This window comes from Sminthopsis crassicaudata, chromosome 4, assembly GCF_048593235.1.
Source record: "Sminthopsis crassicaudata isolate SCR6 chromosome 4, ASM4859323v1, whole genome shotgun sequence".
In the NCBI taxonomy this organism is placed as follows: Eukaryota; Metazoa; Chordata; class Mammalia; order Dasyuromorphia; family Dasyuridae; genus Sminthopsis; species Sminthopsis crassicaudata.
In genome coordinates, this window is record NC_133620.1 from 233,657,225 (window position 1) to 233,945,582 (window position 288,358).

Here is a 288,358-nt window from a genome sequence, read left to right on the forward strand (position 1 = left end):
CACTTCCATCAGAATACATCCTCATACAGTATTGTTGTTGAAGTGCATAATGATCTCCTGGTTCTGCTCATTTCACTCAGCATCAGTTCATGTAAGTCTCTCCAAGCCTCTCTATATTCATCCTGTTGGTCATTTCTTACAGAACAATAATATTCCATAACATTCATATACCACAATTTACCCAACTATTCTCCAATTGATGGACATCCATTCAGTTTCTAGTTTCTAGACACTACAAAAAGGGCTGCCACAAACATTTTGGCACATACAGGTACCCTTTCCCTTCTTTAGTATTTCCTTGGGATATAAGCCCAGTAGTAGCACTGCTGGATCAAAGGGTATGCACAGTTTGATAACTTTTTGAGCATAATTCCAGATTGCTCTCCAGAATGGTTGGATTTTTTCACAACTCCACCAACAATACATCAGTGTCCCAGTTTTTCCACATCCCCTCCAACATTCATCATTATTTGTTCCTGTCATGTTAGCCAATCTGACAGGTGTGTAGTGGTATCTCAGAGTTGTCTTAATTTGCATTTCTCTGATCAATAATGATTTGGAACACTTTCATATGAGTGGAAATAGTTTCAATTTCATCATCTGAAAATTGTCTGTTCATAACCTTTGACCATTTATCAATGGGAGAATGGCTTGATTTCTTATAAATTGGAGTCAATTCTCTGTATATTTTGGAGATGAGGCCTTTATCAGAACCTTTAGCTGTAAAAAATGTTTTCCCAATTTGTTACTTCCCTTCTAATCTTTTTGCATTAGTTTTGTTTGTGCAAAAGGTTTTTAATTTGATGTAATCAAATTTTTCTATTTTGTGATTAATAATGATCTCTAGTTCTCCTTTGGTCACAAATTCCTTCCTCCTCCACAAGTCTGAGAGGTAAACTATCCTATGTTCCTCTAATTTATTTATGATCTCATTCTTTATGCCTAAATCTTGGACCCATTTTGATCTTATCTTAGTATGTGGTGTTAAATGTGGGTCCATGTCTAGTTTCTGCCATACTAATTTCTAGTTTTCCCAGCAGTTTTTGTCAAATAATGAATTATTATCCCAAAAGTTGGTATGTTTGGGTTTGTCAAACACTAGATTGCCATTTTTATTCACTATCTTGCCCTGTGAACCTAACCTATTCCACTGATCAACTAGTCTATTTTTTAGCCAATAACAAATGGTTTTAGTGACTGCTGCTTTATAATATAGTTCTAGATCAGGTACAGCTATGCCACCTTCATTTGATTTTTTTTCATTAATTCCCTTGAAATTCTCGACCTTTTGTTCTTCCATATGAATTTTGTTATTTTTTCTAGGTTATTAAAATAGTTTCTTGGGAGTCTGATTGGTATAGCACTAAATAAATAGATTAGTTTGGGGAGTATTGTCATCTTGATTATATTCGCTCGGCCTATCCAAGAGCACTGAATGTCTTTCCAATTATTTAAATCTGACTTTATTTTTGTGGTAAGTGTTTTGTAATTTTGCTCATATAATTCCTGACTTTCCTTTGGTAGATAGATTCCCAAATATTTTATACTATCAACAGTTATTTTGAATTAAATTTCTCTTTGTATCTCTTGCTGTTGGATTGTGTTGGTAATGTACAAAAATGCTGAGGATTTATGTGGATTTATTTTGTATCCTGCAACTTTGCTAAAGTTCTGAATTATTTCTAATAGCTTTTTAGCAGAGTCTTTGGGGTTCTCTAAGTATACCATCATGTCATCTGCAAAGAGTGATAGTTTGATTTCCTCATTTCCTACTCTAATTCCTTGCATCTCTTTCTCGGCTCTTATTGCCGAGGCTAGCATTTCTAGTATCATATTGAATAGTAATGGTGATAGTGGGTATCCTTGTTTCACTCTTGAACTTACTGTTTCTCAGCAGTTTTTGTCAAATAATGAATTCTTATCCCAAAAGTTGAGATCTTTGGGCTTGTCAAACACTAGATTGCTACAGTTATTATTTTGTCCTGTGAACCTAACCTATTCCACTGATCAGCTAATTTATTTCTTAGCCAGCACCAAATGGTTTTGGTGACTACTGCTTTATAATATAGTTTTAGATCAGATACAGCTAGGCCACCTTCATCTGATTTTTTTTTTCATTAATTGCCTTGAAATTCTCGACTTTTTGTTCTTCCATATGAATTTTATTTTTTTCTAGGTCATTAAAATAGTTTCTTGGGCATCTGATGGGTATAGCACTAAATAAATTGATTAGTTTAGGGAGTTTTGTTATCTTTATTATGTTCACTTGGCCTATCCAAGAACACTTAATATTTTTCCAATTATTTAAATCTGACTTTGTGTGCAAAGTGTTTTGTAATTTTGCTCATATAATTCCTGACTTTCCTTTGGGAGATAGATTCCTAAATATTTTATGCTGTCGACAGGAATTTTGAATGGAATTTCTCTTTGTATCTCTTGCTGTTGGATTGTGTTGGTAATGTATAAAAATGCTGAGGATTTATGTGGATTTATTTTGCATAGCAGAGCATTTCTATGCTAAAAGAAATGAATGTGATGAATAAAGAGAAGCATGGAAAGATCTATTTGAATTGATGCAGTGAAAAAATAGCAGAGTCAAGAAAATAATATATTGGAACATGGACATAGGGAGATAAATCACACACAAAAAATCAAAAGTGAATGTGGCAAAATTGTAAAAATAAAACATGACTTGAATGAAGAGATATGAGAGGATACCCTAAGTCCAGCACTTTGTTGAATTAGGAATCCTATATGTTTTACACATTGAACAGGATTTTGTTTGTTTTACTTTTTCAATGCACCAATTGCTTGTCCTGATTTTTTCCTTTAAAAAAATCACTTTGTTTTATGGGATGTCTATGAAGAGGGCAAAAGAAAACTATAAGATTGTACTAAGACAATAAAAATTTATTTTAAAAACAAGTAGATAAGTGAAAAAAATGGACTGGTTACATAATGATAGCAAGGGAAAACAAATGGCCAATGATTGTTCCACATAGGTATCCATTCAATGTCAAAATAATGTGAGAAAGCCTCTAAACAGACTGGATGGATCTCCTGTAGTATAGGAACACATGGCTAGAATTGTGTGGGATCATCAGGTCCAGATATAATCTCCATTTTTGGAGGGAGGACTTTTATTGATGCCATCATAGATTCATTATAACTATACTATATGCAAGATATTGTGCAAAAGATGGAAAACTATTAAAAACTTGTTCCAGACCTTGAGGAACTTACATTCTATTAATAGATACAAAACAAGATGAGTTGAGGAAGAGAAAGTAGGAGGATTGGGAAAAGTTTGTGGTACCTGAGTTGAGACTTGAAGGAAATTAAAGACTAGTTGAAGAGGACATTAAATGTGTGGGATATCATCCATGGGAAAGCAGAGAAGTAGGAAATGGAATTTTGACTTTGGGGAGCAAGTAAACTAGCTTTACTGAAATGTAGAGTACTTGAACGAGAACTGTAAATGATAGATGTGTGAGTAAAAAGAAGTAAACATCTGCTAGAAATATGAAGATAGAACCAATAAGGCAACTGAATGGACATGAAAAGTCAGCAAGAAAAAGATGAGGATTATTTTGAGGTTGCAAACTTGAATGTTTACAAGGATGATGCTGTCATTAACAACAACAAAAAGGAACACCTATCAAAGAATATAAGGAATTCCTTTCGGACCTTTGGGAAATATATCATTTAGAATCAGAGGACTGACTAACTACTAACCCTAGCTTAGCTATGTAGCATTGGGCAAACAACTTAACTTCCCTATTCCTCATTGGGTTATTGGGTTAAAGGACTTCTGAGGTCCTTTCAAACTCTGTATCTGTGATCATATGACTACTCAAATATTGCAGAGGAAAAAAAAGATATTTTATTATACTTGGATCATATCGCATCCAAAATGTTATGTTCAGTTTTGGACACCACATTTTAGGAAGGACATTAATAAATTGTATAGTATTCAGGGGAAGGCAACTATAGTACTAGAGAGTCTTGTGATCATAGTATAACAGAATCAGTGAAAGTAACTGAAAATTTTTATTTTGTAGAATACTTAGGTGGACACATAATAGCTTTTTTCGAGTTTTTGAAGGGTTATCACATGGATAAAGGATTAGAGCTGTTCTATTTCGATTCAGAGGGGAAAACTAGAACTAATTGTAAAACTTGGGTGAGGGAGAGAGTTTGTAATAAAATAACCTTCTAATTAAACTATCCAAAGTGAAATGGGATTTCTGGGGAGGCAATCTTTGACACCTTAAGCTAAGGCTTGATAAAAACTTGTTGGATGTGTTGCAGATTGTTTAAATCACATGTTCAGATTGACCAGAGTCTTGTAATGTGCCTTCTCTACTTGTTCTAATATTCTAAATTCTAAATTGTTTTGTTGTAAACAGAATGGCAAATGACAAGTTTTGGTGGGGGGTTTTAAAAGGGCATTTACAACTATTTCACCTTTTTGACAGTTTAATACTTAAATCTAAAAATAACAAATTAAATATGTATGTGTAAAGTCAATTACATTTAACAAATATTTATTAAGTGCCTTCTTGGTGTACAACAGTGCTAGTTGGGTCTGAAGTCCCACAGTATTAGGTATGTGTAATCCCAAGTATCATTTAAAGACTGTGGTCCTCCATTTCCAGAGAGCTGAGGTTGGAGTCAGAAAATCTGAGTTAGAATCCCATCTCTATTCCTTATTAGGTGTATAATCTTGAATTAAGCAGCTTATTATCCCTAGTTCTTGGTTTATTATCTATAAAATGAGGAGGTTGGATTAGATGACCTCAAAGGCAATTTCCGGCTCTAAATCAAGGATCCTAATCTTGCTTTTCCCTATCCACATCAGAGATAGGGAATCAAATAAGATAATATATATTAAGGGGTTTGTAAGTTGCTATTATTTCAGGGCTGATTTAGTTATTAAGTGAACATAGTTTTATTTTATACAATACCCAGAATTTTGGGAAAAACAAGTGGTCATGGACATGGAAATAACTGAGGCCATAATACTGAGAATAGGAGGGAAAAAAAAATTACTCAAAGACTACAAATATAGGGTGATCAAGACACTACCATAGAAATGCAGAGGAAGAATTGACCATTATAGGATAAAAATTCAGAATAAATCTGTGTTTGTTTCAAATAAAATTCATCATCATGGATAATTATGAGTGAAATTGAGTTCAACTCAGTGTACTCAACAGAGTGCCAATGTACTCTTCAAATTGCTTTACTTTTGTGACTAGGTGATTCAATGCATAGAATTGGAGTCAGGAAGTAAGTCTGAATCCTACCTCTGACAGTATTTGAATGACATTGGGCAAGTAACTTAACCTTTCTTGGCCTTAATTTGCTCATCTCTCAATTGGGCAAAATAGAACCTACCTCATAGGTTCTAAGCATCAAAAGAGATAACATATGTAAAGTGCTTAGCAATTCTTAAGGTGCTCTATAAATCGTTTTTTTCCCCCCCATATTCTTTGAATTCAAGGTATTTAAGAGTCTGAACTGAAATGAAAATATCTACAAGTTGTTATCTTGCTCTTTGAATTCTTTCCTCAAATAAAAAATCATATATTTGAAGTGCTTTGCAAACCTTAAAGTCACTACATGAAATGTCAGTTATTAACAGTGAGAATACAACAAGAGGAATGAGTTTGAATTTAAATGTGAGGAATATTATTTACATATAATTTCTCAGATAGTGAATATTATTAAAGGATGCAATATATTAAAGGATAACATTTACCTTCCTTGAAATTTAGTAAAAATGGGGTATTTTTCAGTGATCTTGCTAGCCTTACTTGGGTATAATCCTTTTGTGGAAGTAAAAGAATGGTGTGGCTTCTTCCATCCCTAGACATTGGTCAGGACCTTGTCAGAAGATATAACCATCTCTAGAGATAGTGCTTTTATCTTTCGCTTCTATTTCTATACTTTTATTTCAAAAATCAAAACAGAATCCTGAAATTCTTGATTCCTTCAAATTAAAATATATTTTAAAAGTTTATGTCTTATACTTGTTTAAAAATTCCAAAATAGACTCATTTGTCAAAGCATCCAAGTAGGCCAGGAACCAGATTTCACAAAAATATTATTATAGAAAATTTGAAATAAAGTTAAGAATTTAAATCTTTCAGAGTCTATAATCATAAAAATGTCTGCAATAGTGAATTATATGCAAAATTTTAAATTTCCAAAAGACAAGTTCATTAAATAAGGCTTTACATTTTCTTATAGAGGACACATCAATAAGTAGGAAGGATAACTTTAGATAGTTGTTATATTATGTAACTTTACTCGGGTATTTAGAGGATTTCTACTTTTGTTTTGAAAGCCTTATAAAAATAGAGCCAAACATATTTAACAATTTATTTTAATTTTGATCAGTTTTAAGGAAAACTTAATAACCTCTTTAAACTAGTGAGATAGGCTAAATTCTTCTTTTTTTAAGTCATAATTTGAGTTTTGTCCTTAAAACCTTTTGGCAAAACAAACAAACAAACAAACAAAAACAAAACAAAACAAAAACCAGTAACTAAGAACATAATAGCAAAAACTTTACCATAGGGGAATGAATAGAATTGTGCTTTAGGATAAGCTATTTCCCCAAATTAAATGTCATCAAATGAAAAAGAATATATTTGTAGTATCTGTATAATTTGTAATACTTAAAAAATAGAAAGGAATCTTGTATTTAACTAAGATCAACATTCAGAAATAACTTTTGTATTTTAAAAAAGTCAAAAGAAGTTAATGAATTATTTACTATTAAGATAGGAATTGATAAAATTTTGCCTAATGTCTATTTTTAAGCAGAAGTAATTTTACATCTTTTTGTTGTAAAAATGTAGTTGTTAATCTATAAAGTAAGTTATTTTAGAGTTGATTAATTTAAAAATAATTTTTCTGACACAACTGGATCTTAATCTTTTATGCACTGTTTTACCACATAGTTGGATAAACATTTCAATAGTAAAATACTCGATGTTTTAAAATAGGTATTTTTAAAAAATGAATGATAAAAATAGCATCAAAGTTATTTAGAAAGTAATCAAAACAACAAAATCTCTAAAAATTAATTGTCCTAAAATGGTCTTAGAATGCAAGTATCAGAACACTTAGAAAAAGCTCCTGAAGCTCCTGAATGGAAAGACACAGCTGAGATTATTAGAGTGCCTTCCTAAATTTACATACTATCAAGAACATATATATATGGAAAACTTTAATCTCTGTATTTTTATATTTGCTGTCATCATTTCTTTTCTATTCCCTTGTGGAAAAGAACATCAATCAATATCACATTAATACAAAACAATTAATAAAAAATGAAAAGCCAAAATAATTTATGGTTACAAAGAAGTAATTATTTGAAAAAAATGGGACTATATCAATTGTTAAGGCTATTTTAAGTTTGTAATTTCTAAAAATAAGATGATAAAGTATATGGCAGTTAATAATAGAAGTAGCAAAACAGCACATCTTTTTAAGTTTAAACATCCCTTCTAAAACCAGGTTGCTAGTAATTTAGTTAAAAAGGAATTAATAGTTTACAGGGTAATACAATGCAAATTAGTATTTAAAAGAAAGGACATTGCATATCAATAAATGTTTATTACTCTGATAATTTAGGCTTTAAAATAACAAGTCATTGAAACCACTTTTTATTATAATCAGAATGAATTATAAAAGGCTATTCTTGCACTCAAGTATCCACAGGGCTTCATTTTGAAGGGTGGGGGGCATTAAAAACATATTCAGCCCTGGATGTTGTTATAGTGTCTTACATAGTTGTAGTCTTCAGGGAAGCTGAGGGGCGGTTGCAGCACCAAGTGTTTCCCACCAGGAATGTTAGAAGCTAGGCTGGGTACAAGGCTTGAGGTAAGAATCCAGAAAACCACAGTTCAGCTTCTAGGGTCCTAATCTCACAAATAAGCACCTCCACTCTTTTAAACCAGTCCCCCCCAGAAAAAAACATTGTTTATTACCTAAAATGTTATTGGAGAATCTTTTGTTAAATGTTAACAAAAGAATGCTTATTCTAGTTCCCCTTTAAATATCTACCTCTTATTTTCAAATGTTTAACTCCAGTCTTTTTTGGAAAGTGCTTAAATCATTTCGAAATAAATATTACTTAGTGCGTTTTTTCTAACAAATAGCAATTTCCATTGTTTCCATAAATTTCTCCCATGTTCGTTTTCTTTCTTTTTTAAAACAAGGCCCATATCTTCATCAGCAAAACTCAGAAAAATGATTTAACATAGAAAACTCAGTAATTACATACTAATTTACAAAAGATGCAAAAAACACTTTTTTGAACTGTTGTTTTTTTTTCAGAAAATCTTTGCTTGCCTAATTGTAAACAGGAACGGTTTCGACCTTAAATTAAGAATCATTTGTTAGCATAACTTGGTCAACTATACAATGTATCCATAATTTAAATCATTTAATCACTAAATAAATTGCCAAAACTATATTATACTCTTTTAAGATCCATAGTTAGATTATCGGTTTATCACTAAATTACCGCCAGTTCAGCTGTAGGTACATATTGACGTCTCTGCTTTTCCGTAGATTCACATTATTTTCTTCTTGCGAATATTCGGAAAAGCCTTACGATTCCTAAATACCAAATCTCTGATTAGCTGTCCCCCAACCCTATTATAATGAAAATAGCATTTTAAGTGCAAATAAGGAATTAGAAAGCATCGTTCTTAGAACCAAAGCAAAAGAAAAATACCAAAACAACCATTTTACAATTTGTACTTAAAGCACTGGCAGTAATACTAGAAATATGCAGAGATAAGCTCCAGCAAGTAACGGGCTTAAGCAAAAAAAAAAAAAAAAAATGTTACTGCTTAACAAAAAGCAGCCTGAGCCTCCCAATAAATTACACAACACTTGCACAAGCTGCAGAAATAACGCAGGACAAGACTTACACAGATGCCAATCCGCAGCATTTATACACATGCACATGGGTAAGAGACAGAAACCAAACACTATCATTCAACTCAGGGAGGGCAGCGCAATCTTGAGTTTGCTCAATGTATGTGTATGTGTGTGTGTTATTTCTGCGTGAGTGTGTGGATGCCGTGTGTGCGCGCGTGAGAGTGAGACCTATCCTCGGGGCATTTTCCCCCCTCTCTGGGCAGTTTTGCTTCATTTGTTTCCTATTTCTGCTACATTGAAACTAACTTCCATCTCAACCCCAGTCAGAGGCGCTGAATAGAACCTGTGCTACGGCTCTGTGTGCGTCATATCCCTCCGCAGAGCCGTCCCTCCCCCGAATCAATCCCTCCACAGAGAAAGCGTTTTCCAGCCAACCAACGGCTGCTGCTCCGACATCTTCTCCTAACTGGAAATAAATAAATAAATCGATCTACTGGGGCGGGGGAGGGAGGGGGAGCTGTGTGAGAGCTGGGAGGCGGGGAATCGGGATAAGCGAGCTGCTGCTGCTCCCTGGGAAAGGAGTGTGTGTATATATGTGTGTGTGTGTGAGCGCGCAAGCTAGGGAGGTTGGGATCGGGGACGGATACTTTTCCCTATTTTTTAAACCCCCATTGAATTAAGGAGAGGGAAACATGCGGTGAGGGACAGGGTGAGAGGAGACCCCAAGACCTAACCCTAGCCCGAGCTCGGCGGGAGGGACTCCTTTCTTAGGCGGAGGGATCTCTGTGGCGGAGGTGGCGGGCGGCTTGCTGCCGCTGCCGCCGCCGCCGCCGCTGCCTGTGAGTTGTTGTTTCCTCCTCCTCCTCCTCCGCCGCCGCCTCCTCCTCCGCCGCTGTTGGTTGAATGGTGGAGCCGAGGCTCTGGCTGGGGAACACACAGTGACAGCTATAGGGCAGGCAGGCAGGCGGCGGCGTCGTCCCCGCTTCCCGTCCTCGGCCGGGGAACCCCGCCAGTGGCCCCTAAGTGACCAATAAACATGTCTTGTGAGAGCAAAGGCCTCTCGGAGCTGCGATCGGGTAAGTGGGGAGGCTGCGGGCGCCACTGGCACGGGGCGCGTCCGTCCCCTGCGCCCCTAGCCCGGTGCTCAGCCTGTGTCTCTCCCTTCTTCCCTTGTCCCTGCACAGAACTCTACTTCCTCATCGCCCGGTTCCTGGAAGACGGACCCTGTCAGCAGGCGGCTCAGGTACGGGGCTGCGGGCGAGCGAGAGGCGGCGGCGGCGCGCCGCCGCGGGGCTGGGGCCGGGCCGGGGTGGGGGAGGGAGGGAGGCCGCGGGCGGCGGGGGGCGAGGAGGGCGACCTAGCAGCGTCCCCCCACCCCGCTTTTGTTGTTGCAGGTGCTGATTCGAGAAGTGGCCGAGAAGGAGGTAAGAGGAGTTGGTGGTGGTGGCGCTCTGCAGCGGCTCACCCGGCCCGGGTTGCTGCCGCTCCCTGCCGCCGCCGGGGGGAGGAGGGCGGCGCGGCGGGCTCGGGCGGGCCGGGGGCGACGGGGGGGGCTGTATTTGGGAGTGGGGGGTCAACCAAAAGGCGGGGGTTAGGCAAAAGCTGATGTTGGGGTATTTTCCCCCTCACAGCTGTTACCCCGGCGAACTGACTGGACGGGGAAAGAGCATCCCAGGACCTACCAGAATCTGGTGAGAGATTCCCATCGCGAAGCGAAAAAACTTTTCCCCGAGTCAAATAAAAATTGAATTTCCCGCAATTTTTTACAGGGACAAAAACTTGGCTAAAAAAATCGCGAAAGCTTCAAAGGCAACGGGAAGGGTTGAGAGCTCAACACGGGACAGACGCGGGTTGGGGTGAGGGATACCAGCACCCCAAGATCAGAGGGGCTGTGGACAATTTATTTGTAATATTTTGTTAATGTGCTAGAAATAAAGATACGTCATGAATGTTGTGCAGTGAAAGGGTTGGAGGAGGAGGGACTAGGGCGCGCTTCCGCGAGACAGCGCGGACGCGGGTGCGCGCACCAGAGAGTCAGGCGGCCAGGAGGGCGCGCTCTCATTTCTCCATGCGCTGTTGCTGCTGCTGCATACATACATAGCTCACTCTCCTCTTTCTCTCTGACTCTTCCCTTTTCTCTCCTTTTCCCCCTTTTCTCTAATTTCTCATCTCTTCTTTCACTCTCTCCTCAGTGATTCTCTTCTTTTTTTCCCTCCATGTCGCTGGTGACTAACTGTTCCAAAGTGGTATTAGCATTTCACACAATAAAAGGCTGTTAGCTTAAATGAAATCATGGCAAGAAATTTTCTCAGCCTTCCCCCTTCCCCCCCTTTTTTTGGTGTGCTTGAGTTCAAATCTGGAAATTTGGGGGAAGACTAAAATGTACTTAGGTGAATGCAGTGGACTAGCCACACATTTATTTGTTGTTAAGAGATTTTACTCTTCTGGGACAGAATTGTAATATATATTTGCAAATGTGATTTGTGAGTTATATAAAACACATATATGATGAATATGCATATACATATTTATCATGATATATTACTGTCACCGAAACGTTAAGATTCTGAAGTTCACTCTGGGATAAAACTTAAAAGTATAATTTCTCATCCCTTCTGACTTTAAAAAGTTTTTTGTTTTTTAGTAACTACTTCTCAATTTTCTCTCCAAAGAACATTCTGTAGTTTCTAGAACTATAATATTTGGGGAAATATGAAAGGAGCTTACCTTTTGGTCCTGTGCTTACTCAGTTTACCTGGTATTTGCTTTTAGGACAAAGACTCAAAATTTCAACCAATTTGGATTATTCTTGAGTTGTAGTAATGACCACTATTTGTGGTAGCTACTATTTCTTTTTGGTTGTGATTAGGTCTTAATTTAACCAATAAAATCACCATTAGATTAATCTAGAATCTAGATTCTCTTTAGCCTTTCAGAATTGTTAAAAACCAGCTTTCACAAATTTAAATTTTGAATGAAGTGATTAAAGAGTCAGTGTTAGACTTTGAAAATTAAGCAACAACTAACACTCCACTCTAGGCAAAACATGGTAGAAATAGATAACATTCTTGGGTTTGGGGAGTGATGTTTCAAAACTTCATTATATGAAACCAAATATGGGAAATAAATTTCCATTCCTTACACCTGAGTTTGACTATAATCTTAAACCTATTAATGTGTTTTACAAGTTTTCTTCAAGATTTAGTCCACTTCCCATGAGCATTTTTTTTGCTCATAATGTTTTTTACTTTGCTACCCAGAGAAATCTCATGGAGATACCAAAAGTACTTCAGATTTGACTTGGGAAGGCTTGATTTTGGGAAGTATACTATGTTTGTTTGGTGTAATGTTAGCTAGTTATTTCTATTGAACTTCTGATGTTTCTGGGGTAATATTTCTCTGAACTCTGTTACATCTGCCTGATTACTTTTATATACTCAAAATGAAAAGCATAATATATCTATTTACCAAATATAACAATTTTGTTATGTAGATTTTGTATGTTTTGGTGAAAATTGTTTACAATGTTTTTTCTAGGTAAGTGATAGTCATGATGCCAGGTAAAGTGATTTACTTTCTTAATTGGAGAAATTCTATTATTGAATTTATATATGTAGAAATAGTTCAGATTAGAAATTATATATAGAGTACACTTAACTGAATATAATAATTTATACTAGCTATTTTAATCACAATAATTATGACCAAAAGAATAAGCAGTGGTTTAGGATTCCTTTAAAAAAAAAATTTATACACAATTTTGAGAAAAAAAACAAACTTTTTTTTCCCAAGATTAATATGAATATCTGGAAAATAATGCATTTTGAAAGAAAACTTTATTAAATGTTTGAAATATGAATTTGGGAGGACTAGAGCTCAAGTTACTTAACATTTTTGTTTTATGATGAACATTCTAATGCATGACAGACTTGGTGATTTCACTGCCACTGACACATCAAAAAATCTCCCTTGTGTTCTTAAAGGTGCATGGGTTTTTGGTTTTTGTGTCTGTATGTTTCTAATGTCCTGGGGGTGTACAATTATGCTTTTGCTACTTGACCAGTCTGTTTCCTTTTTCACCTTACATGGTATTCAGTAATATCACTACTTTAAAGAAGATGTTGTTGGATATGATGCTACCCTCCATGTCTAGCAGTGTGGTTGCTTGTGATTTTGATCCTTCAGAAATAGTTTTGTTCCTAAAATCCTCAGAGGAAGTTAATTCAGGGCAGAGGTAGAAAAAAGAAAGAAATTTTTGATCTGAGTATAGAACAAGGGAAATACTCTTTACTGTTTATTTTGTGTACTTAGTTCAATTAGTTTGGATAGTGAAACTGGTTAGTTTACCCTCATTTTCAAGTTTTTAGCTTATGTGGTGATGTTTGTCTTTAGATTTCTAGGTCTGTAATTGAGGCAAGATTAAGTTTCCTAGAGTAGATTTTGTATGCTTGAAATTTTTTTTGGACTGATGACTGCAATTTCTTAAGTGGGTAAGTCTCGGTGCATAACTCCTCTACTAATGTACATCAGTACCTTCCTTCTCTGTATGATTGTAGTTTTAGAATTATCTGGGGTCACTGAGAGGTTAGGTGACTTTCTTGGAATCACACCTAGTTAATGTTCTTTAGAGACTCTGACTTGAACCCAGTTCTTCTTAGAGACTCTAAAGCCAACTTTTTATGCACTAGAACCACATTGCCTTTATTTTTTATTAAATGATTGCATTTTTAGCACAACAGTTTTTTTTTTTAGTTACTTAGGTTTCGTTAATATTATAACAAAAATGATTCCTACTCTTCTTATGAAAGGTTTTACTCTTAATTTCATGCCACAGAAAGTTTCACTTTGAGGAAAATTATATCTAGGACTTAATTTGATGTTGAGTGTTAAAATTTTTCAAATACTAAACCTTGAAATTCTTTAAAAAAAGTTTTTGTTCATTTGTAATTATATATATAATATTCATGTATATTATATATAATTATATATAACATATATATATATAATGTATGTATGTAATGTAATGTATGTATGTGTTATCATTTTCAAGTTACAAAGAGAAAGTTAACTTAGAATTGTATCAAAATTAAGTAAATGCCTTTATATTGGTAGAGATTTGTTGTGATTAAAATGTTTAATTTCTCCAAGTTATTGATGATTTTCAAACAGTAATATAAGTTAAAAATGAGTTGTCAAAATATTTGGGTCAAAGTAATTTAATAGTTTTTACCATTTGTCTTAAAAATTATGAATTGTGAAACTTATTAGTTTTTTAAAGTAATTTTGAGCTTTATAAGAAAAATGTTTAAATATAAGATTATAAATAATTTAATATAGCATTGATAAATTACATAGGAGTTTAAGAAGTTCAGATAGGAAATCTGCCATTCCAGATTTTCAGTTTTTAAAGTTAAAGTTAGAATTGAATTAGTTAAAGATGGTTTTCTTTAAGTCTACTCAAGGAGATAGTTAACACTGATCATCACTGTTAATAGATTTCATTTTTTCACTTTATATAACCCTAGCAAAAAGATAGGTTTTAGTATAGAGCAGCTTAGTGAAAGGATTAGTTCTGTCATAGAGAAGAAAATACCTATTAGAGGAGAGAAGTTGTGACTTGTCATTTTATGCATGAAGAATCCTAATCTAGGTGATTTTACTGTTAGAACCTAGGTTCTTTGCTACCATTAAACAAACAACTCAAGCATATCCTGTGATTCCTAGTACTCTCCTAAATGAGTGAAAATTGACTTTACCTTATAGGGGAAGAAGTTCTATCTACTTATGTGTTGTGTCATCCTATCCTATCTTTGTCCCCACCCCACCATAATGTTACCTTCAACATGTTTTTACTGAAGTTTAAAAAATACTGTTTTGTCTGGGATCTAGTATTACACATTTGTTTTTCAAAGACATTCTATTTTTAGATAATACATTTAGATTATTTAGCATTTACATTTTTGGGCATCATTATTATATATACAGATGACTATTTTGACTGCTTTTTGGAAATCACGTTGATAATGTATCTGTTAACCAAAATCATAGTTGTGATGGTGCAAAATAATGTTCAAAAAAAGTTTAAGAACCTTAAAGAATTCAATTGAAGATACAGGTGGAATTGTAAATGGATTAATCTGACTACTTAGATATTGACTGACTTTCCTGAGGGAATAATATGAAATTTTAGTTGTGAGCATTTTGGATTGATTAAAGTATATTAAAAACATTTTTGTTTTTAATAAGTGAAAAGTTGTTGCCATGAGATGGTAGTTTGAATTATATAAATGAATGTTACTTTTGTAGTCTGTTTCCTTTTGGAAATTTAAAATCCACAAATGTGTGATTTTTCCTGATATCTTTGCTTTTGTTTTGTTATCTATATGTATATATCTCAAAAGGAGATTTAATTTCTTTTAAAATTTTCTAATCATGAAAAGTTTTGAATTTGTTGTTCCTCTTGGGAGCATTAGTGATATGGATATTATGAACATTAAGCATTTATCATTCAGAATTTGTTTCCCTACCCCTTTTTTAAGGCTTTCCCTCAATTGTTTTTTTTTTAATTGGTGTTTGTGTTTTATGTAAATTAAACACAAAATTTAGTATTTAATAAAGGAATAGTTTTTTGTTTTGTTTTTTGAGAAAAATTCCAGATAAGTTGAATTCATGATCTTGAAAGATGAATATCTTATTGGTGCTTATATCTAAATTAGCTAACATTTTAGACAAGTTACTGTGAGCTTTGTGAAATAGATCCTGTTTTATAGAAAAGCAAGTATGGCATAGTGTTCTTTTAAGATTCGTAAGACTACTAATTAAATTAAATTTAAATTAAAATGGAATGAAAAAATAACTTGCTTTTTTGAGTAATACTTTCTCACAGTAAGAGAGATAATTTTAGGTATTAATATGCCTGTATTATAGATGAAGAAACTATCTCTTGGTGGAAAAGTGACATGTATAAGGTCATGCAGTAATTGTTTGAGGTGGAATTTGAACAGATTTATTAAAACTGAAGACCTGGCATTTGGTATAGTAGCTGGAGAGTCAGCCTCAAAATCAAGACCACCTGTGTTTAAGTATATACCCTTTGTATATAATAATTGTGTGACCCGAAGTAAATTATTATTTCTTAATATGTTATTGCCTCTATACATTATTGAATCCATTGAATCAGTACTTTTAGTAGTATTATATTTTTAAAATCTGTATACTGCTCCTTAGAAATGTTAGAAATGGAATTTTGTACCTTTGGAAGTTTCTGGCAAGATTTAGTTTACATTGCTTTCAGAGAAGTTGTAACTGACATATAAAAGCAACTTAATCCAGTATTTAAAATACAGTTCACCACTTAATGAGTATTTATGGAATATGGAGTGTTTTAGGCACACTGAAACTTATGGGTTTTATTCATAGAGTTTTAAAAATTGAAGAAAATGCAATTGGGTATGTTTTCCTTTATAATGTCTTGTAATGAAGCAATTCCCAAGATTGTCTATCAAATACTAATTTATCAAGATTTTGAAACCTCTGTTTTGTTAGAGGGTATAAGAAAAGAGAAGAAATTAGTGTTTTAATAATACTCAGGAATGGTCCAGCAACTGCTTATTTACTATTCTAGCAAAGTTTTGCTGTCAGAGGAATGACTCTGTGGATGTCCTAGATCAGTCACCTGGATTGATCACTGTACTATCCATGGTTTTGGCAGAGCATGCTTGGGGGAGAAAAAGAAGGGAGAGGAGGAGGAAAACATATTTGTCACTTGCTCTTTTACTTTAGTTTACTTAATTCTTGTCTGTAAAAATAATAAATTCTAGATAAATTTGGTCCCAAATTGTATGTAATTATGATTTGCCAAAATTGGTTTTTCTACCATTGTATGTGAAGTGTTGCTAGTGTGTTTTTTGCATTTGAAACTATTGAAAATAAAACTAACTGGTCTACTTAGATTTATTTTTGAAATGCTAAAGTAAATATTTTCTCACTTTAAACAAGAAGTAATGTTAGACAATATAACTGAGAATAGATGTAATTTTAAAAACCCAACAAAATAGCATGAATTTAATTTTTAAATAATTTACTTATTAAATTGGTATTTGGGTGTATTATCTTGGAAAAGAGATAATGGTAATTATTTTTTCTTAAATTGTCAAATATCTGACAATTTAAACAGTAAATCTCAGTGTATCTTTTAACAATTTCAGAATAATGTTTATCACTTTTTTTTTTTTTTTTTTGGACAAATGGTGACAGTCCCATAGTACTTTTCCCATGTAGCCCACATCTGGAGTATTGTACCAAGTTACAAACTTACTATTTTATCGTGAGATTGACAAGCTGATGGATGATAAAGGACTTGAAAATATATGATACAAGAACCATTTAAAAGAACCTGGGACTCTGCTAGGGAAAGGAAGACCATGGAAGGTCATAGTAGTTTTCTTTAAGGTTATCAGGAAGAAAAATGACTAGTTTTGTTCTGCTTCATCCCATGGATCCAAATTAAAAGCTGTGAATAAAACTTATAAAACTCAAAATTGCACTAAAGTATGATAAGAATATTTTAACAATTAGAGCTACATAAATGATTGCATTTCCTGAGTACTTTTTCTGTTACTGTAGATTTTCAAATTGAGATTGTATTTTTATTTATTATACTGTATTACTATAACTACTGTAGAGGAGAGATTCATGTTTCAAGCAGAAATTTAGCTAGTTGATGCTTTAGAAACTTTCCTAGGAGCTTATAAACTTGAGTTTCAAAATTTTGTTTATGGTACTTCTATGTAAGGTGTATCCTAATGATTCTTTAAAAAAAAAAAAAAATCATTCTCTTACCATTTTAGTAGAAGGTAACTTCTTTGAAGATAAGAACTGGTTCACTTGTATTTTTAGACCCTGCATTTAGCATAGTACCTGGCACATGATAAGTATTTTTACAAGTGCTTGTTTGAGATGTTGAGAACTTAAAGAAAATGTTATCATATAAAAGTTGAAAATGATATATTTTCAACATTTCTGTTCAGATCTATGGTTTAGGGGTATCAGTTTGGTAGAAAAGTGAGTGTATTGGGTGACTGATTGTAGAGAAACCAATTTAGACTTTTTTAACAGACGAGCCTGAAGATTTTTGAGGGCACAATGCCTGGCAATCTCATATTCACCATTATTAAAGGTAGCACTTTATTTCCTTTTTAGATTTCATTTTAATTTTTTCTAGGTTGTTGAGATCCTTTTGGATCCTCATTCTGCTGTCCAGTGTATTAACCATCTCTCTCAGCTTCATGTCTTCTGAATATTTTATATACAAGGTAAATTCAGGTTATTAATAAAAATGGTAAATTGGAAAAGGTTAAGAATTGCTGAAATTTGTCACTTAGAGAGCTTCCTACAGATTATCATCAGTCTGTATATACTTTTTGGGTTCTCTTTAACCATTTCCAAGTCATGAGTACTGCCATTCAATCCTTTGTACTTCAATCTCTGCTCTACATTTTGTTACAGAGCTATAATAAGAGATTGACAAATGTCTTAAAGAAATCTAGTCTAATAATCTTATCTGGAAAAGGAAATTAAGTTAAGTGGGCATGATAATAATGAATAATAAATAATATGCTAGTTTATGCTAATTACTTAACCTAAATGAATAATTCCTTTAAAATTCATTCTAGGACTTTGCTGTGAATCACTATTAAACCAACAAAGAATCTTGTCTTCTATTTTTGAAAATCGGAACCAGTTTCTGTTTCAATCTTTCCAGTTACTTTTCCAAAGATTATTGGTGACTTAATAGTTACATAGATAAGCAGTTTCATTATGTAAGGATGTGCCAAACAATTTTAATTCATTGAAAGAAGTTGGCTGCTTCCTTATCTTTGCATTTAGATTGGGTATCAGTTTTCTGTAATTCATCTTTGTTTTAGCCTTTCCTTTCAATTAACATTTATTAAGGCTCTACCTAGTGTCAATCAGTGTGCCAAAAACTGGGACATACAAGGCAAGAAAGAGTACCTACTCTCAAGGAACTCATAGTCTAATGGGGGAAAGGCATACAAACAACTATGTACTAGAATATATGCAGGATGAAGTGGCTAATCTCAGCAAGGCTCTTTGATTAAGGAAGGCTAGGGAAAATTTTTGGAGGAGGGAAGTTATATGTAGGAATGCTAGAAAGGAAGAGGCCAGGATATTAGTGGCTTTAAAAGCCAAGCAAAACTTTGTATTTTTATTATTATTATTATTAAAAGTAATATTAAAAGTAATAGAGAGCCCATTTATTGAATGGGAGGTGATAAGTATAGTGGTCAAATGTTTAAGATAAATTTGAAAACTGAGTGAAGAATGGATTGGGCTAGGGAGAGGCTTGAGGAGAGGGAGACCAACTGGCTAATTGCAGTTGGTTCAAGTGTGAAGTGGTGAGTACATTCATCAGAATGGTTGCAGTACCAGCAGAGAAAAGGAGATTTCATATGAAAGATGTTCTCTAACTAAAGGTAATTATAATTGATTGAAACATACAAATTCTAAATAGTTGAGTATTTCAGTCCTCCATTATCGTTCCAACTACCCTCATAGTGGTCCTATCTTCTGTTTATACTCCCAACTTCCAAAATCACTTAAAAAAAAAAAAAAAAAAAAAAAAAAAAGCTTTTTTTCTGGGTAGATAGTAATTATACGTTTCCATTTGTTTTGACCTCAACCTTTTTGACTTAACATTTTCCTAGGACTTTGGCACTGATATACCTGGCATCAGTTACATGCCTTTGGTTCTATTCTATCTTCTGTGCTTATCTTTTAAAAGCCTGAACTTGTTAATGAGCTTCCTTTATTGAGTTTTACCTTGGTGTGATTAAATTGGTACCTTTAACTTTGACTATGGTCAGTCAATGTGAAGCTATCTTAATGTTCTATAAAACATAGGATTGACATTTCCAGTTTCCACACTTGGTTAATTTGGATAGACTTACTTTATATTGGTTTGCTCTTATTGTGGGAATAAGTAGACAGGAAAGTTGGGAGAAGGTAGTGAAAAAAATCTTTAAAATCATAACAGAAGTTTGTTTTATATTTGAAATGAAGAATTATAGAAATATGTGTAAATCTCAGTTGATAAAATGTGAAAAATTTAATATTTACATTAAATGGTATGAAGTAGTTTTTTAAAAAATCTGTTAAAAGTATGTCAAAGGAAATTTAAATTCTCTAGATTAGAAAAAGGTAACATTTTATACCTGGGACCCATTTATTTCAGCTTTTAAAGATAAAATTTTCATGACATTCTGTGAAATTTAATGTTTTTGGCTTTTATCATGAATGATTTTTGTTTACATTTTCCATCTTTTTGTTTACATTTTCCATCTTTTTTGATCCTTGCCCTTGCCAAGTGATAGAATTAATACTTTTTAAATTCTTACTGACCTATTACAACCTACTTTGATTGTACAAATTAAGCCTTAGTAAACTGTTTAAACTGCTAAAGATAGGTATATGCATAGTCTACTTTTAGAGTAGGTTATGACATGTGGGATAGATGAGTTGATTAATTGAAATAGAGGAATTACTAAATTATTCTGAATTGATAAATTTTGTTTCTTAGATATTGGGTCTTAGAATCTGTATAGGGAGGGCCCTCATCATAAAATATAATTACTATTTGAACAAAAATTGCTTCTAGTTTTGGAGAATGCCTTAATTTAATGGGAAAAAATTACTCTCAAAATTTACTTGAATTTTAAAAAAACATTCTGAGAAGGGTTTCACCAGAGTGCCAAATATTGGGGCAGAAGATCCATGAAAAAAGAAAAGATTTAAGAACCTTGTAGAATATACCTAAAAAGTACCACGCCAGCCTTTGTTTGAAGATCACTAACAAGGACTACAACATTTTCAAACATCTCACCTAACTTGTGGATAATTCTGATAATTAGAAGTTTTTCCTTAACCTCAAACCTTTAAAATTTATTTGCGCCTTCTACCTTTTTACATCTAGTTCAGTTTTCTAGGGGCAGGCAAAACAATGTCTTAATTCCTCTTCTATAGGATTGACTTTGAGCTACTTGAAGACAGTAATCATATCCTGAGTTACTTCTTTCATAGGCTAACTATCCCTTCAGTGAAATTCATATTGCATGATCATAGTGCCCTTTCTCCACCATAGTGCTGATGCACTTCTGGATAGTGGTGTATCTTACCAGTACTTTTCCTAAAAAGTACGCAGAAGTAAACACAATTCCCAAGATGTGAATTGGCTGAGGCAATGTACAGTAGGATTCTTAACTCCTTAGTTCTGAACTTAATGCCTCTTGATGCAACTTAAGATCTTAGGAATTTGATTTTGGCTTCCCTTGTCACATTATTAAGTAATATTGAATTTCCAGGCCACTAAAATCTTCAGATCTTTTTCAGACAAGTTGCTGCCCAGCCATGCCTCCCATTGTACATTTATGAATTTGACTTTTTGAACTTCAGTAAGATTTGGACATTTATCCAGGTTTTATTTCTTTTTATTAAGAAAGTTCACAATTATATACAGTGATTTAGTTTTCCAGTTTTTTACTTGGTTTTTTAGGACAATTTTATATTATTTCAGATTGTAGTTCTTCTCTGCTGGAATATCCTGTTCCTGACACCTCACTAGTTTATATGGGTTCACGTATGTCACAGAAAACAGATTACCTATTTCTTTAGTGGCAACTTAGAATATTTTAAGCAACTTGAAAAATAACTTGAAAAACCCATGGGGAATTGGAATACTATACCTCAGAAAATATTAGGAGAAATGTGCTGTTAGCATTGATACCTCATCTTAATCACAAACTGGAAAGGGTGCCAGGTAGTAGTGTTGGTAATTGCTTGTTGTATGCTCTGTAATGAAGTAGGATAAGGAAAACTTTGATCAGAAGTAGAAACTGTCAGTTTTTCTTTGTTCTAATCAATAGACCCCTAATCCTAAAGATAAATATTTTGGAGGGACTGGTAATTTTCCTAAGCTGATTTTTTTTTTGGTACCATTGTTTAAGATTTCTTTTGAATACCTGAATTGTGGTTGGACATTAAGTAAATTAAAAGTTTAAAATTGATTTTTACATAAGGACTTTTAGATTCTAGGTAATATGGTTAGTAAAAGATGTGTTGTGGGCAGCCAAGTGGCACAGTAGATAATAGATAGGCCTGAAAGTCAGGAAGACATGTTTTAGTGAATTCCAATCTAGCCTCAGACTCTAGCTTTATGACCTTAGGCAAATCATTTAACCTTATTTGCTTCAGTTTCATCTGTACTATGAGCTGGAGAAGGAAGTGGCAAACTACTTCAGTATCTTTGCTTAGAAAAGCCCAAATGGGATCACTAAGAGTTGGACACAACTGAATAAAATAAAGGATGTATGTGCTTTGAAGAGCACCATGGGTTTACGTTTTAGTCCAGAAGACCATTGTCCAGTTTTAATTTAGATAGCAGGGGATTAGTAAAATAAATGCCAAAAAAAATCCTACATGGGATCATGAAGAATCAGATACAACTGAAAAGCTGCAGCAAAATCAAGTTCTATTAGGAATTTTTTTTTTTTTGGAGGGGGTGCAGGAGGAAAGGAGTAAGGAGTAGATGTCCCAATCTAAAAATACTTGACTCTTGAATGTATATCCTGGGGATAGTTTTCAACCTGCTAAATTATATATAACTTTTTTAGCTAGTATTTTATAATGAAAATTGAACTTCAGAATAATCTTCACTAAGGCACTGCTAAATACCAACTTAAAATAGTTGTGTTCAATATTTGTTACTTAAGAAACTAAATTGATGTTACTTTTTTAGAGATTATTACTTTTGTAATAATTTTGTCATTCCAGTAAGAGTTAAAATTAAAAGCATATCCTAGTTAGCCAGAAAAATTCATTTAATCAGAAGCCTTCCTTCATAACTTGAGCATTTTTTCTAACTGAGCAAGAATTTATAATATATTTTAGCTTGTATTAAATTAATAATTTTAGAAATCAGTTTTTGATAAGTATGAATCATGGAATTTAAGTTAAAAGATACTTTGGTCATCCAATAGTAGGTTTGTAGGATTTATTGTTATTTATAAGTTATTTTATCTAACACTGAGAACACTTTGGCTATTTTGATTGCCCAAGGTCATAGAGATAGAAAGAAAGTTGTTTAGGTCTTGGCTCTAGGCTTTTTACTCATTTCACAATAAAGCTATGTGCTTTTGTTTTATTTTTAAGAGTTAGGTTCATTGGTAAAACTCATACCTGTTAGGTGTTTAATGTATTTAGTCAACATCATGGGAGGAATTGTGTTCTAGTTTTATTAGCTAGAATACATGGTTTATAAGTAGACATGAATGCTACATATATATCTATATCTGTATGTGTGTATTTAGATGTATTTCTGGTATTTTATTTTTTATTTATTTTATTTTATTTATTTGGTATTTATTTGCTGAAAATTACAAATGAAAATTTGAAAATTACAAAATTTGTCAAGATCTTATGTATGCTTGTGATTATCTTTGTGAATGTTTCTTAAAATATGGGATATAGAATTTGCTTGAATGTTACCTCAGCACAAAACAGATAAGCATTTTATATATAAATGTGTGAAAGAAATTATGAAAACATTTTTAAAACCTCCATTTTTAACTCATCAACAGATTAACATAGTGAGAAAAAGATTTTACTCTAGATCTTCAGTTGTTCAGTTCTTTTTGTTAATAAATTAACTGAAACCAAAGTGTGAAAAAAGCATGTGTAGTATAGAAGCAAATTCTGATGAATATTAATGTATATTAGGGATAATATAAAAAATGTGAATGCTATCCAGCCTTTTAAAAATGTCAGTTATGGTCTTATTATACTTTAACAAACTATTGCAAGTTAATATTGAATAATTTGACAGACATACATCCCAGGTATCATAAGGGATACATAATGAAATGGCAATGGATACTATTTTTTAGGTACTATAGTGAGAAAATTTACATGATTTGGGTAGGCAGAATAATATAATCATTATTTTCTTATTCTTTTGAGATTTAATTCTGTATTAAGTATTATGCATAAACATGAATTTGAAGTGATAGCCCCTTCCAGTCTTCCTTCCCCATCTCTCCCATAAAGTTATAAATACATAATTGATGAATTTACTTTGTAATCAACCTAAACCAAAGTAGAGAGTGGAACTTTGCTTTCCTTTATGCATAATAATTGTAGTTGACATTTATATAATCTCCGTTGATCTTCATAGCAAACCTGTGAGATAAGTATTCCAGATATTACTACTTCTGTTATATACAGATGAAGAAACTGAGTCTCTGAAAGATTAAAATAAGACTTTAGGTGCTTTTAAAATTTAATTAATCTCTACTGCATAATGTAATTTAATTAACACAAAAGTCAAAGTGAATGAAGTATATAATGGCAATGTTGATAGTTGAAAACATAATTTTTATTTATTTTATTTTAATTTTTTTATTATATAATTATCACATTTTTTGACAGTACATATTCATAGGTAATTTTTTACAACATTATCCCTTGTACTCCCTTCTGTTCCGAATTTTCCCCCTCCTTCCCTCCACTCCCTCCCCTAGATGGCAGGCATTCCTATACATATTAAATATGTTGTAGTATATCCTAGGTACAATATATATGTGCAGAACCGAATTTTGTTATTGTTGCAAAGGAAGAATTGGATTCAGAAAGTAAAAATAACCTGGGGAGAAAAAAAAAAATGCTAGCAGTTTACACTCATACGCATCAGTTGATGTCTCTCCAAGCCTCTCTATATTCATCCTGCTGGTCATTTCTAAAAGAACAATAACATTCCATAACATTCATATACTATAATTTACCCAACCATTCTCCAATTGATGGCATCCATTCATTTTCCATTTTCTAGCCACTACAAAAAGGGCTGCCACAAACATTTTGGCACATACAGGTCCCTTTCCCTTCTTTAGTTTTTCCTTGGGATATAACCCCAGTAGTAGCACTGCTGGGTCAAAGGGTATGCACAGTTTGATAACTTTTTGGGCATAATTCCAGATTGCTCTCCAGAATGGTTGGATTCTTTCACAACTCCACCAACTGCATCAAGTGTCCCAGTTTTCCCACATGCCCTCCAACATTCATCATTATTTGTTCCTGTCATCTTAGCCAATCTGACAGGTGTGTAGTGGTATCTCAGAGTTGTCTTAATTTGCATTTCTCTGATCAGTAGTGATTTGGAACACTCTTTCATATGAGTGGATATAGTTTCAATTTCATCATCTGAGAATTGTCTGTTCATATCCTTTGACCAATTATCAATGGGAGAATGGCTTGATTTTTTATAAATTATAGTCAGTTCTCTATATATTTTGGAGATGAGGCCTTTATCAGGACCTTTAACTGTAAAAATGTTTTCCCAATTTGTTACTTCCCTTCTAATCTTGTTTGCATTAGTCATAATTTTTATTGTACTTTAAAATGTATAACTTAAATCTTTACAATTGCTTTATTAATATAGCAACAATAATTTTTTTAAGTTGTTAGGTTTATGTTGTATTCCTTCTTTAACCTTTCCAAACTCTGTTATTTGTTGTGTATTTGGGGCAGCAAAAACTTAAGAATTAGGATATTTCTTGTCAGAAATACAAATGTTTTAAGAAAAAAAAATTGTGAGGTGATGAGAATTAGATAGTGATCATCTATGTATTTCATTTTATAAGAAAGAAAAATAAGACCTAAAATCTGTGACTTTGGTCAAGTTTAGATAATGTGTAAAGGATTTAAAGACTAGATGTGGGAGAGCGTCTAGGTGGCGCAATGGATAGAGCACCAACCCTGAAGTTGGGAAGATCTGCCTTTAAATCTGGCCTCAGACACTTAACACTTCCTAGCTGTGCGACCTTAGGCAACTCCCTTAACCCCAGTCGCTAGGACAAATTTCCGTGCTTTAAAAATCAGTTCTCTTACAATTAAATGAAAAATTCACTTTCATGACAATTTTTTCTTTAGAATTTTAGGTAAGGGACATAAAATGACCTTTATGCCATGAAAATGTTCATGTTCCCTTTAGCAAATATTTTTTATGTTTTTCTGTTTTCACACAATAGGTGAAGTATTATAGACATTTGGCACCCGATCACTTGCTGCAAATATGCCATCGACTAGGACCACTTCTAGAGCAAGAAATTCCTCAAAGTGTCCCTGGAGTACAAACATTATTAGGAGCTGGAAGACAGTCTCTGCTTCGCACAAATAAAAGTATGGAAGCTTCAAAAGAAGGCTTAAAGGGATTTAAAATCATCATTTAAAGTTTTTGTGTAGATGTGCCTATATTCATATGTATATAAATATACATATATGTTCAATAGGCTGCAAACATGTTGTGTGGAAAGGATCTGCTCTTGCTGCTTTGCATTGTGGAAGACCTCCTGAGTCTCCAATCAACTATGGAAGTCCCCCCAGTATAGGTAAGTAAATTTCTTTATTTTAATCATGTGGGACAGAAATGTTTAGAAAACCAAACAAAGATTATTTTTTGGTATAGCTAAAGTAGATCACTTTTCCATGCTATATATTGCTTTATCAGAATTTCAGATAAGAGCAGTACTGCAGAAATTTCAGATTATTTTTAGGTACGTTGCTATAAGGCCATTTATAATCATACTTAATTTTGTGTTATGTATAACATAACATATATGTGTTATTTGTTATACTTTGGGGTAAAATTTAAGTCAAGGCTAAAGTCTCTGAAAAAATTCAAGTTGTAGATTTTTCATATTCTTATTAAATCTATTTTATTGAAAAACTGTCTTCAGTCAAAGATACGTTGAAGAGAAGATTCATTTTTAAGTTGTTCCTAGGTCCCATCCAATTCTGAACCTCTCTGTTGCTAGTCAGAGATTTTACTTTAATCCCTTATATTTCTTCAAACAAGGATAGTTTTCTTTCCTTCCTTCCCCTCTCCTTCCAAATTGGGAACATTGGGAGTTAATGAAATTAGACTCACTTAGAAAACACTCATTTAGAGACTGAATTAAGGGGAAAAGAGAGAGAGAGAGAGAGAGAAGGATGACATTTATTTGTTTAAAAAGCAAACAGTCAACCAAACTTAATTTAGTCAGAATAGTAAAGTGTTGGTGAGAATACTCCTACCTATTCAGATTGGCCCCTGTTCTGTACTTAAGAGTCTCTTAGAGTTGCTTGGGAGCACTATAGGGTCACACGATAAAGTACGTATCAAAGATGAGACTTGAACTTGTCTTCCTGACTTAGACACTAGCTCTTTGTCCATTATTCCATATTCTTTTTTTTATGTTAGATCTAGGAAAATTAAATAGTTGAAATCTCTGTAAAGAAATAGAACTATGCTTCTTTCCCCTTTGATTTGCTCACACACACAAAATATGTAAACTGACCAAACTGTATGTTGCTGGTTTTCTCAAAACCATATTTCCAACGACTTTGAAGACGTCTTGGACCAGCTTGGAGCAAGGGAAAGAACTGGAGGCTAGGAAACAGGAAAGACTGTCTTTCTGAGTTCAAATTCAGTCTCAGACACTTACTAGCTGGACAAGTCACTTAATTCTGTTTACTTCAGTTGCTCATCTGTAAAATGAGCTGAAGAAGGAAATGGCAAACCATTTCAGTATCTTTGTCAAGAAAAAATCAGAATAGGGTTACAAAGTGTTGGACATGATTGAAACATTTGAATGACGACAAAAGAAGACATCTTTTTTTTTTTTTTTTTTAAATAATTTTTATTATATATATATTTTTTATAATATTATCCCTTGTATTCATTTTTCCAAATTATCCCCCCCTCCCTCTACTCCCTCCCCCCGACGACAGGCAATCCCATACATTTTACTTGTGTTACAATATAACCTAGATACAATACATGTGTGTAAATACCATTTTCTTGTTGCACAATAAGCATTAGATTCCGAAGGTACATGTAACCTGGGCAGACAGATATTAGTGCTAACAATTTACATTCACTTCCCAGTGTTTCTTCTCTGGGTGTAGCTACCTCTGTCCATCATTGATCAACTGGAAGTGAGTTGGCTCTTAAAAGAAGACATCTTTTGGATTTAGTATCTTCTCATATTCTCCATGTCTAAACTAAACTAATGATCTTCCCCTTGTCCCCAACAGGTTCCCCATTTCAGCTCTGTTTTTCTCTGTCAGCATTATCACTGTACTTCAGATGGAAGATTTGGGGTTATTTAGAATCCTCCTTTTTCTTTCCATTCCATTCCCTTTTAAAGTATCTCTTGGATTCATCCCTTTCTTTCCATTCTACCTGATCTCACCATGAACAAGGTATTTCTCATCTCACATCTAGTAGGCTTATGTGCTAGTCATCTTGTCAGTCTCCATCCTCCTCCCCTATTCTGCCTTACCCTACTCAAGGAACCCCCCAATTTACCAGTTGGATTGCTTTAATGCCATTCACTCCCTCCCTTCCTCTCCCTACTCCCAGTTAAAAGTTAGATAAAATGTTTCTTAAGCTCTTAAAACACATTCTGGGCACTGTTCCGAATGGACATATAGCCACAAATGAGGGGACGAAAATGATACTGATTTTGGAATGAGGAAGGAAGCAGGAAACAGTTAGTATAGGTGTGGTGAGGTAAAAGTATGTTTCTAGTTCTTTCTAAGTTGGTTCCAGGGAGGGATTTTATTAGTTTTGAGAGTATCCTCAATTAAGTGTGGACTCACTGCCATTGTCTTTGAAGATTCCCTAGAGCCTAATCCCATTAGTTAGTCAACTTTATTTTTCATTAATTATAAGTACTTAGCCTTTGCTTCAGTCAATAAAGAAATATTTATTAAGTGATTACCTCCTGCTAGGCACTGGGATAGGCTCTGCCTTCAAGCAGCTTATAGTCTTGTCAGCCATATGTATATAAAATACATAAAAAATAAATATAGAGTGGTTTTGAGAAGAACACTAGCAGCTTGAAAGTACAAGAAAATTTTCTATGAAATTAGATGAAGTTTGAGCTGAGTCTTTAAGGAAAAAGTGGTTTTAAGAGATGGAAAGGAAATGAAGTTTTTTAAAGGATTGGGTATAGTGCATAAAACTACTCCCTATCATGTATATGTTAAAGCTAACTTCTACTCATCTTTCCCTCTTTCCAGGAGCATAAATTAGCATCTCATTCCTCTCTATTTCATATGTACATCTACATGTTTTGCTTTTCCATTTAAATTGTAAATTCTCTGAAGGCAAGGACCATTTAATAATCTTATAATTCACCACCTATGTGTTATAATTAAATGGGCTTTCTGAATTGTTATAGCTGGCCTGCATATTGATACATCTCTCTGCACATAGTTGTCTTAGTCCTTGGGTGAAAGATAATTTGTTACTTTTGAAGGCTTTTCAGTTTAATGCAGGATCTGCAGAATTTGAGTTTTGTGACATTTGAGGAACCAGGGTCATCTCTGTGGCATAATGAAGAATCAAAGTAGGACTTTTGATAATTTTTATAGAAGTTTTGTTCATATACAGTTGGAAGGTAAAGGCATGCCTGGAATTTGAGTATTTAATCCAAAAAATTAAACCTTACTTGTGAAAGGCTGAAACTCTTTTTGAGTTGATGAACTGACATCAGACAACCAAGCACTTGAGGCTAATTACCGATTGGACAATATTAGCATATGCTTGGCAAATGGCCCTTCCCACTATTCTGTGCTGGTTCAATCTTTTGGTGTATGCAGAGAATTGTGGGAAGGATTAGGGAGTGGAGTAAGACAAGTTAGGGCCATATTTGACGGGAGAGGAGAAGAAAGAAGAGAAGAGGGAGTGCAGATACTGTGTCCATCCAATTCACTTCTACCCCAAAGACCAAGGACTTTTGCTTATCCTGACTAGCTGATTCTAAGGTATCCAGGGTGCTAACTCGGTCTTCACACTTACTAACATTCTACTTTTGTTTTTTATTCTTTTTTGTTTTTTATAATGTACATAATTGACTAGTTTTTATAATACTTAGAATTTTGTTCAAATATGACTTTAAAATATTAGTTTAGATAAGGTACAGTTGCACTTGTAGAATTTTTGTGTGTGTGCAGTAGGTGATTTTAGAGGAACAAGAGTATCTGATTTATTACAACTCTTGTGATAACTGGTCTCTTAAGATGTTGCTTTTGAGAACAAGGTAGCTGTTGATTAAAAAAAAACATTAATGAGAAAATAATTCATCTATATTTTTTAACCATATAATCCTCCAGAGAAGCCATTGTTCATATACAATGTTATTGGTATGAATATAGGAATGTTATTGGTAAGATTAACTTTTAATAATTTAAAAAAATGATATTTTCAGAACTTAGTGAAAATCAATGTTAATTTTAGAAATAACAACAAAGTATTTTTAAGAATAACCAAAACAAAATTTACAGGTTAGATGACAGATAAACAAATTAGTAGAATGGCCATGGGGAGAGATTAAAAACATGAAAAATAGATCTAGATTAAATGGCAGAGCAGAAAAAATGTAACAGAATTTGAATTTTAGAAAATTGGTGGAATCAAGCACCTATTTTTCTATTACATTGCATCACTCATATAATAGAAAAATTAAGTTCAACATTTTTGCTTTCTCTGTACAACTTAAGAAAATTGCTGTCCTGTACATTTTAGAAATATTGGATACAAAATACCAGTTCAACCCCTAGATTTTTGATTGTATACATGTGAAATACACTTGAAGACTACTACACATTTTCAATATTGTATGTCTGTCAAGTCTTCACATGGAGTTTTAACTTGGCTTCCCTGGAAGCTAAAGTCAAATTTGGAATTTGAAGACAGTTTCTAGCAGCTGTCACTGATAGGTTAGTAGTAGTAAGGAAAAATTAAAAATTTCAGTGGAATCTGGCAGGAACTTCCAATGTAGAACTTGTTCTACTTGCCGTTTTTCCTACTTCATCCCCCCAAAATAAGAAATAAATCTGAAACAGGAAGTTAAGTTTTATTAGAAGAGAAAGGCTACTTTAAAAGGCCAGAATCATCCTCGGTTAATAGAGGCCTGTCATCAACAGCCTCACCATTTGGTTATAAATTCCTTTGATTTGGTAATCCATAAAATAAAAACAAAAAGGTAAAAACTCCTTAGTCCTATGTGGACTTCTGCAGAGATTTTTGACTATTTTTTACTTTTGAGAAAAGGAGCAGAAAAATACTAAAGAATCATAGCATTTTTATTTATATGGTCAGTAAAATCCTATCCTAGTTGTTAGTACCATAGATATGAGATATTTGTCCAGTTGAAAAATGTCAATTCTTATGTTCTCTTTATAAATGAAGCAGAAAAACCTATAAAAAAAATATAAGGGGCACACGGGCCATCATTCAAGGGGCTCTAAATGGATTTATCATATATCGAGAGACAGGAAGAAACATCATTTTATATAACAATTGGTTATTTTCCATTTCAGATTACCATGAAAATGGTTGCTTCACAGAAGTCTGTGAAGTATTCAAATTAGGCCCTTCAAATTAAATTTTCATGTACTTTGATATATAGTGACTTAAGAGTAAAAATGGGAATAGAGAGAGATGATAAAAAAAATTAGTAAGAAGTGAGAAGTCAGGATTAAGAAGAGAGGCCAGAAACTTATATACTGCACAACAGCCTTGAACCTGTATAGTATTACTTCTTTCAAGAAAAGGCCTTGAATATGGTGAAGTACCAAATAATATCACAAAAATTAACTTGATTGTAAGTTTACTGTCAGGAGATTATTTAGGGGATGTAAGGTTCATTTGTAGATTGTGTGTAGTATATACATTGGAACACTTATTAAAGCAAAGATACACACTAATAGAAATCAAGAGAAGAACATAAAAGCAAAAAAAAATAAATGCATCTATGCATTCACATGCATACATGTGTGTACATATGGATACTTATATATACATGCTTACATATGCCTTGTTAACATCTCTAGCTTTAGCTATTTGAACAAGTTACTGGTAAAGGAAAATGTAAATTATTTGAGAGGAAAGGATAAGCTAATAGACACAGATTACAATAGTTGTGAATAGAATTTTAATTTTATCTCTCTGTCACACTGTGTTTTTATATATATATATATATATATATACACACACATATATATCTCATATTCATATTGCCTAGTCTATATAGCTAATGTGAAAACCAGAAGTAATAATGATTTGGAATATAAACTTGTTTACTGATTTAGAATGTAAAGTTGTTTATAAAATATTATAGAAAAGGATAAGGCAAGATTATGAGCAATATTGGTTTGTTTTTTTTTTTTTTAGATAATGAAAAATAATATGGCCAAAAACTAAAGAAATGATGGCATTCAACCTATCTAAGCATGTCATTCTAAGAACATTTAAGAATTAAATAAGATAGATGACTGAAAAACTGAAAATATCTAAAACAAATTTTTAACTAATAAGGACAATGGAGCCCCCACATTTAGGCTTTTTTATAGTCTCAGATGAGCTTAAGGAGAAAGTAAAAAATACATTGAAGAAAATAAAGAATAGGGAAAAAAGATGGACGGCACAAAATATATACAGAGAAGGCCCATTCTGAAGATGTCCCTTCTCATGGTGGTATAGCTGTGATTCACAAGGTGTTTGAAGGAAAGGAAAATATCAAAATTATTGAAGAAAAATGTCAGATAGCTACCAATTCATGTACCTACTTTCCTGCATATATAAAATGTGTGTGAAAATGTGCATGTATATTAATGCCATAACTGGATGAGTATGGGTACAAGTAGGCTTTTGTAAACAATATTCCAAAATAGACTGCATCTTTCTCATCATTTAGTTGACTGTAAAATATAGAGAAAATGAAATCTCACTCTGCTTATTTGACTGTAAAAAGAGGATTGTTGAGCAGTAGAGTAAAATATCACTTTAATAGGTTTTGTAATTTCTCTGACAGAGCTTCTCTAGCTTAAACACTTTAGTATGACTTTTGAGACATCTTAGCATTGTAAAATGATGCAAGATTCCTTTAAAGTTGTATAACAGATAGCCTTGTTTGGTTTTCTAATGATTTCTAACAAATGAGATATAAAACTATATATGAATGAAATTCACTGCAGCCTGCAAGTTGAAGGATTTTTTAAAAATAAATTTTGTAGCCCTCCACCTAATTCTGTTTGTAGATAGCATTGTGTTGATTGCATTGACTTCTGGAACATTGTGGAGACTCCTAAATAACATCTGTAATTACTTGTGAGTTGGTCTAAATATCCATTTAGAAAAAAAATCAAGAGATGCAACCTACCTCTTGTGTTGCAGACAGCAAATGGATAATAAATTGAGGTAGAATTCAACTGGTGGAGAGCAGAGTGGAGAATTTTGGGGAAATTGTCATGTTCTTTTAATGACCTCAAATGTCTCTGAAACTATCTCATCTTTTTAATATTCTGGATAAGTGGAGAATGTGGGAAAGCTGAAGTGTTATGAACAAAGAATTTTGAAATCATGCAAAAGATGGCATGAAAAGATGTGAAAAAAAATTAGTTGTATGGCGAGAATGAGGGATTATTGATAGGGAGCCTGTTTAATTGGGTTGTTATGGTATGAGTAGAAAAAGTCACTCAGAATGAAATGAACAAGTCTCCCACAATAGTTAAGCAAGCTAGGCTATGATCTGCATTGTTTTATGGAATATACATCAATGAGATAAGTCCATTTGAGTCTGTGCCTAGGAACTTATTACTGGAATGGTTATCTGTGGAAAAATTGTCTTATGTATGTAGACATTTTCCTAATATGACTAACTCTTTAATTTCTTGAAGGTAATGCCTACTGAATATAGGTTCTTGGAAGTTCTACAAACCTGGAAGGTTTCAAGTATCAGTATGATAAAAACTTGGATCTGCCAAAGGTCTAGCCTTGTTTAATTTAGTGAGACTTTTCAGAAGATTTGGCCATAGCAATACAAGGTGATCATTTACTAAGGGATTGTGGAAAGAGTTCCCACACTAATTTTTATCAAAGATCTCATCTTATAAATTTAATCACCTATATGTTTTAATGAATTTTGAGATATACCATCCAATGTTTGTTTTTTTTTGTTTGTTTTTTGCCTGGCACATTATACCTCCCTCTTTTTTTATCTGGTTATTTCTATTCTTTCTATTCTCCTTCTATATATATATTTACCCTCAGTCACCTACTTCGATAACTAATGTTGCCTTCTCTTTCTTTCCTAATTTCTTAGTAACTTCTCTGTTAGCCTACTCTTACTTACCAATAAACAACAAAAATGGAAAATGCACTGGATTTCTTATTCAGAAGACCTGAATTATGGCCACTGGTACCCCAAGCACACTTTTTCATGTTGGCTCTTTTCTAGCTCCCTAAAATCATTCCTGTTATCCTCCTCTCCCCCCTTACTCTGCCTAGTATTTCTCCTACTAATATCTCATTTCTTGTTACCTATGACTTAATAACATGTTTACTATTCTTTTCTTTCTACTATACTACTTTTTTTGGGGTGGAAAGTGGGGGTATATTTTTAATACTAATCTTTTCTTCCTTTCTTCTAATTTTCCTTCCACCAAAGGGAAATAATTTAATCATCTTCTGAAACTAAGGAAGTTAGGTGGCATAATTGACAAAGTACAGGCCTAGAGTTTATAAAGGCCTGAGTTCAAATCTAGCTTTAGGTATTTACTAGCTTTGTAACACTGGGCAAGTCACTTCACCTATTTACTTGAGTTTCCTCATCTTTTTAAGATGATGTGGAGAAGGAAAAGACAAACTACTCTAGTATTTTTGCCAAGAAAACCCCAAATGAGGTCACAAAGAATTGAACATAACTGAAAAAAAGACTAAACAATGTTGAAACTGATCTCTCCTAGATCCCAATTGATTGCTCAATGTCAGTTCAAATAGCCCCTTTTTCTTTCCTTTTTTTTTTTTTATGTAACATTTGATGAATGTTGATCATTTCTTCCTTTTTGATACTCTGTTCCTTTAATTTTCATGACACTATTCTCTTTTTTTTAAGCTTTGAAATAATATTTATTATGTGCCAAGCAGTTTTTACAAGGTGTTTTTTTTTTGTTTGTTTGTTTGTTTTTAATTTGAGATTCACAATAGACCTTCAAGGTAAATGCTATTAATTGTCACCACTTAAAAAAAAATTCAAAACATATGCATGCATAATTTTTCAACATTAACCCTTGAAAAAACCTTGTGCTCCAATTTCTTCCCTCTCTTCCCCCCACCCACTCTCCTAAATGGGAAGTAATCCAATATGTGTTAAACATGGTAAAAATATATGTTAAATCCAATGTATGTATACATATTTATACAATTATCTTGGTGCACAAGAAAAATCAAATCAAAAAGGGGGAAAATGAGAGAAACTAAAATGCAAACAACAAAAACAGTGAAAATGACTCTATTCTTTTGATTTTCTTCCTATGTATATTTCTCAGTCTCCATTGTTAGTTTCTTATTCTCTTTTCTTCCCCCTACATCTGCATGTGTGTGATGAAAAATACTATTCTTGACCCTTTATTTCTGTCTACACTCTATAATCTCCTTCTGTTCACCTATTGTCATGTCTTTAATTATCCCCTTTGTAGAGATAATTCTTTGTATAGAACTCATTGATTTGTCCTGGTGGCCAGCTAGGTAGCTGCTGGACCCAGCCATTCAATGTATAATGCAATGAATTTAGAGACCTTTCAAAATTAGTTCCTCCCAACTTCCCTGGTTCTGTCATTTTCTGCACTTACATGGGCTTAAGATCCTAATATAATTTTGATTTCTTCCATCCCTCATGTACTCATATTCAATCAAGTGCATAATACAGTCATCCCAAGGTAGCTTTCATATACTTATACTTTCCACTCATTACTATCTAGTTCAGACCTTCATCACTTATTTACACAAATGCCAAATGATATTCCAAATTTTAAAAAATAATGTGAAGTTATGTTTCTATATTAAAATCTTGAAAAGATTATTTCCCCTTCTAGAATAATGTCTGGCAGCCAAATCTGAGAAGCAATTAAACTTTTATCAGCATCATTTCTTTGACATCCATGTTTTTTTAAGATTGAATGCTGATTTGTTGTTGTTGTTGTTGAGGCAGTTGGGGTTAAATGGCTTGCCCAGGATCATACAGATAAGAAGTGTTAATGTCTGAAACCAGAATGGACTCTGTTCCACCTGACTTCAGGGATGATGCTCTATCCACTGCGCTACCTAGCTGCCCCTGAATGCTGATTTTATATAAATTTCATAGTGAAACAAAAATGAGTTATTTTGTTTTGGCCTTTGGGTTTTTGTTATTGTGTCTGCTTTGGATTTCTTCTAGCATATTTTTTTTTTTTAAATTTGGAATTAGAAATTTGAATAGTTCTTTCTTGATATTACAAGCACAGATATCAGTGGTATAGTTTTTATTTTATTGATAAATTGTTTTTTATTGGGTTTTTTTTTGCGTGTTTTATTGATAAATTGTTTTTACATCATCTGCATTTCCCAGTGTTTATACCATGTCTTCTTCCAGAGAATCATCCCTTATAACAAAGAATAAAAGAACAACTAGTTCAGTGAAATTAACAGGCTTCAAAAGTGAAATCTGTCCTGTTTTATAGCCTTAGTACCCCAACCTCTGCAAAGAAAAGAGGGGAAAAGAAGATACTTTTTTTAAAGAGAGCAGTATTCTTTGTTAGGAGATAGCAAGGAAAAACAATGGTTTCCAACATTAGCCAGATTATTATTTTTTAATATTGAAGATTTAGGCGCCTTAAAAAATTCTCTTCAGCGTCCATTTTTACTATATAGTTCTCTGTCGAAGTAATCAAAACACGATAGTCCCTCTTTTACATTAAACTTTGAAAAGTAGTATTTTCTACTTGTAGAAGTAGAAAATAGTCAGCTTTAGAGTCAAGAAAATCAAGGTTTAAGTTCATACTGACAATGTGACTGCTGGCACATAATTTAACCTCTAAAGTGTTCTTGGTAGCATTCTTAAAATGACACTTAGATTGCAGAATAGTTAGTTGGTGGTCAGCATTGACAAAGTTGCATTATAGGGAGCTTGCTATAACAGTGAAGTCATGAGTATCAATCAACTCCGACTTCTTCCTCTACCCTCCCCCTCCTCAATCCACAGCAAAACAAAAATATTGTCATCTTTAAATACCCATATTTGTATTGACTTAAGATATTTTTGATTGAGGGTGGAAATCTTTTAGAACATAAAAAAGTTGTAAGTGAAAGGCAACTTAGAGTAATGAATTACTTTGACTTGAGAGTCAGGGAAACCTGGTTTTGATTTTTGCCTCTGATATATATTAATTGTGTAACCTTGAATTGATCTCTCAGTGATTTATATTGCAGAAGAGTTGCTGATCTAAATAGATAAAATTTTCCTAACTAGAAATTTCTCTGTACTAGTGAAATAGTATCTGGAATTTAGAGAAATTAAATGATTTGCAGTGAATCATAATCTGCTCTTAAATTTATACTTTTCAGCTAAGAAAGTATTAATATCCTCTTAAGAAAACTTCTAATAATTAAAGAAAATAAGCATTCCTTGATGTATAGAGTTGTATTTGCTTACAAGTGAGTTTTTCTGTGTTAGCTCTATTTATCCTTAGGTTTTTATTGTTAAATTTAAAAAAAGAACCAAATATATTTTGGTACATGGTTAGTTTTTGTAATCAGATGTTTTATATATGTCTGTCTGTCTGTCTCTCTCTCTCTCTCTCTCTCTCTCTCTCTCTCTCTCTCTCTCTCTCTGTATATATATACAGAAAATGAATTACCAATAGGATATTTTACTTTTAAGACTGTATTACTGCAAAAAAAGTTATCATTTCACATTATTTAAATCCTGAAGCTTGCAATAAAAATACTTAGATCTTTTTTATTTGAACTATTGCCTCCCTAGGTCTCCTATCTTGTACTTGTAACTGCTACAAAACCTCTTATTAAATTGAAATTGTTTTGCTCTGTTCCTAGTAGTTTAAATTATATTGATTCTTCATTCTGTGAGTATTTATCCTTGTAGATATTTTTCAAATATAGATTCCTTTGACCTAGAAAATTTTGGTTTGGCTTTGATCACATATTTTTGAGTATTAAACTCTCTCCCTGCTAGATATCTCTAATGAAATGTATTGATGAAGCTTTTCGTTCTAGGAATGAATCAAATGAGTGGTCAGAACAATAAAGAAATTTTATTCATCTAATAGTACCCCTCATATAAAAATTTGTTTCATATATATATATATATATATATATATATATATATATATATATATATATATATACATATACATACACGTGGGGTTTTTTGAATTATTTTTTATTACAACTTTTTATTTTCAAAGCATATGCATGTATAATTTTTCAACATTGACCCTTGCAAAACCTTGGGTTCCAAATCTCCCCCCCCCCCCATTCTCCCCTAGGTGGCAAGTAATCCAAATATCATATATTTGTTAAATTATTCTTTTAGTCTAACGCAAGCCTTTCAAATGTATTTGGACACATTTCTCTTTGTAATTAGAAATGCCATTTGAAAAGAGACATGGTCATTAGATTATAATACAAAATTTAAAAAGACATAAAAAAAATCTTTACGAAGAACAAATTCAAAGCAAATTAGAAGACTTAAAACATAGTGTTGTTTCTTTGTTGATTATAGAGTGACATTAGTATACTTTCTATACTACAATAATGAAAAACTAAAGTTTTAAAAGTAATTCTTCCAGTATGTTTTAAATAAAAATGAGGTACATCTTTAACATTTTAAGAGGGTGTACTTTAATTGGATGTTTTAACTTTCTCCCAGATGGTTTTTCATGAAAATAGAAATTGGTTTATTATGCACCTATGTAATAAATAAATACAAGTAGATTCTATTAATGCAAATAAGGAATCTCATGAAGTTGTTGCAGTATTTGAATTTACACTGCATATTTCCTTTGGGTTAGAATCAGTTAACATATTATATATAATATATATATATATATTATATTTATATATATATATATATATATATATAATATTCCAAAGTGCAAATTCAAATTCATGTAACCACTTCTCAGGCAGGATTCATTGTTTGCAGTGATGGGGACCTACCTGTAGTTATGTCATGTGTTATACAACAGATGGTAATAAATTTTTTTAGTGAACGTAGTTAAAAGATAGTAGACCTGTATAGAAAGCATAAATTAATTTGAATTTTTTTACCAGTTTAGTTGGCATTTCTTGTTAGAAGAAAGCAAGCTTCCTCAAAATACTATTTGTTTGATTCATTTTTATTTAAAACAGTGCCTAGCACATAATAGGAATAGGTGGTTATAAATGCTTAATATCATAAATCTGAGTACTAAAAGAAATTGTATAAATTGTAAAATAGTTGCTAATAGTGGAATAACTTGGTTTATAATCTCCATAGGCTAAGATTTGGTATCAAAAGAAGTGAAGATTAGGCAGTGGATTCTGAAGTTTAGATGTGCTTATGTAGATAGCACACATCCTAATACATACTGAAGATTAGAGTAATGAGATCTTTACCTAGATTGTATAGTAGGGTCATTAAGTTGTGAATAACTACTCTCCTAGTACTTGAGCTGTTCTGTTTTTTGTGATAATAAGAACTATTAACACTGAATTATCTAAATTAGATTCTTTAATTATAAACACATGATCTTTTTAATGCATTATAATTTCAATATGCTATACTTGGTTTTTATACTGTGTTTGATAGAACACTTGGAATAAGTTTAAACTTTTAACATGACTGTCAAAACGATGAATTATAAAATGTTTGTTTTGCTTTTATGACAATATTAGTTTCTATAGAAAATACTAGTTGGTATTTTGTCTTTATAATTAGCTATTATTAGTGAAATAAATCTTAAATTTGTCAACATCTATTCATGCTGAGATTTTTGAATGTGAGTTAAATTATTCTAAATTTTTAGAGAAATCACAAGTCTTACTTTTAGACTTGTTTAGCTGATTTTTCTTACAGACCCTCTCCTAATTTGCAGGTTTGGTTTTTAATATTAAACATTTGATATATTTAGTATATTGAAAAATCTTAACTATTAAGCTGCTTCTTTTATATAGTAAGCACATAGGCTGTCTACCTGGAGTAGGTTAAGACTAAGAGTATATATTATTTTAAAAATTAATCTGAATTTGGTTTGAGATAATCACATACACACATAATTTATTAAAAATTATAATCACATAAGTTCAAAGTTAATAGATGTTGTTGACTAGATTGCTATTGATAAGATTCCTAGCCATTAATCTATTCTTTGGATATCTTTGATTTTCTTCTCTCTTGGTCAGTCTTCTACAACTCTTCTTTCCTTCCTCTCTTTATCCTTAATATTTCCTAGTTGCATGTAGAGGAGAATCCTCCATAAAAAAAAAATTCACCTTGTAGAATGAAACCTTTATTAACTTAAAGTAAATTAATGACAGAGAAATGCAATATTGTAAACAAAATAATCATTATTGGCAGTAGTTCAATACTTTGTTAAGAGACATTGTTAAGACAATAAATACAGTTTCTTTGCATTAATAATTTGGATACCATATTGACTGTGCCTAAAAGTTTTGTAAACTTTTTTTCCTCTGGTATAAAAGATCTAGGAAAGAGATATTTTATTCAGGTCTTTATTTTAATCAGTATAGGACGGCTCTACCTTTTTGATCTCAGGACTCTTTTTAGCTTCTTAAGCAATTACTGAGAACTTCAAAGAGCTTTTGTTTACATGGGTTTTTTTTTTTTTCTGCCCATATTTATTTATCATATTAAAAATAAAAACTGATCAATTAAAAAAGCATTAAACATGAATTAAAAATGAATTAAACATTCATTTAAAAACAATAATAAACCCATTACATGTTAAATTAAGGGACATTTTTAGTGAAAACAACTGGTTTAAAAATATTTTTTAGTTAAGATAAGTGAGTGGCATGACAGTTGGATATATGCTTCTGTATTCACACTGTTGTTTTGTTTGATATTTTGAAGAAAATCTGGCTTCACAGAGATAAATAATTAGAAAAGAAGAGGAATATTTTAAACACCTTTTCAGATAATTGGGGATGTTTTTCTTTTATATTAAACCAGAACTTGATAAGAGGTAGTCACTTAAACATTAGCTGTAGTGTCTTTGAAAATATATCACAAAAAAAAAAAAGAAAATATATCACAAAACCTTTATGTATTTTGTTATTTTAAAAATCCATTGGTCTGTTATATACACCGAAATGGATCTTTTGCCTGTGCATGATTTTGTAACGTTGGTTTACCTAACTCAGTGAAGATCTTCCAAAAAATGTTGATATATTTCATTATATGGTAACAAAAAATTACACTAGTCTCATCACAAAAAATCTTTTAAATATTGGCAGTTGTTACATAGCTCATGGTAGAAGACAGAAGTTTTCCAGGGTTTATTCTCAGCTGAAAGCTGTGTTAAATCCCTGATAAGAAATACTATTGGTGATTTTCCTTGAAGTGACAAGCTCATTTCATTCACTTTTCAAGAAAAAGTGTTCCACATACTCAAGTCTGGATAACCATAGTTTGGCTGTTATTTGTTCTTTTAAGTAAAAATGATGTTTTGTGAAAAAAAGCAAATTGTTCAGCTTGCACCTCAAGTTTTTGTATATGTACTATTCTTTGAGAAAAGAAGTTTGTACTTTTAACACAGTAGAAGTGCTTTCTGCATACTTCTCATTTTATCACACTGTTGAAAAGACAAGGAAGGACTTATTAGATTTAATAAAATTAATAACTTGCTTCATTAAAGATACTCTTAAATGATACTAATAATTTTTTAAAAACGAGTATATGTCACTAAAAAACAAAATAACTAATTGTACAATTTAGTACCATTGTCTTGATCTGTACTAAGGTGGTAGCACCTTTATACCATCAGTGCAGTGTTAATAGTCATTCGTAGATAAGCCATAAGATTAAAAAAGGTCACTCAACATTTTATTCATTTCGGTACCACTTGTATTTGCTGCCAAATAATCACAATAAAGAGCTTTGATTAATTGGTGCTGATAGTACACAAATAGAGCAGAAAGACAAATCTAAGTGACTTCTGTAGGTTTGTACATTTTGTGAGACATGTGTGATTCTACAAATGAGATAATAGCTTAGTCTTTTTGTTTGCAGGTTTATCTTTAATTCACAGATCTGTAGCCTCCATAACTCTAATGGACATACTGGAGAATTACCACTAAAACTTAAAATAATTTTGACCTTAGACACTTTCAGGGTTCCATGTCCTAGTAGTGTAAAGAAGCATGTTCTTTTCATTTCCATTTTCTTGTTTAGAAATCCTTTGATCATGTTCTCGATGGCAAGGACTACTTAACCAATATCTATTTCTTTACATACATTGCTAAGAGAAATAACATTTATATATCCTCACTAAGAACCCTGAGGGTAGATAGTGGTGTCATTATTTTCATTTTATAAATGGGAAACAAGTTAAATTATTCATCTAGGGTCATATAGTTACTGTATGTTTTTGTAACATATAGTTACAAATCTGAGGCCAAATTTGAACTTATATTTTTCTGATTCCATATCTAGAACTCTCAGTAAGTGCTTCCTGTAGTTATGAAGCTATCTTTCCTTTCCACTGAAAAGCATTTATTTTAAAAGCCATTTATCCAATAATATTATATCACGATCACTTTCTAATCTGTATAATTATAATTTCTATGTTAGATCTTAATTAATGGAGAAAAAAATGATACTTGAGTCCTTCAACAGTGGGAAATATTCCGTTCAAGAATTAAGAAAGAATATTGGCTGCTTTTAGTAGATTACCTAATGACCCTTCTAATTCAATAATTGGCAGTTTTAGACTATAAAACAGCATCAGTCTGCCATTAAGAATTTAGGTAAAGGAAGTGGATAAAGCACCAGCCCTGAAGTTAGGAGGACCTGAATTTAAATCTGGCCTCAGATACTTAACATTTTAATGTTAACTTAACATTTTCTATCTGTGTAACCCTGGGCAAGTCACTTAACTCCAGTTGCCTTAGCAAAAAAATAATAAGATGAAAATTTGTTATGATACCAAAATAGAACTCTGTAGCTTGAACATAACATGATCCTTTAAAATTGGTCATTTTTAAATCTCCAGCCTCTTCAGGTTCTTAAGATTGTTATATTTTCCCTCATTTTTTTTTTTTTTAAGATGGACCAAAAGGGAAATTAACTAGAAGGAAAAGAACAAAGATAACTTACTATTTACTATTTACTATTCCCATTATTTAGCTTCACCATTTTTTGTTTGTTTGCTTTTTTATTTAAATTTATGAGAGCCACATATAGTTTTATATGAATAAGCAGTGAGGAATGAACAGTATATTGTTTCTTCTAGTATTAAAAAAATTATAAAAGACCAATTGGATTTTCTTATGAAAGATGTCATTTGGAAGTCAATAATGTAAATTCTGTTAAAACACCCCACCCCCAAAAAGTAAGCATGATCTGCTTATTTTCATTGTAAAGGCTTGGACTGATGAGTATGGAAAGTTGCATTTAATTTCAGACAAGGCAAGGTCAGCATCTTAGTTGTTTTGTTGAACTATATTTACCCTGGTTATAGAAGAATGCTTACTGAAGAGGCAAAGGGGAAATGTGAAGTGTTTATTCAGAAATGGTAATACAACATAAAGCACAAAAACTTTGAAAAATTAAGAGCTTTAAGAGCATCAAAAGAATATTTAAAGTTAGTTGAAAAGCAACTATTAATTACATAGTGGTTTTGAAACAAGTTTTCTACATTTCTTCTTACCAGAGTTTTTGCAAAAAAGCATTATTTATTTAAACAAAACAATTTGAAAATATTTTTAGAATAAAGTTTTGGGAGAGAATTTTTTAAAACTTGTTCTTAGTTAAAAGTTGAATTACATCTCAGAAAACCCTGTAATTTATTTAGTTTAAAATGAGAAGCCTTATTTGTAGGGAGGAAAAAAAGCAAAAACAAACAAACAAACAAACTTATGGATCCTAGAGGTAAGATTGACTAAAGTCAACTTGAATGTTATTTTAGACTGAGAGAGCCCCTGTTTGTCATTGGAACCCTTTACATAGCCCTAAAACAGAATTACATTACACAACTAGCCAGTTTAATTTCTGGTCCTTAATTGAGAACACTTATTATAAGAATTGTAATAGGACAGATAAACTAACAGAAGCAATTTTTTTTTGGGGGGGGGGAAGATTAAAGAAGGTCATTCATATGATTCTGTGGTGGAAAAAGTTAATTCCATGTTTTGGTGTATTGACAAAGTGGGCAAGAGGAGAAATCAAGTGGTTTTTAATGGTAGAGAAGATAACTACTATTTAGTTTGCAATAAGGAAGAAGATAAAGAGAATAGGTAGTCAGATACTGAACTTGAAGAGAGGAATCCCTGAAGAAAAGTTTCATTTACTTAAGAATTCATAAGAGACAGAAATTGTAAAGCATTTAATCTTTTGGGGGTACTCTTTTTATCTGCAAAAATGAGCCTTAGAAATGGATCTCTAAAGTCTTTGAAAAACGTAATAAAAAAAAATCAATTGAAACATTTATTAGGCACTTAACTATATGCTAGGTAAGCATGGTGCTAGATAAAACAATCCTTGGCCCTAAATGAGCTTAGAATAAAAAAAATACAAAATATATTTACTAATAGAAATCACTAATAACTGGAGGGAACAGAATGGGCTTCTTTGAGGAGCTAAGGATTCTTCACATCTGTTAAAAGAAAGAAAATATATTTGTATCCTCTTTCCTTTGTGATCAAAATATTATAGTATCTTTTTCCTTTTTCTACATAAATATTCATAAAGCATTTAGTAGAGTGCATGGCACATAGTAGGTGCTATATTAGTTCATAAAAGTATTCCCATTTTTCTCTGAATTCCTCACATTTTGTGTTCCTTTACATTGGAAACTATAATTGGTTCAAATGCCTCCCAAATTATGGAACCTCACTGCTTCTATTTTTTTTACTTTTTTTAGGTGCATGTGTATGTGTATGTATGTATATGTATGTATGTATGCAATGATGAGATAATTGGGCTAAAGTAGTTTAGTTACCTTTCTTGAATAATCCACAAATCACTTAAATATGTTTCCACTAACCGTACATTTCTTGTGGCTAATTATGTCTTTTATCTTTTAAATGAGAATAATAATGTTATAGCCAGTATGAATAGTGGATTGACATTAAAATGCCTTCTAGAACTTTAGGTTAAAACTGGATTGGATCATTAGAGATCATCTAGTCCAGACGCTTCATTTTCAGATGAGAAAACTGAAATCCATAGATTTGAATGAATAAAGTTACTTAATTTCAATCCTGTTGGGAATCTGGAAGAACTAGGCTTAAGGGCTACTGCTGATAATTGTAGCTGTTTTCTCTCATTGTTTCTATTTCAATTTCTAAAACTACAGTGTACAGATGTTGTTCTGGATTTCTATGTCATGAACATCTAATGAACTTAGAGATCTGAAGCCAAAAAAAAAAAAAAAAAAAAATCTTACCCCATATCCAAAGTAAAAAAGATTAAGTATATATACTGTCAAAAAATACAAGCCCATTTTGTGTAGGGAATTTTAACCTTTTTTTCATATCATGCCTGATAAAATTTCTCAGAATGTTTGTTCCCATTCATAATTGAAGGAAGTACTAAGTTGCACTTCATTATGATAGTTTTTGTTTTTGTTTTACATGAATTCTCTGAATTTTATCCATACCTTTCTACATTCCCAAGTTACAGTTTCCTGATTTTAGAGGAGAAAATATAATTTAATTGCTTAAATTAGTGAGCTTGACTTTATTTTTGTATAACATTATTTATTGACCTTTATTGTTTGATGGGATTGGGAGCTACATTTCAATTTCTGTATAAGGAATCAAATTGGTAATAATAGATATGTTTGAAAAAAAAGTGATTTTAAAATTGTTTTTTAAAAAGAAATTTCAAAGTGTATATTTGATAGCTTCATTCTGATTTAGAATGTTTTTGCAAACATTTTTGTAAATAGCTAGAAACCCTGAGGATCTTGCTCTCCTAGATTTGATTTTTGTTGTTGTTGTTGTTAGATAAGAGGCCATTCTTTGCCTCAGTCTGTCAAAGACTTAGCTTAAAAAGGCCATAGTCTTCCACTGTATCTGGAGTCATCTTCAGTTCTGATTTATATCTTGCCATTGGACCAGATGGCTCTGGAGGAGCACATCACTCCTATACATAAATACAGTTCACTTGTGTGTCATGGCATGATTCGCTTCAAGAATGAAGAATAAACAGCAACAAATATACCCTAACATACCAGTGCTTTCTTTCACTTAGCTAGTTAAATCCTAGCTTGCTAAATTCAGTTTTTTTCAGAGATAGGAAAAAAAAAAAAAAAAGACATCCAGTATAGGTTTTTACCCTGTTTTTTTATTTATTTGTTTGTTTTTACTGTTGTGACCAATCACAAAGCAATCTGGTTCTTTTTGTAATGATAATGCAAAAATATTAAATGTTTTGACATAGAACCATTTGTGTATTAAAAGAATTATAGATTAGCTGAGACTAGAATTATATATGATGATATGTATATATTATATATAAGAGTAATCCTTAATGGAGTAGAATATTTTTAAAAAAGCTTAAAAATTGTGAGAAGTAAAAAATTAGTAATAGGGGCAGCTAAGAGGCACAATGGATAGAGTATCAGCCCTAAAGTCAGGAAAACCCAAGTTCAAGTGTGTCTTCAGAAACTTAACACTTCCTAACACTGTTGACCTGGGCAAGATACTTGATTCCAATTGCCCCTGGGGGGGAAAAAAGTAATAGAATGGGTAATTTTTTTTTTTCCTTCAATTTTGATTTGGGCTTTTGTCTATTTTTCAACTTTATCCCCTTTCTTTTAGGTCAGTCCAGATGACATGTTATTAGGATTTTCATGTTGCCTCCCTATCAAGATCTTAAACAGCTGTCTATAGTCTATATTCATTATTTTTAAGACTGTTAACTGTACAATTTTTCCCCTCCTTATTCCTGTCATGAATCTTTTTCCAGTCACATTGTATCCTTTATTATCTATCTCCTTGCTTTTACTACCCTCTCCCTAAAAGTCTCCATTTAACCTTCTTCACTTATTTAAATTGTGTTAGCTTTGATTTAGCAAAATTATAGCACTTTGTGTTGTCCACTAGTTTAGTAGCCTGTTCATTTTTATCTTGAATTCTGTATTCTGTGGCTCTGCCAAATTTGATTGATTGCAATCTCTTACTTATATCTCAATTATGATATAATTGAAATAGTCTGTATATGTGTCCTGTACGTAATTTCTTTCTCAATAAGATTGTAAGCTTCTTGAGGGTAGGGATTATATCATAAACTTGTACTAAATTGCTCAAAGCAAACAGCCACACCAATTGATTCATTAATGGCTATGAATCATTAAGTAAATAGTTATTAATATATAGTTTTTTAAGGACACTAGAAGCCTATCTGCAGATTTTTTTGGGGGGGTGCTCAGACTAAATTGCATTTAACATTGTCAAAGCTGAATTTTCTGATAAAACTACTATGCTGCGACTGGTTTGAAGAAGCCAGTTTTGCCACTATTATTGTATTAAGACTTTGAGACCTGAAGGAACAAAATTTTAGGGATAAAGATATTTGAAAGATTATGGAAGGTAGAAGAAGGTACATGTTTATCTCAGAAGTCAGAGATATGTCGTAAATAGAAATCATAGGGAAGTGGTTTTGGCTGAACAGGAAATAACTTTGATAACTGGATCTGGTTAGTAAAAAATCTAGATAGATGTCTTTTAGGGGTATTGAGATAATTGTTGTATGGTATGCAAAATTGTAGGCGTTCTTCTAAAAGAACCTTGAAGTTTTATGAGTCTTCAATATAAATATTATATTTTAAATGTCCTCACTAAAAATCTTACTCTGATGATTCTTTATGATGCCACATGACCTTAGGTTTAGAAGGTTATACCAGTAGAGTACAAAAGGTAGGTTCTGCCATGCTGAAAGGGTTAGACATTTTGATCCCAGGGTTAGACATTTTTCTGAGAAGCAGTCTTAACTAACTGTAGATGGTCATAATAGCAATAGGCCAGGCTCATGGTGATGAAATTATTTTTAGCCATGGCATGCCACAAAATGGGGAAAATTTTTTAAATGGTCCATAGTCCTGTATAGGCTGCTTGTACTTCTGTATGCAACCATTACTGGTTGCATACATTTCTGGAAATAGGGCAGAAGGTGCTCAGAATCAACATAGTTGTTAGACCATTAATTCCATTTGAGTGTTGCTATTCTGAATGTGAAATCTTTGTTCAGTGACCATTGAGTGAACATGTTGTTGAAGCTGAATCGTTGTCAATCTTGGCATTCTACATAGAAACTTTGAGAAGGAAGTTATAATTAAAGGAAGATGGCATACAGATTGTCCTTAGAATGGCAAAGAAAAAAGTTGGGAAAGTATGGTTTTATGTGTGTTGCAAAGCTATATATTTCACCGGCCACTTGTCCAACACATACTACAGTATACTAATGAAAAATATTTGCAACAAGACTATTATAGCTGCCATGAAAATAAGTGAAGCTAAAACAGCAGCGTCAGTAACTGATGATAAAGGATAATTTCTTTAGAAAACTTGATAACTTGATTGTTTTGAAATTAAATTCCTTGACATTTTTCTTGGAGCTTACTTCTATGGAGATTATATGAATGCAATTGTTCATATGAAATTTAAAGCCTATGACCTGCTGTTTAATGAAATGTGAAAGTTAGAATAATTTTACCATTTTAATAATAAAAGTAATTTTAAAGCCATTCAGATGACTTTGAGATAAATATCTAAATTATCATTCTTCCTTTGGTCTGGACTTGGTTCTAGTCCTATTCTGCCTCTAAATTGTTATACAGTTCTAAGTAGGAGACTAACTAGGTAATCTCTAAGGATCCCTTATGGATTCTAACAGTCTGCATTTAGAGATGAGGGATTTTAATCTTTTGAGCAACTGTATAACATTGGGAAAGTCACTTGTTTAATATGTGGAATAAGTAGGATTAATAATGACTGCTATACCCATTTAAATCATGAAGATTAAATGATAAAATATGTAAATATCTTTTAAAATTTTTGTATTGGTTAGAATGACTTAGGTTCTATATAAATAATAAGATTTACTATATAAATAATCTGTACCAAGGAATAATGAATACAAAACTTCCTTTTAAGTAAGTGTAATCAAAATATAGTCTTAAAACTGAATCCTGATGTTACTTAGAAATCTTTTCCCCCCCTCTTTCTTGTTAGCGGATACTTTGTTTTCAAGGAGACTGAATGGGAAGTACAGACTTGAGCGACTTGTACCTACTGCAGTGTATCAGCACATGAAAATGCACAAAAGAATTCTTGGACATTTATCTTCCGTATACTGTGTAACTTTTGATCGAACCGGGAGGAGAATATTTACTGTAAGTGTTTATTTTATTTATCATTTTAAAAAATTCAAATAATAGGCCACAGTTCACATCTTAAGAGTTTTTATATAATTATTATTTTAAATTTTTTATAGCTGTATTGATAAATACATGGCATAGTTTTTATTCTTTTTAGCTAAAAAAAAAAAAAGGACATGAAACATTTGGGTTTTTGTTGTAAATTGATGTGCCATTGTTTAAGGTTTGGTTTGAAGACTATCCATCCTCATGCAAGAGTGTAGGAAATATTTGCTTGATGTATTTATACTGTCATGCAGTTATTATATATAACACATATAATTTTGATTAAACTTTGTTAAGATAGGTGTATTAAACTTGTGATTTAGTAACTATAAGAGTTCTGTGAATGAAGAAACTTTGTCTGCCACTGACAAAGGACTTGGCATCATACTTCTCCGTAACTTAAGCTTAGAGTACTGAGATGTTAAGTAACTTGCTCACAGTTAAGTTAGTGTATGTCAGAATCTTTGCTTGAACCCAAGTCTTCCTGGCTTTGAGGCTATCTGGCTATCCATTACACTAGACTCTCTTTAAACTCTAGTAGTTATCCAAAAATCATTTTTAATTGGTTTGTAGTTTGAGATTTTACAACAGAATTTAAATTTTAACTTTTAAGTGTATCAAGGATTCATTTTTCATTATGTAACTTAATAGAAAATTAAATTTGGTTTTAAACCTTAAGAGGAACATCATATGGATATTTCTTTGTAAAGTTAAGGAAAGAATATTTAATTTGAAGTGTTGTCCTTTGTTCTTAACTTTTTTAAAAATTCTTGCTATTTTGCCTAGAGACTCCCAAAGTATATAAAAACTGGCATTTGAATGCTTTCTTCTTGGGTTTATTTCTGATTTTAAAAAAAAAAACCTCTGGAAATAAAGAAAAGGAAAGTTTATTTAGCAGTATTATTTTATATAAGAGAGTTAATTGTTGTGAATAATTTACTTTCAGAGTGTTTTTAAGTTCTAATTTACTTTCAGATGTGTTTTTTAAGTTTATTAGGGTAAAATAGAATAGAGCAGCAAATTATTAAATATTACTTTATGGTCTTAAAGTATTGACTTATTTCTTAGTTTTTAGATTTATTGAAACAGGAATTTTAAGTGAATTTTAAATGGAAAGTGATTTTTACATTTTAAAGTGAATTTTAAAATGAAAATTCCCCATTTCCACTTTTCCAGATGGCAGTTGGCAATGAGATATTTTATCTGTAAATTGTACTAAATATTTAGTTATGTAAATTTGATTATAGATTGAATCCTTTTTCTACTTTTTCTACATATCTATTCATCTGTAAAAAGGGCTAAATGGGCAGGATGTAGAGAATTTTACCTATTCCCACTTTTAAAAAATTCTGGCACTAATCCAGATAAAACTGACAGCAATCACTTAATATTAGGGATCTACTTGTTCTTTTCTTAACTTTCACTACTTCCCTGTGAACCAAAATATGTGAAATTTACTAAGTACTTTAAGCAGTGTGCCAAATTTCAAAGTGGAACTCAATCTCAGCCTGTTGTCTATGGTGCTTTAATATAAATCAGGGCAATAATTTGTTTTAAGGCATAGAACAGTGCCTTGCTCATAGGAGGGGCATATTAAATGGGCTTAATTGAAGATACTGTGTGACTCCAACCAGCAAAAATAATCAAAATTTAAAATGGCATGTACTAATGCATGTTATTTGCATCTGAAATCCTCTCAAAATAGTCATAAATTGAATGGAAGAGAATTTCATGATTATGCTATTATGTATTATGTTAACTTTGTTTAACATAGTGTATGTATATATAATTTGAAATTCACTTTGATTTGTTGTTGTTTAGTCGTATCTGATCCTTGGGTAGACCCTTTATGGGGTTTTCTTGTCAAAGATACCCTCACAGACCCCTTTGGGGGTTTTCTTGGCAAAGGTATTCTCACTTTAACATGACAAAGATAACTGTTAAAAAATTTTTAAAATTGATAGCCCATCAGAATGGCCATTACTTATTGTGTTTTCCCCAAAATAGATTTAATACTTTATGGGAAATTGTCAAATCTTCTAAAATGTAATTTTAGAATTTAATTCCAATAATTCTATTTCTTCTAATTCAATTTATAAGTATTATATGTAGGTTCTCTATATACTTATACATAGTTGATATATTTATATATACATACACACTCATTGTATGTATACTTTAATATTTTAATATGTATGTATATTGCATATACTTTATATAATCAATCTTATCTTTAAGCGTTATATCTAATTTGGAAGTTTTGTAGAAAAGATAGTAAAAATACTTATTCTTTAAGTTAATGTCCCATAGATAGACAAAAAGAGCCGATGTAGAATTGGCATAATCCTCTAATACTCACCTTCTACCTGTTGGGGAATTTAGGGCTATTAGAGTGGAGAACAACTGAGTTCTTCTATAATAGCTGCTTTTGGGGATGAAATAACAACCATGCAGCAGCCAACAAAACTTTTAAAAATGTCTATCTCATTCTTTTGCTCAGATGAGTGGCATTTCTTGTCCTTAGTTCTCGGGAATTATGTGGTTGAGTAGATCAGAGTTTTCACGTTTTTCACAGTTGCTAATTTTTTACAACATATTTTTGTTGTAGAAATTGTTTTTCTTGTTCTTATTTAAATCTATATCAGTTTATGCATATCTTCCCAAATTTCTTTGAAACAATCCCCTTGACAATTATGTTACATTGGTATTCTGTTTGCATTCATATGCTTAAAAAGTCAAATTAATTGTTTGACCTTTCCCCAATTAATGTATTTCCTTTAGTTACTGATTCTTTGTAAACACAAAAAGCTGCTGAATATTTTCATGTTTGAGTCTTTTTTCTTTTTGGGTCATGGACGAAGTTATTTTCTTCTTTATTAAGGAGGCAAAAGAATGATAGTAAGAAAAACCCATGTATTAGTTGCCTAAAAATATCATTTGATTCTTTGGTGTTACCATCTACTTTTCTCCACTAAGTTAAAAATATTAATATAATTTTTTATTGATTATTGTCAGGTAAACATTTAAAAATAAGTATAGTTATAAAAAGTTTATTAACATTCATTTTTCATTGTTATGGAATTAAAGAGAAATTTAATGGTTTCATGAAATGCTAGTTCTATCCAAAAGTCCTTTCTTTTACTTATGAAGGGCTATTTTTAATTGCCTAGAAATCTTAGAATTGCCTGAATTGTTATTAGAGGATTGTGTCTGAATCTGTCATCTGGAAATCCCCACAAGCCATGGAGTAGCTGGAATGGAGATTAATTACATAAGGTTTCAAGATTATAAATCTCCATATTCCTTCATTTGTGAGTTTGAGATAGTGGCATATTATGCTTTTTTTCTTTATATAAGATTGCTAATTTTAAAGCCACAAATGATAGGTTCTAGGCGTCTATTATTAAATCAATTTAAAAACTTTATGAAGGTTATGTATACTTGAGTACTGCTTATTTGTGTCATTTTAACAAATACTAGTCAATTATATTCTATAAACTTAGCTTAGGTAGATATAGATTCAAACTATGTTAATGAAGTAGGTTACAAATGTAAAGAAATTTTTATCAAATTACCCATTTTTGCTCTATAATTCAAAAAAAATTCATTCCTGCTTATAAATATTAACCTGACATTATTATTTTTATTTAAGATATAGATTATATCATTTAGATATCATTAGTAAATCTTGCTTGTGTATGTTGTGAAACTTTGTTCCAAAATCACTTGGTTTATATAAAATTTGAACATTGTTTCTATTGATTTAACTCGCCCCATAATTCTGTTTGACTAATTTATAACAGGTGGTTGGTCATATATGCTTATGTAACTTGTTGCTAGTATGGAAATTTTTTTTGTAGTTACCATTTCATAATAGATTAAATTTTAGTTCTGTAGCTATGTGAAAACTGCTTACAAACTGGTCAAGTTCAAAGAACACATGACTATTAGTGAATTGACAAGGTGCTGGGAATGGTTTGGTGTTTGTTATCTTACTGTCGGATGTTTGCCCAGTGGAATGTTGGTATGAGAACAGATGGAAATACCTAATAGGTTAGAATTTCTTTCTTCTCTTCCCCTACCCCAATTTCTTAGTTAGTTCTTTAATTTGTTCATAGCATTTAACAGTAATTAGAATGTGAAAGTAGTTGATTAATGATTCATTTTGAAGTGATGAGCTTTTTTTTTTTTTTTTAAACTTTTAAGAGCCACAAAAGTAATGACTTGATTCTTTTCCTAAAAGAAATATAGATTGGTTCATTTATTGTTTTTAAAAATTAAGACTAGGGAACCTAACACCCTTATTTTTAATAAATTAAACAATTTTTTTAAAGAGAAATAACACAATAATAGTAAAAAACAAGCAGTAGTAATTTTCAAAAATATATTTATATGTCATGTCACTTAAAAGGAGAAAGAGGAAAGAAAGACTTGAAAAGTTAGAAATACAGAAACAAATACATATAACAAATACATATAAAAAAATGAGTAGGTAAGTAGGAAAGATGAAGTTAACAGCTAATTTTATATAGTACTTTGTTTAAAGCCCTTTACATACATTCTTAAATTTTATTTAATTTCAGAAAGGAGTTTGATAAGTAGGTGAATGTCCAAAAGAGGAAAATCTGGATGATAAGAACATCAAAGTTATCATGTCATATGAGGATGAACATAAGGAATGAGGTTGTTTGGCCTAGAGAAGAGAAAAAAGACACAAGAACTCTTTTTCAAGTGTTAGAAAAGAGATTTAGATTTGTTTTGTTTGGTTTTTGAGGACACAATTATGAACCAGTAGGAATTTTCAATTTCCATTTCCCCATTTACTGATGTAAAGGAGGGAGGATTAAATACTAGAGCTGTCTAAAAATGAAACGGGCCACTTGGATAGTAGTAATGAGTTTCTTCCCTCATTGAATGCAGTGAGACAATGGCTAGATGACCACATTTTGGATGTGTTGTTGAAGGGATTTTTTGGTTTTTTTTTTACATATGTGGATTGGACTAAGACCCATGTTAACAATGATAGGGAAATCAAGATACTGACAAGCCTCAGTATCATAGCATAAAAAAGACTGAATAAAATAAGGGAAGCTCAGCCTAGAGTAGTTAAGACTGCACTCTAGGAAAAAGGAGAGATAGGCATAATAAATAGTCTTCAAGTATTTGAATGGCTGTCAAATGGAAGAGGGATTAGATTTGTTTTGCTTGACCCCATAGGAGAAACTTGTAATCAGTGAAATAGGCTAAAATAAAAGTTAAAGAATTCTGTTTGGGTTGTAAAGGGAATTATTTATTTATTTATTTATTTTTTTTAATGTATGTGTTGGAATAAATGAGCCTATGAGGCTACTTTCAATTTTAGGAATCCATAGTTTCTATTCTGGGATATTTAGGGAAGTTTAGCCAGTATCAATTTGGGTTCATTAGCTGTCATTTTCGAGAATTTTCAGAGGATGGATTTATGAGGCTTGTTCTAATTAAATGCCTTTTTTTCTTTTCCTTATACATTTTTCTTTCTGTCCTACTTCATCTTGGCTCCTACTGTTCCTTGAACTTAGAGTTTTCTCTATTTATTAAGCCTCAGTTACTAACTCTCTCTTTATACTAGTCCATACATTATTTCACATAGATTAAGTAACATCTGTACCATAAACAATCTTTTCTTATCCCCTAGTCTCAGTAATGATACTTAAGCCTCTTTGAATATCATAGATATTTACCATTAACTTAATTTTTTAACACAAAAGTTCTCCAATTTCCACTTTTCACTCTTGGAACCAAATCAATCCTTATGGAGAGAATTTGACTTTTGACTTTATAGTTTCATTCACTATTCTTGTGATTTCTTAAGTCAAAGCTCCCTTTTTTGGCTTTTTATCTATATATGTCTTCTCTCTCTACTAGCATACAATAGGCTCCTTTTGGGGAGGAGCTTAACTGTTGTATTTACATTTTCAGCACTTAGCACAGTATCTATACTGTAGGTGTTACATTTATTCAGTTAAATCAAAGTCTTGGGTGATCCAGAGGTCAATGGAGAAGTCTATTAAATATAGGTTAGCTGCAGTTTGTTTCCAATGACCTTTGTAGACAGAGAGCTATCAGGGAGAAAATGTGTGATTGGAAAAGGAGGTTGCTATTCATCTGATTAGAGCAAGAGATAAAAGATGGACACCTGAGTATTCTACAAGCATCCATGGATTAGAAAATGATTATGATAATAGCTATTAATAATGCTTTTAAGATTTTCAAAGCTCTATCTTTACAAGTTTCTTATTTTATCTTCACAATAGTTCTATTATCTTCATTTTTCAGATAATAAAGTCAGGCAACTTAAATGATTTGTTCAGGGTCACACAGCTAATAGTAGTCTTGTCTAACATTTTGAGGGGATCCTCTTTGGAGAACATGGACAAGAGTAGCATACACTTAGAATGTATAAATGGGTTGTAATTTGTATTGAGTGATAATACCCCCTTCAGAGATACCACAAAATCAATGAAGTATTAAGTGATTTGTATGTTTTATAAGCTACTGGTATATTTTGAAACTACATAAAGACAGAGGGACTGTGACTTATTTAGTTTACTGTTTAAATTAAGCAATATTAATCCTTATTTGAAAATATTGGTTAAACAATTACTATTCATAAGGACCATGCAAAATGCTGGGAATGGGAAGAAAAAACAACAAAAACAAATCCTGCTCTTAAGGAATTTATATGCTATATTCTACTAGGAAATATAACATGATAATAGATAAATACAAAGCAACTTGATGTCAATGTAATGTCATATATCCAGGACTAGGAGAGACTTCAGATGTTATCTAGTTCAGCTCTCCAATTTTACATATGAGAAATAAGATCCAGCATAGTGCTTTAGATCACACAGGTAGTAAATATCATAAATAGAATTTAAAGCGAAGTCCTCTGTCTCCATAGAATGCTGAACCACAACCAGGAGGATCAGGAAAGACTTGATGGAAGAAATGGTATTTGAGATTAATCTTGAAGAAATCAAGAGTCCAGGAAATTGAGGTGTAGGGAGAGAATGGGGATAGATGGGTATGTGTGGGACATAAAAAGACCCTTACCCAAAAATGACTACTCAGGTCACTCCTAGAAAGCAGAATTATTTTTTAGAATCTCGAGAAGTGGACCATCCTGTTCTGTGAGCCAAAGTTCATAGCAGGAGGGCCACTTCCTTGAGAGTGGTCACAGTTTTTATACATTTCAGGCAAAGAACCCACCAAACAATGTTGTGATTGGTTACATAAGTCTCTATTCCCCTATTTGGTCCGTGGAATGTAATAGATAAGGTGATGTATAGTTTCTTCAGCCACTATACTTTTTTTGATCCCTTCTTTGGACAGTGGAATAATAGTCTAGGCCTCATCTAAAATCACGTGACTCTGGAGAAGCTGAAACTTGAGGCCTTGTGGCTTCAACTAATTTAACAATTACTGATCAATATGTGCTTGATCTGTAAGTTCTTTACCTTTTCCACATGGGTGTAGAGAACAAACTTGTGAAAAGATATAGAAACAAGAAATGGAATGCTGAATTCAGGGTTGTTGGGAAGTGAAGCAAAAATTTCTTTGAAAATCAAACCAAAAGTACTTTTCTAGTTATAGTAGATTTATTAGCTTTGAATTTTTCATTAGTTATCATGGGTTTTTTCCCTCTTTCCTTGGCTTGCAACTCACTAGGAATTTTTGATAGTGCCAAGATATAAAAAATTGAGATTTGAATTTTATTGATTGAAGGGAAACAAAGACAAACTTGGAAGTTATTATTTTAAAATCATAATTAACTAGCATCCCTGTAGGTGGCAGCAAAACTTTATTAAAAGATGAGAGAGAATCTTGGACCTACATTAAAGAAAAAACTTATTGAAGGTTTTTTCTGTTTGTTTCTGAGTACCAGAGAGACTGAATGAAAAAAGAATGCCAATATTTTGTGGATGTTTGAAGAATAAAATTATTAGAATTAGCAAGAAGTGTTATTCTTTAACTTAATGAAAATTGTAGGGGGGAGAGAATTTTTCAGGAAAAATCAAGTTTATTTTATTAAAAACCTAACCTTGTGTATTTTTGGAAGACTTTATGTTCTACCAGAAAATTATGAAACATAAGTCTTTTTGTTTTGAGACTAATTTTTAATACAATTGTTGGAATTTACATTTTGTTATTTTTTACATTATAATGTTTGGTCAACTAGTGAGATGATCTTTTAGGTACTAAGCCTTGTAATTTTTTCAATATATTATAATATAAACTTGGGTAAGTCCATACAGTGGTGTTTTGAAGGAGTATTTAATAGTATGTAACCTAAATTAGATTTAATTATACATATATTAGGTTAAGAAGAGAAAGTAGGCATAAGCTAAGAATTTAATTTTGTTATTTAGTTGGAAGTGGAAAAGAAGCAATATGTACATGAAAAGTTTTTATTAAGTATGCTTACTATGTATGCAAAGGAATCATTTAACAGTAAATCTCTAATATATGCCAGATACTGTGCTAAATGCTGGAGATACAAATACAAAAAGAGATTGTCCTTGATCTGCTAGAATTTATATTACTAGTAGAAGGAAACAGCAAGATGCTTTAGTTTAATGCGACACTGTGATGATGAGTTGAACTATGAGGGATGGGTTTAACTTACTCATTGTTGAAAGTCAGTATTTAGCTGCTTACTGTTCTTAGAGCAAAAGATGGAAAGCTGATAGCATTCCTGAATAGCAAGAAGAAGGCTGAGGTAAATTCCCCAATAGCATGTAAAACATGCTTTGATTAGTTTGGAGCTGACTTTGTGAATTTTTTGCTCAGTTGCTGACCAGTCATGCAGTTCTTTCCCAAGATTGGGGTTTTGAAACTGAGCTAGAATTTCCAGTAGTCTGGAGATTATAAAGCAAGGCAGCCTCCTAGCCAACTTTCTTGAGGCCAGAATAAGAAATTGATTTGTTCTATAAAAGAATTTGTGTCCTGAGGTCTTGCTTTCCTGATTAGTGACTGCTTCTTTTCTGTCTTTTTGCAAAATCTCAGCCATATTTCACCTCTTTCCTCCCTAATTCTATAATGTTTTTATATAAGTCTAGATACACTCAAATCAAATTCCTTCTTTCTTTTCTCCCAAGAGGGGTGTGTCCAATCTGTTTTTAGACCAGACTATCCTTAGAAAGTAACCTTGGGACAGTTAGTTGTTGTAGTGGATAGAGCACCAGCCTGAAGTAAGAAGGAGCTGTCTTCAAATCTGGCCTCAGATACTTAATACTTCCAGGCTATGTGATCCTGGGCAAGTCACTTAATCCCAATTGCCTCAGCAAAATAAATAAATAAATAAATAAGCAAACAAACAAATAAATAAAAGTTACCTTTCTGAAGACAGGAATTGGTATTTTAGTGCTTGGCACATAGTAAGCCAGTCATCAAGTCAACAAGCAATTTATTAAAGCCTCAGAAATTGTAGTCGGCACAGAATTCCTAGGAAAGGCCAAAAATAGTACCTCCTCCCAAGGAGCTTACAGTATGTTTTTGTTATTATTATTGTTGTTTAATTTTAAATAACTTGAAGACATTGTAATAGAAATTGAAGTTTAGCCCTGCTTTTTTCCTCCTTTTGTAAAAATTCAGATAACCTAAAAAGTTTGTATTGAAAAGAGAACCACTTATAAGTATTAAGAATATGCTTGCATTCTTTATTAGTGAAAAAAAGCCACAAAAAGATCAATTTCATTTGTAAAGATTCTTCCTTCAAAATAATCAGTGAGCTTTTTCTATAAATCCTAAACATTGAAAAGACTTGAATATCAAATGAGTTAGGAGAAACTTATGTAGTTTGGGTGAAGAGGTTGTAAGAAGATTAGGGTCCAGGGAGGAACAAGCCCCTTTCCAGTTAGGCAATCTTACACTATCATCTTTCTTGTTTTCATTCAGTTTATCTGAAACTTTTTTATCTTAATTTGATTTTTCCAAGTAGACTTCCTACTGGAGAGAGTTATGTGCTAAGATTTTTTAAAGCACCTATTATGTGCAAGATATTTTTTTAAGTCCTGGGAGATATTAATAAGAAAAAGATAAAATCCCTTCCCTCAAAAACTTGCCGGTTGATGGGAGAGAGGGGGAGTGAAGAGGAGGGGAATACTGTATTCTGTGGAGTATTACAGAGTCAAAGCATGGAACTTTGTGAGCTTTTTATAAAAGAAAGCCTTATGAGTTTAATACTTTAGTTTACAGTACTTCAATAAAAGGCAAGTCAACTGTGGTGGTAAATTGAGAAAAAGGTGTTCAATATCAGAATCTGAATCATTCTGGATGGTGTTGTTTCTGGGAGTCTATTGGTTTTCTAGTGCAGTTCAGCTTTGTTGTTATGGAAGAATGAATTAATTTTCCCACCAGTTTCAGAATTGTAGTTTGTAATACTGGAGAAACTGAGCAAGATAGAGATTAGAGAGGATTTAATAATTTATTAAAGTGGGAGAGATATACTGGGATCAATTGCATCCATGTTTGATCCCAGGGCTGAATGAGACTCCAAGAATCCAGCAGTGAATGTCAGATACAAGATTCTTTTATAGGGTAACAAGAACAATGACACAATGGGGGAGGTACCTGGATGGGGATGACCTAATCAGGGGAGGAACCTAGGATGAGGATGCCATGATGGAGGCAGGCACCTAGGATGACATAATAGAGGGAGGTCTAGAGAGGCTCTTGATATTCTAATGATGTCTAAAATGGATAAAGACTTTTTATCCCATCAAACATTAAGAGGGAATGATTATAGCCTAAGATCTAATATATAAAACCTTTATCCTAACATTAAGAGGAAATGGTTATAACCTGAGACACAGAGTAAGTAAATGAGACAATTAGGGAAACTGGGTCAGGACATTAAAAGGGAGCTGTGGCACAAGTTAAGTGATGAAATCTTAAAATTACTTAATGGCAAATATAAGCATTTTCTTGACCATCTATTGTTATTGCAATGCTGAAGTTATCAAAAGTCATATTATTCAAAAAGTAGTAAGTGCCTACTATGTGCTAAGCTGTGTTTCAAGTGGTAAAAGTAAAATAAAATATATAAACCACCCTTATTCCATGGAACTTTTGTTATAATGATGGAGAAAAGTATAGACAGAATAAGTATAAAGAATATAAATGAAAAGTAGTTAAGTACAAGACACTTTGAGAAGGAGTACACCAGAAGAATTAGGAAAGGTTTCTTGTAAAACAAGTTCTCAACCATTTGTGTTGTGAGTCCCTTTTACCTCCTGAAGAAGTCTTCTCAGTATGTTTTTAAATGTATACAATGAAACATATAGAATTACAGAAAAAAAACAATTGACCTACAATTATCAAAATGCACTCTATCCCTTGACCATTTCCCAGAGGCAGGTTATTACATAAGCCCCTCTAAGTTTCAGGGGGATAATCCTGAAGGGTTATGGTGCCATCAGTTGAACTCTATTAGTGTTCTTCCCTTTGTTGGGGACCAGTAACTAGTCCTAATTGATTTAAATAATTAATATCAAGTAGCATACCTCTTTCTTTTTCACTCTTCAATATATTTTTATTTATTTTTTAAACTATTTCCTGAAGAAGATAGATGATACAGTAAATAGAGTGTGGGGGCTTGGAATCAGGAAGACTTGGTTTCATATGCAACCTCAGACACTAGATGTGTGACGTTGGGCAGATCACTTATCTCTGTCTCAGTTGTTCATCTGTAAAATGAGCTGGAGAAGGACACAGCAAACCAATCCAGTGTCTTTGGCAAAAAAAAAACTCCAAAAATAGATCATTATGAGATATAAATGAAAAAATACTGAACAGAAATATTTATGAATACATATAATTTTTAGCAATTAAAAAATTATGAATTCTCTCCCTTTTTGAGAAGGCAATTTGATATAATTATATATGTAAAATCATGTGAAACTTTTGCATATTAGTTTTTTTTTTTTTTTAAATAAAGGAACACATTAATTGTGTTCAGAGTTCATGAAATCTCTCTAGAAGTGGATAGCATTTTCTATCATGGATCTTTTGAAATTGATTTTGATCACAACTCTTTCACAGGCGAATCATCCTGACAATATTATTATTTTGTACAATGTTTCCTAGTACTACTCATTTCACTTTATATCAATTCATATAAATCTCACGTTTTTCTAAAACCATCCTGCTCATCATTTCTTACTGCACAATTGTGTTTTATCACAACCATGCACTACAACTTGTTTAGCAATTCCCCAAATGATGAGTCTTTCCTCAGTTTCTAATTCTTTGCCAAAGTATTTTTATACAAGTAGGTCTTTCCCCCATTTCTTGGATTTTTTGGGGGGGAGGGGGAGAGGAAATACAGACCTAGTAGTAGTAGTATTACTGAGTCAAATGATAAAAACGACTTTATATCCCTTTGGGTATAATTCCAAATTACTCACTAGAATGATTGGATTATTTCACAGTGTCCTTCCAATATTTCTCATTTTCCTTTTCAATTATATTAGCCAATCTACTAAGTGTGAGATGGTACCTCACAGTTTTTTAAATTTACATTTCTATAATCAGTGGTGATTTAGAACATTTTTCATGTGATTTCTTGTTAACTTTGATTTCTTCTGAAAACTGCCTGTTCATATTCTTTGACCATTTGTCTACTGAGAAATGACTCTTATTTTATGAATTTGGCTCAATTCCATATGTTTAAAAACTGAGATCTTTATCAGTTCTTGTTTTCCTTTTTGTAATCATAATTAAGCATTTCATTTTCTGTGATGCTTTCTATCTCTTATTTGGTCATAAGTACTAATTATAAACTTGAAAAGTGTATTTTTCTATGTTCTAATTTATTTATGGCATTACTCTATTTCTAAATCATTTATTCATTTTGACATATCTTGCTACATGGTGTAAGATGTTGGTCTATACCTAATTTTTACTAACTTGCTTTCCACTTTTCCCAGTAGCTTTTATCAGATAGTGAATTTTTATTCCTAAAGCTTAGCTTTGGGGGTTTATAAAAACACTAGATGACTATAGGGACTGTGTATTTTTACCTAATTTTAACTATTCACTGTTCCATCATTCTTATTTCTTAACCAGTACCAGTTTGTTTTTTGATGATTATGATTTTGAAATCTGGAACTATTGGGTGCCTTTCTTCATTTTCTTTTTCATTAATTCCCCTGATATTTTTGATCTCTTGTTCTTACAGATTAATTTTATTATTTTTTTCTTGCTATATAAATTTTTTTGTATGACATAGCACTGAATAAGTGAATTAATTTATCATAATCATATTCATGAGTAATTGATATTTCTCCAGCTGTTTAGGCCTATGTTACTTGCATACAAAATAATTTTGTAATTGTCTTCTTAAAGTTCCTGAAGATGTCTTGACAGGTAGACTTCCCAAGTAATTTTTATTGTTTTCATTTATTATAAATAGAATTTCTCATATCCCTTCCTGCTAGACTTTGTTGATTGTACATAAAAGAACTAATAATTTTTGTGGGTTTATTTTATATCCTGCAACTTTGAAAATATTTTTGTTTTAATTGATTTTCTAGGGTTTTGCGTCAGAGTATCATCTTCAAAGAATGATAATTTTTGTTTATTCATTGCCTATTTTTATTCCTTAAGTTTCCTTTTCTTGTCTCATTACTGTAACTAGCTTTTCTACTGCAATGCTGAATAATAGTGGTAATAGACATCAGTATTGCTTCACTTCTGTTCTTACTGGAAAAGTTTCAATTTTATCCCTTTCATAGATAATGCTTTCTCTGGTTTTAAGTAGGTAATATTTATTTTAAGAAAGACTCCATTGATTCCATTGCTTCCTGGTATGTTTAATAGGAATGGATGTATTTTGTCAAAGGCTTGTTCTCTATCTGTTGAAATAATCAATCAATTATTTTTTGTTGTTGTTGTTATTGAAATGCTCAGTTATACTGATAGTTTTCCTTATATTGAAGCAGTCCTACATTCCTGGTATAAATCTAATCTGTTTCATAGTATATGATCTTTGTGGTATATTGCTGTAATCTCTTTGCTTACATTTTATTTTTTGCATTAATATTCATTAAGAAATTGGTCCTTACTTTTCTTGGTTTGTTTTTGCTATCCCTGGCTTAAATGTTAAAACCTTATTTGTGGCATATAAAGAATTTGGTAGGACTTCTCCTTTACCAGTTTCTTTTTTTTTTCCCCAAATACTGCATATAGTATTGGAATTCATTATTTCTTAAAATTTTAATAGAATTAACTTGAAAAAATCTCTGAAGTTCTGGGGATTTTTTTTTTTTAGAGAGTTCTTTTATTGCTTTACTTGTTTCAGTTGTATTTAACTTTGTGATCTCTTTTGGGGTTTTCCTTCATGTTACAGATGAGGAAATGGTAAACAGGATTAAGTAAGTAACTTGCCCAGGGTAACTTGGCTGGAAAATGTTTGGGTTTGAATTTTTACTCAGGTCTTCCTACTTCAGGGATAGTACTGTTATCTTCTGTGCCCTAGACTTAGGGCTTATTCAGTTTCTTTTTCTAGACTTGGTTATTAAAGAATACTATTTCATCTTCCATTAACATAGGCAGTTTATATTTTTGTAAATATTCACCCATTTCACTTATTGTCATTTTGTTGGCATATAATTAGGTAAAATAACTTCTCATATTTGCTTTAATTTCATTATTACTGATGGTACATTTACCTTGTTCATTTTTTATACTGGCAATTTAGTTTTCTTCCCTTTTAAAAAGAAAAATATTAACTAGTGGCTTGTTTATTGATCTGTTCTTTGTCTCTTTTGTTGATGTATATTTAGGTGAATAAAATTTTTTCTAAATATTGCTTTTGTTGCAACCCACAAATTTGGGAATGTTGTTTCATTATTGTTATGGTCTGTGATGACATAAATTGTTTCTAGGATTTGTTTTTTGACCCAGTTTTTTTTTTTCTTTTTTTCTTTTTCTTTTTTTTTTTTTCTGAGGAAATTGGGGTGAAGTGACTTGCTAGGGTCATGCAGCTAGTAAGTGTATGAGACCATATTTGAACTCAGGTGCTCCTGACTTCAGGGCTGGTGCTATAATTACTACACCATTTAGCTGCCCTGACCCACTCATTCTTCAAGACTAGATTGTTTAGTTGCTATTTTTTGTTTGTTTGTTTTCACTCCTTATTAAAAAATAATTTTATTGCATTTTCATCTGGAAAAGGTGCATTTAGTATTTTTAAATTTTCTGGATTTGATTTTAAAATTTTTTGTGTCCTATTTGTGTGAAGATGTCATGTATAACTGAGAAAAATTCATGCTCCTTTTTATTCCTATTGACTTTTCTCCGGGGGTCTCTCATATATGTGATGTTTCTAAGATTTTATTCATCTCCTTGACTTCTTTAATTTGTGGTTAAGATTTATCTAGTTCTCAGGAGAAAGTTGAGATCTCCTACTAGTATAGTTGTACAGTCTCTGTCTTCCTGTAATTAATTCAACTTTTCCTTGACTAATTTAGATGTTATGGTGTTTAGTCCATGTATGTTTTATATTCAGTCACTTCATTGTCTATGGTGCCTTTTATCAAGATATAGTTTCCCTGATTATCCTTTTTATTTAAATGTTTTAATTTTTCCTTTGTCTGAGATCATGTTTGCTACCCCTTCTTTATATTTATTTATTTATCCATTCATTTATTTTTATGCTTCAGCCTGGAGCAATTATAGATTCTGGTTGCTGGATTCTAATTTTTAATCTATTCTATTCTCTGGTTCTATTTTATGGGTGAGTTCATCTCATTCAAATTCTTAGTTATAATTACTAATTACTGTACTTTCCCCCTCATCCTATCTTCTCTTTATCTTTTTATTTTGTTCCTCCTCAAATCATTTTTGCTTCTGACTAGTGCCCCTCAATTCCTTTTTATTTTCCTCTTCCCCACCAATTTCTCCTTTGGGTAAATTAGATTTTTATTACTAGTTCAGTTTCTATATATAGTTTTTTTCCTTTGAATCAATTCTGTTGAGAATGATGTTTATACATTCCCCTAATTTTACTCCATTGTAAAGGTCTCCCTTTTGCACTTATTTTAAGTGTGATAATCCCCCCCATTCTTCCTTTACTTTACTTTTACAGGACATTCCTTTGTCTTGCCTATTAATTTTTTTAAGTTATATAAGCATCAGATATATAATTTTGATTACATTAAAGAGGTTTTGCAGAAATAAAACCAATGCAGACAAGTTTAGAAGGCAAGCAGAAAGCTTGGCTAACAATTCTTGCAGCTGGTGATTCTGACAAAAGGCTCATTTCTAAAATTCATAGAGAACTGAGTCAAATTTATAAGAATATAAATCATTTCACAATTGATAAATTGTCAAAGGACATGAACAGATAATTTTCAGATGAAGAAATTAAAACCATCTCTAGTCATATGAAAATAAATGCTAAATTACTACTGATTAGAGAAATGCAGGGTGATACAGTTCTGAGCTACTGTGTTAACACCTCTCAGATTGGTAAGATGACAAGAAACAATAAAAGATAAATGTTGGAGGGGAATGTGGCAAAGCTCGAACATTAATGCATTATTGTAGAGTTGTGAACTTAGGCAGACATTCTGGAGAGCAATTTGCAACTAGTCCCAAAGTCTTATCAAACTGCTGGGTCTGTATCCCTAAAATAAAATAAAAGGAGGAAGAGGACCTGGTAGCATGTGCAAAAATATTAGCAGCTCTTTTTGTGATGGCATGAAATTGGGAATTGAGTGGATACCCACCAATTGGGGAATGGCTGGATAACTTATGGTATTTAAATGTAATGGGATATTATTGTATTATAAGAAATGATTTCAGAAAAGCCTTGGAAGACTGATGTGCTAATGCTGAGTGAAGTGAGCAGAAGCAGGAGAATATTGTACACAGTAACAGCAAAATTATGTGAGGATCAGCTATGATAGACTTTAACTCTTCTCTGCAATGCAGTGACTTATAAACTTGGGGTGGAAAATGCCTTCCATGTACAGAGAGAGAAGTATGGAGACTGAATGTGGATCAGAGTATTTTCACCCTGAGGGACAGGGAGGAAGTGGCTTACTTTTTCTTTTTTCAGGGTTTTTCCCTTTTCTTCTGATTTTTCTTTCACAACATGACTAATATGGAATTATGTGTAAAATAATTACATGTATAATGTATCAGATTGCTTGCTGTTTTGAAGAGAAAAGGAAGGGAGAGAGAAAAAAAATTGAAACTCAAAATCTTACAAAAATGAATGTTGAAAATATCTTTATATATATTTGGGAAAAAATAAGAAGTTGCATGTATCTTCTTACCATAAAGGTAAACAAGTTTATTGAGTTTCATACTTATATTTTTATGTTTCTCTTAAGTCTTGTATTTAAAAGTTTTATTTTCAGTTCAGCTACTGGCTTTTTTTTTTCCCCCTCCATTAGGAATGATTGAAAGTCTTATTTTCTTAAATCTGCTTTTTTTCTTTCTTTCTTTTTTTTTTTTTTCCTTTAGAGAATTATACTATGTTGCTGGGTAGATGAGTTTTAGTTGTAATACTAGTTTACTTTGCCTTATGAAATAAATATTTTAAAATTTAACATTTAATTTTTTTATCATTACATGATAAAAAATAATTTTCGACATTCATTTTAAAAATTGAGATCCAAATTCTCTTTCCTTCCTCATTACATCATTGAAAAGACAAACAGTTTGTTATAGGTTATATATGTATAATCCATTCAAAACATTTCCACATTAGTAATATTGTACAAAAAGGGAAAGACTTAAAACTTTCTTGGTTCTTTTTTGTTTGTTTGTTTTTTTAAATATGCTTTGATCTGTATTTCAACAGTTCTTTCTTTAGGAATGGATAGCATTTTTCATGATAAATTCTTGAGAGTTGTTTTGGATCACTGTATTACTTTGAATAGCTAAGTGATTCACAGTTGATCATGTTTTGATATTGCTGTTATGTATACAATGTTTTTGTAGTTCTACTCATTTCACTTTGCATTCATTTTATGTACTCTTTTCCAGGTTTTTCTGAGAGAATTAGTTAATCATTTTCACAATAGTATTCCATTACAATTTCATATCAGAAATTGTTCAACTATTCTCCAGTTGATATGTGTATCCTCTTAATTTCCAATTCTTTGCTACCAGAAAAGAACTGTTATAAATATTTGGGAATCCTTCGAAATTGCTCTACATAATAATTAATCAGTGCACATCTCTGCCAACCATTATCATCTTCCATTTCTGTTCTTGTTGTAATTTGCATTTCTCTAATCAAATAATGATTTAGAACATTTTAAAAAAATATGGCTATAGATACTGTTATCTGAAAATTGCATTTTTAAAAATCATTTATCAATGTGAGGGAGTGACTTTTTTTTTTTTTTTTTTTTTTTTTTTTACAAATTTGACCCATTTTTCTATCTGTTTGAGAGATGAGGCTTTCCTTAGAGAAACTTGCCTCAAAAAAAATTTTTTTTTCAGTTATAAATGTTAACTTTATTTTCCTTCATTTTTTTTCTCCCATTTATTCGATTCTCTCTCTTTTTAACTCCATATCTCATCAAAGAATTTTGCCATTCTTCTTTCAATGAGTAGTCCTACCTTCTTTTACCCACTCCCTTTCCTATTCCTTTCCCAATCTACTTTCCTATAGGGTAAGATAAATTTCTATATCCAAGTGAGTCTATAGAGTGTATATGTTATTTCCCTCTGACCTAATTCCAATGAACCTAAGGTTCCAAGTATTCCCCTCCATTTTTGTCTCTCTTCCCCTTCACTATAATAGCTCTTTTTTGTCTTTTATATGAGATAATTTTATTTCATTCCATATCTCTCTTTCCCTTTCTTCTGGTATATTCCTTTCAGCCCTTTAATTTATTTTTAAAGATGACATCCCATTATATTCAACTCACACCTGTATACTCTATCTGTATACATTGCTAAGGGCTCTAATAATGAGAATGTTCTTGTGAGTTAGAAATATTATCTTCCTGTGTTAGAAAGTAAACAATTTAACCTTACTAAGTTTCTTGTGATTTATCTTTCCAGTTTACCTTTTCAGGCTCTTGAGTCTTATATTTGGGAATCAAAATTTTTTCTATTCAGCTTGGCTCTTTTAATCAGGAATGCTTGAAACTCCTCTATTTTATTAAATGTCCATTCCCTTCTTCCCTCTCTTGCCCCCCCAACGGGGGAAAAAAGGTTTATACTTTACATTTTTATTTTATCCTCTACTTTTAGATAATTTAAATTATTTCCCCTCAATCAACTTCTTTTCAAAAGATATAGTTTCTATTTTGTTCTGTTTTTATTCTTGTGAGTTTTTTGTTTTCAGTGTCTCATGTAATCATTAATTTACTTGTCTAATTCTAATTTTTAAGGAGATTTTAAAAAGTGTACTTTTGTATCTGTTTTTTAATTTGGCCGATACTGCTTTTAAAAAGAGTTCTTCTCTTAGATAATTTTTTTTAAAGCGTTTGTTTTTAGAGTTTTTTGGTGTATTTTATTGAGTTTTTTTTTTTTCATATTATTTATTAATATAATTTTTCCTCTACCACACTTTGGTTTTCAAAAAAACATTTCTTAAGCTATTCAACGAATTTGTATTGGGCTTACGTCCAAGTCAGTTTCTTTCTCCTTCCCCCCCTCCTTGTGGCCTAGCTTTTAGTTCTTTTGACTTGTTTGTCTTGATCATCTCTGATACATTTGTAGCTTTTTATAATCATTATTTGTTGTTGTTGGCTCATTTTAACCGACCTGTTTTTTGTTATTGTTGTTGTTGATGTTTTTTTTAACTATATATTAGTTTTATTCTGCCATAATGGGGTGGGGTTATGAAAGAGACTCTCAAGCTTCAGGCTTTTTAAAAAATAAATTTCTAAATTCTTTCATTTACAATAGTATTAGATCTTTACTATTCCTTGGAAATTGAACTTCTTTCTGGACAGCAGTATTTTTTCTTCGATTTTAGGGGAGAAAAAGAGAGAGAAAAACACACACACATACACACACTAGAATAGCATAACCAAACAGCATTTTGGAAGATGTTTTAAAAATATGTGAAAATATACTGTAACCTTGACTTTCTCACCACTACAAAAAAGTGAGGTCAGCATATTTTTTTAAAATTTTGTAATATTTTTATTTTGGGGGGATGTTCTTTCTATTTACATTGTTGTCATTGTGCTTGTGCATATTTTTGTTGTCTGATTTATTAATATTTATAGTTCCATCACTAATAAATTAGTGTATCCATCTTCTACAATAGTTCCTTTTTAAAAAATCATCTGCCAATATACTGGGTATGAGGAAAAACCTCAAAGTTGTTTTGATTTATGTTTCTCTAATTAGAGATCGGGAGCATTCTTTCTTATGACTATTAATAGATTACAATTCTTTTTTTGAGAATTGTTCATATTCTATGGCCACTTAATTATTGAATAATGATTTTTGGTTTTGTTTGGAGTGTGTGTGTGTGTGTGTGTGTGTGTGTGTGTGTGTGTGTGTGTGTGTGTGTGTGTGTGTGTGTGTTATATATACCAAATTATTTTCTGGGAAATTTTCTACAATTCCCCTCTTTCCTTCCACTTCTTCAGTTTGACTACTTTCCTTTATGGCCTAGTTTGATTAACTTTGTAGAGAAGTTTTTTACTTCACATAATCAAAATAATCTATTTTATCTCCTTAAACTTCTCCTGGTTTTTGTTTGGCTAAGAATGCTTTTATTCTTTTAATGATATGATATTTAGGTCATTTTCATTTTGAATTTATTATGAATTGTGATATGAGGTATTGTTCTCAGCCTGATTTGTGCCAGTGCTTTCTAATTTTCTCACTAGTAGTTACATGGAGTTCTTTCTCAAGTAATTTGTTGCTGGCTTATCAAATAACTGTCATTGAGTTCTGTTATAATGGAATCAAGGGCCTCTTACTTTTCCTTTATTCCTCCTAATATATTATTGTTTCTGTTCTTTTACCCAAATCAGCTAAGGTCTTTGCTCTTACCTTGACAAATAAATGATCCTTAACTTTCCTCTTGTCTTAGTTCATATTCCCAACTCCAGTTTCTTGCGTACACATTCAGATGTGGTTTGCTACTTTTAGCTGCTATTTTAGAATACCTTGCCCCTGCTTAATTTTTTTTTTTAATTCTCTGACATATGTTATTTCTGGTTCCTACTATGTCTAATTTTTTTGCTAATAGTAACTGGAGAAAGTCATAAAATCAACTAGCATTGGTGACCTATTGCTTAACCCTTGCTTGGTTTTCTTCATGTATCTGTTAGTTCCTGGTTATTGGTTACTTATATTATTCTCTCCTACCAATAATCTGCTTTGAGAATATTGGTATCTTTGATAATCAATTATGATGGATGTCGCTGGTTACTCTTTTCAGCAGCAAGGTGATTTAAGCCAATTCCATTGTTCTTGTGATGAAGAGAGCCATCTGCACCCAGAAAGACTGTGAAGATTGAATGTAGATTACAGAACACTTTTTTTGATGTTTTTTGCTTGCATATTATTTTATTTTATTTTATTTTTTGATCTGATTTTTCTTATGCAGCATGATAATTATGGAAATACGTATAGAAGAATTGCACGTGTTTAGCATTGGATTTCTTGTCTAGAGAAGGGAATGAGAAAAAGGGAGGAAAAAATTTTGGAATACAAGGTTTTGCAAGGGTGAAAGTTGAAAATTATCTACGCGTGTGTTTTTGAAAATAAAAAGCTTTAATAAAAAAGAGGAGAATATCAGTATCTTAAATCTCCCTTACCACTCATTTTCACTTATCAATAAATCCAACAAATGTTTGTTTTTCTATTATCTTTTACATCTTTACTTTCGACTTTATTCTGTGTAGTGAATTAGGCCAAAGGCAGTCCAGTCACATCTCCTCCTACTCAAATCTGGGCCCAATTCATCCACTGTAGCCCTTGTTCAAGTCACGCATCACAATGGCCTACATTAATAAGTTTCCTTTCCAGATGTCAGAATTGGGCTAAATTGTCCAATATTAGAAAAATATTTCTCTTTAAAGTATTCTATGAATGATACTATATTATTTCATATTTTTGAATACCTCTCAAAAACTATAAAAAATGAAGTTCAAAGGGTGATGATGCATAGTGGATATAAGCTGTCTACAACATGTTGTCAGAGATGTATCTTCATGAATATAAGTCTAAAATATTGTTAAAGATTTGTATGAAAAATTAGGTTGGTTTGTTATATACCAAGAAAAGAATGTAAGAGATGAATAACCCAAGTGATAAATTAATTCCTCTAAGAAGTTTCCAGGTATTGGCTAGATTCTTTATGGGAAAATATAGGCAAATATTTTACAGGACAATATCTGTGTATGTTGAGATCTGTGACAGAGAAATATTCAAATAGAAATTATACATGGGTATCCCAATGTTTATTACTATTTTCTTGGGATCAGCATATGACTTAGAAGTGAAATTTGTCCTAAACCTATTGTTTATTCTGGATTTGGTTCAGAAAAGACCACTTTTTTATGAGCAAGTTTGGGACATGGCTTAAAACATAGAGTGTCATACAATGTTTTCCATTTTGATAAATTATATGTCTGAAACATTTTTGAGGAAATCTTTAAATATGTATCATTACAATAAAATCATCTCAAATGTTTTTGTCCGTCTAGGTATCTGTATATGCGTGTTAATATAGTTACAGATGTTGTTTAAAAAGTCTTTTATGAGCTTAATAATTAAACATTTTGTGCTAATGTAACTTTTTTTTTTTAATGACAACTAAGACTTAAATCCCACCCACAAAGAAATGTATAAATAGATATATATGGATAATTATGAAATAAAACTTGTTGGTTCTGGCTTCCTAGAGTAATAGAAAACCTAAAAATGTTGAGTTTTCCTTAAATCACAAGTTTCTTAATCATTTTATCAAAAAAATTTTTAAAGTATTATCATTACCTTGTCAGGTGAATCAGATAATAAAATAATTTTTTTAAAAAATTGTTAAGTAGTCCCTGAAAATACACTTGTTGAAAAGTAGATTATTGCAAATATTAGTGTTTTAACATTAAATGGGAAAAAAAATTTCAGATTTATAATATATATGTATATATATGTATTTTTAATAGGGTTCTGATGATTGCCTTGTAAAAATCTGGGCAACAGATGATGGAAGATTGCTGGCTACTTTAAGAGGTCATGCAGCTGAAATATCAGATATGGCTGTGAACTATGAAAACACCATGATAGCTGCTGGAAGTTGTGATAAAATGATTCGAGTATGGTGTCTACGAACATGTGCTCCTTTGGCAGTTCTTCAGGGTCACAGTGCATCTATAACATCACTACAGGTAATTATAAGCATATTCATTCAATCCTCTTATAAAAATCCTCAAAGGGAGGTCATTTTATTAAAAGCATACTACCCCAGAAAGAAGTCAGATTTATATTCTCTTAATTTTTTCTTTAATGTCTAGTTATAAAAACCTTTAAAAATGAAAAAAATAGAAGTGTTTTGTCACTTTTGTTAAAAATCTGTATTTTTTAAATACTGTGATTATGTCTTAGTTCTGCCAAACATGACTATCCTTTGTAGATGATTCTCAGATTTTCACATCCAGTCCTTAGCTTTTTCTCTCCTGACTTTCAATATCATATCACATATTGTTTTTTGGACATGAGAAATAGAATAACTGATAGGCATCTCAAATTCAGCAAATTTAAAACAGAATATATATTTTCTCCCAAATGCTTCCTTTTTCAGCTTCTGTATTGTTGATATTACTCTTCAAACCTCAAGAGTTATCTTCAACTTCTCTTTCACACTTACTCCCACATATTCAGTCTTTTGTAGTTTCTATCTTTAAGATATCTCTCATATACAACCTTTTCTTTCTATTCACCGCTGTGACCCTGGTACAAACTCTTTATTACCTTATACCTGGACTGTTACTTAAATACTCTCTTTATTCATTTCTCCCTACTAGTCACTTAGCCATAAAAGTGATTTTTTTCCTAAAATAAACATCTGACCATCCATTCTCCTTGGTTCTATATGTTTCAATGGTTCCTTATTGCCTCTAGGATCAAATATGAAATGTTACATTCAACATTTAAAGACATTCACAACATTGACCCTTTCACTTTTTCCGGTTTTCTTAAACTTTTCTAAAAACCTTTTCATGTACTTTAAACTTCAGGAATACATACGTGTCTTCTTGATTTTCTTTGCATGTGCCACTCCATCTCCCAGATCTTTGCTTTTTAATGGCTATCTCCCCCATACTTTGCATGCTTTTCCTTCTAGCCATTGACCTATTTGCCTTTTTAAGACTCAGCTCAAATTCTACCTTTTCTAGGAAATTTTTCTCAGTCTCCACCACTTAGTGTCTTTATTCTGGAATTACTTTTCATTTACTCTATGCATATAATGTATATATAGTTGTTTGCCTATTATTTTTATTCATTATAATGCCAGCTCTTAAAGTACAAGGACAGTACTTTTACTTTTCTTTATATCCTTAACACTTAGCACAGTGCTTTTAGGTTATGCTAAAATGCTTATTGACTGATTTCATCTTTGTGCTGTTTTAGCTTTTGCATTTGCAAAATCTTTGAGGCTCCTAGCTTTATTTATATGAATGATGCACTATAAGTTGATAGACTACTTCTGTGTTTCCATGTTTGTTTTTGGTACTATGTAACTTATTTTATTGACTGCTATTTTTAAGGTAGTAAACAATTGGAGCCTTTATAAATTTTATTATTTTAAGAAAGTATTATGTTTGTATAAAGATTTTTTTCCCCCTTTCTCTTCTTGTTTTTCAGTTTTCTCCATTATGCAGTGGCTCAAAGAGATATCTCTCTTCTACAGGGGCAGATGGCACAATATGTTTTTGGCTGTGGGATGCTGGAACCCTTAAAATAAAGTCAGTTTTTTTAAAAATGTGCAATAAAAATGGCTTATTTTGTTTAGTGGTTGCATTTATGTAAAATGTTTTAAAAAGTAAGCTATAGAAAATGAGTCTTTGTCCTCTACCAAAAACTGTCATTTGAGTAAATTAAAATTTTGTCCCAAGTATTTATATGGACCTTTCTTCCTTTTTTCTTTTTTTTCTTAAATATTTCTTGGTTTTCAGTTAATAATTTATAGCTAGAGTTTGATGATTGTGTTATTTCATGCTTTTTAAATTTTTTCAGTTTCTTTCCAGTTTTTCCTTTATTTTTCTTTTTAGAACTGTTTTAGTGTAAAATAGTTTTCTGACCTGCACTTTTTGAGGTATCAAACTAGCTGGTTCTGTTAACAAATATAGACTTTCTTATATATTTAGATCTTGTGTAGAGAAACTATTGGGGCATATGCCTGATTTCATTAAACAAGGAATGAAAGTAATATTTTATTTACTCTTTTTACCTATTATAAATAGAATGCCTCTTTGTTGTATCTTTCCTTTAATCAGAACAAGGACTGTGCAATAGAGGTGGCCGTTTTGCCACTGTTGAACTTTATGAAGATTGATTGTCAAATATATCAAGTAAATATTTCCCTAAACAAGTACTGCCCTAAACTCCAAACAAGTAAACAAGACAACACACAAATTTCCAGGATGTTAATGTCAGAGAAGTTTATGACCATTTTAAAATAGTTTAGAGAAAAATTTAACCTGTGAGACATGCCACAATGATCACAATAAACTTACTAAAATTTTTGGAATTAGAATATTAAAGCTAACTATCCCAATATATTAAGTAATTTCCATATTAAACCCAACAAATTGCTTGTAGACTATTTAAAAGACCATATTACATACATACTACACTGATGGGACTTAGAAGTATAACACTCTCTTTCTGGAAAATCTGTTTTAAAATTTTTGGATCACCTTTCTTGCCAAAGTCATCTCATTATTATGGCATTAAAATATAAAATATGTTGATGTTATACAATAATATGTTTAAACTTTTTCTGTGTCATCTACTGACCTTCATATGCCTTCAAAACTCCCCAAAATGTGTAATTTCCAATGCTGACCAATTATATATTAAAATCATGATATGAAAGGGATAGCTGTTGACTATATCAGCTTGAGTAATGTGTTAATTCAAAATTATGATAAATTAATCATGATTCTTAATCATCTTTATCAGAAGAAAAGAATTTAATTTTAATGATGTCTGTAGTAGAAATCCATAATTTCAAAAATGTTCAGTTGGATCCTTAATATACAATTCATTGTTCTAGGTGTTGGGAGTGATGCCAAGATAAAGACACATTTTTTTAATGCCTTAAGGGAGCTTGTGGCATTTTGAGCCTTAAGTCTTTTTTTATGGTTATAAAAACTACCATTAAAAGTTGAAATAGGAAATGAAACCAATGAGTTGAGTGCAAGGTAATGGCTAGTGTTCAAAAGTCAATAGAAGTTATGGTCTTAAAAAAATAAAAACGAAAAGTGGGAACATTAGTTTTTCCCCTTTTTTATTTTCACAATTACTTCTCTAAATAACATCTTTTCCTAAAGTTTATTTTTTCAGGTACATGAAACCTTTCTTAACTTAGGCTTAGAATCTTCATTTATCTGGTATTGCGGAATGAGGTGCCCCACATAAAAGAATTTTTCAGGTTTTCCTTTGAAAAACTAAACAGAATTTTAACTTTTAAAATAGTTTTTTTTCTCTTGCTTTTTTCCCCAAAGTTAGAGTATGATTATATTAAATTTGTTTTTCATTTTTTCTACTTTTCTTAGAGCCCTCTATAATGATATAATGTTTTCAGGGATAATTAAGGATAAAGCTCCTTGTCCCACTAAATAGATTGCTATGATTTCTGGCTGTTATTTTATTTTATTTTATTTGCCATCATATTCCTCTTTATTATGTTTATTTATATATTTTAATTTCTTATACCAGCAATTATTTACTCCCAACAATATACATGTAATATATAACTTAGGAAAAAAAATAGGAAGTTGTCTCAGGAAACTAGTTAATCCAGTTTGCTTAATAAACTATTAGATTTATGCTTAAGAACAAGTCATTAGACTATGGCCTGAGAGTATCATTTTTCTCATGTGGAATAAAATATATGGGCTTTGTGACAGCAGTTGTTCCTCCTTGTTTTTATAGTTTAGATTTTGAGAGATTTCCCAAGTTAGTGGTACATCTAGTTACTAAATAAAAGCTAGCTTTTTAAAGTTTGTGGGTATGTAGGCAATCAAGATAAATGTAATGTTTTATCTTTTTGGAAAGTCACTGGCTCAACTATCATCTATGGTAATTGAAGGAAACAATAAAATAGATAATTGGATTTTAGAAGTACTCTTCTACTGTAGATGGAAGTAACATCTTCCATCTGTAGTGTGGTAGGGAGTTCAGCTTTAAACTAGGTAGCTAGTTTGGAAGCTGGTTTCAGTATACAATTAAGTTGAAGCAAGCTAATCCAGGCATAGTTAAATTGGAGAGAAAGTTTGACACAAAGAAACATCTCATCTATTCTTTTACTTTCATTCTTAACCAAATTTCAATGAAATTATACCACTGTTTTGATAAAGGTGATAAGGGTTTATCTTTTTGGATCCTACATTATGATAGTCTGAATTTACAATATGTAATTTGAGATTTAAGGAATACCCAAACCACTAAAATAGATTAATTTTTGTTATGAGCAAGTTAACTTTTTAAAATTAATTTAGCAAATTTTGATTTTTGATGTGTACTTGTACCAAGAAAATTAGTAAATATTAAGGAAGTAAAATGTTAACATTGCTAATTTGTTTTAAAAAATAACTAAATGTTTTAAGTATCCTCAATCTGATTCAAAGTAAATTTTCATCATGATTATTGTAGAATATTAAGAAACTTTGTTTCTTCAGTGATATTTTCAAATAGCCCAAATATTTCTAATTTTCAAAAACTATATATTTGAATGGTATGGGTGTATAGTAGATAATTTCTGATTGTATAATCAAGTTTGATGATCTAATTATATCTCTCAAAAGAACAGTTTTTCATTTCACATTTCTAAGAAAAGCTTTAGAATTTCAAAATCCTTTTAACAACTAGTGTAGTATACATGTTGTTCTAAGTACCAAGATGTATGAATTTTGTTAAATTTCAACAAGACAGTTTAATTTTTTTAGTATGAGAAACAAGAATCTTATTAGCTGTAATAAAGCTGTATAGTGCAAAAAGATAAAATCTGTGTGATCTGGCAAGTTAAACATCTCTAATCCTCACTTTCCCAAATCCATAAAGTATTCCAATCTTGGAATAGAAGACCTAAATAGTTCCTTCTAGACTTAAATTTGTGATCTTATGAGTAGAAGAAAAAGACTTTAATTAAAAGTAATCTTTAAACTTTTTTTTTTTTTTAACTCCTAATTTAACCAATTCCAAAAACCATAGCTAGAAAGTACAGTGAATCAGGGTACCACTTTTTAATAGACTTAGGACAGGAAGACTTGCATTAGATCTGGTCATACACACTTATTAGCTATTTGACTTTAGTCAAATTATTACAATATGGGGGAAACCACAATATGGAGCAACCCGACCTCCCAGAACTGTAAAATTAGGTATTAATTGTAAAGCACTTAGCACAGTACCTGGCATGGGACAATGAGCTATAAAAATGGTTAGTTGTTGTTTTCATCTATAAAGTAGAACAAAAAACATATAGAGATTAGTATGGTTGTGTGTGTGTGTGTGTGTGTGTGTGTGTGTGTATATACATACATACAAATACATACATTTGCATATATATGTACATACCTATATGAAAACAATTTCTTCTGTGTTAACTTTTATTTAAAAAAATACACATAGTAAATTTACCTTGTTACTTTCAAAAGCTGTCCTAATTATCTGCTTCCCTCTTGATTTCCTTGTGTTGTATTCTGTTCATTTAAGAAAATCACCTCAAGGATCCTTATTTCTAAAACTTTTTGGGGGAGGTAACCTTTTTATTAGTGCTTTCCTAGGGAAACCCATACAAATCTCAGATACAAAAAAGAAAAAGAAAAACCATCAAAAAGTTTTTTAAAATGACTTTTTTTACTTTACAAATGGTAGTTTTCCCATTGCATTAGTGTGTTATGCTGTTGTACCATATGGCATACTGTCAAATTTGATTAAAAATTAGTGTAATCATTTATGTGTCTACTGTGCCAATGACCTTGGAGTCATTCTTGGTAAGTGATTATGGAAAAATTAACTGCATAATCAGAAATTCCTAAAAATCATCAATGGCTAGGATTTCCACAAAATCCAATCATGAAATAGTGATTCTAAATTGTTTGGCCTGCCCATCTGTTACTTCTTGTTTTATTTTTTGTCCTTTCTGTATTCATTTTGAAACCTAAAACTATTTCTGATAGTACAAGTACAATCCCTTTAGGAATGATCACTTTGTTTATTTTTTCTTACATTGTAGTCAAAAGACCCAAAAATTTACAGAACGGTCCTCGACCTGGAGTTCAAATGATCTGTTCTTCTTTTAGTGCTGGTATGATTTTCTCTCTTTAGCTTTCCCTCTACTCTTTTCTATTTAAAAAATATTTTTTGATGTTTTTATACAGAATTTGCAATGAGATACATAATTTTGTATTAGCTAAAATTTTTATAATTTTGCTCCTGTGGAGTAGAGGAAAAAGATTAGATGATAACTGAGATGAATGCAAAAGAATTCAGAAGATTTTTGGATTTTTTTTCTGATCCAAGTTAACTTATTGCAATTTTTCTCTCAGAAAAACTATTTTTAAAAGTTTAACATTTTTAAATGTGAAAGGAAAAGATTAGAATCTTGCATTAAGATATTTTTATATTATTATTTATATTGGGAGAAAAAGATTTAAAACCCAGACTTTAAAGTCTTTCATTTGAACTTTGGAAGTAATTCATAGTTACATAGATATTTATAACTTATTGAGAGGTATTAGTTGCCATGTGCTTTATTGCATACCCTTTTAGACTTAGATGTTTTGTAGCATAAGATATAAGCTCTATTGTAAAGTTCACACTTGAGTTTAAACAGGTTCCATCAATACTTGAGAAGTCATAATTCAGGAATTTAGAGATGAAAGTGTTAACTGATTTAAAGAAATCTTTACTTTATGATTTTAGAATCTGCTTGTAATTCTATTTGTCTTCCATCTGTTTAACCTAGGATGAACAGGATTCTTTTTATTAATGAAACTAGGACATAGTCCATGTCAAAGTAAAGTTCAACATCACCATCAGTATGTGGAAATAGTTTCTGCATTTAGAAGCAAAGAACCTCAGCTCATAGCTCTGCTGTTTACCACCTGTGTGATTTTGAACATATTTAACTTATCTGAGTTTAAAGTTTCCTGATCCATAAGTGGGTTGGACTAGATGAACTGAAATCCCTTTTCGATTTAAAATTTTATGATCCTTTGAATAAGTAGGAGAAAAGTGATGGTGATATTCATAGTGCTTTTCTTAGATATTTTGATTTTATTCTGATAAGAAATTTTAGATATTTTCAGGCTACTATCACAATTTCAAATGATTTAGCTGTTTTTAATTGAAAAAATGTTACAGTGTACATCTAAACTACAACTTTAATTTCAGTTATATAGATCATTCAATCAGTTTTCCCCATTTGCTTTATAAATAATATATTAAATTTTGAAAGATTCATTTAGTATTAAGTATTTAAGAAGAAAATAAATACATTTAGATTTTAAATTTAGTCTCATGATAAAAATCATGATGATATGTTGTAGTATTTTAGAATCTTTATTTTTAATGATTATGAAACTGTGTATTAAAGTGTTTTCTGGATCCTTTCATAGGTGGAATGTTTCTGGCCACAGGAAGTACTGATCATATCATCAGAGTTTATTTTTTTGGATCAGGTCAGCCAGAGAAAATATCAGAACTGGAGTTTCATACTGTAAGTATTACTTTGAGAGAGTTACCTTGTCTAATTAAAATGTCTTTGGCAGCTAAATTCAGGTGTCAAAATTCATTATTTTTCTTTCATTTCTTTATAGGATAAAGTCGATAGTATCCAGTTTTCAAACACTAGTAGCAGGTAAGAAAATTACCATTTACATTTTTTCTTAACCTTTTTAAACTATGAAATTGTAGATATTTTTTTTTTAAACCTGATAGCTTTAAAGTTCCCTTGAAATTAATTATTTGATGCTTAGGTAGATCAGAGTGACTTTAAGAACACTAAATTACTGGTAAGTTAGGGATTTGCACCATTGAATAAAATTTCCCACACTGGGTTTTCCTTAACTTGATGAAATCACAGGTCTGTAACAGGGAAAAAAAAAAAAAAAAAGTTGAATGAACTTTTTTTTATTGTTAAGCTATTAATAAAACATTTCATTTCCTTTTTGGTTTAGGATATAAGTCAATAGTCCCTGTTAATTTACATTATAAAACAGCAATTTTGTGTGTATGTATGTGTGTAAAAATTTAAAATTGAAATTTGGAAAGATCCGTATGCTTACAAATGTGTCTACCTTTAGATTATGTTGGGGGGAAATTTTTCAACATGACTTTATTGGGAATTGAGTCTTGCCTTATATATTGCTTATAAATGATGTATTGCATAAAGTTTAGAGAAATACTTTTCTTGTTAATTTAAAATCCATAGTTTCAATGTATCGTTTACTAATATATTCATTATTCTTAGGAAGGGATTGAAATGATATACTATTACACAGTCATTTCAGACTCCAGTAACTACAGATAATTTGGTGCAAAACTAAGTTGCTTTGGTACATCCAATAATATTCTAGCTAGGATATTGGAGAGTGGTCCCAAACCATATTTGAAGCCTGATTTTTTATTTGTTTGTTTTATTTATTTATTTTTAGTGCAGTCACTGATGCTACCAGCAAATTCACATTAAAAATTAGGAAGACAAATGTTAAATATCAATAGTTTTTTAAAATTTGGGGAATCATTTTTAAGAATACGTTTTTAATGTAGAATTATAAATATGAGTATATGAAGGGGCATGTTTGTAGAATATTTTGAAGAATAGAGGTCAGGAAAATAATGTTTAAAGTTATTTGTGTCTTTCCTGTAATTAGATTTGTAAGTGGGAGTCGTGATGGAACAGCTCGAATTTGGCACTTTAAGAGAAAAGAATGGAAGAGTATTTTGTTAGATATGGCTACTCGTCCAGCAGGGTAAGATCAAATTTTTTAAATTGCTTAGATATAGATCATTTAAATATATATTAGTGGTTATAGTAGATTTCATGTACAAGGGTAGGATTGATGCAAGAAAAATCTTGGTGGATTAAGATTTAGTGAAAAGTGGTATGGAATGCATCAAGATAGTAGAGCATAATGGAAATTTTTATTTAGAAATTAGATAACCACTTATTGGTAGTATAGTAGGGACTCTTGATCAGGTGTCTATGTGGTAAAAAGATAGGTAAGTATCTCAGTCAATAGAGCACTGAGACTGAAGTCAAGAAGACTTGATTTCAAATATAGCTTCAGGTACTTAATACCTATGGGATGCTGGGAATGTCACCTAATCTTTGTTTGCCTTAATCCACTGGAGAAGGAAGTGGCAAACTCTAGTATCTTTGTCTAGAAAGCCTCATGGACAGTATGGTCCACAGGATCATAAAGACTCAAAATGACTGAACAGTATCATCAATTGATGAAGTGGTGAGAAAACTGCATCTGAACTTAAGGACTGGGTTTGAATCCCAGCACTGTCACTTACTAATATTACTAAATAACTTGACTTTCCTTAAAATTGGAAGATTTGATGGGATGATGTTTAAGATCCCTTCTAGTTCCTAAAACTTGGAACTAGTGACCTCAGTGCTACATATTTAATAAAATTTCAAATCTTTAATTTCTGCCTTCATATCTATTACTTTTAGGAAAGAATAGGAGATGTCAGGGAAGGTAGATAAGTCATTTTCCTCTGGGTTATAAATGTAATAAAGTCAGTGGTAGAGCTGAACTATGATTCTTTTTTTCTGAGTTTAAATCCAACTAGCTATTTTTCTTCAAAATTATTACTATTAAATAAGTGTTCATTTCTGTTAATAACAAATAATAAAACTTATTCAGATTTTTGTGGTACGATCATTTTACCTAATGCAAACGCATTTGGTCAAAATAATGTTTTTATTCCTTTCAGACAAAACATGCAAGGGGTAGAAGACAAAATCACAAAACTGAAAGTAACTATGGTAGCATGGGACCGTCATGACAACACTGTTATAACTGCTGTTAATAATATGACCTTAAAAGTCTGGAATTCTTATACTGGTCAACTTATTCATGTACTCATGGTAAGAAAAATCTTCCAGTTTTTATTTGGTAGATTTTAGATAACAAATAACTATTAGGTTAGCTTATATTGAGCTAACTTCAAAGTGATATTTGCCTGGAAATATATAACAAGGGAACAAAGAAATTGTAAAAATAAACACTTGTCATTTTACCCTAATCTTGAAGAAAATTCCTAAGCAGCTAGTTCAGTACGGTGTTCTCATGGGAATTGAAATTTTGAAGGCATTAAAATTAATAATCCTTTTCCTATGTGATACTGTCATTTCCAGCTGTTTGTTGATTTGGAAATAATCCCCTGTATGAAAGATGTCAAACATGGCATCCACACCATTCCCAAATGTGACTAAACCCGATCAAAATGTATTAGGAAATATGTAACAAAATAAAAATATAATAAAATAGATATTGTTAATCTGCATTTTTCTAAGTCAATAGATTTGTGACTATAGGGATATTATGTATGGATGGTTTAATGGCTAGTTTGTATTTGAGTTTGACATTTCTGCCCTTTATTACTATATGATACCTGACTTATAGGCATTTATATTGTCTTAGCTTAGTTTTAATTCTAATTTTAGTGCCTTCCCTCTGTTAATTATTTCTTTTTTATCCTGCATATAGCTTGCTTTGTGTGCATATATGTATGTTTGCATGTTGTCTCCTCCATTAAATTGTAATTTCTTTGAGGGCAAGGACTGTCTTTTGTCTCTTTTTGTATCCCTGGGACTTAGCATGGTGCCTGGTACCCAGTACATATTTATTGAAACTTGATTGATTGATAGATAGCATAGTATTTGAAGTATTTTGCCAACTAAATTTGAAAAAAATTTATTGAAGTAAAAGTCATTTCCAGAAGTGTTCTATAATATTTGCTATATTAATGTTATTAGTTTTCTGTGGTTTTAACATGAAAATACATTTTTCAGGGCCATGAAGATGAAGTATTTGTTCTTGAACCACACCCATTTGATCCTAGAGTTCTTTTTTCTGCTGGCCATGATGGAAATGTGATAGTGTGGGACCTTGCTAGAGGAGTCAAAATTCGTTCTTATTTCAACATGGTAATTGTCTATGCCTCACATTTTTACATATGTATATAAATGCATATATTCTATTTAAGATTTCAGTATTTTCTAACTACTGGCATTCTACATAGTGCAAAAGAAGTTCATTTTAAATTGGATCTTTAAAAAATAGATAAACTTTTAGACTATGATATTTTTAAGATGTTTAAAATAACTTTTACAAAAGAAATATATATGTTATAAATACTGGTCATAAAGATTTTTTCCTGGAGTGTTTTGACTCCATAATTTTTGCTTTAACATTTTCCACTTCAGTAAATAAAGATGTTACTTTCATCTTACACTGAAAACTTTGTGGAAAACTTAAAATCTTTGTGTATCAAATTTATTTACTCAAAGCATTTTGTATTATGCCTACATGTTGTAGTTAAGTAGTTTAGTTTTCAGTGTTTACTCAATAAATGTAAACATGTAACTGTAAGACATCATTAGTTTCTGGGTCTAGAACTCAAAAATGAAATAATTTTTGCCCTCAAGAGCTTACATTTTACTGAATGACATTTACAATGTATATATTATTTGAAATGCACAATATTTTATTATAGTTTTCTCATAACTCTCGTTATTTCCATTTTGTAAATGAGAAAACTAGGGCATTGAAAAGTTTAAGTGACTTGCCTACACTTAAAAAGCTAGTGAATTTCAACTGTGGGAGACAATCTCTCATCATCTATGCTTCCAAATCCAAAATGCAAATCCAGTCTTTTATGCTGCTGGTTTCTACTCTTAAAATTAGGATCTAAATTAGCTATATGCACTTAAGCCATATCATTAGAATGTAAGCTCTGGAATGTTCTTACTAAGAAGGAAGAGCTTTTTTAATAGCATTTTGATTATGTCTAATATTCAAAGTTCAGCTTCAGAGAGACTTTTTTTCATTAAGAAAGGTGACAATTACTTAGTTGTAGCATTTTTCCATGACTGTTTGCTAAGTTTTCAAGGGTTTACAATCTATATCAGTGAATAGTTTCCACACTGAAAAAATCATGGATCATTGAAGTATTAAAGTATAGAACTATGTTATACATATACTCAAGTGCCATCATTGGGAGAGGAAAGGTTTTCTTGAATGTGAGTGAGAAAATAGTTTAGAGAGAGAGAGAGAAAGTATATGCGTATGTGTATATGTGTGTGTGTCTAAGAGAGAGAGAGAGAGAGAGATGTAATTGTAGTAAGTGCTTATTAGAAATAGGACAACTTGCACTGTGGATAGAGTGCTAGGGACTCATCTTCCTGAGTTTAAAACTGGCCTCAGACACTTAATAGCTGGCCCTGGACAAGTCACTGAATGAACTGGAAAAGAAAATTACAAACCATTACAATATCTTTGCCAAAAGAAACTCCCAAATGGGATCATGAAGAATCAGACATGACTTACATGACAATACAATACTTAAAAATTTATATCCAAAATATATATTTTTACTTTTCTTAATATAATCATTATAAAATCAAATTATGAAAGCTGAAGGGCTATATGTGGTACTTTTTATTATTAAAGGATCTTGAATGAAATTTATTCTATTTCAATTTAATTTAAAAAAATAGTAGTTTTTGTAATGATTTTGGACAAGGTAATATTAAAGAGATATCACTTTGAAAAATGTTGCATTATTTTCTTATTTTAAATAATAGCTTTTTAGTTTCAAAATACTTGCAAAGATTGTTTTCAACAAAAAATTTACCCTTATAAAACCTTGGGTTCCAAATTTTTCTCCCTTCCTTCTCTTCACCCCTCTCCCCTAGACAGCAGGTAATCCAATATATTTTAAACGTGTACAAATCTTCTAAACAAATTTCCCATGTTTATCATGCTGCACAAGAAAAATCAAATCAAAAAGGAATAAAAATTTTAAAAAATTACTATGTTATGATCTACATTCAGTCCTGTGGTATTTCAAGTTGAAAGCTTTCCTCACAGGTTTCAGGTTAATTTCTAATTAAATATTTTTGGTTCAGTGTGGATCTTTGGGACTCCATTTATACATACCTTTATGCAGGAAATCTACATCTTGATGTCATGTAAAAGGAATACATTCATTGGGATTATACCAAGTCTTTTCATTGTTTAATCACTTTTTTAAAACCTGGTCCTTCTTTCTCTGCTTTCTCAATTTTAAGAAGTCTTTTCCTTTATTGAAAATGGAGGAAAGTATTTCCTTATAATTTTTAGCTTCATGCCAAAAAAAATTGCATTAACTATAACAGCATAGTCTAAAGAATGCCTTGTAAGATACTGTAGCCAATATAGTAGGGATAATAATTTCATAAAAATAAAGTTTAGCTTGGCTATTTGGGGAGTATAATAATGGCCTTGAAAAATAATTGCCTACCAGGGAATTCTTGTTTGTGACCATTAAACACAATGGACTTATTTCCTGCTAGTGAGATAATAGAGGATGAAAAAAGTTCTAAGGCATAAAGTTTAATTCTTTTTAAAATGATAGTGTGGTTATACCTTAATGCTCATTTAATAAGGTTTGAGTCAGATACCCATTTTCAAACTAATATTATTACTGTTTTTAGAAGACTATTAATGGGATGCAAAAGTAGTTTAAGAGTCAGTATTTTTGATCTTCTTTGATGGCCTCAACTAGAATAATCCTATATCTTCCTGATTTTTCTCCCCACTTTTCCAGCCTGTCATTTAAACTCTTCAGTATCTGATTCTCTACTTTCCAGATCTACTTGACACTGTTTATCTCTGTATACTTTATTGTTCATCAGTCTAGCTCAAAATCTCTTTATACATGATGAGTAAATCTCTAATATAGCTTGCCTTTCCAAATGAGCCCTTATATATGAAATCCACTTCATCTTCAGCAACTCCTTGTAGAATCCCAACCTTCTTTCAAAATATAGAAAGGTGTCAGTCACCTCCTTATAAAAACTTTTCATGAAATCTCTATGTAAGAACACACTTTAGATTTAGAGGACCTGATTGTTGCCTCTGCTTTTTACCACCTGTGTGGCTCTTCCAGGACTTCAATTTTCTTACCTATAAAATGGGGCAGCCTCTGAGATTATTTTCAGCTCTAGATTACCCTATGTTCTATCTCCCTTCAGCACTTAGCAGACAGTAAACACTTAAATATTTCTTAAATTAATGAGATTACACTCATGAGTTAACACATGTCAACTTAATAATGTGTCTCTAGCTTAATCTTGGATGCTATAGAATTTAAGTGTTAGAGTACTTATGTTCATATCCAAACAGTAACTCACTAGGATATCTTGCTACTACTAAGCTTAACCTTCCTACATTTCTTTCCTGTCCTGACCTTCATCTCATCTCTCTGAACCTCAAATGCTCATCTCCCAAATTCATCTTTTTTCATTTGTAGAATGGGAATAATAATTATTATTTTACATTATGGAGTAAATGTAAAAATAAAATGAAATAGTATACATAAAGTCTTTGCATGCTTTAAAGTACTGTGGCAATGATAGTTCTTATTCCCAGAGAGCATAAATGGCAACTTCATTGTAATAATGAAGTAGTAGGAGAGATATATAATGATTCCTATAAACCTTTAATCTATTTCCTAGACCACACATACGCAGATAGGTTTTCTAGATATAAATTATTCTTTAGTCTTTCTGTTATATCACATTAATTCATATAAATAAAATAATATAAAAGTAGTAGTCTAAACAGTAAATATATATAAAATTTTATATGCATTATATGTGAGATATATATTTGTGTGTACATGTAGATTATAATCTTTAAAAATGTATGATCTAAAAACACTAGCTAAAAGTGTCTCTTTGCCCTTAAAAGTTTACCCATCCTTGTTCTAATTTTTTTTTAATAAGTGCATAGAAATATATTTGTAAACCTAATCTAAGTGTTACTTTTTTTTTTTTTTTTTTTTTTTTTTTATTGTGCCCTTTGTCTTCTTGGTTTAGTCATTTCAGCATTACTGTATTAATGAAGGAAATAGTTGTACTTTTCTTTTGTTTACTTCAACAGGTAGTTTTATTTTTACAGTGATTATTTACAGTTTAAATATTTACAAAGATGGATTAGTTGATTCTTTCATAAGACAACTGCCTCTCTGTTTTTTAACAATATATCAAGACCTCTTTGGGTTTTTCCAGCAAAGTAATATGCTAGAAAATTTATACAAAAGGGGCCCAACTTTTCTGAGGCAGATAATATGCCATATCTCCCTAGAAGACAGTGGACTAAATGTAGAGCTTTGTGCTTTCTTTTTCTTCTACTCATTATATACATTACCAGAGTTTTCCTTGTATTTATTTTAATGACATGGTAGAGGAAACCTTCATGAAAATACAATAAACAGCTAGTCAGTATTTATAAGGACTTAAACATATCTCATTTTATCCTCACAACCATCAGGGAAACAGATGTTATTATTATACCCATTTTATAAATGATGAAATACAGCAGATATAGATTAATTGATTTATCCAGGATCTCATATCTAGTAAGTATCTGAGGCTGTATTTGAGCTCAAATTTTCCTTATTCTAGTCTCAGCTCTCCATCTACTGTTTCTAGCCAGTGGCATGGTTAAAAAGAGAAAGAAAGAGAGATATTGCTGTGTAGAGGGTATTTAATTAAGCCCACCTCCCTTGATTGACCTTCTGTGTGGCAAAAAAGAAGAAAGGCTCATAATTATCCTCCTGTGAGGTAAGAAAGTCATATTAATATCCTACCTTATAAATTTCCCACAATATATTAAAGTAATATCAAATTAAAGTATGAATACATATGCAACACACACTTAACTGTTTGCTTATTTATTTTTGGGCCTGTCGCAAAGATTTTACCAGGGAGATAATTTGGATAAATATATAATATATATGTGTGTATATAAACATATGCAATTGACCAATGATGTTGGTCAGATTATCCCATAAGGAATATATTAAACCTATTTTTAAATTAGATGAAATCTTTTAGCATTCTCTATCCTTCAGATTTCTGTTTCTCGTAAGAAAAAGAAAGAGTTTGGGGGAAATTACCATGTTTTATAAAATGAAGAGGTTGAACTAGATGAACTTGAAAGCTTCTAATTCTGATTCTGTGAATCTATTTAATAAGTTAAAAAAAAAAAAATATATATATATATATATATATATATATATATTTATCTATAGGCAGTTGTGGCCAAGTTCAAAGAAGGTCATTACCAAAAGATGTCTGTGTCAATGTGGGGCTGAAGGGGGGTGGGGTGGTGAGAGGGAATCCTTCTATATTTAAATTATAGATTTATGAACTATTGAAGTATTTTTAAAAAGTAGGTTTTAGCACTCATAGCCATTTATTTAGTAAAATGGAGACATGTTTACTTTCTATGAGGGTGGTTTTAGTTAGGACCTGCTTTAGCTAGAAACATTTTTAGAAAATATTCTCTTCTCAAATGTGAGCCCTAGAAATCTATTCTTTTACCTTTTTTGCTGCCTTTCTATCCCCATCCTCCGTTTTCTCAGCTTATTTTTACCACTTTTTATAAAGGGGCAACTAAGGTACTAAAACAATCAATTAAAATATTTTAAAATTTGATAAATTTTTTGCCTGTAGAAGATTTTTTTTCCTTTGTCCATTACCATCATTGCCATTCATCAACATTTAATATTGATAAGTATTATGCTTTATTTTTAGTCTTGAATGTATTGTGCCATTTAATAGCTATTGGCAAATAGTTTGGAATACTTAATAAAAATTTCCTCTAAAACAAATTTTAGTCAAATCACTTTTTAAAATATCTTTTTGAAAACCAATGTAGAGAAAAATGTGAATTGTGACTTTAAAATATCAAAAGGTATTTTTTTGATGCTTAGTTCTGATGCTATCTTTGTGACACTGACCAAGCAAGACACATTACTTCCTTTGTGAATAACAGAACAGAGAATTATGTGACATGTTTTTGCAAATCTTAAAGTTCTTTGTAAATGATTTAATATTATCATTTTGATATTAGAATTTACTTTAAAAGGTTTACTATGAAAGAAAAAAATCTTTATTTCCTACTTTTAGAGCTTCATCCCTTGTGTAATAATTCCTGTGTATGAATTACAAAAATGAATTAATAATTATTAATGAAAGTAATGAATGAAACCAAGTATTCTGGTCCCACTTTATTATATAAATATGTAACCTTAGAATTAAAAACATTTCCCCAATGGACTATTCTAACTATTCAAATTTTAGTTATATTTCAACTCCTTTGAAGTGACTGGTTTAAAATTAGTATTAATATAAGATTGTAAGTCCTTTTTGTGGAACCCTTACCTTCCTGTATTGGCTAATCTTACAATTTTTTAGTTAAGTTTGCTGTGGAGAAGATGATTATGAAATTTCTTTTCTGTCCTACTGTTAACTTTTCCCCTGGCTCTGAGAACCCTAAAGTATTCCACTTTCTTCTTGAAATCATGATAGTGATTCTCTCAGTAGTCAATTTGCTCATCTATAAAAATGAGATTGAACTATATTATTTTTTAAAAGTCATAAACATCTTATGCTTCTGTTAACTGAGAAATTTGTAAAGTAAGTTGGCTGTATTAAGATATCTTCTATTATTTTATTTGAGTGTCTAAACTAATTTGGTGCATCTTAGCCATATCTCTTGTCTCTCTACCTTTATTATTATGGACTTAATAAGAAAAATGCAGTTACTTGCTTTTGGCAGTACTTTAGTGCCTTTCTTTTATATTTTGTTCTAAGAAAACTGAAAAGTACAGGTTTTGGATATAGGTAGATTTATACTCTAAATAATAATAGTCCACAAAATTTCAGTATGTTTAAAAAGTAGTGTGCTACTTAGTTACCTAGGAATCAAGTTACATGGGTTTGTACTATAAATAGTACCATTTTAGGCATATTCCTGTTTGTCAGAGATATTGGACACTGTTATGTTAATATAAGAACACATTTTGAGTCATTAGATAAAGTGGGTTTTATAGTATAAAAATAATGTAATTCACTAAATGCTAATATTAGACAATTGTCATGAGCCCATAAAACACATAATATGTACTGTAAACTTGCAGGATAGAGAGCAGAAATAGAAGAGGAAGAGTAGATAAGAAAATTATGTCAAGTGAAAACAAACATTAATCCTTTTCTATGTGCTAAACAGTCACTTCTTTCACAGAGCTCATAGTCTTAATGGGAGAGGAAAAATTTAAACAAATATGTATAAATAAGATATATATTTATACAAGTTAAATTGGAAATGATCCTAGTAGGAAGGCCTTAGCATTAAAGAGGGAACAGGACAATTTTATATAAGTTGAATCAAGTCAAGCCAAAAAGGCAGAGCAGTAAAAATTCTGGGAGTTGAAAGATGGATTGTCTTGTGCAGGAAAAGCAAGGAGACCACAGACATGGCAGAAAGGTAATAAGATATAAAGAAGACTAGAAAGTATAAAGAATTTTGAAATACAGACAGAATTTTATATTAATCCTGGAGATGATAGGGCCACTGTAGTTTATTAAATTGATAATAATTAAGGGAGGTGGGGAATGAAATTTCAAAATGTTCTCTGGAAAGAGAAGCTGTGGCGTGGGAAGATCTGGAAAGAGAGGGTATGGACTAGTGAAGTGTAAGAAATAAACTTGAGAAGAAAGTAGAGACTTTTTTCTCCTTATCAACTTCTAGCCTAGCCAGAATATTAAGGAATTGATTAATAGACCTCATTTCCCAACCAAAGTGTTTTACAAAACTGGAGTTTTTGACCCTTTTTTGTGTCATGAACTCTTTAAGACATTCTAGTGAAGTCTGTAGGTCCCCTTTTCTAATATTTTTCTATGTTGGAGATAATAGTCTAAAAACTCTAGTTGGCAGAAATTAATCTGACTAGGTTTAAGTTAATATATTTTTAAAAAGTGTACAGTACTTTATCAGATATAGGTTTTGATTGTTGAAAAGGTGCAGGGGTCCAGCCTCTACAGGGGGTCCAGGGAGCTAAACAGGAGGAATAGGGTCAGTGTCGAATGAAGATAGGAGTCGTGGGGTAGTTTGAATGAGGAACTGATGGAAGTGATGCTCCCACTTCTCTCAGGCTCCTTCAGGCTTTATTTTTATACTATATCATGAATCATATACTTTTCTTTAGGTCAACATAGTCTTCAGACATGTGTCTGACTTATTGACCTTTATATGTTACTACATTTGACATCTAATATTTGAGTGTTAATTATTGATTACATTACAAGAAGCCAATAATGAAAGGTAAATATTATACAAGTTTAAATGCCAGTGGATTTTGTTGGTTTACTTTTGTCTTCTTTGTCAATTCTATGGATTGTTTGATTCCTCTATTTCCCTGACTTGGTGTATATAGGCAGGGCAATTCCTAGTTATACTTTAATAACCATCTTTTGGTTCCTAGATGTACTGCTCTTTTCTGAGTCTAAATTGGTGAACACCATTATTTCTTGGACCTTTGGATTCTCTCCACTAGTGACAATGCTTTCCATAGTGTTCTCTCCTTTATAATTTGTCTCGGTGAGAAATTAGTTTTACTAGGACAGAATATGCATGTGGAATCAAGTTAACTTGCCCAAATTTCCCTTGTCACCAGATTTTTTTAGATAATGTTTAGTGCTGTAATCAAGCCAATTATAAATAATATAGGAAATAGTAGTCCACTAATGAGAATCATAGAGGGAAATGTTGTTCATGCATGAGTGCTGTGCACATTTGATCTCAGTGCTGGGCTTTGCCAATCAGCTTAGAGGTTGCGGCTTCCAACATTTCCCCCTTTTTTATTTTTTAATTTATGAAGCTATTACTGGAAGTAAAGGACAATAAATTCGTTTTTTTAAAAATTCAATAACTTCTGAAGGGGAAAGCAGTTCATAGGGTGAGTATTTCATCATGGAGTTTGGTAATATCTAGAGAGAGATCTGAATGATTCCATATACATATACCTAGGAGGTGGTTTCTAACATTATCCCAGGGTGAGTAAGAGGAGTTATAAAGTAGAGGTGTAACACAAACGGACTTTAATTGGTAATGACAGCAAGAGGATTGATGAACTTTTAGTTCCTGCTATAGTTCTTCTAAGTAAAGTATAGTTTCTTCAAGAGCATTAATCTTAGCTTCTAGTTTCCTATCTATGATTTCTTGAGACATAAGTGCAAGTGAAACATTTTTTGTCAGTTGGTCTACAGTGTATGATGCATACACTTCCTGAATTAAAGCAGTGGTGGAAACTGCAACAGAAGAAATTAGAGAGGCTATAAAGCATTTATTCCTTCCTAGTAAGTTTGCATTATTGTTAAGAGCATAAAGGCTAGAATCATCAGATCAAGTATCATTTAAAACTGTTGGTATGAGAACATAGGTAGGTTGATGAATTACAACAATGATTTCTGCTTGCAGATCAGGCGAGATACAATTGGTAATCTAACAATCTATACAAGTGACATTAAAAACATGAAACTTCATAAATCACAAAGGAGGGAAGAGTCATCAGAAATAAGGAGGGCATAAGGAGCTGAAACAGACATAGTAGGCAGAGGCAGCATAGTTTGGGCTTTGAAGTTTAAATGGTACAGAGGTCATACTTAGCCGGGAAATATGTGATTGGGAAAATAATGTTTTGCTTAAGGAGATAAGTAGTTCAGGCATGACCTTCCATCTACTGATAGGTTCTTATTTGGGGACCAATTGGTCTAATGCAGTCCAGTTAAACATTTTAGATTTATTAAAATCTTAATAATCAAAGAATGGGCTAGAAATGGAGAAATCAGAAACGGTAAAATTAATATATAATAGGGGGTAGGATATACTTTTTAAAGGAAAACCACAAGATTTCCAATGAGGAAATTCAGTTTGGAGGTGGATTAGACTCTACTCATCTTCTGTTAAAGTGAGATCTTTACAATTTGTGATGGATGGTGGCATTTTTAAAGAAGAAACATGATTATCAAAGCTAATAAAAGAGGAAACAGGTGCTTTTGCTGTCATTACCTAAAGTGTTCTTGGGTAGGATGTAGAGAACTTTTTTAGAAGTGGGGGAATCAGTAATAAAATGACTGGTATCAAAAGGAATACATGAGGTTACACAAGATTCTTTTTTTAAGCAGAGACAAATGGGGCCAGAGAAGGGCCAATGAAGTTATGTATCACAGAATTTTTTAAAATTAATTTTATAATTATAAATTTTTTTGACAGTACATATGCATGAGTAATTTTTTTTATAACATTATGCCTTGTATTTATTTTTCCAAATTTTCCTCTCCCTCTACCCCCTCCCCTAGATGACAGGCAATCCTATACATATTAAATGTGTTACAGTATAACCTAGATACAATATATGTGTGTAAATCCAATTTTCTTGTTGCACGTTAAGAGTTGGATTCCCAAGGTATAAGTAACCTGGGTAGAAAGACTGTAGTGCTAACAGTTTACATTCAAAATCCAGTGTTCCTTCTCTGGGTGTAGTTGTTTCTGTCCATCATTGATCAACTGGAAGTGAGTTGGATCTTCTTTATTTTGAAGACAGACACTTCCATCAGAATATGTCTTCATACAGTATTGTTGTTGAAGTGTATAGTGATCTTATGGTTCTGCTCATTTCACTCAGCATCAGTTCATGTAAGTCTCTCCAAATCTCTCTGTATTCATCCTCACAGAATTTAACAGTAATAAATGAATCTGAAGAGCCACCAGTCAGAGGGGGTGTAATTAGTGAAGACAGATACAGGCAATGACCGGGGAGTCACATGAAAGACAGGAGGCTTTGGGACATAAGTCTAATATACATTAGCAGTAACAGGGGGTTACCTGATGAGTCACAATAACAATCATAGCAATAAAGAGCAAAAGAGGATTTAAAGGTTGCCCTTGTGAAATGACCATGGTTTCAGCTGTTTCAGAGAGTCTCTTGATTTGTCCCCAAGTTGGTGGCGCAGCTTGTCTTGTAGCTGTAGATTAGCATCTGCAATGGCAAGAGGGAGAAAATATCTCTTCAAATGAAAGGTTTCTGATTTCAGGCAGCGATATAGTATTAGTTGGAAGAGGTAGGAGAAGGGCCTTTTGCTCATGGTGTCTGATAAGGAGATCAGGAAACCACACATGTGTGTCACTATCCTGTGGAAAAAACAAGCATATCCTCTGCCAAAACATCTGGCCCTCTCCATGTACCAGAGAGTTCCATTTTACCATAGGTTTGGGGAGAGTACTGGAATCATTCCAGTGCCTATATAGGCTGGGGAAAATCCAGCGTCATTAACAGATAAATGATTTAAAACAAAAAGCGCATGAGAGACAATTTGCTGGGGAGAAGAATATAATCATTATCTTTTAAATTACTTATTTGAGCCTTAAAGGATTTGATTAGTTCTTTCTACTATGGCTTGTCCTTGAGGGTTATAGGGAATGCCGGTATTGTGTGATATATGGAATTTAGAGCAAAAATCAGAAAAGGCTTTAGAAGTATATGTAAGTCCATTATCTGTTTTGATACCTTTCGGCATTCCCATAGTAGAAAAGCACAGAAATAATTGTTGCAACATCTTTAAAGGCTTCACCCGTCCTTGGGGAGGCAACAATATAGTGGGAGAATGTGTCCACAGTAACATGTAATTAAGAAAGCTTTCCAAAGGACTAGATATGAGTAAAGTCTATTTGCCAGAGATCATTGGCTCTTAGATTTCTGGGATTTACTCCAAATGGGAGGGTGGGGAAAGACGTAGGACATGTGGAACATTTTTTTAACAATGTCTCTAGCTGTTTCTCTAGATAACCTGGATTGTTTTTGTAATGTGGCTGCTGATTGGTGATGGAAAGCATGACTAGAGATAGCAGCCTCAGTGTTGGTAAAATCAAAGGCTTAGTTAAATTTAAGTCTTTGATAAGGTTGCCTCTGTGTATAGGACCAGGAAGATGTGTGTATACAAGACTTGTCCTATGAAGTAGGTGTGGTCCTTTTCTCAATAGCTATAAAGCTGTAAGTAGGAAGACAGTGGTCATAGCTTCTAGAAGTGAAGCTGTTTCAATGTCTGGAAACAATTTAACTATATACAGGGAATCGGTATACAAATTGAAAGGAGCATTAGGAAATTTGTTAAATGCTTCTATAATTTACACAAATCTCAGCTTTTTGAGCAGAGTTATATGGAGTAGCCAGGATAAACTGATCATTTTCTGTGACTATGGAGGCTCTACCTGAAGAAGAGCCATCAGTAAAAAATCAAGATAGCTGGAGGTGGTAGAGGTAAGAGAAATGTCTAGGGAAAACAAGATCTTGTGTTTTTAAAAATTGGAATAGTGGGTTCAAGGGTAAGTGAAAAATTAATTCTCCTGAGAAGCCTGAGAGAAAAATCTCCAATTAGTATTATAAAGGAACAATGAATCAACTTGCTGTGAAGTAAAAGGAACAATAATAGTATCTGGGTCTTTCCCAAAAAGTTCCCTGCTTCTGCGTCTGCCTTTACCAATCAGAGTGGAAACTAGATCAGCGTACGAAGAGACAACTTTCTTGTGTGTGGAGGGTAAGTGAAGCCATTCTAAGGGCCCCTCTTGCCATAGAATGGCTATGGGTGTGTAGGTAGTAACAATCAAAATAAGAGAAAAAGGAGTGGTATAATCTATTCGTTGTAGAAATTGACTAGCAATTGATTTTTCTATTAATGATAAAGATTGTTTAGCTTCTGATGTTAAGGATCTTGGAGATGTGGGCTTTGAGTCACTCTTAAGCAAGTCAAAAAGAGGTTTCAGATCAGAGGTGGATAGTTTTAAGTAAGTTCATATCTCCTAAGAACCTTTGGAAATTGTTAAATGTTTTCAACTTATCAGTTCTCAATGAAAATGATTGAAAAGGTACTATGTTATCTTTTGATAAAATTCTCCCTAGGAAGGAAAATGGTGGGTTTATTTGGATAAGGCCATATTTATTTAAAGCTATAGTGACATTTTACAGGATAAACTGCATCCTATCTGGGTGTGTCCTAAGTATATCATCCATGTAATGTATCATATATAAGTCTTTATACATAGTTCTAATATCCTTTAATGCAATGTCTACAAATTTTTGGCACAATGTAGGGCTATTTTTCATGCCCTGTGGTAAAACTTTCATTGAAATCTTCTGTAAGGTCTTTGAAAATTAGTTGCTGGTAGGCTAAAGGCAAAGTATTTCCTGTCTTGTTTAACTAAAGGGATAGTATACATGACTATAATTGAAAATTTTTTTTAGTATAGCAACTGGTGATGACAGACCTGGTTGCAGAGCTCCCATAGGCTCCATAATTTTATTAACTGCTCTCAAATCTTGGAGAAATCTCCATTTTCCACACGTCACTAGAATAAGGTCTAAGTCACGTGTCAGGGAGTAAGATACAAGAACTACGATAGAATATATTGTTCAAGAACAGCCAGGGGACCAGTGTCACTAGAATAAGTCTAAGTCACGTGTCAGGGAGTAAGATACAAAATGGGTATATTATAAAGACTAGAAGAGGGTTCAATATGTCCCAATTATAGTTGATCCTTAATTAATAATTCAGCTGCCTGTAACTTTCTTGAGGAGAGAGGCCATTGTTCTATCCATACAGGCTTGTATGGTTTCCAGGGTCTGTGGTAAATCTCTCAACAATGGTCCCTATTAAAAAGGATTAGTAAGGGAAGGTTCAGCGTCTGAATGATTATCTGATTCTGAATTTATGGTAGAGAGTACTACTTTCATTTGAGATAAAAAATTCCATGGTAAAAACTGAGTACTCCGATCAACCCCTTCAGCCTGTCCTATTCTTGTCAATTTGTTAGGAATTGGAATTAATGGTCATGAGCTGGGCCAGTCTTTTCCTGCCATGCAAGAGACATCGGCACCTGTATCAAGGATCCCTTAAATATATTTTCCTTGTACCCTAATTGTTTTCATCCGTCTCTTCTTCCCTATAGCCTGTACCCCAAAAATTAAATCTGACGAACTGAAAGCTTTATTTCCCCTGGCTTAATTAGTGGTTTTCTTTCCTGCCATAGTAAAAGGTATAAGTAAAAGTTGTACAATTCTCTGTCCTAGATGTATCTGAATATGATTTTTAAAAGGAGGGTTTACCATAAAATCACAATTTCTCCTGAATAGTCAGAGTCAATGACCCCAGGGATGACATTAATGCCCTGTAGGGACGTGGAAGATCTGCCTATAATGAGACCAACAATTCCTCGAGGGAGGGGGCCATAGATTCCCTTCTTAACTTTAATAGGGTGGATATCTGTTGTTATGATTGTTGAAATTGTTGAGGACAGGTCCAATCTTGCGCTTCCTAGGGTGGCTTGTAAGAGGTCATGTGTTGCTGGGCCAGGGGTGGGCTCCTCCTGGAGTTTCCCTGAAGCTTCTGTTCTAAAGGTTGCCCATTCTTGTGAAATTTAGATTTGCAATCTCTTACCCTATGAAACCCTTACATACACCCTACAGCAAGGTGTATTGAATGTTAGCTGGAGGGGCTGGGATCATATGCTTCCCTGCTTTTGTAGTATTTTTTGTTTGGGCAGCTTTGACTCCAATGTCCTGATTGGCTGCAGGAAAAACATCAGCCATTCTGTGGTTTCCTATTCTGCTGTTTAAGAAATGATGTGTAAGATTGGCCTTTAAGTGCTCTTACAATAGTAATCCCTCCTATAAATGAAGGATTAAAGTCCTCACATGCTTTAAGGAAGTCACTAAGGGTGCCTGTTTTCTTTAAATGCCTCATCATACTCTGACAGGAGGAGTTAGCATTATCAAAAGCCATTTGCCTTATAATCAACTCCTCTGCCTTCTCTTCCTTAATGGCTCTTTTGGCTGTTTCTGTAAGTCTGTCTAAAAAATCTTCATACCTCTCATCTGATTTTTGTTTAACTTCTGACAGCACTGTTGTCAGCTCTTTTTTAGAGGGAATTTTTCTTCATGCCTCTAATGCCAGGGAGCTAACTTTATGGAGGACATCCTTAAGTAGTAACAGTTGATCTTTTGCTGTCCCCCAAAGGGCTTTCCCCAGATACATATCCTTAGTAACTCCTAATTTTTTGGATAATGAACTGGCTACATGTTTTTTGACCAGTTCCTCGTATTCTGCCTTCCAGTGTAAATGTTGTCCTCCCTCCAAACATGCCTTAGCTGTCTGCTGTCAATCATAGGGAGTCATCCATTTCCCTCCCTAGGTTTTGACTAAAATCAAGATATTGGGAGCGGGGGTGGGGTGGGGGAGGTGCTCCATAGGAAGTACAGGCTTGTTTAATTTCCTTGAGGAACTTAATAGGGGAGTGGTTCCCATTTGGGTGGGACATCATCATCCCACTCTCCTTTCTCAAAAGTGACAAGAAAGCAACCCCATTCAACATCATTGGAGTCTCTAGCTTGTCTGACTTCCCCTTTAAATCCTGCATTTTAAAGGAGGAGGAGTAATTTGCCTCTTCTTTTTGGGTATTTTTGGAGGGGCCCTTTTTAAACAGAATTTTCTTTGGAGGCAGGGGAGTTCCAGTCGTTATGATAAGCTGCCTCCTCTAGGTCAGTTTCATCCTCAGGGCTTAAATGATCAGGAGGGAGTTCCTCTTCAGGTCCTTCTCTGAGGACAATTTGGAGCCCAGTGTAGGAACGCCCCAAAAAGTGAAGATATCAATAGGGACCTTCTCAGGGCCATTTTCTTTATAGAATGCCTGTAGCTCTTTTCCTACTTTCTCCCAATCTGCTAGCTGAACAGTCCCTGTATCAGGGAACACAGACAGCAGTCATGTATAAAAGACATAAATCTAGTAACTCTGTTCTTAGAGATTTTTATCCCTCTTTTTCTAAGTAAATGTGTTAGTATTTCTGCAAAAAGTTCTTTTTGTGTGCTCTCTGTTCCTCCTATCTTAAAAGCTTGATTGCTGCCTCTCTTACTCGATCTTTCTTATTGAGGGGTCTGCAGGTCCCTGACCAGAGTTCTACCTATTCCGGGAAAAGAAAAGAAACTTACCTACTCAAGTCATTGCTGTTCGAGTGCAGGGGTCCAGGGAGCTGAACAGGAGGAATAGGGTCAGTGTCAAAGGAATATAGGAGTCGTGGGGTAGTTTGAATGAGGAACTGATGGAAGTGATGCTCCCACTTCTCTCAGACTCCTTCAGGCTTTATTTTTATACCATATCATGATCATATACTTTTCTTTAGGTCAACATAGTCTTCAGACATGTGTCTGACTTATTGACCTTTATATGTTACTACATTTGACATTTAATATTTGAGTAAGTTTTTTATGGTTAAGTGTTAATTATTGATTACATTACAAGAAGCCAATAATGAAAGGTAAATGTTATACAAGGTTAAATGCCAGTGGATTTTGTTAGTTTACTTATGTCTTTGTCAATTCTATGGATTGTTTGATTCCTCTATTTCCCTGACTTGGTGTACATAGGCATTTAGGACAATTCCTAGTTATACTTTAATAACCATCTTTTGGTTCCTAGATGTACTGCTCTTTTCTGAGTCTAAATTGCTGAACACCATTATTTCTTGGACCTTTGGGTTCTCTCCACTAGTGACAATGCTTTCTATAGTGTTCTCTCCTTTATAATTTGTCTCGGTGAGAAATTAGTTTTACTAGGACAGAATATGCATGTGGAATCAAGTTAACTTGCCCAAATTTCCCTTGTCACCAGACTTTTTTAGATAATGTTTAATGCTGTAATCAAGCCAATTATAAATAATATAGGAAATAGTAGTCCACTAATGAGAATCATAGAAAGAAATGTTGTTCCTGCATGAGTGTTATGCACATCTGATCTCAGAGCTGGGCTTTGCCAATCAACTTAGAGATTGTGGCTTCCAACAAAAAGGGATAAGAATAGAAGGCATCCCTGAAAATGAGTGAAATTTTGATAGAAATGAAAGGTGGAGAGGAAACTGGATGAAGAGCTTTGGAGACTAATTTGATAAAGGACTGGTCCTAGCTTGTCAAATTGAAGCTGTGTGCTGAGTTGTTTTTGTAACATAATTGCAAAGGCAGTTCTGTTTTAGATAAAAGACTTTTTTGAAGCATTTGCTTTTTTAAAAAATAGGGCAGTTTGGACTTTTAAGGATCTTCATTCTCAGGAGATTTGTTAATGGAGGTATTACCAATTTTCTTTTTCCTTTTTAAGTGTAACTATCATAGAGAGATTTTAAAAAACATATCATTTTTATTCCATTTTCCCTAATACCAATTAGTTTGCTAAGACTAACAAATTTAAAAATCTGTTAGGTAATTTGAGAGACTTGAATCAATAAAAAACCAATTTTTATATATACTCTGTGTGTGTGTGTGTGTGTGTGGTTTAGTCATTTTAGTTGTGTCTGACTCTTCTTGACTCCATTTGGAGTTTTCATGACAAAGATACTGGAGTAATTTGTCATTTTCTTCTCCATTTCATTTTGCAGAAGAGGAAACTTAAGACAGCTAGGGTTAAATGACTTGCCCAGGATTGCATAGGTAATGTCCAAGGCCAGATTTGAATTTATGATGAGTCTTCTCAACTCCAGCTCTAGCACTCTATCCACTACAACATCTAGCTGCTCTTAAAATATTTGTAGATAGGTAGGAAGGTAAATATACAAATACACACATGTGTATGCACTTATATATGTATTTGAAGTCAGGTATTTCTTTAAATTGCTGCCAGAAGTGTGTGTGTATGTGTATGTGTATTACACATTTTATATATATATAAATACGTATTACACGTGTTACCTTTACTGAGTGAAGTATATTTCACATATTGATAGCATCCGTATATGTATACTAATAAAATTGAAAATAGGGCAGATTTAAGTTTTGTGAATGAAAAAAATGAATGTCTTGCCCCAAGGTCATATGGCAGATCTATTATAGCATTAAAAAATAGAGGGTGGGACTATATCTAGAGTGACAGCACAAGCTAGTTTCTAAGAGAACAAGGATTTTTTTCTAAGTCATTGGTCTTAAAATTTGTGTCCATTTATTTCAAGTTGAAATTGAAAATACTATTTCTAGTTTTCAAAGATAACATCTAAATACCTGACAAGCGAGAAAGGTAACTCAGTAGAATTCTAACATACAGATAATGCTTAGTTTGGTCCTTTTTATTCCTTATAATGATGGCTGTTTGCTTTGTAAATAAGTTTTCAAAACAAAATTAAATCATAATTTAAGAGTTTTGTATCATATCTTAGCTAAAGTAGTGGTAAAACTTACTTTAATACTTCAAAAGATCCATGATTCCATTGGTATTAAGTGGGAAAACAAAAATTACAGGAGTTCTTTGGGAAGAGTTCAAATTTCTTGATAGGCCATTTTATGGTCATTACTAATATGCAGTAATCAAAATATGGTCTATAGACATCTCTAACTTTATTCTTATTAATTCTTTTTCATGTGTACTATTACTTATTCCAAAAGTTTATTACTTGCATGTCTAATTTTGGTTTTATAATTATGGACTCTTGATATACTTGACATGATAAGGGTTTTTGCTCAAAGATGGTACTGCTTCATTTTCTTTGTCTCATGGGTGAATTCCAAATAACATTTTTTTATTTCTTTAGAAAATTATATTTTAAAATTATTTTTTGTAATTGTTCACTTAACCTTTCTTTTACTGAGATTATTTTATAAAAGTTCCAGTGTCCACTAATCCAGAACAATGAGTTTCTCCTTGCAACGTGTTGATCAAGCAGAGGCTGCCAATCACCACTCAGAATTTTTGCACCTGTACACTTCTGAAATTGCCGTGTTCTCCAGTGTGTCCTCTAGTTTAATTCCAAGTGTTGGCTACTATACTTAACTAGATAAAGAAAACAGATGATTAAAACTCCAATTTTTAAAGTCATAAATGCAAGGTTATTATTTCTTCTCTATATTTAGGTAGTCTAGTCTCAGATTGTGAGAGGTCTCTCTGATAGTTCCAAGTCTTTTATTTCATTTTTTATCAGGAAAGGTAAAGTTTCTTTTGAACACAAATTTTAGGTTTTTAATAACATTCTTGGTTTCCAAGATAATCTAGTTTTACTACACATAAATCTTTGAGGCCATTAAAACCCCTTGAAATGTTTAGAGAACTATTTGTTTCTATGGTTTCTCTGCTATATTGTTTGACAGCAAATTGTCTTTATTAAATATTTAGTGCTCAGTAGTTCTTAGATATCAATTCTTAAAAGATAGGCAAAATAGATTTCATGGTAAATCATTTGATGAAGAAAGCATTTTAGAAGAATCATATTGTGAATTATTTTAGTTATTCTAAGGTATTTATTAAATGACTGCATTGTGTCGGTCACTGTGCTAAATGCTAGTGAAAATAATAAAAATGTGTAAAATGAGTGCTCTCTGGGAGTATAAGATGATGAGAAATGAAAAAATAATTATTAATGAAAGGCATTTTAATACCAAGTGATTGAAAAAGTAAGTACCAGGGGAGTGTCAAAGAAGAAAAAAAATTTAGGATACATTCCACTGGTTTTTCAGGGTAGTATAGGATTGTATAAAAATGGGTAACTAGGGAAAGATAGACATGAAAATGATTTAAGTGTGAAATTGAAATCAGGAGAATAGATGGACTGAGATGGAAATTGTGTAGGGGTTTAGTGGAAAATAAAACTAGAAAAAAAGACTAACTATTTTTAATCATTGATTGGTTGATAGGGGACAGATTTTAGAGGCCTTGAATGTCAAATTAAGAAATTTGATTTGAAACCAGGGATATTTAAAGGATTTTTAGATTTTTTTAACCTGATGATCTTAACATTTTAGGAAAATGAATTTGATGGGTTTTAGCTTGAATTATAAGTGAATGAATGAACTGGAGCAAAGAAGAAGTAAATAAGAATTAGATAATGACTTCTTTGGCAAAGTAGCAATGCAAAGGAGAATACAAAAGAATTGTTTAAAAAATTGATAGAACTTGGTGACTGATTAACATGTTGGGCAAAGAGTCACTTCTGAATTAAAACTCAGTGCAACTTCAACAATTAAAACTTTTGTTAGCCACATAGGGAATTCAAGACAAAAAGGTAACTTGGAAATTTTTAGATGCATGTTCAGTTTGAGGTAATGACCAGACATCTAATTAGAAATATCTCATTCAGCTCATGATAGCCTGATAGTCAGGCAAGAGGTCAGGACAAGATATTTTTATTAATAGGTAGTTGAGTTCTTTTAATTTTTGTTGAAAGTATTAGACACCTGGCTAATTTTGTGTTTTATTTTGAAAACATGCTACAAATAACATAGAATTGTTGGGTATTCCTCATGCATTAGTGTTTGGTTAGGAGGATACCATATTTATATTTTATTGTGGCACATTACTTTTAAAAGAAGTAGATTCTAGCAAAATATCCTTAACTTATCAGATGTATTCTACTATGTACAAATTTATAACATTTTCTTTCTGAAATGCAAACCAATTGTTAATCTTTTAAAGAGTAGTATTATTCCCTCAGGGTATGCTTTTCTTTTTCTTAATAAAGTTGCAATTTCCTTTAAGAATTTTTAGATTCTTCCTTCTTTCCTCCTCTGCCCCCAAGGCAAAACAACAGGATTGCATCATTTCCTTGTGAGATAAAAGATATTTAAGAATTTTAAGAAAAAGAAAGAGGCAGTACCCTTTGATCTGAAATGGTTTTGTTTTAATAAGAAAATTATTTAAACTACCCCAAATTTCACTTTCTCTTTTTCAGAATTACCTAATCCATAATCTTTAGACAAATATTGTTACACTTTAGCCTTCTGGCTTTAGATTGTCAATCTTTTGCTTATGCTTCATCTTGTTTTCAGATATGCCCTATTTTTTTTCCACTTTTACTTCTCTGAAAAGTATCCAATATTAGGCTAAATTCATAAGTATAAGATGTTTTTAATAGTTTGTATTGTTTTGCTTGTCAAAATCTAGAGATCTGATGAGGTTTGGCATAGGGCAGAGAATTGTGGGAATGCGTTTATTGTTAGAACTGAGAAGCCAGACTTTGCTAGGAGGAAGACTGACTTCCTTTGTGGCAAGGTCCTGACAGAGAAGTAAAGGTTTAACAGAGGAATCCTGGCAGAAAAATAAAAGTTCCTAGTAGAGAAATGCTGACAGAGAAGTAAAGAGGGGTATAGTCCTGGTAGGGAAATGGGGTCTGGCACTGAGAAGAGAATGCCTTCTCAAGGGGCTGAGGATCCTTGAAGGCAGCTATGCCAAGGAAAGACATGATTCCTGCTTTGGCCACTGCAAAGAAGTGCACCAAATTGCCCCCTTTTTATGAGGAATTTGAAACTTTGGCTAGAGGGCTGGGTGCAGTTTGAGTTGAAATCAGACAGAAATCTTGAATTGCATAGAAATGTTCCAATTGAATGAGTGTCCCTGAGCTAATCTCCAACTCAATAAAGAGTGTAATCAGTAGTGAGTGTTATCAATGGGGGGAGGGGATACTAGTCTCCTCCAGGATAACAGAATGAAACTATTTATCTTGATTCCCTAGGGTGGGTCTCAGGGTAGAGCTTTTCTTAGGGTTCTTAGGGTTCAAAGACATTCCCCCCAAAGTCAGAAAGAGAGTTTCATGTTTCCCAACATCAGTTCCACTGAAATTCTGTTTCCAAGCTCTATCTTGGGATCATCTTTATTTTTAATTTTTAAAAATGTGGATCTTCATATTATTCATTAAAGTTATTTCTAACTTTCTTCAGAATTCTTCCCTTTATTTGAATTTCTACTTAAAATTAATATTTATATTTACCAACTTGTCTTTGTTTGTTTTTTTTTTTTTTTTGCAACATCCCTTTTCTCAGCTATTAAAATTTTTCTCCATCATTTTATCACAGTATTTATTCCTTTTCTTTCATATGGATAATTCTTCTAAAGAATTCTGTTATATTACCACTTCTCTTTGAAATTTATCATATCTTAGTTTAATTGAATTCCCTTTACACTTAGCTTTTTTTATTGTGGAAGGGATGTAGAGGGGGACTATCTTTTTACATGTGATCCTTTTTCAAAAAATCTGTAAAACAGCATACAAAAATATTTTAAACTTTTAGAAGCTGAAAGTAGATAATTAGAATTTGCTTTGAGAAATATTACATAGGATGTAATTTTCTGCCTTTCTGCTTTGTAACTCTGATAAGCTTGTATTACTAGAATAATTTGTAAATTTTTCAATGCCTTTTTTTTTTTTCTTGAGAATTCACTCTACCATTTGTATAAATGATTCAGCCCCAAGTTGAGTAAATGTATGATGAGATGCAAATGATGAGGATGGTGATAGTGAAGAAATGTGAGAATTGGGGTGGGGAATCCCTTCTGGTTGGCCGGCAGGTCCAAAGCAAAAGAATTTACAAACCTGAAATCTGAGTGATAGAAAAGGGAAATTTATTGTTTGCTAAGAAGTTCACTTAATGGGCAGAACTCCTCCTTAGGAATTTGGTGAAGGTGTGTTAACGGACTCCTCCCTATATGGGTAAATGTTGGCCCAGGGCTGGGAGCTGTCTGCACTAATCAATAGAGGACCATCAGACAGAGATCTCCAAATGAATAAAATCACTTAACTGGGAGTTTGAAGACTTTTTCCCAGAGTCTGGAAACTCCCTGAAGAGGATCTGGGCCACCCCCAAAAGATCTGAGTTTCAGTGGAGAGTGATTTGATCAAGACCTCTGATTGAATGAAGCCACTTAACTTGGGAAGGAGGATGTTGTCTTTTCCCAGGGGAGAGCTTGAGACCCAAGTCACCCTTTTTTTTACAGATTAAAGGGGACATAGTTTCAGGGTTCACCCCCATCATTTAATGTAACAATGATTTTTTTAATCAATTTATGTTACATACAATTTATGTTATGTAAATGTAAATTTACAAATAAATTAAAAATAATATCTTTCATAATATTTTGATCATGGAAGGTTATAGAAATGATAAAGAAAACTTCTTTTAAAAAAAGAAATATATCTGATTTTTGAAATGAGATAGCATGGATGAAAGAGCCAAAAACTGGCTGAATGTTGTTAATTTTTTAGAGAAGGAAAAATCCTACTATAAGGTAATCAGTAAATCCTATTACCTTTAAATTAGCCCTCTGTGGTATATCAACTATGCGTCAAAGAAAAATTGATTTCTTAATAGAATGACTTCCTAATTATATAAATAATAAATGTAGCTTTGGAAATTATATAAAATCTTAAGCAGATTCCTTAAAGCAGTTTCAAGTAATACTATTTCCATCCAATTAAACTTACTGTACATTTTCCCTCCTTAGCACGCATGACTCTCCCAGTATCTTTCCCCATCCCCATCCCTTCTAGTAAGAACTTAATTTGTGCTATCTTTTCTTAGCAGATGAAGGTCACTTTTGTGTTAGGCATAAAATCATACCAAGATACTGGAATGAATGAAGTTAGAATGTTCTCGTGATTATCCCAAGACCAAGAATAAGTTCATTTTTGTCACAGTCTTTTAAAGTTCTGTCACATCCAACTTCCATTAAACTTCAAGAAATTTTTAATTCCTTGTATGTTTTAAAAGATCATCATTGACATTTTGTTAAAACATTGAAAAGACCATTCTATCAATATATTAAACTACATTTATACCACTATATGAAAGATTAGTGGTACTTAATGAATATTTTCTTTAATTTCCATGTATAGTTGTAATTGGTTTTTTATTAGATGTTCTTAAACATTTTGATACTGAAGTACTATTTTCATACTTGATACTAGCATTTCTTTTTTTTTTTTTTCTAACCTCTAATACCTTAGTCCAAGAAAAAATTTTTGAGGTCTGCTAACAATTAAAAAGCCATGAAAACATTGATATGAATAGACTTAATTTATTTAAAAAAAAAAAAAAAAAAAAAAAAAAAAAAAAAAACACCTTTCTGTGATCTGATAGCAAGGATGGTATTAAGCTGAGAAAAATAATGTTTGTTGGTAATATGATTGAAGTATTTTCAGTTCGTTTTAGTTTATGAAGTTATAGAATAGAGTTCTGCTTAAGTTGTGGTTTTTTTTTTTTTTTTTTTGAGGCAAATATTATTTTTTTAAGAAGTCCTTCAAGATTATCATGGTATTGCTAAAAACAGTCAAGTCATTACAATTCTTATTTGTACAATATTACTGTTAATGTATACAATGTTCTCCTGGTTCTATTCACATCACAGAACTTTGTATCAGTTTATATACATCTTTCCAAGTCATTTTCTGAAGTTATTCTGCTTGCCGTTTCTTATAATACAAAAATATTGCAATACATATAGATACCACATCTTGTTCAACCATTTCCTAATTGCTGAACATCTCATTTTCAAATTCTTTGCTAGTATAAAAAGTGATGCTATAAATATTTCCATACACATAGTTTCTCTTCTCTTTTATTCTCTTCTTACTGTCTCTCTTTATTTTTGTCACTCTGTCTGCCTGCCTTTCTCTCCCCTCCTCTTACCCCTTTTCTCTCTCTCTCTCTCTCTTCTCTCTGACACAGAACCATTAGTGTATTGATGAGGTATATACCTAATGATGAGGTCTATACCTCAATAAAATTAGGATTAATTGTGGTCTAGTGGCAGGTTTGGCGTATAGGGAGTCAAGTGGAGCTCCCCTGCAACCCCCTTAGGATTTGGCGCAAGGATACAAAGTTAATAAATGAGGTCTAGCAATGGCGAGAGTCCCCTGTAAATGAATTTACAGGCCCGAAAACCTAGATTGATAAAAAGAGGTTTATTGCAGGGTTTGTAAGCAAGGTTAAAGTCTAGTTAGTAAAAGGCATTAGATAGAGGAAGAAATACATCAAAAGCGGCGGGACAGAGAGTCTGTGATGCTGGCATCTTTCAACTCTCTACCAAGGAATGATTCCACCTAGGCTCTTTTATTTGTTTCAAGAAACCTAGGGAAGTGGCCAAATTCTTGGTGGGATTTTCAGATAAGGAAGAAACTATTTTGGGGAAATCTGAGCAGATAGTGGGGGTTGAGAAAAATCCAAGCCAGCTCAGATCCGGTGGGGGGCTAAGTACAAGCCCAAACTGGCTCAGATTCGATCTTTCCCCTTGGAATACAAAAGGGTGGTTTTGACCAGATCTTGTAAATTAAAGGTCAGTCCCAAAGGAAGTTGGAGATCAGACCAGGAATCTTAAAAGGAGCTATCGCCCCCATCAGTATTTTTTTTAATATTACTTTTTTTTTTTTTTTTAATAGCTTTTTATGTACAAAACATACACATGGGTACTTTTTCAACATTGGCCCTTGGAAAAATTTCTGTTTCAGCTTTTCCCCTCCTTCCCTCCACCCCCTTCCCTAGATGGCAGATAGTCCCATACATGTTAAATGTGTTAAAGTATATATGTGTAAGCAAATATTTAACAAACCATTCAGAGTTTTTTATCAGACTTGAAATTTCTAATCTATAAATAATTTTCAGAATCTGAGTTCTCTTTGTAGTCTTTACTATCTGATAAATATATATATATATATATCCTTAATAATTTCTTGTGTGTTCGAATTAATACTCTTTTAAAACCTTGACATGTATTTTGGAATTTACCAGGGGCATTCTTGAAAGAGATGTGAAATTTATTTAGCCTATCCTTTATCTTCTTGCTTTCAGCATAACAAAAATCTTCTTTTGCTTGAGCCATTGTCTTTTAGTATATCCTAATATAAGAAAGACTTCAAGAAGATACTTTATTTTCTTTGACATATATTTGCAACTTAAACTTCTTTATTTTGTTTTCACTATCACCTCTTTTATTAAACCATTCTTACTTTTGCATTTCTATTTAAACTAGTAAAGAATAGCTTATCTCTTTTAAAGTTTCTTTTTTCTTTTTGCTTTCTTCCTTTCAACTTTTGTTCTTTTTTTAAAAGGTGACTTATGTAGGCTTTATTTTTGATTACCTATTTGATTCCTTAGCTAGAAACCTTTGTTCTAGGGCCATAGATTAAAATGTGAGGCAATGTTTTTGAAAAATCAAATTTGGCCTTTTTTTAGAATTATAGTCACATAATGCAATAAAGTCTGTCTTTATTTCTACACTGAGGTAATCTTCAATCTAGGCAACATTTGTTATTCTAAAATTTTAACTCTTACAAGTTTTAATTTCCCAAGATCTTAATAAGATACTATTATTAAAAATCTATTTGTTCTGGATAAGTGGATACCGGAACAAAGAAAAGGTAATTCTTACCTGATAATGAGTTTTGTGTTCCGATTCTGCTAATCCAGAAATCTTCCTCTTAACCCCCATTTCCTCAATTTATTGGAAATCATTTTTAGTTGATACTGGTTAGGGAGTGACCTCCCTGTTTTAGTTGTTTTCTGCTATTCAGCCCCTATATATGCCAGAGAAAGGGTAGAATTTTTACTTTTTTCAGAACACTGCTTAAAGAAGTTTAGAAGTTTTCGACGGGGAATGTAGTCTGAAGAAGCACTGAGAGCAAAAAAATTCAGAGTGGTGATTGGCCACCTCTGTTTGATTGACAGGTTGCAGGGAGAAACCCATTCCTTCTGGATTAATGGAACTGGAAAACAGAAAACAATTATCAGGTAAACCTCTGTTTTTTTTTTTTTTTGTTTTTTTTTTTTTTTTTTTTTAAACCTTTGAAATTCACCTTTTAAAAGATATCACATTACCCAGTGAATTTTATTCCCAAAACATTGTGAGTAAACTATTTTTACAACTGTGAACCACAGTGTCTGGTGAACATTGACTTCTCTCTGCTTCCTAGAATTTCCAAATCACTACAGTTGCTAGAAGTTTTCAGCCTTGGCAGAAAAGCCAGTGATTTAAAGGAGACAGATTAAATCCCAGAAGCAGTATTTTCAGATCTGTGTTAAAGGTGATGAGTAGAATTCTGTGGGGGGGAGGGAGAGTGTTTTTTATTACTGAATTCTTCCAGTTTTATGGCTAAATAGAGAGCTTTGTTTTCCAGAGCTATCAATTTACCATTTTTTCATAAATGTTCATGTATTTTTAAATGTATTGTTTAAAAGTGAAGTTACTTTCTTAATTGTCAGTTGATATAGTATATATGTATATATATGTGTGTGTGTATATATATATATATATACACACACACACACATATATATATAATTTTATTATAAAGCTTTAGTTATAGCATAGAAACTAGTTTGTTTATTAAAGAACATTTGTTAATTCTGAAATGAATATATTTCAGATTGAAGGCCAAGGACATGGAGCAGTGTTTGACTGCAAATGCTCTCCTGATGGTCAGCATTTTGCATGTACAGACTCCCATGGGCATCTTTTAATTTTTGGCTTTGGCTCCAGCAGCAAGTATGACAAGGTAGAGTATGATGTATGATGAACAAAATACATTTTTTCTTTCATGTACTTCATGAATGTTTAGAAGCATAAATATTTTGTAGGCAAATTCAGATGTATAGAAATGTGGTGAAACCTATAGCATTTATTTTAAATAGTTAATGAGGTGGGGTTTTTTGTTTGTTTGTTTGTTAAAGCTTACTGCTAGCAATAGTAATGCTGAGTAATGTCATTATGTTGAAATTTAGTGGAGCCTTAAGTCATCAAATTCTTACCAATTTACTTAACAGTGATGGTCCTAAGCAAGTCACCTAAACTCTTACAAAGTCTTTATCCTCATCTGTAAAATGGGCATGATAATTAATTGTTTTTCAATTATGTCTTTACTTTTCATGTGACTCCTCTTGGAGTTTTCTTGATAATGATACTGAAATAGTTTGCAGTTTACTTTTCTGGCTGTTTTTACAGGTGAGAAAACTAAGGCATTCAGGAATTAAGTAACTTGCCCAGGGTCATATAGCTGAGAAGTGTCTGAAGCCAGATTTGAACTGGGGAGAGGAATCTTCCTGACTCTAGGCCCTTCACTCTATTCATTGTGCCACCTAGATAGTAAAAGTATGTACTTTATGTACTTTATAGGATTGCTTTAAATATCAAATAAAATAATATAGGCATAACACTTTACAAACCTTAAGTGCTTTATAAGTGTAAACATTTTTGTTAGTAATATTTAGAAATTTGGGGACCTTACAACAGGTAACTTTGAATAAATTTTCCTTGAAATGTTGATTGTATATTAGTTTTTAGAAAGGATTTTTGACTATTGATTGCATTTCAGATTTGAGAATAGAGTCTGTAAATCATTCTTCCCCAGGGTTCTTAATCACTTTTTCCATTTTAGTCAATTCATTTTAACAAATCAGTGAACATTTATTATATTGTCTTCCATTTTTAAATAAGGTTCTGGATATGGCACAGGCTTTGTTCTCAATCAAATGGAAAAATGAAGTTGTATTTAAAAAAAAAAATCAGGATACCAAGAAAAGCTTTGCAGGGGGAAAATGTCAGGAAACTGAAATATTATTTGAGTTGGACCTTGAAAGGAGGGAATTTTTTTTTTTTTTTTTTTACCTTTAATAGAACTTGGGTCTGAGCAAAGGCATAGTAAGGAGAAAAACAGGCCAAGGGGAATAGTTTAATTTGACAGTTAGGAAATATTGAGTGATTATCACTTCCATAAATTTGGAATATTTATTAGGAATCAGTATAGAAGATAGATTGAAGAAAGGGATAGTTAAAAGTCAGGAAGACCAATTAGGAACCATGTAGACAAGAAGAATTCCACATACATAGTAATCATACCATTCTTATTATCTAGCTATCTTTATATGCTTCTTGATTGATTGGTCAAAATTACTTATTAAAGTAGCATATTTGCACATTAGAGGATAGCTCTATGGTCTGACATATTCAAAGTTAAATAGCATTTTTTTGCATCACAAGAATGTAATGGCCAAATTCTTCAGTTTTAAATTGTCACCATTGTGGAGTAAATTTTTTGTATTGTTAGAGAGGATAGCCTGTTGTGAGTTTGCATTGATCAATTCTAAGTTATCACTGTTTATATAGTAGTAAAAAGTATGCTGGATCTGGTTAACCCCTGAATTTGAATCTTGCCATTGCTACTTAGTACCTTTCTATGACTTTAGGCAAGTCACATAATTTTGCTTTGTTTCTTCATGTTTAAAATGGAAATATTGAATAGATGTTTGTAATGGCCCTTTCATCTCTAAATTTATGATCCTATGAATTCCTAGAGCCTATTTAAATTAAGATTTCTTGTTTTCATATTCCTTTAAATTATTATAAATTTTAATTCTTTTTGATTTTTTTTTCTCTTTTTGATATTCTCTTACTTTGACTAATGTCTCGTGTATTTTCTTTAAAAAAAATAATATATATTAGTAGCACAAGTTAAAATGTTAACAAAATGATTTATATAATAGCATTGGCTTAAGCAAATGAACTAATATGGATAAATATTTATAATTAGGTTTGACTTATAGATTTAAACTTCATTATGACATAGTAAAAAAATTAATTCCATTTTATGAGGAATCATCTAAAATTCTTTTATTTTATCTTTGCCTAAAATTAACCTGGATTCATAATTACCCTTAGAAGTGAAAGGTAATGATTGTTTCATTTAGTTATTTTGTGGACTTTGGATATTCTTTAAGTATTTTGGTGACCTACATATAAATTGTGTTTACAATATATTTTATTGACAGAGGGATAATTAAATATAAAATGTAATTGAAAATTGAAATATCAAATAATTATGCATAATTTTATAAAATTAGCTCATTTTACACATTGTAGATGTTTAATAAATGTTTGAATATAATGCAAGATTCAAGAAAATAATCATTAAGAAATGAAGCAGATATCTTCTTTTCCTGCTTTAGTAATCTTTGTTTGTCATTATTGGTTTATGTTTTTGCAGATAGCTGATCAGATGTTCTTTCATAGTGATTATCGGCCTCTAATCCGTGATGCCAACAATTTTGTGTTGGATGAACAAACTCAGCAAGCACCCCACCTTATGCCTCCCCCATTTTTAGTTGATGTTGATGGTAACCCTCATCCATCAAGATATCAGAGATTAGTACCTGGTCGTGAGAACTGTAGAGATGAACAGCTTATTCCTCAGATGGGAGTAACATCCTCAGGTAGGTACATGCTTAATTTGTAAACTAGAATAGTTTTTATTACATATTTTTAATAGTTAACCAAATTAATTCAGTTTTTTTTTTTTTTTTTAATTTAAACTGGTTATCACAGTGTTATTACATTTTACCATTTTTGGATTATATTCAAGGATATATAATTTGATTAGGAGCAGCTTTGAGTAATAATAATTACTATTAAGATAATAATCTTGGTTTGTGTTTAGCCATGATGGCAAAAAATTTTTTAAATTGGAGAAATTCTTAAAATGATTTTTAAAAACATGTGAAGCTAAGACTATCCTACTATGTTTCTATTCCACTTCTTGTACTGGCTATTTGAAATGAATTGGACATTTCACAGTGCTTCTATGTTACTTGAGGCCATAATTTATAGATGAATTGTTGAACTAAGCTGATAAAGAAAGTTTCCAGCTACAATGAATCACAGATTTAGGATGTCGAGAAGATAGAAAGACAAAGATTAGACAATAATACAATAAAATGCTGATTATAAGGGTAGAATAGTTGTTGATGGTTCAAAATCATTGTAACAGTAGGTATCCAGGGGTACATCCCAGGAATTTGTGTGCTTGTCCTATAGTATTGAACATTTTTATCAATAACTTAGGATAAAGGCAGATGTGCTCATAAAATTTGCACACAAAAGATGATAAAAAGTTGGAAAGAATAGCTAACACTTGTCAGAATCCAAAAAGATTGTGACAGGTTAGAGTGTTGGGATGAATCTATTTTAAGAGGACAATGGTAAATTGGGAAATAAGTTTAATAAACATCAAAAACTTGGAGAAGGTCTGCGGGAGACCAACCAAAATGATAAAGGGCCATGAGTCCAAGGCATGAAAAGTGGCTACTGTGTAATCTGAAGAAGTTGAGTAGTTGGGGCAATATATGGTAGCTGTTTTGAAGTATTTCTTTGGCTCCACAGGTCTGAATCAGGAACAATGGTTGGAAGTTACTAAGAAGCAAATTTAGATTAGGTTTTTTTTTTTTTTTTTTTTTGGTTTTTTTTTTTTTTTTTTTTGGCAGGGGGAGGAGGGCATGCAAAGGTGAGTAATAACTAGAGCTGCTAAAAGTGTCGTGGTCTGCTTAGGAAATAATTGGGATCCCTTTCTTAGAAGTCTTCAAGAAGTAGTTAGATGAAAACCAGGAAGATTTGTTGTAGTTTAATAGGGATTCTTTCCTTATGTGGTTTGGACTGGGTGGCTGGTGAAAGCTAATATTCTTTGATAAGATAAGCTTGACTTCAAATAAGATTTTAATATTTTTTAATGTTAGATTTGGGCAGTATTTATTTACTATATTAGAGTAGTCTCATTTTGAAAAACATTTTCATAGACTTGTGTGTGTACACATACACACACATATATCTATATAACTTCAAATTTGACAATCAGTACAGATCTGCTTTTACAACTACTTCTCACAAAGGGAAATTTAATTGTGTTGGCATTCCTTATAAATTTTGTACATGTAGCAGTGATCCATGTGAACTAGCAATTATGATGGGTTTTGTTTTGTTCTTCATGCTGGGTTTAAATATATAATATACTTTGTAGTTTTGCTGCAGCCTATAGAGAACTTAATTTTTTCTTTAGGAAATAAGTTTGCCTGTTTGGGAACAGTTTGCACTCCAACTTAGTCTAAGTGCCTATGTACTTAACATATGTATGATCTAAAACTATAGAGGGAATGAATTTGAGATAAGGTTGTATAGTCAAGCAGCAATTAGATTTTCAGTCTTTGAATTCCAATATTTGAATTTCATCCTGTAGACAGTGATAATCTATTGAAGATTTTTGAAAAATTGATGTCTTCATGAAAGTGGTATTGTAAAAAGAGTAGTGTGAAAGTACATGGAAAATAATGTGGAGGCTAGATTCCCTAGAGCAGGGCTTCTTAAAGATTTTCCACTAGTGACCTTTTTTGCCTGAGAGATTTTTACATGACCCTAAGTAGTATATAAAATAGACATGCAAATAAAAAATTTATTGGGTAATAATGTTGTGATCCTCACATTCAGTTATATAACGGAATGTAGTGTCAGCCTACAGATTAAAAACTTTGGTCTAGAGAAGTTATATTTGGTCTAGAGAAGTTTGGTATAGAGAAGTTATGGTAGTTATAGGGCTAATTAAAATTGGAGTCCTTAGAGGAACAAAGCAATATGATTGATATTTTTAAGAGTAAAGAGCCAGGGAATGACTTCTTATGAAGTAATGATAGAGCACAATAAGTGAGACATACCTTTTAACATGAGCAGATAGAGAAATGATGGTATTATTATTATTAGGAATAGGGAAACCTATTTTGCAATATTGAGCTTTACACTCTCTGATCCAGCCAATGAAAATTATTTAGCCTTGTGTAATGTCCTGTTCTCTCTTGCCTTTATGTTAAAAAAAAATATATCATGTCCTCCTGTTTAGAATACAGTCCTCCCATGCTTGATCTATTGAAATACTTTAGAGTTAAGTTTAGTTGTCACCTCTTTTATGAAAGTTATATTTCATCCTTGTCCCTTGTCATTTATACTTATATGAATAACATTCATTTCTAATTTGGGTTAGTATGTTTGTTTACATATGTTGCGTTTCTCTTTTAGTATTTGTCTTATCTACTAGTTAGAAGTACCTTAAGGGCAAAGATGTTTATTATCCAACTTTATGTCTATAGTGCCTTAAATAGAGTGATTGATAAATTTGGTGAGGTTTTTTTAAGTTGAATTTAAAAGAGAGTCTGCATGAAGAAGGTTATGTATTTATTTGGCTTTAAAAATATTTGAACTTTTAAGAAATATATAATCTGAAATTTCTTTTCAATTAACTATTTTTTCTCCCTTTCCCTCTCCCAGCTTATTTGACAAATTAAAAAAGAAAACTCCAGTTAAAAATACACAGCAAAACAAATTCCCATGTAGGCCGTATCCAAAAAATACTTCTACATTTAAATCTGGAGTCTATCATCTCTCTTTCCATTTGTCAGTAGCATATTAACAGTAGTCGTAATGAGAATTGTCAAGTTTTTCAGAATTTTTTTTCCCCTTTTAAAAAGTATTTATACTGACATTATTGTATAAATGTTTTGGTTTTGCTCATTCCCTTTTAAAATGCAGTCTATTCCATTATATTTGTGTATCATTATTTGTTAAATCATTTCCTAATACATGATCACCTCCTTAGTTTGCAGTTCTTTGCTAATATAGAGTTTTCATTTCCTAATACATGATCACCTCCTTAGTTTGCAATTCTTTGCTAATATAAAGAGTTTTCATAAATATTTTTCTATATATTAACATTTTTTCTCTTTAATCTCTTCGCATTATAGATCTATTAGTTCTATAGCTAGGTGATAGGATGTACATGGTTTGGTGACTTGTGGGAGTGGGTAGAAATCCCCAGGAAGTGGCTTTTAATTATGACTGTTCTAGGGTCAGAATTCTACCACTAATTCATTAATCTGTTTTCTAACATCCCCTACAGCTATTGTCATATTTACTTTTCTGTCATCTTTGCTATGTTCAGTGTGAAGTAGAAATTCAGAGTTGCTTTATCTTACATTTCTACTTACATTACTACTAATTTGGGGAGGAAATTTTTTTCATATATTATATTTCTCTGAAAACTACCTGTTATCTACTTCCATCCTATATCATTTGAGGAATGTCCATTAATAAATTTGAATTTTAAAAGATTTGAATTCAATTTCTTATACCTCTTTAAAATAAGATCATTATCAGAGAAACTAAATGGTAAAAATTTGGGTTCCCAGTTATCTATTTCTATTCTGATTTTAATTGTATTTGCTTTGTTTAGGCAAAAACTGAAAATTGTCCATTTTTCTTCTATGATCTGCCTTGCCCCAGGCTTTGTCATGAGCTTATCATAGATGGTGATGGTGAAGATGATGATACTTAGCATGCATAAAGCATTGTACAGTTTGCAAAATGCTCTTTACTCATTAACGCATTTTATCCTCACAATAACCTTTATTTTTCAAATGAAGAAATTGAAGCACTGAAAAATTAAATGATTTGCCTGGTCACACAGATATAGGCTTCTGACTATTGTTGAAGAGTAATAGAAAGAAATATGTAATATGCCTTTACAGATTACTATGCAATAAAAAACTAACAAATCAACCTCAAACACCAAAATGGAAATTCTTGAAAATCACAGCAATTAATAAAAGTGAAAATAAACCCAAAAAATACTGAAATAAGGCTAGGAATTGTTTTGTATTTAAAATTAACAAACTTTCAGATACTTTGTTTTTAAAAAGAAGAAAGAGGAAAATCAAATACAATCAACATAACTAATTATTGTCAAATTATAAATTAAAAAATTCACAGTAAACAAAATAGAAATCAATTATATTAAAAACTATTTTAAATAGATAACAATAAAATTGACAGCTTAGAGGGTCATTTACAAATATATACAAATTAATAGAATGAGAGAATTTAAACAACTAAATTTTAGAGGGAGTTAATGAATTTACAACGTAAAACACTTTAGGACTAAATGGCCTCACAAATTAAATGTATCAAATATTTAAAGAGTAATTAATTTCAATGTTATGTAAACTGATTGAAAATTTCCAAGCCAACAAATTACTTCTACGAGACAGATATGGTCTTCATTGTTAAGCCAAGGAGTTTAAAACCAAAAAAAACAAACAAACCAACCCTGCAAGCCAACATCTGTCGTGAACATTGATGGCAATAATATTAAATAAAATATTAGCAAAGAGACCCAAAACACTATCGCAAAGATTATGGTGTTGAAAAGACAAAGAACCTTGATAGAAAGTTGTAAGAATTATGATGAATACAGTGACCATTTGTGATTCCAAGGAATTAATCATGTAATTATAGCAATGATAGATTTAGGATACAGAGTTAACTGTGCATGTTTATTTTAACACATTGTTTCCCCGTTCCCCCCCCCCCCTTTTTTTTTTGGCTGAGGCAATTGGGGTTAAGTGACTTTAAGTGACTTGCTCACAGTCACACAGCCAAGGAAGTGTTAAGTGTCTGAGACCAAATTTGAACTCAGGTGATCCTGTTTGTAAGGACTGGTGCTCTGTCCACTTCGCCACCTATCTGCCCCCACCTTTTTTTTTTTTTTTTTTTTTTTTTTTTTTTTTTTTTTTTTTCCCTGATGATTGTTGTCACTTTTAAAAAGTATTATTATTTAAATATTTTTTAAATATAGACACTACTCCTTAATTGTTTTTAACATGAAAAGCAAAGTACCACAATAAAATGTTAATAAAAAAATTTTGGTGAGCCAAAAGTTGAGACTCATCTTGAATTATTATTGCATGAGATTATGAGATTTCTATTTTTTTTTTTTTTTTTTGCTTGGATTTGACTACTACTAATAGTTTGCTAATTAGGACAAAATAATTTTGATAATGTTTCATATTGATGGCAATTTTGGTATGTGTGCTTCTGTTGACACTTGGGCTAACTCAATTCCTGAGCTTATTTAGGTGAAACACATATGGACTTGTTTTCCTCTTTTTTAATTTTACTTTTTTTTTTTTTTTTAATTTCTGTCAATTAACTGTTGACTTTTATATCATCCTTGCATATAATTGGTTGTTTTGGTGTGTTTTTAATACCATGCCTTTTTTTTAATGAATGAATTTTATTGTAGGAAAATGTGCAAATAGTCACTAAAGAGCTTATTTAAGTGATTTCTTTGAGATATTCCAAAAGTTTTGGGTATGAGTGTATCACACAGTTCAAAAGAGTCATTCAAATTCACCATGAAAAGGCATTATTTGCACTAAAGTAGAGTAGGATATTTGGCTGAAAAATGAAAAAAAAAATTAATGCTGAGACTTGATCAATGTTCACTACAAAACAGTTTAATTCTTAGACAACAAGCAAAAACCTCACTGGTGTAGTTGTTAGCCAGAGGGGTTGTTATTGATTGTTTTCAGTGAATTTTGAAATTGGAACTGAGTTCAGTTTAAAACATATAAAAAAAATAAATAGCTGCTAACTATTACAAGTGAAGAAAAGTGCTTTTCTTAGGCAAGGCAGGATAAAAACTGAAGTACTATAGATTAGGAAAATATACTTTTTTTCATTCAAAGGAGTCTGTTCTTCCAAAATTTGAGGGTTTTTTTTTTCATCAGAATTGTACATATCTATTCAAAAAATGTTTTGAGGATTAAATCAAAAAAATTTTTTTTAATTTCCAGTCGACCTGGGAATCTTGTCAACATTCAGGAAATATTGAACTCTGATACATACATTGCTATACCAAGAAGCTGAATTCTTCTGGAATTTTATAAATGTTCAAATAAAGATGAAATTCTTCTATACAGCCTTGTACCAAGCCACATGCCTTGGTGGCTTGGGACTTTACCTCATTTAAGAATTTTTAAAAATAACTTATGGCCTAAAATTTAAGTTAGCTTGGGGGGAGGGAGAACTATATTCTGCATCATCAAATATGACATGACAAAAAATGTGGTTTTGTGGTGACGAATTCAAGAGTGCAAAGTCTTGTGAATTTGATGCTTAATTAGGTAAATGAAGGTATCTATAGTAAAAGGATGACATTGGATATTAAAGTTTGGGATTTCTTTAGATGCAAAACCTTGGCATGGTTTAATTATAGTTATTTTTATTTTATTAAATCAAATCATATATAACCTCCCCCTTATTGGAACCACACTAGCCTGCTTTTAGTTGAACTAATTTTAAAATAGTTAAAATGCCAGTTTTAAATTTGTGGAGTTTATTAATTTATGGTTCTTTTCCTACTAGAAAGTCTAAATTTTTGAGATTTTACTTTGGTACATTATAGGTTAGGTATCTAGCAAATACTTGTATTTAAGTTTGGCTCTAGCCTGCCTTTTTTTCATATTGGTTCTCTACATACTCAGTGTTCAAGTCCAACTGAACTACTAGGGGTTTCCTGAACGTTGTCTTATATTCCTATATATGTGTTTCACATCTCATTTTATTATATGCCTTCTGAATTTAGAGGTTTGTAGTATTTAGGCCTGTATTACTGCCTATAGTAAACTTATTTTCAGGAATTGAGTTGTTATTATGAGGGTAGTGTTTAAAAAACAAAACTAAATCTTTGTGATTATTAAGTAGAGTTTTTTAAATGTCAGCTATAGCAGAATAAAATTTTCTATAAATCTTCCCAAACTTTTTTTTTTCCTTTGCTTTTGTCAAACTTCATTTTGTCTTCAGTGGATTTAAAATTGTTTAAAATATTATGTTACTCACATGTAAAATGTATGGGATTACCTGTCATCGGGGGGAGGAAGTGGAGGGAGGGAGGGGATAATTTGGAAAAATGAATACAAGGGATAATATAAAAATAAATAAATAAAAATCCTAAAAAAAAATTATTATGTTACTTATTTTTTAAAAATAGTATGTTATCTTCTATAAATTTAGCTTATACCATTTTTAAAATATCTAGTGTAAATTAAAAGCAGTATTATGGAATTTTTTTCCATATGAATAAGATACATGTTTTCCTCAATAGAATATTTAGTCTATGAGGGCAAGTACTGTTTTATTTTGTCTTAACTCCAGAAAGTTCAACACTAAATGTACATAGTAGAAGCATATAGTAGATATTTATTAAATGTATACTGAATTAAATTGGAGGCATTGCTCATTGTTTCTATATATATTGTCAATAGTTAGAATAAAAAATTAAATATTTTTTTTAAAAATGGGCAGCAAGGAAGCACAGTGGATAGAATGCCTGGCCTGCAGTCAGGACAACTCATCTCATGAATTCAAATCTGGCCTCAGACACTTAATAGCTCTGTGACCCTGGGCATGTAAGTCACTTATCTTTGTTTGCCTTAGTTTTCTCATCTGTGACATTATCTGGAGAAGGAAATGGAAAACCCCAAATGGGGTCAAAAGAGTTAGACAAGACTGAGAAACAACTGAACAGCAATCAAAAATATTTCGATTACGATGTGTTTTTAGTCTTATTTTGATTGTTTGAAGCTGTAAGAAAATATCTTAATATAGATTCTATTAATGTTATTATTTTTGTTTGGTTTCAATGTAGGACTAAATCAAGTTTTAAGTCAGCAAGCAAACCAGGAAGTCAGTCCTTTGGACAGCATGATTCAGAGGCTTCAACAAGAACAGGATCTGAGACGCTCTAGTGAAGCTGGTACCAGTAACAATAGCCGTTTAGGCAGAGGTTAGCAGAGATATTTTATATTTACATTGGTATATTATCAAAAAATGTATTTGTTAAATGATCATTGGATATCAGTGAAAGTTTGTTGTGTCTGCAAAATTTCTCTTATTTACCTCCTCTTTTACACTGCTGTCATTCTAGTTGTCTTAACAGTATTTCTTGTTAGTGCTAGAAGGACCAAGCATGTCAGTTGACACAAAAATATTAGAATTTTGCTTTGAAATAAAAATTGTTATCCTACTATCTCTATTTTCTTTGGGATGTGTATATGTGTATGTAGTTTTGTAGTGTAAAGTTACTCCTAATCTATCTTTCCACTAATCTATTCATATCAAATTACTCTTTCTAATTTATGATTCTGTTCCTAACACTTTATTAATCAAAAAACCTATAATAAACTATACATTAAAGTGTAAATTCTGACATTACTCTTTTTCCATCATAGGCATTAACCTTACTCTATCTTTTTCTCATATTAGTTCTATCTATGTAACTTTGTGCCTTTTTTGCCTTTGCCTTCCTTAATTTCTGCATGTTCAAATTTTTAGTATGTTACATGCTCTATTTTTGAGGACATTTATAAAACTTAGTCTACTCATTTTTCTTAGCTCCCTTAGTACACAGGATAGTGCTTTTAATTTTTAAATTTCTTTTTAACTAATTTTGTATAAAGGTAATGATTTGATAAACTTTAGGGTCTTGCAGTTCATTGATATACTTCATTATCTATTTAGTTGCAATAATAATTTACATCAGTATTTTGATTTTAAACTTTTGTTTCTGTTTTATATATATATATATGCATGTGCGTGTGCACACACACACATAATGTTTTATGCATGTATGTACATACAATTTTGCCCAAAAATACTATAAACTACTATTTTAACTTTTTTATTCAGCCTCTGTTAGCTCTACCTCAGAAGTTCATTCACCACCAAATATAGGCCTGAGGCGCAGTGGACAAATTGAAGGTGTAAGGCAAATGCATAGCAACGCACCAAGAAGTGAGATAGCTACAGAACGGGATCTTGTGGCCTGGAGTCGACGGGTTGTAGTACCTGAATTATCAGTTGGTGTTGCCAGGTAAGGCTAGCAAGTATCTTTGTAGAATTAGTATATTTGGATGCCTTGTGGAACTATTTTCCCTCTAAAGCAGGGATCAGCAAACTGTTCCCTGAGAATAAGCTGAGAATGTTTTTTTTTTTTTTTTTTTTTTTCATTTAGAGTTGGCCCAAAGCAGTAGTTTATCTGCTCCTACTTTTAAAAAAAAGAGTGAGTTTTCAGAAAAAAAGAATTATAATTCTTCAAGGAAGGGGATTAAAATCTTCAATATGAGACTGAAGTTTACTTTATATTTATGTCTTTGAATGGTATGAGATATATTCTATTGAATCACTATTATTGATTTTCTTAGGTTTTCATATCAAATTCATTTATTTAAATGGCTTTTGTATTGTGTAATCACCAAATATTGTTAAATTGAATTGTAGGATATGAGTGTCAAAAAAAAATCATAAGGTTACATTTATTTTGTTAAGCATAACAAGAAAATTTCAAAATATAACCTATTTATTTTACCTTTTTAATTTTTCATTAAAACATGTTTAGTTATCTAGGAAATAGAATAAACTTGAATCACATAGTGTTCAATGGCCACACTCTATTCATGTTTCAATATAAGCTATCCTTATGTTCCATTCTTTGGAACTATCTTAACATGAAGTCTAAACTGACATATTTTGAGTCTTGAAAGTGTCCGTTGTTTCTAGTGTTGATATTGAAAGGTGAACATGTAACAGGATATTCTTAATGGGAATTGGTTTAATTATATAAGGATGTAAATATTCTTCCATAAAAATGCTTTCTGATAAGTACTTTTATTAATTTACATAGACTTCAATGATCATCTTAAGATAACTTCTCAAACTGCAGACTGTAATTATTAGCACATTGTTCAAGGTTATGTGGGCAATTTAACCACACTTCTAGAATTGTTCTAAATTTCTTAAAAATGTATATGCATATGTGGGGATGTGTATAGCACTGATTTGTTTTCTGTTTATTGTACGCTTATGATATTTCATTACACAAGGTAGAGTGACTAGAAAAGATTATGCTAAAATTATGCTCACCAGCAGGTTGCCTTAAATGGAGCTTCTTTTTGTATAATTCCTACAAAGTTATTTATATAAATAATAAAAATTCCACTATTTTCAAATATCTCTCTGCAAATATTGAATTTATTATTTATTTTTATTTATTATTGTTCCCTCCTATCCACCTTTACAAAAAGGTAAAAGCCTCTCTCATCTTCTTTTACCATTTAAAATATTAAAAACCCTAACCCTCCTCTTCCTCACTACTTAATCTATCACATGTGATATATTTTTTGTTGTATCCTCTAAGGTCACAAGTAACGTTATTAACAACAAAATAAACCATATTTTTTTTACCTCAGAACTTCTTGATTACTCTATAATTTGACCTTTTAATATACCCTGTCTTTTCTTATTTCTTTGACACTATATTATCAACATTCTGCCTAAAGTCTTTAATCAATCTTCACCCTTTTTGTTTTCTTTACTCTTTGTTTTTCTCCTGTCCTTTAAACTTAGGTAAACTTCTGTGGTCCTAGGATCTTTTTTGCTTTTTTCCTCTGAACTAACTTTTTAAAAACATTAATCTGACTTCAGTTATCATTTCTTTGTAGATTCTGTGAATCTCTCTAGGAGAGTAGAGCTATATTTACAATTTCTTGTTTTACATCTCCTTTTGAATGTTCCATTAACACTTTAAAATCAACATGTATAAAATGTTATAACTCAAATTCCCCTTCAAAATCCTCCTTTCCACCAACTTTTTTGTTTCTGTTAGTGATACCACTATCTTTCTAGTCATTGAGGTTCATAATATAGAAATCAATTTTTTACTCGTTTCCCTCTATATATCAAACACATTTAAAATCCTGATATTTATAATTCCACGTTACTCATATCACTTTCCTCCTTTCTATTTCCTACCTAACAACCATAATTTATATAATCATTTGAGAGAGTGAGGAGGTGGAAGCGGCCTTCAAATCACTAACTGAATGATCTTTATACTACATTGCTGTGAGTACTCTTCTCAAACTTAATCTTCAAATCCCAAATTTTCTATAAGCTGTCTTCATCTTAACTGTCCAGCTTCATTTAATTTAGCATCTTTTTGCATTCATTTTCCAGTTGAATTAGACTATTTCCAGTCTCCTGTAGTTTTATCTGACTTTCTTCCCTTTGAAGGTCTTAGTTCAAATTCCACTTTCTTTATGAAGTCTTAAGTAATCCCTCTAAACCTCTTAGGACAAAGGTGATATTTTCATCCTCAAATTTCTCATGTCAGTTTGTGCAAACAGCTCCTTTAAAATGGTCTCCTTTGAGGCAGCCAGGTGGTGCGGTGGATAGAGTCCTGTAGTCAGCAGAATCTGATTTCAAATTCAGCCTTAGATACTTGACACTAGCTGTGTGAGCCTGGGCAAATCACTTAACCCCAATTGCCTCTCAAAAAAAAAAAAAAATTAATAAAATTACCTCTTTCCCTTGTGTACCATAATATTTTGATTATTTTGCAGCAACTAAATTATTCGATTTTTAAGAATAGAATAGTGTTAGCTCTTTCAATGGTCTATCAGAACACATTTATTAAATATATGTTATGTGCTAGAGATGACGGCTTTTTTTTTTTTTTTTGCCCCAACAAAATAGCAGATCTTACTCAAATAACTTACTTTCTGTTGTAGAGGTAGCATGTTCTTATAAAAATGTTCACAGAGTGAATAAAAGGTAGTTAAATAATAAGATAATTATATAACATGTATGTCCTTAACATGATGCTTACCTCATGATAGATGCTTTATAAATGTTTGAGTGAACAAATGGCTTTGGAATTTAAGTGCAAAAATGTATTTTGCATAAATTTCAAATTTAGAGATGCTATACCAAATTCCATTGATACATATTGTTAATATGTATTTTTAATTGTTTTCTTTCTTATAGAGATATTAACAGCAATGCAGAAATAAAAGAATGAGGATCTCCTTATGCATTTTCCTCTAAATTAATTTTTGTTCTGAAGTCATTTGTTGAACTCACCTAACATGCATGTGGCTTACTTCACTTTTAGTAGGCAAGAAGAATGGAGAACTGCAAAAGGAGAAGAAGAAATAAAAATTTACAGGTCAGAAGAAAAAAGAAAACACTTTACAATTCCAAGAGAGAATAAAATACCCACTTTGTCAAAGGTAAATCATAATGATTTTTATATGATACCTGTATCTAACATACTGTTTTAATTAAGTTCAATTCTTTTTTGCTTCAGCAAAGTTGTGATTTCATTAGTGTTATTAATATTCCTTCTACCAAAGCAAATTGCAATTCTTCCATTCCTTAATGAAAAGTCTGCTGGTTATTAGTCTTTCTGAACGTAGTTTTTCTGGTCTTTAGACAAGATGCAGAGCCTATCATTTGCAATTCTGGGGGATAAACCTTATATAACTAAACTGAACTTCTCAGTGCCCCTTGGAAATTCTATTAAAGACTAGATTTCTGAACAGTTTTCTACTAATGCTGATAGAAGGATTTTCTCATTTCTGTAAAATCACAAGCCTTCATCTTTTTACTCTCTCTAAAAAAGTCTCTTAGTCACTTTTGGATATCAGTTTCTTTGTAAAATGAACCAGGTGGACTTTGAAGTGCCTATAGCTTGTAATATTCCCATTTTGCATTTATTCATTATAACACATTTTAAATCTTATGCTGGATTCCTTCTTTCTCCCCGCCCAAGCCTGGCTGGCTGGACTATCAATTTGTGTCCTCAATAAAAAAGTTTCAATTAGCTTAAACAAAACTTATTTAAGAAAATGTTTATTACACAATCACATCATACATTTCTTCATGCATACAGAACATACTATCTGTATCAAATCTGTGTGTGTGTGTGTGTGTGTGTGTGTGTGTGTTTTTAATGTGTTTTCCCTTAGACTTTTGTTGTAGGATTATCTAATATACTTCAGGTCTTTCTTTAGATCTATTTATATTTTTGTTGGGTGCTAGTGCAATATTTGAGTTAACCCCATTTTCTTTTCCAGACATGTGCTTTTCTAAATGAAAGCTTTGCAGCCTATCTGTGCTCACCCTGCATTGTTTCATTGCTTTTTTGAAAGTCTTAACTAGTTGTTATATTTCAAGATTGCATAGGATGTCATTGGAGATTTGTATTGCTTGTTTGTTTTAATGGACTTTTATGTAACATGCCCTCCTAGCAGTTACTATTACCAGTCTGTCCTAGGTCCAACAGAGTACCTTTGACTACTGACCTTTACAGTGTCAACTCTACCCGGCTTGCCTCCTCTGAGGCCTTCAAAGGTCTCTGGCCATGATTTCTTGAATCTGTAGTTTAATAACCGATAGCGCACTCAAGAACAGCCACGTGTAATCTTAAAAGCCTTTATTATACCTACTCACATAATGCCCTGACTTAATTCCCTGACTTGTTAACTCCCTAGTGAACACCTGGTCTGAAGATCCACATGTTCACTACCAAACTCTCTCGGCTATCCATCAGCTTGGCTTGGCTACCCCAGGCTAGGGAGCCAGGTTAAAGAGAGCGACTTGCTGCCTGCAGTGGGCTTATAAAGGACCTGTGAGGTCTCACACACACACACAGCCAATCAGCGAGAGAGCCGTCGCCCATTATGAAGCTATCTCAATATGGCCAGAATCCCACCCACAGGGCAGTCCTATATCCACAGAGATTACTTCTGGGCCACTCAATCTTCTGTTGCACTGTGGCCACCCATTTAAAGGATCCCACTTTTATACCACAGAATGGCTTGGGATTTAATGACAGCTTTATAACTATGTTTTTATTATCAATGATGGGGGAAAACCTCACTCATTCTCAAGTGTTTAGTAGAGGATAGGAAATACGGAGTGATTCTATAGTTTTTTATTAGAAATAGTTCCTAAGTGAACAAAACACCCTCTAGCAATGTAAACTAGCCCCTTCTCTGCAATTTATAATCTTGGAGAGTTGCCTAAAATACTTGTGAAAAGTTAAGTTACTTGCTCAATGCCCATGCATATATTTATCACAGATAAGATTCTAAACCCTAATTCTTCTTGCTTTTAAGTCTACTTCACTATTCTGCCTTTAATGTACTAGGTTTTGAAAGTAAGATAGAAAATTAGAAGAAATAAAGAAGAGTGGCTGGACCACATAGAAGGACTACATACTGGAGAGCATTTGTAGATTATATTATGAAATAATCTCAGGAATAAGGATGATGCCAAAGAACAGGAAAATAGGAAAACATTAGAAACTCATTACTACTCACAGAAGACCATAAAGAAACCTTCAGTTAATTATGAATTTCATATGGAGAGATGTGATGTGTGTGTGTGTGTGTGTGTGTGTGTGTGTGTGTGTGTGTGTGTGTGTAACTTTTTACCTAAAGTATTTTTATTTTTTAAAAAAATGACAGGAGAAAAAGAAGCAAGTACTTTAATGAAATCTAAATAAACCATATATGTCCTCTTTTCCTGATGTGTAACTTTCAAAGGGATAGAGAGTAGAGCTATAATTTCATTAGTACCAGAATTCCTCCTTAATTAGTTTTACAAAGCACGTATGTGAAAGTGGTAGAACTTTAAATACAGTCTTCCTGGCTCGCAGATTAGTTCTCTATCCATTTTCTCATGTTTTCTCTGTATATTAACAGGAATTGAGGTTAGTTTGGCAATATCTAGTCTTGATAAGCCATATCATAACATTAATAGCTATCAGATGTTCTTAGTCTTTGGGGTTCTAAGTGCAAAAGATTAAATTAAAGTTCACTTGTGATCTAAATGAGTTTGAGAACAGATTCCCTCTGACTCCACAAAATTTTAACTGCTTATCTGTAAGCAAGCAGAGAATCTCTGTATAGAAAGCTTTATATAAGATTTTATTTCCTCTTTAAAATTCAATGCCAGTTGAGATTTCCTCCTCTTCTAAATCAGTAGTCTTATAAAATTTTAGACATCAAACCATTTATGCCTTTAATTAGGGAAGATCAGCGTAGTATTATAGAAATTTGAGAAATAGCCACTTATTTGATTTCCCTGGTTATGATGCAAGGTCAATTAATTCACTCATCTTTTCTTCCAATCCCCCACCTCTTCTTCCCAGTCACCCCTATCCCTTGCTATTGAGATGTAGTAACTATGACTAAACTACCTCTTAACCTGGTATTGCCAATTTTCTTTACACATGAAGAGTTTTTATATAGAAGAAGTGTTAAAAAGAAAAATGTCACTCAAGAAATATAAGATTGGAAAAAGAGGTGATACACATAAGCAACAGAATAGCTTATGTTGTCTTAGGTTCCAAAGATTATTACTTCGAAACTTTTTAGCACTTTGTAGACTTTACAATAAAGAATTTATAAGAAAACATGGACAGGAATTAAACTGCAAGAAATAGTAGAAATAACTCTGATATGACATCATTAAAAAGGAGAGTAGCCACATTAATTTTGTTATGGATCCTTTTAAACAAAGTCTTCACAGTCTTTATGTCTACATTCTGCCACATATCCATAGTAGAGGGCCTTAAAAACACTAGGAAGTTAATTAGCTCCTGGTTGTTAGCTATCATTAGTCCTATATAGCTTGAACCACAAGATTTCTGACATGGAATATTATTTGACTTTGTCCATACTAAGGTCTTTGAAACCAGAATGAATTTAAGATATTTCACAGTGATGTGAAATAATTTCCCAAGGTTACCCAAAGTTTTTCAGGCCAGTGCTAATTAGAAATTTTAATTTGAACTTGGGTTGACCACTTCCCAGATTTATGCTACTTCTTATACAGTTCCTGAATTGTTACTAACTTAGCTGGGATTTTCACTGTCTTAACTTCATAGACCACATTGGAAACATCCTGAATTGGACGTCACACAAGCATGATATTCAATAGCTTCCCATGCATTGGATCTGTGAAAAGAAGATATACTGCAATAAGATTAAAACACTGGTCCAAAATCTGATAGTTGCAACCTCTCTTGAGTCGTGGGGGTTTCTGAATTCTTTTTGAATTGAGCTATTCTAAACATTTCAGGCAAACATCTCTCTTTATCTTTTTATGTATATAAAGAGTTTCTTTTTATGTTGTCTTCTATAGCTTAGATACTATCTGAAATCCTGTTCTACTCTAAAAGATTGCCCACCAGGGATTTTATAAACAAAATCCCATTTTCCCAGACAAGCCATGTGTTTCATTTTTAGTTGCCTTGAATATATTTTTGCCTCTGAATTCCTATTCTGACATTGTACACTTCATTTCTGTCTCAATTTCTCATCTATAAAATAGAGATAAAAATAGCACCTACCTCTCAGAATTGTTGATATCTTAATGAGACAATAATTGTGAAATCCTTAGCACAGTGCATGGCACATGGTAATTATTAGCTATTATTATCAGTGATTGTGGTAGCATCATTTGAAGAAGGAAACCAGATTTTCCCCAGAGCATTCTGAGGTGAGATTAGAAAAATGATGACAAAAAAATTGGAAATCAGTACAACTCTACCATATTTTCTGTATCAATAGAAATAGAAATGTCACTTAAGATGAAATTGGGAAGGATAACTGTACTTCACTAAAATAAAGATGCAATCTGCCCTGGTAATAAGTATAATGTACAGTTATTCAAGGATTAATTTATTTCAAAGAAGGCGCAACATTCCAAATATATAGAAAAATTCATACACAATATTAATTCCCATCAAAAGGGAACCAGCTAAGATTTAGAACACTTAACTTCAAACCCTTACTACAGCTTTTTTTCATGTAATATTGATAAGAGAAACTAATCTGGTATATTGGGAAGAAAAAGCTGCCTTAAAGCCAGGAAAATCTGGCTCTTCTATATGTGACTCTGGGCAAGACACTTAACATTTAGGACTAAATAATGGAGAGATATCTGACTTGCATTGTTAAAGGGAGTGTCTTATTCTAATAAAATCACTGGTATAGCCTCTTTTCTCTAAAATGAGAATTTTATTATGAGAATGACATTGAGAATATCTAAATTAGTATGTGAGAAGGAAACTGTTAAGCTATTGCAAACATTTTTTCCATCTTCCTAGTTACATGATTAATATAATGATAGAGAATACAGAATTCCATTGTGTTTATTGTTTGTTCATGAGATACTGTTTGAATTGAACAAACCTCAGTTTTTAAAGCTTTCCTACATCAAAATTTTCCCCAAAATCTACATCCTTTCCTATATAGTCATGGTGATGACTTTGTTTTGTCTGTATTAAATGAGACTTGAGAGAGAAAGATATCCTATCCAAAGGTATTTTTCAAATAGCATGAAAAAGTGTCCAGTAAATACTTCGAGTATAAAATTCATTCCCTTTAGATAGTTACACTAAACTGCATGCTTGTTGTTCTGCAAGACCCCAGAAAACTAGAGACTCTATGGTGAGAGTTGGTCAATTAGAATTCCTCTATAAGAAAAATAAATAGATATATAATGTATATTGTGCAGAATATCCATTAGTAAATGGTGAGAGAGAGATAGAGTGTGTTTGTCTTAGGTACTGCAAACATAATATTCCGGATCCAGATCTGGACAGAAGGGCAAGATTTTTAAAGATTCCCAAGCTTCTCCATTTAAAAATTCATTTTTCAATCTATATGGATTGTAAATGATGGAATATCATAACAAAATTGTATATGAAACAAAAGCTATAGTTTAAGTAAGCTAAAGCAAGTTATCGTTATAACTTGTATGATTAAAAATAACAATAGCTAGTATTTATGTAGTGCTTACTATGTGTGCGGTATTATATTAAACGCTTAAGAAATATTGTCTCATTTAGTTGTCAGAACAACCACATTATAGGTAGATATTATCATATGACAAATGAGGACACTGAGGCAAAAAGAGGTGAAGGGACTTGTCAAGGATCAACAACTAGTAAATTGTGAGACTTTATTTGAACTTGGGTCTTCCTGACTCCAGGTTCAGCACTTCTGCTGTTACACATGGCAGCTGCACCGAATAGCAGTAACACAAAATAAAATTTATCAGTAACCCATATTATTAGACAATAAAGTGAATATTGCAATAGTGAAGGATAACCTGATTGTTGAACCAGTATCCATGAAATATTAAAAGATCCAGAAAAAAAGACCTTCAGAGCTTTTGATACATTATCAATGAAGTATGTTTGTGGATAGGAATCACAGAATTTAACATGATTGGTCTGGGAGCTGTACAATTGGAGAGATCAAGGTCCTTAAAAATACACTTTGGATAGATCAATTTATGTCACTGTACACATGAATAATTTGAACATAGATTTAAAATTTGGAGTGATTAATATTTTTTAGTTTCACAGAGAGTAATTTATTATACAAAAACCATGATTTAATTTCTTGAAATATATTCATAATTTAGTATATGTAATTATGTTTGATTTGAGTCATATTAAAAATAATAGCTTTTTATTTTTCAAAATACATGCAAAGATAGTTTCAGTTACCTTTGTAAAACCTTATGTTCAAAATTTTTCTCCATCCTTTCCCACCTCCCCCCTTCCCAAACAACAAATAATCCAATATAGTTTAAACATGTGCATTTCTTCTAAACATTTTCCACATTTATCATGCTGTGCAAGAAAAATCAGATCAAAAGGAAAAAAATTGGATATAAAAAGAAAAAAACAAGCAAAGCAAAAACAAAAAGATGAAAATTCTATGCTATGATCCACATAGTACTCTCTTTGGATGAAGATGGCTCCATCACAAGTCTTTTAGAATTGCCTTGAATCACCTCATTGTTGAAGAACCAAGTACATCATAGTCATCACATAATCTTGCTGTTGCTGTGTACAATGTTCTCTTGGTTCTACTCACTTCACTCAGTAGTATCAGTTTAAGTAAGTCTCTCCAGGCCTTTCTGAAATCATCCTGCTGATTGTTTACTTACAGTTATATTCCATAACATTCATATACCATAACTTATTCAGAATTCTCCAAATGATGTGCATCCACTCAGTTTCCAGTTCCTTGCCACTACAAAAAGGCAAATGTGCAAATGTTTTTTGCACATGTGGCTTCTTTTGTTTTTATTATGATCTTTTTTGGATACAATCTCAGTAGAGACACTGCTGGATCAAAGGATATGCACAGTTTGATAGCCTTTTGTGAATAGTTCCAAATTGTTCTTAAGAATAGTTGAATCACAACTCCACCAACAATGCATTAGTGTCCCAGCTATCCCCTCCATTTTTCATTATCTTTTCCTGTCATCTTAGTCTGAAAAGTGTGAGGTGTTACCTCAGAGTTGCCTTAATTTTCATTTTTCTAGTAAATAGTGAAATAGAGCATTTTCTCATATTACTAGAAATGGCTTTAATTTCTTAATCTGAAAATTGTCTATTCATATCCTTTGACTATCAACTGGAGAATGGCTTGTATTCTCATAAATTTGAGTCAATTCTTTATATATAATAGAAATGAGGCTTTGAGTCTAAACATCTTCATTCAGCTCAGCTTCATATGACATGGAAGAAAGGCCTTTCTCTGACATGTTCAGTCTTATCTAGATACTTCAAGCAATTTTTCTTAACTGATGATGAAAATTGAGCACAATATAACACACTTGGTCTAGCTATTGTAGATTACAGAGTAGTACTTGACATATTTTTCTTATTATACCTTTTATCATGTAGCCAAAGATTACATTATCTTTTTTTAGCTAATTATGATTTTTTAGCTAGTATGACATCATACTGCTAATTCATACTAAATGTGTAGTTTACTAAGCCCCCAGATCATTTCCAAGCAAAGTGCTATTTTATTATATTTCCTCCATTCTGTACTGTGGGGTTTTTTTTGTTTGTTTGTTTGTTTGTTTTTTGTTTTTTTTTTGTTTTTTGTTTTTTGTTTTTTTTTTAAGCAATAGCCAAATGTAAATCTACATTTATCTGTTTTGGATTTGATCTCATTCAATTCACTCCAGGCTTTTGACATCTTTTTAGATTTTGATTGTGTCACCAAATGTGTTATGTGTCTTCCTATGTTGTGCATATTTAATGAATACACTATTTGTATCTAATTTATTTATAAAAAGTATTATCAACATAGGCCTATCAAAAACATCATACAATGCACTTGAGATGGTTCTCCAATTTAATGTTGAACTACTGATGACTCTCAAATCTAGCCATTCAGTAACTGATTCCGAATTCATAAAACTATATTATAGTCTGCTCCAAATCTTTGCATCTTCTCCAAGAATGCTATGCAATATTTTTATCAAAAGTTTTGTTATTGGATAGGTCAGCTAGTTGGTGAGGTGATAGAGCACCAATCCTGAAGTCAGAAGAACCTGAGTTCAAATTTGGCCTAGACAGGGCCTTCCTAGCTGTGTGGCCCTGGGCAAGTCACTTAACCCCAATTGTCCCGGTAAAAACAAAAACAAAACTTTATTTATTTATTACCATCTAGGCAAATTCTCTTGTTTGATAGAGTGTTTCAGCAGGTAAACAAATGTCTAACATTTGAAGTCTCCTGTTACTTTTATATCACATCTTTGTGCAAGGTTTATGGAGGTTTTTGGGGGGTGGGGAGGCTTTTTTCTTTTTTTGGCTATTTATACTATTTGCCAATGCCATTCTTCTGTTTCTCCCTCTTAATGCTTTAAGTACTCTTCCATAATATTTCTTCTATGATATCTGATTTTCTCAGTATTCATTCTCATACTTCTTAATAATCATGTTTCTTTTTTGGCTGCTATATACACTGATAACTCCTTGAACCTGGGTACTACATCTTTCAAATAATATTAAGAAAAAATGTTTTATACTATGTTTATATTTATTTCTAGTGCATTTCATCTTCATGCTATCCTTTTGAATCCTGATCTTTTTGGTGTCATCTACAAATCTAATGATATCCCATCTATGCCTTTATCTAAATTATTGACCAAAAATGTTTAGTAACATAGGTTACTTGGCTAGCCAAACATAGATCCCTTAGGATATTTTCTATTCAAATGATTCCTGCTTTTCTTCCTTGGAGTTGATTAACTTTGCTTCTGAAGAATTTCATCCTTGAGCATTTCTCCATTCCTCGTGTACTTAAAACTTCTTCCATAGAATTTTAATCTATAGGAGCCTATCATATATCATATATATCTCATCCCTCAAGTTAAGCTTAAACTGATATATCAATTTCCTTACCTGAGATACCTTTACACACACACACACACACACACACACACACACACACACACACACACGATTCTACTTTCCTGATCCCAGACTTTTTACCAATCTTTCTTCATTTAAATAAACTTCTATTTTCCTCTTCCTTATCCCCAAACTATTCTCTGCTTTGCTTTATTGTATTAGAATATCTCTTCCTCCTTCATTTTGTTGTTTAATCTTTAGGCCTTTGTGCATAGGTTAGTTTTAAGCCAGTTTAGTTGGCCTTTTTCTTGAAAAGTTTCTTTGCTGGTATTCTTCCTTTATTTTAGCTACTTTCTATAATACATATGTAGTTTAGTGGGTATGCATAAGTAATCTCCCTCTCCAGTCATTTTAAAATAAAGGTCTTTTGATAAGATTTGTGAGACACCTAGCAAATATATTGTTAGCAGCTTTTTAAAAAAATATTGCTATGTGGCCAGAAATCTGTTTTTTTAAGGTGTTACTTGGAAGTCCAAATACACCATCCTTTGAAACTCTACTTAGCAGTCCATTTGCTCTCCAGATTACTTGTTTCTCCTTTGGTCTTCAATTTCTTGGCCCCGGATTTCATATTTGTCGGTATATTTTAGATTCCTTCTGACAATATCCATATATATATTTACATTTTTTTTTACTAAGCATTATAACTGGATAATTTTCATTTATTTTTATAAATCTTGGAAGATTCCCTGTTAAGTCTTGGATTTATAGCAAGGAAAGTCAGCATTATCTCTCTTGTTATGAGGTTAATACATAGCTACTACCTCTGTCAATAACCCTGCATAGGAATTCATCAGGAACTGTCACTGTTTTTTTTCCATACCAGATTCTTTCATCTGATAGTTTCTGCAATTCTAATATATCATTCTTTGGAGAACATAAAATTGCCTTCATGGAGTAAACCAGTCATACAAAATGAAGTTGAATCTTGTCATTTACTTGACTGATTTTTGCTAAGAAGAATGAGTAGTTGATCCTGTAGATTAGATAAATAAATGAGAATTGCAGAACTAATTAAATTAAAGATAGTGAGATATAAATTGGAGCCCAAGTATCAGAGTTCATCTTTTACTCTTATTTTATAGAGATATTGTCTCTCTTGCCTCTGTTTCCTTATATCTAAAATAAGAGATTTTTAACGAGGTGATCTTGAAAGTTTTTCATGTTCTTTAATGTGTGAGCCAATAAGTGTTCAGTATTTTGGGGACTACTATGTAATGAAGAGGCCTTTATATTTTATCAGTAAGAAGTCATTTAGGATTTGTTTCTACCAGTTATGCAAATTAAGAAAGAAACAAGGAACTTAAGTACTTTCAATTTACCTTTGGGAAGATGGACTTTGGAAAACTTTTTTTTTTTTTTTTTTTTTTTGGTAATAAACGAGCTGCCCCGCCCCTGCCCCCCCCCCCCGCCCCCACTATCTAAGATTATATCTGGTTTAGAGAGGTAAATAAAGATGATTCAAATAATGGAAAATAGTTGATAATATTCTTTGATCACTTATATAAATCAAAACATACCTATTTTTCCTAATCTTTAAATTTTATAATACTATTAAGCCTTAGTTATTTTACGGGAAGTATAGTAGACTGCTCAGGGCATTGTTTCTTTGAAATTATGCAATTGACCTTTTTTCTGTTTCAATCATATAGAAAATTGTGTGGTTAAGAAGTAGGAGATGTCCATTAGTGTCCCAGATTTAAATCTTGACAAATGCTTTACCGGTGAGATGCTTTTTGTTTGAGAATTGATAGGCAGGTCTTTTATTCTTCCTTTTTCAGAATTGCAGTTTTCTTGGGGGAGGAATTTTAAACACACTGATTTTCACAAAGTTGATGACATTTTCGCTACATTATGATTTTGTATAAAACAATTTTTTTTTAAATCTTACTGTTAATCTATCAAGAAAATGTGGCATTTAGAAAAGAGCAATCAGTTATTTTGGTATTTCACTCTTTAAAAATAAAAACATTTAAAAAATCTTATAAAACATGGAAATATTTTTAATATGAAATACAGAAATGTAAAGTGTTTAAATTTCTGACTGCATAGTACTTTTCAGGACAATAATCTGAAATATGAAATATTTTTTATGTGGTAGTAAGAGCAAATGATTTACTGTTATTTGTGCTATATTTTATGGCGATTGACAAATAGCATTTTTTTTTTAAACGTGTTTTGCTCTGTGAATCTGTGGTATTTTTAAGTGTTGTAAAAATGGATAAAGTGACTAACATACATTAGAGATTTAGAAAAAGATTAGTTGGTGTGCAGTGGTGCTGATTTTCATGAAGTGACCTCAATTCCAAATTGAATTTCAACCAGTTTCAATTAGAATTGTAACTTCTTGGAATAATAATCTGATTCTTTCATTTTTTTCTGTTTATTTGTCTTTAAGTTAGATAACTTGTTCAGTTTTTGTTGTTGTTACCAATATAAAACAGTTATTGAATTGACCATAAATACATGCTATTTTCTGTAAACCATCACAAAACAACTTTACATTTATGATGCTCAGAAGAAATTGGATCTTCTGGTTAGTTTAATTTTCTTTTTAAATTGTGTATTACAAACCTTTAATCTTTTTTGAATATCTTATTTAATAGTTGTACACATTGCCATTTGGTACCTAAACACATTGAACAAGATTTAGTTAAGCTTGTTACTAAGGATCAAACAACCTGGGAATAATATTAAGTCAGAAGAAAAATGTTCGGAAAGAAATAAACATTGATAAAAAATGTAAATTGTTATAGGCCACCAGGACTAAGTGCGGCATGTACAATGAATGTGTTCTGTGTGATTTCAGAGAATATAATTACTATACTCAATTGGTAATGCTATACTCAATTGATAGAAGTTATAAGGATACATAATTCAAATGGAAAGAAGTATTTTAAAAATCACTTTATAAGTGAATTTTTAAAATTCTTTTATTATTTATTTATTTATTTTATAGCAAAATAGAATCAATTGCCATTTAAGGTAACTAAATTTTTTACTGAAAAGTCCCAAATGGAATCCAAGCCAAATCTATTTGTGCATATTCCTCTGGGATTGCTAATAGTGTGTCTTGCATTTTTTTTAATTATGAAGATCAGCCACAGTTAGCAATTCTAAAGAAACATGATGTTACTTCGTGGGACTTTCCCCCCCCCCCCAATTTTCCAAGATGGCATACCAATGATCATCTATACAGAAAAAAATCCCCCCCCAAAAAAATTTGAGGGGACCTTACAAATCATGTTCAGCTTGTTTATGAACAGATATTTCTTTTACCACATTTCTGTCCCTCTTCTGCAAAAAAATTTCACTTTTTTTCTTTTTTGCCATGGACCTTAGCAATCCAGTAAATCTGACAGACCATTTCTCTGAATATTTATGCATAAAGTAAAATGAAATACTAGCATTACAAAGGAAACTAATTATGTTGAATTTGAAATACACATATTAAAATCACAGACCCTTCCCTATTGCAAGTCTCTGCTTTGAATACACAGTAACGAAGAATCCAATATTAATAGGTATTCCAGTATTCCTATTCCAAAAGTCCATTGTACTTTTGGACAGCTCGAAGTATGTTAGGAAGTTTTTCCTTGTATCCAGTTAAAAGATTTCCCATCTATATCTTGTAGGAAGTACTAATTGATGAACCTAAAAATCTAGAAAATTGTGCTTTGATTTATTGTATATTTCCTTGGGCTACTTACTTCATGCTCTACTGGTTAGTTGCTTTTAATGTTTGTAGAATTTTATTACCTGTAGGAGGCCTCCCTACTTTGAACAATTGAAGTCATTTACATAAAAGAAAACAGCTTATTTCTTAAGTGGTTGTCAGAATCTTCAAAAACAAATCATGTAAAATCATGGCTGTTATCTGTTATGTTTGGTCTTTAATACATGTATTTCCATGTATATTGTCTTTTCGCTTAGTGCAACAATAGAAATCCTGTAACTAAAAACCAACATATTTACAAATCTATAATTCGTAATATATATTCAGCTAATATTTTGATTAAATTAGCTTTTTTTTTTTTTTTTTTCTTAAAGAATCATACTCATGATCATTTACTTGACTCTGGAGATTCAAGAAAGCAACAAACTAATCAGCATAACTACCGTACAAGATCTGCCTTGGAAGAAACAGCAAGACCCTCAGAAGAGTTAGAAAATGGCAATAGTTCTTCAGATGTAAGATCACAGATCCATATACTAATATGAATTGATTACTCTATAACAGTTTATTGTTCCTATGTTGAATACAGGTGTGTTTTTAGTGCTTGAAGCATTAAATATAGATAGATTTGTAATTTTTTAAAAATTTGATTTGCTATAATTTGTTGCATTTCATTAAAAGAACAGGAAAAGAAATAAATTCAAAAAAGAAAAATATTAATAGACACTATTTCAAAGAAAACATTTAATACAGAGATTTGTTTTCAGGTTTTTGTAGGAATTCTGGAAAATTATTTGAACTGTAGACAACCAAGTCTAGTCGTTAGATTACGCGTATTCTGATCAATTATAATTATAGTTGAAAGGGAAACAAAATTTTTAAAAATCACATTTGCCTGGATTACTTTAGAATCTACATTTAAAAATTGAAAATTACTTAGTACTTTGTTTACAAATTAACTTTGTTGGCAAGACTACACTGTAATAATTTTGTTGCTTTTAAAAAAACAGATATTTATGATTTTTTCACCCAGATGACAAGAAAAGGTTTGCCTTTAAGTTTAAAGAAAATAGATACTTTTTTTTCTCCTCTTACCCACTACATTCCAAACACAATAGTGGCATATGTTCACAAGCTGATTAACAAATTATTGCAGTAATCTGTTCTATGGACACTTTTGTTCTAAGCCACTTGTACGAGTTAAAGTATATTATATATTGCCTCAATGAGCTAGAAAAGGAAAATGGCAAACCAGTCCAGTATCTCTGCCAAGAAAACCCCAAATGGAGTCAGAAAGTCAGAGATGACTGAAACAACTCAACAACAAGCATAAAATTCTAATCAGAAAGATACAAACACCACATCCGTATTCTGAATGATTATTTGTTAAGGAAATCTTAGTCACCAAAGTGGGTTTATATGCTCCAATTCATACCTATTAAAAGAGCTTGTTCATTCTGAAGATATAGCTGAAACTAAATATTGATTCTGCTTATCGCCATTATGGAGAAGTCTAATGCATGCAAAATAATTCTTCATTTAAAATGAGGCTAAAGTGAACACACAAATCAAGCAGCACATTCTTCATTTCCATTCTATGTGATGAAACATTTGTATTGTATTAAAAATTATTATTCCCATGTTTTTAAAACTTTTTGACGGCCTTTGTATAAAGTTTATTGTATTTGAAAAGACATTAAGATGATATAATTTAATAATTTGTTTAATCTTGCATACTGGAATGAGGATCATCATTTTTGAAAATTTTTTTTCTTATTCTAAATAATATAAACTAAAACATTATAACAATTTATTTTACTGATATTCTATTCATATTCTAAGATAAAGGAATGATTTTTATTTTATATATACATAAAATTACATATACACACATAATTTAGATTTTAACCTAGGAGTAAGAAAAAATAGTGTCCCTGATTTATATCAGTGAATAAATTATTAAAATATACTCTAGTGATTGGTCAAGGAACAGATTTCAATTTAATGTCCCTTATACAGAAGACTGTGACAGAACTGCTTTAAGCTTACCTGGCACACATCCATTAAGGAATAAGGATGAAAGAAAGAACGTGCTATTGATTGATATAATTTAAATGATGCCTTAAGATCTTAAAACCATAGCAATTCAGTACTTTATAATGTATGAAAAAATTATGATTCTAAATAAAAAAATTCTAAAACAAAAAAAAATAGAATTATTTTGATCCTAATTCTGAAAATGAAGTATTAGTTTTCTGCATTTCTCACTCATTAAAATTTCCATTATTTTGAATTCTAAATGTTAAGCCAAGATTTTTTTCAGGTTTTTAATTATATTTTTGTGTAGCAGCTAAGTTTTAGCTGCTACAGGTATATTTTATACTTTTTATTTTATCTAGTGAAATTGTTCAGTAGTATCAGTAGAATAAATTGAGTTATAACCCTTTTTTAGGTCCTTTCACCAGACCATGAAAAGTGAAAATTGCATTCAGTAGTTGACTACATAATGATAATTATGTATAATGATAAAGATTTTATCTAAAATAAGTTTGATGCATTTTTATACATCTTTAAAGTTCTTTGAATATAATAATATCAGGAATACTGTCTTTATATCTCTGAATTTTAAATTGACAAATTTGTTTATTATGAGAATAAAATCTGTATTTTTTTATCAAATACTAATAATAGATTGTGTAATAAAAGTTCTCTAATGTTAATAATCTCTCCAGATTTTACCAATAATTTTTGTAAAGATGTACAATAAAGATATTTTCTAAATCTCTTAAATTTTTAGGAAGGTGAAATAGTTGCTGTCAGTGGTGGAACATCAGAAGATGAAGAGAGAGCATGGCACAGTGATGGCAGTTCAAGGTAAATGACTGAGTTCTTATTTTATAAAGCTCTAGCTTTACTGTGTTACTGGAACTTTGATGGGAAGGGACACATGATAAAATGATGGAAAGGTAAAAAATACTGAAAAGAAAAAAATCAGGTAAAGGGGGGATGAGGGTTAATTTTATTAGGTAGGGAACGCAAGATAGAAATTTATTTCATCTTAAGTAATTGGGGTGAGGGGGTAAAAGAGGACTGGCAATAAGGTTGTGGGGGAAAAAAACTTTAAGGAAGAAAAATTAAAAGAGAATAATAAAAATGCACAGAAGAGAATAGAAAGCCCAAAGTTACTCAGTATATTTTATTTAGAAATTTGTGGTTTCATTACAATCCTATTCTATTTTGTATGTGGAATTGTTCACTTGATTTGCTATTTCGATTCAAAAGAAAAGAAAATTTTAAAATTCATATCTTTCAGTCTTGATTATTAAGATATATTTTTGTAAAAGAAGAATGTGAGGAACCCAGAGTAGAATTGAGTGAGACTCAGTGACATCAGAAACAAATGTGTTATTGTCATTGAAGACTACATTATCAACATAGAAAAAATAGATGAGGTATTCATCAAGAAAGAAACCTGACAGAGAGGGTATGATAATGAGAATGAAGACTTGAATTATTCAGATGTCTACTGTAGCTATTTCTTTACTTCAAAAAGATCAACTAATAGATTAGTTCTTGGCCTACCAGCAAGGAACACCCTTTTCTTGTTTCCTCCCCACTTTAGCTAACTGTACCATGAATATTCCCTTTGTTTCCATATCATATCTCTCAGGGTGACAGGAAATTTATGACTTTAGGAAAATCTTCAAAATTATGGAACTTTTAAACTTTCAAATCCATAAACAAGGGCAGATCCTTCTATAACTTGAGAGCAAATTTGTTATTATTTTCTTTCACTCATGGATTCCTGTATGTATATTCAATATATTAGATATATTTAATGACTCAGATATTCAGAGTGGATTTATGATCTCCATGGTCAGGCAGGTTATACCTGCCAACAATATCAGTCATAAACTATATAAGCTTGACTCTTCATATCTTTTGTTGTTCATATCCTCCTGAAAGCTCACTAATAAAAGTACCCCCCATGTATGGAGGGGAGGTCCATTTATTATTATTGGAAGAATAATACACATAACTCATGGTCTTTCTATTAGTTATCTCTGTTGTGTGACCAACATTTGCTTTCTTAAAGAAAGTTTAAAAGAAGTTTCCTTCTTTAATGACATGAATATAACACCAAATGCTATTAGAACATATTCATTATGTAAAATCTCATTGATTTCATTTTTTAATATCAGAGAGAGAAATTCTGAAGAATTGGAGACTGAAAAAGTTGTTGCTGTTAGAAAAAATGCTTTTAAATTGTGGTACTTTTTAACTAATTTAAGGGGTTTATTTTTCAGAATTTAAAAAATGTCAAATTTAAGTACTAGTAACTATGTCTTTATCATGAACTTTTCTGAAAAGAGAATTTTAGTTTTTTCTTTTTTGTACATGGGAATTGGGAATATTGGGAAAGTGCTCAGAAGTTGATGTGTTGGGAATAATTGCAATATGTGAGTGATTCTAGTAATATATTTTCTCTCATTTTTCATTCATTATTTTAATGCTTAAGATTTTGTTTTGTTTTTGGTCCATATTTGTAGTGATTATTCTAGTGATTATTCTGATTGGACAGCTGATGCAGGAATTAACCTGCAGCCACCAAAGAAAATTCCTAAACATAAACTAAAGAAAGCAGAAAGTAGTTCAGAAGATGAAGAAGAATCTGAAAAACAAAAGCAAAAGCAAATTAAAAAAGAAAGGAAAAAAGGAAATGAAGAAAAAGATGGACCAACATCACCAAAGAAAAAGAAGCCCAAAGAGAGAAAGCAAAAGGTTGGTACTATATGAAGCCTCAAAATATGTGATACTTTAATTATTTTTCTAAAAAAGTATCATTGTTTTTATAGAAGGCTTATGTTTTTTAAAATAAAATTAGTAGCTCACATTTATGAACTGCCTTAATGCAGTTCATAATTTTTGCAGAGCCCTTTACAAATAATTCTGTTGATCCTTAACCCCAACCTTGAGAGACAGGTGCTATTATGCCCTGTTTGACAAATGAGGAAATGAGGTAAGCAGAGGTTAAGTGACTTAATTTGTCACTCAGCCAGCCCAAGGCAGGATTTGAATTAATATGTTTCTTATTTCAGGTCCAGCACTATCAACTTCACCATCTAACTGCCTTTGTAAATAACTAGCATTTATAATTTGCATAGTGCAGTGCAAATGTTCTCATTTTATCCTCAAAATAACTCTGGGAGGTAGGTGTACTTATTATTCCTACTCAAAGAGTAGGAAGGCCAATTTAGCTAAAACATCAATGGCATCTAAGTATGGAGTGTCTAAGGGAAAGTAGTCAAAGTGATAATAGTGATTTGACCTGCCTGGCACATGCTGCCTCTTTTTTCTCCCTCCCTTGTGTGTGTTACTATTTGCAATTAAAACTACCTTAAAATGTCATCTCTTCCATTAGAAAGTGAGTTCCTTCAGATCAGGTATTGTCATACATTTCTGTTTTTGTGCCCAATATTCTGTACATGGAAAGTTCTTAACACATAATTCACTTATTCAATCGTATATTTTATCCATTTACTTTTTCTTATGTGTAAAGCTAGATTAAATTCTTAAGGGATTGTCAGTCTCATATGGGAGGTGTTTTAGTGTTCTAGTTCTTAATCATCAGCCAGTATTTCTACAGATAGGACTACTTGGATTATTTCATATCTAAGGAAACATTTTTTTGTTATAACTCTGTTGGATTTTTTATGGTAATGATGAACACCTTTGGTATTTTCTGATTTATGCTTCTGGCATTTTCTAATTTGTGCTTAACTCAATGTTATTGATCCCAATAGGTTTCAAATAAGATTATATCTGAAATCTATTGCAAGGAATTTTGTGATTTTGAAATAGGCATAGGAAACCTTTTGTTTAATTAGAGCCTTTAAGATGATGTTTTACCCTACTTGGTTAAATTGCTTTTTATATAGTTGACAAAAATGAGGACATTGAAATCTTAAGTATTCTCTGCATCTTTCACATAGTTATATGACGGTTAAGATGTGTATCTATGTTGAAAGCTATGCAGTACTGATTACAAAACTCTGTATGTTGCTTTTTAATAGAATCGACTAAGAATGGCAGTGTATATAGGATATTTTTGTAAAAATTTTATTTAGATTGAAAAGAATAAATGTTGATTTTGGTTTCCCTTTGAGTCTGATATTTCATTATCATTGGCATTTTCTTTTGTAGACTTGTCAGTGTCTCAGCGCTCTCAAAATTGTCATTTCCCCCTCAAATTGATTTGTATCTTTTGCCAAATTTAATTTAAATTATTTTTTCAATTGTTTCTGAGTATTTTGTAAAGCAGTATTATTAAAGCTTTTTACGTCCTCAAGTTATATTTTACATATATATTCATATTTTGAGAGTGTATTATTCTTAGCTTTTATCCACTTGACAAGTATAGCAAGTTTTTGATGACCTAAGGCAGTTTTAAGATCTTTTGATAATCTCATTTCAATCAAGTGATTTATACCAGGTAATTTTTTTCATAAAATTGTTATAATGGGTTTTTATTTCCTTTCTACATCTATTTCCTCTTCTTATCATAAATAATTCATTTCAGCATGTAAAGCTAGGACTTTTAAAGTTGCTTGCTATATTTTTTCTCATTTATTTTCTTCTAGTTTTACATTTGTGATATCGTCCTGAAGTTTCTATATAGTCTTATTTGCCTTGCTATTTCTGGGCTTTTCCTCTATCAGCATCATCCAATGACTTCTTTCTTTGAGATTAATTTAGTCTACCTCCATCTCCTCTATCTTGTCTCCTGCCAATGTACTATTGAACAGAACATGAGAAGACCACAAAGTTCTGTTGACTGAGTCTACTAAAAATTTGTTTCATAATCTAAACTGGGTCCTTATTTAGCAAAGTAATCCTTTCCTTTCTTGACTCACTATCCCTTCCATCCTATCTTCTACAGTTCCTACCCTCTCAAACTAAGAACATTGTCTTGTTTCTCTGAAAAAATTGAGATTATTTTCAGATAGTTCTCTCCTTCACATCTCACATCATCCAGATGCTTCCTAGCACTATCTTTTCCTTCACTTTTGTCTCAAATGAAGAGGTATCGTGTTTCCTTGCCAAGGCAAACAAGTTACTCTATTATATCCCATATTCTTCCATCTATTATTTATAGTCTCATTAATCTTCAACTATTCCTTATCTACTAGTTATACAGAAGGTTTTGTTGAAATTCATTTTGTAAGTTCCTTCTGATTTTATTCCACTTTCAGAAAGTAAGTCTAAGCATTTTTAAAAGAAAATTTTAAGGAAAATTCAAAGGGAATACAAAAGATGACAGAAAAGTTGTTACACAAATTTCTAGTTTTCTGAAGAGGTTGATTCTAGAAACAAACTTCTATGTGCCAAATACTAAAGCTTTGGTGATATAAAGAGACAAAATATAGTCCCTATCCTAAAAAAAAAAAACAACTCATAAGTTTCTTAAGTTAGAAACAAGTATTTACAAACTATATATGCGATAAATTGAAAATAAATAATTTAAAAGGGAAAGACATAAATTAGAGAGTTGAGAACAGCTTCTTATGGAAGATGGAATTTTACTTTAATGGAAAGCCAGGTAGTAGATGGTGTGAAGATGAGGGTAGGGGGGATGGAATTTTAAGCTTTGCCCATAGAGAAAATGCCCGGAGCTCTGAAAGGTGAGAGAGTCTTATTTGAGGAATAGCAAGAAGGCCAATGTTATTGAAGTGTATAAGGGATTAGATGGTAATATTAAATAAAATATGATGGGTTTTTTTTTAAACAGATAATTTTGTTTTTTATCCTTGAACAGCTTTCAAATTTGAACAGACTAGCCTGAACCAGATCTGATTAACAACGTTGTAATTGTAGCAAGTCATTTTGAAAATATTTGTGGATGTGTTAAACATTGATATAAGAAGAGGGTCTAATTCTTGATATGTAGTCTTTGAACTAACTTACATATCAAGTATTGTCTTCCTCCCACCCCCCATCTTTATTTACAAACTTCATATGATATTTGATTGTCATTATTGGTCAAATGCCCTTCTGAAGAAGACCCAAACTAGATCTGTGATTACACTCCAAGAATTGTTTTCAAAACCGAGAGGTTAAATGATATGCCAGAGGTGACATAGAGTATATTTCAGAGTAGGACGTGAGAACATTGAGCTTACTTTTTAAGTTAGCTCACTATATACTGTGTATGCTCTATCTCTCCAGAAAGGGCAGAATAAAAATAGTTAATGAAAAGATTAAAATTATGATAAAAAGAGACTATTAAAGTCTCACATGGCAGGTTCAAAGAACTACATTCTAGATACTGAGAACTGGCAAATGTGATTTATTAAGCACTTTACTTACTCATAGAGTAAGTCACTATGCTAAGAACTGGGTAAAAGAAAGGCAAAAACACAGAAATGATTTCAAAGATGTTACCAGGTAGCATCACAGAGTAAAAGTAAAACTATTCAGCTACTATTTTGTTTCCATCTTCTCAGCAAGAATGATCTTTATAAACTAGAAACAATAACAACTTTAAAGTAGAAATTATAGCCCATTATTGGTGAAGAGGCTCTAAAAAACACTGCATGCTTTAAAAATAGAGCTTACTTTAAGGCTAAATGAATTATTTGCTAAAATGTTGTAGATAGTTTCAATTATAATCTCAGTCACTGCTCAGAATCTTTGAAAAATTACAAAGAATACAAAAAAATGCCAGAAAAATTAAGTTGTACAAATTTCCTAGTTTCTGAAAGAGAGAGAGAGAGAGAGAGAGAGAGAGAGAGAGAGAGAGAGAGAGAGAGAGAGATTGACTGTAGAAACAAACCACAATTTTTTTTTTTAAGCTGGCAAAAGTCCAAAATAGTTTTATTAAAGTTTCTGAACATTTAAAAAAATGTATCTATCCCAAGATTCAATACTTTTCTAGGAAGATATAATGCCAAAATAACCTCATATCCTTCCTTTGATAAGCAAAAGTATATTATTCATAGATCAAAAGACTAGGTGACCATAGTATAGGTGATCTTGGGTTCTCAAAGAGTCATTCTAATTGAGTGCAAAGTATATCACAGATCTAATTAGGCTGGAAATTTTTCCACTCTGGGCCTACTGTTGTTTTAACTTGGACAAAACAATCCTATAACAGACCTCGTTGCCATTTGGCAATGTGACTTTTTAGTCACAGTAATTCTCGTGTCAATCTGAAATTTGTCATCTTTTCTCAATAGAAGAGTCCAAAGAGATATTCATATTGATGACTTTATTGATCCAAGAAATACCAGGTATTTATTCAAATAGGGAAGGAAAGAAGGATTTATTAAACATCTAGTATGTGCCAAGCACTTTACAAACATATCATTTGATCCTACAAATTAAAACTTATTTGTACAAAAATACTTAGTTATTTAAAAATGAATAAACATTTCCCTTCCCTCAAGGAAATTACAGGAGAGTGAAGGAAATAACATCTTATTATGTAATAAAAATATAAAATTCAGTGAGAGTTATAGAAGAAAGATCATGTTTGACTTGTGACTGAAGGAAATACTGAAAGGAAAGGTAAAATTAAATTGGGCTTTATATGTGAGTCTCTAATTTAAAGTCTGGAGTGAGCAAAACTGTAAGGGAAGAGTATTCCATTTGGAATAGAAAATGATAATAAAAATAAAGTTATGAAGGCAGTAAGATTTGGACCATGTTTGGCTATTGAGATAGGTAGTAAAAAATGTAGTAAAATGAAGAAATTCTGGAAAATTAGGTTAAAATTAGACTCCTTTTATCTATAAAAGCATTTTACTTATTTTAACACTTATAGTACCAAATTCCTAGAGAAAGGGAAAACAAGCAGGCATTTATTAACATGTACCAGATAATATGCTAAGTACTTTGAAAATAATTATCTTATTTAATCCTCAAATCAAACAATCAGAGAAGTTTGTGCTATTATATGGCCTGTTTCCTCTCTTCCTCTTTCCCCCCTCTCCCCAACTTTTACAGTTGAAACTGAGTTAGGCAGAGATAAAGTGATTTGCTTAGGATCACTTAATCAGTAAATGACTGAGACTAGATTTATACTCAAGTCTAAAACCTTCAATATTTTTCTTATTCCCTAAGTATTGCATCTCAGCAATATGTACCATAAATTTAGAGCAAGAAGGGATCTTGATACTTATCAATTCTGTTTTTCAGCTTTTTCTTTTTTTTATTATCACTACGGTGATTAACTTTTTCTATTAGTATTATTTCAAGGAAATCAGTTTGTAAATAATTGTGCAGTTCAAAGAAATTTGTTCTTCTAGGGGAAACTTTGCTTTATTTTAAATATCCTTATTATACAATGTTTTGTGATATAAGGGGTATACATTTTATACTGAAGGGTTTACGTTTCTATTTTCGTAAAATTTCAGTAGGTGTTTTTTGTGTAAGTACCTATTTATGGTGATTCTACTCACTTTCAAATATAAACATTCTCTAGAGATTGGCTGTTGGAGAATTGACTGAAAATGGTTTGACATTAGAAGAATGGTTGCCTTCAGTATGGATTACAGATACTGTTCCTCGAAGATGTCCATTTGTCCCACAAATGGGAGATGAGGTATGTTTCAGTTTCAGAATTGACTTTCAATTTTGTCTTTTTCTTACAGTTGAATTTTATGCCACATCCTATTAAACTTGTAATTGTACTAGAAAAGCCTTATACTGCCAGCATTTTTTATTACATTTATGTGTACATATATATAAAGAGAGATGAATGTATATATCTCTATATATTATAATACATATTTGTTCCATTGATTTCTTTGTTTAAAAACATTGCTTAAATGGAAATGTGTGAAAAGAGAAATGGAAAGCTTTTGGTAGCATTTTAAGACAAGTTTGTGAGATTTTAAATTCATTGTTTTCAGAGAGATAAGAGGCTTATGTGCCTATACTTTTTATAATTTAGTCAATATACTATGAATAGAACTTTTAATTATTGTCTATTACTGTATTTCAAGTCAAACTTATCAAATGTTTCTATAAATTCATTATGTAAAACTTTGGCTTCTTTTATTTTTAATAGTAATACTGTCATACCCCAATTTTTAGATTTTAAGATAGTATAATTCTTTTGGAATAGATTCCTGAGTGGTTATCAAAGTGGATGTGTCTTTTACAAAAAGAGACCACCTAAATTTTGGAAATATTTTCTAGTTAGAGTATTTCTTCCTTTTTGGGTCTTTGGGGTGGAAGGTGGAATGAGAAGCCTTACTATAATGTTTTCCTCCAAAAATTACATCATTTTCAAATTCAGTATATGTTTTAAGCTAATGTAAATGGGTGATACATATGTTTGAAGTATTTGTTTTCAAAATCTTAAAATTGAAGGAATACTTTATTCTTGGTAATACTCTAGGTTTGGGGAACATACTGATTTGAATTCTTATTCTTGACTAATACTCTAAAAATTCATGAATCTTAAAATGATTTCATCCTTTCTATTCAATAAAAATCAAGTCAGCAAACATTTAAGTACCTCCTGTGTACCAGACACTGTGCTGTCTTAGCTTTCAAGAACTTCACAAACTAATGAAGAAATAGTATACAAACAAGTATATACAAATAATACAAATCCAGGATATATTGAAGATAATTTCAGTTTCTTTTAGTAGATCATTTTGACAGCTAAGGTGAAGCATGGCTTAACATAAAAAGAGACTAGAGAAAAGTAAACCAGCATATAAAGATGTGTGGTGGCAAGAGTGTGGAAAAGGGGTCCTAGACATTCCAAAGGTAGAAATAACACTACTTGACAATTGATTGGATGTGGAGAGTGAGAGAATGAACAGTTAAGGATAACACCCAGGTTGTATGATTGTGTAGTTCCCTTGATAGAAAGGAAAGTTAGGAAGAAAGAAGGATTTGGGGAGGAAGATGAATGCATTTTTGGTGTATAGTTTATGGTGTCCATGTGATATCCATTTGGAAAACATGGATGTATTTATTAAATCTTTGGGAACTGATGAAATCTAATGAAATAAAATAGAGGGAGAATAGAAAATAAAGCAAAAAGAGAGCAGAGGACAAAGTGTGGTGTTTTTTTGTTTATTTGAGGGGGTTGCAAGTTTTTAAAATATATATATTATTTATTGTCAGTTTTGCAATTTCATTACTGTACAAGAAACTTCTACTGTGAAAACTTCTGTAATACACATCAGACTTCTTTCTGTTCTCCTACTTAGAATTATAATAAACCTGAATATTGGATCTTACCCAGGATCATATAGCCTGTATTTGTCCGAATTAGAACTTGATCTAGGTTTACCTGATTCTAACCATAATGCATCACTACCTTTCAGTTTTTATGTATGAGTATTTTTATCTATATCAGAATTCTTTACATTTCTAATTTGCAGTACATGTATATTCATACATGAATATATATTTATATGTTTATGTATGTATTTATGTTCAGTTAATAACTGTTGATCTTAGAAGTGATACTGTGGAAAATTGTTAGCACTAATATCTGTCTGCCCAGGTTGCATGTACCTTCGGATTCTAATGTTTATTGTGCAACAAGAAAATGATATTCGCACACATGTATTGTACCTAGATTATATTGTAACACATGTAAAATGTATGGTATTGCCTGTCGTCGGGGGGAGGGAATAGAGGGAGGGGGGGTAATTTGGAAAAATGAATACAAGGGATAATATTATAAAATATATATATATATATATATATATATATATATATATATAATAAAAAAAAAAAGAAAAAAAAAGAAAAAAAAAAAAGAAGTGATACTGTGAGTTCAGAGCAAACCTTAATGGTTAGGAAATAGGGTTTAAGTCTTACCCTTAATATTAAGGTATCTGTCCTCTTTTTTGTTGGATACTTATTACAAAATGAGTAAGTAGCATAGTTCACAGTTCAGGCAACAATGTTTTCTGACCAGCTGACCAGATAATTAGGCAAAGATGTCTTAGAACAGATTGCTGGTCTCTTTATATTCTAATTCCCCATACCTATCCTTCACCCAAAATTCCTTTTGCTATAAAAGTCATCCTTCAAGTAACCCAATTTCATAACCTTGGTATCATACTCCACTCTTTTACTTTATCCATATATCCAAATCTTGTCTAATCTTGCATTTTCAAGATATTTTCCTCTCTCCATTCTCTATAAATATTCTATTCTCTCTAGTTCATGTCATCTAAGCACTACTTGCTTAGAAAATTGCAGAAACCTTCTAATTATTGGTCTCTTTGCCACAAGGTTCTCTTTAGTCATATTGCCAAAATAATTTTCCTAAAACAAGTGTCTAACCATATCAATCCCTATCTTCACCTCTGTAAACTCCAGTAGCTCCTTTCTTACTTGTAGGATCAAATATAAAGTCCTCTTTTTATCGCATAAAACTTGTCACCTTTCAAATCATCTTATGCTTTATTCCTCTCCACAAATTCTGTGATCCAGCTACACTGGCTTAATTGCTGTTCCTGACACAGGACATTCTGTTCTATGCCTTTGCACTGGATATCCTCCATTTCTGGTGTTATTTCTCTCATCTCTGAGGCCTCATAGTTTTATGGGCTTCTTTCAAGATTCTTCTCCTGTTCCTTCTACTATCCCCTCACCTACAGGTTTCTTCTTTCCTAAGATTACTTTGCATTACTCAGTATTTATCTTACATAGATCTAGTTAATTCTTCTATTCCCTCCCTCCCTCTACCTCTCTTTGTGTCCCCATACACAATGTCTAAAACAAAAACAGTGCATACTAAAACTTTTGGACTAATTGAATACTGTGACTAGTGACAATATAACCTATTGAAATTTAATAGTTCACTCATGGAATAGTTTACTCTTTTAGCTTAAGCTTTACAGTATAATACTGGTACATTTGTGTTTTGCAATTATGACACAATTCATTTTGTTTGTGGATTTTTTTTCCCTTAGGTTTACTATTTTCGACAAGGACATGAAGCATATGTTGAAATGGCCCGAAAAAATAAAATTTATAGCATTAATCCAAAAAAACAGCCATGGCATAAAATGGAATTGCGGGTACTGTAATGTTTCTTTTATGTTGACTTTTTTTGTTTTAATTAGTTTTTTGATTCAGGCTAATTAGTCAAATGAAACCATTTATATTGTACAAATATGATTTTGTCTTTGGGAATAACTTTTTTTTTTTTGTCTTGAAACTTTAAGAGTAAATAGAACTTTTTTTTTTCTTTTGACAGTTGTTATTACATTATTTTTACCTGCAGTTAAAAAAAAATACTGTTCTAATTTATTGGCTGGTATAATTTATGTTTGATATTAGAGTTAACTTTAAACTGTTTATTCATTTTATATCTAAGAACTTTAATACTATGCAAAACAAATCTGACATTTTGATCTTAAATTCCCATAAATTTGACCCCTCCTCCCCCCCAGGCAATTGGGGTTAAATGACTTCCCCAGGGTCATACAGCTAGGAAGTATTGTGTCTGAGTTCAGATTTGAACTCAGGTCCTTCTGACTTTGAGACTAGTGCTCTATCCACTGCGCCACCTACCTGCCCCAAATTTTACTTTAAAAAAGACACTTGAGAATCAGTATGGCATATTGGATATAGTTAAAAGTTGTGATAGCTTAGTATTAAGACCCTTCTGTGACAGAGACTCAGTGACCTTTCCAAGTGACTTAACCTCTAAGTGCTCCCAAAGAATTCTGTAATTCTATAAGATAAGCAGTTGTTGATCTGATTTGGTGACGGTAATTTCCACTCTCAAAGTTCCCTTATACTAAAGAAAACACAAATCCATGTCTCCCCCCCCCCCCCCAAAAAAAAAGAAGTAATTCAAGAAATGTATTGTGTCCTCATTTTACTAGATTTTTTTCTTAATGCTAAATTTGCTGTCAAACTTTAAGTCAAAACATTTAAATTAAAAGCATAGTGTTTTCTTGTTTGTTTTTCTCTTCTCTCTCCTCTTCTCCTCTCTTCCCCCCTCCTCAGGAGCAAGAACTAATGAAAATAGTTGGCATCAAATATGAAGTGGGTTTGCCTACACTATGCTGCCTTAAACTTGCTTTTCTAGACCCTGATACTGGTAAACTGACTGGAGGAGCTTTTACAATGAAGTAAGGGACATTTAGAAAGGCAAAAGCTTTAAAAACTTTCTTTAGATACATATTTAAATTATTAGCTTTAACCAATTTATTCATTTTTTGTTTTATTTTCTTTTATTTTAGGTATCATGATATGCCAGATGTTATAGATTTTCTAGTCTTAAGGCAACAATTTGATGATGCAAAATATAGACGATGGAATATAGGTAGGTTTATAGTTACTTTAGAAATAACTTCAAAAAGCATCTTATTTCCTGGGTCTCAGGGGATAGATGATAAAACATTTGCTTTTTCTTTGATGGAGAGTTGAGGTACATAATGTTGCCATTTCTGCCACAAATAGCATCTTTATTAATTCATTTTGTTTCATTTTTTTACACATCTCTTTTTGAAGTGATTGGTATTTATACTTTTTTAAAGAGGAAATTATTTACTAACAATATATAAATTGAATAAAAATAATTACTTGCTGAATAGAAAATTCATCATTGATGGCCTTTTTTGTATCAGAAATATCCTTTTCATTTGTTAAAAATAAGTTTTAGTTTCTTTTTTCTTCCCTTTAAGGACTAAACATTAAGTATTTTGTGCACTGTTGATTGTTTTCTCATGCTGGGTAAGAAATTATACAGTTCTATTCATAACTAAATTGAAAGAGCTAGAAGCACCCTCAAAATTAGAAAGTTTACATTTATTAAGTGCTTATGTGCTTATTGTTTTGAGCAGTTGAAGACACAAATACAAACAAAAGGAAAAGCAGTCCCTGCTTTCATTGAGCTTCTATTCTCGTTCTGGAAGACAACACTTAAAAAAGGTCAAGGACTTGAGGGTGACAAAGTTTGGAGAGTCTCAGGGAGAGCAAGGAAAAAATGACTAGCATGCTGCTCAAAATCAAGGTTCTGGAAGGAAGGAACTTGGCAGTGGAAGAATTCTGCCATATCTCCAGAAGATATTCCAGCCATGAAAAGGCATCTATTTAACACCATCATTTTATAAATGTCTTCAGAATATTCTTTGCCAGTATGTGCCATTAGCCACCATTTTATTAGTTTTAATTTTAATTTTTAAATTTAAAATTATTTTCAAATATTAGGTTTAAATGAATGGGGAGGATTCATAATTACTTGAGTTCTAGGATCTAGACATGCCCGATTAAAGTTCTGATCTGAAGGATGATCTCTATAGAATTAGCCCAAAGATTTGTCCTTATTCTTGTTCTTTTCTCAGAATTGTTGTCAGTTAGTTAGATGATATGATACCTGACTTAATAAATGCTCTTAATTTGTTGATATATCATACATGTTATTTTTATTGAATCTATGGTTATAATTGAAAAGTAGCCAACAATAGGACCAGATCATGAACCTAAAAGCTATTAACAGATCAGTATGAAAGGGTCAAATCTACTCATTGAAATTTAATCAGAATAAAGTTCTACATTTAGGTCTAATTAAGTTTTAAGGATAAAGTTCAACATTTGGGTCTATGTGAATAAATATTACTTGCAGTACTTTTTAATAAGAGCAGTATGAATGAACATGTTTCTCTTCTCCCCAATCTTGGTTTACTACTTTTTAATAAAGTGGTTTAAAGATCTGCTTTATAAATATAGTTTATTTTGATATTTGATTTTAATGACTTTGAGATGTAAAAATATGTTTTTACATCTGAAAAATATATAGATATAATTAAAGAAATACTTTATTGGCTGATCTTAATAATTAAGATCATATATAATTATATATGATTTTCAGTTTTTCCTACCCTTTCTTTATATACAGATTTTTGTTGAAATTCACTTAATTTCTATCTTTACAAGTGATACATTATTTTTGGCCACAGAAGCTTAGTTTTTAGATTTCTTGTTGATCATAATTTCATATTATCATTCATTAATAACATCTCAGTTCACAATATACATTAAAATTAGGTTTATCGCTAATAGTCATTAATCTGTAAAACCATGTTTCAAGTGATATTTCTAATAGTTTCAGATTTTTGGTTTGTTTTTAATATGAGAGCTGATAAAATCGTCATTATTTGTCTCATAATATGACTGACAAAAATGTCAACCCAGGAATAGGTAAAGAATCATTCTTAACATGTTCATTATTTAGAAGTTTTAATGTTACTTTATTTTTGTTTTGTTTTTCTAAATCCCAATGTATATCTTGTGTTCTTCCATTTAGTAGATTACAGCTTATCTTTAGAAAACAGAATAGTGAGCAATATAAAGAGGAACTCAGGACATTTTTGCCTAGATAAAAAATATTTAGGAGATGTGTGATCACAACAAGTATACATTAAGTTTCTGCTATGTATCAAGCACCATGCTAGGTACTAGGTCTATAAAGAAAAAACAAGACAATACTTGCCTCCAAGAAGAGTACATTTTACTGGGTTATTTATTGAAGTATATGTGTGTAGATAATGTGAATATAAATTGACTTCTATGGGAGAAAGGTTTCTGATCACTAAGAGTTCCTCTCTTGAAGGGAATTAAAGATTCCAAAAAGAGAAAGTAAGGAAAAATAAAGTTTCAGTCTTATGGTAGGACTCTACAAAGCATGGTTTCACGTGAGGGAGTATTATGTACAGGAACATAATAAGTTTGATTAAAACATAATGTTGTGGTGGGGAAAGGGAGGAAAATAGTGTAAACTAAAAAGATAGGAAGGGACAGGGGTGTAAGCACAGAGTATATTTCAGGTATGGGGAGGTAGCTATTACAAATGCAATAGAATAAATTAGAATAATCATGTTCACTGAGCTTGAAAACATAGGTTGGGCCTAAGTTTTGAAAAGTTTTAAAAATTGTTTAGAGGAGTTTGTTGTTTTTTTTTTTGGTAAAGGCAAGAGGAAGCCATCAGTAGCTTGATTGGTTTTGTGTTTAATGAAAATTACTTTTGGCAGTAGTGTATGTATTGGATCTGAATGAAAAGAGACTTGAGATAGAGTAATTGGGAGAGGCAATTAAAATAATTTAAGTGAAAGGTGAACTAAAGCTGGAAGCTCTGGGAATGGGGAAAAGGGTCATAGTGAGAGATGTGGAGATAGAAACAGTAAAATTGGTATATCATTAAATAGGTAGGATGATGGAATTTGAAGAGTGGAGGATAATACCAAAATTTTGCCCCTTTTTGGTTATTCAGTCGTACCTGACCCATTGTGATACAATTTGGATTTTTCTTAACAAAGATATTGGAGTGGTATGCCATTTCCTTATCTGGTTCATTTTACAGATGAAGAAACTGAAGCAATTAAATAACTTGTCCAAGTTCATACTGCTAGTGGATGTTTGAGGACAAATTTGAACTCAGGAAGATGAATCAATGCCATCTAATTACTCCAATGCCAAAGTTATGAACCCAGGAAATTTAAATGACTGTACCTCTAACAAATAAGAATTAGAAGGGAAAAAAAATTGATTGAGATTTTGGACATTTTGATTTTCTGGGAACCTCTAATTTGATATTTTCATTAGAAATGCATATACAACAAATGGATTGTCATATGACATATCTTAGTAATACTTCTTCCTGTTTGTTTTATATCCAGGTGATCGTTTCAGGTCAGTCATAGATGATGCTTGGTGGTTTGGAACTATTGAAAGCCAGGAACCTCTTCAGCCTGAATATCCTGATAGCTTATTTCAGTGTTACAATGTCTGGTAAATATCTCATATTTTTTGGTTTGTTTCATCTAATCATCCTCTTAAATTTCCTTTCTAGCAAGCAGATTATTGAATATATGACTTAGCTTCTCAAAATAATGAAGTGGTTTATTTTTAACTTTTTATGATAAGTTGCATCTTTTATTCATTCAGCAATTATTTTACTTGAAATTTTAATGCAAGTATTATATCTTTCTTTAAGCTGGGATAATGGAGACACAGAAAAGATGAGCCCTTGGGATATGGAACTTATTCCTAATAATGGTATGTTTTTCTGTAGATTATGCTCTATGTAACTGAAGTTATATGATGAATAGAAAAGAGATTTTGAGTTAATAGTAGATGAAGTAGGATTTGAAAAAAAATTGTAGTAAATGTTTCATCCAAAAAAAGTAATTGAAACGAAGATTTTTGTTTGTTCTTTTGAAAGAAAATATTTGAGACACAATTTGAAAATTGAAAAAATTAAGTTTTAAGTCAGTTCTTAATATTCGTTGAGTAATAGAACTCATTGGAAATTTTTCATTTTCACTTACATTAAATTTTTTTTAAATGATATTTTTTATATTTCATCAAAGTTACACTCTCTGTTCAGATAGGGGCACTTGTTTTTAATAGTTAAGCACTACAAAGGGATAGGATACTAGTATTAGAGTCTAGAATATTTGATTTCAAAATCTTCCTTTATTCATCTCTTAAATGGGGAATAATAATAATGTCTTTTCTGTTGTAGGATTGTTCTCAGCATCAAATAAGAAACTTTAAAGCAATATATTAATGGGAGCTTTTGGGTTTTGTTTGTTTGTTATTTATTTATTTTTTGCAAGACTTGTGATTTTTATGGGAGGGAATGTTGTGATTATGAGTTCGTGTAGAGAACTCCTCATAAAGAAATGATGCCTTCCTTCACTGTTGCAAATGGCTTCAAAGAATGCTTACTTAGTGATTCATTGGTAGACTTTGATTTCCTAACTTTTGAGAAGGAATTTGTTAATTAAGGAAATAACATAAAACTAATGACTTCAACTTTTTTAAACTTACAAGTTTTAAAATTCTGATGTGAAACTACAATTTTTCTTAAAATAAACTCTTCTATTAACTATTAGAGCATTATTTTCAGGAATGGACATTTTGTAGAATAAAATATATTTTATATTAATGAACCTGTCATAAAATTGTAAGGCCTTTTCAAGGAATTTCAAAGGAATTTCCATATATATATTTTCATTGATGTTCCTAAAGATGATTTTTCTCAAATTTTCTTTTTGATGCATTTTAGCTGTATTTCCTGAAGAGCTAGGAACAAGTGTTCCTTTAACTGATGTTGAATGCAGAACATTAATATATAAACCTCTGGATGGAGAATGGGGTTCTAATTCCAGGGATGAAGAATGTGAAAGAATTATCACGGGAATAAACCAGCTCATGACACTAGGTAAGATTCAAAAAGGAGTAAACATGGTACACAAATAGAAAATTGGAGCAGAAGTAAAACTGAAAATTATATATTATTTTGAAGTTTTCAAAGGTCCATGATAGTTGCCTTTATACTTTTATAATGTCTCTTTTAAATTATATTCTCCTTTTACACTGAAAATAACATAACACACTGCCTGATGAAGTGATTCATTTTCTTTTTTCTGCAACTTTAGTCTGTAGGGAAATTCTTTCTTCTGTTAAATCTTATCTGCCTTTGAACAATTTCCACTGATTAATCTTAGTATTCTACTATTATAACAATACAGAAAAACTCTAATTTTTATGTAAAAACCTTTCATTTAACCAAAAATACTGATCAAATGTCCCTATTCCCCTCCTGTCCCGTCTCCCCCCTCCCCCTCATCCAGTTTTTCTCAGGCTACTTTTTCACAACTGCCTAAACAAATTAAGTGACATGCTTTTTCAGGCTATAAGCAGTCCTTTGTATACAATCCAATTTATTTATTAAGGGACAGAATTAATTTATTACATTTAATTAACAACATAAGGAAATTTGGTGGGACTGATTTTTCTAAAGTAGTAAAAGTATTTAAAAACAAATTTATATTTTTTCTTAAAATATGTAAAATCTTTTAAAATGGTTTTTTGACAGCCTATTCAAAAACAAGTAGATATCTAGAATTGAAATAAAAATCTAAATCTGATGTAGTTAAGAGTGATTCACAATTGGCCTGTGAATATGCAGAGGGTTTGCAACCAAAACCTATATTGGTTTATGTCTGCTCTCAAGAGTTGCGAGAACATTGTTCTGTGTAGTAGTACTTCATTGATAATGTCTATCTTCCTTTCTCCTTCCCTCCCTCCTCTCCTTCCTTCCTTCTTTCCTCTCTCTCTCTCTCTCTCTCTCTCTCTCTCTCTCTCTCTCTCTCCCTCCCTTTCTTCTTCCTTCCTTCCTTCCCTCCTTCTGTTCTGTCCTTTTCCTTCCTTCCTTCCTTCCTTCCTTCCTTCCTTCCTTCCTTCCTTCCTTCCTTCCTTCCTTCCTTCCTTCCTTCCTTCCTTCCTTCCTTCCTTCCTTCCTTCCTTCCTTCCTTCCTTCCTTCCTTCCTTCCTTCCTTCCTTCCTTCCTTCCTTCCTTCCTTCCTTCCTTCCTTCCTTCCTTCCTCCCCTCCCTCCCTCCCTCCCTCTGTTCTGTCCTTTCTTTCCTTCCTTTCCTTCCTTCTTCCCTCCCTTCCTCCATCCTTTTCCTTCCTTTCTTTCACCAAAAAAAAAAAAAAAAAAAATCCCAAACTCAGATATATTAGTGTTATCAGTCTTGGTCTTGAAAGATATAATGTCTCCTCTATACAAAAGTACTCTAGGTGTGCAGTGTTGCATATGTTACTGTTTGTGTTTTTTCTTAGTTGAGTTCTGCTTTTTAAAAAATTTTTAAAAGAAAGAATTCAGCTATAGAGTAAGTTGGAGAAATTATTTTGAGGTTTTTTTTTTTTTTTAAGGGGGGGGCATCTTATTCATTGGAGATAAAAATCACATTATGGGTTTAGATTTTGATTTTGATGGTCCCTTTTAGCTCCAAACCTATGTGCTCAAGATGACTGCAGATTACCTTTATATATTGGGAAATTTTTTCATTAAATTATTGCTGAAGGACTCATCTTTTTCACTTATTATTTGTAACAGATTTTGTATATAAAACAGACTTGTAGTGGTAATAGATTCAAAAGAAAGTGATAGTTTGCAGATCTATTTTTTTATTGTAGACTTTTCTTATATAATTTGTAGATTTTGTTGGTATTGCAGAAATTTTTGGTAATTATATCAAGATTGTATGCAGTGCAACTGAATCACAAAAAGCCTTTGTTAAATCTTTGCTTTTGATAGATGACCTTCCCAAACTTCTTTTTGACTTATATTTTTGTGATTATATCTTTTGCATAGTTTTCTATGTGTGTTTCTTGGTTGGAAATGGTACCAACCTATTCATATTTGTCTACATGTCTCTTTGAGTAGCCTGCAACTTCAATTATTTATAGACTATGATTTTTCTTTATTGCAGGTAAATAATGAAGAACAGAAAGATTTAATAGTGCTTTTAATGGCATCAGTCTTCCCCTAAAACAAAACCTTTTTTTTAAAATATTAATATTGTTTTAATTATTCTGTCTTGCTGTAAAGTATGAAATATCAGAGTAAAATGACAAGATGATAATGATGATTAAAAAGTTTAGAATTTTATAGAAGATTGTTTGGCAAAACTTTTTTTTAATTTGTTAAAATATACACTCAATGGCCCCTATGTGTTCATTTTATAGTAATGTGTGGCAGTGGACATATGTAATGTAGAAATGCTCTGATCTTTGTTGACTCAGTGAAAGACACATGGCCTTGGAATTAGGGAGACTTGGGTTCAAATTCTACTGTAGTCCCATTTTGTCTGTCTCTAAGCAGATCACTTAACATCTCAGTGTCATGAGAACTCTGGGAATATAAGTTGCTGATGAATTTGTTGAACTACTACATTAGTGGAAGTTGTTTTCATACTGTTAATTCCCCACACTAATTAATTTACATATCTGTATCCTGCTTCCTACTACACTCCAAAAAAGAGATATTTAATCTTAATGTTATTAACAATGAATCAAATAATACAGCCCTTAAAAGTTAATTTCAAAATATTTAATTTGGAATAATAAAGAGTTTCTCTTTACATATATTTATAAAAAGTACATAATTAGACTAGAGATAAAATGGTTTTGAAAATTCATAAAATTTTTGTTTAAAATTGGTTTTTAATATATAAACATTTATTTCCTTCTTTGATTTAGATATTGCTTCTGCATTTGTGGCTCCTGTGGATCTACAAGCATATCCCATGTATTGCACTGTAGTGGCATATCCTACTGATCTCAGTACAATTAAACAAAGACTGGAAAGCAGATTTTACAGGTTAGAACTAAGTTATGTAGTTATTACTGGAGAAGGTGTAGCTGGGGAGAGGGGAGGATATTATTATTACTAAATGGTCTTCTTAATTGAGGTTATTCTTTGGAAAATTTTTGAATACAATACTTTTATTTATTGTATAATAGAAAACCCACACAAAGTTTTCTTAGTTGGAGAAAAGGCACAAAATTATGTGTTTGCTTTAGTTATGCAATCTTTGAATACTGATGGAAAAAAGTAAATAATTTCCTTTTATCCTTATGTCTTAGATTCTGTAGACATTTGAAAACATTCAGAAGTTTGAGAAAAGTATTTAAGGAAATCATATTTTCCATTTTCATCTTAAAAGTCCCTTTGATTTTGTAGCTTTGATAAACTTTTAGTTGCTTATAATTCTTGTTTTTCTTTTAATTTAGGATTTTATTTTCATTTCAACTGACTTGATAAAACTGTAACATTACTTTTTTCAAAGAGAATACAAATAGCTATTTTAACATGTTTCTTAACATAGCAGTTGTGAGCTTCTTTTCTCATTGTTTCTGAAGATTTCACTCCCATTCCTTTTTGTGTTGCATATTCCATTGTCATCCTAGACTCCTACTATTATTGTGAGGTGCTTTTTTGTTGTTGTTTTGGTTTGGTTTGGTTTTTGGTTTTTGGTCTATCTTCCCAAAGCTCCATCTTCAGTTCATCACTTCATATCTTGGCTCCAGTGTCATGTGAAAGTTGTTAAGAATTCTAAATAGAGTACTTACTGGTATTTTAGAACCAACCGATTATTTAGAAATATTTTTGTATGGTTACAAAGTATATTTCTGAAATCTTAATTTGAGGTGCTTTTAAAAATTCTCCACAAAAGGGTAAATAGGTTTTTGTGTACTAGGATAGAAACTTATCAACCACTCACAGCATTATTTGTACAGGAAGCTTCATTTTAAGCTCTAAAATAGGCTTTAAAATTAAAAATTGAAAGCTATCCACTCTGTGTGTATGTGTGTGTGTGTGTGTATACATATATATATATATATATATATATATATATATATCCACTGCCATCAAGTTATTAAGATGTGTTAGAATTAATTTTCTTTATATTCAAATGAGCCTAGGGCTATGGTACTTTTATACTTTTCTCTTCCTTCCAACTTCTTCGTGAGGTGTTTACTCATTGTTCTTATCATCGTATCCTGATCTCTTCTTTATATATAAGCCTGTTTGGATTTGGGGACTTTTATTTGGCCTTATCTCTGATAAATAGTAAAATATATAGTTGGGTATTTTTGTTTTTGTTTTTTTCCTTTAATGAGTGTTTGCTATCCAGATCCGTTTTTTGTTTGCTTCTGGTGTATGATTGTATTCCATGTGATTATGGTTGCTAGAAGGCTTTATTAAGGATTATTCCCTGAACAGCTCTCTGGAGACTCTATGTAGAGGTTGTTTCAGTCATAGAATCTTTAGAAGTAATTCTCCATCAAAATTTGGTTTAATATTCAGAGCATAATTTTTCTTTAGTTGTATTTGCAATAAAGTCATTGTTCTCTTCATTCATATTCCACAGGTGATCTGTTCAAGTATATAATTGTTTCACCCATATATCATAATAGTAAATTAAATAATTTTATTAGATTTATGATTTTGTCTTCTATAATTTTGAAATTAGAAGCAAAAATAGTAAGATCTAATTTTAATTTCTATGTAGAATTTTGAAATATGTTATTTCTTGTATTTTTCCTCCAAAGGCGGGTTTCATCACTGATGTGGGAAGTTCGATATATAGAACATAACACACGTACATTTAATGAGCCTGGAAGCCCTATTGTGAAATCTGCCAAATTTGTCACTGATCTTCTTCTACATTTTATAAAGTAAGTTCATGAATGTAATGTTTAAAAATTAATTTTAACTATCGTAACAACAATTAATAATGTAAAGTCGGGCTGTTAGTAATATAAATACTATTACATAGCTCAATGTAGACACATACAGGATTATTTATACACTTAGACTTGGAGAGGACTTTAAAGACATCCATTTCATCTTAAAATCTCTTGGAGAAAACTAAATACAGAGTTTGTATGTACAAAGTATTGTCACCAATGACATTAATATTTGTATGCCCCACAATTGGTACAGTTTATGTTTAATAAATAAAATAAATAATATACCAGATGATAATTAGCCCCTAGAATAGTAAGCTAAGCAAAATGCTTTGCTATACACCATACCTTCTTCTTTTTCCACTCCTCACCATTTTTACATAATTCCCCCAGTCATAGATATAAATGAGATAATACAGAAAGTATTAAGTACTTTTCTTTGTGCATGATACTAGTTGGTGAGAAAACAACTAAAAAGAATGAAGCCATCCCTGTTTGTAAGGAATTTACTTTTACTGTGGGACACAAATACCTACAAAAATCTATATAGCATTAATATAAAATTGATGTCTACAGAGCAGTTAATTATAAAAATAGTTGAAGGATGGGACTAGTAAAGGAAACAAAAGGTTTCATGCAGAAAATATTGCTTGACATATCTCAAAGGAAGAATAAGGATTCTTAGGAAGGAGAACATTTGAAATATATGCGGTGATGATTGCAAAGATAGAGACAGAAAATAGTATGTCAGAAAAGAAAAGGCCAATTTGTCTGGTCTAGATGACAATGTAGGAGGGAGAATAATATCCAGTGAAACTGAAAAGATAAGAATCACTTATTCTTGGACTTAAGACTTTCTGAAGCACTCTATGTCAATTTGGGATAGCAGTAATTGGTAAGAAAAATTTCCAAGGAACATTAACCCAGTGTGTCTTGTCTCTCTTTCACATGACAACCCTTCAAATACTTAAAAGACCTCTATATCTTATTACTTAAGTATCCTTTGCGGGGAGGACTAAACTTTGCTATTTTTTCAAATCATTCTTATCTTGAAGTTTTTCATCAGCTTCACCATACTACTTTGAAATGTTTCATTATTATCAGTATCCTGAAGACAGTACTTCAAATGTATAATCTTATCAGAATCAGAATTTTAAGAAAATTAAATAGAATTAACAAAACTTTGAGTCTAGATATTGGGGCATGTAATAGAGGGCAGAATCAAGAATCAACCAAAATTTGAAAGAACTTGAAATATATAGCTTGGAGATGGGAGGACTTGTAAAGGAGTGGGGAACACGGGCAGTCTTTAAGTTTTTGAAGGATTGTCTTGTAGAAGAGGTATTTTATTATTCTGTTTCCAGAAGAATCAAGTCTAGGAACAAGAGAAAATACCAAATGAGTTTTGAGATACAGAAAAACCTTTCTACCTATTGAAACTGAATAGAATGGACTGTCTTAAAAGCTAGTGGGTTTTTCCCTCATCAGAGATCTTTACCCAAAATCAGGATGAGCACTTTATTATATTTACTATATTTAACACTACACACACACACATACTATATATACTATATTTAACTGGATGACTGCTATGGTATTCCTTCCAATTCAACTTCTGTGAAAAGATTATTTAGGATAGATCATTTTTTGAGATTTTAGATATTTTCTTTAAGTAAAAACTTGTCATTTGTTACGAATTGAACAAGCATTACTCAAGTATTTATTGCACCTAGGCACTGTGTTTAATACTTTGGCAGATTTTTTTTTTAAATTTTTGATATAAAAATCAGCATTAGCTTCCCCAAGAATATAAGATCCAACAAATAAATAACATCTGTATTCTGAGGTAGCTTATGCTAAATGTCATACCAAGAGACTTCAGGAGTTCTGCGGTGAAGGTATTAAGAAAATTCAATAGAGATGGAAATATTTAACCTCTCTTATTCAGTAGAGTATTATGAGAGGAGAAGGGTATTCTGATTTGACATTATCAAGAACAAAACTGGAGAAAGTACAACAAAAGGATTAGTTCAATTTTTCTGGAATTTAAAGTATGTATAGGTGATTAGTGAAATATGAAACTAGAAAAGAAAGATTATAGTTGCCAAATGCAGAGTTAAAATTTGTTTTACTAGATAATTGAAGCGGTGATTCCATTAACAAAAATTGCAAAGTTGGAACGAAAAATGGATTGGCAAGGGAGGTGAAGAATTTTATCTTAAATATATTCAGTTCAAGTTATTCACAAGACAACTAGGTAGAAATTAAGCATGTGCGATGGCTACTAAAGAAAACTATCTGAATAAGATTGATAGATTAAGTTACTAGAAGAGATTAAAGTTGGGAAGCAAAAGAAAACAATAATTAAAATAGAATGCCTAGGAGAATGGTTGAGGAAGTTCACTTCAAATCACATCAGCCCTCTCACGTTGGAGAACTGCTTATTTACTAAGATGCTAGGTACACAGAAAATGACATGTTTTGGGGTCTCAGAAAACTTACAATCTATTTAAGAAAGTTAAAGAATTTAAAGGAATGATAATTGTAGAGTAGAGTAGTCAAGTGATTTTCTAAGAATTTGAATTCGATTTGAAAGGTGGGTAAGAGTTGAATGATTAAAAGGGAACATTCTGGGAATGATTTTAATGCTCATAGAATATTAAGGAATAAATAAAAAATTAATTTGGAATGGTATATTTGATTGAAATTGGGTGTATTTAACATGTTATGGGCAAATTTTCCAATAATTTATGGAGTTTTGTAACCTCCCAAAGTTTTGATATGCTTATATAAATACTCTAGTAGTAGAAAATTATTTTAGCTCTTAACATTCAATATATATATATATATTTATATATTTATATTTAATTTTGATATTAAGAGGCTTTGAACTAACATTTCTTATTATATAGAGATCAGACTTGCTATAACATCATTCCACTCTACAATACAATGAAGAAGAAAGTCCTCTCTGATTCAGAGGTAATTTTAAAATTTTATTGTTATGATTAGAGTTTAATCAATGGACCAAAAATAAACCTCATTTGGGATAAAAATATTTTTGCTCCATATATCATTTTTTTAGAGGAATTTAATTTGGTATATCATGCTAATTTCAGTTGGTAATAGTTTATATATAAGTAGATACAAAGTTATTAATAAATAGAAATGTTAGTGTTGTAGTAATTAAGCATCTGTTAATTTTTTTATGTATGTACCTGGTACTATACTAAGTACTGTGGCTGTGAAGAAAAGACACATGTCTTTCTAGTATGAAAAACATGTCTATAGAACAGTACATAAAAGATATGAACAGCACATTTAGAAAGTAATCTCGGGGCAGGTATTATGTGGGAAAAACCAAAAAAAAACTTTTGCAGAAGATATTTGAGTTGTCTTAATGGAAACCAAAGAAAGGAGCTTGGGGGATGGCCTTTGTAAATGCATTAGGAAAAGCATGTGAGAAATAATAGCTTGGGTTATTGTGTCTGCTGTAGGGTGCAAGGAGAAGATCAAATATAAGAATATTGGAAAGCTGTGAGGGAGCTAGGTTAAGAGCTTTTAAAAATCCACCAGTATTTTCTATTTGATCCTAGAGAGATAATAGGGAATCACTAGAATTTAAGTTAAGAGAGTGATATTATTAGACCTGCAGTTTAGGAAAAGCAACTGATTGAGAGTGAATTGGAATAGGGAGAAAGTTAAAGCAGGGAATTCAGTTAAAAGGCTATTAGAGGCAAATATATGTCTTATTGCTTAGAGCATTGGCCCTAAAGTCAGGAGGACCTGAGTTCAAATGTGACCTCAGACACTTGACACTTTCCAGCTATGTGATCCTAGGCAAGTCATTTAATCCTGATTGCCTTGCTAAAACATTTTTTCTAAAAACCATTAAACTATATTTTTAAAACTTTTAAATTATTAAATCATTAAGGCCTAAGCAAAAAGAATTATACAAGGATGATTAGTGTGGATGTGGAGAGAAAGCATGTGAGAGAGATTGTCAAAATAAAGACAAAATTTGACAACAGATTGGAGATAAGGGGTGCGTGAACAGTTAAGAATAAAACCCAAGTTTGAAGCCTAGATCACTAAGGATATTGTGGTCCCACAGTAGTATTGAAAAATTGAGACATGAGGAAAGGGTGAATAAATTCTGTTTTGGACATGTTGAGTTTGGGGTGACTATAGAACTTGTAAATTCAGGATAACTTGAATTTGAATGATGTAAGACAAATTCAGAAGAGAAGATGGCTGAATATATAGCTCTGGGTAGCATTTGCTTAGATATGATAATAGAATGAATACATAGAAACTGATAGAGGAAAAAAGAGAAAAGGACTCAGGAAACATCCATCAATACTGAGCATTACCTAATCAAAAACCAGAAGGGAGAAAATTAGCCATCAGGGAGGAAGTGAACCAGCAGAGAGCAGTGTCATGAAAACTTTAACAAAAAAATAATTAGGAGAAGCAAGTAGTAATAGAGCACGGCCCTGAAATCAGAAAGACTTGAATTCATATTTAACATTTAACATTTAACACTTCCTGGCTGTGAGACCCTGGGCAAGTTACTTATCCCCAATTGCCTTAGCAAAAAAAAAAAAGGGGGGGGGGGAGACCTGAGCCAGTTTATAGGTAGTAAGGAATGAATAGAATAAAGAGTGCATGATGAGAGTTTAGCTTTATCTTTACATTTGAAACAGGTGAAGGAATAAGAGAGAAGTTTATGTATGGTGATGTAAATGAGTTAGAGAGAAAAGGGAGCTCCTGTTATTTTGGTCTGGGACAAGGCCCTCAGTTTATAGGGTGGAACTATATCTACTTCTACATATATAAATATAATTCTCTATATATAGAACTATATATAGGGTAGAACTTGATCTCCCAATGCTTTATAAGAGATTTAAAGAGAGGATAAAAAGGTTTGGAATATCTTCTGTATTAAGTGAGATAATAATTGAATTAGAGGTGTAGAAGGTTTGTCTTGCTATATAATATGTACTATGATGTAACAAATTTATGGTGGACCTAGTCAGATATTCTGGTATTTTCAAGGCATTCCAAGTTAAGGGGGAGAAAGAAGATCATAAGTAGTTAAATAATGTACAGAGTAAGATAAGAAATTTTATTTCCCAATGTTTTATGAAACTCATAAATTCCTTACTTCAAAGGAAGAAGAGAAAGATGCTGATGTGCCAGGAACTTCTACCCGTAAAAGGAAGGTAATTTATTTTTTTTTTATCATTTTATTTCACTGATTATTACCATTAATCTCTTACCCAGAAAAGGTAGGAGGTAAAAATCAAGAAATAATATTTTAGCACTTACTCTGTGTACTGGGCTCTGGGAACCCCCCAAAAAAACAAACAAACAAAAAACCAGCTCCTGCCTTGAAAGTACTCCCTTTCTAAATGGGGGATGATATCAGCTAGATAAAATGTAGCTTTAGAGTACACACATACATACATTTATGTATATATGCATATTGTCAATCCCTTTGACAATCTGGGTAAGCCTGTATTCTCCTTTACAGAATAACATATTTAAATATGTTTTTAAAAATACATACAATTATAAAGAAAATTGATTTAATTGAAATAATTATCAAAATGGTTTGGTGTTTTTATTTTGTTTTGTTTTTAAATTTGTGTTCTAGTTTGGATATGTTGAGCTTTAGGTGACTATGGAACATTGTTTGAAATGTCCAACAAGCAGACTAAAATCAAGGGGAAAAATATTGTATCATTATTTAAGTATTACTTTATTATTCTAGAGCAATTTTTAAAATTATAAAATTGTATTGAATGAATGCATTTGAATTGATTTTAGGACCACCAGCCCAGAAGACGTTTACGCAATAGAGCTCAGTCTTACGATACCCAGGCCTGGAGGAATCAGTGCCAAGAATTATTAAACCTTATATTTCAGTGTGAAGATTCTGAGCCATTCCGTCAGCCAGTAGATCTCCTTGAATATCCAGTGAGTGTTGTGTTTTGTTTTTCAAAATAAATATTCTTAAAAATGAGGTTATGCAACTGTTTGGACATGTATACATATATTGAATTTAATTTATACTCTAACATATTTAACATGTATTGGTCAACCTGCCATCTGGGGGGTGGGGAGACAGGAGGAGAAAAATTGGAACAAAAGGTTTGGCAATTGTCAATGTTGTAAAATTACCCATGCATATATCTGGTAAATAAAAACTATTTAAAAATTTTTTTAAAATGAAATTATGGTTTGTAATAGCTCTCTTTTGTGGTGACAAGGATTGAAAAATGAATAGATGCCCATCTATTGGGGAATGGCTGACTAAATTATGGTGTTGGAAAGCAGTGGAATATTATTGTTCTACTAAAAAATGATGAACAAGCTGATGTTAGAAAGATCTTGAAAGATTTACATGACTTGATGCTGAGCGAAACAAGCAGAAACAAAAATACATTGTACACAGTAACAGCAAGATTGTGGGATGATCATTTTTGATTCTTCTCAGTGGTTCAGTGATCCAAGGCAATCCCAATAAACGCTGAATAGAAAACACCTTTTGTACCCAGAGAGAAAACTATGGAGAATGAAGATAAATCAACACATGCTCCATTCATTTCTCTCTCTCATGTTTTTCCCTTTTGTTCTGATTTTTTTCTCTCCCAACATGGTTTATTAAGCAATGTGTATTTACAAAAACTTAATGTACCAAAAAAAACATAAATGAATAAAATTAAAACTTTTTTTTAAAAATAAAAAGAAAAAAATGTGGTTATGTTCAGGAACTGTAGTTAGGCCATGTTTTTATGAAGATAGAATTTCATTCTTAAATGAATTTCACAAATAATATTTTGGCTTATTTAGCATGAAATACAAACTTTCATTATTGAAAGGCCAGTTAAGTATTTTAGTAAAGTATTTAAGTCATTTTAAACTTATATAAAGTAGAATATATTGTGAAACAATTGAGGGAACCTTCACATTTCTTCTTGCTTCCAAGAACTATTAAGTTAGCTTAAGATAGTTTATTTCATTCCTGTAGTTGAAACCGTTTTTACTTGAAACAGCACTTTTAGGTCCTAGTCTATATTTAGTATGAAAATAAGAAATTAGTCAACATAGAATACTATATTGTAGAATTCATGAAATAACATTTTTGCCAGTTAAAATCTATTGATTCATTCCCAGACAAGTAGTTGAACTGTTAATAAGTTCAATATAATGTATATATAAACCTATAACATAACATTTTTTTTCCAAACAGGAAAAAGTGGTAAGCATATATTTTAATTTCATTTACTGTTTTTTCCTCTGACACTCATAACTAAAGGTATTTACAAGTATGAAATGGTCAAAAGGCTGGTATTAATAGACTAGAATTAATAAGTTACTACTACAATATTAATTATACAGCAAGCACATCAACTTTGTTGTTTTCATAGCTATATTTTCAACTATATGCTTTCCCCACTCATCCATTCTGTTTTTTCTTAAAACAAAATAAGCAAAACATCATAAGCATTTGACAATCAGATTAATTTGTATAACATTTCATATGTATAGTCTGAGAAGAAAGATGTTTCACCTTTTGTTCTCTAGGATTAAAATTAAAGATAGAGAAGTTGCCTTTTGAAGTGTTTATTATTGTCATTATATATTCTTTTTTCTTGATTCTGCTTACTTCTCTCTTCTCAAGTACATCAACTTAATAATTTGTAGCCATTAATTGTGGGAAGAAGTTTAGGAAAATTTGAAACCTAGACGATAATGTAATTTAGCATTATTTCATTATAAATAATTTTATTATACAGAGTTATGAGTCTTTTTGCTGTATATTGACTGAGATATCAAGGACTTATTTATTTCCCTAATCTAATCTAAATGGTCCGCCTTTGTTCTGCTTTTTTTTCTTCAGTTTGCAGGAAAAACCATTTCCTATGGTTTTTATAATTTTGTGAATTTTGCCCTAGAATCTGGCTTAGTTTTTCCTAGATATTTAGCACCAAAAGTTTTTGAAAATTGACCCTTTGGTTCTATTATGTTTTAATGTTGCTGCTGTTTTATGGTAATTCCACTTTACTATCATTAGGACCCTCCCCTATACTAAATAAGCAAATCAATATATTAGCCATGTCTGAAAATATGTGCCTTTGCCAAGGGACAGAAAGTATATTTCACAATCAGTTCACTATCTGTCCTTAGAAGTCTTCTAGTGCTGTTACCGTGGTCTTTGTATACATTGTTCTACTTACTTTGTAACATACTATTTCATATAAGTCAACCTACCTTTTTTTGATTATATTCACTTTCTTTCAGTGCAATATTTTATTGTATTCATATGCCATAATTTCCACAGCTGTTCTCTAATCTCCATCGCTTTTCCAGTTCTTTGGTGAGAAAGAAAGTGCTGAAATAAGCATTTTTGTATAAATAGAATTTTGCCTTCCTTAGAGGCCTTATTATTGGCTTCCTTAGAATATTTGCCTAGTAATACTACCATTAAGTCAAAGGACATACATAGTTTAGTGAATTTTAACAGCTTTATCATTATTATCTATTACCTACCTATCATATCCCTTTTTCCAGGAGCAGGAGAGCATAATGGATAATGTTGGGTTTGGATTTTAATTCTTCCTACAATTGATTGTGTAGTCATGGGTCTTTACTTCTTGAGTTTTTATATGCATTGTGAAATTGGGATAATGAGCCAGGAATGCTTTTCTCAAAGAGTTTTTATGTGGCTGAAATTAGGTTAACGTATTAAGAGTATAATTAGTCCTATTAAAGCAACAGCATTTTAATTATTTCAATATAGAGCTATGCTTCACTAACTTGCTAAAAATGATCTTTAGAATAAGTAGTATAACTGCATTCCATGCATTGCCTCATATTATGAAACTATAATTATATCCTATAGTTCAAAACTATTACAAATGACATTTATTTTGATATATTGTTTTATTTGTCATAACTACAGTATGAGCCCAAAAATCTATTCATCTTCTTAACTTTAAAATTATGCTGTTAAAAGGAAATAACCTTCATTTTTGTTTTATAGTAGATGAAATAAAGTAAGACTAAAAGCTTCAGATATGTGTGTGTGTGTGTGTGTGTGTGTGTGTGTGTGTGTGTGTGTGTGTGTGTGTAAATAATCAGGAGAAGTAAATATAGAGGCTGATACTACCTAAGAAAATATTTTTTATCTGGGACATTGAGGAAATAATGAAGTTGTGATTATTAACAGGATAAGTCTTTGTGCCTTTCTTACAACTTGCATGTGACCTAATTTTGAGGAACATTGATTTATAGTCTTGAAATTTTTTTTTTTTTTTAAATGTAGGATTACAGAGACATTATTGACACTCCAATGGATTTTGCTACAGTTAGGGAAACTTTGGAAGCTGGTAATTATGAGTCACCAATGGAATTGTGTAAAGATGTAAGACTTATTTTCAGCAATTCCAAAGCTTATACACCAAGCAAGAGATCAAGGGTATGGAATTAAATTTTCTTTTCTAAATGTATAACTTTTCCACTCATGTCATCACCTTTATTTATAAATGTAAACAACTAAATGTTTATAGATAACTATACAAAATACTTTTTAAATATTAAATTTTTTTTAAATATGCAAATGTGACTTATTAACTATGAACATTTCCATTGTGAAACAACAAAATTGAATATGAATTCTCATTCTTATTAGTTTGTACTGTCTATGAAAAAAGTGAAGAAAAATGTTTTCTGGAAATAAAATACTTCAGTTAATAAGTAATTTTATTTCATTTGCAAATGGAATAAATAATTTTCTGAAATTAACATCTTTTTTAAAAAGTTGTATGATCAACTTTAGTATTTAATGGAGGGAGGAGCGTTTGTGTGGGTAATTTATAAATGTAAATTTATAAATGTGAAAATTAAAATATTTACCTGATAAAAGAAAGAAAAGGGGAATTCTGAAAGTGAGATAGAACATTAGTGGATCTCAGTACATGGCAATCCACCTATTGTGTATAAACTAAGTGAAGCTATGACTAATTAGGTCAGCAATGAAAAAGGTACTATAGGCTGATCCTTGTGGATTATATGCAAAGCATTATATTCTGAATAATCAGACTAAAAGCTACAGTTCAAGGTTATAGGTTTTGTATATTCCTCCCCCCCCCCCAATCAAAAAAAAAAAAAAAAAGATAAAAACATAATCTTGACTAAAGAGATTATATTTAGGAGGTGCACTGGTTAGAACAATAGGATCTAAAGTTAGGAAGACCTAACTTGATGTCAGGCACTGACATTAGTTGGATTACCTTTAACAAGTAATTTATCTCTGTCTGCCTTAATTTCCTCAACTATAAAATGGTGATAATACCTACTACCTTCCAGAATTGTGAAGATAAAATGAGGTAATAGTTGTAAGGCATTTAGCACAGTGCCTAACACATAATAGGTGCTTGATAAATGCTTGTTTCCTTTCTTCTATTTATGGCATAAATCTTGTAAGTACACATTTTTAATTGAAATTATCTTAAGAGTAAATAAGTAATTTTTTAATCAAGAATTTGCTATCCAAAAAGATATATTCTATATCTTGATTTTACAGAAGAGCAAATTTACTTATTGAAAAGCAATTTTTCAACACTGACACAGTTTTCTTTTATTTATAGATTTATAGTATGAGTTTGCGTCTGTCTGCTTTCTTTGAGGAACACATTAGTTCAGTTTTATCAGATTATAAATCTGCTCTTCGCTTCCATAAAAGAAATACAATAACCAAAAAGAGGAAGAAAAGAAACAGAAGCAGCTCTATTTCCAGTAGCACTGCATCAAGGTACATAGTTATTTCTTTTTTTAAAAAGCATGAAATGATCCATAAGTTTGACATCTGAGTGGTTAAACTTGGTGTGTGTTTTTTAATACTTCCTTTACTATTCCCTATATTGCAGAATGATATATTTGACATGCAAGTTCCTTTGATGTGGAGGATTTTTAAACTTTAACTAAAGTTATACTAGTGTAAGTGCTTAAATTCAAATAACTGCTAAACACAGTAAAACAGCATTTTTAGGGTAGTGATGACATCATGCCTTTTTTTTATCATGTATAACTATAGCATTTACAGTGATCTTTCACTAGGCTCACCTATCTGAGGTTCACTACTTCTTAAAACTCAAATGCCATGTTTAACATTTCATTACAGTATAATGGATTTTGGATCCTACAGTATTTTACAAGTTGTGTATACATATATGTATTCATCGTCATGTACCTCCAAGTGACCATGTGTTACAAGTTTCATTTTTTAAATTTACAGCCCTGAAAGGAAAAAAAGGTTGCTGAAACCTCTCCTGAAGGCAGATATCTCTACCTCTCCATTTTCTACACCTTCACGAACAATTGCCCCAAGACACAATGCTGTTCAGATGAATGGAAAAACGATAGAGTCCAATTCTGTGGTGCGAACTAGAAGCAACAGAGGATTTACAGACCTTATTGTAACTGAGCAACCATCTACTTCTTCAGGAAGCAAGCCTTTGATTTCAAAGCCTAATGTTTCTGTGATACCTGGGAAAACAAGTGAGTCAAGTCATTCATAATTTCTAAGTTGAAGATTACTTAGTAAAAAAAAAGATTTCCCTGTGAACTTGTATCTAAATTATCTAAGTTCTTTTCTCTTCGTACCTTGAAAATTAAAATATATTACACTAGATTTCAGTTATGTCTCTGCATATTTTGTGTTGGAGTTTTCAAACCTATCCAAAAAAAAATTTTTTTTTTCCTTTTTTACCCATAACTTGTAAATCCTAAAAACACCTTAAACTTTTTTGTCTACTTCTGTGGGGTTTTTTTTAAATAGTTTAATTAGAACAGATCTTTTCTTTTTTTTTTGTTGTTATTGATAAATATTTGGAAATTTTTTTATTTGAGAGCCAGTTTCTTAAGGGCTTATAAGACTGGTTTGATACAATTATTGTGTAGAACTCAAGGACGGTAAAATACTTTATGTATGAAAATTTTGGATTGTGTTCCCCTTTGGTACAAAATCTTTTTAGAAAGATTTGTTAGCTAATTGAGTTAAAAACCTGTTGCTTGTCTCCTTCCTTTACTTCTCAGGATCATTTGATAATATTAACAAACCTCTTGCTAACAATGCTGTTTTTGACATTTTCTAGTACATTATGATAGTATAGATAGTTCCTTACTTTGTCTTCTTCCATTTCTCCTTTTATCACATAGATATCTGTAGGTATCTCCCAAAACTTATCCCTCAACTTTCTGTTTTTTTGTTTTGTTTTGTTTTGTTTTTGTTTTAACGTTATATCCTTGATGAAAATATCCTTTTTTCATAATTAAATTTTTAAATAGTATTTTTTAAATGATGACTCCCACATTTATACCTCCAAACCTGAACTTTGATTCTATAATTTAGTCTCTTAGTAAGGTTTGAAGTAACCTTAGACTTACATATTTCTCTTTTTGTTCATGTGTATCCAGTTTACCAAATTTTGTCTAAATCTTTTTTTTTCATAAATTAATATGACATTATCACTTATTTTTTGTTAGTTTGCATCTATATAGCCCTTTAAAGTTTGCAGAGTACTTTATATGCATTATCTCAATCCTTGTTTTACAGAGACAGAAACTGATATTCAGAGTTTCTTATAACAACAGTTTTAGAAGAAAGGTTTAAAACTCAGATCTTCTTGACTTGAAATCCAACCCTATTGCATCAGAATTTATAACTTCTTTTTCTACCCTTTAGAATCTGACCTGAGCATGTTCTGTCCTCCCACAAGCTGTCTTACTTGCTATTTCTCATACATGAAATTGCATCTCCTAAAACCTCTGTGCTTTTACACAGTCATCCATTCTTGGAATCACTTTTATTTCTTAAAAATATTTATTTCTTAAATATTTATAAATATCTTAAATATTTATTTCTTAGAGATCTTTTAGTTGTTAGTATTTACTTATGTTTGCATATTTCTTACTCAATACAATGTAAGGTTCTTGATGATGGGGATTGTTTCCTTTGTATCTTTTTAACCTCAGCACCTATCATTATCTGTCCCTGGCATATACATATTTTTTAAAATATTTATTGAGATCTTTTGTTTTACAATTCTAGATTTCTCCTTGTACCCCTCCACTTTCTAGAGGTCCATCTCTTCTAACCAAGAGTTTTAAAAAGAAAGAAAAAAATAATCAAGTCCAATCAGTACATTTTAAAATCTGACAATATATGCATTGTTCTACAACCATGGGACTTCTTCTTGTACTTTCTTCTCAAAACACCTTGCTTTGCAGAGGAGTGAGGAAAAGTGTATTCTCTTGTCTCTTCTTTGAGGCTAAGCCTCTTCTTTGAAATTCAGCAACATTTATTTAATAAATGCTTTTACATTGCTTGATTAGCCTCTCTGAAATTAGTGACCAAAAATAACAACAATAATAATAGCTATCATTTATATAGAGCTTACTGTTTGCCAGGCATTTTGCTAAGTACTTTACAATTATTAATTTCATTTGATCCTCACAAATAAGCCTGCAAGTTAAATGCTATTGTTATCCTCATTTTATGGAAAAGGAAACTTGAGACAAAAAGAGTTGTGACTTGTCCAGGATCAATCACATAGTTAAGTAACTTTTTGAGGCTGAGTTTTAAATCAAGTACTCCATTGGACTCTAAGCCCAATGCTTTATCTATTATGCCATCTAGCTACCTTGAAAATAACACATTGACACTGGACCAGTATATCAAAAGTCCTAGCAGTTTGTCACTCTTGTTGTAAGTTGCAGTAGCTAGTATTACCTTTGGGAACATCAGATTATTATTACACTATAATGAATTATTAGAACCCAACTTTAATGAATGGATGAATTATTATAAATATTGTCCTAGAGCTTTCTATCAAATTAGAGCATTTCTATTTCTATCAAAATAATATAGAACAGCTTCTCATATTTCTTAATGGTCACCTCCTTTTTGAAAATTGAGTATTTTTAAGTAGAAAGTTGTATTAGCCCAAATATTTTGAATCTTATTAATCTGGTTGTGCATTAGTGGCAGTCTTAGCCTTCCCTTGTTTTCTAAAGGATGAGGGATTGGGAATTAAAGTACCTCTCATGATAAGTTTTAGTGAATCTTGACTTTTTTAAAGAGGTTGTTCCTTTTTTTTTCTTTTTTTTTAGTGCTGGAGAATACTACAAAACATTCCAAAAATGTAAATAGTCTTTCAGGCTCAAGTCAATCTAATTTTAGTCACAGCACTAGGAATAACTCTGCAAGAGAAAATATAGAGAAGGAAAAGTCAGTTAAACGTAAAATGAAATCATCTACTCTTAACAAGACACTCACTCCAATTCAGCAAGGTAAGTTGTTAACTTTTCAAATTTATTTTAAGATGTGCTAGAATTCATTAATAATACTGGGTTAGGTTAGGACTAACACTCAACTTTTAGACTGCCCCTATTATATTATATTTTTCCTGTGGGGAGTTGACATATCTAAAGGTATGGTTCGAACCAAAAAAGAAAAAAAAAAAAAAATTAGAGATCTATGTAGTATCCAATTCACTCAATTATGTAATTCCTAAAACTTATTTTCTTGCTCTATTGAAAGAATTGGCAAATTTTTTCTGAAGTTAAAAGATGTGTTTCTAAGCTTCTTGAGGAGAGTTTTTTGGAGGGAAGGGGAGGTTGTAGAAACTTTGTTCAGAGGAGATTCTGGAAAGTGATTGGTTGTTAAAAGATACTGGACATGTTAAAACTGACTTCACAAGATCAATAAATATATCCTTTGTCCTTTACCTTCTTCTTTCATTCCATGTGTGTAGTAAATCCTCATTTTTTAATAGTTTAGTTATTTGTTTGACCTATTTCTTCTCACTTCCAGAATTCTAAACTCTGAAGTGATATCTACATATTTAAACATCAATCTTCAGCCATAATACAACGTAGTCTTGCACATTTAATTTTCAGTTTAGAAATGGTGCAACCATACACCACTACTACCATAGTTAGCCAATTGTCTGAAGTATATTAGTTAGTGAATAATTAATTCTTTATCATTGACATTATTTTCTGCTTCCAACTTAAAAATGGGTTGTATTTTAAATATTCTATGATTGGTAATTCAGAATTCTGAATACATTTCCCTCCCAGAAATAGTTTTGTGTAGTGATTTGATTCCTAGGTCAGCCCCCACAAAAAAGGCCAGTTTAATTTATAATATATTTCCATTATAGTTCTAGTATAACCCCCATGTATAATAGTGCTTTTTAGAGAAATGTCTTCAGAGTTCCATTTAGGAATTCAAAGAGCAGCCTCTTCCTGTCAGCTACAAACCACAGCTAGTGCCCTAGATTTGTAGTCAGAAAGTAAGGGAATTAATTATAGGTCTTCCGCTTTGTGTGACCTTGAAGAAAATCACTTAACTAGTCTATTTCTCTTTCTTTTAAATAGAGCTATGGGTTAAATTGTATTATTGTGAACACTATTTCCATTCAAGAAACATTTATTAAGTGCCTGACACATGCTATGCTATACATAATATACAACACAAGACATTTTCTTAAGGAGCTTATGGCATAATGTTCAAGTACACCAACTTTATAACTTGAAAAGTCAGATTGATGCAAAGGAGAAATACAAAGTGATGTAAGAAATTTGAGAAGGGAATTTTCATTGAGGGTGTATGAAAAGGAAAAAGAATGGATTAATGGAGGTGAGCACATCATTTATAAAGAAGTATTCTGTGTGTCAAAGAAATTTCTGTTTTAGCAAATGGCCCATAACAAATTCTTCATTAACCATTGTCAAAATTAAAATCAAAAAAAATCAGTAGTTGGAGGGAAACAAATGAATCATGTATCTTCTCTTTCCTGTGACATGTTAAGAACACTTTTTTTTTATACTGGAGAACCTGGGCATTGTGTTTTATGTCTTAAGTCCTACAATCAAAATATGGATTCTGGCACTGTGTTCATGTTAGGAGAGTATCTTTACACCAAGATAATTAAATGACATGTGGAATTTATTATGAGATTTTGCCTTGACTATAAAGTCTTTTCTTAACAGTTTCACAAGTGTGTTAACAAAGTAAGTGAAAGAAGTTACTTGAAGTCACTTAAATATTAAGAAAAAGGATTGTGGGATTTTATTAGAGTGTCAGATTGCTGTCATATCCCTACAGTATTGACTGAATTTTCTTACTATTCTAGCCATCGTGTTTTTATGGCTCCGTCATAAAAGAGGTTTTGGAGAAAAAGTCTACCCTCAACCTAAAATAATTTATAGAACTGAACAAGAGAACATTGACACAATATTACACATGATTGTATCCTAAACTTTCACTTGATATTTGTTGTCAATGAAAATACAATGGCAGCTAGTGTATAGAAGTGAATGAAATCCTGTGTAATGATATGGGGGGAAAAAAATCAAGCTGTCAAGTCAGGATACTTTCTTAGTCTTTCTGACTTGCTATGTGGCTTTAGATTATATTAATATCTTATATATAACTTGACTTTTTTTTTCCAGTAGCAGTAATAGTAATAAAAGTTATCTTTTGGAAAGTTATGTTTTTATTATTTGAAAGAAGTAAAATAATAAGTTTATGATGCATTATGAGAGTTAACAAAAATGCAGATTCATCTCTGTATCCTATAATAATACTCTTGTTATTGTGTTCTCTTAGCAGATTGCAAGAATAATGCTTTGGCATCAGGAAGCATCCAAGTAAATGGGCATGGAGGACAGCCATCAAAACTTATTGTAAAGAGAGGCCCTGGAAGGAAACCTAAGGTAGAAGCGAATATAAGCGGCAATGAAGTTGTTCACAAGAAAAGAGGCAGAAAGCCCAAAAAACTACAATGTATGAAACAGGAAAATTCAGAGCAAAATATAGTACAAACCATCAGAGATGTGATTAATGATGAAGTAACTGCAGCTTCTTCAGCATGCAATTTTCTTTCTGAAACTAATATTGTAAAAGAAGATTTATTACAAAAAAAGGGCCGTGGGGGCAGAAAGCCCAAAAGAAAGACAAAGGCACAGAAGCCAGATTCAGACCTTATGGTTCCTGCAAGTGTTAAGATGCTAAGAAGAAGTAGTAGAAAAAAGACAGATGAACCTATGGATGAGGATGAAGGGTCTGAGGAACTTAAGGGCTCTGAGCCCCACATGAGAACTAGAAACCAGGGTCGAAGGACAGCATTTTACAATGAAGATGACTCTGAGGAAGAACAAAGGCAGCTATTATTTGAAGACACCTCTTTGACTTTTGGAACATCTAGCAGGGGGCGAGTCCGAAAGTTGACTGAAAAAGCAAAAGCTAATTTAATTGGTTGGTAACATGTACCAAAATATTTTACTTTAAATGATATAAAGCAGGTACAGTTAAGGAATAAATAGAATCAAGGCTTCTTCCTGGCTGCTATTATGGATTAGAGAGTGTTATAATTTGAAAGAATTAGCAAAAAAGAAAAGAGAAAAAAGAACACTTCTTTAAAGAAATATATATTTTAAATGTTTGCTATTTATTGCCCTCAAATAGGTTATACATTTCAACAGTCATTTTATTCATGGTTCAGAAGGGAGAGGGGAGCAATTGAAGCTGTTAGAGCAATTCCTGGTTTATTTATAGAAGAGAAAGATTTGTTCGCACTGTGGAGGTGCATCATATTCCTAGTTAACAGAATTTTTCATGCTACAATGTATGTTTATTTTTGACCAAGCAAGGTACATTTCTATTGATTATAGAAGTCTTGTCTCCTAGGAAGACAATGTTGTAGAGTGGCAGTAAATTAAGAATTGTGTTTCCAGTAAAGATACATATAAAACCACCAAACTTTGCTAATCTTTAATTTCGATAACGTTAGAAAAGGCTTAGAACACAGACTTTTTGCTTTATCCCATTTCTGCCAAACCTTAAAAAAAAATTTCTTGTAAAAAATATATCCACATTGGAAAAAGTTTGACAGGTGTCTAATTTTTCAGACCTTGATTCTTATATCAATCACTAAATCTCTGTTTATTGTGCCAAAGACTGAGCATCAGTGCAGTGGGAAGCCTGTTTTTGACTCTCTATACAGCATAGTTTTCAACAATGAAAAGGGCTGTATATTACTCTTAAGTAGAAAGTTACTTAAAATTGTGCTAAAATTTATCCTTTTGGTACTTAAACATGCACTGGTGGGAGTCCTTTGACAGAGATGTTTTAGGCAAAATATTTAAGTGGTTAAAGGATTCAAGGAAATTACAGGAAAGGTATGGAATTTGCTGTTTACGTGATCTGGATTAATATCATTTCTACACCATTAGGCATTTACTAGGCTAAAATGACTTACAAAGAAATGTGTCTGTGTGTGTATGTGTATATGATAGATGCATATATAAAAAATATATACAAACACATACGTATACAATATTACCCAGGTAAAATTCTTTTCAGGATTTTTTAAATAGCACTAGAATAAAATAATTTGAAATGTCATACTTTATAGTTTAATTTTAAGGGGAAGATTGGTTATTTTCAATTATAAAGGTTAAAGTAGGCCAAATCACTTTTTATGCAATCATGTTTTATACAGTGGTCTCATTGCACATTGTGTTTTTTCTGCACTTTTTACGGTATTCTTATCACGCTGATAGAAGTCAATATACACCCTAAAGAAAAATTCCATTTAATGATTGTGCCTTGTATTCTAATTTTTTTTTTTTTGCATCTTTAGTAAAATTAAGTTGTCTATTGTAAATGATAACTATATGACTTAGGGGAATGTATTGCTATATGTACTGCTATGGAAAAGGAAAGCAGTTATTTATTTGTTTATGGTACATTTAGTTATTTTATACCTTAAAAACCAACTTAAAATACCATTTCTGTTAAAAAAAATGTTGTCCATTACAAGAAAAATTTAAAGGATGTAGTATTTTCTGAGGACTGGTATGGTACAAAAATGTAACCAAAATTTTCAGATACTACATTTTTGAAATGGAATTAGGAAACAGTGTATTATCATAACCCAGTTGTGGAAGAATAAAGGTCTTTAAATTGAATGTTGCCAAATTAAATTGCATAGTAATCTTTATATATTCTGGTAATGTTAAATATTAGCTGTCATTTAATTGTTCTAAAGAAAAATAATAGTTGATATATTTGGAAGTTTTAGGTTAAGTTTGTGCAAAAATCCTCATGTAAAATTAAGTAAAACCATTTTCCAAATTTTGACTGGGTTGCCATGATTTTACATTTTGGAAGAAAAAAAACTAATTTGAAAACTTTGCAGGTTTCTTTGTATATTTATTTTTTCTAATGGTTATTTAACTATTCAGTTAAAATTAAGTGGCTAAACCATTCATAATGCAAAAGGTGGAAGGATTGCTTGGTTGTACAGTAAAATGCAGTCTTTCAGTTATACCATTAAAAATAATGAAGTGTGTGTGTGTTTGACCTTTATCAAGGATTAATTTAAAAGATCTCATTGCTTTTGAAGGCAATCAATATCAGATATGTAATTTCCTGATGTTATCTGCATTGTATTAAAAACAGTAGCATTCATCTAAAAGTTCATTTTCTGTAAAAATATATAAAGATATATAGATATATTTTTATGGTGTGTACAGTCTAAAGCTATGAATTCATAAGAATGACCCATATACCATCTTGGGGTGTATAACAACACTTCTCTAGTACAGTGTGTGGGAATTCTAACTCTTGAGCAAAGAAATGAGTATTTAAGGTCTTATCTGCAGCACATATTCTTTCTGTTCTGCAAACACTGTATATTTATGACCTTAAGCTTACAGTTTTACTAGTAACTGACAGACACTGGTTTCTTAATGAATCATGAATTATTTGGGTCAGGTTCTTTTTAATTGAAATACTTTCAAATTTTTATTAGTAATACAATATATATTTAAATTTTATATTTTTATAATTTAGCTTCACTGTGTTGCAAAGGTTTAGTTCAAAAGAAATGTCCTTATCTTTTGTGTGTTTTCTGTTTAGGAAAATGTTCCAAGACATTGATACCAACTCTTTGTGTGACCGTGCTCACAAACACACACACATCCAAGTTGTTCTACATGAGCAATAAAACAATCTCATTTTTTGGAATAATTTCATAAATTCTGGCTTGTTCCATGCATGTAATATATAAAAGCCATCTGTATTTTTAGTTACCTAAATTGTATTTGTGAATACAAAAATTATGAAATTCACAAAAATTTGTCCCAACGTTTAAAAAAAAAAAGTGGGGTTTTTTTTGTTTGTTTTTGTTTGTTTTTGGTTTTTTTTTTTTAACAAAACACATAAATGTTGCAAATATGCAGTTTAAACATTAAATCTAATTAGGGCCTCATAACCCTGGCACAACAGATTTGTAGCTTCATTAATCTAAATCCATTGAGCTCTGATATTGTGGTTTTAGGCTATTTTCTGTCTATTAAGCATTAACTGAGGCCAGAATTTATTATAATTATTTTCATTGATTTAAGTATGATTTCACTGCAACTGAAAAGAATGTTTGTCATATTATGACAAGTGGTTATATCTTTACAAATTGTCTTCCTCTTTAAATGTAATTTGAATGACTGTATGAAATATTTGTATGCATTTTAATTTGTACAATTTGGGATTGGGTTTGGGCATACTTAAAAGATGGGATTGACTGAATTTAGTATTACTAGGAAATTAATTATGTAAGATATTATTAACTGACAAAAGGATCCTCATGCCGCATGTATGTTAACTACTAGAACTGTCACTTGTCTGTATGGTGCAGTAGACCAGTCAATACACTGTTACTGTACAAATGTATTCAAGTACCAATTTTAGCTGGTTGGATGTCAGCAGTTTTTTAAAGATTGTCATATGTAGACTAAATTAGTACATCCAGGCTTTGCAGTTGCTTCAATTCTAATAACATTCCATGATATACATATATATATATATATAGTTTGCTCATACCCGCTCAACTTCAGCTGGAAACAGTCTTATTTCTGTTTACTACCTATTGAAATTTAATGTTAATTTTTAATTTATGTTTTATATTTTTTATGTTACCTTGCTTTTTTAAAAATAATAATTAGTTGGGGGGGGGGACTGGGCTATTCAGCTGACTAAAGGGCTATGCATTTTCTGCCTTGTTTCTCTAAATCTCCTAACATTTATGCACATTGTAGCAAGTAAAGGATTTTACTCTAGGAATGGCCCCAAAACTGAAAATTAGCATTTTTATTTCTTTATCTGGATTTCTCTGTTTTTTTTTTTTTCAATAAACATTAAAATTATGGGCTTTTTTTTGTTTTTAGTTTAATTTTCAGATCATTTAAATTCTATAATTTTTAATTTTCTATGAGAATTGTTAACTATTAACTATATTAAATAGTCTTAAGCACTCCCAGTGAAGAAAGTTAATTTTATTTATGAGGGGGGAAAAAAGTAAAAAAGTCTAAAGACTACAAGTACCAGTTTTGGAGCTCCAGAGATAAACTTGTACACACTGCAATAAAAATGCAAGAGGTAAAAATGGTATGAGCTATATATAGTTTTGGGGTTTGGTTTTAATAGCTCTACTTTGTAATTATTTTTGATGCAGATAAATACATCAGGAAATTAACCTTACATGGCACAAACCAAATACATGATGGTGGGTGGTGATATTATACAATGAATTTCTACATTTAAAGAACTAAGAGGTTAGGTTTTGAATGGTATATCAATGTCCACCTTGTATACATGCATATAAGGCACGTGCACATACATGCTATGTTCTATGTAAGGTTGTGCATGTTGATTTACCGGTTATGGTATGCTGTAGAGTATGAGACAAATAAAAGTTACATTTTTGGACCATATTAAAACTGCAAACCAAGACAGGGATCTTATTAAAGGTCTTTTAGAAAAATATAAATCCTGTCACTTAAGATATTTAGACATGTGTAGAATGTAGCTCAATTTTAAGAAAGTGACCTAGAGGGTTAATTTTGAAACTGACACATTTTCGGATATAAAATACACTTATTTTGTACAGAATACAATGTTGAATCTGTTGTATGTAATAAATACCATACAGTTTCAAAACAAGATAATTCTTTAGCTTTATCCAGTTTTTTTCTTCCAGAAACCTGGAATATCATGTTGTTATAACCTGCAGTATCACAACAGGATAACAGTGCCCTTTCTTTTTGTACATACTGATTGGACCTTTCTTTACTGTTATGTGGACACTTTCTATGTTAGTTTTGATGCATAATTCTTTGAATCCTTTTATACAAACTAGAATGTATGTGTAAGAATTCCTGTCACTGCAATGTAGTAACTACAAACCTATTTTTAAATAAATAGAAAACTTGTTTTTCTAAGCCGTTTAGTAGTGCCTCTTTTTTTCTACTTACCTGCTTTTCTGTCATAAAATATCCATATACATAATGTTTTAATCTCAAATTCCTTTTTTAAAATAATTTTAATTCTGTGGGAAAAGTCCCATGAATTCAGTGTTAAAGTAAATATTTCTATTTAACATGAGAATTCCCAGGAATATAGATATCCTTATTTGGGTTCATTTGACATCTTCCTAGACTTAGAACTTCACAAATTGTCATTCTTTTTTGGAGGAATCCAAATTTGAAGTCCACAATTCACACTGTGCTGCTGTGTATATAATATTGTCTAATAAGAATTCATTTTAATTCTAAATAGGACTGAATTAAGCTGCTACTTGTGTCAAAGATCATTGTGCCAGTTGATGAGAATACAAAAAAAATAACAAAAAAGTGTATATATATATATATATATAAAATTTATTATTTTTTTTAAACAAGGTAATTGTGAGGTTAAGTGATTTGCCCAAGGGTCACATAGCTAGTTAGTAAGCATTAAGTGTCTGAAGTCTGAGGTATGAAACCAAATTAGAATTCAGGTCCTAATGACTTCAGAGCCAGCTCTATCCACTGCACTATCTAGATGCCTCAATTAACACATCCTTAACAAGTTTGTGTTCTAGGGGAAATTATTTGTAAATCTACATGGTAATTTGAGGACTGAGTATGTTTAAAGCTAAAGCTGTCAGAGAAAGTTCCCTTAGGAGACAGTACATGAGGTTATCCTTAAAGGGAAATTATAAATTATTAAGAGGCAGAAAAGTAAGGAAAGGAATAAATTCCAGAGATGAGTCTTTTTCAAAGACACAGAAACAGGAAATAATTCAAATGTGCAAGATACTTTTAAATGATTAGCTGAGGAATGAAGACCAAACTATTTCACTTTGTAGTAAAAGATTCCTTTACTATCGTCTTGCAAAAGTAGCAGTAGGAAGAAGACTAGATTGGAGTTAAAATGTGTTGAAATCCCAACTTTGCTATTTGAATAGTCAATACTTAACCTAAGTCTTTTTTTTTTTCCTCATCTCTAAAGTGGGAGAGTTGTGTGGCACAAATAATATATATGTATATAATTTAAATGATTTATAATATCTAGAAAATGAAATATGGGCAGTCTATTGCATGTCCTTTCAAAATTTGTCACTAATGGGAAAATAAATTTCAAAGCAATATTCCATTATTAAGAGCATTTTTCTCCAAAATATATGATTAAATTCTTCCCTTTCACAATCTCCATTTACAGTGGAGAGCCTTCAAGTGCCATTCAATTAAGAAATATCTATTAAACACTTAATATGTAAGATATTGTCAAATGGGATTCAAATATGTAAAATGAGTTTGTCCTTCAGGAAGCTTTTTCTTAGTATGTATTTTCGATCCAAACTTATTTCATTAGTATAAGGGAACTCATTATGAGAAGTGTCCTTGTACAATAGATGGCTCTTTTCTTTAGTTATAAATGAGACAACTGGGGGAAGGGAAGGAAGTTATATGATAAGGAAGAAAATTCCTTTCACCTGGTAGAAATAAAAGCTCATATAGAGGTGGCACTAAATATGACTGGGTTTAAAAAAAGTCATTGCAATGGGATGAAATGTAAAGTGCCCAAATTTTGTGTGTAGGAACAGCCTATGTACAAATGCTTGCTTGAGGATGGGAGAGAATTGGGTTGTAGTAACCTGATTTGGCTGAAACTAGAATGCAGTATGAGTAATGTGAAATAAAATAGAAAAGATAGGACACACTAAGGAGTTTGTATTTTAGCCCGTGGGTATTAGTTCCTTAAAGTTTTATGACATGGCCAAAGCTATCCATTAGGACGATCATTTTAGAAAAGTATAATATTCAGAATATTGGGAGAGGATTTTTGTAAGATTTGTACAACAGTGGATATGGTAGTCAGCATACTTGTGTTTAAATTCCAAATCTCATGCTTACATGAACTCTGGGGTAGTAGTGCATTTGTGGGCCTCGATTTCCTCATTTGTAAAATGTGCCTACTAAAAATAGTGCCTACTTCACAGGGCTATTGTGAGGATCAAGTAAAATAACAAAGCACTTTGTGAAGTTTAAAGTCATATAATAGCAAAGTAATGAAACAGCAAAAATGTCTATGTTTTTGTTCCTACTTTCCTAGAAATGTTTCAGACTAAAATAGTTAAAGCCTACATAAATTATATGTATGTAATTATATGTAAAAGAAGTTTAATATAAAGAAATAATGAGCACTGGAGACTTAAGGAAGGGTTGTAAATTGTTTTTTTGTGCTTGGGCCATTAATAAATCTGTGTTTTTATTGTTTTGGATCAGGATCTTTTGAGTACATCAATGTGAGGAATTTTAGACAATACAAATTACTGATAAATAATTTTAGAGGGCCTCTTGGGACACAACAGATTAAAGGACATGCCCGGGATTACATAGGCAACCTTTATTACAGGCAACTTCTCTCATAGAGTTTTTATTTGGCATATTTGGCATTTGATATATTTTAGTATTTTAACTTAATAGTTGATTTGACAATTTTCAAATACATGTCAAGGTTAATACTACATTTTAAGTATAGACTATATTTATTTTGCTATATTGTTGATGTGCTGTAGATCACTAGATAAATTTCCTTTACATCTAATAAATAAGGATTGTTTTAAACTAAATTTTAGTTGGTTACATGTAGCAAAGGAACTGGACTTCTAACACATTCACAGAAAGATCACTAGATTATGTAATACTTAAAAAGAGAAAGGGCACTCACTACTGTACTGTTGTGATTGTTAGAGGTCATAGGATCATAGATTTAGAACCGGAAGAAATCTTTGTATTCAGAGTTCGATTCTTTCATTTTAAAAATAAGGACTCAGAGAAGTAAAGGAAATTGATCATTACATGGCTAGTAAGTGTCTAAGAGAGTTAAGAACTTAATGCTTTTCTGACTTTAAGATCAGCCTTCTTAATCTACCACATTTGCTTTAATGGTTTTTCTCTATAATTTCCTATCGTAGGATATAGTTCTGGATACTTTCAGTGTTTAGATTGTACAAACCAAGTTGTTTCTGTCATTTAGATTTTTAAAATCATTCTACCCATTGTAGTTTTGTAAGAATGAATAAATTTGCAACATAATCAAATCAGCTAATGGTTTTTCTATTTAAAAAAAAAAAAAACCTCCCTGGTTTTTTCAGTTTTTTTTTTTTTTTTCAATGTTGCAAATATGTTTCTTTACTCTCAGGATTTCTGTTTTAGTGTTTAATTAAGGCTTCATATTTTTTCCCTAATATTTGTTTGCATTCTCAATTCATTGATCTGTTCTTTTCCTCTTTTATTTGGGGGGAAAAGAAAGTGGTTAAGCATAAATTTTCCTAAGGACTGCTTTGAGTAGATACTGTCTCATTGTTGTCATTGTTAGTAATGAAATTATCACTTCTTTGATTTATTCTTGGACATACTACCTCATTAATTTACTTAAATATTTAATTTCCAGTTTATTTGGTGTTCAGGGGCCCTTTATGTAATATAATTTTTGTTTCATTGTGACCAGTATAGGATGTGCCTAATAATTTCTGTATTTCTGCATTTATTTGTGAGTTTTTATGTCCCCAACACTTGATCATTTTTTGTTGTAGCAAATAGAGAATAGTAGTAGCATATTAGACAAACATGTATTCTTTCTATTTCTATTTCATAATTGGCACAAAATTTTATTTAGCTCCTTTTTTTGTTAGATTTATCTCAGGCTGATAAAGGTGTACTGAGGCCTTTAATATTATAGTTAATATATATATATATGTAGCTATATATATAATTAGTTACTATATATATATAATTACTATATAATAGTATAATTATAATTTAATATTATAGTTTTATCTTTTCATAATTGATTTGTAATACAAAGTATTACAAGCTATGCCATCTAATGCATATACATATAGAAATCTATTTTGATCTTGAAGCAAAATGTAGTTTCCTTCTTTATTATCTAATTATCTGTATCAAAAATAAAAAAAAATTCACAACACATGAAGAAATAAAAGATAGTACAACAATTTTGCTGCCCTACATGCCAATAAAAACAACAAATAAATGAATATTGACGAAAAGTACTCAAAGACATAGAATTTAACCTAATTTCAGAGGGAAAAATTAAAAGAAAGTTCATAAATGAACATGCAGGGCCAGATAGATTAATATTCAAAGAATATTTTGCCAATTCCAATATTCCGTGAACTACAAAAATAGTGAAAGAAACTTCTACCAAATACTAACTATGACACAAACATGATCTTCTTATGATAAACCAGGGAGAGTTCAGACAGAAAATAGGAAACTAGACTAATATCCTAATGAACATTGATGTAATATTAGCAAAGGGTAAAATATGTCAAGGATAGATTTAAACCAGGAATATACAACTGGTTAAATATTGGGAAAACAATAAATACCCATATAATTTTAAAAACAAAAACAAGCTTACTAATAGGTTGGGGGTTTTTTGTTTGTTTGTTTGTTTTTTGGTAAAACCATTCACTGCACCTCTCTTAAAAAAACAAACTAGATAACAAGTAAAAAGCTTTTTTCCCAAAAAATCATTAATAGCAAATATCTAGAACTAAGAGTTCCCATATAGGTAATGAAAACTAGAATACTTTCTAATAAAATTGTGGGTGAAATAAGAATATCCATTGTCACACTGATATTTGATATAGTACTAAATTAGTAATGCTGCCCACATCAGTAAAACAAGAAAGAAAAATTGAGGGAATAAGTAGAGGTTAAGAAAAAGAAATTATGTTTTCAGATGATATGATGCTATTGTTTAAGTATAGCCTTTGTTTAGGTATAACCTAAACAACCTTAAAGAATCACCAAAAATCTTTTTAAGTTCAACTAAAGCATTACAGATTATGCTTCAGCTCCTAGTTTAATTCTCTTTATTTTTCAAATGTATTAAAGTAAGCTTATTGTTGGATTGTTTTCTAATCCATTTTTTATACTCTTCTGAGTCATGAATGAGTTTGTTTCATTCACAGTTATGATTAACAATTTCCCTCCATTCTGATTTCTTGTAGCTTTTCCTATTTTTTGTCCTACCACTCTGGAAAAAAAAAAAAAAAAAAAAAAAAGGTTATGAAAGGAGTTTGCCTAACAAGTGTGATACTTTCACTCTTCTTCCTCATGCAAGGAAGGATTCCTCCCTAATCCTGCATATTTTTTACTCTCTTTTTCTTTAAATCCCCCTTCATACTTTCTCCTCTAATCTTGGAATTTGTTTTGTGTATACAATTATACTATTACACAAAACAAATTACACACTCCTGTTTTTCTCCTCTCTTTTGTCTTTATCCCCACCTATTTTCCTTTTGTGTTTAATGTAGTTCTATACCACACTGTATACATGTGTACATGCACACATGGGAAAAAAGTAAGAATGTGTTCAGACTTCTCTTGGCCAGTTTAGATGAAAGTGAAATTCATAGAAAGCTACCATCTGCCCAGCTCTTTCTCATTTGTATACTCTTATCTCATTCATCCTTCTTATGTGAGATAGTGAGTTCCTTCTCTTATCTAATCTTATTTCATTTTTCTCCTAAGACCATCAAAAAGAAGATAGAGCAACATTAAAAAGATTATACTTTATAAATAAGTTGGATTTATACCAGGAATGCAGGCCATCTTGACAACAAAAATGGTAAAAAGTACGTGATTATATCATTAAATGATGAAAAGAATTTTGGTAAAAATCCCTACACGTGTTGCTAGAGTTCACCCTCTAGATGAACATAGGAATGAATTACTTCCTTAAAATGGTAAGTAGTACCTACCCAAAAACCAGAGCAAACATTTGCTATAACAGAGCAAATTTGGATATCCTATAAAGAAAAGGGATAAAGCAAAGATACCCATTATCACCACTACTACTTAACAACACTAAGACTGCTAGCCATATTAGAAGAGAAATTCAGAGAATAAAGCAAAGAAAAACTCATGTTTTGAAGATATGGTCTATCTAGAGAACCCTAAAAAAATAATTAAATTAGAAAATTAATAGAAACGGTAACTTTAGCTGTTATGGGCCAGAACTTGAAACAAGGTGCTAATGCTTATATACTTAGTTCACACCTTTAAAGGAGTTCACACATTAGTTCACACCTTTAGAGAGCGTATATAAGGAGGAGTACACAAGCCCACGAAGAGACAAGCCCATTCTTGGACTTCCAGGAAATTCAAAAGTCAGAAACCCACAAACCCACTCTCTGGGAGGAGGAGTCAATATTAATTCCAACTTCCACCTTTGTGCTGGCTGGAGACATTCGAAGAGAACCAGAAAGAGAGACAGGCCTCTAAGAAAGCTAACTGGGCCCAGGAAAAGAAACAAGACTTTGAAGGAGAAAGTAAAGGATCTGGACTTTTAACTCCTGGCTGCATTTGGGATTATTGAACTGAATTGAAACTAAGGCTCCCTCCAGAAGCTCCCCAAGAAACCTGCTCCCAGAGAACATTATAATCTAGAGAAGAACATTACGTTTAGCAACTTTGTACAATATTAAATAAGTCCATACAAATCATCAGCATTTCTGCATATTATAAGCAACACCCAACAGGAAAAGATAGAAAATTGCTTTTCAAAATATATGTAAAAGTTTTTGAAGTCTTTCAAGACATATAGGGGAATTGGAACATAGAGTTTTGCAAGGGCTAATATTGAAGAATTTGTCCATGCATATGTTTTGAAAAATAAAAAGCTTTAAAAAAAAAAAGACATATAGGGGAATTATATGAATGCAACTATAAAAACATTCTTTACAGAAATAAAGATGGACCTAAATGATTGGAAAATATTGTTAATGGAAATGCTATGTCAATATATTACTACTTTGATTGTTTTATTCAGTGTCATACCAAACTACCAAAAGACTATAAGAGCTAAAACAAATCAAAACAAAACTCTTCTGGTGGAACAACAGGTCAAGAATCTGAAGAGAAATATTTTTTATAAATGGATAGTTAGTTGTAGTGTCTGGACTAACTTTCTGGAGGATCTCTGGACAGGCGTTGGTCTTAGGTGAAGAAGTGATGAAGGCAGGAGAGCCACTACGAAGATGGAAAGGATGGAGTCCCTTTATTTCAAGTCCTCTCAGCCCTTAAATGCCTTAGTATGATTATGTCACTACAGCACACTGAGCATGTACTAACTGTAGAACCATTACATCACCATATTACACTGCATAAGTGCTAACTACAGTAATCACATCATTATATCACACTAACTATATGTAAATTGGAGAATCATTATCTCATCCATCACAATGAGTAAGTGCTTAACTATAAGCACCCTGCTGTCCTTGTTTCAAATATACCTTCCCCAGAGTTCTCCCACTATCTGTGATAGTGGTGAGATCACCGGGGGCCTAGCAGTATCAGAGCTCAAACTATACTACAAAGCAGTAATTACCAAAATTATTTGGTCCTGGTTAAAAAATAGGTCAATCATTGCAACAGATTGTACTTACTCATCATATTCACCTCCATTAATAGGGTAGAGACTCAACAAAAACTTTTGAGGAAAACTAGAAATCAGCCTGACTTAGGAGAGTTGACATCTTAAACAAATCAGAGGTACCTTTGGAGATAAGATGCATAATTTTAATTATGTAAAATGTAAAAGGTTTTGTACAAAATCAATGCAATTAAGATTCTGAGAGAAACAGGTATTTGAGGTAATAAAACTTTAATAGTAAGTTTTTCTGATTAAGGCCTGATTTCCATGATATATAGAAAACAAATTCAAAATTTATAAGAATTCATTCCCCGTGAATGAATTTCATTTATCAGTGATCAAAAGATATGAACAGGCAGTTTTCAAAAGAAGGAATCAATTATCAATAAGTATTTTTTAAATGTTCTAAGTCATTAGTTGCAATGTTCTTCTCTAAATTGTAATGTTCTCTGGGAGCAGGTTTCTTGAGGGCTTCTGGGAGCAGCCTTAGTTTCAACTCAAAGTAATAATCACCTCAAATGCAGCCAGGAGTTAAAGTCCAGATCCTTTATTTTCTCTTTCCAAGTATTGTCTCCTACCTTGGGCCCAATTGGCTTTCTTAGAGACCTAGCTCTCTCCTTGGTTCCAAGAGCTCTTGCCGCTATTGCCTTTGCCAACTTTAGCCTCTGTTCCTCTGAATGCCTCCAGCCAGCACAAAGGTGGAAGTTGGAATGAATCTGCCTCTGCCTCTGAGAGTGGGCTTGTGCTTTTGTAGGCTCCTCCTTATATATGCTCTCTTAAAGGTATGAATGTTGTGGAACTCTAATAAGTACTAAGTACAATTATAGAACTGTTAAGCACCCTGCTAAACAACCATTGTCTCTATCAATTCCACTGACTTAGCACCTTGCAAGAATTCTAACAACTAGTCATTGGAGAAAGTCATAAAAAAGCAACTTCTGAGTCCCACCAGCAAGTTGGCAAAAAATTACCAAAAAATGGAAAATGACCATTTTTGAAAGGGAAGGAGCAGGGTGGGGAAAGCATTTATATAGAACCTGTTGTGTCAGGCCCTATATATAAGAAAATACATTCTTAGTGGACATATGAATTGGTCTAGCCACTTTGGAAAGTAGTTCAGAAGTCTAACACAAAAGTCATTAAAATATATATACCCTTTGAATTCTACTAAACCAAACCTTTTAAGAAGAAAAAGGATTATATGTATGTTATCTCTGTCCCAAAGCTTATTGATTTGGCACTCTCTCCTTATTTGTATAAATGAAGACTCTGCCCCACATGAGGAGCAAGGCAGAACTCTGGGAGATAAGAGAGCTCCAGCCTTCATCAGTTCTATCCCAAGACTCAAGCTTTTAGAGTCCTCAAAGGGTAAAGCTCTAAGAAGTTGGCAGCCCTGACATATTTTGGTCCCCAGCTTACTACAGTAGAAACTTTAAGGAGTTTTACCCTGGAGCGACATCCAGGACACCCTGTCTTAATAGAGGTATCCCACTGACACTAGAGTTCTTTTACTCTGCATTATGCAACATATATTTTCCCACCTATACATTCTCTGATTTCTTTTTTGCTACAATTGAGATAAATGGGTTTCTCTGCTATACTCTATGTGTGTTCATTGTGGAATTGATATTAGGTGGAAAAAGGGTCAAGCCCTTTCTTCCCAATAATGATAATGATCAAAAGTTAGATTGAATCCCTAGATCATATTCCTAGGTTATAAATATTTAAAAGAACATAGAATCTTAGCCTAATACCTCCTTTCTGAGGAAAACAGAGTAGCCTTTGATCCCCAATGTCATGCTTCTTCTTCCCTTCTTGGGAAGGAAGGAAGATTTTGCTTAGGAAAAGTTGAGGGGAAAAGAGACTAGAAACGTACAATCCCAGTGCAGGCTTGGCCAGAGCTCCAGCCCAGATCCCAAAATCAGCAAAGCAGGACCTCTGAATCATCAGCAGTGCTGGAGACTTCTGGACCTCTCAGCCCGGAGACAACAAGGAGGATTCAGAAGGTCAGTAAAGAAGTTCTGTGGCAACAGAGTGGGAGTCTAGTATGCAGGCTATGATCAGCAAAGCCCCAGCACCAGCCAGCACACTAGATCTTACAGTTACAATGAGATGGGAATACACCTAACAGCTCTAGAGCAGAAAAGAGTGTTTGTGGTTACAATCTTAGAAGGATTTCTGAAAAAGCTGCACAAAACCCTTGAAGTTTGGGACAGTGTACTCTCTCCACCCTGGAAAAAGAGTTTTTCTTTAACAAAGAATTTAAAGCTGAGTAATAGGTTAGGAAAAAGACCAGAAGACAAAAAAAAGTTTCTGACCATTGAAAGTTATTGACAGGGAGGTTCAAAACACAGAAGGTGATAGAGTCAAAGCTTCTACATTCAAAGCCTCCAAGAAAAATAAGAATTGGACTCAGGCCATGAAAATCAACTAAGATAGAGGAAAAATTAGGAAAGAATTGAGAGAGGTGCAAAAGGAAACAGAAAGAAAAACAATGAGAATGACTTAAAAAGCAAAATTGGCCAATTGGGAAAGGTGGTACGAAAGCTCATTGAGGAAAATAATTCCTTAAAAAATTGAATTGAGCAAATGAAAGATAATGACTTTATGAGAAATCATTAAAAAAAGGGAAAATAGGAAAAAAAAGTGAAATATTTCACTGGAAAAATAACTAACCTGGAAAATATTACCAGGAAAGATAACTTTAAAATAATGGTCTACCTGAAAGTCATGGTCAAAAAAAAAAAGAACCTAGACATCATCTTTTCAGAAATTATCAAGGAAAACTGACTTGATATTCTAGAACCAGAGGGTAAAATAGAAATTGAAAAAATTCACTGATCATCTCCTGAAAGAGGTCCCAAAATAAAAACTCCCAGGAATATTAACAGCAAAATTCAGCAACTCCCAGGTCAAGGAGAAACTATTGCAAGCATCCAGAAAGAAACAATTTATAGTGGAGCCACGGTCAGTATAACACAAGATTTAGTGATTTCTATATTAAAGGACCAAGAGGCTTGGAATATAACATTTCCAGAGAGCAATGGAGTTAGGATTGCAACCAAGAATTAGTTACCCTGCAAAACTGAGTATAATCCTTCAGGGGAAAAGATGGTCATTCAATGAAACAGAGGATATTCAAGCATTCATGATGAAAAGACCAGAACTGAATGGGAAGTTTGATTTTGAAAAACAGGATTTTGAAGAAGCATAAGGAGGTAATTAGGAAGGGATATAAGGGACCTAAGGTTTATCTGTTTACATTCCTACATAGGAGGATTATATTTGTAACTCATTAGAACATATTCATTTTTATGACAGAATATATAGACAGAAGGCATGTGTGAGTTGAATATGAATAGATAGTATCTTTTTTTTTTAATGACAAAATTAAAGGGAAAGAAAAGAATGTACTGGGGAAAAAGGGAAAAGGAGAAGTAGAGTGGTGCAAATTATCTACCCTGAAAATAGAGGAAAGAAAAAGCTTTTACAGTAGAAGAAAAGATGAGGAGGAAAAGATGAGTGAGTGACCCTTACTCTCATCAGAATTGGATCAAATAGGAAATAACATACATATAATCGAGGGAATAATAATAGGGGAATGCAGAATAATAAGAGGGGAATGGCATATGGAAAGGGAAGCAGGGTGATTAAAGAGAAGGCATATTGGGGTGGCAAAATACTTTTGAGGAAGGACAGAGTAAGAAGAGAGAATAAATGGAGGGAAATAGAATTACCAATAATTGTAAAAAAAATTGCAAAGTAAGTTTCTTTGATGGAATATTATTCTCTGGAAAATGATGAGTGGGATTCTGTCAGGAAAACATACACACACACACACACACACACACACACACACACACACACACACAAACACACACACAAACTGAAAAGTCTTCCATGAACAAACTGCAATATATTGTATACAAAGTAATAGCAAGATGACCAGCTATAAATGACTTTGTCATTCTCAATAGTACAGTCATCCAACACCTACATTGAAGGATTTATGATGAAAAATCCCATCCATACCCAAAGAAGGAACTGATCAAGTCTGAATATACATCGAAGCATTCTCTATTATTCTCTTTATCTCTCTTTAATTTAATTTTTCTTGAGAGTTTTTAATTTCATTAGGATGAGAGATCTATGGTTTCTTTCACAACTTGACTGTTAATAGAAATATATTACATAACTTCACATGTGGTTTCCTAATTGTGGGTGGGAATAAAGGAGAGAAAAAAATCAATAAATTTAAACAGAAAAAAATTTTAAAAGAAAGAAAAATGGAAAAGATCTGTAGACATTAAAAAAAAATCAAAAACAAGGTTTGTTTGTCTTTACAAAAGCCACCATGCTTAGGTCTTATAAACCCAGATATGCATATAAAAAGAATAAAAATACCAAAATTTAGGAAGCTAGATTAAATTAAATGTACATAGAGAAGATCTATATTGGATATGACACAATTATGAGGGAATTAGCAATTAATGTGTATTAAATAGGGGAAGATAAGAAAGACATGGGAATAATCTCAGATTTTATTAATATTCCTCACCTCCCAAAAGGCAACTAAGAGGACGACTTTTGTTCAGTTTCACAATTGATCACATATTTACCATCATATAATTGATTGAAAAGTGTAAAAACACAAGATTCCATGATCCTTATTTTAAAAAAAAATTATTCAAAGAAAAGCATTTGATTGAGTATATCAAAATGTCATTTTAAAGGATCTCTTTCAACAAGACACTTCCTATGACCTGACTTGGTTTTCTGGATGTCTAATTCTAGATCTACTGTTTGAGGTGGGCAGAAGGAGGTTCCAACAGGGTCCATCTGAGATTACAAGGTGGGAAATGGATTACCTTTTCCAACTGGACAGATTATATAGGTATTCCTATCTAGATAATATCATGTTGGTTGAATCAAGCTTAAGAACGTTTTGAACCTCTTGAATGAGACCTATAATTATCCAAAAGATTCTCTTAACCATTCAAACAGTGAAAACAAAGTAAATGAAAAATGCTTATTATCCGCACTATGACATACAATTGGCTACATAACTAATAGAACTCATCCATAAAAATACAAGGTATCTTAAAAGTTTTAGTGCATCTTCAAGTTTAATAGATTAAATTTTCAATAAGACTTTAGAGGCACCTTTTCTATAAAATACATTAAAATATAATGCTCCTTCTGACTTCATTTGCTCAAATCACACTACTATTAGTGGATTAGGTCCCCCAAAGTGTCAAGGACTATTATTACTTTTTACTACTTTATTGGGATTAGTAACCCAGTAGGTGGATATCGTTATAAATGCTATCTTACAAACTTCAATCTCACACAAATATTCTCAAAGGCTACAAGGAGAGAAGAATGGGCATGAACTTCAAGTATAGTGTGAGAGAAGCACACTCATAGAGAGGATTTATGGCTAAACCAAATTGCAACTCAAACTATATGGCCTTGATCACTTCCTCTCCCTAGACCTCACTATAAGTTCTCTGTTTTAGCTAGACCAGCTCTTCACAGGACATGGTGCAGTTCAGCATCCAAAGCACTGGTGGATCACCTGGGTTTGCACCTTCCCAAGATGTACTGTCTTGGCAGAATGGACCAATCTTTTGCTGGATTGGGTTGAGCAGATCATTTAGTTATTCTCTTACAGGTGTTTATCACTGTGGTGATGTTCTTAAATTAAAACTCAGTAGAGATAGTTAGGTGGTATGCTAGATAAAGTGCTGGGCTTGAAGTCAGGAAAAACTAATTTCAAATCCCAACCTCAGACATCTCTACCTGTGTAATCTTGAGCAGATCATTTCACTTTTTTGCCTCAATTTCCTTATGCACAAAATGAGGATAATAATAGTACTTACTTCCCAGGATGTTGTTAGTATTCAAGGAAATATTTATAAAGCATTTAGAACAGAGCCTGGCACATAGTAAGTGCTATGTAAATGGTAACTTCATCATCATTATTAAAATTATTATTCATTTAATTATTATTATTATTACTCCTCAGGCTATACTGTTGCTAGGTAGGGCCTGACAGGTTACTCAGAGTGCCTCCTCATTAAGTTTTGATGCTACTGAATTGGTTTAGGAGCTGATGGGGAATGACTTCCAGAATGAAATAGGTTAGCCACTTTGATACTGAACAGTTGGAAAGGGTAGGGAATAATGTCTTTAATAAGGAAATCAACTGTTTTTCTTGGCTTGACTAAAGATTCGCACTATTCTTTAATGGACTCAATATGGGCAACAAAGTGGCGCAGTATATAGAACAGTAGGCTTGGAGTGAGGGGACCCAACTTCAAATATGGCCTCAGACACTAATTATATGACCTTAAGCAAGCCACTTAACCCATACCTGCCTCAGCTTCTTATCTATAAGGTGGGAAAGAAGTGGCAAACATCTCTAGTGTCTTTGCAAAGAAACCTGCCGAGACAAATCCATAGGGTCATGAAGAATCAGACATGACCAAATGACTATATCATATCCTAGTAGTCTTTTCCTACTTTTAGTCACTCACTTGGTCTAACCATGTCATTCTCTTGCTCAAGAAGCTCAAGTGGCTTCCTTTGTCTTTGCAAGAAACAAGTTCCTGTGTCTGCCATTCTAATCCCATCCCAATCTGACTCCAATTTTGATTCCCAGAGTGAATTCACATCACTCCTCCTCATCCACTCTGCTGACCAGCCAAAATGGCCTACTTAATGTTTCTCATATAGGATATTCCACTTTCTACCTTTGTGCTTTTGCACAGGCTTCACGCCATTCCTGAAATTCTTTTCCCATTCCTCACTTGGAATTCCTATCTTTGTTAGAAAGCAGGTAAGTGGTGAAGTAGACAGAAAATTGAACCTGGAGTCAGGAAAAGTTGAATTTAAGTCTAGCCATTGACACTTACTATATGACACTGGGCAAATAATTTAAGCTCTGTCTGCCTCTATGTAAAATAGGAATGTTAATATCTATTTCCCAGGGTTATTGTGAAGAAATGAGAAAATACTTGTAATTGCAAACCTTACAGTACTATGCAAACGCCATCTATTATAATAATTATTATCTCTAAATACCATTTCCTATAGTTATTCCTCATCTCTCAATTTGTTATTGTTCTCCCTTCTGCCATCATATATTACTTTGTATTAACCTTGTATCTTATTTGTATACACCTTATCTATGTACTTGTTGCCTTCCTAGGAGAAAGTAAGCCCTTTGAAAGGAAGGATGGGTTGATTTTTGTCTGTTTTTCACAGCACTGTGCATAATTCCTGGCATTATTTCTGTTTGCTCAATAAATGTTGAATTAATGATTAAATTTAATTAATCGTTGTCCTTTCTTCTAGAAGATTAAAATGAAATCACATTGTGATTATATGTGATTATGTCTATTCAGACTAATATGAAAGCAAAAGGCTGTACCATAACTCAGGCACAAATAGTACATATGAACATCTGGAGTGGAGCCGTCTCTAAATTTGCACATTTCAGGTTTCTTTACGTGTGTGTGTGTGTGTGTGTGTGTGTGTGTGTGTGTGTTTTGGCCACATAGTGGAATCTATGTCTGATATAATGAGGGCTAAGTGAAGCAGACCATTTGGGGGGCACCTTTTCTGGCCCCTTCATCACACTAGCAGGTGCTTTCCAGTTCCAGGGGTGGAGTGGAATAAAGCCACAAAACTGCTCCAGCTCCCCCAGTTTCCCTTGAAAACCACATGAAACCAAGCCTCTGGACAGAGTCTGATGGAATGAAACCATTCTCCAGCTCAAGATAGATTGGAAGGATTTCAAGAAAGGTCAGGCTGACTGGGTGAAAGAGACTGTCAGCCCAGTTCATATGGTGTCTGGGAAAGCCACTGAAAGAATCTGAATCACAGCAAATCAGCGCCTGAGACCCCTGGTCCTGACTCAGTAGAGGAACAAACCAGTGGGACAGCCTCAAGTCCCAGCTCAATAGTCAAATTGCCAGCTAGGGAAACCCACTGTTTCCTGGAAAGAACAGGTAGGACTACCTCCTGCTGTGAGCAAGACACCAAATACAAAGGGTCACCTGTTCAAAGCCAAGGCTCAGAGCTGCATAGGAAGCTTGAGACAGCACTCATTTTATCCCAGGAGAAGAGCTTGACCATAAAAGTAAAAAAGAAGGAAATACAAAAAGAAAAGGAAAGAAATGAACAGAAAACAGAAAAAAAAAACCTTGATCATAGAAAGCCACTATGGCTTTGAGGAAATCTCAAGGAGTGATATGAATTGGTCTCAATCCCAAAGAGGCTTCTTAGAAGTGTTCATAAAAGATTTTTAAAAGCTAATAAATAAGAGTGATAGAAAAAAGTGAAAAAAAGAAATAAGAGGTATGGAAGAGAAAGTTACCAGCTTAGAAAAGGAAGGCAATTCCTTTAAAAATATAATGGCCAAATGCAAAAAAAAATCCACTGAAGAACACACTTTGAAAAGTAGAATTCATCAAATGGAAAAAGAGATATAAAAGGTAACTGAAGTAAATCACTATAATGGGGCAAATGGAAGCTAAAAAGTCTTCTCAGACATTGAAGAGACTACTAAATTACACCGTTGCTTCAGTTCAGTGATGGTCCTGTGGGTCAGGGCCACTTCTATGCAGGGTTATGATGATAGCTCCTAGTGAATGTGTGCCTGATACTTTATTACTTGATTGTTGCCATAGGACTCTGAAGTAGGTTAAAATGATTAAAAAAAAATGATTTGTGCATAAATTGGACTTAAGTGAGGCAGAGTTGTATAAAGTCATCAACTTCATTCTTTTTTCCAGAGTGTTCAGGAAAGACTAGTTAGCCCTTTTCAGAACAGCTTTCCACTATTGGTATCCACCTGTCACCTAATTTGCACCTGTGGCTTCAAGAAGATTAAAGCATTCAAGTGACCACACCCAGCCATGGCCTAATCCATGAAAGCAGTTGAAGCAAATACTATTGAGTATTTAGATCTTAGTTAGACTTCAGAAATTCCAAGGTCATCCACTATACTCCCCATTCATTGCCAGTCATCTTGAAGTCTCTATACCACCTCCCCTTTTAACATATATCCATATTACTCAATTTAAAAAAGAATTTATCAAATGTCTACTATGTCTAAGGGACACCGAGGTATAGAAGATATGAAAACAGAATAAATCCTCTCCTCAAGAAACTTATATTCTACTGAGGAAATCCAATATATCCCTAAACATTTTAAGTAAATATAAAGCATACCTAAAATAAATCTATGATAATCAGTGTAGGTGTTACCTCCAACAATGTAGATCCTTACCCATCCATATTATGTTATTTTTATTCATGTCTTATCATATTTGTCAGAGGAGATTATCTAATTTGCTGGGAATCTTAAGTTTTGTTGACATCATAAAAATATTAATAGAGCATGGAGACTATCTTTTTATGGAATCTGATTAAATTCTTTTTTAAAAAGTTTAGTAGCTTTTTATTTTCAAAATACAGACAGAGATAGTTTTCACCATTCATTCTTACAAAACCCTTCATTTAAAATTTTTCTCCTTTCCTTGCCCATAACCTCTCCCCTAGATAGCAAGTAATCCAGTAGATTAAATATGTACAATTCTTCTAAACATATAAACATTTATTAGCATGGAGACTATCAATTATGAGTCAGACTGAGCATGAACCAAATCCATTATATTTGGAATTTTTGGATAAACATATTTTGTTTTCTTCATGATTCTTTTTTTTAAATGTTCTAGCCTACTTACATCTACCACATGTCTTTATTTTGCCCTTTGGGTGATGTTCAACTTCAGTGTTACTGCTATACAACATCACAAAAAGAATATTGGTATTAAAAACATGAATGTTTGGTTAGAGAGAATACTTGGGGGGGGGAACATTACAAGCACACTGAAGATGATCCAGCATTTAATTAGTATGAAATGTAAGTTTCTTAGGAAACACTTCTTCAATAGGTACTATTGAGAAGATTTCAAGGTCAAATAACCAATAAGATGAAGGTCTAGTCAATAGGAAAAGAATTGGGGGAGGGAGGAAAGACTGTATAGCCCCTATCCCAAAGCTCAGTGGTATGGGACTCTCTTTTTATTTGCGGAGTTGAAGGACCTGCTCCTCAAGAGAAGTAGAAGAGAGGAGAGCTCTATCTAGCAGTCTTCTTGAGTCCTTTATGGGACTCTCTAAGCATGTCTTTGTCATTCCCCCTTCCGGGATTCTTCAGGGTCAGTCTCTCCTTTGGGATTGGTCAAACTTCAAGTTTTCTTTTGAATTGGCTGTCAGCTTTGAGAGAAAAGCTGCAATAGGTTAACCCCAAATTAGGCTGCTGAAGGAAAAGATTCTGGAAAGATGTGAGGGCAGCTGGCAGTCTCTATTATGTCCCTCTTTCTATCTAGAAATTTCAGAGACTTTGCACAGGGGTAAAATCCAGGACCTCTGGTCAAGCTGAGTTACCTAATAGTTGATTGTATTGCCCAGTATATATCCTTCTATCTGTACTGTTTCTGATTTCTGTTTTGCTATGATTTAGATAACTATTTCTTTTTCTGTGTGTTCACTGGGGTCTTTGTATCATGTGGGAAAAAGGTCAAATCTTGGATAAAAAGCCTGACTTCCCCTTTCCCCTAAAAGACAAACTGATCAAAAGTTATATCCCCTAGATGAACAATATTTAAGAGAGCAGAGAGATATACATCTAGTCCAATACTTTCTCTCTCTGAGAATAGAGTGGTGGTAGTGGCCTCTGGCCCCAATTTTTTGCTACTCCTCCTAGTAGAAATTAAAGTCTTTTTTGGAGAAGAGATAGGGGAGAAATGTTTAGAGATGTATATTTTCTTCCTTCAAGACACACAATGACAGGCTTTGTAACATTTGGTGCTAACTCCCTCTCATTTACCATTCTTCCGTATAACTGAAATTACCAATGATTTCAGGAAAAAGAAAACATTGAACAAAGGCAGATAAACCAACAAGTAAATTATTAACAAGAAAAAAATATGATCTCCAAATATACTAAATGAGTTAAGGCAGCCACAAATAAAGGAAAAGCATATGATAGTTGATGAAACAGAGGATCCTGTGAATGTGAGAAGAACGTGGAACCACAAAATGTTCCTGAATGGTTCAAAAGAGAAATTATATTTATGAGAGCTGAGTTTATGGCCTACAGAGCAAAAATAAAATAAGGAAATAGACTATGCAATGATAAGTCTCATCAAAGAAACAAAAGAGAGAATGATAGGTTAGGAATGAAAATATACAGAAGTAAAGGACAATCTAGAAGAAGAGAAGCTAAAAACAACAACACAGAAAGAAAGTATGTTCCCTATGCAAATAAACACATTGTTCTCTAAAATAGGATATGTAGAAACAATCTAAGGATCAAAAATTTCCCAGAAAAACATGTCAAAACAAATAACCTTCATGCCACAATGAAGGAAATTATAGAAGAGAACTATCTATATCTTTTGAACATAAAAAATGAAATATCAATTAAAAGCATACACTGATCAGTTCTGGAAAAACAAACAAACAAACAAACAACAACAACAACAAAAAAAAAAACCAAGGCTTCAAACTCCAAGAAGTAAATGTTAAATTTATTTATTAAATGTTAATGGTTAAATTTAACTATTTAATTCAGAAATATGTGCTACAAATAAACAAGAGAAAGACCTTCAAGTACAAAGAAAGAGAAATTCAAAGAATGTAGGACTTTTCTGTACTTATGAAAATATAAGAGGGAATGGAATAATGTATTCTGAAGAGCAATAGAGCTCTGGGATGCTGCCTAGGATGACATACCTGCAAATCTGAGCTTAATCATATAGGGGGGAAAAAAGAGGGACTTCCAATAATAAAGAGATGTTTGAAAATATTTTTAGGAAAAAAGAAACAGAATTGACGGGACTAAAACCTCAAACAACAGAAATACTAGAGGAGGGAATACATTCAGCAATCAAAGATAGCAACAATAACAGAGTGACATCAGAAAGATCAGAAAGGAACTTCTTCATAAATGTACACAAGGAGACAGGAATGAAGGCAGAAATCTTGAAGGAATAACAGTGAAGAGGCAGATAGGAAGTATTATGGACAGAATCTGGTGACAATCTACAGGCAAATCAATGTTTATTTTTGATGAAATTATATTTCAACATGGGAAGAAACGTGAACGGAAGGGGAGCAGGGGAAAAGAAAGCAAAGTGTGATGTGTAGTGGTAAAATCCAGGGCTAGCAATAAGGAAAGGTGACCCCTATGATCCAAGGAAAGAATCTACTGGAGAGTGGGTGAGAAGGGAAAAGAACTAAAAAGAAAAGCAGGGAAAAGATTTATTTCAATCTTATTTCAATGGTGGGAGGAGGTTCCACTAATGAATGCTCCAATGAATAATAAGAGATGGTTTATGAAGAGAAATGGGAATCTTGTTCTGGGTGTGGCCTGAGGGATATGGAGTTTTAAAAGTTCACTCATCCTAACAGGACAACTGGCACCTGAGGGAGTGAGAGAACATGGACATAGGGAAGAGATTTTTGAGGCAAATTGGGATAGAAAGGTAACCAGATGAGGGATTAGATCAGTGTGGGCTACTTAAACAGGGATGTTGTCGGAGAGGGGTCCTACAATGGAGCAGTGTTTTCTCTGACAACTGCAGGAATTGATGCTCTTCTGGGATTGGGGTACACTGGAAAAGAGGAAAAAGTGGGCAAGGTCTACAAGGCAGTAGCAGAAAGCACCCAGAGGGGAGAATATATAACAGATATACTGGCAATATTGATTGCATGAAGAATATAGAGAAAAGAGAGGATCAGATAAATTTAGGGATCATGAATCAGAGCATGAATTTTTTTATTTTCAAAACGTATGCATCGTTTTCAACATTCACCCTGGTTAAAACTTTGTTTTCCAAATTTTTTTCTCTTTCCCTTTCCCCCACCTTCTCTCATAGATGGCAAGTAATCCAATGTATGTTAAACATGTGTATTTCTTCTATACATACTTCCACAATATCATGCTACATAAGAAAAATCAGATGAAAAAGGAAAAAAAATGAGAAAGAAAATAAAATGGAAGCAAAACAACCACAAAAAGTGAAATACTATGTTGTGATCCACATTCAGTCCTCACCTCTTCTCTTTGGGTGCAGATGGCTATCTTCATCACAAGACCATTAGAACTGGCCTGAATCACTTCTGTTGAAAAGAGCCATGTCCATCAGAATGAATCATCTTATAATCTTGCTGTTGCTGGGTAAAACTGTACTGGTTCTATTCACTTCACTTAGCATTAGTTTATATAAGTCTCTCCAGGGCTCTCTGAAATCCTCCTGCTGATCTTTTCTTATAGACATAATATTCATACACTGTAACTTATTCAGACATTCTCCAATTGATGGGTATGCACTCAGTTTGTTCAGTTCCTTGCCACTACAACAAGCGCTCCCATAAACATGTTTGCACTTTTTTATGATCTCTTTGCTACACAGGCCCAGTAGAGACACTGCTGGACCAAAGGGTATGCATAGGTTGGCAGCGCTTTGGACATAGTTCCAACTCCATAACTTCACCAACAATGTATTAGGTTTGGGGCAGCTTAGGTGGGGCAGTGGATAGAGCACCAGCCCTGAAGTCAGAAGGACCTGAGTTCAAATTTGGTCTCAGACACTTAACACTTCCTAGCTGTGTGACCCTGGACAAGTCATTTAACCCCAACTGCCTCAGCAAAAACTAAACAAACAAAAACCCAATGTATTAGTGTTCCAGTTTTCCCATGTCGCCCCTCCTTATTATCTTTTCCTATCATCTTAGACAATCTGATTGATTATGGTAAGTGTTGGAGGGGATGTGGGAAAACTGGGACACTAATGTAAAGTTGCTGGAGTTGCAAAATAATACAACTATTTTACAGAGCAATTTGGAACTGTACCGAATGGGCTATTAAACTGTGCATTCCTCTGTATCATTATGTGTGCATATCTTGTATCACTACTGGGTCTGTATCCCAAGGAAATCATAAAGGAACGAAAAAGACCGACATGTGCAAAAATGTGCAACAGCTCTTTTTGTGGTAGCAAAGAATTGAAAAGTGAGTAGATGCCCATCAATTGGGGAGTGGCTGAATAAGCTGTGATATATGAAAGTAATGGATTTATTAAATTATTGTTCTATTAAAAGATGATGAACAAGATTATTATAGAAAAGCCTGGAAAGATTTACAAGAACTGATGCTGAGCAAAACAAGCAGAACCAGGAATACGTTGTACACAATAGCAGTAAGATTGTACAATGATCAACTATGAACAAATTGGTAGCAGTTCAGTTATCCAAGGCAGTCCCAATAAACTTTGAATAGAAAAAGGGCATCTCCACCCAGAAAAAGAACTATGGAGACTGAATGCAATTTTCAACACATGCTATATTCACATCTTTTTTCTGTTTTTTTCCCTCTCATGATTTTTCCCTTTTCTTCTGAGTTTTCTCTTCCAACATGATTCATAAAGAAATGTGTATTTTAAAAAGTTATTAATATACATATATAGCCAGAAAAATAAAACAATTAAACAATTTTTTTAAAAAAGATTATACTAGAGAAAAAGAAAAACGGTTCATATACCTTTCACAGTTATGAGTAAGAGATGAAATCTTCACAAAACAAGGGACAGAAGCAATTATAAAGATTAGTCGATAATTCTCATTAACTGAAAGCTTCATGTAAATAAAATGAATGAATCCAGAACAAAAAGAGAAGCTGTGATATAAGATGGGGGAAAATATGTATTTTGAATACTCCTGATAAGAATTTCATATCCAAGATATATAAACAACTAACAGAAATTCATAAGAACAAAACTCAGTCTCCAATAGACAAAAGATATGAACAAACAGTTCTTTAAAAAATAATTGAAATTATTAAAAAATGAAAGAGACTGTTAGAGCAAAGTTTAGGGCTTATTGAGGTCATGACAACTAAGGTACTGATTGTGGAACAGAATATTGGGAGAGTTGGGGAATTGTAGGAAAGAAAGGCCAGTCCCAACTCCTTTCCCTCATGGAGAGAGGCCTAAATTCTACCAGTCTGAATCTGTTGAGACTCTATCACATCTACTGCCTGTAATTCCAACAAACTAATGGCATTTGTCCAACAGGTACAGAAGGCTGATGAAATCATCAGAGCAAATGCTACCTAGAAACTGATGTTCATAGCTGAACAAACTTGGCATTTGTAAGCACAAACTAGAAAGATGACAGGTAAGACACAGAACCTGAACTGCATCAAATAAATTGCAATATGACGAAAAACTTGGGAACATTGAATATCTCTGTAAAAAAGGATCAGAAGCATGTTCTATCATTTTATCAAGGGAATGAAGGAATAGAGAAAATTATCCACATGCCTTCTCTGATGCCTTCAAATTTCATGAATGTCCTAGACTCCAAATGAGAATATTGTGAAGCAAAATATTGAAATCAAGCACCATGGATGAGCTTTTAATTAAGAAAAGGGTCCTTCTCTAGAACTAGCTGTTTTAGTCTCTTGGCCACCTCAATCCCTTGGGACAGTGATTAAAGTTAGTGGGAAGAAATTCTTCAGGAGGATGGAAGCTGAGAGGAATTCATTTTCCATCAAAAGAAGATTTGGGAAGTTAACAAAGAAATATAAGGGGGGAAAAGCCTGAAATTACTAAAACTCCCAAGGTAAAGAGAACTCAATTAAAAACCTTGAGCATGAGTGAAATGAGCAGAACCAGAAGATCACTATACACTTCAACAACAACACTGTATGAAGATGTATTCTGATGGAAGTGGAAATCTTCAACATAAAGAAGATCCAACTCACTTCCAGTTGATCAATGATGGACAGAAATAACTATACCCAGAGAAGGAACACTGGGAAGTGAATGTAAATTGTTAGCACTACTGTCTATCTACCCAGGTTACTTATACCTTCGGAAGCTAATAATTAATGTGCAACAAGAAAGGGGTATTTACACACATATATTGTATCTAGGTTATATTGTAACACATGTAAAATGTATGGGATTACCTGCCATCGGGGGGAGGGAGTGGAGGGAGGGAGGGGATAATGTGGAAAAATGAAGAAAAAAAAAAAAAAAACCTTGAGCATAAACAAATAAATAATAGGAAAGATACTGAAACAGAAAGGAAGATAATCTCCAGATTATCTAAATTAAAGCAAATATCTCTGAATAAATATTGCAAATGAAAAAAAAAAACTGACAGCATTTGGTGAGGCAAAAGAGTTCTTAGAATCCCAAGAGAACATAAAAAGATACTAGTTAGGGGTGATTAATAACTTCAAAGTTACAGCCTACAAAATAAATCCATATTTTCTCTTTTTCTTTAAATTTTTTTTGTTTGTATACCCAAAGGGCTGTAATATATAGTAGGTATGTATCCCCAAGAAATTATGTGCAAAAATGTTTGTAGCACTTTTTTGTGGCGGTAAAACATTGGAAATTGAGGGGATGCCTATCAATTGGAGGATAGCTGAATATGTTGAGGTATATGAATGTAATGAAATACTATTGTCCTATAAGAAATGATGAGCATGCAGGATTCAGAAAAAACCTGGAAGGACTTATATGAACTGATGCTGAGTGAAGTGACCAGAACATTGTACACAATATCAACAACATTGTGTGATGATCAACTATGATAGACTTAATTCTTCTCAGCAATACAATGATCTAAGACAATTCCAATAGATATGTGATGAAAAATGCTATTCATAACCAAAGAAAGAACTATGGAGACTGAATGCAGATCAAAGCAGACTGTTTTCACTATATTTTCTCCTGGTTTTTCTTTTTGTTCTGATTTTTCTTTCAAAATATGACATATGGAAATAGGTTTAAAATGATTACACATGTATAACCTATATCAGATTGCTTGCTCTTTTGGGAGGCTGGAATAAAGGGAGGGAGGGAGAAAAAATTGGATCTCAAAATCTTACAAAAATTAATGTTAACAACTATCTTTACATGTAATTATAAAAAATAAAATCCTATTAAGGGGGGAAGAAGATATTACAAAGTCCAACAAATCTGTTAAAGAATGTGAAAACTTAAAATAAATTTATAAATAACTGAAAAAGAATAAGGAAATTTAATGTTTTATCCCCTCTAAAGTAAAAGATAGAAATATAGGCATTCAGTTCTAGACCACTGCAATATAGCAAATATTACAACAAAAATAAAAAATAAATAATTTTTTTTGTTTTAAGGGATGACTCTCTGGGAAAGGAGAGGGATACAAAGGGAAGTCTACAAGATAAAAGAGATCAACAAAAATCTATTTTTAAAAAATTGCTATTTTACAAAGGCAATTCAGTCTGTTGTCTTCTTTCCTATTCTACTCTGGCTCTAGTTCATTATACACTTATAAAGTTTCTACAAACATATAGTGATTTAATAGTTTTATCATATACAGCCCTAATTTTTAATAGTTTAAAATTAGACTAAGACTTTTGGAATACCTCTTTTACTAATGGATTAGTTTTACAACTCTGATATGAAGTTAAATATCAGAGCCTAGACAGTAGACATCTTTGACGCATGTGTGTGTGTGTGTGTGTGTGTGTGTGTGTATGTGTGTGTTCAGACCAAATGCTTTTGTCAGACTATAGATTTCATTTAGTTTTGAAGCTCATGCAACAAATACAATGTCAGCAAGAGATAGGAACATTTAGGATCTTATCCTTTAGAAGAGATCACTAAATATTCTGCTTGCTGTCTTCCTTGCCAAGTTTTTTTTTTTTTTTCCTGCTGCTTTTTGCTATATTGTGATATAATGCTGTAGTGAAAAAAATTTCTGTCTTTGCAGCCAGAAGTCCTGGGTTTATATCCCACTTGTCACTTGCTACCTATATGACCTTGGACAAGTCATTTAAATTCATTAGGCTTTATTTTTGTGATCTATAAACAAGGGGTTTGGATAAGATGAAATCTAAAGCTCTACAGAACCGGAGAGAACACTGTACACAGTAGCAACAAGATTATGTGATGGTCAATTGTGATGGTCTTGGCTCTTCTCAGCAATGCCATGATTCAAGGCAATTCTAATACACAGGAATAGAAAATGCCAATCACATTCGGAAAGAGAACTATGGAAACTGCATGTGGATCAAAGCAGTATTTTCATCTTTTTTTTTTTTTTTTTTTTTTTTTTTTTTGCTTCTTTGTGGTTTTTTTTTTCCTTTTTGTCTGATTATTCCTATGTAACATGACAAATGTGAAAATATATTTTTAAAAGGATAGCACATATTTAATCTATTATCAGATTGCTTGCTGTCTTGGAGAGAAGGAAAGAGGGAGGGAAGGAGAAAAGTCTGGAACAAAAAATTTAACAAAATTGGACGTTGAAAATTATCTTTACATATATTTGGGAAAATAAAATACCATTGAGAAAAAATATGAAACAAAAATTAAATAAAAAAAGAAATCTAAGGCTTAAAATCTATAATCTGATATTAAATTGGTGTTAGCTTTTCCTGACTTATCTCTTTCCTTAGCAAAGAAACTATGCATTTGCCTCTAAAATGATTAAGGACTAAATTCTTCAGGTCTCTGTTGTGACAGTTGATTTATGCTGAAATCAGCCAGAGTCAGGATCACCAAAAATCTTTATTCTTGGTTTTTTACAGTCAAGGTCAGGAGATTAGATCTCCACACACACACCTTCCTCTCTCAATTGCCATGAGAGAGAGAAGTGCTTCAATTTCCTCTTCCTACTCTCCCCACACATATCACTTCCCTCTCTTTGTCCCACCAATCAAGTCAACACAGAACAGCTGGGGAGGGTCAATATCCAAGTGCATTTGCTCAGTTCTAGCCCTTTACATCTCCTGCTTTCTTTTGTTTTAGAACACAGGTGGTCACTCCATCCCTGACTTTTCAGGGAGGTGAGAACCCCAAAAAGGAGGTGATCACGTCCCCCCGACTTCTCAGGAGGGGAGATGAAAAGCACCAAAGGGAAGTGGGGATTGCTAGCGGGTTTCTGGGTTGAAGGGTCTTATTAGAGACAAGTATGCACAAACCCATCAGTATGGGAATTATTACACAAGCACATAGCAATAACGCAGAGGCTATTAGTGATGACTCTCCCCACAGTCAGTGCAGGCTCAATGTGGTGTAACAAACAGGAACTGTACATACAAGTGGTGATATAACAAACAATATAAATCAACACAGTTTTGTAAAAGATTTCCAGAAGTCCTAGAAGGAGGATATGTAAACATCAGTCACACATATGCCTTCTTCAGCAACCAAGAGATAGTCCAAAATCAATCTATTGTCCATTGCTTCACGTATCAGGGAATCCAATGATCCCCACAAGTTTTTGAAGTTCGCATCAGTCTTTTTATATGTTAGGGAATCCAATGATCCCTACAGGTTTTGAAGTCTTGCAATAGTCTTATGATGCCTCAGAGAATCCAATGATTCCTGAGGGCTTTCAAGTCGTACAATAGTCTTATCACATCTCAGAGAATCCAATGATTCCTGAGGGTTTTCAAATCCTACAATAGTCTTATGATGTCTCAGAGAATCCAATGATTCCTGAGGATTTTGAAGTACAACAATTTTTGATGTCCATGAGTCAAATGCTGTAACTGCCAGGCTCTTTCAGTGGTGGAAACAATTAGTGATGGAACCACCCAGTGTTTCTTGGATCTTCTCCTTTATTTCAAGGGTCTGCTCCATCTCTCTCTTATGGACAAGGCAAATACAGCTCGTTGGCACCTATCTGATTCCTTCTCCATCTGTAGAGATACAAGCAAACCCTCTCCCCCAAGTAGTTAACCTATCTGGTCCCTTCCATTCACCACTTTCTGGGTCTCTCCACATCACCTGGTGATAATCTAAAGACAGTGGAGATGCTCGCACTGGACACTGCCCTTCCAGTGGGTTATAAAACCTGTCTGCCAGAGCCAGTGCATCTTTGTCAAAGATCAAGAAGTTAATAGTATAAAGGGCTAGATTTAGAAGTTCTCTAGGGTTACCCGTGGCTCCCCCTTTCTTTTGTTTTTGGAGGAGTGTCTTAATATCTCTGTTTCTGCTCTCTACTATTGCCTGCCCTTGAGGATTAAAGGGTATGCCCGTGGTGTGTAAAATCTTATACTGTGAACAAAAGTGTGTAAAATGTTTAGAAGTATATGCAGGTCCATTGTCTGTTTTTATTGCTTGTGGCACACCCATCATTGCAAATGCTTGTATAAGGAATTCAGTGACCATTTGGGCTGTCTCTTTTGCTGCTGGCATTGCAAAAGTGAATTCTGAAAAGGTGTCTACCACAATGTGGATAAAAGATAGACGACCAAAAGATTTATAATGGGTCACATCCATTTGCCAAATTTCCTTAGGTCTCAAACCACGAGGGTTCTTCCCTGGAGGTAGTGTAGGAGCATGGAAAGGAAGGCAAGCTGTACAGGCTTTTACTATGCTCCTAGCTTCTTGTCTTGTTATTCCAAATTGTAAACGTAAAGCTCAAGCAGCCTGATATTTAAAATGAGATTCTTGGGCTTCTTGAAATAAAGGAGTATTGGCCAACATGGTTAGAAGGCTATTTGCCTTTGAATTACCATCAAAAATAGGACCTGGAAGTCCACTATGGGAGTGGACATGCAAAATATAAATCTTACCTGGATGCTTTCTCACTCACTCTTGAAGTTCCTTAAAGAGCTGATATATATTGGAGGCTACAAATTTTACTTGGGCCATGGCAATTCTTTGTACCACACCTACTGAATAGGCTGAATCAGATATTATATTTATGTCTCCTGGATAATAAGCAAGAGCTAGAATGATTGCATACAATTCATTCTGTTGAGTGTACTAAAAAGGAGTTCTGATTACTCTCTTTATAGTTAAGTCACAAGAGTATACAGAGCAAATATTATGTTTGGAGGCATTTGTAAAGATGGTCCTTTAAGAGGAACTTTAGAAACCTTTTCTTCAAGAATCCATTGCCAATTATGTAACAGTCTGGTTATCTTTAATGGAGATCCGTGTGTAAAATTTGGAGCCATGGCTAATGAAATTTGCCACTCTGGAATGGTTTCACAGCACACATTAACTTGTGCATTAGTATAAAAGGTGTATATCTTGTCAGGTCTTAGCCCAGATAATTGTACTGCTTGCTTAATAGCCTTTAATAAAATTCTAGCCACAAGCACTGGGTAAGGAATAAGGCTTTGTTCTGGTTGTGCTGGGAGGTTCACCTACTCCATCACACTGTCTCCTTGATGAATGACTGCTGTGGGTGCCTCTTGTGTAGCAAAAACTGATATTTCCAAGGGTTTTTGAGTAACTTTTTCAAACACATTGGATAAAGCCAGTTCAACTTCTCTCAAAGCCTCTTGAGCTTCTTTTGTAAACTGGTGTGGTGAATTTAAAGCACTGTATCCCCTTAAAATGTCATATAATGGTTGCAATTGACAGGTAGTCAAGCCTAACACGGGACACATCCATTGGATATCTCCTATCAATTTCTGGAAGTCATTTAAGGTGTTTAGCTTCTCTGTTCTTAAGGAGAGTTTCTGTACTGTAAGCACCTTAGAATATACTTCATATCCTAAATATTGAAAAGGAGCATGTCTTTGAATCTTTTCTGATGTGCAATTTATAATTTATAATTCCTTAGTGTTTCTATGTTTTTTTTGTAAACATGCTTCTAACATTTGTTCCTCAGGTGCACATCCCAATATATCATCCATGTAATGTAATAACATTACTTTTGGAAATGCTTTTCTTACTGGAGTAAGAGCAGCAGCAACATACATTTGACACATAGTAGGGCTGTTTTTCATTCCCTGTGGCAAAACTGTCCATTCATATCTTTTATAAGGCTCAACTAAGTTAACGCTGGGCACTGAAAAAGCAAATCTTTTCATATCCTCCTTATCTAGAGGGATAGAATAGAAACAATCCTTAATGTCTATAACCCAAAGAGGCCATTCTCTAGGCAATTGAGTAGGAGAGGGAAATCCAGACTGAAGAGTTCCCATAGTTTTCATCTGTTCATTTACCTTTCTTAAATCAATCAACATCCTCCATTTTCCAGATATCTTTTTCAGCATAAATACTGGGGAATTCCAAGGACTTAGAGAAGGTTGTAAGTGTCCTTGGTTAAGTTGTTCCTGTACTATATCTAATAAGGCCTGAATTTTATTGCTACCTAAGGGCCACTGTTCTATCCACACTGGTGTATCAGTTTTCCACTGGATAGGAACAGGTGAGTGTTGGCAGGCCTTCAACAGCAGCCCTGCCTAAAAAACTGAAGTACTCATTTTTAACCCTAATTGTCGTAAAATGTCTCTTCCCCACAGATTGATGGGGATTTTTTTCAACTATAAAAGGAGTAAAAACTCCTGTTTCACCTTAAAATATCCATCTTAAAGGGGTAGCACTAACTTCAGCTGCTATTGATCCTCCTACTCCAGACATGTAGGTGTCTGCCTTAGTCTTTGGCCAGTAACTGGGCCAGTTGGCACTTCTAATGACTATGCGATCTGCACCTGTGTCCACCAGTCCTGGGTATGGCATTGGCTGCCATGGGACCCTGGAGCTGGGCCCCTCATCCTATTTCCCTGAATCAATCTACATTCTGATGCCCAATGGAGTTGATGCCCAAATTCTGTTGCATTTTGGACATGGGGTTTTGGGTCTTGTTCTCCCAGCCTGTTTTCTCACTCTGTCTCTATGTCAACATTGAGCTTTCAGATGGCCTACTTTACCGCATTGAAAGCATTGACGAGTCTCTCTGGAAGTCCCTTGCCAAAAGGAATCCTGTCTTCCTATGTTGGGATCTTGGGAAGTCTGCACCATAGCCTGGCTATAAAAGATATTTGTGCCCACTGTGGCATAGCATCTTATGATCTCCTCTAAAGGAGCATCCCTATGTAGTTCTAGTATAATCCTTCTACAAACCTCATTGGCATTTTCTTTAGCAAGTTGCCTTACCAAAGTATCTGTTACTATATTTTCACCCTTAGTCCACATGGCAGCTGTCTGCCAATGTGCCACAAAATCAGCAAAGGGTTCATTTGGTCCTTGTACAATTTTTGTGAAGGTCTCACCCTTGTCGTTTTTACTGGGGAGAGAAGCCCATGCTTTGATAGCAGCAGCAGCAATTTGCTCAAATGCTGTTATGGAGTAATTAATCTTCTGCATAAGAACCTACAGTTCTTAGTAGGTCACAGATGATTGAAGTATTAACTCCATTTTGACTATTTTATTGGGCTTGAATCCTACAGAGCTCACTATATTCAGAAAGCCACAACAAGTTTTGTCCAAGTTCTAAGCACACCCTTGCAATGACTTTCCAGTCACTAGGGGTTAAGACTTCATAAGCCAAATTCTGTGGTAACATTTTAACATAAGCTGATGTAGCTCCAGAGTGCAAGCTTTTTTCAGGTCTTTAAGGACATCCATATCAAAAGGAGGGTATCTTCTACTTTCTTGGCCTGCAGAATTATACTATTGAATGACAGGAAAAATTTGAAGTTTGAAATCATTATCTATTTCTTTTCCATTTTTAGTAGCTTCAACAATCCCTTTTTGTAATCTAGTTATAGGAGTTATAGGAGTTGGTGATTGCTGGGGGGGAGGTGCTGATGATATCACTGCCCCTCCCACTACTCCTCCTCCCTCAGTCCCTGAAGGTGGAGTTGATGTGGGCTGGTCAATAATATATTCTCTAGTCGGGGTTGAAACTTCTTCAAGGGAATCAGAGTCATCATACCCTAATTCCTCATTTGTATCCCCTTGCCCTCTGGGAAGGTTTTGAGATTGCTTATCTTCTATCTTTTTTTCCTCACACTTCCTCCTCTGTTCATTTTTAAAACTTTTCCTTCTCCTACAACTTGCTTGATAGTTTAAATCTAATTGAACTACTTTGTATATATGCGGAAATTGAACAAGGCCCATTTTTTGTGTAAAATTATTTCAGTTGAAGTCCCACTAGCTTCCAGTTATCTATATTTAGTTTTTCTTCCTCTAAGAACCAAGGGGATGTGCGTTTTAATGTGCTCAAGAGTTTATCAATCTGTACTCAGGTTACAAGTAAACTCTTCTTCTCAATTATCTTAATTATACTCTCTACAGCACTACTACTGGGTGAGACTGGAGCAGGGGCTAGTGCTGTGTCGGCTGAGGTCGAGGGAATGTTTATAGCTAACATCTGCCCCTTTTCAGCTATAAAAGATTGCTGGTTTAGCCCTTAACAAAGTAAGTTCCTTATTTGTCTATTAGAATACTCACCTAATCTTCTGGTCACCGGAGGACTTCAGTGGAGGTTGGGTATCTAGCCCAATGTTGGACGCCAAATGCTGGAACTCTGTCTTTCCAGAAATCAGCCAGAGTCAGGATCACCAAAAATCTTTATTCTTGGTCTTTTACAGTCAAGGTCAGGAGATTAGATCTCCACACACCTTCCTCTCTCAACTGCCATGAGAGAGAGAAGTGCCTCAATTTCCTCTTCCTACTCTCCCCACACACGTCACTTCCCCCTCTTTGTCCCACCAATCAAGTCAGCACAGAACAGCTGGGGAGGGTCAACCTTCAAACAAGTTAATAGAGAACCGTCCAATTGGCAATTAGTCTCACGTGCTCCATTATCCAAGTGCATTTGCTCAGTTCTAGTCCTTTATAGATTTATATCATGTAAACTCCTATATGAGATCATTATAATTAACATTCATGATCTTTCTTCCATCCAGTTCCAATTTTTCAGCATTCATCACATGTTTGAATAAGTCAATCTATAGTTCCTTTAATTCTCTTCCATCTATATTTTCAATTTATTCTTTTAACAGCTTTGTATTAATGTTGATCTTTGCTGGAACAAGTTTGACTATAGATGGTTCAGGAATGGCCTCCAAATCATTAATGTCAAGTCATTATTTTCTGTATTTTAAAACAAGAGCAGAGAACCAAGTGAACAGAAAGAAGAATACAGATAAAAGGGAAATTGTAGAGATAGAAATAACAAGATTTGACAATTAGTTCAGTAGGAAGATGTGAGAATGATGCTGTGGTCAAACATGGAGGACTGAAAGAATGGGTAGATCTTCAAGATATTAGGGAAGTTTTAAAATGGTATGATTTAGAAGCAAATATAATGAGTTATATTTTATGTATATTGACTCTAAGATTCCTAGAGGATATCCCCATGGAGAAATATCTAAGCATTATTTGGTGATTTTTTAACAGGATCTCAGGAGATCTATTCAAATGAGAGTATAGATTTCAGTATCATCTACTGATAATAATGAATCCTATGGAGCTGATGAGCTTACCTTTGGAAAGAATGTCTGGAAGAAGGAGAAAATAGGGACTCAAAACAGAACTTTGGGGAGTGAAACTGAGGCATTATTAGACAAGTAGGAAGAGAAGTGTCATAAAAGCCAAAATAGAAGAATATCCAGCAGGAGGTTCAGAATGTTAAAGCTTCCCAGAATTAGGATTGAGAAAATAATGACCACATTTAATGAGTTTTCTCTTCTTCCCTATTCCATATCTCAGTGGTCCTCTATATCATTTCCCTTTCTGCTTGTGTTCCAATTTGAGTGGGAGAATCCTTTATTTGTGACCTTGATCCTATCTTGTCTCCTCCAAGATTATATTCTTTTGACCAATATTTTCAAATTTTCCTGACTGAGTCAATTGCTGCCTAAAAATATGGCCAATTCTTTCCTATCCTCAAGAACCTTCCTCCTTGAGGCACATGATCAAATCATTATATAATATCTCTTCCATATAAGTTATGCAAGCTTATTAATAAAAACTAGATGCATTCCATCTTTTACTTTTTATTTCTTTTTTAGGCTGGGGTTAAGTAACTTGCCCAGGGTCACACAGTTAGGAAGTGTTAAGTGTCTGAGATCATATTTGAACTCTGGTCCTCCTGAATTCAAGGCTGGTGCTCTATCCACTGCGCCACCTAGCTTCCCCCTGCATTCCATCTTTTAAACTAAAAACTTAATTCATTTTTTATAAGGTTTTTTTTTTTAATTGAAAAAAGTGCAAAAAAAAATTAATACTGACATAGTATATAAACTCAAATTTTGTAAAAATCTTTTTATTAGTTTGTGTAGCTTAACCAAAACATGTCAAAGCTGAACTCCTAGAAAAAGTCATCTATCCCCACCTTATCTCTATTTCTTCCCATTCTATTAATTTCTCAACTGATTTCTACTCCACCATTCTCCTGAGTCTGCTCTAAAATTGTCATTGATTTTCAAATTGCTGAATTCAATGGCCTTTTGGAAATCTTCCTTAGTTTTCTATTGCCTCCAACATAAAATGTCAACTTCTGAGCTAGGCATTTAGGATCCTCTACATTCTGGCTCCAATATATCTTTCCATATTTATTTCATATTATTTCTCTTTGTGCATTGTTTCCTAGGAATAGCTGGCCTGCTACCTGTTCTGCAAATAGTATTCATCTTCTGTCTCCATGCCCTTCCTAACATGGCCCATCATACCTTCCTGACTTTTGATACCCCCTCTCTTTTTCTTGCATGCTAGCTCTACAAGTGCCCCCTTGGAATCCTCATTTTCATTCAAAAAAGAACTCAGGTGATACCTTCAAATTCTAAGCCTCCACTGACATAACTTTTTTTATTTTTTATTTTTTTGCCTGAGGCTGGGGTGAAGTGACTTGCCCAGGGTCACACAGTTAGGAAGTGTTAAGTGTCTGAGACCAGATTTGAACTCTGGTCCTCCTGAATTCAAGGCTGGTGCTCTATCCACTGGGCCACCTAGCTGCCCCGACATAATTTCTTTTACCAGACCTAAGCAAGTTACATATGAATTCACAGCAAAGGGCATTTAATTAAAACAGATTTGCAAGGTAAATAAGCAGGAAATGAACCAGGCATTAAATACTTAAAGCATGCACTTTCAAACAAATGCCAACCTTCCTATTTCCTACCTCATTAGGTAGTGATGCCTTTAGGTACCAACTAATTCTTTGATGAGAGCAGGAAGGTGGTGCAGTGGGTAGATTGCCAGATCTGGAATCAGGAAGACTCATTTTTCTGAGTTCAGACACTTACTAGCTGTATGGCCCTGAGCAAGTCACTTAACCCAGTTTCCTCATTTCTGAAATGAGCTGGAAAAGGAAATAGTAAATCATTCCAATATCTTTGCCAAGAAAACCCCAAATAGGGTTCACCAAGAGTCATACATAACTAAAAAATGACTGAACAACAACCCTTTGGTCTCTTTACCACAATGGGAGCAACATACATTGTTTTACTCATGAAAAGGTAATAAAAATGAGTATGCATTAGCTCAAATGCTAATAAGTTCATTCTCTTTTCATCTTGCTATAGCAGTGGACTTTGGATTCTTGGTACAGTATTGGGACCCTGGGCTATAATAGATGAGTTTTTATTTTACCTTGTTTGGATCTAAGTTACCATATCATTTCTAAACCATGTTACCATTCTGGCTTCTACTTCCTTCCACTATTAGAAGTTAGACTGTGACCCCTGGGATCCTGGGCCTCAATAGCTGAAATCTCATTTCATTTTGCTCAGAATCAGGTCTCCATACTACTTCATAGTCTTTTTAAAATCATGCTGAAGTGTATATTTTTGTCCTTTTCCAATTCTAGGTTTCCAATTAAGTGTTGTTTCTCCTTATTTTGATATAATTTCTTTGAGGGTAGGAATTGTCGAGTTTTTTTTTTATTTCCAATGGTAGGCACATATTAAACATTTAATTATTTATTCATTAAATATTAACACAAACCCAGAAACTTTAGACTATCTTAGGAATACTGGCTTCTTAGCATGGCAACTGGATGAGCACTGCTGACAGCTACTGGTGCCATCTTTCTGCCAAATTTCAGCTTCCCACTTGATACAATCCTTCCATCCAGAAGCAAGGGAATTTCATGTCCTGGAGCATTCTCCAATTATGTAGAAACTCACCTTCTTATCTCACTGCAGGGGATGTTCTGCAACATGTCTTCTTAGAGTAAAATATGATTGATGATATTTTGAATTTGACCTATGCATTTCTGACTGATCAGAAGAAATGGATATTGGGAACACATCTGAGGTGAAAGTAAAATGCCTTTTTGGCAGTCCCACAAAATCCCCTGGTAGCCTTTCTTTCAAGTAAAGAAATAAAGTTGGTACTTTATTCCTTTTTCTCTTCTCTCTGTCTTGTGAGTTGTTCCCCCAAACCAAGCAATTATAGTATCAAACTGGATCCTCTCAGAGTAAGCTATAACATCTACTATCAAGATTCTAATGGTAAGTGTAGATACTTTCTTAGTACTATAGCTTTGAGCTTCCACCAGTGTATCTCATTAACATCAACCAGCTATTTATCAGTTAACGCTTAATAAAGTAATATACTAGAAAGGAAAAACAAGAATAGTAACCACATAACATTTTCCCATAAATCTAGGGTACATTCTCCCACCAATGCAGATAGTATCTAGAAGGTAAGTGGGTTAAAAATAAAAATACCAAGATAGTAAGGATACACAAACAGCAGAGGTAATCCACAACTCTGGGACTATTTGGCTTAATGTTAATCTAGGCTAGGCTGTTCCTCAGCTACTCTGCTTCTGAGCTGTGCTCCTTCAGAAAAGGGCAAGAAACCCTAAGCCTGGGATTTGTAGAACTTGACTGCTTTTAGAGGTTTTCACATCTCTGGCAGCAGATTGCAAGGTACCAAATCATTCTTTTACTTGGGAGTCACTACATTCTGTGGTCCCTTCCTAATTTTCCGGTTCAGGGATATGATCTCTTAGAGATCTTACTCTGACTTATCAGAATTCATAATTTGCCAAATTTTCATCACTACTGACTAAGAAATTACAGGTAAAATATATGTGTCCAATAATCACAAGACAGTTTGGGGATTTGTGTTTTCCCAGTCATTAATTCTAAAGTTTTCTTGAAATTTAGTCACTTGATGCCTGGAATAAATGTCATATTTTTGCAGACTGCTCTCTTGGTGTTTTTTTCCCTTTATAGAAGCCATAATTTGCATAAGGGGCTTTTGCCTCTTTCAATCAGCAAAAATATCCAAATTTGAAAGGGGAACAAGTCAAGTCAGTCTTCTTTAAATATGATAAACACTTATTAAGCATATATTATGTGCCAGTCACATAGTGTGATAAGTATTCGGGAATATAAAGGTAAAAAGCAATTCCTCCTCTCAAGGATTTCACAATGTTAGGGAGAGAACAGTCACAAAAGTATATAAACAAATTATATGCAGGATAAATTGTAAATAAGCTCAGAGGAGAAGCACTGTCACTGAGAAGGGATAAGGAAAAACTTCTTGCAGAAAGAGAGATTTTTAACTGAAACTTGATGGAAGCCAAGGATAACAAGAGGACAAAGAAAAAATAACATTCTGGGTGTGACAAGACAGTTATTTTAAATGCCTGGCGTTAGAAGATATAATGTAATATGTGAGGAAGAAGGCCAGTGTCATTGTCATACATGGAGGCAAATAAGGTTCTAAGAAAAGTGGAAAAGTAGCGGAACAACTTGGGGCAAGGTTAAGAAGGAACCTAAAATCCAAACAGAATATTTTACATCCTGAATCAGGGAACCATTGAAGTTGTGTGTCTACTTGTGTAAGAGAGAAAGAGGGGAGGGAGGAAGAGGAAGTAGAGAGGAAGGGAAGAAGAGGGAGAGGGAAGAAGTGGGAGAGGAAGAGGGAGGGAGAGGGAGACAGTTAGACCTCTGATTTTGAAAGATTATTTGAAAATTGAGTGAAAGATGGACATGATAGCAAGAAATGTTGATATCATCAGGAGAAAACTGGATATTGGGGAAAACCAATATATCAAAGAACTGTGATAGAGAGCTCTAGGATGAAGGAATCAGTTAGGAGAGCAGGCGTAGGCAGAGGAAGATAGGGATTTGGAAGGGATAAGGTAAATGTTGAAAATATAAGAATTAGCAAGGAAGAGGAGTTTTGCTAAGGTGGGCATTGAATCTAAATCCTAGGGAATCAGGGGAGTGGGAAATGAGAATTTACTAGTTATACTGCTGAGGGTAGGAATTAAGTTAGAATATGATTAGAACTTTCATAATTTAGCCTGCAATCAATTAATAATAATTTATTAAGCCCCTACTATATGTTAATATAGTACAAATACCAAAGAGAAATGATGTAATTAGAATACTGATATGCAAAACACAATTCATCATCTCTCTTACTTTTCCCCCTCCCCAATCCTCCTCTCTCCTCAACTTCACTGTACAATTAAGGGCACTATTATGCCTCCAATCACATAGGCCAGAAACCTTGATGTCATCCTTGATTTCTAAATATCAGTAAACCCCACATATCCAATCTGTTGCCAAATTTTGTCATTTTTATCTTTACATCTTATGTTTCTTTCTCATATATTATTTCAAGTCTCTCTTTTTAAGCCATTTTCCACCAATCTGCCACAGCAATTTTATTTTATTTTTTCCCATTTGGCCAATTTTATTTATCATATATATATATATATATATATATATATATATGTATATATATATATACATATATATATATATGTATGTATATATATATTTTTTAATAGTTTTTATTTCCCAGATATATGCATGGGCAATTTTACAACATTGACAATTGCCAAATCTTTTGTTCTAATTTTTCCCTTCCTTCCCCCGCCTCAGATGGCAGGTTGACCAATACATTTTAAATATGTTAAAGTATAAATTAGATACAACATATGTATACATGTCCAAACAGTTGTTTTGCTGTACAAAAAGAATCGGGCTTTAAAATAGTGTACAATTAGCCTGTGAAGGAAATCCAAGATGCACTGCCACAGCAATTTTTAAAAATTATAATTCTGTCTAAGTTAACTCCCTGTTCATTAATCTTTAGTGGGTCCCTATTACCTTCAATATACATAAATATAAACTCTCATTGCTACTTAAGGTAGCCACACTGGCTTGCTTACAAGAGTGATCTGGGGTCAGGAGGCCAGTGTATGTCAGGGCAGCACTTGAACCCAGAGCTTTCCGGAAGACTTTGGGGGTTTAATTTTCAAATTCAGTGAGAAAAGTAAATAGTTCCTGTCTCTCAAGCAGTCGGGTTTTAAATGCCAGCTGCAGAAAATGAAGAAGTCAGTATGATTTGTATATTTCTACCACAACTCTGCAACTAAAAACAAGCATATAACCCAACCCCTCCACTTTTTTTCTATCACTACAGGTGCAGCTAGGTCCTCCACTGGAGGAACTGTTACCAAGACAAGAATCTAAAGATTCTAATTACAGCAGCTTCCGGACCCCTTCCTCTCCCTCGTCTCCGCTAGATATAGATAGATTTGCTCTTCGATTTTAAAGACTTGTACGAAACTGCGGGGCTTTTTCATTTGCAAATCCAACCCCGGGAAGTCCCAGGGAACTTCACCCTGATTTTCTAGAAGCACAAAACCAGGCTGAGTCATTTCAGGGTTCACGTCCCAGAGCCCCGGGAGAAAAGAGTCAGTCATAGGTGGAAGCGCCCGAGGTTCTAAAGAAAGAGTGAGGCATTTGGATCGGAAAGACGTAAGTTCAAATTCTGTCAGCCGTGTAATCTAGGGCAAATACTTTCCCCAGGAATCCGTTTCCTTACCTCTAAACTGAGTTTGTTGTTGGGAGGGAGACAGTGTGTGTGTCTCTGATTTTTTAGTTAGCAGTAAAAATAATTACAGCTAGCATCTACATGGGGCCGTCAGGTTTGTAAAGCGCTTTACGTGTTAACTTAGGTGTAACAGAGGGGATTGGGTTCCCCCGAGTGTTGGAAACTCGAAGTTTGAATACCGCTCTGTGGTATTCTGTGGTCTGTTTCGGGAGCAGACTTAAGGGAGGACGTGCACTTGGAGATGGAGAGAGAGGGAAAGGCTGCCATAGGATTATCATCTTCACTCCTCTAGACCTCACCCGCCGCTCTCTCACATCAGACTGCCAGCGGCGGAGCTTTCTGGGGAACCTCTACATCAGCCCCTAGGCTACAGTTTACCCCTCCCTCTTTTCTTCCTAAAAGGAGACTGACATCTATGTAGGACTGTAAGGGAGCCCTTGGTAGGTATCAGGAGCAGGAGGCAGGTGCGTGGGGAGTCTAGGAGGAGGGAGGCGGCAACTAAGTACCGTTTGCTCCTTTCATCTCACCTGAGCTGGGAAATCTCGGCTTCTTCCTAAAGAGCGCCTATTGTTAGGGTAGGTGAGATAATGAGGAGAAGGGAAGGGAAATGGGGATTGGTGGGACGGAAACAGGGCGGTCAGTTAGGCTAGGGTGTAGGGGCCGGGAGGATGGAATTGGAGTGAACCGTTTGTAAGCTCCTTGTTGTAGCATTGGAAAACAAACAAACAAAACACCCCTCAAAACCAAGTCATCTAGTGCAACCTTCTCGTTTTATAGATGTAAAAACTGAGGCCCAGGGAAGGGAAGCGATTTGCCTCTAATCTCATAAATAGCATCGGAGGCTTGTTTTGAACTTAAGTCCATTGGCTCAAAAACCTCGAGTTCCACCTGTTGCACCAAGCTTTCTGGGCCCAAGCGGTGGAGTCCTCAGGGATTTCTTGCAACTGTGGTCCCTCTGATTCTCTCCCTAGGCCTTCAGAATGTTTCCTTCAGGCAGTTTCCTCAAGATCTTCCCGCCGCTCCGAAAGGATCAATTTAATTTTAAAAAGGAAAAGAACAAAACAAAACGCGTGTCGACCTTATACATTCTTTGTGCCCAGAAGAGTTGTTTGGAATTCATAATGGGTAGTGGAAAACTACGAAGAGTTACACTTGGGTGTTTTTTGATTCCTTCCTTCCCCGGCACCTCCCCCCCCAATCCCCCAGGCAGTTGTTTTCCCCTGTTGTGACTAAGTAGGGGTGGTTAGATTTTCTGAGCTGTTCGTGCCTTCCCAAAATGAAAATGGATTATCCTCTATTTTTAGAAAAATAACTTTTTTTAAAATTAGGATTTCATATTGAGATAAGTAAATTAGATATAGGATATTACCACCAGACAGTAAATTATTTGAGAAGGGCAGAAAGAGGAGAAAGAAGAGAAGAAAGGAAGAGGAGGAGGAGAAGAAGAAAGGAGAAGGAGAAAGACAGTGAGAGCTGAATTGCTGCTTTTATGGCCAGTCAATTAACAAGCATTTATCAATCTTCGGCATTGTATTAACTTCTGGGAAAACAAATCAGTCAGGAAGACAGTTCCTAAAGGGAAGTTAGAGACAGAAAAAAAGGGAGAGGGAGATAGAGAAAGTGAGGGGAGAGAGATTGAAGTCCTCTAAGATCCTTCTTCATTTGTACCAATTAGCTTCTGGATTCCTATAGAAACAAATCCCACCTTCCCGAAGAGGTCTTTCTCAGTCCGTTTCATACATCAGCTCATGTGATCAGTCCTTTTAGATTACGTTCCATCTATTCTATATAAATCTTACATGTGCCTAGTTATTTATATGTTGTCTTCCCCATTGTGATGGACATTTTTGGAGAATGAAATGGTTGAAAGTTGCAAAGAGAAAATTAAGTTTGGTATAAGGAAAAAAATTTTTCCAATGATTGGAGTTATCCTAAATTGACCATTTTGGGAGGTAGTCGATTGTTCCTCATTGGATATTTTTGAGTAGATACTAGCGGAGCATATGTTGAAGGTATTGTAAAGGATTCTTGTCCAGGTATAACAGTAGAAGTCCTTTTCAACTCTGAAATTTTAGGATTCCATTTTATATCCAAGGTTATATTCAATATCATTAGATTTAGGGAATATGGGGCCTGGAAAAGATTGTCCTTTAAGAAATTACTTTTTTTTTTTTTCTTTTTTTTTTTCTTGTCCTAGTTTTTGTTACACTCTATCTTATCTGTAAAAGTAAAACTTTTGCTACTTTTCCTTAAAAAGTAAATTTTTATTAGTAGGATCATAAGGATTAGAATTGAATGGGACCTTAGAGTTTATTTATCTTCTTTTTACACTGGATGAAACTTTAGTGATGAGATCCTGAGGAACTAGGTGGGTTAGGCAGAGAGAGCCTGAAATACTAATAAAATTACTCCAGGCATCAGAGAAGGGTACTGATAGGGATCATTTAACTTTATAATCCCACCCTCTGTAGAGCTCATGGGTAGCCCCACCTGGGTATGTGCAGTCAGAAATCCAAGTTATGTTAACTACTCTTCCCCAATTTTCCCTATAAATCTGTCCATGGCCCATGCCATCATCACTGCTGAATCCTTTTGAGTTAAGCCTGACACTGCTTCTGTATTGTGATGTCTTTGTCCTCCTCCCACCTCCATGGTGCCTTTCTCCTTATAACATTCTTTTAGGGTGCTACATCACTTTTGGGATTTAGCCTGCCAGTAAGTGGAATACTCCCACTTTGTGGAATATTTCCTTTCTCCTGATTAATTGTGAGTTCTATTAAGGAACTTGTCTTTTTCATTGTTAAAACCATGTTGGTGTTTAATTATATGCTCTCCGAGCTCTATTACATATTTATCACTCCTGGTATCTATTGTATCTCATTTTGTCTGTAACTGTAGAGGGTTAGAACTGAGCAGATGCAAGCTAACCTGGCACTTGAGGCTCTCTATTACCACATGTTTGGAGGATGACCCTACTTAACTATACTGTGTTGGCTTGATAGGTGGGTGTGGGCAAAGAAGGGGAAGTGAGATCAGTGGGTGGAGTAGGAAGAGGAAGATGATGCATTCTCCTGGCCGGGAAGACAGGGGAAGGAGGTGTGGAAATTGCTAGATCTAATCCCCTGACCTCTAACGCAAAAAAACAAGAATAAAGACTCCTGCTTATTCTGACTCCTGCTGATTCTAAGATATTCAGGGTCTCAACATGTAACCTCTTCTCATAAACTTACCTTTTGTCAAAGAGAATGGTCATTGTGAATTCTCAATGTGACCAAACCCCAACATTTGGTACCCAAACTAGACATATTTGGAACAAGGAATACTATCCTCAACATATTAAGCTCAGAGAGGTATATTTCAGGGTGTATTCATATAATTCATATACCATGTATGTAAATCTGAGGTATGTAATTTTATTTGAGCTAAGTTAGATGTTCATAGCCATAAATTGTGTGAAAGTTTTTATAAGGAGTAATTGTGGATGGGTTGGAGAATGGATAAGACTTCCTCAATTTCACTAATAGTCAGGGGGTGCTCTTTTTAATTATTTTTCAGATGCTAACATTTTTGGTTCAGGAATACTACTTGGTGTTTAGGTATAGCTAGTGATTAGGAAAATGAATATTTCAACTGTTAATACTGTTAGTAGTTGGATAGTAGAAACTACTTATTTTTTCATCTTTTTCTTTGACAGACTAACAAAGAAGAACAACTTGAAGTATCCCTGTAGAAATGCCTACTATTAATGCTGTTATGATTATACAACTCTGTGTTCTTATGGCTGCATTCCCAGCTCAATATTTACTTGCTCAGTGGTATAGAACTGATTCTACTCAGGGCCTTCAAGTAATCGAAAGGTGATATTCCTTATTATCTTTATTACTAAGCTTTAATTTCCTTAAAACTTAGAAAAATGTCCACCAATTTTCTATTATTTGTGGTCTACTCTCAAATTAACTTTGAAAAATATTGGTTTTGTAATTTACTTGGCAAGAAATAATTAAGGGATGTCTTGATTATCACACTGACATTTATATCCCCAGTAAAAGATCATTAATTTTGAAAATAAATGTGTATACTTCACAGTGTATTCAGCACAGTATAATACAGAGGTGAAGATATCCCAAAAGAAAATGTAACTATCTTGCCAAAGGAGAATAATATCGTTCTGAAAGAGAAAAATAACACACAGTTTGTATGTTCTAGGAGTGTAAGTAACTTTTAGTGTTATATTTACTTTGGAGTATCATATTATATTTAACAATCAAACATCTGACCTAAAATAGTATTCAGATGGTCACAAAAACTTTCTGTAATAAAAACATTTTAATTATATAGTTTGCCTTTTGAATCATCAAGAAATCACTCTCAACAAGACATGGTATAAAAGTTTTATTGTATAGTGTTCTATACTGTTGTATACTATATTGCATACTGTTCTAAGCACGAATGGCCTTAAGAGTAATTTAGATTCAATATTGGAACAAAATGAAACATTCATATATTAAACAGTTATATTTCCTTGGCCATAACAGGATATTAAATAAGGATAGGAACAATAAGACACTTAGTAAAGATCCCTTGCTTATAAATTACCCACTGTGTGATCTCCCAGCCAAACTTTGGAACGTTCCTGAAGTTTTTCATGACTATTTAAAATGCATATGGTAAGGAAGTGATAGCAACCATTTGAAGTTTTAATCCTTTAAACTAATCAAATTTTGAAGGATTATGGCCCATTACATTCTTCTACTTAGGCAGCATTAGATATATTTTGTCTAAACTGCTAGAAATGCATGGTCTGGGGAGAGAGAGAGAAAGAGAGAGTTAGAGAGTTTCTTTATCCAAGAGCTATAGGATTAGAGTGATGTTCCCCCAGCTCATCATTAGAATAAGCCCACCTTTCATTATAATATTCATTCCCTCATTAATTATTAGCCTATCAGTTTATTTCTGCCTATCAGAAATATCTACTTTCCAAGGGCATTAAGGGAGGAGGAAGGGCATGATTTGTTTTTTCTTGTTCCCAAAAGTTTCACTGACAACATTTCACTAATTAATTGCTAGTAATAATTAAAAATGATTGTTAATTATCCAGAATTTTTTTGGACTTTTCATAGGTCACACTGAACTAAATTATAGAATATGAATTTAATAGGATACCACTATCTTATGAGAAATTATGTGAAAGAAATTATTTTGGAGAAAATTGGCAAGATAGATGAACTGATTCAGATTGAAGTGAGTAAGAATCAGGATAACAACTTATAAGATAGTCAACACTGTAAAAAATGAACAGTTTTGAAAGACAAAGAAATCTGCTTAACACACAGATCAATCAAGATTCCAAATAATTCATGATAAAGACTACTCTTCCTTGTTAAACATTATTTTCTTTTCGTTACAGCTACTAATGTTTAATATCAACCTAAGAAGCAACATGAATGTTCATCATGGAATTATGGACCAAATAGAATTAGACAAAGAGGCAAGATAAAGGAAACCTTGCCATTTTCTAGGCCATCTTGTGCTTGTTTTTCAGTGTATGAATTCTGTTGTTTTGTTTTTTTTTTAACATTATGATCATATTCCAGAATATCATAGAGTTGCATTGCAATTTAGCTATAAAGACGTATTTCAGAGCTAAATACACAATACTTTTAAGTTCTTCCATACTGCTGGAAGACAGGAATGGTATACATGGAATTATGTAATTGTGATCTTCATAGAAAGTAGGATACTCCACATGGAAAACAGGAAAGCAGTGAACACTGAATTTCAGAAGTATATTATTGGCCCAATAGATACATGCTTTACTTAGAAATGATTTAGAAAATTATGCAGAATAGTCATCTTTTATGAAAGAATGACTTCTCTTTTCCCATTAATGTAATAATAAAGTTAGATATGTCACTTTTCAGGAAAAAAAATTGTCTCCAAGATATAACTCAGAGAAACAGAGGAAATATTTAAAAAAAAAAGACATAAATGATAATTCTCTAATGAAACTAATATACATAGGCATCTAAGATTTTACTTGGATAGGATAGGGCAAAATTTGTTGAGTAGGATGCCTGCATAAGATATATTCCCCTTATATATGTGAATATATTAGAGTTGTGCCATAATTCAAATTGTTCAAATGGCCCATGCCTTTTCTCTTTGGAGAAAAATGTTATATGCATATAATTTAATTATTTTCCCCTAAAATCATCTTTAATTAAGAGTGCCTAATATTGCATTTAAATATTTATAGCAAAGTGATGCAGCAGCATTAAACTTTTCAGATACCACTCTTTTTGTCCTGACTAAATCCTATTTTGCATATATCTTTTTTATATGATAAAAAAACAACACCCTTTCAAACATAGCACATACCTAACACTTGCTTCATATAACTTATTTCCAAAAAACCAATAATCTATCATCTTTTCAAAATATAGCAATAAGTTATAATTTTTAGTTTGTCTGAAAGTACCAGCTTCACAGTGTTTATTGAAGAAAACAAATATACAATTGTACAGGTGTCATATTAGTATACCTGTCTATGATGACCATATACTTATGCTCTGATTAAAAAGAAAACAAATTTTATTAACTTAAAAATTATGAATTAATTTTATTCATTATGAATGATATGAATATATGTTCAAAACTATAGTAAAATATACTTCACTCAAAGTCTGTCAATTATTCTTTGTGTTGTTTTTGTCTTATATTATTACTAGACTTATCTTACCTAAAATTTGTTTTTCTCCTATTCACAGATTTTTTTGTTTAATTTGAATTGAATGTCTCCTTCCAATGTTAGTCTGCTCACATGTGGTTATACTTTTTAATGTAAATGTTCTCTTAGTTCTATTTCTCATTTCTAGAATGTATTTTCTGTTACGTAGATTTATTTAGACATTGCTCTGTTTTTGGACACATGCTTCTAGTTTCCTACATGGATAACATAGTTGAAAACATTTTATATAAGATTATCAAAATTAGACATCTTTAGAGTATATTTCCTGGTAATGGACAACTAAGACACAGGGTAAAATCGATTTCATATAGTAATTCTCATTTTGTATTGTCAATTTGCTATTTCAAAAAAAACAAAAAACAAAAAAAAATCTATACCAAGTTCTCATGACAATATGAACATACCTGTTTCTCCATAGTTTCTTTAGGTTTGTTTTATCACTTTTAATTACTTTTTCCAATATAGTAGCTAAGCTGTGATATTGCCATTTTTTTCAATTTGCATATGTGACTGAATATTTACTATATTATTTACAACTTGTATCTCCTCTTCCATAAATTGTTCATATTATAGATGTTTCTTTTGTAGAGGTATACCAATTCCTCATAGATTTTGAATGTTAGGATTTAATTCCTAGAAAAACTCTCTTTTAAGCAAATGTATTTATTGAATTTTCTTTTCATGTTGGTTATATAGTTTTTTTTAAGCTTTATATACTTATTTAAATATTTATGAAGATATTGTGTGTAGAAAAGTTAAGGCTGTCCCTCTCCTTGTGGATTATATTTGTCCTGAATAATTTCTTCCCTCTATTCAATAAATAAAAGTAGAGAAAATTTTGTGTCAAAAAACATTTTATTCAAACTCATGGGCTGTTCCTTTCACTCTCCCTCCATGTCTAATTTCATTAACCCAAGAAATCACTAACTTCATAAAACTTGCAAAAAGTGTTCTTTCTCTTTACTATGCCTGGTTTAAAAGTTATAGGCTAACTTAAAACAATTATTTTTGTTTCAGGTTAATTAGCTACTGGAACAATTTTAGATGGTCATACCTGAGTCTGAAAGCATGGACCAGATATTTAAAGAATCAGATGCTAAAAATGAGGTAAGGCATAATTATGCTAATAGCTTGTTCTGAGATAAAAATTAAAATCATTATATAGCAATATTTCAATCTGATGATTATATTTCTTAACTTTCTTGAACATTATGATCAAAAAAAATATTTTGCCTAAGAGAGGTGGTATAAAATTGAGAATGTTGGGAAAATTCTTTCCTTGGCTCTTCTCCATAAAGTAAATATGATATATTAAAAGGAGAGATACTTAATTTTTAATTTTTTTTGTTTTAAGAGCTACTTATTCTTGATCAATAAAGAAAGATCTATTTTCACAGCATTTCATAACTATTAATGCATTTTCATATTCTACTTTATATTATAGTGATTATAAATTTTCTCTCCTAGGCTGTAAGCTCCATAAAGGTAGGAATCATCATTTCCCCATCTTTGTTAGTACCAAAGCTCTTCCAGCACAGTGCTTTTCACATAGAAAATTCTCAAATTCTTGAAAAAAATTTGAATTCTCATCATTTTTAAGAATAGCTATCTTAGTAACAATAATAAAAGGTATGGCAAAAATCATAAACTCCTCTTTTCACAATGTAGTTAAGCAGATATTATACAGAATTTCCCTTCCACCATACCATAGGTCTTGAATTTGAAATATATTTTTGAGTAATAGCACACATTTTATAAGCTTAATAAGCATCATGCCAGACCTAGACATTGTTTTGTATAAGTAATAAGAAGTCAGTCTATTCAAACCTTTGGGCCTAAATTTGAAATCCTCAATTAGTAGCTAGAAGTATCCCAATAAAAGCAGATTCTGCCCCATGTTACCGTTAAGGGCAAAAAGGAGTTTGCTAGTTAACAAAAAAAGAAAAGAATTGTGTTCAGAATCTGAATAAAACCTCAGTTCAGATACCACTTCTCCCTTGTAGGTCTTCCCTTATCTCTCTTCCTTTTATTTCTCTGCTAAAAGTGTTCTTTCCTTTCTCAGCTGCTCCTAGTGTATCTTTTCTTTGCTCCAAGACATTCTGTGATTTATGTGTGAGCCCACTATGATTTCCATGTAGATAGTAAGCTTCTTGAGGGCACATGGCATTTTTGTATCTTAAGTGCTTAGCCTTGCATGTAATAGGTACTTAGTAACTGTTTATTGAATTGAATATGTATTAAAGAAATGCTATATATAAAAATGATATATATGCTATATAAAACCAAAATATATATATTAATACATACATACATACATACATACATACATTTCTTAATATCTGTTTTCTTAGGAAGGAGATGCTTAAATGTTTCTTGGGATATGGATGCCGTGCCAAAATAAACTATTTGCTTATATGTACTCATGCATGTACGTGTATATGTATACATGCATGTGCATATATATGTGTGGGTATATATATATATTTTTTTTTCCTTTGGATAAAATCAGGGATATGTCTGCTGTGTCAAAACAAAGTTTATGCTTGTATACACACACACACATATACACACATATAAATATGTATATCTTAGATATATTCCTTCTTAGTTTTGTCAAAACAAAATATGTCTCTATACATATATGTAAATATGTATATGTGTGTGTATACAGACACATCCGAACAGGCATCTAAACACCTTCTTCCTGGCCATCTCCCCCAAATATATAAAGAAAATTACTTAATTGCAGTCACTTTTTCCTTTTGTAGTTTAGTATGCTAAAAAAAATGGATACACATTTAAAAAAAATTGATACTGTCATCCTTTCTGTTTGACTGTAGTTTTTTTGCCTTTTTAAAAATCTTTTTCATTTATTTACTACACTGTTTAGTCAATATTAATACTGTTCTTCTGGCTTACTTTCTTCACTATGCAATACTCATTTAAGTCTTTGTTTACCTCTGAATTCTCCATATTTATTTGCTCATTATAGAGCTATATTATTTCTATTGCATTAACATTACTTCTATTTGTTTTGGGCAATCCTCATCTGTGGGGCACCTTTAAGTGGTGAATTCTTTTTCAGGTGTCCATTTTTAATAGTAAAAGTTCCATTAGCTAAAATGTGTATAAATTTGTATAAATATTGACTATTTTCCAGAAAGTAGCATTTAATTTTTATAAAATAGAGAAATAGCAGCTGCTCATGTGTGTCAAGTTGCCGAGTGAAGTGGAGAGGGAATATTTTCTAAACACAGAAAGTACCCTGTAGTTCAAATTAAAAATGAAAATTTGTTTCTACCTTCGTTTAGATATCTTAGTTAACAATATTTTTCTATGGGCTAGAAATGTTGTGGATGTGGTATTCTAGCTGGGGCAGTATCAATGAAAAATTATAATTTTAAAAGCTTCTTCAGTCTTCATAATCTTAAAACCCTCTGTAGCATTTTCCTTTATTCATACTGTTGGCTGTTATTTCATTTGTATCTAACTCTTCATGACTCCTTGTCAAGGTTTTCTTGGCAAGATACTGGAATGGTTTTGACATCTTTTCCAGCTCATTTTATAGATGAGGAAACTGAGGTAAGCAGGATTAAGTTCCTTGCCCAGGGTCACACAGATGGTATGAGGCTAGAATTGAATTCAGGAAAATGAATCTTCCTGGCTCAGGACTGGCACTCTTTCTATCCACTGTGCCACCTGGCTGCCCTTATGTTCATATGAGTGGGCTTCTAAAGAAGCATTACTATTTCCACAGGAGTTAAAATGGGACCTACAGTATATACACTGGAAATTTTTACAGTGCAAATTGAGGATGCTTTTGCCTTCCAAGAAACACCTTTTGGGTCCACATATCATTTAATTATTTTAAATTCACTGCAGTTCTGTCCATCTCTGTGTGTCTGGCTATTATTATGTTTCTGCCTTATTTGCCAGTACAGGTATAAGAAATTCTTCAAGTCTGTAAACCTATCATTCATTATACCTCATTGATAGTAAAGTTGTAGAACAACTCAGTTTCTGAAGTCTTTGGAATTTAATTCCGAAATTGAATAATATGAATTACCATCAAGAAATGGTTCATGACTGAACCAGCTACACCCAGGGAAAGAATTCTGGGAGATGATTATGAACCACTACATAGAATCCCAATCCCTCTATTTTTGTCCGCCTGCATTTTTGATTTTCTTCACAGGCTAATTGTACACTATTTCAAAGTCCAATTCTTTTTGTGTAGCAAAATAACTGGACATGTATACATATATTGTATTTAACTTATACTTTAACATATTTAACATGTATTGGTCAACCTGCCATCTGGGGGAGGAAGGGAGGGTAAGGAGGGGAAAAGTTGGAACAAAAGTTTTGCAATTGTCAATGCTGAAAAATTACTTATGCAAATATCTTGTAAATAAAAAGCTATAATTAAAAATAAATAAAAAGAAATGGTTGATGAATTATCTTTCCCTTTTATAGACATTAAGATTTCCAAGCACTGCAAGAAAACTCTTATTAAAATGACCAGGAAGATAATCAAATTCCAGTATTTTCTTTATATAATTTTATTCCAAAATTCTGCATTCAGCAATTGAGTGTCTGAATTTAATCTTGAAGCCTGATAATAATTAGGACTGGAATGATAAAAGTCTACAGTAACAAAAGAATAGGGCCTTGAGTATCCATGATGTCTTTTCAATGTTTCTTTTCATGGCCTCTTTTAAAAAAGTTAACTTTTAAATCAACTGCATATTCATATTGGTTTATTTACTGTTATAATGAATCTGTATCTTTTTTTCATTCTAGGAACTGGTACAATGAAGATGAAGAATTTAGCCATGCTTACTTTGCAGGTATTGGGCCAGTCAAAAAAAATTCTATATTTTTTCTCTTCATGATCAATAGGAAATTAAATGCATTTCAATCCTTATTGTAATACAAAATATTTTGAACGTTGATGCTAAATTGAGCATGAACTGAAAAAAACATTTTCATTTGGTCATATTTATTTGGGCTGGGGTAATTTATTTTGGATTGTTGGCTCAATTTTTCTCACTGGGATATAATAGTTATGATTCTTTCATCAAAGCAACATACACAATCAGTTGGATTTTACTCTATAGGAAAGTAGGAAGGGAATAAGAGAAGAGGAAAGTGATAGATGGGAAGGCAAATTGGGAAGATAAAAGACGGAAGCAAAACACTTTTGAAGATAGACGTGGGGAAAAAAAAGAGCGGGATAAATAAGGATGAAGGTAAAATATGATGTAGTACATGGTAATCATAACTGAAAAAAATTAAATTTCTCATATATTTAAATTTATCAACCATATAAAAAACTGAGTAAAATTTATAAAAATAAGAGCCATTCCATTCCTCAAATGATATATGATCAAGGAATATGAACAAGTAATTTTCAGATAAGTAATCAAAGCTATCTATAATTATGTGAAAAAAATGCTCTAAATTACTATTGATTAAATACAAATTAAAATAGTTTTGAGCTACTACTCTATCTTATCAAATTGGTTAATATAACAGAAAAGGAAAATAATGTTGAGGGGATGTAGGAAAATTGGAACACTAATGCATTGTTGGTGACTGAGTCAACTATTCTGTAGGGCAATTTGGCACAGTACCCAAAGGATTCTAAAACCATGCAGAAATAATATTACCACTAGGTCTGTATTCCAAAGAGATTTTCTAAAAACTAAAAAGGAAAAGAAAAGAGCTTATATAAAAATACTTAAAGCAGCTCTTTTAATGGGGGCAAAAAATTAGAAACAGAGACTATGTATTAATTGGGGAATGGCTGGACAAGTTGTATGTTTCTGATGTAATACTATTGGGCTATCAGAAATAACAAGTAGTATGGTCTCAGAAAAAATTCTGAATTTACATGAACTGAAGCCAAACGAAATGAGTAAAATCAGAAGACACTGTACACAGTAACAATATTGTACAATGATCAATTGTAAATGACCTATTCTCAGCAATTTAATGATTCAAGACAAAGCCAAAGGACTTATAAAAAATGCTAGCCATCCAGGAAGGAAACAACACAAAACTGATGGAAGCTTAATCTAGATCAAACCATGCTTTTTATTTTTTGTCTGTTTTAACACATAACTAATATGGAAAGCTTTTGCAAAATTGATTATACATGTATAATCTACGTCAAGCTGCTTGCCCTCTCAGTGGAGAGGGAGGGAAGGGAAAAGAGGAAATTTTGAATTCAAAATTTTTAAAATGAATGTTAAAATTGTTTTTACACATGACATATTGGGGACAAAATAAAATATTAAATGTATTTTTTTAAATTAAAAAAAAAGGAATAGGGAGATCTGGTGAGGAATATAATAAGTTATATGTGGAATGTTTTCTTATTCCCTTGAGTCATTTCTATGTCTTGACTCTTCATGACCCCAACACCTTGAGATTTTCTTGGCAAAGATACTAGAGTGCTTTGCTATTTTCTACTCCAACTCATTTTACAAATGAAGAAACCAAGACAAACAGGGTTAAGAGACTTACCAAGTAGTGCATACATTTTTCTGTTGCCTTAAGTCTGTATGTAAATTTCTTTCATTATTGTAACCCCATCTTTTCACCTACCTTTAAAAAAACAAAAACACAAACAAACAAAACTCAGGGATTATTTTGTTTGTGGATTTCTTATACTAGCACTTTCTGTTATCAAGATTACTTGTTAGTGCAAATAGAAAAGAGATATAAAGATATTTCAAATGACCCAAATATTAATCCTATAAAGGCTTAATGGGGTAGGTAGCTGAAGCTAGTCTATGGAGATAGTCATTAAGCTTTACTTTTTCTTTCAGCATGGGTAGCTAAATTGTCTTTTTTAGATTGGAAACCATAAATAAGAGTACTTTTTGGTGATGGTAACTACTTGATACATAGATAAATCATGAAAATAATGTATTCAATAAAATATTTTCTTTACTTAATATTTTTATCATTGCTTTTGCAGAACCAACTCGAATTCGAAGTCCCAGGCCAGAATTTGTTCAGTTTAACGTGGGAATGGTGATAATGCACAAGCAACTTGGCTTTTCAGGAGTAATTATTGGTTGGGATGTAGAAGCCAGAGGTCCAGAAGAATGGCTAAAACAAAAATATCCTACTGAGAAACAGGTTAGAAAACAATTTTTGAAGCAACATTAGTACAGATAATTTACTTGAATTCATAGACATTTTAATTTATTCATATATGTAGAAATTAGTAATAAATGAGGTTAGCTTTAAAGATCTAAATATGTAATAGAAGGAAGAACATATTAAGAGACTAATGGATTATTATATTGAGAAGAGAGTTTAAAAAATAATCTTGTCTAACCTCTACAGTTTACAAAGGAGAAGATAAAAATTAAGAGGAGGTTAATAAGTGAACTAGAAGAGCTGGGCCTTGAATCCAGGTTTTCTGACTCCAAGTCCATGTTTTTTTTCCCTACTACAATTTATTTTTTTCAAAAATTTTTGAGTTAAAATTACTCATGAAAATATGAAGCAGAGAGGCTATGTTGTATATTGTAAATATCACTTGGAAACACCACAGATATGCCTTAGTACCAATTGAAAAAGATTATTCCTAAATCACAGATAGTTACAGATTGACAGTTTCTCTTGCCAATGAATGGATACAAAGCAACAGAAAATCAGGTAATTGTTTTTATTGCTTTTGTATCTTAGAAAAACTAATCAAAGAATAAAACCTGAACAGGTTTTTTTTTTTTTTTTTTTTTTTTTCTTTTAGACTTACAATAGTTGTTATGATCAATTATTTAATTTGTGTTCTAATTCTTTGAGACCCTATTGGGATTTTCTTGGCAAAAATACTGGAGTTATTTGTCATTTCTTTCTTTAGCTTAATTTACATATAAGAAAACTCAGGAAAACAAGGTTAAGTGACTTGCCCAGGGTCATACCACTAATAAAATTGTGTTTGAGATTAGAACTCTAGATATGCCCCATGATAAATAATCTTGATAATTAGGCCCTGAATTAATTCAGAGCACTAGCATGGTCGTAGCTTTTACTCCTCAGGGCCTCCCCATGATCTCACTTTCCTTACTTTTAACACCTCTACCTGAGTGAAGCTGTGGCTTCAATAAAGAAATATAAGCTTTTTGTTACATACTATATCTTTGAAACCTTAAAAGTCATTTAGTTTTGTTGTAATGGTGTATCTGATATTTTGACACTACAAACTAGCCCTTACTAAATAAGAAGAAACTTGGTACATCAAGTTTATATAATTTGCATAGTAACAAATATTAAGGTCTGGTCATCTCTAAGTTATCCTTCCAGCCTGCCGTCTCAACTCTGTCCTAGACTAGACTAACTCCTTGCCCTCCTCTTTTATCCTAGCAGAAATTGTAGTGAGAACTCAATGGGGCTTGTGGGAAAATTACTTCAACCAATGAACTTGCTCCTTTTAAAGGTTGTGTAAACTCCTTTAAATATGTAAACTCCTCTTCAGAAGTTCAAACCCTCAAAGGCCGGAACTAAAGGTGTGAATTCTGAGCTAGATAATTGCCAAGACAACCTGAATTCTCACCTTGTAATCCTAACAACATTACTTTTATAAAATTTGCGACATGTTAATTTTTATGCACATTCTTATTATTTTTCCATTTTTCACAGCATTTAAGAAAATCTCCTCACTATCGAATTCTAGTCAACAAGTACAACAGAATCGGTTTATCTACAGCCTACATTCCTGAGGAAAACCTTAAAGTTATTACTGGATATGAGGTAAAGTATCTTTAATTACAAGCTATTTCTTTCTCCAGTTTATTTTTGTGAATTTAAATAGTAAACATTGGTCTACTAAATATAGATAAAATATAGATAGGTTCAGCTGTAACTCTCCTTAGTGCCAAGAAATCTCTTAGCACCTTTTTTTTTTTAATTAGGTTAAATATTTTATTTTTTTTCTTTTCTTTCTTTTTTTAAATTAATTTTTATAATTATAACATTTTCTTTGGCAGTAATATGTATAGGTAGTATTTTTTTTTTTTAACAACATTATCCCTTGTACTCCCTTCTGTTCCGAGTTTTTCCCCTCCTTCCCTCCACCCCCTCCCCTAGATGGCAGGCATTCCCATACATATTAAATATCTTATAGTATATCTTAGGTACAATATATATGTGTAGAACCGAATTTTGTTGTTGTTGCAAAGGAAGGATTTTATTCGCAAGGTAAAATAATCTGGGAATAGAAACAAAACAAAACAAAAAACCAATGCTCTCAGTTTACACTCATTTCCCAGTGTCCCTTTTCTGGGTGTAGCTGATTCTGTCCATCACTGGTCAATTGGAATTGCATTAGCTCTTCTCTATGTTGAAGATATCCACTTCCATCAGAATACATCCTCATACAGTATCATTGTTGAAGTGTATGTATAATGATCCCCTAGTTCTTTAGCACCTCTTTCTAATGAGGCTCCATCAATGGCACAGATCATGAATTCATGGTTATTATATCTCACCTGACATCCTTAAATGAGGATTATAAAGAATATTCTATTTTTGCTATTCTTTAATTATTTTTTTACTTTAATCATCTTACCTCTTGTGAAAAAAGTATTCTCTAAAGTTGTGCTTACGAACTAATACGAAAAATGATTTTTAGGTATTCCATCCTGATTTGAAAGTCTACTTCAGCGCATATGATGGAGCCAGATACATTATGCAGCCATGGCTAAAACAAATTTATCCTGATGATTAAATCTATTTTACTCAATAACTGCATTTGTTGTATAATTCCCTAAATTTTTTTCTTTATTATGACAAATGGAAACCAGTGTACAATTGATATAGTTTATTTTTCTGAAATAAATAAATGAACATTTTTTAAAAACATGACATCATCCTAAGTATTATCTTCTTTAAAAAGTCAATTCTTATGTTCATGAAAGAAACCAGTTTCCTGCACAACTAAACACAGCTTTTTTCCTGAGCTACGAGAGAAGGGTAAAGAGCTAACATTTATATAGTGTTTTAAGGTTTGCAAAGCACTTTACATGTACAATCTCTATTGATCTTCACAATAACCATGTTGGATAGGTGCTATTTCCATTTCACAGATCAGGAACTTGAAATTGAAAGAAATTAATAATTTGCTTGGGGGGGTCACAGAGCCAACGAGTGTCAGCAAAGAGAATTTGAATTCCAGTCTTCGTGATTCCCAATTCTAATATCCTATCCACTGTATTACATAGCTGCCTCAAGATAAAGCTATTTCTGTGTTGAGGAATGGTAGATAGTAGTAGCCCAGGGTCAGGATGTAGTCTAGCAGAGGGCTAGCAGAGTAATTTGGATCATACCTGAGAAGTAAGGGATAATTAAAAAAAAAAAAAAGTAACCAGGCAATTATGTTCCCCTTCATATCTTTAGATAGCCAGTAATGCAATGGACAGGACATTATGTAGTTCTGTCAAACTAAATCTAAAACAAATACATGGATGAAAGAACTTGAAAAAGGATGTACTTATTAAGTACTAACAATATTGTCACATACTGTCCTAAAGCAAAGACAGTCCCTGACCTCAAGGAATTAACCTTCAAATATGGTAGTGAAGGAAATAATACACACAAAGGACTGGTGACCAAGAAAGGACACTGGTCCAAAATGTTAAGGCCAGTGAATGAAAGCAACTGAGTTATAGAAGAAATGTCACTTGCAGGAACAGAGGCAGAGTTGATGGAATTAGTTTCATTAACTAGGAGAGGTGGAAAAATATCTCCTTATGTAGTCTTTTTAAAAATATTCCTGTCACTTTGTAATTTCTCATGTGTGGATGTATTTATATATTGGTGCAAGGCTGCTGGTAAGACTGTTAAGGACAAGAATGTAAAGTGAAGAATATTTGAGTTTTTCCTGAAATAATGGATCAAAACGATAGGGTAACCAAAGTAAATGGCTTTTGATTTTCAAAATATTCTGCTAAGGATATTTTTCATATCAAATGGTATTCATGTTTATAGTACCAATGTTTTTATTTCTGATAAAAGTTATACTGTTTCCTAATATTCTTCACTATTCATCTCTTTTAAGGCAACATTTTCATTAATTATATTAATTCTGTGGAGGAACTTTTATGTATATGTGTTGTGGCAACTGGGTGGAGAAAATTATCTGACAGCTCTTTGATACATATTCTTTTTTCCTCTTTCCAGCACTCAAATTTATTCTTATGAAGAATTTTATTATTCTGCCTTTAGATTTCCCTAGTTAGTTAGTAAATGCAGCCATTTGTATCTTTATCATGATGGGCAAATATCTGATCACATATATATTTATTTCTTATGATAATCACTTTCTACAGTCAACAAATGTCTATAGTATCATAGAAAGAGCATAGGAATAAGAGTCAGGGTACCTGACTTCTGATCTGGACTCTGGAGACTTAGGCAAATCAATCTTTGGGGGCCTTAGGTTCCTCAAAAGAAAAGTGACAAAGTTAGCCTAGATGGTCTTCCATGGAGAAATGAAGGACCATAAAAGTAGATATAAAGATCAATGCCCTGATTTTCAAAATAGAGAAGAGAAGAGAGTCTGGAAACCATAGGTTAGTGAATTTAACTTAATTGCTTTTGTTGTTTCAGTCATGTTAGTCATGTTCTGACTATAATGCCATTTGGGGTCTTCTTGGCAAAGAAAGGATGAGTTGTGATTTCTTTCTCCAGATTTAAATTCCTAGGAAAAGCCTAAAACATTTTATTAAAGAAATGTTAAAAATAAAGAACAGAGAAAGTGCTGCAGACTCAGTGTACCTAGATCTAAGCAAAACTCTTATGTTATACAAGGATTTTCCCCCCTCTCTTGAGGCATCAAAGGTTAAGTGACTTGCCCAGGGTCACACAGCTAGGATGTGTTGTGTCTTAGATTTGAATTCAGGTCCTCCTGACTTCAGAGCTGGTGTTCTATCGACTGCACCACCTAGCTGCCCCTTGTCATACAGTTGTGAGAAGATGGAGAGATGTAGACTAAACAATAGTATCAGCAGATGGATTTGGAACTGATTGGGTGACCAACATGAGCCTGGCAAGAAGTCTTCATTGGAATATCTTAAGGATCTATGCCTGAACCTATGCTGTTTAATAAGTGCAAATTGCAGATGACCCAATCCAAAAAGATCATGTTAGCCTAAAGTATAGAATTGAATCTAAGAAGATGAAACTCAGTAGAAAAAATATAAAAAATTTTATATTTGTTTTAAAAAAAACAACTTCACAAATAGTGGATGAGAATATCTGGGGCATGTAAATGGTCTATAAGTTTAACATAAGTCAGCAGTGTGATGAGAAAGTTAAAATGCTAATTCAGTTAGTCTCTGGATGTATTAAGAGAGATGTAGTTTTCAAGAATAAAAGTGACAGTCCTGTACCACTCTTCTATTAAGAACAACATTAATAAGCTGGAGAGTCAGTCAATAAGCTTGTAAGTGTTTAATATATGCAAGATACTGTGTTAAGATCTGGGGATACAAGAGGAGGCAAAAAATTGCCCTCAGTCTCATAAATGCTAATGGGTCAGACAATATCTAAGTAACAGTACATTCAAGATAAATATAGAGATGTCATAAGTAATTTGAAAGGGAAGAAATTAGGAACTGAGGAGACCAAGAAAGGCCTCTTGAAAGAGGTAGGTCTTGAGATAAATCCTGAATAAAGTCAAGAGAAGTGTAGAGGTTGAAGCGAAAAAGGCAAAACATTCAATGAATAAGAAAGTCAAGAGAAAATAAGAAGCTGAGGTGAAAAAGGCAGAACATTCAATGTTCTGTTCAATTCAGAAAAGGATTATCAGAATTCATGAACCAGTACATGGCATACTTGTGGGAGGTAGCAACTTCAAGGGTATGAGCATCTCTGTGTGTATTTGAGGAAGGATATATTGGCAATTACATAGATTTTCTTAGTGTAAGGGCATGATTTGAATAAAAGCGATTGTGAGCTAGTATTGAACTTATTAAGAAAGAAGAATATTTTGGTAGTCCATAGATGACAGCCATTGGCCTCTGAACTGGATGATCAATTTAGATAGTATGAACTTTAAAGGAAAGGAAAGTAGATATGGAGTGGATGGTAGTTGCAGAGTTACAAATTTAGACTTGATGTTAGGAAAAGTTTCCTAATAATTAGGGCTGTTCAAAAAAAGTAGGGCTACTTCAAAAGGTGTTGGGTTATCCATATTCTGAAGGGTTATTTCAAGTAGTGGCTGGTGATTGCTTGTCATCCAGTGGTAATTTTTTTGTGTATGAATTGGATTCAATGCACTTTCCAACAATGGATATGCTGATAAATGTTTAGCAACTGATTATATTTCTAAAAAAAGTACGAATGAAAGTAAACTTAAGTTTAATATGCATTATTAACATTTTCTCCATAATTTTTTGAGTCTAAACAATAAACAATAAATTAAGTCCTGATTTGTAGTATTTAATGATTTCCAAGATGGAAATGTTCACATTGAAAATCTCACAATTGGTTCTTATAAGCCAGTTTCTAGCTGACTCCACGGGTATGAGGATATTGTTGCTTTTAACATACATTCTGTGATTCTTGTGATTGCTAAATTGCTTTCTAGTTTTAGATTCTATGTTTTCCAAAGAAGGAAGAACAATGATGAAATGTGCATACTTATTAAGTATTTACTATGTGCAAAGCACCATAACTAGGCACATTTTTCAGCAAGGGCAAAAGGCAGAAAAGATGCTTTCAGTTTGGAATAGAAAGTGGAGAGGAAGAGACAGAGACCCTGAAACTCTGGTGGGAAGAAAGGCTAGAAAGATGTATTGTAGTTCACTTGTAGTTCAACTGGTAGCTTCTAATTCAGCAAGCATTTAATTAATTATAACTGTATGTTCAAGGCACTATACTAAGTAATGGGTATACAAAGGCAAAACAAAAACCAATCTCTAGTCATTATTAAGAGGGGAAATAAGATAAAACATGTAAAGAAATAAGTATATTTATAATATTTTTGATAGTGAGGGAAAGGGAAACAGGAAAAATTTCCATAGAAGGTAGTATGTGAGCTGAGAATTAAAAGAAATTAAGGGAAGTTAGAACATCCAGAAAGAGGGAGTAGTCAGTAGTATCAACAATTGTAAGGTTTAAGAATGAAGTCTGAGAAAAGGCTTTTGCATTTAGTAATAGATACTAAATAACTGCAGAGAATTTCACTCATCAGTGAGGTCTTAAATACGATTCAGAGTATGGAATTCTTTTGGTAGGTATGTGTCTCTTTCAGGTAAATGCTCACTTCTTTCAATCTTCAAGCTTGACTCTAGTCTTACCTTCCATTATTCATTTTTGTAGCTGCTGTTATGTCTAACTTTGGTTGACATTTAAAAAAAATTATAAGCTCTTTGAAGCAGTATTATGTATCCTTTTAACATGAAAATAGTGCAGGTTGACGTTCCACATTTTCAGTTTTACAAAATTTCATTAATTATTTTTTAAAAATGAAGTTACTTAGTTTTTTAACTGAGATCTGGTTCTTTTTAAGTGTATTTAATATTTCACAAATTATTTAGTTTTGGCCATTTTGTACTGTAGCACAGAAACTGAAACCACATTTAAATATAAAACTGCAGTCAAATGATGAAACAAAGCAGATTATAATATTGCATTAATGTTTAATGCATCCAATGAACATGGTGTAACAAAAAACCCAAAACAATCCAAACAATAAAAATGGATAGAAAGCACTCTACAGACATATATCCATGAAAATCAATGTAATGCCTAGCCATTCCTTTTTAAAAAAAAAAATTCAGTTAGAGAAAATTTACCTAATAATGCAAGTTTTCTAACCCCAAATTCTGTTCTCATGATCACAAAAATAGAAAAATATAAAAAGAATGACATATTACAATGAAAAAACAATGTGGGGAAAATGGGAATTGAAAGCAAAAACTGAAAATTGATTAAGACAGAATTTAAGTATATCATGGGGGTCCATTTTTTTTAATTGACATAAAATTTGGCATTCTACATAAAAATTAATTTAGTATTAAAAACTGTAAAAATTATACAAATTTAATCATAGTTTTGGGCAATTAGATATAAAGATACAAAAACAAAAAATGCTTGGTTATAAAGAATTTTAAATCATTTTTTTTTCTTTTCCTTTTTCTTAACCTCAAAGTTTAAAAATACCCTGGAAGAAGCAAATATAGTTGAAGTTTGGATTTTCTGTTGTATACTTAGTGAACCAGCTATGTCAGATAACTGCTGATTGTCTATTTGACCTTCCCATTCTTTTGTTTCCTCCTCTTTGATTAATAAAGGTTTTCCAAGTGATTGGCCAACAAGCTGACATACTTCTTGAGCTTTTCGCCATGCATTTCCAACAGCACAGAGACACACTTGACGTCTTGGGGATAAAAAAACATAATAACATTAATGACAATTTAATCATATAACAGAAAACTTTATTTAACAATTTTGTTTAACTTACCTAAGATTCTCTATAGCTCCTGATGTATGGTAAAACTGAGGAGGACTGATGATAACAGAATTATCTAGTTTTTCAACAAGAAGGTTACAAACATCCTGCATTTTCCCAAATTCGGTAAATGTAATGCAGACCTGTAAATGAAAATTATGAGTTAAAATTATTTTTTCGTGAATTGTATTGTTTCAGATTCCTCTGAGAATACAGAGGAACAATATCAGTTTGAAGTAGAAAACAGTACAAAAGAAAAGCACAATCTGACAAATTCTAATTTAGTCATCAACTTGTATTTATTAAACACCTGTATAGCGGGCATTGTGCTAAGTGCTAGGGGTACAAAGAAAAACAAAAATCAGTTCCTGCTCTTAATAAGTTCAGTCTAATCAGGGAGATTACATTCAAAAAAACAACTATGTAATTATATATCTATATGATAAATTGGGTACAATGTCAGTGGGAAAGTATTGTCTACCTTTTTAGGTTCATAGGAGATTTCTAGAGAAGCTAGGAGATGGAGACTAGGAAGGGGAGCACTCCAAGTATGGTGGTAGCCAGAGAAAACAATAAGTGAGAAGGAGCATCTCATTCTAGAAAAGAGGAAGGAGGCACTTGTGTTATGCGTCTGAGTGACTAGGAGAGTGGTGGTGCTCATGACAATAATAGGACATATGTAAAGCAAGGAAGATTTTGGGAGTTAAATTTTGAACTTGGTGTGTGTTTAAGTTGTCCATGGGTCATCCAGTTTGAAATTTCTCATGGGTATTTGAAGACTGGAGATAAGGAGGTTAGGGCTGGACAAATACATTTAAGAATCATCTACATAACATAACTGAAACCAGAGGAACTGATGAAATCACTAAATGAAGTGATAAAGGATGAAAAGAGAATGAGGTCCAAGAAAAATCCATGGGGGAAACTCGTATAGATTCCCTTCTATCTGTATTTTTTCTTTTGAAAATGCCAACCAGATTTTGAATCATCACTTCTAGGCATGTGTTTCTCAAATTTACATCATACCACTCTTCTAAGCTTCAAGTCCTATATTTCCAACTTACTGCAAATTTCTGCCTATCTTTCTCATATTTCTAACTGTACTTGTCCCCTTTGGATGTCATATCAGCACCTAAAACTCAACATGTACAAAGTTAGATTAATTCAATTTCCCTCAAAATTTTCTCCTCCTCTTAACACTTCTATATCTATTAACAGAAACAACATCTTTTCATCACCTTAGATTTCTCTTTCAGTATTCTCTCTCATTCATTCTTTCTAGACAATCAGTTGCCGAATCCTGTTGATTTACTTTGGAAATCTTTCCTATCTTTCTCTTCTTCTTTACTTCAACTACCCTAGGTACTTAGGCAATCTAATCAAAGAGTTTATCCCCAACAAAGTCTGTGTAGTACACAATGGGCTTCCCCATTTTAGATTAAATTCCTTGTAAGGCTGGGTGGTGTCAGATCAAATTTGAGGAGAAAGTTAATGCAACCAGTAATGCCCTTCAGAGACAATTTTGAAATGAGGACTTTAGAAAAAAGAGAAACTCTTAGATATACTCAAATCATTGGTTATTAATAATCATTTCTCTCAGAATGTAGAAAGCAGTTTCCTCCTGAGATAGTTCAGTTCCCTCTTCTAGGAGGAGAGTCTTTTAACTATTAGCTCCAAACATTCTGGAGTCCTTCTCTTTCTTCAGATTAGAGGAGTTCTCCTTCTTTATCTACCCTCAGACACTATCAGTAAATTAGAATTCTTCTATTCCTCATCAGGTGCTTAAAAAAAAAAACCTTCTTTTTTAAGTCTTCATTTTATTCACATGTTAATGTCATGTTTATTCCACAACTGCTTTTGGGAGATTTTTTTTTTCTTTTTAGAATTTCTCCTCTTCTGGTTTAGGATAATTTTCCCTTCCCACTAAGTAGTGTCTTAAGAAAATGTGTTAAAAGAAAAATTATATATGGGTTGATTCAATCATAAGCTCTGTTAAGTATGACTATGAATTTTAGTAGATTTATTGATCTGTATATACTCAATTACAAGACAATTTGCATTTAAAACTTTGGGATTATTTGCTGAAGTTTTTGAGTCAGTACAACAAGAATGAAACTGTTTTTCTCGGCTCATGTCTCTGTTTTCAGTTCCACTGTTTAGCTTAGGCATACTTGACAAATTTACCATTTTATTTATAGAAAAGAACATGATGTTCTTTTATGTAACCTCTTTTATGTACATGGTATCTCTTTGGATATCCACACCTTTGATAATATGGAAAGTTTAGGGAAAGGGTATTTCTGAAGCAGACTTTGAGGTTTTAGTCCCTTGATTTTTATGATTTTCTAGAATCATGAGGAACAAGAGAATACATAAAAATGGATTTTTTTCTATTCTAAGAAACACTTCATTTTCCCTCACAATCTGAAATATTCCCTTCACTTCTTTTTTTAATACAGAAATCAATTTGTACTTTGAGCACCACAGCTATAACTATATTGGGAAAAACATCATGTATCCTCTTCAAGGAGCAAAATTTCTCATGCATTCTAAAATAGTCATAAGTATGATGCTTTCAACAGCATTTTTATCTCACAGTGACATCAAGGTCTGTTTTACTACAGAATACATAATAACTGACTAAATTTCAAGCTGAGGATGATTTCCCAAATTTAATCACTTGCTCCTTTTTTTTTTTTTTGCCAAGGCAATTGTGGTTAAGTGATTTGTCCAGAGTCACACAACTAATTTAGGATGTCAAATATTTGGGGTCAAATTTGAATTCAGGTTCTCATGACTTTAGGGTTGGTATTTTATCCACTGCACCATCTAGCTGTCCCCTTGCTCTTTAATAGACCAGTCATTCTAGATAAATACTATACTATTTATTATTATTTATTATTTTTAATGGCTAATTTAAAAAATATGGCTTACTTTGGCTGCCTCCATTTCCTTATTATAACCCTTTCTCCTCCCCTTATCCCCATCTTTTAATTTCCCTTCTTCCTTAATTTAACATTTGGATTTTATCTTTAACTTTTCACTGAAACTTTCTTTAGCCACTAATAATCTACTGAAACCCAATAGAATTTTCTCAGTTTTTATATTTTTTATCCTTCAAGAATTATTTGACACTGGCAAGACTTTTCTTCAAAATTTTTTACCTTAGTAGAATTTAAACTTCTTGAATACTGTAACTATATCCCCATCCCTTAGTACAGCATTTGGCACACACTAGGTATTTAATAGATGTTTATTGCATTAAGTTGAATTATGTGGAACTGCATTCAAAGGTTTCCTTTTATTTAACCATTCCTTATTTTTCCCTTCATCTATAGATATAGTTTAAGCTCCAATTCTTGGTACCCTACATTAATTTCTTTGGAGTACGCTTATCTTTAATAGACAAATTAAATTCTGCAAAGAAAGTATTTAGAGGAAGGAAATAACTACTAAGCTATTTAGAGATCTGTTATGTCTAAACAGTTATAAATGCAAGCTTAACTGGTTTCATAAAATAACTTAAAAATATTTCCCGAGTCTGTCCTATATAAGGAAGATCTCCTTCTTACGTTGGCCTTTTCTGTAGTAGTAGGCAGTAGTTAGTAGTTAGGCAATCTCCCTCAACTGCAGTAGCAGCTTTTCCTTTAAGAGATGCAGCTGGCGGCACAAATGGCATAGAAATTGAATTTAACTTGGGAGTCATTTAAAAAGCCTAAATGGTCAATTTATATGCTATTATACCTGGTAGCTGTTCTCTGTTTTTCAGTCATCACCTAATTCTAGCCCTAGGTCAGCTGTCTGGAAACTGTGTGCTACCCAATGGACTATCAAAAAATACCTCAAAAAAACATTTTGTACTAATGCTGAATCAGTTATTGTCAGCTAAGAAAATGAAAAAGGCATATGCCACAAAACTCTGTTTCTTTTTAAAAATTTTTTAACAATCTCATACACCTGTAACAGATTTAAAGTAGTCATGTGGTCATTTGATACTATGAAGATGAATGATTAAATCACCTAAGTCCATCCATTTGAGAGTATATCCTATCTTAAGGCGCTCTCTCTACTTATGTAGATATTACTAGGATGCATATGCAATTATTATTTTTTAAATGTAATCTTAATAAATGAAAGAGACTGACCCAACTGATCAAGATAAAAACTTTCTAAATAATTGGATTCCAACACATACTCCCATTAAAAGTCAAAACCAAAATCATACTTATATCCCCTTTTCCCAAATTCTCTGAAGTTGCTTTAAATATTCATGATGTTCTGGGTTCCTATGTGAGAAGGCTAAAGGCAGTGTGAAATCTCCAAATCAGTTTGCAATAAAGAAAATAGTTTCTCCACTTTAAATTCATCAAGAGCTCAAAAGAATTAGCCTATTGCTAAAAGATAGTTCATTTCCTTAAAACTACTAGGATCAAGCCCAATGTGAGAAATTCTTTCTATTTGCACAAAACATGAACTTTTTTCGTTATTGATTTTAGCTAAAAGTTTGTAATGATCTGACAATGAATTTGGTAATTAAGGAAAAAGCAAAAGTTTGAAGTAAAAAAAAAAATCACTCAGAAATCCAAGTATTGATCTTTATATACACCCCAAATATTTTAAATTTGACACTTGTATCTACCAAAGTTCTAATCAGTTTAAAAAAAAGCTGTCAATTTTAAAAATATCATTATATTTCCCAACAATATCACTGTGGTCAAAGATGTAAAGAAAAGCTGAATTTTAATACTGATTCAGTAGCAACTTGGGCAAGGGTTTCTTGTTTTTTATGTTACCCTTATCAGACAAGAAAAGTGGTTATTTTTGATATTGGCAGCAGGACAACCAATATACTCAGGGTGGATGTTGCTATTTCTGCTGTTTTTCCTTGAAATTCAAGCATCCTTTTAAAACCAAAAGGAGTATTTAGTTTAGTAATATATATGCTATATCTAACAAACATTTATATTTCAAAAAGATTGAATGCATCCTTTTTGAACAGGGATTCTTACCCTGTGTTTTGGTACTATGGATGCCTTTAGAAGTCTGGTGAAACTTAAAGACATTTTCTTTATGCATTTCTGTGAAATGCATAAAATACAAATTTTATAAAGAAAAAAGTATTATACAACACTAAACAGCTATTAAAATATTTTAAAAATCCAAAACAAAAACAAACAGCAAAACCAAGTTCACAAACCCCAGACTGAAAAATCCTTGGCTCTATCCCTTGTAGAAAACTTTATAAGGCAGAAAGTAATTTAATTATAAGCAGATGGGGAAAAAAATCAATTTTTAAAGATAGGTACATTGGTCAATATAAGCTTCATCTTCCCTTCCCTATACCTCAAAACAATATCCACATTTTTTGTTTAAGTTTTTAACTTAAATTATGGAGAATAAGCTAGTCTATCTCCTTGCCAAAGCTACCCCTCAACTATTGCTCCCCTTCCCTCCTTCCCTATCTTTTGAAAGCTTGCCAAGAGTATCCTATTGATACTCTTTCCTTATTTCCTACAAACATGCTCAGATCTCTTCCTAGCTCTAAAGCAAAAGCAAATTTTCCTTGACCTTGTTCTTTCAAGCTATTCTTTCATATTTTTCCCATGTATTGCTAAACCTCTAAATAAAAATTTCATAATTATTTTTAATAGCCTTTTATAAAGATCTTTCATTCTTCTTAACCTTTAAGCAGAACGGGACCACTTTAGGCAGAATTTAAGAAGTCTTAAAGGATGGCTTAAAGTTTTGGGAAATTTTGTAGAGAAAATTTACGCTTTCAGTAGGGAATGAATAAAAGAAAGAATTGAATGAAATGTTGGAGGACAGAAAAAGCATGGGGGATAGTGAAGAGATTGACCTAGTTAGACCAGAATATTCATGCAGGAAAACATTAAGAAAAACTAGTAAGTGAAATTTAAATTACATTATGGAGGGCCTTGTATAAATAGACTAAAGAATTCAATATCAAATGATTCTCCACTGCCTAGTGACATAATGAAATTTGGAGAAGAAAGATAAGGTGCCATGTGAAGAATGAATTGGAGAGAGAAAGACTAGGCAGGAAAACTGATTAGATCATCACTAGTAATTTTAATGGCATAAAATGGGAACAGAAAGAAATGATCAAGGACCTAGAATTGGAAAGATCTTTTGCTGTTGTCTAGTCTAATTTCCTAATTTTGCAAATGAGGAAATAGAAGCCCAGAGGGCTCCTACACCTTTCTGAAGGTCACAAAGATATTAAGAAATCTAAGTCTTCAGACTCTAAAATACAATGCTCTTTTGGTATAGTGGGAAAAGCATTGTTTCTTGCAGCCAGAGGACCTGAGATCAAATTCTTCCTCTAAAATTGACTATCATCTTGTCACTTAGGTTCCAGTTTTCTTCTTTAAAAAAATGAAATGACTGGATTAGATGAGAATATAATCTTATGATCTTGCTTCTTCAAGGCACTCATATAAATTATTCATATTCATAAATACTATGAAAAATCTTTGTAGTTTTAAAAAAGATCAAGTGTAAAAACAACATAGTATTTGAAATAAATCTCTTAAAATGTGTCCTTCACATGCAGAATACTTCATGCAGGAAAAGGGACAGTTCTCACATGAGAATCATCATATTAACTCTCAGTGATTCAAAACAGTCCCATGTCTTGCAACTTTTAAACCATCCATCTGTATTCTAAAAGCTTTGTTTCCCATCTACCACTTATTTGTTTAATCTTCTAATTTATCTTAGATTTAATTCACTTAACCTTTTCAGGGTTCAATAACTTCCCATGTAAAATTGTAATACTTGCACCTTATATGCCTGTAGGAGAAGCACATCATTTTTCTTCTAGGTCTAAAATCTTTGATTTCCTGCCTATAGAGTCAAGGCAGTTTTCTATAACCAGAAGGGGAAACACAGACAATATACCAATTTGTATATTAAGTTAATATTGTCAGCAGTGTTATTAGAAGCTGTCACTAGAGGAAGAGGAAGGGGAGAAGGAAGAGGAGTAGGGCAGAAGATATTGTGTTTTAACTATGATTAGACTGTTCCTATGGCCTTAGACATATAAATGTATTAATGTGTTGAAAAAAAAATGGAAAAAGTTCTGAGAACTAAAGTTTAACATAAATTGAAAGTAATGAAAAGGTTTTCATTCTATTCTGGTTTTTACTAAGGTTTTTTCTCTTAAGGGATTTTTAACATCATGGGACAATGAAATTATATTATGAAATAAAAGAATATTGAAGAATGCTCCAATCTTTCACAAACAACATTAGTTTTACCATTTATTTGGATAAAATAAATTTCTTTCATGTTGTTTTCACTCCCTACGAAAAAATACTGCTACATACGGTATTGGGTGGAAATCAACTGCTTCCTTCCAATCCTTTCTAACCTTTTTGATTTCACTTCAAAAAACTTTGTCCTCCAATAAATCTCATTAAATTTCCTTTAAATTTTTAAATATACTAAATCACAAATTATTTAGAGAAAAATGATCTTTTTTCAACATCATACATAACTTTTCTCCTGTATAAATTAGGTTTGAGGATAAAAATAAATGACAAAACTGTCCCCACAAAGTCATGCTGTTTTCAATTATTTGATGTGATAAATACATACCTCTGCTTCCATGTGATAAGCATTTTCTATTCTACTAAAATCCTTTGTCACAGTTATATTTTCTGCCTGAAAAAGAAAGCAGAACAGTAAAATTTTTAAAGCCAATAAAACAAAGTAAAAGTTTTTAACTATTGTATGCTATTCCTCTGAAACAAAATAGAAACCTGAACTTTAGATAACTTATTTAAAAAGCAGGAATGTAGAATATCAAAGACCTACGATAAGGAGGATATTCTAGTTAGCTTAAAAAAATACCTTAAAAAAGTAGAAGTCAAATACAGTCATTATAATTACCTATCTGATATAGGTATTTCACACTACCTAGAAACATTTACAAATATAACGTATGCCCAAGAAATTTTATGTAGTGAAAAAGTTTTTAAATGCAGTGAAATCTAGTTTTTAAGAAAAGTAAACCTCCATAAACCTTTTCTCTAGAACAACAACAATAAAAATCACCCTTTGTTTTTTACTAAAATTTTTATATCTTATATTGTTTAAAGTATACATCATGGCATAGCAGATGGGATAGTTTAATGATATCCTCTCCAAAAGTATTCTGGATCTCTGTTCTTTGGGAAACTATACAGCTGTGGAAAGAGGAGAGAGAAATAAATAACTAAGATATTTTCTTTTCTTCCTCTTTGCATTTCCCTAAGAATATCTGCTGCTCCTTTTTGACATTGTCCTGCAATGCTTCTACTAAATGAATACTATCGTTTCTTATGTTTGTAGTCAGTTTGATTTATAGTTTTTAAGTTGGAAGGGGCTCTAATTCAAACTCCTTATTCATTAAGGCTGTCAAAACTATTCATTCTAACCAGATTTCATCTATTTAAAAATGTTAAGTAGAGGAAAGAACTCTACACAGTGTGATCTGCCCAGGACACTTCAATCCTCCTTAAAGAGACTTACCTTCAGTTACATTTTTAATCTTTTTAAATGGTACTCACAGTCTGACAAAATAGTAGTTTATTATATATAATATTTTTAAAAGTACCTTAAATATAGCCATCTCCACTCTTCTTCAGCATGCCCAACCAACTGTATTTTCTGAAACCAGGACCAAATACATCTATTTTATTTCCTATGACTCCTTAATATACACAACTTATACTTAGGGAAGACTTTTTTTTTTTTGGAGGGGGGAGGGGATATATTGTCCTCTCGAGTTCCTTCCTTGTGTTCTTACTCTTAAATTCCTCTCAGTGAATTTTCTTCTTATACCTACTCTATTGTTATTAACTCTTCAATGTCTGCTCAAATTTAACCATTAAGGCTTTTTTCTCTTATGGAACATTTGTTTTTTCTTTCTGTAAAAACTCTCTAATAGTTATGTTTTGTATCACACACTTAATAATTTAATTTTTTACTGTTTTATAGCATTCTCTAACTGAAGTCTTCTCCAAATTTAGGGAAGTGACTATTTTGGCATCCCTCATATCATATCATATAGAAAGCAGTGTTTCATTTTAAGGTGTCAGACTAGTAAGCAGAAATTCAACTAGTTTCTATCTTGTCTTCAGAAATACCGAGAATAGGGTTTGAGCTTCTGCCAGAAAATGTGAATACCTGTGCTGTAACTATATCTCTGATTTTTACTACCATTCTTTGTGAGACACTCCAAATGAAATCAACATCTACATAGTATTTTTCATGCAAAGGTAGGTATATGGGAAGATGTAAAACAACAAAACAACCCACATTTGAAAATATGATTTAGGAGCAAGAAATGAGAGATCAAAGATCTACAAACTACACAAAAGTATTATACCTATAAACCATGAATATTTTCTTTTAGAAAAGAACATTAAAGTACTAGATAAGAGCTATAATAGATACAACTATGGAATCACAAAAAGTAGTTATAGGTATAGATCACACTAGATGACAAGTATCAAATAAAATTATAAAAATGAAATTGTTAAAATATAATCAATGACATTATTGGTATGGGAAACAGAATATAGTCAGATTTCTGATTTATTAGAATATTAAAATAAATTCAAAAAATAAAAAGAAAAAGCTGTGATGGGCAATTAAAACAATTCTAATCTGTCTCATTTAAACAAATTGTTGATGCCCAGTATACAAAATAGATGAAGAAAAAGATTTCAGCACCTATCATAACCATTTCCTAAATAAGTGTGAATGAAGTAATTAACTGCTATAATAAGGAGACTAAAAGCATCCAACCATCTCGGCCAACAAACACTTGACTGGTTTGTCAAGTACAGAAATACAGCAGCTAAAGGCAGCACTGATTTAAATATAAACTCATCTGTAAAATCTTATGAAGAAAGGCAATTGGAAGATTATGAGAAATGTCATTTTATGAAACAGCAAGAGTAGAAGGAAAAGCAAAATTAAAGAAAGCTGCATTAAAGACTCTCTTCCAATATTGTCTCCAATCCAAATGTCAGAATCATACAATATAGATCTGGAAAAATGCAACAGAACTTGTTTAATAACTCTCTGATTATTAACATCAACAATTCATATCAAATGAAGCATAACAGAGAGAAATGTATGCTTGCCAAAAGTGTTGTCAATGTTATGGAAGATATTTTCTAGTGCAAAATACAACTTGAATATTCCTTCTTGATGATGTGGCCTACCAGTTATAAATTACATTGTGCTGATTGCATTAAGTTCTGGAACACTTCAGAGCCTCCTAAATGAGACCCATAATTTCTCAAGACAGCTTAACAGAAAAAAAATAAGTGAATGAAGAATTCCTCTTGTCCAGGCTATGCTATGCAAATGGATGGACAACCCATATAGCTTGTGCACAAGTACATATATATTGCACAGACACTACAAATATTCAGTAAACCGGACCTTGAATCAACACTATGAGGAACATGGTTTGGACTGCTTCTAGAGGAACTGTACAATTCTTTTAATGTCCCCAAGTTTCTCTCTGAAATAAAAGACATATACTAATGCTCTTTCAGTGGCACACTAAAAGCTGAGGAATAGAATAGCCTCTAAGTAACTATGTTAAAGATTAAGGAGATATGCTTGGTGGATGTTGCAACATATTACAAACAAGTATGTAAAAGAAATAGTATAAAGAATTGAACAGAAAAAGGTTTGAACAGAAAAAAATATGGGCTAGCCATGTAGAAAGAGAAAGCTGATGACTGCTCAATGTCAGAAAAATGAGAGAAAAGCTCACTAAAAGTTAGGTGAATGAAGTCTTTGTGTGAATCTAAATAAAGATATAATAAAAAATGATACAAGACAGGAAGTTTTGAATGGGTTGTGATCAACATTATTAGTGATATGGGAATACCCATATCAATTAAGTCACAGATTCATTGAATTATACTTGTAAACTACTTGAAAAAGGCTAAAATTCCTAGTGTAATTCTTAATCAGTATCATCCATCATTGACTTGCTATTAGTGAAGTGAGAATATATGAAACCTGGAAAAGGGGTAAATACTTTGGGAGCATCCCTGTCTTGCTCTGAGGGTGGGGAAAAATGCTCTCAGACACGATAGTGTTCAAAATCAAGAAAGCTAATGAAGTTTAAAAAAGGCATCCTTTTTCAATGAAAAATGTTAAATGGTGCTAAGCACAAAAAAGTTCTTGGAAGAATTTAAAAAAGAACTTTAAAAATCAAGTAAGAGAGATCAAGGGAATATTAGAAAAAAATAGCAATTCAAGAAAATTATGAAAAGTCAACTAACTAGAATTATAGAAAATTCAAAAACCTAAGAAAGAAAATAATTCCTTGAAAACCAGAATTGGGCAAGGGGAAGCTAATGCATTCTAAGACATTAAGAAATAGTCAAAATCAAAAGGATGAAAAAATAGAACAGAAAGTGAAACATCTCATCAGAAAAACAACCTATCTGGAGAATAAATCGAAGAGAAGTAATGTAAAAATAGTTGGACTACCTTAAAATTATGTTTAAAAAAAAAAACACAAAAAATCTTGATAAGAAATTATCAAGAAAGATTTCCCTAAAATTCTAGAAGATGACAAACAAGAAATAGAAAAATTCTACTGATTTCCAATTCAAAGAGATCCCAGAAGGAAAACTTAAAGAAGAATACTAAAGCTTCTGGGCTAAGGGGAAAATATTAGAAGCAACAAGAAAAAAACACCACTACAATTTAAACATCATGTAGCTACAATAAGGATTACATAAGATCTTATAGCTAGTAGGTTGATTTGTAGGCTTTGCAATACCACAACAGAATGAAAGAACTGGAGTAATAAACAAGGGTCACTTACCCGACAAAATTATGTATAATCCTGAATTTTGATAATTGAACAACTTTCAGGTTTTTGTGACAAAACCCCAAAACTTAAGGGAAAATTTGACACCACGGAGAAATATAAGATAAACATTAACAATCAAATTATAAAGGACTCAATAAGAAAAGAAAGGTATGGGTTGAGCAAAGTATAATGGGATAATTTAAAAAAAAATAATGTAGAGTTAAAAAGGAGTAATTATCTCATACAAAAGAGGTATAAAAGGAAAATATGATACAGAAGATTTTAGTGGGGGGAATATGGGCAGCACTGGAATCTTATTCTTATTGGGAATGGGTTAAAGAAGAATAACACACACATGTGCAAGTCTAAAAATTTTTTAAATTTAGAAAGAAATAAAAGGGCAAGGGGATAAAGTGGAGGGAAAGAATAAAAGAAGATCTTTTAGAAGGATGGATAGGTTATGGAACAGAATGGCAAGAGAATGGGTAGAAATATACCAGCAGAGTAAGGAGAAATATAATAAATAGGATAGTTAAGAAAAATAAGAAGAGAAAAATATACTACTAGTAACTAACAATAGCTTAGAATGGTATGAATTTATCCATAAAACAGAAATAGAAAGCAGATTAAAAATCTGAATTCAACAATATGCTGCTTTAAGGAAACATTATAAAAATGAGAGATGCATACAAAGATAAAAATAAAAAGCGAGTAGAACTAGTATATGAAAAAAGCTAAGATAGTAACCATTTTCTCAGCCAAAGTTAAAATTAAAATAGATTTTGTCAAAACTGAAAAAATAGAAAAAATACAGTATGTGTAAGTGCTATTATTTCAGTATTGTTTTAGATCATTTAAATGCCTAAATAGTAAAAAGTATTTGAGCATATACCTGCCAAAACAGATACAGGAACTATATGAACATAAATATAAAACATTTTTATATAAACTCACATCTATAGAATTTAAGTAATATTTATTATTCATGAATAAATAAAGCCAATATAATTTTTAAAATAATACTTTTATCTAACTAATCTATTTAATCAATGTTATCCCAATTAAATTACTAAAAAAATATTTTGCTATTGGAAAAATAATAAAAAAAATATTTGGAAGAACAAAGGATCAGGAACTTTAAAAAATCATGGTAAAAGATGTAAAGGAAGCAGATTCACCTGTATCAGACCTTAAATTATATCATGATGTGAGAGCATGGCTGAATTATAAAAAGAATAATTTTCATTATTTTAAATTAATGTAGCCAAGAACAGAAGGCAGAAAATTGAGGAAAAACTTTCACAGACAATCTCTCAGATAGGATGTAATTGGGTTGGAATATTGCTGGGGTACAGGAAATGAACTGGTTGATTTAAAAAAAAAAACATGGAAAGACTCGGAGTTATGAAGAAAGATGCTATCCACCTTCAGAAAAACAGATGTTAGAAGAAAAGCATAGTATGGTCTTTTCTTTCTTCTTTTTTTCATTTTGTATTTAAGTTAAAAAAAAATAAAAACTAACCCTCACAGCTACCCCCTTCTCCAAAAAAGGAAATGGCAATCACTTTAATACTTTTGCCAAGAAAACCCAAAATGGATCACAAAGAGCTGGACATGACTGAACAAGAACAAAATTCCCAGAGCATAGCAAAGTTCCTGCTACATAATAAGCTCTCAATTAAATGTTTACTAACTGGCAGTCTTGACTTCAAGTCAGTAATCAATCTATTACAATAAACAATATGTGGCAGTATAGTATAAAGGATTTAGAATCAAAAGCACTTGGGTTTGAACCCCAGCTCTCTTCTGCACCTTATGATGTGACTTTGGGCAATCTAACTTCTTTGGATCAATTTCTTCATTAATCAAATGAGTCTATGCTAAATATCATCTAAGATCCCCTCTAGTTCTAAGGCTGGGATCTGACTTCCCAACTATATGACTTTGTCCAAGTCAATTACACTCTTGAGTCTGTTTCTTCATTTGTAAAATGAAGACACTATCAGCCTTGTTTAACTCCCAAAGTATTGTAAGAATCAAAGGTACTTTATAAACTAGATAGCATTATATAAATTTAAGTTATAATTATTTATCTCACAAGTTTTTTGGTGAGGAAAGCATTTTGTGAACTTTTAAGCACTGTGTAAATGGGACAAAATTAATGGCCAACCAAATTTTGAATTCTACACTCTTAACACAGGAAGTCATTCAATCTGGAATGGAAAAGCTCTTTTTTGGAGAGAGGGTGGAATCTTCACAGGGCCTTAAAAACAACCATTTTCTGATAGATGGAAAATGGCTAGTGTAGATTGAAAGAATCCACAGGAACATACAATAGTGAGAAACATCCTCCAGAATGGATTATATTGGGGTTTAGTTAGAATGTGGTAGGAAAATGTCTGCACTGCCTGTATTGTTTTGAAAAAACAGTGGCTGGGGAAAAAAAAAAAAAAGAAAGAAATAAGAGACTGGGGCAATCAGTTTTTTCTTCCTTGTATAAAAAGAAGTCAATGTAGTTCTTCAGGCACCAACTATAATTAATAAACTACTGAACTGAATTGAAGAATAACTAAAATTAAATGAACAAATTAGGTTACCTCAGCTTTGTATCTGTGATTAAATTGCTAATTTACTTAAGTAACAACTATCTCATGGAATCGATGACATCTCTTATATTTATGAATGAATGAAAAAGTACTCAATAAACACTGTGGCCAAACACTGTTCAAAGTGAAGAAAATATAAACCGGAAAAACTGAGGCAGTCTTTACTCTCAAGGAATTTCCATTTTAATGCACGGGGCTTTCATATTAACGACATTTTAGCAGTAGAGCAACTGGGAAGGCTTGAATCTGATGGTAGTGCCTAAAGTTGAGACCTAAGGTATGAACTTCCCTTTGCTTACTTTGTCCAGATCCTAAGCCACCCACATGTTTACTATATTTCATATATATACATATGAAATAAAAAGTATATTGCCAACTAAAGGCACCTAAAGAGTCAAAGGATCTATATTATATTTTACTTGTATATCAAATTAGCAATGTCTTCAAAAAGATAACATTTAGTTGCTTTTTGTATGTGTAAAATGTAGTTGTAACCTCTTGTTTAATTTTTTTCATGTTAGCATTTCTTTATAGAAAAACATTTATTGTACACTGGTGGAAAAGTTGCAAATGAGACACTAAAAATACATAGGACAAAACTAAAAAAATATGTCAAGAGTTTACCATATAATTTTGGATGTGATATTTTTTGGAATACAGATAGATAAATACCAAAAATTATTAGGAGGATATCAAAGGGTATAAGGACCAAACATTTAACTGATAAAGGAAATCCTTGGGAATAGCAGATTTGAAAGATGATGTTTCACATTTTTTTCATTGTACATTCCACAAAACAATCTTGTTAATTTTTTAAACATTTAGTATTGTACAATATTTTAATACTGTATTGAAATATAGCCATTTTTAGAACTATCATTTCAATTTGTTTCTTCTTACTTTCAAATGTCTTCCCTTCTTTAGTTGCCTGCCCTAAAACTATTATATGTTGGAAAAAAAAAAAAAAAGGAAAAGCCACAGGCATACTTTTCTTTAGAAAGTAAAAAGCACAGGACTATATAGTTTTAAGTTTACTTTTTCTACCATAGCAACCACTATTTTGTCACTTACTTTTTAATGTTACTTGACTGGTGTGAAAGTTATTTTTATATGACTGCTTAAAGGTAAATATTCAGAAACTTTGAGCTTTCTTATATTGTTGTCTAAAAATGTATTTTGGCCAGCATAGCTATGGAGAAGTGATAGAGATTTCTTTATCTTTAGTAGACTTTGAAAATTCATTACATCTTAATTAATTTTTCTTGAATGAACAAAAATTTTAGCGTAATATAATCATGGTATATTAATTGAAATACTGAATAAAGATCAATCTTATATTATACACTCCCAATTCGTAATAGTTTTATATATTTAAAAACACTGCCATCTTGTGGCTTTGGGATTGCAAAATAACACCTAGATTTTCTCCTATTTGATTAAACAGTATGCCTCAAATACATTGATGGGCTGAAAATCTAACAGTTAAAAAATAATTTATAGAAAGAGTACTGGAAATAATTTTAATACCCATGACCCATTTACTAAGTGCTTTGACTCATATGCCCTAGTTAAAAGCAATTTTTTCCTCTTTTTATAGCTTTAAGTTTTCAAGAGGAGTTATCCATTTAATTTTAATCAGAATAAGCTTAAGAAGATCAAAGGAGGTTTTTTTTTTTTAACTTCAATTCTTGAGACTGCTGTTCATATAATTTTTTCCCTTGCAAAGCTATCATTTTAATCAGCCCCAGGAACAAATTTTTTTGGTAGTACCTTAAGATGTCCTTACTTTTGATGTCTACTCACATGTTTAAACTTCTCCACCCCCCCCCCATCTTTCCTAGTTTTTTAGGTAGACAATATAATATAATGATAATGGTAAGTAATTTGGAACTGTAATCCTACATTAAAACCAAATAGCTACATCATCAACAAATATCCATTGAGGTCCTACTATGTGTAGGCATTGTGAAAGACAATTGGAAATATAAGAGCATGTAACATTAGTGCTTTTGACTTACAAAGACTTCTCTAGAATCAAGACAGAAAAATACACACACATATATGTAATATTGTATATATAAATATAAATGCATATAATGTATATTTTGTATGTATAAATACATATATGAATATACACAGGATAAAACTGCAAGGTATTATGTTCTAAATGGCAAATGTATGATTTAGACAATAAGTGCTTCAAGAGTTCACTGGTAATGTACATTATATCTTGTTTTGACATTTCAGAATCACTGCTAATAAGCAGAAAAATAAGCAAAAGTAAATTCTGAAGCTGGTCTAAGAAAGGATACTGGGTAACATTCCCTAATCTAATCCTAAGGATCTGATATCACAAACAGAAGCAACAAAAATCTAAGACTAAAAGTGATTTCCTAATAGGTAAGCAGTAAAAGAATGTGAACAAATAGTTCTCAAAAGCATTGCAAACTTTTAAACCACCATATGAAAGAATGTTCCAGATCATTAATAATGAGATATGCAAAACTCTTCTAAGAGATTTTACCTAATAACCAGAAAATTAGAAGAAATAAAAAAAATGAAATAGTCAATATTGGGGGAGAGGGTAAAGGGAAATAAGCTTTTATATGGCACCTACTACAAATACATGCCAGTCACTGTATAGCATGCTTTACAAATACTATTATTATTTGATCAAATAACCCTGAGAAGTAGGCTCTTGTTATTGTTCTCATTTTACAATTGAAGAAACTGAGACAAACAGAGGTGAAATGACTTGCCCAGGGTTACAAAGTTAGTGCCTAAAGTCAGAGGTGAATCCAGGTCTTCCTAACTCTAGGCCCAAGCTTCTAGCCACTGTGCCACTTAGTTATTCAGAAAGACAGGTATATCAATGCATAGTCTGTGAAATGATGCAATCCTTCTGGAAAGCAGTTTGAAACCATCTGAAAAAAGTGACTAAACTATTCATATCTTTGATCCAGAGATCCCACAGTTGGCATATACCTGTCTTGCCTTCTAATCTATCCAAAGGAAGGTCAATAGTAAAAAAGGAAGGCTTCCCACATACCAAAAATATTTATAGCAACAAATTGCAATAAAGAACTAGTAACAAAGCAGACACCCATTAAATGGAAATAGCTAACCAAGTTGTAGTACATGAATGTAAGGGAATATTACTGGGCTGTAAGAAATAGTAGGATGACTATAGAGAAGTGTGGGATGACTTATATGAACTGATGCAAAGTGAGTAAAGTCAATAAACAATTAAATGCTGATTATGCAGGTGGGCAGCAAGATTATACAATGGGTAGTGTGGAGTCTGAGATACTCATCTTTCTTAGTTCAAATCAGGACTCAGACATTTCCTAGCTGTGTGAGCCTGAGCAAGTCACTAAAGCCCTATTTCATCATCTGTAACTTCAGTATCTTTGCCAAGAAAACTCTAAATGGGGTCATGAAGAGTTAGACTTATAGAAAAAACTACTAAATAAAAAAAATGTTCTAGCTACTACGTTGAATGCTGAGGATTCAAGTAAGGCAAAACACTGTATATACAAAGAACTAAAATCACAAACCACATAAAGTTAAATGCTGTGAAATTAGGAGTTTGGCTCCAAAGGAGAGATATGAAAAGGAATCTTCTTTAGTTTTTTGAAGAGCAGATGTATTATGAACTTGGGATATTGAATACGCATTGCACAAAAGTCAGACTTTTCCCATATGTTACTTGATTTTACTAAACTTTTCTTTCTCTTTTTTTCATTCTTTAGTATAAAGGATGACTTTCCCTGAGAGGGAAGAGGAAGGGATATCTACTTCTCTGAAAAATAAATCAGGGAATGACTGTTATTGAAAGCAATTCCTAATTAGGAAGATCCTAAATGAAAATGGCCATTTATGCTCTTCTACTGCTATAAGAACTAATGTTGCTCTTAGTGTCCCTATCATTTATACCACAGAAACTTACAAATCATCAGTCCTCTTCCCTACCCCTTCCATGTTGTCACCATCACCTAAGTCCCACTACTTACCAAATAAACTTAATTTTTCCACTCTCAAACAAATTTATAACTGCCACTGCTCCTGGTGTTGCCTTCCAAGATTCATTATTAAGGTTGCTATTAAAATTGCTTCTCCAAGTACTGAAAGAAATGTGTTTTGCTTCTGTTTAATAAAATATGTATTTAATGGTCAAAGGATATGAACAGACATTTCTCAAATGAAGAAATTGAAACTACTTCTAGCCATGTGAAAAGATGTTCCAAGTCATTATTAATCAGAGAAATGCAAATTATGACAACTAAGATACCATTGCACACCTGTCAGATTGGCTAGAATGACAGGGAAAGATAATGCAGAATGTTGGAGGGGATGTGGGAAAATTGGGACACTGATACATTGTTGGTGGAATTGTGAATTCATCAAGTGAGTCTGGAGAGCAATTTGGAACTATGCTCAAAGAGTTATCAAACTGTGCATACCCTTTGATCCAGCAGTGTTACTACTGGGCTTACATCCCAAAGAGATTTTAAAGAAGGGAAAGGGAACTGTATGTGCAAGAATGTTTGTGGCAGCCCTCTTTGTAGTGGCCAGAAACTGAGTGGATCCCTATCAATTGGAGAATGGCTAAATAAATTGTGGTATATGAATATTATGGAATATTACTGTTCTGTAAGAAATGACCAACAGGATGATTTCAGAAAGGCCTGGAGAAACTTACATGAACTGATGCTGAGTTAAATGAGCAAGACCAGGAGATCATTATATACTTCAATTCTGATGGAGGCCCTCTCCAACAATGATATGAACCAAATCAGTTCCAATAGAGCAGTAATGAATTGAAACAGCTACACCCAGCGAAAGAACTCTGGGAGATAACTATGAACCACTACATAGAATTTCCAATCCCTATATTTTTGTCTGTCTACATTTTTGATTTCCTTCTCAGACTAATTGTACGCTGTTTCAAAGTCTGATTCTTTTTATACAGCAAAATAACTGTTTGGATATGTATACATATAACTTATACTATAACATATTTAACATGTATTGGTCAACCTGCCATCTGGGGGAAGGCGTGGGGGGAAGGAGGGAAAAAGTTGGAACAAAATGTTTTGCAATTGTCAATGCTGAAAAATTACCCATCCATACATCTTGTAAATAAAAAGCTACAATAAAAATTAATTAATTAATTTAAAAAATTTTTCAATGATTTTAGCCTATAGCCTTTAGGATTAAATACAAATTCACAAGTCATTATTTAAAGCCCTTTAAGATATGATTCTTCTTAAGATGTCCTTCACAGTGCTTCTCTATATATACTCTAAGATCCCCGCCAAACTGTCCTACTAGCTTTTCTCCAAACTTCACACCTTTCTCTAATTTCATGCTTTAGCATCTTTCAGGATCCTTAGTTTTTTCTCCCTAGTTGTTAGTGTTTGTTCTCTACTTAAAATTGTCTTTTATTTACTTCTGGTTCTATGAAAAGCTTCTTGGGGAATATGCACATAGACACACACAGACACACAGACACACAGACACACACTGTTTGTTATTCAGTTATGCCCTACTTTTCATAACCCCATTTTGGGTTTTCTTTTTCTTTAATATTTTATTCTCCAATTACATGTAAAAACAATCTTTCACATTTGTTGTTCTAAGAATTTGAACTCCAAACTTTCTCCTTCCCCCTCATTGAGAAAGAAAGCAATTTTTTAATACATTATACAAAACATAGCTCCAGGTTATTTATCCAGGGAAAGAAAATATAGACCAAAAAAAATAAAGAAAGAAAAAGCATGCTTTGATATGCACTTACATTCTATTAGTTCTGTCTGTGAAGCTAAGACAACATTATTAATCCTAAGTCCTTCAGAATTGTCTAGAATAATTTCATTTCAACAATAAGTAAGTCATTTACAATTATACAATATTGCTGTGTACAATATTCTGGTTCTGCTTATTTCACTTTGCATCAATTCATGTCTTTCCAAGTTTTTCTGAGAGTAAGCTGCTCATTATTTATTTTTTTTCTCCCTCACTTAAATATTTCATTTTCTTTGTCAATTACAAAGGAAGGCAACTTTTAGCATTCATTTTTATAAGATTCTGAGTTCCAAAATTTTCTCCTTCCCTCCCCACTTCCTAAAATGGTAAGCAATTTGATATAAATTATATATGTGCCATCATGTAAAGCATTTCCATATCAGTTACACTTGTGAAAGAAGAAATTGTGAAAATAAGAATAAGAATAAAGTAGGTAAAAAAATGTATGCTTTGACCTGCATTCATAGTCCAACAATTCTTTATGGGAATGTGGATAGTGCTTTCCTTCCCAAGTTCTTTGTACTTGTTTTGTTTGGATCATCATGTTGCTGAAAAGAGGTATGTCATTTATTGCTGATCATCACACAATGTTGAGACTATATACAATTACATTTTCCTGGTTCTGCTCATTTTCCTTTGCACCAATTCGTTTTAAGTCTTTCCAGGTTTTTTTGAAATCTGCCTGTTCATCACTTTTTAATGCATAATAGTATTTCATTACATTCACATACCATAGATCATATAACCTCCCCAATTGATGGACACCCCTTCAGTTTCCAATATTTTGCCACTACAATGAGGGCTGCTATAAATATTTTTATACATATAGGTCCTATATCCTTTTTAATGATCTCTTTGGAAAACTAGCCTAGTAATGGTATTGCTGGATCAAAAAATATGCACAGTTTTATAGTCCTTTGACTACTTCCAAATTACTTTCCAAAACAGATCAGTTCAAAACTTCACCAAAAGTGCATTAGTGCCTCATTTTTCCTATATCCTCTCTAACATTTATCATTTTATTTTTTTTTGTCATATTAGCCAATCTGATAGGTATGAAATGGTTCTTTTAATTTGCACTTCTCTAATCAAAAGTGATGTCAAGCACCTCTTTCACATGTCTATAGACAGATTTGATTTCTTCACCTTAAAATTGCCTATTCATATCCTTTGATCATTTATCAATTGGGGAATGCTTTGTAGTCTTATAAATTTGCCTCAGTTCTCTATATATTTGAGAAATGAAACCTTTATCAGGTTTACTTTATACTTAATGTAAAGATTATTTCCCAGCTCCTATTTTCCTTCTAATTTTGGTTGCAATGGGTTTGTTTAAAAGCTTTTTAATTTAATATAACCAAATTTATCTATTTTATATTTTGTAATGCTGTGTATTTCTTTTTTGGCCATAAATCTGTAACTCACTGAACAGAATTCTCTTAAGAATTTGGATGCTATACTATTTGATGCATATATGTTTGATGCTGATATTACTTTACTGTCTATGTATGGTACCTTTTGGAAGATATATTTTCCTTTCTTTTAAAATTAGGCTTATTTTTGCTTTTGCTTTTTTGTCTGAGATCAGGACTGTTATCTCTGTTTTTTCTACTTCAACTGAAGCATAATAGATTCTGCTCCAGGCCCTTACCTTTATTCTGTATGACTCTCTCTCTGCTTCACATGTTTCTTGCAAACAACATATTGTATAATTCTATTTTTTGATTCAGTCTGCTATCTGCTTCAGGTTTATGAGGGAGTTCATCCCATTAATATTCACAGTTGTGATTATTACCTGTGTATTTCCTTTCAAACTATTTTTCCTCCTATTTGTCCTCTATGAGACCACTTCACATTTTTCTTTAGGTGTTTTGACTTTGTTATCCTCTTCTGAGTTTTTGTCTTGATCTTCTCTTTCACTGTAATAACTTTCTTTGGTCAGATCTTTTTTTGGGAGGCTCCTCTTTTTTTGGCCCTTTGCCAATCTCTTAAATTTGAGTTCTGCTTCCAGGATGGAAAGAGTATTGTTCTCAGGCTTTTTTGTGCTAGTGGCTGTAGGCCCTGGCTGTTTATCTAGTACTGCACTGATGGTGTCCTGAGGCCTATGGAGGATCCTCTTGTCTGGTGCTGGTGAAGGGATCCAGATGGTAGTAAAAAGAATCAATGGACTGGACTTTTACTATATTCAATTTACTAAGCTGGTGGGTTTGAGGAAATAGAAATAAAATAATAGAGTTCTCACTGTCCAGGATTTTACAATCTACTAAGCAGAGATAAGTAATACAAATAAAACACAAAGGAGTGAGGCATTATGAGGCACATTACTTTAATTGGAAGGCTCAATTAAACTAGGCGTGAATACTTAGGGAACCTTGCTTAACCAACTATCACAGGAGGATATTAATTAATTCCTCTATTTGTGACCAAGCAAAATGATTTAGTGTCTTGTTGTTAAGAGGTAGTACAGTACAGACTGGTATCAAATCCCAGTTCTGATACTTGTTACCTATGTAACCTTGAAAGAAGGCTAAGTTAGTTTCCTCATCTATAGAATGAATATCTATAAAATGGGCTAGATAGTCCCTGGAGCTTCTTCTAGTTCTAGATTTCTGATTCTATGTGACCTTTGTGGGTCTCAATTTTTCAATAATGAAATGAGGGGCTTGGACTTAATAAATTTTAAAGTATTTCCCAGTTTTTAAAACTATGAAACTAATTAGTTTAAAAGTCTCATGTTCTCTATCAAGAAGCTGCGGATCTTAGCTACAAGTTTTGCCAGTTTCTTTTTGTTCTATGGGCTATGGTCTTTTTTGTTTTGTTTTGTTTTGTTTTTAAACACACAGGCCTTTATGTTCCTAGATTAGTAGGTTATTAAATTGATTAGTAGAAAGATCCCTGAACTTGGAATCAGGAGACCCTGTCCTAGTTTCAGCCCTGCTACCAGTTGTAAGACTGAGCAACTTTTACTGCCACCAGTTTCCCCATCTGGTAATATGATAAGTTTTTAAAAGTCCTGTTTAGTTCTAAATTTTATAATCTGGTTTAAAAATCTGTTAGGTTTGTCCTGAGTGATGAACTCATATATGATTGTAGTAAGTCACACTTTTACATATTTATTATTATAAACTTTTCTACTAAATGTGCCCATTTAGGCAAAAATGCATAACTGGCTTTTAAATTTTACTATATAGCTTCTGTGTTTTATTTAAATAATGTTTTTTACTCAGTATCTACCACGATGTTATTTATTTTGCACTCAAATGTCGTTTATTTTGAATTGGGGAGCAGGGGGAAAGGCAGGAAGGTATTTCAAATGCATCAAGTACCAATCTGTTTTGGACTTCTACCAATTGTAATAGTGATATTTTGCAACAACTCTCTCATATTTCCTGTATGTCATGATAGCTATAATCAGCCAGGATCCTCAGCTAAACAAGCTGTCGTTCTTTCTTTCTTTTTTTATTAAAGGCATAGAGACAGTAAGTATCATAAGCAAACTTTAAAAGAGCATATATAAAGGTTAACAGAATTCCCCCTCCCACTGATAAGAATTTCAGTTCTGTTAAACAAGTACTCTAACATTTTTCTGTCACAGAATATGAAGTTAGAATATATTGTGTACAGCTGTGCTTGCAATATAGTTACCCTATACTTTTGGCACATTTTCTTTTAAATATCATTTGCAAAAACAGTCACAATTGAAATGATTAAAGTTTAAAAGTGCCCTATGACTTTGAAAACTTTGTATAATTCATTCCAAAGTATAATTTAAATGACTTTTTGGATTATCTACAGCTTTGAATTATCCACATGACTGCTTTCCTTCATTAGCACAGATAATTGGGAGATTATGATTTCATTTTACTTGCCCTGAATACTGCATTTCAGTACAATTAAAGCAGGTTACAAACCAAGCGACCTCTTTTATATCCTAGAAGAGAATAACTCCTCAGGTTCTCAAATATACCTGTTTATGCAAACTCTATATATCAGTGGCTTTTTAAACATCTGAACCAGATTGTAACAGCTTATAGTTAACTTTTTTTTTTTCAAGAAGTTATTTTCTTGGCTACTTTATAGATTATTTTAATTTACTTAATACATACATAACATCATGAAACCTTTTAAAAATGTATTAACTTACTTTCTACAATTATCTTTTGAACAAATGTCAAAAGACTTTAAAATTACAAATGTATTGGACTTCAAAATTCAAATCTTTGCTCATTGCTTTAAGTAAAGCGTTCCTAATCCTCTAACAAATACCCATATTGAACAGAACATATGAATAAGAATTGATGGCAAAAAGCAATTTTGAACTAGAAATCTATCTACCGATCAGGAATTCTTAATCTTTCTTTGGCAGTCTGGTGAATTCTATAAGGACATCTCAAAAAAATGTTAAATTAATAAAATACAAAAATGTCTGTCTATTCATCAGGTTCCTAGACCCCAGGTTAAGAACGCTTGCAATATTGGATCGAAGATTTGGAGTGGGAAGGTCCTTCTGGAGTCATCTAATAAATAAATAAAAGGAGGAAGCCGAGGACCGAAAAGGAAAACTGAAATTTGTATCAATGCCCATTGCTCTTTCCAAGACCCTACACTACACTACACTTGGTTTGACTTCAAATTCTGTGGCTAAAGTTCATTAGTACTAGGAAAAAAATAAGTGGTGGTGGATTTGGATAATCTTAATCTTAATACAGGATTAATTAATGAATTAATTACAAGCCAATTCTGACTAGATTAGACTATGTTTAAGGAGCATTGGGAATACCCAAGAGAAACGTGAAACAGATACTCCCGAGGTGGTTACTACTTGGTTCCTAGGAAATTCATCGCTTTCTAGAAAGTACGTTATTTTGATTTTTTATTTCCGGAGGAAGGGTAGCGGGATCCATATTTCAGTGCTATGGAGAACGCCACAGTTCCAGTGCATTGTTCTACCGCCGAAGCATTCAGGGGCGGAACTAAAAGGCTGAAAGGTTTTCCAAACAGCCAGCAACTTTTCGAAATTTAAAAGCACAAAGTAAAAATTTTAAATGAACAAAAAACGGCGCCCACTCCTTTCATTTATATTTAGAGCACAGATTTCTTAACCGGACGAACTCCAGAAGCCCCATCTCGTTGTAACCGGTTTCCCTTGTCATGATGCGGATTTTATTTTATACACTGTTAGCGATACGCTTCATAGAGGGGCCTCCGACCCGCAGTTAAGAGCCTTCTCCTTGCTCCCGGACTTCCCGCCACCTCCCCCGCTCGGGGCCCGACCCTCCCCAGAAGCGGGCCCTCACGGTTCCCCTCACCTGGATGTCGGGCTTCTGCAGGTTCTGCGTGATGTAGTCTAGGCGGCGGCCCACGCTGTTCTTGGCCTCGGCCGCCGAGTTTTTGGTGCTGCTAACTTTCATCGTAACCAGGGCCCGGTCGGGGCCGCACGACATCTCCGCCGAGCCGCTTACATGCACCTCGCGGGTCGGATTCTGGGGTGTCGCCGGGGCCGAGGACGTGCATAGAGGCAAGTGGTTGCTGAGGTTCGGCAGCGACTCTCCCGCGGCGCCCGAGAAGCCATCCCGGCCTCTCTCATTTAACGGTGCCAGTTCAGCAAATACCCGAGACAGGGTTGCCGGCGGCCAAGGCATGGGAGCCGACTTTAGGTCCCCATGGCAACCGCGACCTACGGTGTCCTGGGAGGAAAAAGTGGACGCGATCGACTGACGACGCGTGTCCTTAGAGCCTTCGCTATCGCGCAGGGAATGTCGGGAAGACCTTTCTCTCTTCTGCAGGCCCTGAGCGGGAGAACGCTTCCCGTGGCGCTTTCGCTGCATCTGGGCAGCTACAGCCTGGGCAAGAACGTGTACGAGACTGAGGAGAACCGGGCTGACACGTTTCTTGTCATCTTACATCCTTCGACCCCAGCTGGCCTCTCCCCTGGGAGCCCCTTCTGTTGCGTGCTCGCGTGCATCACATTGTGATGGCTGTTGTCTAAGCACAGCGGATGGGAGGAGGCACATTTGGAGTCGGAGGCCTCGGGCCGTTGTACTAACCAGAGGGTGCTACCCTCTGGGCCCTTTGCTTCCTTAAAAAACTCATTTTAGAAAAAGAGCTGGATTAGAGGACTGCCGAGCTCCCTAGGGGCAGGAGTACGTTAGTAAATGGTTAGCATTCGGGACACACATGGTAAAATCTGCATTTTTTTCCACACTTTAAGTCTAAACAATCAATTAAATAAATAGATCACGCCTGGGACCGGAAAACCTGGTTAGAAACGTTTTTTGCCTAGTCCTGCGTTCAGCTCTCAATCCATGATCCCATGAACCCACCTGCTTAAACTATTGCAATAACCTCCTCACTCATTGGTCTCCACGTATTCTCTCTCTTCTCCAGGCCGTTCTCCACAATGAGTCACTCCCTTACACCAGGAGCTTCCGTGTGGCTGCCTGCTCCCTCTGCCCTTCACAGGCTGGGCCTAACCTATTTTTCCAGACTGATTTTTGCATCTTTTCCATAGTCCCACCAAACTCATTTACTTACTGCTCCTCTTGACGTACATTCTGTCTCCGGCTTACTTCTTTGCCAGGAATGCTTTCTCTCCTGACTTTTGGAATCCATACAAGAGGGGTTAAAACAAAATACAAGCACATTTTGACTAATGAGGAGCATTGGAAATATCCAAGAGAACCCTGAAAAGGGATACTGTCAATGGGATCAAGTTTAACCCTAACTCAAGTTCCAGTTCTTACACGGGGCTTTTCCATACTCAGCTACAGGTGTCCTACCTACCCCATCCCCATTTACTCCTTATTTATTTTATACACTTATATTATCTCATTTAAACCACACAACATACTTTCATACCTTTTCAGGTAGATACTACAGGGATTTACATTTTACAGATCAGGAAACCTAGGCTTTGAGAAATTAAGTGACATATAAGATACCTGGTGGTTCAGGTAGGATTTGAATAAGAAAGATTTCCCTGTGGCACTATTCTGTGCTGACCCATATAACATAAGCTCTTTAAATGTATGGACTTTATGTCTCTGTGCTACTGGGGACCTACTAAAGTGCCTAACACTTAATAGGTACTTCCGACATACCGTAAATTGATACCGTAAATTATATTGAGTTGGTAGTGGAACTTGGAACCAGATTAGGGGTTAGTAGTTCACATAGACAATATTTAAAGAGCTTAAATAATGCCTAAAAGCCCTATATTACTCTCTGAGTTATACACAAGTTAATCAATTTATAAGCATTTACTAAGTGCTAGGTACTGAAGAAAAAATGAGTACTCTTTCATTATCTCTGATTAATATCTATTCAACCCATAGCTTCAGTCCCTTAATATTTTATGAATCCATGGTTTTCAACAAGTGTCAACCCTGGCCATAAATTCACAGAGGTGATGCAAACACTAAAATAAAATATTCAACCACTCTAAAAATATCAAATTGTTCACATGGGTTATCACAATCCCAGTCAACTGAAATAACAAAATAACAACAAAGAGCTAATACTGATCATAAATAAACAAAAAGCTTTATTCCATTGGAAAAGAGAAACTAGACACATGTTAGGACACTCTGTTAGGGGACTTGCTTTATTGTGGACAAATCTCAATACAGATCCTAGTGGTTCTGGAATAAATTGTAGCTCTGACAATGAGTCTGATTCATAGCAGGGCTTCATGACTGGAACATAAGTATTGCAGCTTAGCTATGAGGTGAAACAATTCTGAGATTTTGCTGTGCCTGAGTTCATCTAGAGGGTGAGCATAAAGCTCAGGGCACAGCTTGGTTGCTTAGGCCTTAGCTCTGGAAAACAGGATATCCACTAATAGAAGAGTAAAAAGAGAGGGATGATCTTGGTATGGGGATCCTGTCATTAGTATCATCAAAATTCAAAAGAACCCAATATAAATTCCCCCTCTCATGATCACTCTCTTCCAGGTCAGTCTTTAATGACTTTAGTTTGTGAACCTACTTGTGACTAATAAAGAGAAATGGGGGAAGGATTTTCTTTTTTCTTAATTTAGACTTATGGATGAAAGGACTGGTTGGATGATTCTGGCCTTTTTTAATCCTCATCATTGAAATGTTCAAGAGCAAAGGCAGGGGCGGCTAGGTGGGGCAGTGGATAAAGCACCAGCCTTGAAGTCAGGAGGACCTGTGTTCAAATCCAACCTCAGACACTTAATATGTCCTAGCTGTGTGACCCTGGGCAAGAAGTCACTTAACCCCAACTGCCTCAGCAAAAAAAAAAAAAAAAAGCAAAGGCATGAAATGAGTGATGGAGTGTTACACAGGAAGAAGTGGAAAAAGTCAAGTTTGGGTGGGTCATAGAGTCGGGAGGAAAATAATATCCACAGAAGCTAGAAATACAGTTTGGGACCAGATTTTGAAGTGCTATTGTTCATAATCCAGTAGTCTATAGACCAGTGGTCCTCAAACTTTTAAAATAGGGGCCAGTTCACTGTCCCTCAGACTGTTGGAGGGCCGGACTATAGTAAAAACAAAAGCTCACACTCTGTCTCTGCCCCTCAGCCCATTTGCCATAACCCAGAGGGCCGCATAAACGTCCTCAGTAGCTGCACCTGGCCCACAGGCTGTAGTTTGAGAACCCTTGCTATAGATCTTTCTATATTCTCATTCTTCTTTCACACCACCACTACATTATATTCATTTGGCTGCTTCTTGGGAAATCTCACATCTTGCTCCTGCAGTGAGAATATACTTACACCAGGGCTGCTAGGGGGTGCATTGGATAGAGCACCCGCTCTGAAGTCAAGGACCCAAGTTCAAATCTGGCCTAGGACACTTAACACTTACTACCTGTATGACCCTAGGTAAGGACACTTATACCCAATTTCCTCAGCAAAAAAAAAAAAGAGAGAGAGAGAGAGAGAGAGAGAGAGAGAGAGAGAGAGAGAGAGAGAGAGAGAGAGAGAGAGAGAGAGAGAGAGAGAGAGAGAGAATATATTTACATCATCCCCCTGGCCATGTGTTTCTCCTTTAATTTGATCTTTTTATTTTTCAGGAGCCTGAGAGTATTAAAATGAAATTCCCTCTAGTTCTACTTCTGAGCTGGAGAAACAATTCCTTGCTGACATTTTCTGCCACTATTTGCTTCTGTTTGCCTATAAGCTTCTGAACAAGATTCATGGATAATAAAGTTATTCCGGTATCAAATCCTTGATTGCTGCTTGGATTATTCTGCTATTCCTCGAATAAATGCCAACAATCATCTCTTTTAGATATTCCAAATGCATGGTACTTGATTGAATATGTGTAATTCATAGGTGACTATTCAAGTTCACATTAGTAGATGATAACTTTCTTTTGGTTGTACTCTGTGGATGGGCTTCTTGCATCAGTAAACTGTGACCTCTGGTCCTATCTTTTTAAATGGATTAATTTTGTCTATGCTTCGTTGTGTCTTGGATAGGTAAGAGTAAATTTTTGCTTTCCTTCTATGACCCATGGTCTTGACTTTTATCTTGCCATTGGAGAACAAAAATGAAGTTGATAACTTTGCACAGAATTTTTCCTTTTGGGGCTAAAAAAAATATTGAAGAACTTAGCATACTTGTTTTGCATCTTAGCCAACCAAAATTTTGCTCTCACTTTTGCAAACTCTCCTACTAAGTTTTTTTCTTTTTCTTAAGTATTTGCAATCTTTAAATTCCTTTCAGATGTAGCATTTGTTGCTTTAATGCTATTAGGTTACCCCTTTAAAAAGTTTGTTTTTCAAGTGCTTGACAGTGCTATAGTAAGTAAGTTGAATGACAGATCCATGCTTTCATTGATTCTTCCCCAGGAGGACTGGGTGCTTTTCTTAACTTAACTATTCTTAACTTAAATCTATGATTTCTCTTCATCTTAAGAGATCATTACCATACCATGTATCTTTTTCAAACTTAATCAAACTCTTTATTTCATTCATTGGCAAACTTTCTCTGCCTTTTATTATTATTGACTAAAAATCCTCTCTTTAGTGGGAATCTTTGTGATCAATTTCTAGAACTGCTTTTAGTTGTCATGTTAGGAATTTTTGAGTGATCAGCTATTTCTGGCACCTTAGGCAAAGCATGACCTTTTTTATTGTAATTGTTAGTGATTGCTTCACATTTCCCTAAATCTCTTAAATCTCTTTTTAGTATGGAAAAATAGGCAAAGAAAGAATTCTGCCAAGTTCCCTTTATGACACAAATATGGTGCTGATACATAAATCAGGAAAAGCAAAAACAGAGAAAGAAAACAGAACAATTTCCCTGATAAATATTGATGCAAAAATTTTAAATAAAGTACTAACAAGGAGAAGGAATATGTCACAAAGATTACACACTATGATCAGGTGGGATTTATACCAAGAATGTTGAGTTGACTTAATATTAAGAAACCTTCAGCTTAATTGATCATATCAATAACAAAACCCAACAAAAATAATATAGTTATCTTAAGGAGAAAAGTTTTTGATAAAAGATAACACATTTCTATTAAAAACATTAGAAAGAATTTTCCTTAAAATAATAAGTAGTATCTAAAATCATCAGCAGCCATTATCTGTGATGAGGAAAATCTAAAAGCCTTCCCATTGAATTCAGAGGTGAAGTAAGGATGTCCATTGTTTCCATTATTATTCAATATTATACTATAAATTCTAACTATGGCAGTAATAGAAGAAAAATAAATTGAAGGAATTAAAAATAAAACTTCTCATTCTTCAGATGATAATATAGTATACTTAGAGATACAAAAAGTAGTCAACATAATTAGCAATTTCAGCAAAATTGCAAGATAGAAGATAAATCCACATATGTCATTAGCATTTTTGCATGTAACCACAAAATCCAACAGGAAGAGATAGAAAGAGAAATTCCATTTAAAGTAATATAGACAATATAAAATACTTGGAAGTCTACCTATCAAGATGAACCATATGAACACAATTACAAAATACTTCACAATTAGAGATTGTATAGATCAAGTCAATGTAATTAAAACAAGAATTATATCCCTATTAATTTACTTATTTTGTATCATACTAAACTACCAAAAATTAATTTGTAGAGCAACAAAAAAATGAAATTTGTTTGGACAAACAAAAGGTCAAAAATATCAAGAGAATCCTTGAAAAAAAAAAAAAAGTGAAGGAAAGTAGCCTAGCAGTACCAGACCTTAAATTGTATTATAATGTGGTAATTATTAAAACAGTCTAGTATTGGCTAAGAAATAAGATGGTTTATCTATGGAATAGATTAAGTACACAATACACAATATCAAGTAGCCATAGTAACCTAATGTTTGATAAAAGCAAAAATCCAACTTTTGAGACAAAGACTCAAAATTTGATAAAAATTGCTGGGAAAATTGGAAAGCCGTTTGGTAGAAACTAGGTATAAACCAATATCTCATCATATACCAAGAAACGATCAAAATGGATACATGATTTAGAATAAAGAATAATATCATAAGCAAATTAGAGGAGCATGGAATATTTTACCTATCAGATCTATGGATAAATGAAGAATTTATGACCAAACTAGATAAAGAGCTTTGTGAGATATAAAATTGGTAATTTTGATCACATTACATTTAAAAGCTTTTGCTCCAGCAAAACCAATGCAACCCAAGATTAGGAGGAAATCAGGAAACTAGGGAAAACATTTTATAGTAAGTTTCTTTGACATAGGCCTCATCTCTCAAATATATAGAGAATTGCAACAAATTCATAAGAATTACAACTAATTCCCCAGTTGTTAGAAAGTTAAAGGATATAAAGTAACAGTTTTCTGAAGCTATCTATAGTAATATGAAAAAATGCTCTAAATCACTATTGATTAGAAAAGTGTAAATTAAAATTGCACTAGAGGTATCCCACCCTACACATCTTAGATTGGCTAATATACCAGAAAAGAAAAATGACAAATATTGGAAGGGATGTGGAAAAATTGGAACACTGAAGCACTATTAGTGAAAGTATGAACTGATCTAACCATTCTGGAGCATTTTAGAACTAATGCCAAACAGCTATAAAAATGGGTGTACTCTTTGAGCCAGCAATCCCACTACTAGTTCTATATATCAAAGAGAACTTTTTTTAAATGAAAAGGACCTATATATCTAAAAAAATATAACAGTTCTTTTTGTGGTGGCAAAGAATTAGAGATTGAGGGAATGCCCATCATGGGAAATGACTTAACATGGAGTACATGATTTTGGTAGGTTACTATTGTGCTATAAGAAATAATAAGCAGATGATTTCAGAAAAACCTAGGAAGATTTATATGAAATGCAAAGTAAAATTAGTAGAACAAGAAGAACATTGTCTTCCACTAACAGCAACATCATACGATGGTCAAAAGTAAATGAAGTAGCCATTTTTAGCAATACAATGAACCAAGACAATTTAAAAGGACTTATGATGAAAAATACTATCCATCTCCAGAGAAAAAATTGATAGTCTGAATGCAGATCAAAGCATACTTAAAGGAAAAAACCCCACAATTTTATTTTTCTTTTTGGTCTGTTTTCTTTTGCAACATGGATGATATGGAAATATGTTTTATGTGACTAAACATGTGTAATCTATGTCATATTGCTTGCCTTCTTATTGAGGGGGTAGAACAGGGACAATGGGAGGCAATTTCAACTCAAAATTTTAAAAAAATGAATGTGAAAAGTTGTTTTTATTTGTAATTGAGAAAAATATAAATTAAAAACTCTTTTTTTTTCAATTAAAAAATCTTTATTTCTATATTCTTACAGTTCTGATGAGGTCTTCAATACTGGGTGTGGTTAGCAGAGAGAAATTGAAGAATTGATAAAAATAATTCCTGAGGCAGGCAGGTAGAAGGCACTGAGAGAGATCAGTTTAGCATTCTCTGAGGAGGTCTTCTAGTCAGAAATCCAAATTATGTCAAACGCCTAAAAAATTAGGTCCATCTTTTGCAGGGGTCTTGGGCAACCTCACCTTGCCATGCCCTGTCAGAAATCCCAGTTATGTCCTTAAGTTAAATTTTCTCCATAAAATCTACTAATGGGCCATGGTTTCCCCGCTGCCCTCCGGCCAAGGAAGTCTGCCAGGGCACTCTGACTCTTGGTATCTTTCTCCTTCCTCTTTCCCCATGTCATGATCTCTTCTCTATAATACTTCTTAACCCCATTTATCCTTCTTATAGCTAACTTTTTGGGTGCTAAATTCTTTTCAGGATTTAGCCCACCAGCTAAAGACATGCCCCAACCTCATGGAGTATTTCCTTTCTTCTGGTAAATGCTAAGTTCCACTATTTCCATCATTAATTATTAAAACTCCTTTTCTATGCTCTCCTAACTCTTTTTCATATTTGCCATTCTTGGTGTCTATTGTATCCCTTCATTTTGTCTGTAACATATTTCATTAAATAAATTTACCTTTTGCCAAAGAGAATGGCCATTGTGAATTCTTCACATGACTGAATTCCAGCTTTTGGTACTTACATTTGGTATCTATAGCATCTACATTGGTTCCTTTCAGATTTTTATATTCTTTACTTCACACTATATTTTTAAAATTTTTGGCCTTTTATTTTGTACAAATTCTTGTTAAAACTAAAATCAACACAGCTAATGCAAATAACAAACATAACAATTATGCAAATGTGTATAGTAATAGAAGCACTAAAATAAATTTGTAAATGCAAACAACATATGGTATATTGCAATAATGATAACTGAGGAACATATACTTTAACTATGAAAAGGCAGAACTCACTGAAATCAATGCTATATTTAGTTAGGAAATAGTGTAATCCATATTATTAACTCCAAGCAGAAGTGATTAACAGTGCCACTGTAGGCAACATTTATAATATAATAATAATCGATTACATTCACAAACACAATTCATTTAGAATCCTATGTAATATAGATTGAGCTCAAGAAAAGAAAATCTGAAAGGAAAAAAACCTCAGAATTTAAACCAAAAAATGAATAATTCCAATTAAGAAAACATTATAAGAATGAGAAGAAAAAAATTCAGTTGATAAAAGAACTATCCTTTGCTCAAAACCAGAAATATATAAAAATTATCTTAGAATAAGTACCTTCACTTATGACATAAACCCATTAACTGCCATAGCAGATATCCATAGTGTGGTATTTGTTTGTATTCACTCAGCTGTTTTCATTGCTAAAATTACAGTATATGGGTTTGATAACTTTGAATTCAATGTTGCATTTAGCCACCAGGAGGTGCTTTATTCAAACTATTTCTCTAGTTCTGTCTACTATTATTGCTTTTTGTTCTTTGTTCTGGAAGAGGATCATACATGAGGGAGGGGGGAGATACCATGATATGCAAATGATTTGAATTTAAGTGAGGGTCACCTACGTCATTTTCCCTTCCAGAGCCATCTGGGTCCAGTGGCCAGATAGAGATCAGGATGATTGGAGATAGTCCTAGATGCAATGGAGGACCTTGGCTTTTTAAGCTGAGGTCTTCAACAAATCTCAGTTTGTCTGAGGCTGAATCGCTTCAGTGATTAAGGCTAGGTAGAAATTGAGGCAAAGAATCTCCTCTTTCACCTAGTTTCTTTCCCCTCTCCCCCCAGGAAAAGAAATCTAAACAAATAAAAAAAATAAATCTTGAGAGGAAGACTCTCAGGGTTTCTTCCCAAAACAGAATACCTACATTACAAGTTAATCACTTTTTCAAACTAGCAAATTGGAAAGTCCAAACTAGCCCATAAGTCTTTTCCTCTTCCAGAGTTGTGTGCTGCATCTCTCCTTCTGTTATAACCTAAGACATGAAGTATTGATCAAATATTAAAATATAAAATCTACTATTCTTGGAAGGAATTTATTTTGTTTTTGATGCCTCTATAAATTATTTCCTTTTGATTGCAAAAAAAAATATTCAAAGATGGGTAAAAGCAGGTCAGCAAAGTTAGTCAACCAACACATCAGTCTGAGAGGATATGCAATATTTTATACTCATAGCCGCTTTTGTAACTCTCAGTGCCAAGTCTGACTGTAATAATTAGATAGCATTCAGTTTTATTAAATCCCTTTCCCCCCATCACTGTGCAGTCATTATGTATATTTTTTCTGTCTCTGTTTATTCTACTTTGTATCAATTCATATGTGTCCTCATTCTTCAATGAATTCTTCATATTCTTCATTGAATAGGGTAGGAGTAAGTATATATAAACAAAAATGACAGAAATAAAAGATAAATAAGAATTAGTTTTTCAAAAGTGATATAGTCCCAGTTCAAAAACGTAATATCTTTATGGCCATGTACAAATAACTTACTCTTTCAGGGCCTCAGTTTCCTAATCTATAAAATGAGAGATTAAGACTATTTGACTTTTGTGTCATTTACATCTTTGCTTATGATCTCTTTCAACACTATGATCCTCAGCTAAGCATAAAAAGGATGGAAAAACACTGAAGAAAAAAATGAATGATCAAATCAACCTAACCCTGGAGAATTTGGGTACTAACATTTGTGATTAGTTATACTGTTCTTATTCTTTGAAATGTGAATCAACTATGTTTTATCAAAAGATAAATACTATATAATTAACTTAAATATAAATAATATAATAAACAATATAAATTATATCATGTATTACTTATAATTATTATATGAATAAAATAATAAATAATATAAATAAAAATCAGATAAACAAGTAAATTAAATAAATAATATAGAAATAACTATAATTAATTTAACTAATTTATTTAAAATAACTTAGTTTTACTCTTGCATGTTCATCTAACATACTATTCTTGAAGGGAGCAGAGTTAGCATTTTTAATGGAAATGTGATATCTCTCACATATTAGAAGTTTAAACTTGTTCATTCATTTTTGAATAGCTTCCAATTTTAATTAAGTGCTTGAAAAATTATTATACCAAATTGAACCAAATACATGGAAGATATGTTCTTAGAAATACCATTAACTCTATGGCATAAAGACAGAGTGTGCTATAAGGGATAGATAGCATTTAGGGAGTATAGGTTTGTATAAAATCTTTTCTTGTTATAGATATCACAGAAGCTCTTCCAAGAGAAAAAAATCAATTATATTTCATTTACTAGTTATTTTCTTTGTCATTCTTTAAGAGAATACTTTCTAAAAGATTGTCTTGTAATGAAAAGTGAATGGGGCAAAATGGAGAAGTGGGAAAGAGTATAAAATTATATATTCTTTCCCTCCAAAATGCATTTTAATTTTGGAAATCTCAAAAAAGATATTGAAGATAATTGAAAAGCTTGAAGGAAACTCTAAACAAAACAGAAAGATGTTTTTATTTGAGAGAAGTCAGAAAAGGGTAAGAATTATTTTCAATTTCTTCCTCATCCTACTTCAGGTTACATCTTTATGCACTGGTTTAAATATTGATAGCTCATAATATTTAATATCAGAGATTATTTTTACCTTGCACATGTACATTCACAAACTTAAGAGAACTCTTCCCTTTCTGCCTTGTGAGTGCATCATGGCCACAATCATTTTCTTTTCATGTTTCCAATTACTCTTATGTGCAGACATCCCTGATTGGGGTAGGCAATTTAAATCACAAACATTCCTACAACCAGTCTTCCTCAGCTTTGGATCAAGTGAAAATTTACGAACTCTAAAATGATCTTATAAGTTAGTGTCTGAAAAAAAAAAATCCTTTCCCTGAAGTATATTGCAATCCTTCCACGATTTAATTATTTGAGTGTTCTTGTGGTCCCCTAAATTACTACGATGAGTTTCCCCATATCTTTCTATTCTATTACCCCTTGCACATGAAGCCTTTCTTCCTTAGTAGCATCTCCTAAAACTTGGGTCTGTGAGCTTGAGATGACATCTACTCCATGATGAGGCATTAGAAATACATACATACATGAAAAAGCATTCAGATCTTATTATATGTAGGTACTGTTCTAATTATTGAGTACATAAATGCAAAATGACAGTCATTGTTCATAAATACCTTAGATTATGACAGATTCTGCACCTGATTACTTAGATAGTATTGGAGTATGGAAGAGAAGATTCCAATTCTATAATTATGAAGTATTTACTATATATCTACAGTTTGCTATAATGTGGATATAAACAGAAATGCGAAAGATAGTCTGTACTCTTGAAGAGCTCACATTTTGATATGGAAGACAATACATATAAAAGATTTCAGCTTTAAGTCAGAGGTCCTTAGGATATAATGGCAAGGCAGATGGTGCTGCATCTCCTTTAATGTCATTTTCACTGATAATATCATAGATGTTTCTGATTCTAAACCAATTAACATTTCCAAGGATGGTAAGAAATTTCTTTTCTGGGTCTTTAGGAGCTGTGGTTACTGAAGAGGCAACCAAAGGCTTTGTCATCCACAGCAGCAGTTGCCATAATTACATCAACTATGGGAAATCTGAATCTTCATAATAGTTACTTCTATAGGTTATGACTATGGGAACTAGGCTGGAAGCAGGACTATTAACTTGAAAATACTGCCATTCTTAGGGCTTTTGAGTTTACCTTCTTAATTATAGTAGCTGACCAGTGGTTAGTTTTGGTTTTGGCGAGAAACATTCTTTTTTAAAGGACTTGTTTCCCTCAGTGGTAGCTCAATTGAGGGCACAAGTTTGGTATTCTTAAAACCACTGCACTTCTCAGGGCTCTTGAATTCAAGGTCTGACTGAGCCTGAATATATTGTTGTCTGAGAGAAAGTGTGATTGAGTTAGTGGTAGCAATAGTGATTTTACTCACTTGGCACATATTGCCTCCTTTTTCTCCTTAAGGATGCTCTTCTTCTTCATTTTTTTTTTTGCATTCTGAGTGAATATTTGCCATAAAAAGGACCACGGAAAGGGAGGGAAAGACAAAAGGTAACCTGAGATGAATGACCTTGAACTTTACTAGCCTGTGTTAAGTACCTTCATTGATTGTACAGAGAGGCTTCATAAATGAAAAAATAACACATTGACTTTGTCTGAGAATCCATGTATTATTCTGCATCTCTACTCCAATCCCTCTCTTCCAAAAAGATGGAAGATATCAATATTTTGAGGTCATTGTTGCTCATTGCTTTGATCAGAGTTTTTAAGGTTTTTTCAAAATTGTTTTCTTTGATATTATTATTATGTACATTATATAAATTGTTTTCTTGGTTTTGCTAATTTTTTGGCATCAGTTCATGTAAGTTTCTCTTAATCTTCCATCATATTAATCACTTTTTAATATTTAATTAATATTAATATTCCAGGTAGTTCAATGGATAAAGTATTGGGTCTGGAATCAGGAATATGTAAATTCAACTTTGATCTCAAATATGTATTAGTTGTGTGACCTTGGACAAGTCATTTAATTTCTGCTTCAGTTTCCTCAACTATAGAATGGGAATAATAATAGTACCTACCTATCTCCCTGGAGTCAAGCAAGATAATATTTGCAAAGCACTTAGCCTATAAATTGAAGTGCCTGACACATAGTTGTTGCTGTTTGTCCTTTGGTCTCAAAGAAGACCATGGCATTAGGGAGATGATACCACGACATGCAAGTGAATTGGATGTAAGTGAAGGAGAGCTGTGCAAGGTCTCCTGCCTCACTTTGACATCCAGAACCATCTAGATCCAGCAAAGATCAAGAAGAGGGGAGATGGACCTCAGATAGTAGGCACTCAATAAATTCTCCTCTCCTTTTCTCTCTTACATGCCCATCTTTTCCCTCTATCTTTCCCTTCTGCTTTCACTTTTTCCTTTCCCTTTTCCTTCCCCTTCACCCCTCCTTTCTCTCCCCCTTCCTTCCTTCCTCCTCTCTCCCTCCCTTCTTTTGTTTCCTCCTTTTCTTTCCTTTCCTCCCTCTCTTCTTTCTCTTTCCCTCCCTCCCTTCCCTTCATCTTTCCTTCCCTAGAGTCCTAGGGAGCCAGAAAGAGAATGCACATCTTCTAGACTAACTTCAACCATGGCACGAAGTCAAATGTTTTTTATGTGGATATTGCCTCTAATGATACAGCTAGCAGACCTTCCTTGGATGCCTATTCATATAAAAATATTCAGAGATTCCTTGAGATATACTGCTGCCAATTATACTTATCAACACAGATATATTTTAATAACTAGCTTATTACATATTTAGAGCACAGACTCATGGTGCATGAAAACCAATGCTACCATGAGAAGCATTTTCAAAATGTTATATAAGGCAAGGCAGGATGGACTCAATTGGAATTTTTATAGAGAACAAAAAGGGGGAAAAGGTAAAGACCTACACAAGGAATTACACAAGAAATTACACAAGGAATGGATAGAGAAAGAAAAGATCGATATCAGGGAAAATAATTAATTGATCAGCAAATACTAGGGGATTTATTTGGAATTTATAAATAGAGCAGAACTAACTAGATAGTAATAGGGATGTAGTTTGTGTCGCACTTTAACTTAATAAGGGTAATAAAACTGAGCCAGAAATTCTTCTGTCACTGATGAGTTTATTATCCGAGTTGCAAGCTCTAGCTGTCTATATGAGTACCAATCTTAGAGAAATAGTATTCATAAAACCAAAAATTCTCTTAGTCTATTATCCTCTTACCAGTATTCTTATTTAAATTCTCCACTCAATGAGTGGAGATCTTCCTCTACTTCTCATGACATTACATAGATAGTAATAGAACATGCTGAGTATCAATCATCCATAACTCTTGCAATTGGCTCATTTCCTCCCCACACTTATATATTTCTCTGCTGTTGTCTTTTATGCTGCTTCTTTAGTGTAATTCTTCAGTAGCATTGTTCCTGAGTCCACCATTCTTCTTTCCCTTTGCTCTTTGTATGACCTTCCATTTTAATTCTTTGGAAGCCAGGAAATTTTATGATTCATAGGGGAGTTTTCAGGATTCTTGGAGGTAGGGTTTAAGATTTTCTCAGTTAAGACAAGATCTACAACATAGTAAGTGCATGCTATGACTGTTTCTAGGTAGATAGTAGGGGTTTTGAAGTTGGGACTGGCAGGAAGATAGTGGTTCAAAGTAGCAATTCTGAATCAAATATGGGTACTTGAGACCAAGTGTAGCAAGTAGGAGAGAGGGAGGGAGGGAGAGAGAGAGAGAGAGAGAGAGAAAGAGGGAGAGAGAGAGAGAGAGAGAGAGAGAGAGAGAGAGAGAGAGAGAGAGAGAGAGAGACACAGAGACAGAGAGACAGAGAGAGAAAGAGAGAGAGACAGAGAGAGACAGAGAGAGAGACACACACACAGAGACAGAAAGACAGAGAGAGAGAGACAGAGAGAGAGAGAGAGAGAGAGAGAGAAGAGAGAGGAGAGAGAGAGAGAGAGAGAGAGAAAGAGAGAGAGAGAG

General features: G+C 32.6%; 3 protein-coding genes across 3 annotated transcripts; 2 read left to right on the forward strand and 1 right to left on the reverse strand.

Annotated features, from left to right (window-relative positions):
- Nucleotides 1-9,689: 9,689 nt before the first annotated feature.
- PHIP (PHIP subunit of CUL4-Ring ligase complex) lies at nt 9,690-183,237 on the forward strand. The gene is given in 41 exon segments (XM_074310460.1): nt 9,690-9,980; nt 10,089-10,147; nt 10,299-10,328; nt 10,536-10,595; nt 26,004-26,154; nt 26,265-26,363; nt 49,259-49,419; nt 72,597-72,818; nt 74,296-74,396; nt 78,896-78,923; nt 78,925-78,967; nt 80,280-80,380; nt 80,481-80,521; nt 81,537-81,635; nt 82,612-82,765; nt 83,693-83,827; nt 110,943-111,071; nt 113,556-113,781; nt 121,869-122,006; nt 122,909-123,092; nt 126,171-126,288; nt 139,350-139,490; nt 141,773-141,849; nt 143,526-143,757; nt 149,459-149,578; nt 152,928-153,035; nt 153,973-154,097; nt 154,209-154,291; nt 157,644-157,755; nt 157,961-158,022; nt 159,038-159,193; nt 162,021-162,141; nt 163,878-164,003; nt 166,928-166,997; nt 169,190-169,240; nt 169,848-169,997; nt 173,350-173,502; nt 174,674-174,837; nt 175,321-175,583; nt 178,197-178,376; nt 180,703-183,237. Coding segments are annotated over 41 exon segments (5,469 nt in total). The 5' UTR covers nt 9,690-9,940; the 3' UTR covers nt 181,359-183,237.
- Nucleotides 183,238-225,366: 42,129 nt separating this feature from the next.
- On the forward strand, nt 225,367-242,163 carry LOC141566217 (F-box only protein 21-like). The gene is made up of 7 exons (XM_074310462.1): nt 225,367-225,457; nt 229,228-229,390; nt 233,299-233,388; nt 237,085-237,131; nt 239,270-239,433; nt 240,943-241,053; nt 241,934-242,163. Exons 2-7 carry the CDS (start codon nt 229,266-229,268, stop codon nt 242,027-242,029), a joined length of 633 nt encoding a protein of 210 aa, XP_074166563.1. The 5' UTR covers nt 225,367-225,457; nt 229,228-229,265; the 3' UTR covers nt 242,030-242,163.
- Nucleotides 242,164-246,927: 4,764 nt separating this feature from the next.
- IRAK1BP1 (interleukin 1 receptor associated kinase 1 binding protein 1) lies at nt 246,928-274,269 on the reverse strand. The gene is made up of 4 exons (XM_074310461.1): nt 273,337-274,269; nt 255,377-255,442; nt 247,769-247,899; nt 246,928-247,684 (listed from the first exon to the last, which is right to left on the reverse strand). Exons 1-4 carry the CDS (start codon nt 273,853-273,855, stop codon nt 247,420-247,422), a joined length of 981 nt encoding a protein of 326 aa, XP_074166562.1. The 5' UTR covers nt 273,856-274,269; the 3' UTR covers nt 246,928-247,419.
- Nucleotides 274,270-288,358: the final 14,089 nt, after the last annotated feature.

Coding starts and splice junctions, on each gene's coding strand:
- LOC141566217 (XM_074310462.1), top strand. CDS start 229,266: ATGCCTACTATTAATGCTGTTATGATTATACAACTCTGTGTTCTTATG. Junction 229,391..233,298: donor GGCCTTCAAGTAATCGAAAG/GTGATATTCCTT, acceptor TTTTTGTTTCAG/GTTAATTAGCTACTGGAACA. Junction 237,132..239,269: donor TAGCCATGCTTACTTTGCAG/GTATTGGGCCAG, acceptor TTGCTTTTGCAG/AACCAACTCGAATTCGAAGT.
- IRAK1BP1 (XM_074310461.1), bottom strand. CDS start 273,855: ATGCAGCGAAAGCGCCACGGGAAGCGTTCTCCCGCTCAGGGCCTGCAG. Junction 255,443..273,336: donor TGCAGAAGCCCGACATCCAG/GTGAGGGGAACC, acceptor TTTCTTTTTCAG/GCAGAAAATATAACTGTGAC. Junction 247,900..255,376: donor CTTATCACATGGAAGCAGAG/GTATGTATTTAT, acceptor TTTCATTTACAG/GTCTGCATTACATTTACCGA.